Source organism: Ixodes scapularis, unplaced genomic scaffold (genome assembly GCF_016920785.2).
Source record: "Ixodes scapularis isolate PalLabHiFi unplaced genomic scaffold, ASM1692078v2 PGA_scaffold7__128_contigs__length_106722199, whole genome shotgun sequence".
Lineage (NCBI taxonomy): Eukaryota > Metazoa > Arthropoda > Arachnida > Ixodida > Ixodidae > Ixodes > Ixodes scapularis.
Genome location: NW_024609882.1, coordinates 88,560,464 through 88,839,828, shown reverse-complemented (window position 1 = coordinate 88,839,828; position 279,365 = coordinate 88,560,464). Strand labels below are relative to the sequence as shown.

Here is a 279,365-nt window from a genome sequence, read left to right as displayed (position 1 = left end):
CATAGTCCGCAACGTCATCCTGAGAGTCAAGGGCTCCATAGTCCGCAACGTCATCCTGAGAGTCAAGGGCTCCATCATCCACAACGTCATCCTGAGAGTCAAGAGCTCCACAGTCCTGAGAGTCACGGACTACACGGTCCACAAGATCATCCGGGGAGTCAAGCGCCCCAAGGTATGCAGCGTCATCCAGAGAAATCCAGTCCTTCAACGAGCCTTGTTGGTGGTTCCTCGAAGCGAGACGCATCCAAGTTGCCACCTGGCTTCGAAGATTTTGAACATCTTTTTAGCCCGGGGTTGGGTCTGCTGAAGAATCACTCGCACAAGGTCAAGGTGCGGCACACAGTTCCACCAGTCCAATCAAAGCTCCGTCGCCTCCCGATGACCCTAAGGGATCGGGTTTCCGAAGAAATTTTCAAGCTGGAGCGAGAGGGCGTAATTGAACGTGTCGAAGCCTCCGAGTGGGTGTCACCTATTGTTGTCGTCCGCAAGCCCGATGGCAACATCCGTATGTGTGTGGACCTACGAGCTCCGAACCAGGCCGTTGTCATTGATTCATTTCCACTTCCTTGCATCAATGAACTGTTGAACTCTCTACGGGGAGCGGCGATCTTCTCCAAGCTGGATTTGGCGTCCGCCTACCATCAAGTCCGTCTCGACCCGGTGAGTCGTGACCTCACGTCTTTCATTACCCACGAGGGGTTATTTCGCTTTAAGAGAGTTTGCTTCGGGCTGGCATCCGCACCCGCAGCTTTCCAGCAACTCATGTCCAAAATCCTAAAGGATTGTCCAGGCGTTCAGTTCTATCTGGACGATATCATCGTTTATGGATCCACTTTGAAGGAGCACGATGAGAATCTCCGTCGTGTCTTGTCTCGAATTTCCCAAGCAGGAATGAAGCTAAACCGTAAAGGTGTTTTCCAAGTACAGGAGCTCTCATTTTTGGGACACCATCTTTCCGTGAAAGGTTTAGCACCCCTGTCATCCAAGGTAGATGCGGTCCTAAATTTTGCAACTCCCTCTGATGCAGTGAAGTTAAGAGCATTTTTAGGGCTGGTAGAGTACTACAGCAAGTTCATCCCTCATTGTTCCACCATCGTCGAACCGATGCGTCGTCTCCTACGTAAAGGAGTTCGTTTCAACTGGTCTCCGGAAGTCGAGGCCAGTTTTCAGAAAGTAAAGACTTCCATCCAAGAAGCTCCAATTTTGGCCATGTTTGACCCGACGTTGCCTATCGTCGTGGCCACAGATGCTTCTCAGTACGGTCTCGGTGCTGTTTTGCAGCAGCAGTATGGTAGCCAGCTTCGTCCTGTAGCCTTCGCGTCTCGCTCGCTAACTGATGCAGAGCGAAGGTATTCCACGGGCGAGAAGGAAGCTCTCGCATGTCTTTGGGCGTGTGAAAAGTGGCACGTGTATCTGTGGGGAAGGTCTTTTGTCATTCGTACTGACCATCAGGCGTTGGTCACGTTGCTGTCCAACAAAGGTTCCGGAATCCGTCCTCTAAGGATCACTCGTTGGTCCTCCCGACTTCTGAATTACAATTTCAAAATGGAGTTTCAGAAGGGCGCCACCAACGTCGTTGCTGACGCGTTTTCACGGTTGCCAGTATCTGACACTGAGGAGGGCATGAGATTCGACGAGGAAGTTGTTTCCGTCGTAATGGTTCCTTTGTCGAAAGGTGGTTTTCAACAGGCTACGGCCAATGACATAGTTCTTCCTTCAGTCATCCGCTATACTACCTCGGTTTGGCCTGAAGATAGTAAAACCAATCCAGATCTCCGGCCTTACTATCACGTCAGAGACCAACTGTCGCTGTACGACGGTATTTTGTACAAGGGAGAAAAACTTGTCGTCCCTGTCGAGTTTCGAGACCGGATCGTGGAAGTAGCACACGAAGTTCATCAGGGGATCACAAGAACCACAAGTGTGATCCGGGAACACTACTGGTGGCCGTTGATGAATGAACACATAAAGAACAAGATCCAGAACTGCACGGTGTGCCATGCTACCGACAAACCAGTGAAGGCTGCACCGGCTCCCTTGCAGCCCATCCAGTTTCCAAGTCAGCCCTGGGAAAAGCTAGGAATCGACATCGTGGGCCCGGTTGATCGTGCACCGGCCAGTCAAAGGTTTTTTTTGGTACTCATAGATTACCACTCCAAGTGGCCAGAAGTTCAAGCCACGTCTTCTGTGACTTCTGCGACTGTCATCAGCTTTTTGAAGAACGTTTTTTCACGCGAGGGACTGCCCTGCGAGATTGTGTCAGATAATGGAGTACAGTTTACCTCCCATGAATTTCAAGATTTCTTGCGTCAACATGGCATCAAACATAGGAGAACGTCATTATACCACCCCCAATGTAACGGGCAGGTGGAAAGATTTAACCGAGTCCTGAAGTCGTGCCTTCAGTTAGCTGTTGTACAAGGTCGTCCACTTCCAGATGCCGTCCGAGACCACCTGGAAGCGTACCGACGTACGGTACATCCTGCAACAGGATTTGCACCATCCTTTCTCCTTCATGGACGAAATCATCGGTCTAGACTGGACGTACAAGGCATGCCGACTAGGACGGTACCTGACGATCTCTTGGAACGTCGAGCTCAGCTACATGGAAGAGTACAGCGCTATCAACAAAACATGAAAGATTATTCTGACCATCGTAGAGCGGTACGACACCCTCAGTTTCATCCTGGGCAGGCTGTTCGCGTATTCAAGCCCACCCATCATAACAAGTTGCGGAGTACATATACAGAACCACAACGGATACATGCACAGTTAGGACCTGCTACATATCAACTCGCTGACGGTAGGAAATGGAACGCAGCGAAGCTTGCAAAGTCCATACAGCTGCCTCCAGCACAAGTTCCTGACTACGGTTGGGATGATGATGATGACGAAGATGACTTGTATATACCTCCTGCAACTCCAGTGGTTCCTGTACTGACCCCTGTCCGTGGAAGCACTTCAACGTCCCAAGTACCAATTGTCTTTTCTTGCCCGGAGGGTTCCTGTAACCCCGCAGCGTCTGGTCTCTTGGGGAGACCCGGTTCATCTGCTGCACCCATGGCAGGTGCACCTCGCCATGCAGCGCTGGGTTCTCCCAAGGAGCCAGATCTGTTTGCTGCGGCCGAGTCTCCTGCTCCGCGTGCTGTACCGGGGCCTGTTCCTGGACCTGTTCCTGGAACTGTTCTTGGAGCTGTCCCTGGGCCTGCCTCTGTTCCTGGGGGCCCTGCTCCTGTTTCTGAAGGGAATCTCGGGTCGGCTGTACCCGACATGATCGGGATCTCTGCACCTGAGCTCTGCCCTGCTTCCGTGGCAGACGCTGGACAGTCTGTGGAGCCTGACAGGCTTGTCAGGCCTGTTCCTGAGGCTGCGGTCAGGCCTCTCCCTAAGCCTGTACTCAGGCATGTTCCTGAGGCCGAGATCAGGCCTCTCCCTGAGCCTGGTCCCGGTCCTCTTCCGGCGGTCAGGCCTCTTCCTGGGCCCGTGGTTGTTGCTGCTCCGGACGCTGTGCCAGGGTCATCACCAGAGTCCGTGGTTGCAGAGCAACTACCTGTCTCCGATCTGGCAGTTTGCCCAGACACACGGGCAGAACTGCTCGTTTTGCCGTCGCCAGAAACGAGTACACCTCTGGAGTCTTCGGGAACGAGTACGCCATCTATGCCTCCACTTGAGGATTCAGTGGAAGAACTCACGACCGAGTTCCACACACCACCCACGATCTCCGAGCCATCTACAGCTCCTCTACCACCAGCGAGGCAAGGTCGGCCAATACGCCAGAGAAGACTACCGCTGAAGTTCAAAGACTATATTCTTGCACTTGGCGATGATAGTTTTCAGTCAGATTCGGAGTACAGTGACTAAGACTTTTGTAGTTATGTTTTCGTAAAAGGTCATTTTTGGTATAAACTTTAGGTAGATATAGAACATTAAAAGCATATCACTGTTATAGCAAAACCTTGGCCAAGGTAAAAATGTCCATGACAAACACAATATTCTAAACAATAACCAAACTAACAAACTAACAGTCAACACTACAATGTGTCATGGACATTAAAATAGGTATGGTTGGATGTTTCATTTTCTTCCCAGGAGGAGGAGAGATGAGAGTGCTCCAAGTTGAAATATGACTCTTGGAATGAAATTTTGATCGTCACGTGACTAGTATGATGCAACCTGAACTTTCAGTGAAAACGCGTTTTGTTCGGATGACTTGTTTAGGATTTTGTTGAAGGAGCACTTCCGTGTCGTGCACACAAAGAACGTCTATGAACAATCTTTTGCGAATTTTATATTTTTTTTGTGTTTCAACGAACAATTTCAAAACCAATATTTCCAGTGAAATAACGCAATCTTCGGGTGGTGAAGTGTTTTGATTTTCGTTATTTTTTTCACATAACGAATGTATAACGTAAGTCTTCCTCCCACAGTTTTCTTATTTCTTTTAAGGGAGGGAGAATGTAGTATTTTGATTTGCACGAGATGGCGATACTTGACATCTCCTTTTTAAAGTAGCCATCTCGTGCATCCATATAAAAAAATAAAAAGGACAGCACGCGACGGCATGAGCCGCGCGTGATCTGCGGCCTCATCGGCCAGTGTTCGCCCCGCTCCTGAATCCGTTGGTTGTCCTTTCTTCTCGCTCCGGCGACCGTCCAGGTCCGCTCGGGCATGTAGTTTCCCGGCTACGTCGAACGTGAGTCACCGGCGCTTGCGTCCAATGTAGCCAGGCTTTAGAGCACCGCCGCGTCGGCGCAGAATATAACAGTATACAGAGAAGTGAGATTTAGAAGATTTCACTGAGGTCCGGACGAAGATGAAAGGCGCAATCTTCGGGAGCAGCCCAGTGAAATGGCTTTGCCGCGCTTTTTAGATGAGTGCATACAAGTGTGCAGCTTTAGCTTCTCGGGAGCGACGGTGCAGGCTCTCAAGGAGAACATTGACGGGTTGCCTCTCAAAAAGTTCGATTTTGCGGTAGTATACGTAGGCGGAAACAACCTGCAAAATGGCGACAGGGAGTCAGCCTTGGTCAAAGAAGAAGAGCTTACGACACCCAGCATGGTTGTAAGCTATGGAGAAGAATGTGCTGATTTTCGGAGAAGTGTGGTTTAGGGGAGCTCGTTTTAGCGAACACCGTTTTCGCGACAACAGCAGATCGGATCGCCGTTTAGAGAAAATGGCGACCGCCCGCATGCTAACCAACCCTTGGTTGGTTAGCGCTCGAACTTATATTAATCTTTTCCCGAGCGATAGCGAGGGGTGCCCGCACGAAGCGCGGTCTGTTTGGAAGCCTAGCTTGCCGCCGCCTACAAGCAGCATTTCTCAAACGGAGGCTTCGATAAAATGTATCCATTTTCGCTAAACCGTGCTTCGATATACCGCACCCCTTTCGTTGAAACGAACCTGGATAAAACCGCGTTCGATAACCGTAATAAACCCGTCCTTTTTTTTTTTCTCTCTTTTTGACACCTTCAGTAGTCGTTTGAAGCAAACATCAAAGTTCGTTGTGCAACACGAAAATCATACAACTATCTCAAGGTCTTGCTATTTTAGTTTTATACTAGATCCCAAAGAGAAACATGACGTATCTACATCTTTTAGCTAAATTTTATATTTTCATGTTCTTTCTACCGAGAAATGCTATCACATATTTTCCGATGATTCAAAAGGTGTGCGCGTTTTTGCAAAGCACAGCTAGCATCTGGACTTCGCTTTTCGGGACCTGCTCCTATGGCTCAGGCAAAGAGTACATTTTGTGTTCTATTACAAGCTCATACCGCAACTCCGAAAGAAGGCAGTTGAGCCCGAAGTACGGTTATTCAACAAGGCACTGCCAGGTGCAATAGAGTGCATGCACAAAGGAGCGGAACTTGGTCGTCTTGAATGTGGACGTAAGTTTGTATCTTTCCGAGTTGCCCTTTCCCATAAAATCGCTCGTCTCTTGCAAATGCAAGGTCCTTAGATGTTCTAAGCAGCTAATTAGAAGAGGACAACTATCATATGGCATACTAACTCTATCATATGACCTACCATAACACTATTGAGAGGAGTTTACGCGTAATTTTGTTCAGTCTAACGAAATTACTCCTACTTTTTGACGCATTACATTCTAGAGCATAGCGGCATTGATTTTCGCAAATGGTAAAGTACATTTGCATGAGCCAGGAGAAGCAGGAAAAATATTTTGATAATCTTAATAACTTATTTGGGTCCTCAACATTCGTATTATTACAGCGCTGAAAATAAAAGCCACGAACACAAGAACTTTCGTTCTGCCTTGGACAGCGCGCACCTCGATAGACATTTAATGGGACCCGGAATAGGGGTAGCCACCCATCGTTCTCCCTTTATATTTTTCCTTTATTAGACTTAATACAGATGTTTTTTTTAACAACAGAAACAAACAAGTATGTTATGCCGGTCTACCTGCCGGCTACCATGAACGTGTACTGTCCTCTCCTCACTCGCTTATCCCCCAATGTACTGCCTTTTATTTCGCCTATTGTAGGGACAAAGGCTGGCGCGTGCGCTAAAACCGGAAGCCGTGACTAATTTGCTTCCACGCGGTTTAAAGTTGCGTTGCAGCGATTTTAAGTTCGAATTTCGGGCACTTTGCACAACCATACTGACACAAGTGTCACGCAAGTTTTCTCATGCGCAACGCCATGAGCTACAAGTTTAATCGTCGCTGCGTAATTACGTGACCCCACGCAACAAGGTCACGTGATCATGTGACCACCATAGGCGCGCTATTCGCAGTTTGGTCACGTGATGGGCGGGATCCAACTGACCATGTTCACATGACCCCCACGGGACATGGTCACGTGGTCATGTGATTACCAAAGGTGCGTTTTTTCCAGCGTGGTCACGTGGTGCACAGGATCCCACGGACAATGGCCCACCGATCACTTATTAGAGCACGACGAGCACGAATACGCAAGGTCTGTGGAGGGTTGCCACACGCTTTCCGCCCATAATGAACTTCAAGTATTCATTCAGAACAGTATTCGGTGAAAGTAGCAAAATCGTTGCATGGCCCCTCTAATGAAACAGCATTAACCATGATCATAATAAGCCGTTCAATCTTGCGGTACTCAGAGTTGAATAGGCCTGCTCTGTCCAAATACATCCACTACATGTCTCTTCGTTTTCAGCACAAATTTCTCGACCCAGGGCCGGCCTTAGAGCAGCAAGCGCCCAGGGCAAACTGCAGCCGTGGCGCCCCCCCCCCTTACACACACGTATACTATTCTCGCACCAAACATCATGTTGTAAGCAAACATGCCACAGTGACCCAGCGCGAATGGTCGCGATTTTGTCGTTGTCAGTCGAAAACCGCGTCCTAAAAACGAACGACGTTCGCGAGCATTGAGAGCTTTGTCGGCACCGTGTTCAAAGTTCAAGAATCATTTATTTCTTAGATTAACCAAACTTCAGCTGTGGGTCTCCCATAGCAAGCTAACGTCTAATAAACAGAGAAAACAAAAGCACAAGTTAACCATGTCAAGTGCCGTAGAAGGCAACCTTCCGAGCCTTCAACAACGCAAATTGGGCTACGTCCTGCGACATATCCAGGCTAGACGCTATCTTGTTTTCAGTGGACGAAATTGCCAATGACGATATCCTGTCACCTGCCATGGTTGATCTTAGCTATGTCTTAATAAGCTTTAATTTTAGAAACTCCTCTCAGCAGTGGCCATTGACATTGGCAAAGGGAGGAGGATCCTCAATGACACCCACGTATGAGGGAATTTGTCACGATGGTTGTCCAGAATGAACTGGAGGACGTACTGGCGAGCACTGCATCCAGTGGGCAGCAGGCTGCATAGTTAGATCAGCTCCTCGCAGAGATCTGTACCGTCGATGTCTGCACTTTCTAGGTGTCTCAGACTCTCAGTGCATATGGCCAAGGCATTGGCAAAGTTTAAGAAGTTCCGCTTTGTCGGGAAGTGGGGTGAGGCCGTAAAGGAACCCCCAGAAGCTCACGTGCTGCTCCATCCGCGTGAAGCGTTCTTCAATCGACATCTCACGGTGTCAATCATCTTGTAGAAGAACTCTCGCTTGAATTTTGTCTCGACATCATCAGCCTCGTCTTGGCACTCATAACAGAACTGGCGCTTTTTCCGCCGCAGTCGAGGGGCCGGTTTCATCGCTGTGTCAATACCCATGCTCTCGGGAAGACCGTTCGCAGTTGCCAGTTGCAGTTTCGTACCCGACATCGCGATAACTGTCGATGCAATCGCTGCATGCCTTCATCAGCTGGGTGGTTGCTACGATGTCCTTCGTTTTGCATTGCATGTTCTCGCTTACAACATTAACTTGTAAAAAGAATGTCGTACCACACAACAATGTAAACGAGAAACTGAACTGCAAGAGTTAGTGCTTCATCACGGCAGAGAGTTGGGCGAGTTGGTTAAGCATCTTAATAGGTGGGAACAGCGCAGGAAAAACCGACGAAGGACGAGTAGAAGTAGCGCTGTGTTTGTGCACTTCTTCTACTCGTCCTTCGTCGGTTTTTCCTGCGCTGTTCCCACCTATTTAGAGCTTCATGTCGGACACCAGGCTTGCCTGCTGTGATTCGGCCATTCTTGCGCAATATTATAAATTTATATGTTTTTCGCGGTTTTCGGGATTCTTGTGGCGAGTTTCTGAATTTTGAGTTGGCAACACTGATCGGCATTGCAAGTCCGTAGTCGTCGCTGGTCGCTTACACACAAAAAAAGAAAGAGCTGCGGATCCAAAGTTCTTTACACATATTATTTTCAGTCAGGTTGAAGCCTCTGCATGGGCACAGAGACTCACCGGATGCTGAGGGGGCATTGGTTCGTTTAGCTTACTGCTAGAGACTCCACAGCGAGCGTTGCCCAAAGCGCAGCTCGAATGTCGGGAGGAATCGGGTTCATTTTACCCCCGGTCAGACCTCCTGAGCGAAGTCATTCTTCGGCTCAGAATAACTTGGCAAAGGGTGAATGAAGCCAACGTTTTCTGCGAGCCAATCAGAGACTCTGAGCGAAGCACGTGATAACTAAGAGCAAAACTCCGTTCCAATAGTATTTTGTCCCGTGACTCGCTCGACACACTGATTTGCTCGCCGATGGGTTTGGCGCCTCCGTTTAGTAAGTTGCGCTAAGAGTGCGGCATGCTGGCTCCATCGCTTTTTGCCAGTCAGGTTTTGCTCCGCTCGTAATTTGAGAGCTGTGCGGAGGTGATCGCTTGCCTAGTCGTTCATGATTCATCCAATGGCGCTTTGAATCTCACGGAGGAGAGGTTCTCTATAGTAAACAACATCCGCAGGTGGCTGCGGGTTGATGGACGCCAATTATAACAAGAACTTAGTCGCTGGTTTGGCGGCCGAAATGCCAAACGGCGATGCGGTCGTTTTTTGTTTTTGATTTTATCCCCTCGAGGTTTGAGCCCTGCATGACCTGGCGGCCCTTTCGGCGCCCCTCTATGAATGGCGCCCTGTGCAACTGCATAGGTCGCCCACTCCAAATGCCGGCCCTGCCTCGACCGAGAGAAAAAAGACGAAAAAAGGCCTGCTGGCGGCGGACAAGTATCACGCATCGGGTGGCCCCGGTACAGCGACCTTGGCTGGTATTCTGGTGGGCGCCGTGAACGTCGCTTTTATAGGGCTATGGCTGACGAAGCGGCCTGGCGTTGTTTGACGTCCACGGATTCACAGTTGCAAAAGTTATGGGGCTAAAGGCCACACGACTGGAGTTCGCCGAAATTTCCGATTATGAAAATGCAGGCCTCAGTGAAGTCTGCTGGCTGGTCGAGATTTTTAATTTTTAAGCAACCCCAAGATTCTCGGAGAAGCGAGCGCCGTTACTACTTACGCCATCTATCGGCCGCCGCTGCGGCGGCGCCCGTAACTCAATTGACCAAAGCGATCTTTTTTTATACAAAGAAAACTAATCACTCAATCCCTTTGCACTTTTGTGTCATGTTTTAATACGTTGCCCTCAACCTCCACGAGAATTTTCGTGGTCCTGGGTTTATATTAAGTCTGGCAAAAATGCAACCAAACTTTTACTCATTGGTTCCTATGGCGAACCGCAGAAAAATCATAGTCTTTTCAACATTCGATGCAAACCTTAAGAAAACCACACGATCAATTTAGTTGCATTTTGCTATATATATAGCCAATGTCTCTAGCTCCATGGAAACAGTTTTTATTTTCAAATTACTTAAATTTAAAGTGGTTCCCCAGGGCTTTAAATACCAAAAGGAATCCGCAGTTGGTGAGGAGACTCGAGGATTCAGTGACGTTGTTGCGTTCCTAAATACATTTTTTCAGCAACATATGTAATGTATAACAAAACGGCAACTACGCTGAATATTTTCTTAATTGATAAACACAAAACCTAAATGCAGGTTTTTTTGTTTTTTTTTCTTATCGCGTAATTAGCTCAAATACATTATACTTAAAGCGCTGAATAATTAAGGAGTCAAAGCGTTTTTTGATCCGAACTATCTTTTACAAAGTGTCCAAATTTCATTTCACCAGCTATTCCACTTCCAAGAATGGTATTAAAAATAAAAATGCCAAAATGAGTGGGCGTGGTCCAGACACTTTGGCAAACGGGACATGAAGAGTACCATTTATGGCGACATTTAGCACGCTGTTACTGCTAATTAATCAATCTTATGTAGGTTTGCTTCGCGTGCGCCCAAGAGCTTTTGAAACGGCCCAGTATCTCTTAAGTCATCACAACCTCAGACGTCAAAATCAGGCAAAAAAGGGGTGTGTCCCAGAAATTTGGGCATACGCACCGTCCATTCTACCATCAATGGCGACACTCAGCAGTCTGTAATTCATTATAAGGAATCTCCTCTAGGTGTACGACGCGTATGCCCGAGTGCTTTTGAAGCGGCCCAGAATTTATTTAGTTATGGCTCTCCAAAGGTTGCCTCAGACGTCAAAATCGGCCAAAAAGGGGGCGTTCCCCACAAATTCGGGCATACGCGCCGTCAATTGTACCATCAATGGCGACACTCAGCAGTCTGTAATTCATTATAAGGAATCTCCTCTAGGTCTATGACGCGTATGCCCGAGTGCTTTTGAAGCGGCCAAGAATTTATTTAGTTATCGCTCTCCAAAGGTTGCCTCAGACGTCAAAATCGGCCAAAAAGGGGGCGTTTCCCACAAATTCGGGCATACGCGCCGTCAATTGTACCATCAATGGCGACACTCAGCAGTCTGTAATTCATTATAAGGAATCTCCTCTAGGTCTATGACGCGTATGCCCGAGTGCTTTTGAAGCGGCCCAGAATTCATTTAGTTATCGCTCTCCAAAGGTTGCCTCAGACTTCAAAATCGGCCAAAAAAGGGGCGTTTCCCGCAAATTTGGGCATACGCGCCGTCAATTGTACCATCAATGGCGACACTCAGCAGTCTGTAATTCATTATAAGGAATCTCCTCTAGGTCTATGACGCGTATGCCCGAGTGCTTTTGAAGCGGCCGAGAATTTATTTAGTTATCGCTCTCCAAAGGTTGCCTCAGACGTCAAAATCGGCCAAAAAGGGGGCGTTTCCCACAAATTCGGGCATACGCGCCGTCAATTGTACCATCAATGGCGACACTCAGCAGTCTGTAATTCATTATAAGGAATATCATCTAGGTCTGTGACGCGTATGCCCGAGTGCTTTTGAAGCGGCCCAGAATTTTAGTTATCGCTCTCCAAAGGTTGGCTCAGACGTCAAAATCGGCCAAAAAGGGGGCGTTTCCCACAAATGCAGGCATACGCGCCGTCAATTGTACCATCAATGGCGACACTCAGCAGTCTGTAATTCATTATAAGGAATCTCCTCTAGGTCTATGACGCGTATGCCCGAGTGCTTTTGAAGCGACCCAGAATTTATTTAGTTATCGCTCTCCAAAGGTTGCCTCAGACGTCAAAATCGGCCAAAAAGGGGGCGTTTCCCACAAATGCAGGCATACGCGCCGTCAATTGTACCATCAATGGCGACACTCAGCAGTCTGTAATTCATTATAAGGAATCTCCTCTAGGTCTATGACGCGTATGCCCGAGTGTTTTTGAAGCGGCCCAGAATTTATTTAGTTATCGCTCTCCAAAGGTTGCCTCAGACGTCAAAATCGGCCAAAAAGGGGGCGTTTCCCACAAATGCAGGCATACGCACCGTCAATTGTACCATCAATGGCGACACTCAGCAGTCTGTAATTCATTATAAGGAATCTCCTCTAGGTCTATGACGCGTATGCCCGAGTGCTTTTGAAGCGACCCAGAATTTATTTAGTTATCGCTCTCCAAAGGTTGCCTCAGACGTCAAAATCGGCCAAAAAAGGGGCGTTTCCCACAAATGTGGGCATACGCGCCGTCAATTGTACCATCAATGGCGATACTCAGCAGTCTATAATTCATTATAAGGAATCTCCTCTGCGTCTATGACGCATATGCCCGAGTGCTTTTGAAGCGGCCAAGAATTTATTTAGTTATCGCTCTCCAAAGGTTGCCTCAGACGTCAAAATCGGCCAAAAAAGGGGCGTTTCCCACAAATGCAGGCATACGCGCCGTCAATTGTACCATCAATGGCGACACTCAGCAGTCTGTAATTCATTATAAGGAATCTCCTCTAGGTCTATGACGCGTATGCCCGAGTGCTTTTGAAGCGACCCAGAATTTATTTAGTTATCGCTCTCCAAAGGTTGCCTCAGACGTCAAAATCGGCCAAAAAGGGGGCGTTTCCCACAAATGCAGGCATACGCGCCGTCAATTGTACCATCAATGGCGATACTCAGCAGTCTATAATTCATTATAAGGAATCTCCTCTGCGTCTATGACGCATATGCCCGAGTGCTTTTGAAGCGGCCAAGAATTTATTTAGTTATCGCTCTCCAAAGGTTGCCTCAGACGTCAAAATCGGCCAAAAAAGGGGCGTTTCCCACAAATTTGGGCATACGCGCCGTCAATTGTACCATCAATGGCGACACTCAGCAGTCTGTAATTCATTATAAGGAATCTCCTCTAGGTCTATGACGCGTATGCCCGAGTGCTTTTGAAGCGACCCAGAATTTATTTAGTTATCGCTCTCTAAAGGTTGCCTCAGACGTCAAAATCGACCAAAAAGGGGGCGTTTCCCACAAATTCAGGCATACGCGCCGTCAATTGTACCATCAATGGCGACACTCAGCAGCCTGTAATTCATTATAAGGAATCCCCTCTACGTCTATGACGCATATGCCCGAGTGCTTTTGAAGCGGCCAAGAATTTATTTGGTTATCGCTCTCCAAAGGTTGCCTCAGACGTCAAAATCGACCAAAAAGGGGGCGTTTCCCACACATTCAGGCATACGCGCCGTCAATTGTACCATCAATGGCGATACTCAGCAGTCTATAATTCATTATAAGGAATCCCCTCTACGTCTATGACGCATATGCCCGAGTGCTTTCGATGCAGCCCAGAATTTATTTAGTTATCGCTCTCCAAAGGTTGCCTCAGACGTCAAAATCGGCCAAAAAAGGGGCGTTTCCCACAAATTTGGGCATACGCGCCGTCAATTGTACCATCAATGGCGATACTCAGCAGTCTATAATTCATTATAAGGAATCCCCTCTACGTCTATGACGCATATGCCCGAGTGCTTTCGATGCGGCCCAGAATTTATTTAGTTATCGCTCTCCAAAGGTTGCCTCAGACGTCAAAATCGGCCGAAAAAGGGGCGTTTCCCACAAATTTGGGCATACGCGCCGTCAATTGTACCAACAATGGCGATACTCAGCAGTCTATAATTCATTATAAGGAATCCCCTCTACGTTTATGACGCATATGCCCGAGTGCTTTCGATGCGGCCCAGAATTTATTTAGTTATCGCTCTCCAAAGGTTGCCTCAGACGTCAAAATCGGCCAAAAAAGGGGCGTTTCCCACAAATTTGGGCATACGCGCCGTCAATTGTACCAACAATGGCGATACTCAGCAGTCTATAATTCATTATAAGGAATCCCCTCTACGTCTATGACGCATATGCCCGAGTGCTTTCGATGCGGCCCAGAATTTAATTAGTTATCGCTCTCCAAAGGTTGCCTCAGACGTCAAAATAGGCCAAAAAGGGGGCGTTTCCCACAAATTTGGGCATACGCGCCGTCAATTGTAGCATCAATGGCGATACTCAGCAGTCTATAATTCATTATAAGGAATCCCCTCTACGTCTATGACGCATATGCCCGAGTGCTTTCGATGCGGCCCAGAATTTAATTAGTTATCGCTCTCCAAAGGTTGCCTCAGACGTCAAAATCGGCCAAAAAAGGGGCGTTTCCCACAAATTTGGGCATACGCGCCGTCAATTGTACCAACAATGGCGATACTCAGCAGTTTATAATTCATTATAAGGAATCCCCTCTACGTCTATGACGCATATGCCCGAGTGCTTTCGATGCGGCCCAGAATTTAATTAGTTATCGCTCTCCAAAGGTTGCCTCAGACGTCAAAATCGGCCAAAAAAGGGGCGTTTCCCACAAATTTGGGCATACGCGCCGTCAATTGTACCAACAATGGCGATACTCAGCAGTCTATAATTCATTATAAGGAATCCCCTCTACGTCTATGACGCATATGCCCGAGTGCTTTCGATGCGGCCCAGAATTTAATTAGTTATCGCTCTCCAAAGGTTGCCTCAGACGTCAAAATAGGCCAAAAAAGGGGCGTTTCCCACAAATTTGGGCATACGCGCCGTCAATTGTACCAACAGTGGCGATACTCAGCAGTCTATAATTCATTATAAGGAATCCCCTCTACGTCTATGACGCATATGCCCGAGTGCTTTCGATGCGGCCCAGAATTTAATTAGTTATCGCTCTCCAAAGGTTGCCTGAGACGTCAAAATCGGCCAAAAAAGGGGCGTTTCCCACAAATTTGGGCATACGCGCCGTCAATTGTACCAACAATGGCGATACTCAGCAGTCTATAATTCATTATAAGGAATCCCCTCTACGTCTATGACGCATACGCCCGAGTGCTTTCGATGCGGCCCAGAATTTAATTAGTTATCGCTCTCCAAAGGTTGCCTCAGACGTCAAAATAGGCCAAAAAAGGGGCGTTTCCCACAAATTTGGGCATACGCGCCGTCAATTGTACCATCAATGGCGATACTCAGCAGTCTATAATTCATTATAAGGAATCCCCTCTACGTCTATGACGCATATGCCCGAGTGCTTTCGATGCGGCCCAGAATTTAATTAGTTATCGCTCTCCAAAGGTTGCCTCAGACGTCAAAATAGGCCAAAAAAGGGGCGTTTCCCACAAATTTGGGCATACGCGCCGTCAATTGTACCAACAATGGCGATACTCAGCACTCTATAATTCATTATAAGGAATCCCCTCTACGTCTATGACGCATATGCCCGAGTGCTTTCGATGCGGCCCAGAATTTAATTAGTTATCGCTCTCTAAAGGTTGCCTCAGACGTCAAAATAGGCCAAAAAAGGGGCGTTTCCCACAAATTTGGGCATACGCGCCGTCAATTGTACCAACAATGGCGATACTCAGCAGTTTATAATTCATTATAAGGAATCCCCTCTACCTCTATGACGCATATGCCCGAGTGCTTTCGATGCGGCCCAGAATTTAATTAGTTATCGCTCTCCAAAGGTTGCCTCAGACGTCAAAATCGGCCAAAAAAGGGGCGTTTCCCACAAATTTGGGCATACGCGCCGTCAATTGTACCAACAATGGCGATACTCAGCAGTCTATAATTCATTATAAGGAATCCCCTCTACGTCTATGACGCATATGCCCGAGTGCTTTCGATGCGGCCCAGAATTTAATTAGTTATCGCTCTCCAAAGGTTGCCTCAGACGTCAAAATCGGCCAAAAAAGGGGCGTTTCCCACAAATTTGGGCATACGCGCCGTCAATTGTACCAACAATGGCGATACTCAGCAGTCTATAATTCATTATAAGGAATCCCCTCTACGTCTATGACGCATATGCCCGAGTGCTTTCGATGCGGCCCAGAATTTAATTAGTTATCGCTCTCCAAAGGTTGCCTCAGACGTCAAAATAGGCCAAAAAAGGGGCGTTTCCCACAAATTTGGGCATACGCGCCGTCAATTGTACCATCAATGGCGATACTCAGCAGTCTATAATTCATTATAAGGAATCCCCTCTACGTCTATGACGCATATGCCCGAGTGCTTTCGATGCGGCCCAGAATTTAATTAGTTATCGCTCTCCAAAGGTTGCCTCAGACGTCAAAATAGGCCAAAAAAGGGGCGTTTCCCACAAATTTGGGCATACGCGCCGTCAATTGTACCAACAATGGCGATACTCAGCAGTCTATAATTCATTATAAGGAATCCCCTCTACGTCTATGACGCATATGCCCGAGTGCTTTCGATGCGGCCCAGAATTTAATTAGTTATCGCTCTCCAAAGGTTGCCTCAGACGTCAAAATCGGCCAAAAAAGGGGCGTTTCCCACAAATTTGGGCATACGCGCCGTCAATTGTACCAACAATGGCGATACTCAGCAGTCTATAATTCATTATAAGGAATCCCCTCTACGTCTATGACGCATATGCCCGAGTGCTTTCGATGCGGCCCAGAATTTAATTAGTTATCGCTCTCCAAAGGTTGCCTCAGACGTCAAAATAGGCCAAAAAAGGGGCGTTTCCCACAAATTTGGGCATACGCGCCGTCAATTGTACCAACAATGGCGATACTCAGCAGTCTATAATTCATTATAAGGAATCCCCTCTACGTCTATGACGCATATGCCCGAGTGCTTTCGATGCGGCCCAGAATTTAATTAGTTATCGCTCTCCAAAGGTTGCCTCAGACGTCAAAATCGGCCAAAAAAGGGGCGTTTCCCACAAATTTGGGCATACGCGCCGTCAATTGTACCAACAATGGCGATACTCAGCAGTCTATAATTCATTATAAGGAATCCCCTCTACGTCTATGACGCATATGCCCGAGTGCTTTCGATGCGGCCCAGAATTTAATTAGTTATCGCTCTCCAAAGGTTGCCTCAGACGTCAAAATAGGCCAAAAAAGGGGCGTTTCCCACAAATTTGGGCATACGCGCCGTCAATTGTACCAACAATGGCGATACTCAGCAGTTTATAATTCATTATAAGGAATCCCCTCTACGTCTATGACGCATATGCCCGAGTGCTTTCGATGCGGCCCAGAATTTAATTAGTTATCGCTCTCCAAAGGTTGCCTCAGACGTCAAAATCGGCCAAAAAAGGGGCGTTTCCCACAAATTTGGGCATACGCGCCGTCAATTGTACCAACAATGGCGATACTCAGCAGTTTATAATTCATTATAAGGAATCCCCTCTACGTCTATGACGCATATGCCCGAGTGCTTTCGATGCGGCCCAGAATTTAATTAGTTATCGCTCTCCAAAGGTTGCCTCAGACGTCAAAATAGGCCAAAAAAGGGGCGTTTCCCACAAATTTGGGCATACGCGCCGTCAATTGTACCAACAATGGCGATACTCAGCAGTTTATAATTCATTATAAGGAATCCCCTCTACGTCTATGACGCATATGCCCGAGTGCTTTCGATGCGGCCCAGAATTTAATTAGTTATCGCTCTCCAAAGGTTGCCTCAGACGTCAAAATAGGCCAAAAAAGGGGCGTTTCCCACAAATTTGGGCATACGCGCCGTCAATTGTACCAACAATGGCGATACTCAGCAGTCTATAATTCATTATAAGGAATCCCCTCTACGTCTATGACGCATATGCCCGAGTGCTTTCGATGCGGCCCAGAATTTAATTAGTTATCGCTCTCCAAAGGTTGCCTCAGACGTCAAAATAGGCCAAAAAAGGGGCGTTTCCCACAAATTTGGGCATACGCGCCCTCAATTGTACCAACAATGGCGATACTCAGCAGTCTATAATTCATTATAAGGAATCCCCTCTACGTCTATGACGCATATGCCCGAGTGCTTTCGATGCGGCCCAGAATTTAATTAGTTATCGCTCTCCAAAGGTTGCCTCAGACGTCAAAATCGGCCAAAAAAGGGGCGTTTCCCACAAATTTGGGCATACGCGCCGTCAATTGTACCAACAATGGCGATACTCAGCAGTCTATAATTCATTATAAGGAATCCCCTCTACGTCTATGACGCATATGCCCGAGTGCTTTCGATGCGGCCCAGAATTTAATTAGTTATCGCTCTCCAAAGGTTTCCTCAGACGTCAAAATAGGCCAAAAAGGGGGCGTTTCCCACAAATTTGGGCATACGCGCCGTCAATTGTACCAACAATGGCGATACTCAGCAGTCTATAATTCATTATAAGGAATCCCCTCTACGTCTATGACGCATATGCCCGAGTGCTTTCGATGCGGCCCAGAATTTAATTAGTTATCGCTCTCCAAAGGTTGCCTCAGACGTCAAAATAGGCCAAAAAAGGGGCGTTTCCCACAAATTTGGGCATACGCGCCGTCAATTGTACCAACAATGGCGATACTCAGCAGTCTATAATTCATTATAAGGAATCCCCTCTACGTCTATGACGCATATGCCCGAGTACTTTCGATGCGGCCCAGAATTTAATTAGTTATCGCTCTCCAAAGGTTGCCTCAGACGTCAAAATAGGCCAAAAAGGGGGCGTTTCCCACAAATTTGGGCATACGCGCCGTCAATTGTACCAACAATGGCGATACTCAGCAGTCTATAATTCATTATAAGGAATCCCCTCTACGTCTATGACGCAGATGCCCGAGTGCTTTCGATGCGGCCCAGAATTTAATTAGTTATCGCTCTCCAAAGGTTGCCTCAGACGTCAAAATCGGCCAAAAAAGGGGCGTTTCCCACAAATTTGGGCATACGCGCCGTCAATTGTACCATCAATGGCGATACTCAGCAGTCTATAATTCATTATAAGGAATCCCCTCTACGTCTATGACGCATATGCCCGAGTGCTTTCGATGCGGCCCAGAATTTAATTAGTTATCGCTCTCCAAAGGTTGCCTCAGACGTCAAAATCGGCCAAAAAAGGGGCGTTTCCCACAAATTTGGGCATACGCGCCGTCAATTGTACCAACAATGGCGATACTCAGCAGTCTATAATTATATAAGGAATCCCCTCTACGTCTATGACGCATATGCCCGAGTGCTTTCGATGCGGCCCAGAATTTAATTAGTTATCGCTCTCCAAAGGTTGCCTCAGACGTCAAAATCGGCCAAAAAAGGGGCGTTTCCCACAAATTTGGGCATACGCGCCGTCAATTGTACCAACAATGGCGATACTCAGCAGTCTATAATTCATTATAAGGAATCCCCTCTACGTCTATGACGCATATGCCCGAGTGCTTTCGATGCGGCCCAGAATTTAATTAGTTATCGCTCTCCAAAGGTTGCCTCAGACGTCAAAATCGGCCAAAAAAGGGGCATTTCCCACAAATTTGGGCATACGCGCCGTCAATTGTACCAACAATGGCGATACTCAGCAGTCTATAATTCATTATAAGGAATCCCCTCTACGTCTATGACGCATATGCCCGAGTGCTTTCGATGCGGCCCAGAATTTAATTAGTTATCGCTCTCCAAAGGTTGCCTCAGACGTCAAAATCGGCCAAAAAAGGGGCGTTTCCCACAAATTTGGGCATACGCGCCGTCAAGTGTACCAACAATGGCGATACTCAGCAGTCTATAATTCATTATAAGGAATCCCCTCTACGTCTATGACGCATATGCCCGAGTGCTTTCGATGCGGCCCAGAATTTAATTAGTTATCGCTCTCCAAAGGTTGCCTCAGACGTCAAAATCGGCCAAAAAAGGGGCGTTTCCCACAAATTTGGGCATACGCGCCGTCAATTGTACCAACAATGGCGATACTCAGCAGTCTATAATTCATTATAAGGAATCCCCTCTACGTCTATGACGCATATGCCCGAGTGCTTTCGATGCGGCCCAGAATTTAATTAGTTATCGCTCTCCAAAGGTTGCCTCAGACGTCAAAATCGGCCAAAAAAGGGGCGTTTCCCACAAATTTGGGCATACGCGCCGTCAATTGTACCAACAATGGCGATACTCAGCAGTCTATAATTCATTATAAGGAATCCCCTCTACGTCTATGACGCATATGCCCGAGTGCTTTCGATGCGGCCCAGAATTTAATTAGTTATCGCTCTCCAAAGGTTGCCTCAGACGTCAAAATCGGCCAAAAAAGGGGCGTTTCCCACAAATTTGGGCATACGCGCCGTCAATTGTACCAACAATGGCGATACTCAGCAGTCTATAATTCATTATAAGGAATCCCCTCTACGTCTATGACGCATATGCCCGAGTGCTTTCGATGCGGCCCAGAATTTAATTAGTTATCGCTCTCCAAAGGTTGCCTCAGACGTCAACATCGGCCAAAAAAGGGGCGTTTCCCACAAATTTGGGCATACGCGCCGTCAATTGTACCAACAATGGCGATACTCAGCAGTCTATAATTCATTATAAGGAATCCCCTCTACGTCTATGACGCATATGCCCGAGTGCTTTCGATGCGGCCCAGAATTTAATTAGTTATCGCTCTCCAAAGGTTGCCTCAGACGTCAAAATCGGCCAAAAAAGGGGCATTTCCCACAAATTTGGGCATACGCGCCGTCAATTGTACCAACAATGGCGATACTCAGCAGTCTATAATTCATTATAAGGAATCCCCTCTACGTCTATGACGCATACGCCCGAGTGCTTTCGATGCGGCCCAGAATTTAATTAGTTATCGCTCTCCAAAGGTTGCCTCAGACGTCAAAATCGGCCAAAAAAGGGGCGTTTCCCACAAATTTGGGCATACGCGCCGTCAATTGTACCAACAATGGCGATACTCAGCAGTCTATAATTCATTATAAGGAGTCCCCTCTACGTCTATGACGCATATGCCCGAGTGCTTTCGATGCGGCCCAGAATTTAATTAGTTATCGCTCTCCAAAGGTTGCCTCAGACGTCAAAATCGGCCAAAAAAGGGGCGTTTCCCACAAATTTGGGCATACGCGCCGTCAATTGTACCAACAATGGCGATACTCAGCAGTCTATAATTCATTATAAGGAATCCCCTCTACGTCTATGACGCATATGCCCGAGTGCTTTCGATGCGGCCCAGAATTTAATTAGTTATCGCTCTCCAAAGGTTGCCTCAGACGTCAAAATCGGCCAAAAAAGGGGCGTTTCCCACAAATTTGGGCATACGCGCCGTCAATTGTACCATCAATGGCGATACTCAGCAGTCTATAATTCATTATAAGGAATCCCCTCTACGTCTATGACGCATATGCCCGAGTGCTTTCGATGCGGCCCAGAATTTAATTAGTTATCGCTCTCCAAAGGTTGCCTCAGACGTCAAAATCGGCCAAAAAAGGGGCGTTTCCCACAAATTTGGGCATACGCGCCGTCAATTGTACCAACAATGGCGATACTCAGCAGTCTATAATTCATTATAAGGAATCCCCTCTACGTCTATGACGCATATGCCCGAGTGCTTTCGATGCGGCCCAGAATTTAATTAGTTATCGCTCTCCAAAGGTTGCCTCAGACGTCAAAATCGGCCAAAAAAGGGGCGTTTCCCACAAATTTGGGCATACGCGCCGTCAATTGTACCAACAATGGCGATACTCAGCAGTCTATAATTCATTATAAGGAATCCCCTCTACGTCTATGACGCATATGCCCGAGTGCTTTCGATGCGGCCCAGAATTTAATTAGTTATCGCTCTCCAAAGGTTGCCTCAGACGTCAAAATCGGCCAAAAAAGGGGCGTTTCCCACAAATTTGGGCATACGCGCCGTCAATTGTACCAACAATGGCGATACTCAGCAGTCTATAATTCATTATAAGGAATCCCCTCTACGTCTATGACGCATATGCCCGAGTGCTTTCGATGCGGCCCAGAATTTAATTAGTTATCGCTCTCCAAAGGTTGCCTCAGACGTCAAAATCGGCCAAAAAAGGGGCGTTTCCCACAAATTTGGGCATACGCGCCGTCAATTGTACCAACAATGGCGATACTCAGCAGTCTATAATTCATTATAAGGAATCCCCTCTACGTCTATGACGCATATGCCCGAGTGCTTTCGATGCGGCCCAGAATTTAATTAGTTATCGCTCTCCAAAGGTTGCCTCAGACGTCAAAATCGGCCAAAAAAGGGGTGTTTCCCACAAATTTGGGCATACGCGCCGTCAATTGTACCAACAATGGCTATACTCAGCAGTCTATAATTCATTATAAGGAATCCCCTCTACGTCTATGACGCATATGCCCGAGTGCTTTCGATGCGGCCCAGAATTTAATTAGTTATCGCTCTCCAAAGGTTGCCTCAGACGTCAAAATCGGCCAAAAAAGGGGCGTTTCCCACAAATTTGGGCATACGCGCCGTCAATTGTACCAACAATGGCGATACTCAGCAGTCTATAATTCATTATAAGGAATCCCCTCTACGTCTATGACGCATATGCCCGAGTGCTTTCGATGCGGCCCAGAATTTAATTAGTTATCGCTCTCCAAAGGTTGCCTCAGACGTCAAAATCGGCCAAAAAAGGGGCGTTTCCCACAAATTTGGGCATACGCGCCGTCAATTGTACCATCAATGGCGATACTCAGCAGTCTATAATTCATTATAAGGAATCCCCTCTACGTCTATGACGCATATGCCCGAGTGCTTTCGATGCGGCCCAGAATTTAATTAGTTATCGCTCTCCAAAGGTTGCCTCAGACGTCAAAATCGGCCAAAAAAGGGGCGTTTCCCACAAATTTGGGCATACGCGCCGTCAATTGTACCAACAATGGCGATACTCAGCAGTCTATAATTCATTATAAGGAATCCCCTCTACGTCTATGACGCATATGCCCGAGTGCTTTCGATGCGGCCCAGAATTTAATTAGTTATCGCTCTCCAAAGGTTGCCTCAGACGTCAAAATAGGCCAAAAAAGGGGCGTTTCCCACAAATTTGGGCATACGCGCCGTCAATTGTACCATCAATGGCGATACTCAGCAGTCTATAATTCATTATAAGGAATCCCCTCTACGTCTATGACGCATATGCCCGAGTGCTTTCGATGCGGCCCAGAATTTAATTAGTTATCGCTCTCCAAAGGTTGCCTCAGACGTCAAAATTGGCCAAAAAAGGGGTGTTTCCCACAAATTTGGGCATACGCGCCGTCAATTGTACCATCAATGGCGATACTCAGCAGTCTATAATTCATTATAAGGAATCCCCTCTACGTCTATGACGCATATGCCCGAGTGCTTTCGATGCGGCCCAGAATTTAATTAGTTATCGCTCTCCAAAGGTTGCCTCAGACGTCAAAATCGGCCAAAAAAGGGGCGTTTCCCACAAATTTGGGCATACGCGCCGTCAATTGTACCAACAATGGCGATACTCAGCAGTCTATAATTCATTATAAGGAATCCCCTCTACGTCTATGACGCATATGCCCGAGTGCTTTCGATGCGGCCCAGAATTTAATTAGTTATCGCTCTCCAAAGGTTGCCTCAGACGTCAAAATCGGCCAAAAAAGGGGCGTTTCCCACAAATTTGGGCATACGCGCCGTCAATTGTACCAACAATGGCGATACTCAGCAGTCTATAATTCATTATAAGGAATCCCCTCTAGGTCTATGACGCATATGCCCGAGTGCTTTCGATGCGGCCCAGAATTTAATTAGTTATCGCTCTCCAAAGGTTGCCTCAGACGTCAAAATCGGCCAAAAAGGGGGCGTTTCCCACAAATTCGGGCATACGTGCCGTCAATTGTACCAACAATGGCGATACTCAGCAGTCTATAATTCATTATAAGGAATCCCCTCTAGGTCTATGACGCATATGCCCGAGTGCTTTCGATGCGGCCCAGAATTTAATTAGTTATCGCTCTCCAAAGGTTTCCTCAGACGTCAAAATAGGCCAAAAAGGGGGCGTTTCCCACAAATTTGGGCATACGCGCCGTCAATTGTACCAACAATGGCGATACTCAGCAGTCTATAATTCATTATAAGGAATCCCCTCTACGTCTATGACGCATATGCCCGAGTGCTTTCGATGCGGCCCAGAATTTAATTAGTTATCGCTCTCCAAAGGTTTCCTCAGACGTCAAAATAGGCCAAAAAGGGGGCGTTTCCCACAAATTTGGGCATACGCGCCGTCAATTGTACCAACAATGGCGATACTCAGCAGTCTATAATTCATTATAAGGAATCCCCTCTACGTCTATGACGCATATGCCCGAGTGCTTTCGATGCGGCCCAGAATTTAATTAGTTATCGCTCTCCAAAGGTTGCCTCAGACGTCAAAATAGGCCAAAAAAGGGGCGTTTCCCACAAATTTGGGCATACGCGCCGTCAATTGTACCAACAATGGCGATACTCAGCAGTCTATAATTCATTATAAGGAATCCCCTCTACGTCTATGACGCATATGCCCGAGTACTTTCGATGCGGCCCAGAATTTAATTAGTTATCGCTCTCCAAAGGTTGCCTCAGACGTCAAAATAGGCCAAAAAGGGGGCGTTTCCCACAAATTTGGGCATACGCGCCGTCAATTGTACCAACAATGGCGATACTCAGCAGTCTATAATTCATTATAAGGAATCCCCTCTACGTCTATGACGCAGATGCCCGAGTGCTTTCGATGCGGCCCAGAATTTAATTAGTTATCGCTCTCCAAAGGTTGCCTCAGACGTCAAAATCGGCCAAAAAAGGGGCGTTTCCCACAAATTTGGGCATACGCGCCGTCAATTGTACCATCAATGGCGATACTCAGCAGTCTATAATTCATTATAAGGAATCCCCTCTACGTCTATGACGCATATGCCCGAGTGCTTTCGATGCGGCCCAGAATTTAATTAGTTATCGCTCTCCAAAGGTTGCCTCAGACGTCAAAATCGGCCAAAAAAGGGGCGTTTCCCACAAATTTGGGCATACGCGCCGTCAATTGTACCAACAATGGCGATACTCAGCAGTCTATAATTATATAAGGAATCCCCTCTACGTCTATGACGCATATGCCCGAGTGCTTTCGATGCGGCCCAGAATTTAATTAGTTATCGCTCTCCAAAGGTTGCCTCAGACGTCAAAATCGGCCAAAAAAGGGGCGTTTCCCACAAATTTGGGCATACGCGCCGTCAATTGTACCAACAATGGCGATACTCAGCAGTCTATAATTCATTATAAGGAATCCCCTCTACGTCTATGACGCATATGCCCGAGTGCTTTCGATGCGGCCCAGAATTTAATTAGTTATCGCTCTCCAAAGGTTGCCTCAGACGTCAAAATCGGCCAAAAAAGGGGCATTTCCCACAAATTTGGGCATACGCGCCGTCAATTGTACCAACAATGGCGATACTCAGCAGTCTATAATTCATTATAAGGAATCCCCTCTACGTCTATGACGCATATGCCCGAGTGCTTTCGATGCGGCCCAGAATTTAATTAGTTATCGCTCTCCAAAGGTTGCCTCAGACGTCAAAATCGGCCAAAAAAGGGGCGTTTCCCACAAATTTGGGCATACGCGCCGTCAAGTGTACCAACAATGGCGATACTCAGCAGTCTATAATTCATTATAAGGAATCCCCTCTACGTCTATGACGCATATGCCCGAGTGCTTTCGATGCGGCCCAGAATTTAATTAGTTATCGCTCTCCAAAGGTTGCCTCAGACGTCAAAATCGGCCAAAAAAGGGGCGTTTCCCACAAATTTGGGCATACGCGCCGTCAATTGTACCAACAATGGCGATACTCAGCAGTCTATAATTCATTATAAGGAATCCCCTCTACGTCTATGACGCATATGCCCGAGTGCTTTCGATGCGGCCCAGAATTTAATTAGTTATCGCTCTCCAAAGGTTGCCTCAGACGTCAAAATCGGCCAAAAAAGGGGCGTTTCCCACAAATTTGGGCATACGCGCCGTCAATTGTACCAACAATGGCGATACTCAGCAGTCTATAATTCATTATAAGGAATCCCCTCTACGTCTATGACGCATATGCCCGAGTGCTTTCGATGCGGCCCAGAATTTAATTAGTTATCGCTCTCCAAAGGTTGCCTCAGACGTCAAAATCGGCCAAAAAAGGGGCGTTTCCCACAAATTTGGGCATACGCGCCGTCAATTGTACCAACAATGGCGATACTCAGCAGTCTATAATTCATTATAAGGAATCCCCTCTACGTCTATGACGCATATGCCCGAGTGCTTTCGATGCGGCCCAGAATTTAATTAGTTATCGCTCTCCAAAGGTTGCCTCAGACGTCAAAATCGGCCAAAAAAGGGGCGTTTCCCACAAATTTGGGCATACGCGCCGTCAATTGTACCAACAATGGCGATACTCAGCAGTCTATAATTCATTATAAGGAATCCCCTCTACGTCTATGACGCATATGCCCGAGTGCTTTCGATGCGGCCCAGAATTTAATTAGTTATCGCTCTCCAAAGGTTGCCTCAGACGTCAAAATCGGCCAAAAAAGGGGTGTTTCCCACAAATTTGGGCATACGCGCCGTCAATTGTACCATCAATGGCGATACTCAGCAGTCTATAATTCATTATAAGGAATCCCCTCTACGTCTATGACGCATATGCCCGAGTGCTTTCGATGCGGCCCAGAATTTAATTAGTTATCGCTCTCCAAAGGTTGCCTCAGACGTCAAAATCGGCCAAAAAAGGGGCGTTTCCCACAAATTTGGGCATACGCGCCGTCAATTGTACCAACAATGGCGATACTCAGCAGTCTATAATTCATTATAAGGAATCCCCTCTACGTCTATGACGCATATGCCCGAGTGCTTTCGATGCGGCCCAGAATTTAATTAGTTATCGCTCTCCAAAGGTTGCCTCAGACGTCAAAATCGGCCAAAAAAGGGGCGTTTCCCACAAATTTGGGCATACGCGCCGTCAATTGTACCAACAATGGCGATACTCAGCAGTCTATAATTCATTATAAGGAATCCCCTCTAGGTCTATGACGCATATGCCCGAGTGCTTTCGATGCGGCCCAGAATTTAATTAGTTATCGCTCTCCAAAGGTTGCCTCAGACGTCAAAATCGGCCAAAAAGGGGGCGTTTCCCACAAATTCGGGCATACGCGCCGTCAATTGTACCAACAATGGCGATACTCAGCAGTCTATAATTCATTATAAGGAATCCCCTCTAGGTCTATGACGCATATGCCCGAGTGCTTTCGATGCGGCCCAGAATTTAATTAGTTATCGCTCTCCAAAGGTTTCCTCAGACGTCAAAATAGGCCAAAAAGGGGGCGTTTCCCACAAATTTGGGCATACGCGCCGTCAATTGTACCAACAATGGCGATACTCAGCAGTCTATAATTCATTATAAGGAATCCCCTCTACGTCTATGACGCATATGCCCGAGTGCTTTCGATGCGGCCCAGAATTTAATTAGTTATCGCTCTCCAAAGGTTTCCTCAGACGTCAAAATAGGCCAAAAAGGGGGCGTTTCCCACAAATTTGGGCATACGCGCCGTCAATTGTACCAACAATGGCGATACTCAGCAGTCTATAATTCATTATAAGGAATCCCCTCTACGTCTATGACGCATATGCCCGAGTGCTTTCGATGCGGCCCAGAATTTAATTAGTTATCGCTCTCCAAAGGTTGCCTCAGACGTCAAAATAGGCCAAAAAAGGGGCGTTTCCCACAAATTTGGGCATACGCGCCGTCAATTGTACCAACAATGGCGATACTCAGCAGTCTATAATTCATTATAAGGAATCCCCTCTACGTCTATGACGCATATGCCCGAGTACTTTCGATGCGGCCCAGAATTTAATTAGTTATCGCTCTCCAAAGGTTGCCTCAGACGTCAAAATAGGCCAAAAAGGGGGCGTTTCCCACAAATTTGGGCATACGCGCCGTCAATTGTACCAACAATGGCGATACTCAGCAGTCTATAATTCATTATAAGGAATCCCCTCTACGTCTATGACGCAGATGCCCGAGTGCTTTCGATGCGGCCCAGAATTTAATTAGTTATCGCTCTCCAAAGGTTGCCTCAGACGTCAAAATCGGCCAAAAAAGGGGCGTTTCCCACAAATTTGGGCATACGCGCCGTCAATTGTACCATCAATGGCGATACTCAGCAGTCTATAATTCATTATAAGGAATCCCCTCTACGTCTATGACGCATATGCCCGAGTGCTTTCGATGCGGCCCAGAATTTAATTAGTTATCGCTCTCCAAAGGTTGCCTCAGACGTCAAAATCGGCCAAAAAAGGGGCGTTTCCCACAAATTTGGGCATACGCGCCGTCAATTGTACCAACAATGGCGATACTCAGCAGTCTATAATTATATAAGGAATCCCCTCTACGTCTATGACGCATATGCCCGAGTGCTTTCGATGCGGCCCAGAATTTAATTAGTTATCGCTCTCCAAAGGTTGCCTCAGACGTCAAAATCGGCCAAAAAAGGGGCGTTTCCCACAAATTTGGGCATACGCGCCGTCAATTGTACCAACAATGGCGATACTCAGCAGTCTATAATTCATTATAAGGAATCCCCTCTACGTCTATGACGCATATGCCCGAGTGCTTTCGATGCGGCCCAGAATTTAATTAGTTATCGCTCTCCAAAGGTTGCCTCAGACGTCAAAATCGGCCAAAAAGGGGGCGTTTCCCACAAATTCGGGCATACGCGCCGTCAATTGTACCAACAATGGCGATACTCAGCAGTCTATAATTCATTATAAGGAATCCCCTCTAGGTCTATGACGCATATGCCCGAGTGCTTTCGATGCGGCCCAGAATTTAATTAGTTATCGCTCTCCAAAGGTTGCCTCAGACGTCAAAATCGGCCAAAAAAAGGGGCGTTTCCCACAAATTTGGGCATACGCGCCGTCAATTGTACCAACAATGGCGATACTCAGCAGTCTATAATTCATTATAAGGAATCCCCTCTACGTCTATGACGCATATGCCCGAGTGCTTTCGATGCGGCCCAGAATTTAATTAGTTATCGCTCTCCAAAGGTTGCCTCAGACGTCAAAATCGGCCAAAAAGGGGGCGTTTCCCACAAATTCGGGCATACGCGCCGTCAATTGTACCAACAATGGCGATACTCAGCAGTCTATAATTCATTATAAGGAATCCCCTCTACGTCTATGACGCATATGCCCGAGTGCTTTCGATGCGGCCCAGAATTTAATTAGTTATCGCTCTCCAAAGGTTGCCTCAGACGTCAAAATCGGCCAAAAAAGGGGCGTTTCCCACAAATTCGGGCATACGCGCCGTCAATTGTACCAACAATGGCGATACTCAGCAGTCTATAATTCATTATAAGGAATCCCCTCTACGTCTATGACGCATATGCCCGAGTGCTTTCGATGCGGCCCAGAATTTAATTAGTTATCGCTGTCCAAAGGTTGCCTCAGACGTCAAAATCGGCCAAAAAAGGGGCGTTTCCCACAAATTTGGGCATACGCGCCGTCAATTGTACCAACAATGGCGATACTCAGCAGTTTATAATTCATTATAAGGAATCCCCTCTACGTCTATGACGCATATGCCCGAGTGCTTTCGATGCGGCCCAGAATTTAATTAGTTATCGCTCTCCAAAGGTTGCCTCAGACGTCAAAATCGGCCAAAAAAGGGGCGTTTCCCACAAATTTGGGCATACGCGCCGTCAATTGTACCAACAATGGCGATACTCAGCAGTCTATAATTCATTATAAGGAATCCCCTCTACGTCTATGACGCATATGCCCGAGTGCTTTCGATGCGGCCCAGAATTTAATTAGTTATCGCTCTCCAAAGGTTGCCTCAGACGTCAAAATCGGCCAAAAAGGGGGCGTTTCCCACAAATTCGGGCATACGCGCCGTCAATTGTACCAACAATGGCGATACTCAGCAGTCTATAATTCATTATAAGGAATCCCCTCTACGTCTATGACGCATATGCCCGAGTGCTTTCGATGCGGCCCAGAATTTAATTAGTTATCGCTCTCCAAAGGTTGCCTCAGACGTCAAAATCGGCCAAAAAAGGGGCGTTTCCCACAAATTTGGGCATACGCGCCGTCAATTGTACCAACAATGGCGATACTCAGCAGTCTATAATTCATTATAAGGAATCCCCTCTACGTCTATGACGCATATGCCCGAGTGCTTTCGATGTGGCCCAGAATTTAATTAGTTATCGCTCTCCAAAGGTTGCCTCAGACGTCAAAATCGGCCAAAAAGGGGGCGTTTCCCACAAATTCGGGCATACGCGCCGTCAATTGTACCAACAATGGCGATACTCAGCAGTCTATAATTCATTATAAGGAATCCCCTCTACGTCTATGACGCATATGCCCGAGTGCTTTCGATGCGGCCCAGAATTTAATTAGTTATCGCTCTCCAAAGGTTGCCTCAGACGTCAAAATCGGCCAAAAAAGGGGCGTTTCCCACAAATTCGGGCATACGCGCCGTCAATTGTACCAACAATGGCGATACTCAGCAGTCTATAATTCATTATAAGGAATCCCCTCTACGTCTATGACGCATATGCCCGAGTGCTTTCGATGCGGCCCAGAATTTAATTAGTTATCGCTCTCCAAAGGTTGCCTCAGACGTCAAAATCGGCCAAAAAAGGGGCGTTTCCCACAAATTTGGGCATACGCGCCGTCAATTGTACCAACAATGGCGATACTCAGCAGTTTATAATTCATTATAAGGAATCCCCTCTACGTCTATGACGCATATGCCCGAGTGCTTTCGATGCGGCCCAGAATTTAATTAGTTATCGCTCTCCAAAGGTTGCCTCAGACGTCAAAATCGGCCAAAAAAGGGGCGTTTCCCACAAATTTGGGCATACGCGCCGTCAATTGTACCAACAATGGCGATACTCAGCAGTCTATAATTCATTATAAGGAATCCCCTCTACGTCTATGACGCATATGCCCGAGTGCTTTCGATGCGGCCCAGAATTTAATTAGTTATCGCTCTCCAAAGGTTGCCTCAGACGTCAAAATCGGCCAAAAAGGGGGCGTTTCCCACAAATTCGGGCATACGCGCCGTCAATTGTACCAACAATGGCGATACTCAGCAGTCTATAATTCATTATAAGGAATCCCCTCTACGTCTATGACGCATATGCCCGAGTGCTTTCGATGCGGCCCAGAATTTAATTAGTTATCGCTCTCCAAAGGTTGCCTCAGACGTCAAAATCGGCCAAAAAAGGGGCGTTTCCCACAAATTCGGGCATACGCGCCGTCAATTGTACCAACAATGGCGATACTCAGCAGTCTATAATTCATTATAAGGAATCCCCTCTACGTCTATGACGCATATGCCCGAGTGCTTTCGATGCGGCCCAGAATTTAATTAGTTATCGCTCTCCAAAGGTTGCCTCAGACGTCAAAATCGGCCAAAAAAGGGGCGTTTCCCACAAATTTGGGCATACGCGCCGTCAATTGTACCAACAATGGCGATACTCAGCAGTCTATAATTCATTATAAGGAATCCCCTCTACGTCTATGACGCATATGCCCGAGTGCTTTCGATGCGGCCCAGAATTTAATTAGTTATCGCTCTCCAAAGGTTGCCTCAGACGTCAAAATAGGCCAAAAAAGGGGCGTTTCCCACAAATTTGGGCATACGCGCCGTCAATTGTACCAACAATGGCGATACTCATCAGTCTATAATTCATTATAAGGAATCCCCTCTACGTCTATGACGCATATGCCCGAGTGCTTTCGATGCGGCCCAGAATTTAATTAGTTATCGCTCTCCAAAGGTTGCCTCAGACGTCAAAATCGGCCAAAAAAGGGGCGTTTCCCACAAATTTGGGCATACGCGCCGTCAATTGTACCAACAATGGCGATACTCAGCAGTCTATAATTCATTATAAGGAATCCCCTCTACGTCTATGACGCATATGCCCGAGTGCTTTCGATGCGGCCCAGAATTTAATTAGTTATCGCTCTCCAAAGGTTGCCTCAGACGTCAAAATCGGCCAAAAAAGGGGCGTTTCCCACAAATTTGGGCATACGCGCCGTCAATTGTACCAACAATGGCGATACTCAGCAGTATATAATTCATTATAAGGAATCCCCTCTACGTCTATGACGCATATGCCCGAGTGCTTTCGATGCGGCCCAGAATTTAATTAGTTATCGCTCTCCAAAGGTTGCCTCAGACGTCAAAATAGGCCAAAAAAGGGGCGTTTTCCCACAAATTCGGGCATACGCGCCGTCAATTGTACGAACAATGGCGATACTCAGCAGTCTATAATTCATTATAAGGAATCCCCTCTACGTCTATGACGCATATGCCCGAGTGCTTTCGATGCGGCCCAGAATTTAATTAGTTATCGCTCTCCAAAGGTTGCCTCAGACGTCAAAATCGGCCAAAAAAGGGGCGTTTCCCACAAATTTGGGCATACGCGCCGTCAATTGTACGAACAATGGCGATACTCAGCAGTCTATAATTCATTATAAGGAATCCCCTCTACGTCTATGACGCATATGCCCGAGTGCTTTCGATGCGGCCCAGAATTTAATTAGTTATCGCTCTCCAAAGGTTGCCTCAGACGTCAAAATCGGCCAAAAAAGGGGCGTTTCCCACAAATTCGGGCATACGCGCCGTCAATTGTACCAACAATGGCGATACTCAGCAGTCTATAATTCATTATAAGGAATCCCCTCTACGTCTATGACGCATATGCCCGAGTGCTTTCGATGCGGCCCAGAATTTAATTAGTTATCGCTCTCCAAAGGTTGCCTCAGACGTCAAAATAGGCCAAAAAAGGGGCGTTTCCCACAAATTTGGGCATACGCGCCGTCAATTGTACCAACAATGGCGATACTCAGCAGTCTATAATTCATTATAAGGAATCCCCTCTACGTCTATGACGCATATGCCCGAGTGCTTTCGATGCGGCCCAGAATTTAATTAGTTATCGCTCTCCAAAGGTTGCCTCAGACGTCAAAATCGGCCAAAAAAGGGGCGTTTCCCACAAATTTGGGCATACGCGCCGTCAATTGTACCAACAATGGCGATACTCAGCAGTCTATAATTCATTATAAGGAATCCCCTCTACGTCTATGACGCATATGCCCGAGTGCTTTCGATGCGGCCCAGAATTTAATTAGTTATCGCTCTCCAAAGGTTGCCTCAGACGTCAAAATCGGCCAAAAAAGGGGCGTTTCCCACAAATTTGGGCATACGCGCCGTCAATTGTACCAACAATGGCGATACTCAGCAGTCTATAATTCATTATAAGGAATCCCCTCTACGTCTATGACGCATATGCCCGAGTGCTTTCGATGCGGCCCAGAATTTAATTAGTTATCGCTCTCCAAAGGTTGCCTCAGACGTCAAAATAGGCCAAAAAGGGGGCGTTTCCCACAAATTCGGGCATACGCGCCGTCAATTGTACCATCAATGGCACACTCAGCAGTCTGTAATTCATTATAAGGAATCCCCTCTACGTCTATGACGCATATGCCCGAGTGCTTTCGATGCGGCCCAGAATTTAATTAGTTATCGCTCTCCAAAGGTTGCCTCAGACGTCAAAATCGGCCAAAAAAGGGGCGTTTCCCACAAATTTGGGCATACGCGCCGTCAATTGTACCAACAATGGCGATACTCAGCAGTCTATAATTCATTATAAGGAATCCCCTCTACGTCTATGACGCATATGCCCGAGTGCTTTCGATGCGGCCCAGAATTTAATTAGTTATCGCTCTCCAAAGGTTGCCTCAGACGTCAAAATCGGCCAAAAAAGGGGCGTTTCCCACAAATTTGGGCATACGCGCCGTCAATTGTACCAACAATGGCGATACTCAGCAGTCTATAATTCATTATAAGGAATCCCCTCTACGTCTATGACGCATATGCCCGAGTGCTTTCGATGCGGCCCAGAATTTAATTAGTTATCGCTCTCCAAAGGTTGCCTCAGACGTCAAAATCGGCCAAAAAGGGGGCGTTTCCCACAAATTCGGGCATACGCGCCGTCAATTGTACCAACAATGGCGATACTCAGCAGTCTATAATTCATTATAAGGAATCCCCTCTACGTCTATGACGCATATGCCCGAGTGCTTTCGATGCGGCCCAGAATTTAATTAGTTATCGCTCTCCAAAGGTTGCCTCAGACGTCAAAATCGGCCAAAAAAGGGGCGTTTCCCACAAATTCGGGCATACGCGCCGTCAATTGTACCAACAATGGCGATACTCAGCAGTCTATAATTCATTATAAGGAATCCCCTCTACGTCTATGACGCATATGCCCGAGTGCTTTCGATGCGGCCCAGAATTTAATTAGTTATCGCTCTCCAAAGGTTGCCTCAGACGTCAAAATCGGCCAAAAAAGGGGCGTTTCCCACAAATTTGGGCATACGCGCCGTCAATTGTACCAACAATGGCGATACTCAGCAGTTTATAATTCATTATAAGGAATCCCCTCTACGTCTATGACGCATATGCCCGAGTGCTTTCGATGCGGCCCAGAATTTAATTAGTTATCGCTCTCCAAAGGTTGCCTCAGACGTCAAAATCGGCCAAAAAAGGGGCGTTTCCCACAAATTTGGGCATACGCGCCGTCAATTGTACCAACAATGGCGATACTCAGCAGTCTATAATTCATTATAAGGAATCCCCTCTACGTCTATGACGCATATGCCCGAGTGCTTTCGATGCGGCCCAGAATTTAATTAGTTATCGCTCTCCAAAGGTTGCCTCAGACGTCAAAATCGGCCAAAAAGGGGGCGTTTCCCACAAATTCGGGCATACGCGCCGTCAATTGTACCAACAATGGCGATACTCAGCAGTCTATAATTCATTATAAGGAATCCCCTCTACGTCTATGACGCATATGCCCGAGTGCTTTCGATGCGGCCCAGAATTTAATTAGTTATCGCTCTCCAAAGGTTGCCTCAGACGTCAAAATCGGCCAAAAAAGGGGCGTTTCCCACAAATTCGGGCATACGCGCCGTCAATTGTACCAACAATGGCGATACTCAGCAGTCTATAATTCATTATAAGGAATCCCCTCTACGTCTATGACGCATATGCCCGAGTGCTTTCGATGCGGCCCAGAATTTAATTAGTTATCGCTCTCCAAAGGTTGCCTCAGACGTCAAAATCGGCCAAAAAAGGGGCGTTTCCCACAAATTTGGGCATACGCGCCGTCAATTGTACCAACAATGGCGATACTCAGCAGTCTATAATTCATTATAAGGAATCCCCTCTACGTCTATGACGCATATGCCCGAGTGCTTTCGATGCGGCCCAGAATTTAATTAGTTATCGCTCTCCAAAGGTTGCCTCAGACGTCAAAATAGGCCAAAAAAGGGGCGTTTCCCACAAATTTGGGCATACGCGCCGTCAATTGTACCAACAATGGCGATACTCATCAGTCTATAATTCATTATAAGGAATCCCCTCTACGTCTATGACGCATATGCCCGAGTGCTTTCGATGCGGCCCAGAATTTAATTAGTTATCGCTCTCCAAAGGTTGCCTCAGACGTCAAAATCGGCCAAAAAAGGGGCGTTTCCCACAAATTTGGGCATACGCGCCGTCAATTGTACCAACAATGGCGATACTCAGCAGTCTATAATTCATTATAAGGAATCCCCTCTACGTCTATGACGCATATGCCCGAGTGCTTTCGATGCGGCCCAGAATTTAATTAGTTATCGCTCTCCAAAGGTTGCCTCAGACGTCAAAATCGGCCAAAAAAGGGGCGTTTCCCACAAATTTGGGCATACGCGCCGTCAATTGTACCAACAATGGCGATACTCAGCAGTCTATAATTCATTATAAGGAATCCCCTCTACGTCTATGACGCATATGCCCGAGTGCTTTCGATGCGGCCCAGAATTTAATTAGTTATCGCTCTCCAAAGGTTGCCTCAGACGTCAAAATAGGCCAAAAAAGGGGCGTTTCCCACAAATTTGGGCATACGCGCCGTCAATTGTACGAACAATGGCGATACTCAGCAGTCTATAATTCATTATAAGGAATCCCCTCTACGTCTATGACGCATATGCCCGAGTGCTTTCGATGCGGCCCAGAATTTAATTAGTTATCGCTCTCCAAAGGTTGCCTCAGACGTCAAAATCGGCCAAAAAAGGGGCGTTTCCCACAAATTTGGGCATACGCGCCGTCAATTGTACGAACAATGGCGATACTCAGCAGTCTATAATTCATTATAAGGAATCCCCTCTACGTCTATGACGCATATGCCCGAGTGCTTTCGATGCGGCCCAGAATTTAATTAGTTATCGCTCTCCAAAGGTTGCCTCAGACGTCAAAATCGGCCAAAAAAGGGGCGTTTCCCACAAATTCGGGCATACGCGCCGTCAATTGTACCAACAATGGCGATACTCAGCAGTCTATAATTCATTATAAGGAATCCCCTCTACGTCTATGACGCATATGCCCGAGTGCTTTCGATGCGGCCCAGAATTTAATTAGTTATCGCTCTCCAAAGGTTGCCTCAGACGTCAAAATAGGCCAAAAAAGGGGCGTTTCCCACAAATTTGGGCATACGCGCCGTCAATTGTACCAACAATGGCGATACTCAGCAGTCTATAATTCATTATAAGGAATCCCCTCTACGTCTATGACGCATATGCCCGAGTGCTTTCGATGCGGCCCAGAATTTAATTAGTTATCGCTCTCCAAAGGTTGCCTCAGACGTCAAAATCGGCCAAAAAAGGGGCGTTTCCCACAAATTTGGGCATACGCGCCGTCAATTGTACCAACAATGGCGATACTCAGCAGTCTATAATTCATTATAAGGAATCCCCTCTACGTCTATGACGCATATGCCCGAGTGCTTTCGATGCGGCCCAGAATTTAATTAGTTATCGCTCTCCAAAGGTTGCCTCAGACGTCAAAATCGGCCAAAAAAGGGGCGTTTCCCACAAATTTGGGCATACGCGCCGTCAATTGTACCAACAATGGCGATACTCAGCAGTCTATAATTCATTATAAGGAATCCCCTCTACGTCTATGACGCATATGCCCGAGTGCTTTCGATGCGGCCCAGAATTTAATTAGTTATCGCTCTCCAAAGGTTGCCTCAGACGTCAAAATAGGCCAAAAAGGGGGCGTTTCCCACAAATTCGGGCATACGCGCCGTCAATTGTACCATCAATGGCACACTCAGCAGTCTGTAATTCATTATAAGGAATCCCCTCTACGTCTATGACGCATATGCCCGAGTGCTTTCGATGCGGCCCAGAATTTAATTAGTTATCGCTCTCCAAAGGTTGCCTCAGACGTCAAAATCGGCCAAAAAAGGGGCGTTTCCCACAAATTTGGGCATACGCGCCGTCAATTGTACCAACAATGGCGATACTCAGCAGTCTATAATTCATTATAAGGAATCCCCTCTACGTCTATGACGCATATGCCCGAGTGCTTTCGATGCGGCCCAGAATTTAATTAGTTATCGCTCTCCAAAGGTTGCCTCAGACGTCAAAATAGGCCAAAAAAGGGGCGTTTCCCACAAATTTGGGCATACGCGCCGTCAATTGTACCAACAATGGCGATACTCAGCAGTCTATAATTCATTATAAGGAATCCCCTCTACGTCTATGACGCATATGCCCGAGTGCTTTCGATGCGGCCCAGAATTTAATTAGTTATCGCTCTCCAAAGGTTGCCTCAGACGTCAAAATAGGCCAAAAAAGGGGCGTTTCCCACAAATTTGGGCATACGCGCCGTCAATTGTACCAACAATGGCGATACTCAGCAGTCTATAATTCATTATAAGGAATCCCATCTACGTCTATGACGCATATGCCCGAGTGCTTTCGATGCGGCCCAGAATTTAATTAGTTATCGCTCTCCAAAGGTTGCCTCAGACGTCAAAATAGGCCAAAAAAGGGGCGTTTCCCACAAATTTGGGCATACGCGCCGTCAATTGTACCAACAATGGCGATACTCAGCAGTCTATAATTCATTATAAGGAATCCCCTCTACGTCTATGACGCATATGCCCGAGTGCTTTCGATGCGGCCCAGAATTTAATTAGTTATCGCTCTCCAAAGGTTGCCTCAGACGTCAAAATCGGCCAAAAAGGGGGCGTTTCCCACAAATTCGGGCATACGCGCCGTCAATTGTACCAACAATGGCGATACTCAGCAGTCTATAATTCATTATAAGGAATCCCCTCTACGTCTATGACGCATATGCCCGAGTGCTTTCGATGCGGCCCAGAATTTAATTAGTTATCGCTCTCCAAAGGTTGCCTCAGACGTCAAAATCGGCCAAAAAAGGGGCGTTTCCCACAAATTCGGGCATACGCGCCGTCAATTGTACCAACAATGGCGATACTCAGCAGTCTATAATTCATTATAAGGAATCCCCTCTACGTCTATGACGCATATGCCCGAGTGCTTTCGATGCGGCCCAGAATTTAATTAGTTATCGCTCTCCAAAGGTTGCCTCAGACGTCAAAATCGGCCAAAAAAGGGGCGTTTCCCACAAATTTGGGCATACGCGCCGTCAATTGTACCAACAATGGCGATACTCAGCAGTTTATAATTCATTATAAGGAATCCCCTCTACGTCTATGACGCATATGCCCGAGTGCTTTCGATGCGGCCCAGAATTTAATTAGTTATCGCTCTCCAAAGGTTGCCTCAGACGTCAAAATCGGCCAAAAAAGGGGCGTTTCCCACAAATTTGGGCATACGCGCCGTCAATTGTACCAACAATGGCGATACTCAGCAGTCTATAATTCATTATAAGGAATCCCCTCTACGTCTATGACGCATATGCCCGAGTGCTTTCGATGCGGCCCAGAATTTAATTAGTTATCGCTCTCCAAAGGTTGCCTCAGACGTCAAAATCGGCCAAAAAGGGGGCGTTTCCCACAAATTCGGGCATACGCGCCGTCAATTGTACCAACAATGGCGATACTCAGCAGTCTATAATTCATTATAAGGAATCCCCTCTACGTCTATGACGCATATGCCCGAGTGCTTTCGATGCGGCCCAGAATTTAATTAGTTATCGCTCTCCAAAGGTTGCCTCAGACGTCAAAATCGGCCAAAAAAGGGGCGTTTCCCACAAATTCGGGCATACGCGCCGTCAATTGTACCAACAATGGCGATACTCAGCAGTCTATAATTCATTATAAGGAATCCCCTCTACGTCTATGACGCATATGCCCGAGTGCTTTCGATGCGGCCCAGAATTTAATTAGTTATCGCTCTCCAAAGGTTGCCTCAGACGTCAAAATCGGCCAAAAAAGGGGCGTTTCCCACAAATTTGGGCATACGCGCCGTCAATTGTACCAACAATGGCGATACTCAGCAGTCTATAATTCATTATAAGGAATCCCCTCTACGTCTATGACGCATATGCCCGAGTGCTTTCGATGCGGCCCAGAATTTAATTAGTTATCGCTCTCCAAAGGTTGCCTCAGACGTCAAAATAGGCCAAAAAAGGGGCGTTTCCCACAAATTTGGGCATACGCGCCGTCAATTGTACCAACAATGGCGATACTCATCAGTCTATAATTCATTATAAGGAATCCCCTCTACGTCTATGACGCATATGCCCGAGTGCTTTCGATGCGGCCCAGAATTTAATTAGTTATCGCTCTCCAAAGGTTGCCTCAGACGTCAAAATCGGCCAAAAAAGGGGCGTTTCCCACAAATTTGGGCATACGCGCCGTCAATTGTACCAACAATGGCGATACTCAGCAGTCTATAATTCATTATAAGGAATCCCCTCTACGTCTATGACGCATATGCCCGAGTGCTTTCGATGCGGCCCAGAATTTAATTAGTTATCGCTCTCCAAAGGTTGCCTCAGACGTCAAAATCGGCCAAAAAAGGGGCGTTTCCCACAAATTTGGGCATACGCGCCGTCAATTGTACCAACAATGGCGATACTCAGCAGTCTATAATTCATTATAAGGAATCCCCTCTACGTCTATGACGCATATGCCCGAGTGCTTTCGATGCGGCCCAGAATTTAATTAGTTATCGCTCTCCAAAGGTTGCCTCAGACGTCAAAATAGGCCAAAAAAGGGGCGTTTCCCACAAATTTGGGCATACGCGCCGTCAATTGTACGAACAATGGCGATACTCAGCAGTCTATAATTCATTATAAGGAATCCCCTCTACGTCTATGACGCATATGCCCGAGTGCTTTCGATGCGGCCCAGAATTTAATTAGTTATCGCTCTCCAAAGGTTGCCTCAGACGTCAAAATCGGCCAAAAAAGGGGCGTTTCCCACAAATTTGGGCATACGCGCCGTCAATTGTACGAACAATGGCGATACTCAGCAGTCTATAATTCATTATAAGGAATCCCCTCTACGTCTATGACGCATATGCCCGAGTGCTTTCGATGCGGCCCAGAATTTAATTAGTTATCGCTCTCCAAAGGTTGCCTCAGACGTCAAAATCGGCCAAAAAAGGGGCGTTTCCCACAAATTCGGGCATACGCGCCGTCAATTGTACCAACAATGGCGATACTCAGCAGTCTATAATTCATTATAAGGAATCCCCTCTACGTCTATGACGCATATGCCCGAGTGCTTTCGATGCGGCCCAGAATTTAATTAGTTATCGCTCTCCAAAGGTTGCCTCAGACGTCAAAATAGGCCAAAAAAGGGGCGTTTCCCACAAATTTGGGCATACGCGCCGTCAATTGTACCAACAATGGCGATACTCAGCAGTCTATAATTCATTATAAGGAATCCCCTCTACGTCTATGACGCATATGCCCGAGTGCTTTCGATGCGGCCCAGAATTTAATTAGTTATCGCTCTCCAAAGGTTGCCTCAGACGTCAAAATCGGCCAAAAAAGGGGCGTTTCCCACAAATTTGGGCATACGCGCCGTCAATTGTACCAACAATGGCGATACTCAGCAGTCTATAATTCATTATAAGGAATCCCCTCTACGTCTATGACGCATATGCCCGAGTGCTTTCGATGCGGCCCAGAATTTAATTAGTTATCGCTCTCCAAAGGTTGCCTCAGACGTCAAAATCGGCCAAAAAAGGGGCGTTTCCCACAAATTTGGGCATACGCGCCGTCAATTGTACCAACAATGGCGATACTCAGCAGTCTATAATTCATTATAAGGAATCCCCTCTACGTCTATGACGCATATGCCCGAGTGCTTTCGATGCGGCCCAGAATTTAATTAGTTATCGCTCTCCAAAGGTTGCCTCAGACGTCAAAATAGGCCAAAAAGGGGGCGTTTCCCACAAATTCGGGCATACGCGCCGTCAATTGTACCATCAATGGCACACTCAGCAGTCTGTAATTCATTATAAGGAATCCCCTCTACGTCTATGACGCATATGCCCGAGTGCTTTCGATGCGGCCCAGAATTTAATTAGTTATCGCTCTCCAAAGGTTGCCTCAGACGTCAAAATCGGCCAAAAAAGGGGCGTTTCCCACAAATTTGGGCATACGCGCCGTCAATTGTACCAACAATGGCGATACTCAGCAGTCTATAATTCATTATAAGGAATCCCCTCTACGTCTATGACGCATATGCCCGAGTGCTTTCGATGCGGCCCAGAATTTAATTAGTTATCGCTCTCCAAAGGTTGCCTCAGACGTCAAAATAGGCCAAAAAAGGGGCGTTTCCCACAAATTTGGGCATACGCGCCGTCAATTGTACCAACAATGGCGATACTCAGCAGTCTATAATTCATTATAAGGAATCCCCTCTACGTCTATGACGCATATGCCCGAGTGCTTTCGATGCGGCCCAGAATTTAATTAGTTATCGCTCTCCAAAGGTTGCCTCAGACGTCAAAATAGGCCAAAAAAGGGGCGTTTCCCACAAATTTGGGCATACGCGCCGTCAATTGTACCAACAATGGCGATACTCAGCAGTCTATAATTCATTATAAGGAATCCCATCTACGTCTATGACGCATATGCCCGAGTGCTTTCGATGCGGCCCAGAATTTAATTAGTTATCGCTCTCCAAAGGTTGCCTCAGACGTCAAAATAGGCCAAAAAAGGGGCGTTTCCCACAAATTTGGGCATACGCGCCGTCAATTGTACGAACAATGGCGATACTCAGCAGTCTATAATTCATTATAAGGAATCCCCTCTACGTCTATGACGCATATGCCCGAGTGCTTTCGATGCGGCCCAGAATTTAATTAGTTATCGCTCTCCAAAGGTTGCCTCAGACGTCAAAATCGGCCAAAAAAGGGGCGTTTCCCACAAATTCGGGCATACGCGCCGTCAATTGTACCAACAATGGCGATACTCAGCAGTCTATAATTCATTATAAGGAATCCCCTCTACGTCTATGACGCATATGCCCGAGTGCTTTCGATGCGGCCCAGAATTTAATTAGTTATCGCTCTCCAAAGGTTGCCTCAGACGTCAAAATCGGCCAAAAAAGGGGCGTTTCCCACAAATTTGGGCATACGCGCCGTCAATTGTACCAACAATGGCGATACTCAGCAGTCTATAATTCATTATAAGGAATCCCCTCTACGTCTATGACGCATATGCCCGAGTGCTTTCGATGCGGCCCAGAATTTAATTAGTTATCGCTCTCCAAAGGTTGCCTCAGACGTCAAAATAGGCCAAAAAGGGGGCGTTTCCCACAAATTCGGGCATACGCGCCGTCAATTGTACCATCAATGGCACACTCAGCAGTCTGTAATTCATTATAAGGAATCTCCTCTAGGTCTATGACGCGTATGCCCGAGTGTTTTTGAAGCGGCCCAGAATTTATTTAGTTATCGCTCTCCAAAGGTGGACTCAGACGGGAGAGGCCCTTTCGAGCGCACGACACTAGCCGGCCTCCAGGTGAGGCGCTTCGTGTAGAACCTGCCAGGTGGCGCTGGTGTTCGATTCCGGAGCACTCCTGCCAGTGAAGCTCGCGCCAAGCGCTGTTTTTGATATTAGCGGTTCATTAGTGTGGCCTTTGAATGCTTCATGGGTGTTTCAACGTGTATGAATAAATTGGTTAAAGCTTACTTCCACAATTTAGTGAAAACTGGGGTAACCAATCTTGCATGCTGGCGCGTAGCGCTGCGCATCCCTCTTCTTTCTCTTCGTTTTCATTGCATAGCGACAAAACTCGAACCTATGTAATCGCAATGCCAAGCACTTGATAATCACAAAAACAAATTGCAAAAACGACCATAGACACTACAGAAACCATCCGAGAACGTACGCGACGCCATATCCCATGTTACAGTAGCCATGTCCTCCGGATTTCGACAACAGCGCCACTCGCGGCAGTCTGCACTTCTGGCTTCACACGGCCGATGGGACGCCGCCGACATTTTTTCCACTGCCCCTATATTCTAGTTCAGTGTAACTAGAGCGCCGACGTTAGAACGCGCGACTCGAGAGCGCTGCGATAGGAGCGCGCTTACCATTAGAGTGCACGTCACAAGAGCGCATGACCAGTAGAGCGCATGTCACGAGATTGATTACCTTGTCCGAAAAAGAAGCTTTATTGTACGCAAACACTTTAGAGCACACATAACCACTTGACGATCGATCGGCTGGGTGCAGGAGCCGAGATTGAATGTTATTTCGAATGGTGAAGTTGTGTACATTAGGAAGTGACTTCCAACTCAACCATAACCACATTTTCTGAGTTCCATGTTTGCGAAGCGCTGCTCAACAACACAAGGTGCACCTCACTAGACTGTTTCTTTCTACCACACAAACTTGTGGTGTAGTGGAAAGTCATCACTTGGGCCACTAACTTTAGCGCGTCGGTGCCGTATTGGCCCTCACAGCATTCAGAAACACGTTATGAAAGTGCGTCACACACCGCTAACAAATAAATGCGCCCCGCAAACTCAATAATGAGCGGCCGCATCATCGACGTCTGTCCTGAGCCGGCTCTGCATGCCATTCGTGCCTTCTTTTTCTGGACAGCATCTCCGTCGCAGTGCACACCGATGTTGCGATCGCCGGAGCACGGTAGAAGCTGGCCGTCTAGTTTCCGCTTCTTTTTTGTTGCGCGAGCGTTTGCTGCAGCCCAACGCACCACCGTCTTCCATAGCTCCGCTGCAAATCGCGGTCGTCTCAACCACCAGCATGGTCGAAACCGGCGTGCGACGTTCTTCTGTGGCGTAGGTGCAGCTCATGTATAGTACAATGGTTTGTTTTAGGCTTCATCTAGCAGTCTGAAGAGTCTAGGACATTTCGGTGCTCGAAATATTTGGTGGGCGGAGTTTTTGTTGCATGGTCGTGGAACACAAAGCGACGCAAAGAGTCGCTTTTGTCCTTATTTTACGATTATATTTTGCCCGAACTTTATTAAAAAATGTCATCTCTTTCTGCTCGACTTTTTAGCAGATATCACCGCCCCACGGGGGTTAGAGCATGTGTTTCTCGCCTCCGACCACAATGAATAAACTTGCACCCCCGTGTAGCGTCTTTTGGAAAGCCGGGATCAGGGACTGCAATGGTGCTCGACGATTCCTCAGGGGCGTTGCTAGCAACGCCGATTAGGTCACAGAGCAGTGAGCACACGCGTTTTGTAAATAAAAGGGGCCCACATTACCCTTTGTGCATGATTATATTTCTTTTGAAGGCAGCTGGCCTCAGACGTTATTACGTATACGACGACTCACTTGTGATACTTGGCCGTTATAGTATTTGGGAGAGCTAGAAACTGGCATTGTTTCCGGAATATATTATTATCAAGCCACACATGCGAATAACTTCATATGCGTATGCTTATGCACGTTACATACCTATCATCCAGACATAATTATGACAAATCTTAATAAAGATGTCCTAGACGTATATTCTAACCTTTAAAATATTAAAGCATGCTATTGCCAGAAATGACGGGCCGTTTACACCGAAATATCCGTGTACCTTACGTCTTCTATGAACATGTCCTCACAGGATCACACAGGCCAATAATTACTTGATTACACCTATCGTATATTTTCATTAGGGGGAAAAACATAGTCAAATAAGACATCTCGATAATTACATCCCTTATATTGGGTCCGGACATTTCGTCGAACGCCGTTTCATCGAACGCTGTTTCATCGAAGCCGTTTCATCGAACACCGTTTCATCGAACGCCGTTTCATCGAACGCCGTTTCATAGAAGCCGTTTCATCGAACGCCTTTTCATCGAACGCTGTTACAGCCTGCAATATTTTTGCAATTTATTTTGATTTATATACACAACGTCATCTAATTCTCCATTTTTTTAAAATCACAGTATGCAGTGACGAGATAAGTTCCATTGTGAACATGTCCTGCTTCGAGAAGAAAACCTCCATGAAACAATGACCCCTCTTCATGTCACATGAAACAATTAAAAATGAGACAAAAAAAAACAACAAAAGAAAAAGAAAGGACGATGTGCTTTCTGGGAAGCGGGTAGTGTTTTATTGTTTGACAGCGTGTACCTGTAACCTTGGGTTATGTGAGGATCCGAAAGGGTGACAGAGTACACCCAGGGCTTTTCTATTATCTGGTGCGGGTTGGCCTTCCTAAGAAAGCGTCCTGAAGATGATTCATAATAGGCAAAAGGGTCGGTAATAAAGTTGACAGTGAAGGGGAGGTGGTTCCAGTCCAGGTGTAGCCCGAAACCATGTTGGCTGACACTTTGTGCAGCTTTTGACTCTGTAGACTTTGAAAACTAAAAAAAAAAAAAAGCAGAAACGTTCAATCTGAGCATAAAGCTGATAATCAGAGTATCATTATATTTTATTTCGTGTGCTCTCCTGGCAGAGCATCGTTTTATTATAAGCGTGCTGCCCTGGCTGTTAAATGCTTTTCGTGAATAAACCTTCAACTAAGCGTAAGTGTGCAAATGAGCTGGTGTGAATGGCACATTACCGAAACCCCCGGACAGCCGGTAAAAAAAAACGACAGACGTTCAAAAGTGTTTTAAGTGTCGGTCCTTTACCTCCAGTATCATGTTTTCTGACAGGTACATGAGTAAAACTTTTCAGTAAGTCGCATACCCATTTGTTTTTATACCAATGGTTTTTATTTCTAGTAATTTGGCTCCACCCTAAAGACTGTTTCTTAAGTGACTACCTTAGTCTTAACAAATGTAAGGTAAAACATCTACAAAGCACTGTTATGCCTCAAAACTCGATACAGAGAAATTCGATAAAACGGCCCTAAGCAATTCGATGAAACGGCGTTCGATGAAATGTCTATTCATTCGATGAAACGGTGTTCGATGAAATGTCCGCTAGTCGTCCGCCCCGCAATGCCTGCTGGAAAGCTCAGCTATTTGAACTTCCAAATGTGTATTTACACAAAAATATCCATGCAGCAAAAAGTCTCTGCACCGAAAAGTCCGTGCTCCTAAATGTCGGCACCGAAACGACCTACACCGAAACTTCCTACACTAAATTGTTCGGATCCCCAGTCTGAAGAATCCAACAACCTTGCGAATAAAGACAGAGCCATTTGACTCTCCTTGTATTTTTCTAAATTTGTAAAACGCCAAGTATCCGGGTTCATCAGAGATTTAAGCCATAAGTGCAGCGACTGGCGGCTTCATAATAATATATAAAAACAAAACTTATGCAATCTTTCACAAGAGCAGTCGTTGAAACAGAGCGCTCTCGCACTACCCCATGCCTCCCGCGCTTGGAAATATTGAATTAAAGAAAAAAGAAAGAAAGAAGCAATACTGGAATGGGGTGTGTGTGATTCATGCTGAAAGCGAGGAAAGGGGGGGGGGGGGGGGGGGTGCACTTATCATTCTTCTTTGTTCAGTATACCAGGAACTCTGTGATAACGTTATTGCCCGTTCAAGGTTTTCGAAACGCACAATGGGTCGCTTTAGAGCCTGCTTGCGGAATTCCTTCGGGTCGCTGAGGTGGGGCTTGATGGAAGTAGGACATCCGGACGCTACAAGCTGTTCCAGCAGATGCACTGCTGTGAGGGTTTCATATGACTTCTCGCTCCTTGGCGCGCATCGCTGCACCAAATCCGAATGCCACGTGTCACTTTTCCCAGCACTGAGTCACCTCCGATGTCTCATGGTATCGAGGCGCTCGAGGGGGAAGGGGGGGAGAGGAGTCGCCACTGCGTTCTTTCTTGTGTTCGGGTTCAATGTTTCAAGCCCAAGTCTGTAAATAACGGGGAGGCTTGGGAGAAAGCTTCGAAAACCAGACAGCTTCTTGTGCAAATCGTGATTGATTTGAGCCTGAGCTACGAACTACGTGCATAATGAAATGTCCGAAAATATTTGTACCCTTTTTTTTATCCCTTTCATCGCCTCATCTAAACTTTCTGGTTTTCTCGTGCGTATATGACATCTTTAAAACAATGGTGATCTTGGGTGTTCCCTATTTTAGACAAGCTTAGTAGCACAAGTGTGACACAAATAGGCGGCGCACACCAAGTCACTGAGCCAGAAACTTTCTGGTTGTCGCGGGGTAGTCAGCACTGCATAGTGTACCCGTGTTTGTTCTCATTATATTGCCGGAGAAAAGCAGTTCTTTTCTTGGTCCTGACATTTAATTGAAAATATGGCATAGAATATAGTTGTCCTTCGATGCAAAAAGAACTATTTCCGAAAACGAGAAACGATCTCCAAACACTATTTTAAAGCATTCAATTAAACGGCTTCGATCAAATGGCGTTTGATTCAATAACGTTCGATTAAATGGCTTCGATGAGACGGCGTTCGATGAAGTGTTCGGACCCAATCACCAGCATTAATTTGAAATACGAGTTAATCGTTCCTACCTTGCTCAGACCACGGATAAAACCACCTCATCTGGTTGGTTGCTAATATCAATGACCTAACTTTATTATAAATGCCATCAGTGACGTTTTTGCGGTCGCCCGTGACCTGCTTCTTTGTTTCTGTTTATTATTAGTAATTATTTGTTACAGATGTACAAACTATTTTGGCAGTGTATTTACCTTCCGCTCTATATCGACTTCGGGCCACGAGAGCGCATTCAATAAACAAGTAAACAAAAGTAGTAATTGTGGTCGCGTTGTCAACTCCATCCCTTGCTTAATCATGTATACAATGCGTAGGAAGAAACGCGTTGATAGCAATATAAGGGGAGAAGCTTGGAAAATTGTTAAGCGGGCGTTGGTTTTTAAAAGCCGGGGATCTTGAAGATGTGTGACAAAACGCGGGGGTTTGCGGCAGGGGTATGGAAACGGGGCTTTCGGGTTTGGATTATTTCTTAAACTAATCATGGAATGGGGCAGAATCGTAAATGTCGGCGAGGAGCACTTTATTCTGTCAGGAAGACCCGGCTTGCTTTTGTAAGTAAACGACCGTTGAAACAGATAACAGACATACACTGGATTCTCCAGTAGCTTCGAAAAGCCACGTTACGTTCTCCGCTCAAACCGTGACATTGAACTTTAAAAATACGTGGAACAGAAAAAACGATCAGATAGAAAAGCTACACGGACTGAGTGTATCTCCGTTTCACCATAACTTGGTAAACGGCGAAAGCTACGATCCCCGTTGGCCAATCAGAGCAAGGGAGCGACGCACGAGACAGCTCTCCGTGGGAGGATCGTGTTTCTATGGCACATCGTCAAGTGCTTTGCTCCGATGCCCCGATTGGCTCACGAGGGTCGTAGCTTTATATCCCGGCTTCAAAGGACTGGCTCTCACAACGCTTGAGCGAGCACTTAACCCCTCGCCTTGTCCTGTGCGGAAGGTACTCCGTGATAATGGTTTTGTCCGGTTCGACATTCTGACAATATACAATGACACTTTTGTGAGCTGCTTGGAGATGTCTTCGGGGTAATCCGAGAAGTCAGACATACTGCTTTGGTACAAGATTATGTTCTGTATACCCAGGGATGGACCACACCGGACGCTGCAAGTCGTTCCAGCCAATGCAGCGCTGCAAGCGCTTCATTTGGCCTCGTGCCACACTCAGCGCATGTCACGTGTCACACACTCGGAACTGATTTACCTCCGATGGCTCGTAGCGTCCGCTGCGGTCCATTTTAAGGTAGAACGGATCGTAACAGAGTACGCTGCTTTGTGTTTGGGAATAATGGATCGCTTAGAGTGGTTCATTGGTAAATCCTGCTTGAGTTCAGCCTGAGCTCGCAAACTCTGGACACAATAAAACTATGCGGCGTAGAAATAAAAGCTTCTGAAAATGTCGGTATCGTTTTTCTTTTTTTACTTGTAACTTTTGTTATTGCTTGGGAACGAGTTCGGCCCTGGAAGCTGTTTGCCGCACTGTAAATTTGTCCAGTTATTAGTGAGTGTAATGATTTTTATGTAGGTGATAGGCCCTCTTGGGAAGAACATATCAGAAATAGTTCAATGCTATATCTTGAAGACATTGCCAGATAACAACTCACAATTATTGGGTAAAAATGTCAAAGTTGCCTAGTTCGTGTATTTCGAAGCGCTGCATTTTGCATGGAGACAAAATAATGCAACATGTTAATGGAACACCACGCGATATAGTGTAAAATATTTTCCTCGAGAAAAAAAGAAAAACGAAGTTTTTTTTTTAATTGCACGCTGAAGTTGGGGAACTTTTCACATTGAAGCACGTTTGAAGCGTTGTAAATATTTTCAGTTATAAAACTCGAGTAAAAAAATATTTTTAGATGATTTACCGTTCCGGAAAGAATATACAAAAAAAAATTCAACGCTATATCTAGAAAATATTACGAGATATGCACTCCTAAACATCAGATACAAATATCAAAGTTACACGCACGCACACACGCACGAAGGTACGCAATAACGTGAAAGCCGAATGCAGTGGCTGATGTACGAGTAGTGATCAAACTGTTTCTGCGGTTGACATCATGGGACGTCGCGTTCATGTGGGAGCTGTAAAGGTTAGGTGATCAAAAATGCACAATCATGACAATCAGAGCACATATCTCCAACATTTTTTACCCTCAACAACCTTCTCTCTCCCCCCCCCCCCTTTTTTTTTCTCGCTCAGAAAAAAAAAGAAAAAGAAGGGAGATCATTTAATGGTGCGACTTTTGCCGACGGTGCACGCGCGCAAAAGTACATGTCAATCGCAAAAGTGTTATTTACAAGATAAAGTACACAGGAAAGTGATTGTCGCTTTAGATGTCATTATAATTGGTTTTAGTAGTGCACTCATACAGTAGCCTAACCACATAGTTTTAACCCAACTACGTGAAAACGATCAGTTCTTTTGTTGACCCGTTCAAGACTGGCAGTTGTTGAAATATTTTAGCAAAGCGAAAACCGGGTATCGGCGCAAATGATAATCTATACGCAAACCCGAGCCCCTGAGACTTCAACAGTGCCTCCGGTATATATGTGCGTGTGTTCACCTCGATTAGAGAAGTCATTCCAGATATAGTCACGGCAGTCCGGAAAGTCGAAGTGCTTCCGTCGCATTCCAATTAATGCTCGGAGCCTTTATTCTTGGCTGTAGGTATAGGTTAGGTTAGCTCGCACCTCACGTGTGAACCTAAGAACAAACGATTCCGTCAAAGCATTTTATGCTGCACAGGTTACGCCACCTCAGCTTATCGGATATCAGTGATACATTACAATAGACTTGAGTAGCTCTTGCTGTGTTGCAACTTACAAGCACAAGTAAAGAATTAAAGAAAAAAATATTATCTTCTTTTTTTATTAAAAACGAGCTTGCGAGAGCACGGTTATGGTCTCATCTCATATGTTGCGCTGTAGTACAGCATGGCGACACCACTGATTCAGATACTTTGGAGTTACTAGCGCATCGTAAAACCTCGTTGTCATCGGCGGCTTTCTGAACAAGGTTGCGGCATGACAGTAATATATTATATTGCGCCTACATTGCACTGTTTGCAACAGCAGACTGATATTTCATTATCGACAAGCAAACTCTACCTGCAAAAATTAAATGTAATACGAAGAGAATGCCCATAGTTTTAGTAATCAGTAATTTGTAATGTGATATAATTAAATTTTAGTGATTTTTAAGAAAGGAATCGGTAATGTAAAACAGTTAGTTTTGGAAAACGCTTTTGCATCTCTCGTCTAGAAATCTCAAGAGGGCGACTGTACTAAAGTGATTAACCATTTCGAGAAGAGATAATGAGTTGAGAAAAATTAACGCAATATTGTAATTACACTCCCAAAATTTGACGGGTGAACTTGTACTTTAAACTTTTGTTTACGGAAAGGTGGAGTTCTAGACACCGGTGTGGCCACATGCAATATGACGTCTAAACGCGGCACTGGTCACTAGTAGGATCTCAAAACGCAATATAAAAATGCAAGGAACCGAAAAAAAAAAAGGCTCTGCTTCGTATTATGGATTTTTGCAGATCTCAATATTTGGAGTTTCGGTCAAATTTCAGAACAAAAACAACGGTCTGACAGCCCCCAGCACTGTTTATTTCAACGTGTGTCCCATTTGGGCAACACCAGGTGGGTTGGGGTAAAAGCACCGGACACGTTAGAGTACGCACGCTGGCATGAATTCCCGTCCCGTAAACACTTTTTGTAAGGCTCGCCACTTCCTCTTCAAGTACCCAGGGTCACAATACACTCTGTAGTACCGTATTTTCCGGACTATATAAGTTTAAAAGTTGAAAATTCACCCGATGCGGACTATCTACAGGTGCGGACAATACAATGATATAATTTTTCTAGATCCTTCACTATGACAATCGTGAAGGATTTTATGAGTAACGGACTATACTAATGTTGATTTACGTACGATAAAGCTTCATCGTGAGCTAATACAGTAGGCGTTTGTCAAGGTCTGCTGAGTATGATACTTTTTATGTTCGGACTAGGTGCTAAGTGCGGGCTTTGCACTGGGTGCCGTTTGTGTACCGGGTGCGGACTATCTAAGCAAGCACTTTTATTTTTGACGCAAAATATTTCCCTGCGGACTATGCACCGGGTCCGGGCTATAGTCCGGAAAATGCGGTAGTTCCTTCGAACTCTAGGGTTCTTGGACGATGGCCCTTAGCCTATGCCCATCCTCACATGGCCTTGGGTCACTTTACATGGACGGCAGAAGCAGTCAAATGCTCGGAGTAGCCAAGCATGCTTATCGCAAAACAAAACAAAAATTCAGAGACAAAACCGAGAGGCTAGGCTTTGAAATGCTGCAGAAAGGAGAGTTCGGTTTCGGGCGCTTCTCTGGTATCGCCGGAGGAAAGGGGTCGCTGTGCCTCCCGCCGCAAATCGCCCATTATGCGCTTAGCTTGGCTTATCTGGCCCCGAGATGCAGCAACAAAAGGAGTCTCCCCGCCGTCAAGTCAACTGTGGGAGAGGAGGAAATGGGAAGTGTGGCGAGGGGAACTTTTTTCTGGTTGAAAAATATTCTGCAGGTTGGTCTTTGAGCGCCGCGTGGTGGGAAGTTTTGAAACTAGCCCGAATGTCTCGGAATCTTGGCCTTGGTATTGTTCAGGTTCTTTTTATATTTTTCCAGCACACGCAATCACAAATATTCGCCACTCGCTACCTTTTTTCTTTCCTCGCACAACTTCCTGCGCGTCTACTTTTCCTAGAGTAGAGGATCAATCTGTAATCTGCGGGGGAAGCTCGGCGAATGGCGAATCCGAATTATTGTTTCGCTCTAAAAACAATGTCTTTATGACGGACAGACAACAGCCGTGTCATGCCTCTGAGTGTCCCCTCGGCGACTATTTTTCAGTCTAGACACATTAATGGCTTCGTCATTCGCCGAGCATCCTCCGTAGCTTACAGAACTGGCTCTCGAATTGCTTTGGGGAAACACAGACACACGGGAACTTTTTTTACCGAGGTATACATTTTGGACCGGTGTCGCCCACTGTTTATTTGTTTTACCTTTATTTTTAAAATATTGAAAAGTGTCGACCAGTGCGTTTCCTGAACAGTTGTGTACTAGCTTTCTGTGTATGTACATACGCGTGTCAGTAACGATATATGTAAATATTTCGTAATTATACTGCGTATTTTATGGTAAGTTGAACAAGAGGGCGGGTAAACTACTTTTCTCCTGTGTCGCCAGCAATATGACGGCAGGAGATTCGCTTGAAACAAGCAAATAGCAAGGCTTGTACGTATCTCAAATACTCTACTCAAGATACTGTAAATAAGATACTTTTGTCGGTATTTTGGTATCTTGAAGATACATTCGATTGAGAGTAAATAGCACTCTATCTTAACTACATTGCTTAGTATCTTCTACTCAGTATCTCAAATACCTTTTCCGGCGTACGAAGAAGTTTGTCCCCAAAGGGGAAGTACTAAGACTAAATGTTCTTTCTTTCTCCTTTGCACGTGTCTAGGGGGACAAATGAGGTGTACACTAGGAGGTCATCGAACGATATGCGTTTCAGCTAAGTTAATATAATCAAGATGCCCCCATTTTTTTATTTAGTTGTTATAACTTCAGCTCGTCGCACGCTTATAAAGTATCTTCGAAAGTAATTCAATTATTTTTCAAAGTAGTTGCACTTTACTCAAAATAGTTTGGCGCAAAAGTAACTTGAATACTATTCTAAATACTTTCTCACTTGGGTATTTAGTATCTTGTCTTAAATACTTTTGTCGAGTATCTTGAACAACACTGCAAATTGCTGACACCTGCACCATTTGAAGTATAGATAAAATAATCGGTTCAGATCGCCTAGAAGCTGCAAACGAAAACCGCCTTGGTGTCGAAGCGCGAGGCAGTTGATCGGATTTGGTCGGACGCAGTGGGTCTAACGAATACTGGCAAGTGGGTTCCTAGCAGGTTCCGGGAGGGTTGATGAGGTGATGATTTCAGCAATCCACCAGCCGGATTTCGGTGCCACACGAATCATGACATGATAGTCAGCTCTATGTACGCGAAATCATTAAAACATCCACCAAGCAAAAAGTACAGTACATCTCGTTCACATCCTTCAGTTCTATCAACGAGAAGAATTTAGCACTATGATTTCGTCTCGTCCTGCGATGGTCGTCAGCCGACGCCACGGCCCATTAGGTTCAATCGGGAGCCAGTCACGTAATGCATTACTTCGACGCGCGTATAAGAAAAGCACGCTAATGCACACGTGCCTATAACTGGTCTGTGATTGGACCTGGTGGGCCCTAACCTAGGTTGTAGATAGGGACTCTAACTTTCGGACAAATGCTATAAACTCCGTGAAACACTCGCCGGTAAAACTATCGCGAATTCGGATTTATCCGAACAACTCCGAATTCGACGGCTGTCAGTTGTAAAATCTTGAGCGGTCTTGACCTTTTCCAGGGATCCAAGGACAGGTTTTGCAACCGTTTTTCTTTTTTTTTTTTCGTAAGCGTCAAAAGAAGCGTCTTTCTCTGCACATATTCCTTCGTCATCCTCGTGGGCAACAGGAATTCAATAATCAGTCAGACTTTCGAAGTATCCGCACGGAAAAGGCAGGACTCTGCCAAAGAATACAGATATTTTGAAGTAACTGGTGTCAGAAACGAAGAAGCATACGAAGAGTGCCCTTCAAACAACAATAATAATAATTATTAAAAACTGCCGGATCTCCGCTGGAGACTCCGAGGCACAGTGGAGTAGTCGTCACGATAAAAAATCAAAAGAAACAAAATAAATAGCCTTACGGTCGTCGGCTGCGTCATAAGGCCTCGCCAAGTGCGGAGTATAACGGTCTTGGCATACGGTATGTATTGTGCATTCGTTATTTTCTTTTCTTTTCTACCACGTCAAATTCTGACGCAAAGACCCTCTTCCTCCTCCGTTCCAACGCGTTGTTTGTTATTAATTTAACAAATCAGCTTCAAATAAGGGTCGTGGCACTCTGTAGAGTAAGAAAAAAATAAAAAAGGAATATTCCGAGCAGCCAGAGCAGCACAGCTGCGCTGGCCGCTCTGGCCATAGCAGCTCCTCTCATCAAAGAAGACGCCGTCCGAAACTCCAACGGCTCCCTTCTTTTTTTTTTTAATTTTTATTCACTGTGTTACTTCATTTTGTTGTTGGGTTCGACTGCTCCCTTCTCTGTGACGATGCCGACCGTGGACATACGTTTGGCGTTTTTTTGTTTTTGTTTTTGTTTGTCACGCAAAGGTGTGGTCCGACCGATCAACCAATGAGTTTGTTAGAATTGTGTCAGGAGGTATAAAATGGCGGATGAAATAAAAATAATGAATGCAAAGAAGCGCGCAGTTCCCCCACGGCGCTTTATTCTTCCAGAGGCGAGCATCGCAGTGCCATGGCGTTCAACTTGTGCCGTCTTCTTGGCGCCATGAAAGACCCTCTTGAAGCAATTAATTTGCTTTAGCGCGTTGGCCTGCTCCTGGCTCCTTGGTTTTCGTGCGTGTCCAGAGTGCGAAGCTGCGATGGCAAGCTGCAAGTCCGCGCTAGATCTGCGGATGGCTACACGGGGGGGTGCGGTGTGTGGATGATTTGTGAGGTGCCCAAGAGGAAGCCGGTCAAAGTTCAGTGCCGGGGCGAGGTCTCGGTACGGAGCGGTTCTTTTTTCGAAGCATCGCACGCACCTGACGCTTCTCCAACTCATGAAAATCATCCTCCGGATGCCAGAACCTACCGTGCGCCGTCATTCAGCGGGAGGCTGATATCGCAAGTAAGACAATAACTGATTGGGCGAGCCTTTGTCGGGAGGTTGTGGTAAATGCCGTCTTTAAGCATTCAGACATGATTGGTGGCGAAGGCGTGACTGTAGAACTAGACGAGAGTATGTTCGGTCGGCACAAGTACCATCGCGGGTATTTAAGGCCTGGCCAGTGGGTTTTCGGCGGTGTGGCGCGTTGCAGCGGGTGCTGCTTTCTTGTTCCCGTGGAGACCCGTGACGCTAAAACCCTGCAAGGGCTAATAGCCGAGTGGGTCCGCCCTGAAACAAGAATAATCACTGATTGTTGGGCTGGCTATCGCAAGCTTGCAGATGACGCTCGCTTCACGCACCTCACCGTCAACCACAAGCTTAACTTTGTCGACGCGAACACTGGTGCGCACACCAATACGGTGGATTGCACCTGGGCCCACGTCAAAAACTCTCTTCCATCTGGACGGCGCGAGAGCCACCATGTCACTGGTCACCTTCCAAAGTTCATGTTTTGGAGGAGAGACAAGACGCGCGGAAACACTGATAGATTCCAGTCGTTCGTGGCCGCGGCCGCCAAAATCTAGAGCCCCGACGCAGACAGGGCGAGGATTCTGACGGCCCCGGTGACTCCGAGGGATCCGCTGCGCTGAGCCCGTCGCCCGCCTGCGTGCATAAAGACGACTTATGCGCCAACCGCTCGTCAAGTGCTCGTTACGTCAGTTAGATAGGTTCTGGTAGCGGTCTAAACGGTCCTTTTCAGGGCCCCCATATTTTGCAAACGGAGCTGTGTTTTGAATGCGGCACCCCGTGTCTCTGTAAAAAGTTCACAGGAAAGACCCAGCAAAGGTATGTGGTCCCCAACTTGGATATCGGGTGTTATGATTCAAATAAAAATTGTTCTTGCTTATTTCCCGCCTTTGATCCGAATAAATGCCGCAGTTGCAGTCGTCCCGCAGTGCTGTTGCTCGCCCATTCGTCGTAGAGTGCCTTCATACACACGCGCGCTTTTGCTTGAGTGGTGACATCTCGGCCATTTTTCCGCCCAATCGTTCTTTCTATGCATTTTGAAGTGCGCGCAATCCGGTATCAGTCAGCACGAGCGCGTAGCTTTGGCTAATGCATAGACGCCATTTTACCGCCCAAGTCATGCACCAAGTGCGCGAGAGCGTCACGCGCTGGCACATTCAGGGAAACAATGGATGTCTTCACCCTGAGACAGACAGACATGTAGGCACCCTAATTCGTCGTCGGCGTGGCTCAGCTTCGTCGTCTTTGCTAGCGGCGCACCGGCGGAGCCGGCCTTTGATCCGCATAAATGCCGCCGTTGCAGTCGTCCCGCGGTGTTGTTGCTTGCTCGATCGCCGTCGGCGTGTCTCAGCTTTGTCGTCTTTGCTGGCGGCGCACCGGCGGAGGTGGTTGATCTGACAAACCGCGTTCGGCTTTGGCTAGCAGACGGCGTTCGTAAAATGGCGCCAGCTGTTGCTAGCTTCACGCGGCGGTACCGTGCGTGCTTCTATTCATTCGGCGTTCGTTGCCATGGTGACGGCGAGGAAAGCAGACGAACTTTTTGATGCGGAAGAACGCTGCGGCGCAGCGGTACCAGGTGCGTTCTAAGGCCCTTCCCGCATGCTTTTCAATGGGCGGAAGGCGAACAAAAAGAGTTCGAAATAAGGACTTATCGCAGAAGGCTGCATTTCTCCAGCGCCTCATAATTTGACGAGCCTTGCACGAAAAGCATGTTTTTAGACCGGAGTTTGGAGATAGTTTTTTTTACAACAACATGGGTCTAAAGTATCAATGTGCCGATTCTCGTAGGTAATGTGCGATAGACATTGCTAATTGTTTTGTACAGAAGAGAACGAAGTGAGAAGACAAATTTCATACGGGTAAAAGAAAAACGAAAGAAGACGAAAATACAATTTGAGTTGAAAGTCAGCGCGACGTGAGTGACCGTTTTTCTGGTGTGAGTGTGAGTGTGAGGGTGAGTGAGTCTACTTTAGCGCTTCTCCTACAATGAATATTCAACTCGCCCAAGCATCCATTCTAAGAAGTTTCATTTCTAGTACTTCGGGCCCATTCGCAAGAACATCTTTGAGCCCGTCCTTTCTCACCATTATGATTGCCATCTCCACTTGTCAAGCGAGGACCTACGGTTACTGTCTCCGGGTGAAAATATTACCCCCCGAAGTCAAGGAGCTGTTTGGGGGCTTTACCCCCTCTGTAGGTCACGGGAGGAGAGTATGCAAGATCCTACAATCCGAGTGGCATAGGCAAACAAGACATTACCGTGATTGCCTTCACTTTAAACTCTGTGACAATGCAAGTCCTTCGACGGGAAAAAAGAGATGGCGAGAGATTTCTTACACTACTGAAAGAACGACGGAGTTTCTGTGGCGTCTCACCCTAAACCATCTTCGCGCGATCACACCAAAGAAAACCACGAGTCCCTGCAATCTTGTGCACATCATCGGAGACGTACAGTTACCGCAACATGTGCAGCACGTTCTCAGTATGGGGCCCAAGTTCGCCGTAGAACCCAATAAATCGGCACCTGAGCTACTGTCTCTGGTAAGGCAAGTGCCAAGAAGGGCTTCCTTATCTGAGTGTGATAGATGCACTTCAGAGGGCGTAGACATTTTATCACGATATAAACCTTCTGTAAGACATCTTCCAATCAAAAAGGTTGAAAATTACTTGAAGGAGAATTCCTTAACCTTAATGCCAGCAGACAAGGAAGGCGGTTTTGTTGTCATGCCCAAAGAGGAGTTCGGGTTAAAAGCACTTTTAGCAGTCCAATCTGTGTTCCAACGCCACGACGGCATCTCATTAGCAAAAGTAAAATGTGAAGCTAAAAGGCTCCTTCAGTACCTAAATATAAAAGAGCCTTGCCCTTCCTTTGAAAAAAGCAAACACCTTAGCTTAGAAATATTTTTCAGCGCCAAGGCGCACAAGGTTGAGTGTCCCTTGCGAGTTATTGTGTCAGAAAGAGACACCTGGCAAAAATCCTTGGCTATATTTTTACAAAAAAGACTTAATTTATTAACGGTTGATGACCCCTTTTTGGTAAAAAAACTCATATGAGGTCATCAGCTTTCTACAAGAACACAGTGCCAACCAATACCAGGCCTTCTCAATTGACATCAAAGACCTATACTATGCTTTGCCTCAGGTACGCCTTTTAGAGTGCATTGAAGACAGCATTGACTCGTATGGTGCCATAGCTTTCCAGAATACCTCGGGACTTTCCCAAAGCAACTTTCTTGATTTGCTCAGGTTTTACCTCAGGTCTACCTTCGTGTCTTGGAACGGTAACACCTACCTTCAAAAAAAGGGAGTCTGCATTGGATCCTGCATAGCGCCAATTCTCAGTGATTTATTCCTAGCACACCACGACAGACTGCTTCAAAAGAGCTTAGATTCCTCGACTGTTGTGAAGGTGTTCCGCTACGTTGATGACTATTTGATACTCCTGGACACCAACGAAAAAGACCTCCCGATTCATGTGCCCAATGTGCTCGTCAAGTTTAAAACATGCTTAAACCCTTTGGAGATTACGCACGAGCTTCCAGAGCTAGGATCCTTAAGATTTCTGAACCTAAGATTGTCTCTTCAGCCCCGTCATGTCTGTTGGTCGTATGAGCCAAGAAGGAAAAAACCACTCCTCAATTATAATTCGGCGCATTCTAAATTGGTAAAGAGAGGCATAGTTAATCAGTGCTTCAAAAACTCTATTTTCAAGTCCTGCCTGCATTCAGGCCTAACAAGCTTCACAGGACAAGTATCTAGGATACTAAAAGCGGGATATCCTTCACATATATTGTGGTGATAATTTTGGGCAGTATATTGTCATTGTTAAATTTATTATCACTTTTTACGTGCATTTAGTGCTCTTGTTTTCTATTTTGCGCTCTCGGCGCGTTTTGTATTTAATCTTGTTACCACTTTATTGTTCGTAGCTCTGTTGGAGGTATGAGTCATATTCTTTTTTTTGTGTGTGTGTGTGTTTTTTTTGTTGTTTTTTTTTTCCTCCCTGCCACGGCCCTACGGGCTAGCAGTATGTACTATCGGGGAAAAATGAAATGCGAACAGAGGAGCGCGTGGCTTGCGGTACAGGCTGCGCCGCCTGGAAGTGAGCCTAGGAGTGAGGGTGCGTGGCCTACTCCGACGTGTTCACGCCCTTCCCTCTGCGCTCCCCAAGCTTCAGCAGTGCGCCTCTTAGTGCGCTGAAAGCTATCACCGCTATCTTTGCTGGCTCAGCGCGTGCAGCGCAAAGAAGCTCGCCGCACTCGCCGAGCAGGCAAAGATAGCGGTGACAGCTATCAGCGCACTGAGAGGCGCACTGCCGAAGCTGGGGGAGCACCAATCGAAAGGCGTGAACACATCGAAGTAGGCCACGCACCCTCGCTCCTAGGCTCACTTCCAGGCGGCGCAGCCTGTACCGCGAGCCACGCGCTCCTCTGTTCGCATTTCATTTTTCCCCGATAGTACAAATAAATAAATAAATATTAACTTCAGTCGCCGAAAGTCTCCTTAAACAGATTAAAAAAGGTCAAATCACATCCCGCAAGCCACGCGAAAGATTCAGTAACCAGAGACCGGTAGTCATCCCCTACATTCATAACATTTCTCATAACCTGAAGAAGATTGGGAATCGCGCATACATCGACGTAGTCTTTTCCGCCCCCATCAAACTATCAGGCCTTTGTAAAAAAGTTAACCCCATACCAAAAACTAATACCGTCTGCACAAAACAGCATAGAACCCCATACATACCTTGCTCAGAAGGAGTGATTTATTTCTTTCCCCTCTCATGCGGCAAACAGTACATAGGACAAACTGGAAGATGTATTAACGACAGATTAAGGGAACACAACAACAACACCCGAGTAGCAAACTCAGGACTTTGGGGCATTCACTGCCGTGACTGTGGGTGCGCCGCGGACTTCAAAAATAGCACCATAATCGGAAAGAACCATCATCAGTTAACACGTGAGATAATAGAGGCCGCCAACATCATAAAAAGGAGTGACACCTGTGTTAGTAGTCCATCCATAACGCTGACGGAAAAAGAATTGTTATATCTTGATTCTCGTAGGTAATGTGCGATAGACATTGCTAATTGTTTTGTACAGAAGAGAACAAAGTGAGAAGACAAATTTCATACGGGTAAAAGAAAAACGAGAGAAGACGAAGATAAAATTTGAGTTGAAAGTCAGCGCGACGTGAGTGACCGTTTTTCTGGTGTGAGTGTGAGTGTGAGTGTGAGTGTGAGGGTGAGTGAGTCTACTTTAGCGCTTCTCCTACAATGAATATCCAACTCGCCCAAGCATCCATTCTAAGGATTGTTGAATGTCAGGCGACACGGAAAGTCAAGCACTCGTAACGATGCGCAAATCATTTTGACCACATGAACATCAAGCAAAACAATTAGGTGTCTCATTTTGGTTACACGAGTAATAATAATAATCATCATAATAATAATAAAATCGTTTTACATATCTTAAGTACACAATATACTAACGTGTCTGTCGAACGAGAGGAGGCTTGAGGAACAGGACTGTAAGGATCGACGAGAGCTCCGTGGGTGGGCCGTTAGCACCAGGGAGATTTGACTGGGGGGAAAGCGCTGTTGAAAACACTTCCCTTGGCGGGCGACCTCGAGAGGCAGGCGTACTTTACGACGCGGGGTTCCGGGCGCGCGTTTTCTGCCGAGAGAATGGGAGCGTGCGTTCCGGGCCGTAAAAGTAAAGTTACACCACCACCGCCACCAGAGCGCAGTGGCTCTGGCCGGCGCTGTTTACACGGCGCGTTTACATCGGTTTAGTCTTTCTCGCCCGAGTGTGGGGGGTCGCGGCAGAACGGCAACGTCAGACCGCCTCTGGCAGAATGAATTGCGGGATGGCTCACTTAGTCGGCGCTATCCACACTGGGGTCGGTTGTCCACTTCGCCATGCGAGAAATGGTTGTGCTTGCATCCGAACCAGCCCGACCTTTGACCGTGAGATGTACGCAGACCGCGGGTTCCCACCCGGGAATACAAGCAATTCCCACGTGGCGAGAAAGTGAGCCGATTGGTTGGCGGTGGGAAACGCCTGTCTCACAACGCGTCGAGGATTCGCCGGTCCACTAAAAGGGGACGGACCAACGAGTAACTTGGATTAGCAACTCAGCGAGTGAGTTTAGTTCGTGCTGGGGCTCGAGAGCTGTCGCTCCGTAATCGAGTCCGGTCGTGGGATTCCGAGGGACTTCTGTCCCCGTAATCGGGACGTAATCCCACGAGCCAGCCAACTCCCGAGCTTGGATAAGCTAACACCCGACCACCTCCTTCCCAACCCCGTACAGGGGAAGTTATCATTTCGCAGTATTGTTTATCTTTGTGTTTTCATTCTCCACCAAAGTATTAAATTGTTTATTGAAAAGTAATCCCCAAATTCAACTGAATTAGTCGTCGACGGCCGAGGGAAGCAACTTCGTCTCCGGCAAGACCCGCCCAGCTTCCCACAACGAAGCCCGTCACCCCATCCGGACCTGGCAGTCCGGACGGCGCAAGGTGACCGAGCAACGAAATAACCCGTACTAGGACCCAGCAAGTGAAATTACACAAATAAAAAAGAGGAATTCCTAGAAACACACAGCAAGCAAAAACGTATGACAGCTTGAGTCAAATAATCAGTAAAAATAGAACAGTGGAAAAAAAATTGCCGTGGCTTAGCTCGGCTACGCCAGGAGATACGTAGCGTGAGCTAAGGTTCAGCTGGTTATTCTTAGCCTTCCTGGTTGAATAGGATTAGCTTGATTATCATACTTACTGTTGCTTCAATGACATACACACGGTATGCGCATTACGTGACAGATGTATACTTATTTACTTTTTTTGCTCAACGACTCTTCTAGACCCCTTTGCTCCGGTGTCTCCGCCGCACGTTTAACCTTCTTCTATTCGTTCTTCCTACGCTCAACCGCTAATTGCCAGGCAACTACTTCGGGGTCCGACGAGCTGAGCTTCTCCGCTGTTCTGCGCCGCTGAGCAGCAATTTCGCTCTCCTTCTCCATGGCTATACCGCACTGGCAAACTCCCCGCTATATGATACCCCCACTGATACCTCTGCGCATGCGCACAAAATGAGAGGCGCTATCAAGCGGCTCCGGTGCAGCGTCAGACTTGGCTGCTGCGCAACGGAGGCGCACAGCTGGGCACACGGCGGCGCCAGTGCGTCTGCCGCGGTTATGACGTCACTCCTCTAGAATGCGCAGACCGGCGAGGCGCGCGCGGCGGCGGCTCCGGCGCGCCAGACTTGCGCCGTGTGACGTCACTGCTCCTCGCACATGCGCAGCACGGCTCGCCAGGAGCTACGCAAAACTGCTCAACCTCGGCCAGTGTAGCTCACGCTACAAAAACTCACCAAAAGCAAGAATGAGCAAAACAGTACAACAGAACTACATTAAGAAATTTATCAACATTTTATTTCCATTTTCTCTACCAGCAGCTTCGAAATGTCGCAAGGAAGTCTGTTAAATATATAAGGCGCATAGTAAAAACGATCTCGCTTAGCATATCTCGTATAACACCGGGGAGTTATAAAAGGATTTGAGCTACGCGAAACTCTGCAGGACACAAGGGGGTGGTTGAAATCATTAGGCAAAAAATGACAGAGCACAAAACATTGAAGATAGAGCGAACGAAAGTTTGGCAACTCTAAAGCCTTGAAGATGCCTGCACCTAACGGAAGATCGAGGTGGGACTCGATTCTTTTATAACACATTTAGGAAATCAGTCAATTTTAGCTTCCCAAGCTTCTGTCCAGTTATCAAATAATGTGCAACCATATCTGAGTATACTATAAGCGAGAACATGAGCACTCGATTTTTTTACAGCACCTGGCACTAATATCCTATTGTTATCAAGTAAGCAGCCGACACTTCGAAGTTTTCCAGATACATACGATAAATACGTTGTCCACGATAAATCTTAATCAAGGAATAATTCTAGGTCCCTCACAGTCTCGACGTAATTCAGTAAAACATTAAAGCAATTTTTTTTTTTTTTTGCGAGGCGGTGAATTGTCAGGATATTTGAAGACTGAGGTGTTTTTGCTTTGAGACACATCGTTCATTACTTGCATGAAATCCTCACCATGAACAAGAGGAAGACCGTGGAGCTCTAAATTGCAACGTCGACTGTATTGATGCGTGTCATTGACCTCTTTTTTCAGTCGCTCAATTGTTTCAGCTTTCTGCTCCATTGTTGCCTCGACTATGTCCACCTCCTGTTGTAGACCCCTCACGGATTCCTCATTCTTCATTGCCAGAGCGAGCGCGGAATCGTACTTTAAACTGAAAGAATCAGCGACCGTCTGTTATCCTTCGACAGCGATGCGCAGTTTATCGACGGCTGGTTTTAAAGCCAGCCGTCGTGGTTCAACAGTCAGTAGCCTTTTTGTTGAAACACGAGGAAAACACAGAGTCAAAGAATAAACAACAGAGGGAAACCAAGGCGTAAAGGGGGATAAAAAGCGACACAAGGACAATGGTGCAAAATAAACGAAGACAAACATTAATGCAGAAAAATGCACACCCATTCAGTACGCAGAAGTACATTCACCAACTCGCTCCAGGAACAACCGTGGCAGAAAAATAAATAAAATCAAAAGCACCATCAATTACGTTACAATAGCCTTAATGAAGCGCGAAGACATTGAAATGCTGCCGTTTAATGTGTCTTGTTTTTCGGCGAAGTTATTGTATTTCAGTTGCATGTGTTAAAGGGTTCGACATATTTGCCGCAGTGGATCAAATGCGCTACTAGTCACAGTGCTGTAGTGAGGCACACGCCACGAAATAGAAGATACAATCTCAGAAGAATCACTCGTGCCGTGTAAACTTTTTTAGAGAAATAAGATGTCAGCAGATAACCTGCAGTTATACAATGTTTCCATCTTGTAGTAGCTACAGACACTTGAATAACTGCATGGCTCGTTTCGCAAGTAGCTATAGTTAAGAATGCAGGCGAATTTCTTCTGATCGCGGACGAGTAAAGCTTCATTTGATCTGGCCAACCCAGACACAGATGCATATTCCAAGCGGGATCGGCAAAGACTTTTAAAGAGTCTGATAATTACAAGAGGATGCGAGAATTCACTCGTTACTCGGCTGATCGCTCCTAGCGTTCTCATAGCAGGTCGTCTTTACATGAGAGCCGAACTTTAGATTTGACTCGAAGTAAACACCCAGATCTCGAATTCTTTCAGTGCGCGCAATTCTCTCTGACTCCTCTTCGTAGGGGAACAGAACGTTGTGCCATTGTGCGACTGTAGGTGACAACTTTCGATTTTGTTCTATTGAGTACTAAATTATTGACCGAGCACTAGTTTCCAATCGTAGGGGAACAGAACGTTGTGCCATTGTGCGACTGTAGGTGACAACTTTCGATTTTGTTCTATTGAGTACTAAATTATTGACCGAGCACTAGTTTCCAATATATCTCTCCGCAGCTCGTGGCATTCCTCCTCTGACTGGATTTCTCGAAATGTCATCATATTATCCAAAAACTGAAGAACGGATGAGTATTATAGGCATGACTGGTACATCATGGGCGAACAATGTGAACAAAAGGGGTCCCAGAACCGAGCCCTGGGGGACGCGAGAAGTTCTGTGATGTGAAGAAGAGTTCGCACTCTCAACTCTGAATCTATTCTGGCGGCCTCTTAGGTAAGAAGAAACCAAGCAAGCATTGATTCTCTCACTCCCAATCGCTGTAATTTGTTCAGAAGAAGATTATGGTCTACTAAATCGAACGCCTTGCTCAGGTCAAAATAAATTACATCAAGCTGACTACGATTACTCACAAGTGGCCCAGCGATATTCATAAAACATGTTAAATTGGTTACTGCGGAGCGACCCAACACAAAGCCGTGTTGATCGCTTAAAAAAAAAAAAAAAAAAAAAGACATATATAAGTGCACCACAGATTCAAAAACCGTCGAAAACACACAAAGTAACGACAGAGGACAGTCGTTCGAGAACTCTGACTTTTTCCAAGATTTATAAACAGGTACAACATTAGATGTTTTCCATAACTCTGGAAACACACCAGACCTTACTGACGTATTAAAGGAAATTGCCAGGGTAGGTGCGAACAGCTCCACGTAGGTAACAATCGGACCAGGAATATTGTCAGGAACCACCGACATTGAATTGCTCAGCTTCTTTACGGCAACCAGGACATCTGACACCGTAACATCGACCCGGAAAAGACATCGAAAGAGATATCCCCTTCATCGGGACAATCCCGCTTACTGTTGCATTTGTAGACGGAACTAAAATAAGCTGCAAACGTGTCTGCAATATTTGTTCCAGCAGTAATAAATCTCTCGCTTTGAATTAGTTTTTCTGGACTATTCTTTTTGACCAGACCTGCCATTTACGTAGCGCCAACCTTCCTTCGGATTCCGCCAGAGACTAGCCTCCACATTGTCCGATGCCCGCGCCGATCGACCTTGAGCAGAGCCTTGATGGGTTTCCTTAATCGACCAAACTCGTCGTATGAAGAAAACATCCCCTTTTAACGTACATTCCGCGAGCGTAATTCTTCCTTTTTAGGCCCTTCACCAGGTCTGATGAAAACCACGGGGGTACCTCTCTTGGGAGACCCTTTTTCGGTATATACTTCGCTATGCCCTCTTTAACCACACCGGTCGTTGCGCGTACCTGATAATTAACATCATCAAGCTCTTGAATGGCGGCCCAGTTAGCTTCTGCATACAAGTGGTGTAAATTGACATAATCTCCACTGAAATAGCAGAGCTGTTCCTGTGCCAATGTGCCAATGATGTCTGGTCTTGGCAGAGCTAATCGCATGTTCATACGAAATGCGGGGTGATAGCTATCCATAGGTACAAGCGAGGCCTCTATATGGTTTATTTCGAGCATTTCAGCATCTCTAAGACAACGATACAGAATGTTTCCTCTGCGGTTCTTAATATGGTTATACTGGGAAAGTCCCAGGAATTATACCATGCTAAGGAGGTCTTGGCTAGTAAGAGCGAGTTCGAGCAGTTTATGTAACTGTTTCGCGACTAAATGCATAAGATATTACAGTCGCCTAGAACAAGAACATTTCCATATCTGCTGCGCAATGCCGTCTCGAACCTAGCCAAATTAGCCGAAAAAAGGAGCAGCGTCTGTTTGGGGAGGAATTGAAAAATTACCTATAAACATACTTTTAGCTTCGCTATTCTGAATTTCAAACCAAACTGATTCGTCAAAAATCTCCAAATCGGGCCTCCTATCAGTCGCCATATTTTCCTTTACGGCTATCAATTGCGCCGCCACCTCGACTCTTTTGAGTGGTTTCTTATTCCCGATCTCTTCGATATACCTTGAAGGGGCCCTGCAATCATATTTAAGAGTCTACCTTTTATGCGGTTTCCACGTCTCTTGGGGTTCGGGCAAGCCAGCGGGCACGGAAAGAGTAGCTAAATATCAGTGCGCCATATTTTAACCAAACGACACGGAAACCTCCTCCACCGACGAGGGCGACCCGCGGTACCGAAAGCGCGCAAAATGTGACGTCTTTGGTCCTAGGCTTACTACTGGTCAGAGCCACTAAAAACTTCTTTTTGGTCGAAATACAAAATATAAGTGGCGCGAACCGTTTCATTGATGTATAAAAGTAGTTTTTGTTCACTATTATAGATGAAAAAAGAAAGAAATGCAGTTTATAAAGTACGGAAACAAGAAATGACCCGTCAACATACCCGCCACCAAGCGGTGGAATAGGCGGCGCATACTAGAAAGGAGTAGTGGGATAAGGCGCCGACACGGAAAAATCCCGGATGTACGCGGTGGCGCTGCAGTCGTATGGACAGGAGGATCCAACCGGCTCCGAGCGTTCCAAAGGCTTTCGGCGAGAGGCTTTGTCTTGCGGTTTGGCCGTTTCGCGTTATGGCAGCGCGAAGTGGCTCCCATTCTGAACTGACCTTTACCCCGTGTTTGCTGTCGTTTGTGGCCAATGAAGTGTCATGCCGAATTAGTGTTTAATCGCGCAGCAAACGCAATGAAAGCCGCTTTGGCTGCCCGCTGCATACAGCCTATGCAGAACATGCCTTAGTGGCGCCCTCTGGCGCCGTCGACACGGAGTGCGGCGGTCGTGAGCGCTTGATGAGCTCACTATTCCTCCTCTAGTCCACGGCCACTCAAGCCAGGACCTACGACGTCATGAAGGAGGTTATTTTTCGCTTGTTTTTGTAATTCTATATTGCCTATAACTTTTAAAATAAAGCGAATTTCGCGAAAAGAAAAGTTTCACTAAGTTACTACGTTCAGTGCGCTCAGGTTCGGTGCAAATTAAAAAACAGTAAAAAGTCCCTGCAGGGCCCCTTTAAATGAGAGTGGAAATTCGTGCTACCAATTTCGGATCCTAGCCACAAATAATAGAAAAGAACAAACATTGAAAAAAAAAAAATCCCGGTTCAGATAACAGGCTTGGAGAATGGATGAGTCAATGCAGCATTTTTAACAAAAATAGCAAGTCCGCGTTCTCCCGACGCCGGTGCAAGTTAAACAAACCAACACGCTCTAACGCAGACTCATGGGCGTACCAACCGGGGTGGGCAAGGGGGGCACTTGCCCCCCCAGTTCTCAGAGTGGGGGGGCAAGGCATGCGTTTTGCCCCCCCTGAAACGGCCGCCACTGGGCAGAGCAGACACAGGCCTGCGGCGCCCAAGGAATACCAAGGGCACTGCCCCCCGACCCGCGCGGGCATATTTTTAACGCGCAGGCGATACAAACCCTAGCAACGGTGCTCACGCACGCCGGATTGGCTGGTTCGTAAAGCCTTGCTCCACGAACAAGGCTACACGGTAACCTTACGGAATCCATCCGCGAGACATGGGCCCGACGGGCCGTCCAGACCAGGACGTAGGCCCTTACACAAAATAAAGTTTTGCTTGCTTGCTTGGAGATAGGCGCTGCCGCCGTCAACATAGGCAGCGGATGCAATGCGAGTTTCCGAAGAGGTAGCGTAACTTAGTGGTGAGATGTCTGCCTCATACGTGTCAGACCCGGGTTCTATTTATGGTGTGGGCCGGCTTACTTCTTTTTATTTTTTTCTCGAACATTTTGTTTTGTCGAGGCATTTGGCGATATTTACATTTCTTTTTTACCATTAACACTAAAAAAACGAATGTTGTTGACGAAACATCGCTAAACTAAATCGTATCGACTCTATTTACGGAAGTGCATGGGGGGCAGCGGGGCTTGGGTTGCCGACCGGACGCCGCAAAGCGGCGTGTACGGGGGGTGGGGGGGCTAGGTGGGTTAATAGATTTGTAATTAGCAGCCGCACACTGTCACCGCGAAGCGGCGTGAACGCAGGCGCGGGGGTGGGTTAACGCGCTTCGAGTGATACACGAGCAGCCCATCCGGCGTGAGCGTCGTTGTTAGGGGTTCTATCGCCTGCACCGTAAAAGGAGCAGTGTGTGCACCTCCTGTAGTGGGCAAGAATTCCTACATTGGAGAGAAGCGGGGACAAGCCCTTTCTTCAAATGCGTCAAGTCTCCTTGAGCTTCGGAATACAAAGAAACGCCACTATTCGGAGCTAATCCCACAGTTACTCGACCTCTCTTGCGTCGTGTCTGTTCGCTCCCCGCGCCTCGTAGCAGTGTTGTTGCAGTGGGGGGGCTCGTTAAAATTTTGGGGTTTTTTGGACTATCTAAATCACTTTCTTCCTTCCCATCCCCCCCTTTTCTATTCCGCATGCTTCCCCCTCTGCAAATATCAGCTGACCTTCCGACCTCTGTTCTCTGTTGATAGGCAAAACAACCACTAAAATTAGAAAGTAATTTGTAATTTGAGTGGAAGTCACTCGGAAAAGTAGTTAAAGTAAACTAATGATTACTAGAATAGAAATGTAATTAAAAGTTACTAAACTACCCAGAAAAGTAGTTAAACTACAGTAACTTGAGTAAAGTAGTTGAACTACGTACAAGTCTGGCCTGGCAAGCGCTCTGCGTAAGTGTTTTCACTGATCTGCCTAGCCCCGCACACCATCACATGGGCCAAGAAAGGTGTAGTTTTACTGCAGAGGAGAAATCAGCAGGGTCCAAGATGGTGACAATGGAGGATGGGGGACTGTTCCAGTGGCTGATGGCTTGAGAAAGGAATGACCAATTGAAAGCGTTCATAGAGCCAGAAGTGTGTTTGATGGTGCAGACGTTGTTGAGGCGAGATGTTCGGTCGAGGGGTAATAACAAAGTGGTTTTGAGGTCGGGAGTGTGGTAGTAGATTTTGTGAATAAGGCACAGCTGAGAGACTTTCCTGCGAAGCTGCAAAGAGGAGATGGTTAGTTCAGTTTTTAGCGCCGAGACACTGAAAGAAAAGTCATAAGTGGATGAAATGAAGCGAGCAGCTCTGTTCTGAACTGCCTCTACAGCGTATTGATGAGGTACAGTCGATGGGTATTCCAGATGGTTGAAGCATATTCTATTTTTGGTCTGACGTACGTGTTAAAGGTTAGCTTAGGGACAAAGGGTGGAGCGATTTTTTAAGTTACGTCTGCTTAGTCCAAGAGTTCCAGATGAATCGGCGGTAATGACTTCAATGTGGTTGTTCCAGGGAAGGTCAGATGTTAGTCTTACACCAAGGTATTTATACACAGTAGCGGTCTCAATCAGATCGGAGTCCAAGAAGTAATTAAATGACAGAGTGGTTTTTTTCTTGGTGAAGTGGATTAGTTTGCGTTTATACTTGTTTGGTGACATAATCCACTCTTTGCACCAATTGTTAATTTTATCTAGATCTTCCTGAAGCTGGTTATTATTTTGCACACAAGTTACTTTGTTATGGATGACGCAGTCGTCGGCGAAAAAGCGTTTTTTTGAAGAAATCCCAATGGGAATGTCATTAATAAATATTAAAAAGAGTAAGGGCCCAAGTACGAACCCCAGGGGAACACCAGGAGATACATTTATTAAGGAAGATTCATGATCATCATGGACGTGACCTGTACACGGGAAAAAAGAAAGTCACGAATCCATGCAAACGGTTATTGGTCGAGGCAAAAAGATGATAGCTTAGAAAGAAGGCGTTGATGGAGGACACGGCCGAACGCTTTGGAAAAAAAAAACTGCGTCAGTTTGGACGTGACATTCAAGGATAGTGTGCAAGTCATGGATGAAGTCGCAGAGTTGCGTTTCGCAGGAAAGTACCTTTTGAAAACCGTGCTGCTGTTTAAAGAAAAGAAATGGGATGATAGGTGCCTCGTGATGTTGGAGTAGAGGATATGCTCAAGTAGTTTGCAAGAAATTGAAGTCAATGAATTAGGGCGATAATTAGATGCGGAAGAGCGGCTGCCCTGTTTAAAGACTGGGAATTACCCTTCCCTCCTTTTGGTCAGATGGAAGGCAGCTTTGAGATGAGGACTGAATGAAGATGAGTTTCAAATACTCACTAGAAATAACACGGGTGTTTCTTTTAAATTTTAGGGTTGATGTTATCGGTTCCAGCGGACGAAGTAAGTTTTAGTTTATCAATCAATGTTTTAATACCAGCGGAGTTAACGTTAATAGGATGCATGCGCTCGTAAAGCTGTTCAGGGAGAGTGGGGACGAAGCCCAAGCACTCGTTAGTAAACACTGATGAAAAGTATTCGTTAAACACAGAACTATCATGCTCGACGTTGCACATCCGACATTCCTAACTCTCCCCATCTTCCTAAACGTCCGTGTGTGTCCTAACACCAGAAACCGGAATTTTAAAGGTTAAAAACGGCACGTTGCGAATATGGAACGCGCACTTTCATGCAAAGCTGACGTCAAGTGACTCAAATCGAAAAACATGCATATTTACAGTATTGTTATCTCTTCTGGTGAAGGCTAAACAACCGTTGCATCCGTTTTCGCGCACGAAACGGTGCCTCCCAGAGAAAGTAAGAACGCAGTGATTGTCTTTATTTTAACAATGTAAACACACTTGCAGGCGTGCGCTGATGAAGCCTCAAAATCAAAACTCTCGTAGTGTGATTCGTGACTGCTCCGGCTACTACCCAACCTCGTTGTCACGCCACTTTCTGCAAGCAAACACTAAAATTGCCAGTAAACACACAAAAGCGACATCGATACAATTATCTTGTAGAATATCACCTTATTTAATCATAACTGTTTCAATAGGTACTACAAGTTGTATTTATTTTAAGAAGCAAAATTTTTTTCGTGAGAAAAAACAAAATATTAATGTTAAGTCTGGTAACGTTGTAATTTTGCCGAATCATTGCCAAATCTTTAGAAAACTTCGACAAAAGTTGCGCCGAATTTTCGATTAAGGGGGGGGGGGGGGGGGGGGGGGGGAAGAGGGTCGGGTTTGCCCCCCCACTCAAAAACAAGTTGGTACGCCACTGCGCAGACTCATACAGTAATATTAGTAGTAGTAATAATAATAATAATATTGATAATCAAGGATAAAGAATTGGGAGGGGAAGGAGGAGGGGAGGAAAAGGAGGAGAGGCAAGAGGAGGAGAGGACGAGGGTACTGAGAAGGAGGCGCGCAGCACCGCTCTAATTCGGCGTTACAGGGAGTTGTAAACGTCTTTCAATTTCTTTTATGTTTAACCTTAACAATGATTGAGTGATGAGAGACATTCGTGGGAACTACCATATCGGGAAAAACAGCTTTAATCTTGGGTGTTTAACAAGGCACGTTCGAGTTCATACGGGGCGTAGAAAATGTGAGAGGCTTGATTTTCGACGTCAGAGCGTGCTTTCACGAGTTTTCGAATGGTGTGCCTCGGGTCAATGGCCCCGATGTTGCAAGAAATGACGAAACCTGTCAGACCTGTTGTCCGGCCGGTAGGTAATGCGGAGCGCAAGTTGCTCCTTTTGCAGGGGTGACGTCGCCGAAAAGGAGATTGTAGACCTCAAGGCAGCTTTCAGGTCTATTGCTAAAACAACGAGCAGGGAACCAGGAAATTCATCTCTTTGCCCGATAGGAAGGGCGTACACAACCATCTCAACAGCCTCTAGAAGCGTCACAGGGACCAGCGGGAAATTCGAGAGGCTGTTGAGATAGCGAGGTGGGCATGTGTAAGACAGTCCTTCCAGGCAGAGATGAATTTTCTGGTTCCCTGACTTGCTCGTTTTTTTGCACGTACTCTGTACGGCTGTGTCATGGCGCATTTATATTTATATATAAATATTTTCTTACATCGTTTTATTTTTATTGATGTTGTTTCCCTTGTTCCGATAACAATACCTCAGTGGACACATGTTCAAGATAATCGAATCGAACATACTCACTCGTGTGGTGTGTGCCACTATAACCGTAATTATGGTCATGAAATGTTTCAATACCGAACAGCACCTATGGCATCATCTCTTGCGGCGATCAAGACATACACTTGTATATCCACGTGCTTCCGCATGCTTATTTTGGTCATAATCCGAAACCCAAACTAATTAAATTTTCTCGCTACCGTTCTCGACAAACATCCAAGATAATATAAACAAAGCGGAACATTTTATTTATTACTATTAGGTTATATTACAATATTATTTTGTGCACTTTATAGAATTTAGTGAGTTTAAAGGTGTTATGACACGAAAATTAAACGGATAGATAATTCTTGAAATGGAATGCTCTTCGGCTACTTTGTATATGCTCCAGGTTACGCGATTTTTGGATTTACGTATTTTTATCATTTTTATCTGTCGACCAGGCAACACTGCTCAAGTTAGACACTCCATGGTGTCCACAAACCACGTGACTATGAACACTCTCTCATTCTAGGCGCCCAAGCTCTTCTCATCGCGGTACGATGAAAACCGCTCGCACAACTCGGAAACCCTAGAGTGCCTTCATGTGCGCTCTAGGGGGCACATGAAGGCATGAAAGCTCCTAGGAAACCCGAAAACTATTCTCGCTCTCGCCCCCTTGACCTTCCACCCTGCATGCGCCTGCGAGATATCCCCGGACAACGGCGACCACGGCGAGTTCGTCCGTAACTCGTCGTCGCTGGAGCTGGTCGCCAGCGGGTCGCACTCAAAAGGAACAGCTTCCAACATCTCTTGATAGCAATCACTCTCGTCGCTGCTGCGATCAATGTTCACTTCGACAAGGCGAGCGATGCCGTAAACGTAATCGTCATGGACCGCATGCTCTAACGTGGAAAGGCAAACGAGGAAGCTGAGGCTCGTACTGCTCGTACGCCAAGAGAGCCCAGTCTGCGAGTGCGTGCAAGGAGACACCGCGCTGGAGGCTGGCTACGTAGCCAAACTCCAGCTCCGCCCGGATCTGCCGCTCCGAGGGCCCCGCATAAGAATCGATATCTCCATGAAAGTATCGCACCATTTTCAAAACAAATTTAGCAGGATTATAGGAACATACAATGGGGTCCTAGCAGTATAGTTCTCATATTTTATTTTTGGCGTGTCATAACCTTTTTAATATCATGAAAAGTTGACACTCATCAACGTGATCTGGCAACCATGGCAACGCTCCGAATCTTTCTGAACTTTTCCGAACTGCTTGGGATTCGGCTACCCTTCCGAATCTCAGTTCCGATAAAGTACAAACATCGCAATTAATTTTTGGAAGTCAATATCAAATAGCATATCACTTGAAAGCACTATTTTAAAATTTGCGGCACTCTCCTCTTTGCACATAATCCTTAACCATAAAAAAAAAAATTTTTAGTAGCATCGCCAACAATGGCATGTGCCAGACAGTTTCCTTTTCAAGAACAGCTTTCTTTTGGTGCAGACATGGCACAAATTGTGTACAGATACAGCCTTTGTGGCAGAATGTAGCAGGGTTTTCCTTCTGCAGTTTGGTGCAAATGGCGCAGCAGTTCCACCACTGGCACTGTGCAAGCAATTACAAGGATATGGTTTTTGTGCATATTTCGAGAGTAAGGTAGATACTCTGCGTCCAGCATGCACTCCTTGCCTTCCGAGAGGGTCTGGCGGCCAGTGCAGCAAAGCATTATCAAAGGTAGAAAGCTCAAGGCGGATTGTCTATGGGGCTCTTCACACGTCGCCGGCTAGATGCCTCCACACCAATCTTGGTTAATAAGTAGCCTTCACTCGTCATCGGCAGAATGAAAATGTACAAGGCTCCAAATAAACCACCAAAACGCTCAATACATCAAATGTTTTACAGTGGGGAGAAGTTTTCTGCCTCCAGCTTCCAACCCTTCGGCACAAGCATGGCTGCAGTTCTTACCTTATCCGTAACTATACAAGTGTTTTAGTGCGAGATGTAGCAGACTTTCTTCAATGTACAATTGAAAGTCCCCAGTCCAAAGCCAACAGCTTTATTGGGAGGAATCTAACGGTAGGATTTCTGGTAGCGAGCGCGTGCTCCGGGTCCACCGAACTTCTTGGGCTCGCAGCGCCTGGGGTCTGCCACCAGCAGGGTGCGGTCGTACTGGATCAGCGTGTCCTTGATCTCCTTCTTCGACTGCTCGTCCACATCTGCACGGGGCACACGTTGCATGCGGTATCCGGCAACCGTTGGGTGCCACCCAAATTACTACTTGCGGCGGGGGTTGGCTCCCAGACCCGTTGAATCCGGGTTAACAAAACCGTGCTGTGGCAGTTGCATACTACATGGAGCACAAGACCATCCGGTTCGTGCACAGGGGTTGCAGCAACGTCGGAACGCCGAGCTCTGATTGCGAGGATAGACCTCTATGCTATCTGCCTCGAGGTCTACCCAGCATCCTTCCAATCGAAACCAATCAGAGCTCGGCGTCGTACCGGTACGCTCGAGCAAGCAGACGATCTTGCGCTACGAACATCCTCCGATTTACTAGCACAGCTGGTCTTGTAGAGTAAATAAACTTTATTTGAATGCAACTGACAGCTAGAGCAATGGGCTTTAAATAAAAATAAGAAACAAAAAATCAAAACAAAAAATTACCGAGAAATTATTAAATGAATGTGATAAAAATGCATAAAACAAAAATAAGAATAAAATATTAAATAAGAGGCACAAATCGAGCACAAACCACAAGGGGGTGCTTCTTGTCAGCAGCATCGTCCCTAGATTATATTCCGCCAAAAACAAGAAACACTCTTTCTTTTCTGTCTTGGCTCTCCGAAGGCTGGTTCGTAATTGCGTTTGACTGCACCACGGTCACGTGCGATTGAAGGCTTACGAGAAAACACACCGGTATCGGGTGGCCCCTCTCCCCACTTGTGTGGAACTAGACCCGAGGTTTTGCACCATTTACAAGATCAAATCCACGCACAATGTCTCGAGGCAGCCAGAATGTCTTCCAGCGTGCGGTCGCGTTTTCTGTCGTCCACTACCGTCTCTTACACGTCGTTGGAATTCTTTAAAGCTCGCAGCGAAAGAATTGCGGGTAAAATGTATGCTGCCGCTAAGCGTTCCAGTTTGATCTCGTTGTTGGCCGATCGCAACCAGATACAAATGTGGGAACCACTCCGTACGTGAAAACGAGAGTCACTGAATGTTCCCAGAGTGCCGAAACTCCCAAGCTCCTTTTCAGAACCGAGTCGCGGCGCAGCAGTTGCACTCGGACCCATCCCCGACGCAGCGCTGCCGTGTGCGGCCAAAGTCAAGTGCTCCTCAATCCACTTTCCTGGTCTGTGGCGACGATGGTTTGTTCTCATCAAAGTTCTTTCCTTCGTTCCGAGCTGCGTGCGACTTGCTCCTCGCCGTATCTCTTTCTCTTCCGCCTCGAAACACGTCCAAGTCGAGCATTAGGCTTAGCGTCCGAGGCGTAGAGTCTGAAGCGCAGCACCGGCGCAACCGGAGTGAACAACCGAGCCGGCAAACCAGATTAGCAAATAAACGCACCTTCCGCTCGGTCCTAACTCGTCAATCCACAGAGCACCCACCAGAGCATACTCACGGCAACACGGAAACATTTTTTGATATGCCATTTGTTGTTTTCGGTTCATCTCTAAAATGGTCAACTGACAACTTCTGCCACACAGCCAATCAGAACTGGATTGAGCGGGATTGACTTCCGATAATCGGACTGAATGAAATTCGATATCCTGGGAACATTCGGCGACTCTAGTGAAAACCAGTAAGAGACGACGGCATTAGGAAATTTATGCCAACTGTTCCTGGCTTTAGACTCTGCGTGTGCACACTTTCGGCAGAGGCTTTGTTGCCATGGTAACTGTGACCCCAGTAGAGACCTTATTGTGCGCAAGGCGGTGAAGTAAACGTGAACATTTCAAAAACACGGATGGCCGATTTTCTCCAGTGCCTAATATCTTGATGAGCCTCGCACAAAAAGAAGGTTTTTGTAACCATCCACGAGCTGCCCCTATTTTCGCGGAACATGGATGTGAAGCATCATGCTGCTAATTAGCCTTCACCCATTTGTGTGTGACTGACTGTAAAAACACTTTACTTGGCGGCAGTGAAGGCCAAGGATATTTGCGGTAAAGATGTCGCTGGCCTGCCGCTGGCGTGGCCTAAGAAGAGGGGAGGAGCCTGGGAGAGGGGAGGGGGAGGGGCTATTGCGGAGCGCCAATGGCGAAGTGCGCGGAGGGGCGCGCGCCGGGAAGCAGGCACGGGCGCTGCGGGCTCCTATTTCAGTTGCTTTGTCGGAGTACGGATGGCGCTACGAGCGCGCTGTCGCGTGGAGTGGGGAAGACAGGGCAGACGGGCGCACCAAGGACGCGGACACCTCTTTGAGTTGCTTTGTCAGAGTACAGATGGCGCTACGAGCGGCGCAGTGCGCTCGTGACGGTTGTGCGCCTTTGCGCTACGCGGTGAAACGGGCGCACGGTCGCACTAGCGACGCCGGCGTGCTGTCGTGACGGCTCTTGCGGCGCGCCGCCGTGTTTCGCTTGCTTTTGACGGCTCTGCGCTCGGTCGCGCGTCGTCGCTCTCTCTGCACGCTTTTAAACATGGCGCTAGTCACGCGATGAACTTGGGGTCCCTTTCGTGCGCGCTTTTAAACTGCAGATGACGGGGCTCTGTTGCGCTTTTGAGTTTATACATTTGAACAGTGATTGCAGTGATGTCTTGTAAAATTTAATCTGAATATATAAAACCATCCCTGATTGATAGACAGTTTGACGTCTATTTCTAGGTTATTAATTGTCGTATCAATACCGCTTTTCTTCTAGCAGTCTTCTAGCTGAAAGGCTCAATATAAAAAAAAGAAAGAAAACGCATTACGTATAGTGCTGGTACCTGATCCCCCCCCCCCCCCCCCTCTCACTAACGGAGATGAAAGCGGGGAACAGAAATAACTCTCGTATAGTAATAAAGTTATCATTTTTGCATGAAAAAGCAACGGTAGAAAATTGCGAAGGGAAATAAATTTCCTTATCACATATTTATGTTTTCTTTTCACATTTTTTTCGTTAGTTTCAGTACGGATATTGTGATCCGAAATCGGTGCAAGCAAGCCCAAAGACAACTACGCAAAGCAGCAGAGACTGGGTTAAAGAATTATACATATATCATTTTGGGACTCCACAATTAGCTCATATTTCTCACCTACCTTCAAAACAACTTCTCACAAGGTGTATCAAGTGATGAAAAAAAAATACAGTAGAGATATTTCGACTTGTGTACGTGATCAACCTATCGCGCGAGCACGGACATAGCAACCGGAGCAGCTATCATCCAAGCATTTCAGACTGCTGCCGGGCGAAAATAATAAAAATGAAGGAACAGCTGCACTGCGCGATAAACCGGCCCTCACGTTAGGGTGCCCGTTTGGAATTTTGCTTTTTGTGGTGGTGCTCAGATACGGGTTCCCCACCAATGCAAGCCTCGTCATCGTCCGTTCATTAGAGCTCAGTTATAAAATTTATTGAGGTTTTTCGTGTTTTGTTTTTTGCTTCCAAAGCACCTGTCAACGTGCTCCCGGCACTACTTGACCGCGCGCAGAGCAGAAGACGTCGCGGTGTTACAAAGTCCCTACATAAGAGCAATTCTTACAAGCTGCGACATTCTTTGAAGCGCCGACTGCTTGACGGTGCAGTTTTAAGGAAGCGAATGGCGGCGCACAGCAGAAGACTGAACGGAATGACGCCATTTTGTTTCAGCGGAATGGGCCCCGTCATTTGGATTGGTTCTCGTTACTTGTAAAATTAATAATGAAGGGACTTTACAGTGTTAAGAAGCGGGGCGTCCCCTACATCGTGATGTCACCGTCCTCCAAGCGCCGGCCGCTCCCAATGCACGGCGGAGGCTACGCGGTCACTGTCGTGCTGTCGTGTGACCGCCAGTGACCGCCTGTGGCCGTGTGGACGTACACATTCGTTCGCGGCTCCCGGAAGGCTCCCACAGTCACTTGCTTTCTCTTTCTTTATGACAGCATTTCAGAAATTTCATAACATAAGTATCGTGATAGTTTAATACCAAAATTAAAAAAAAAAAAAGAAATAAGACATCCTCGTTGCCCTTTTTAGTGCGACACCTTTAAGCTCAATTATCATACTCAATCTCGAGCCCTTGATTGTTTCATTCTCCCAAGCTTGCCGATCGATACCAGGGGGTCCGGAGACTGTGCCAGTCTGACAAAGGCACGAAAGAAGCCAAGCGAATTCGATCAATCTTAATGTACGAGTTTCCCATCAACTCATAAACCGTCATACATACGCAGAATGAGAGTCATGGAAAAATGGACAGCCATCTAACGACACTTTTTTGGGAGTGCCAGATAATGTGTGTGTGTGGGGGGGGGGGGGGGATCGTAACGCGTTGACATGTGCTGAAACGCGCAGTTGTTCGGCGGCGCAAGTGCACATGCTTCGGACGGTGGCGAATTCTGAGTCAGGTTCCGTTAGAATGGAATTCTACATTGATATTGGGAACTTCTAGCAATCCGTTACCGTGTTCCGCGTACTGCGCTACCGTCCGCTCAAGGTATCATCGGGGCGCGCCCTTAGAAGCATGCTTCAGAGGCTCCGGTAGTGCGGTACGCGAAACTCAGTAGCGGATTGCTAAAAGTCCCTATTACTACTATCTACGACTACAAACTGTTCAGAACGCTATTGAGCCAAAATATTGCGCTACTTTTACTCTGAAATTGTTTCTCCCCACGTATCGTCACCTCTAGTTGACTTCTTCAGACATGGCTCGCATACGTCAATCGTACAAACCCACCGTAGGGACGTACCGTTTAGAAGTCTGGCACTCTGGGACTATTATGTTTTCTTGTTTTTTAGACTACCCAGCTACGCGGAGAGTCAAATAAAAACACAAAAAGCTGTATGAAAGTAAGACAAAGCATAGAAGAGTGGAATAAGGAAAAATATAGTAGATTTTTTATTCTGCGATGAACATGAACAGAGTTTTCATTCGCACTGAATAAACTGATGCACTTTTCACACACAAGTCGGATCTATTTGAAGATATGCGTAATCATTTCAATTCATAATGCGACCGTTGGATATAAAGAGAAAAAACAATTATATCTTGCTCTTTCAAGACGAAATCAAAACTAGCCCATAAAGGGGGCGGTAAAACAAATTATGTATTTTGCGCGAATACGGCCTATACCCACGTCAGACGGGAAGGTAAATGTCATTTTGATTGAATGTCATTCATCGCTCGGCGAATCAGCTCGTGATGCTATAGTTCTGCATGTGGCGGGTGCACGCGCAGCGTGGCTTATTAAACACTCGGATTGGCCGAGCTGTAATGTCATTTTGCTTAAATGTCATTTAACGTGCCCGTCTGGCAGGGGTATTAGTACAGTGGTCTCAAACTCATTTGAGTGTAGGCTTATAGACACGACAACTGCGTGGGCACTCGACTTCGGCTCGTAACAGTCAATGCCTCGGCGGACACTCGGATCGTGTGTACCCACTGCGGTGATGAGAATAGCCGTAACAATTCCTAGATTCCTGGAGCCGTTTAATGGCATAGGATTGGCACGAGGCCACGTGGCCGCTTGTTCTGGCTTAGATTTGAGGGGATAGACGATGCATATAGATATTTCTCGAATTTTTTTAGCGACTGCCCATTGCCTAGAAAGAAAAACTAAGTCAAGTTTATTCAGTTATTAACGTTAGTGAGTGATTTTAAGTAGTAATTGGCGAAGGTACAAAAATCGTTTCGTGGCTTCTTTGATGGTGATATTTATTTTATATTTTTTTGAAGGCGAGAATCCCGAGCTTTTAGCTTTATTTTTGGCAGTTGCTCCTGTTGATCGAGAGATCGCGCAACCGAGATGCATCCCTCAACGAATAGCTCGCTCTTGCATATTTCTCGAATTTTTTTAGTGACTGCCCATTGCCTAGAAAGAAAAACTAAGTCAAGTTTATTCAGTTATTAACGTTAGTGAGTGATTTTAAGTAGTAATTGGCGAAGGTACAAAAATCGTTTCGTGGCTCCTTTGATGGTGATATTTATTTTATATTTTTTTGAAGGCGAGAATCCCGAGCTTTAAGCTTTATTTTTGGCAGTTGCTCCTGTTGATCGAGAGATCGCGCAACCGAGATGCATCCCTCAACGAATAGCTCGCTCTTGCATTACAAAAAGCTGGAAAGCAAAAAATAAAACAATACAAAGGGCAAATGAACACGGATAAGTTTAAACTATGTGGATACGTTAAAAGAGCAGAGGTACTTTTCGAGCAAAAATGAATCGACGACACGAGATCACTACGGCGCATGCCATGTCTAGCGGTCGAGACATTGGAACCGCGGGACTCGAAGCTGATAGCCTGCGGGCCGCGTGTTTGAAACCCCTGGCTTAGAACGAATCCCTGCACGTTTATGACCAATAAAACACGCGTTCGTTTTGCTCCGCACGAAATGAACGTCGCAGAAAAACAAAAAACAAAAAAAAAAAAAAGCGTTTATTCTTTTAACTCGCAGTCAGAACAAGCGGCCGAGTGATCTGGAGTCAATGATATGCCGCCAGTGTGGATCATAGCCACACGCTGAGGTTGGCAAAGCACAGGACACGAGCTGAGTTTCAGACATTATTTGGGTTCGGCGTCGTGATTGCCGCGATCGGACACACGAGCCACTATACCCGAATGCTTGTCGAGCTATCGATTATCACGAGTCCAAATCGAGTGCTCACGCGATGCTCGGGTTCAATCTATGAGCCGCATTTAAATATTATCACTAGGGGACTATACCAACACTGCGACCCCCACGCACGTCATCAAGTTTTGCGAAGGATAGACTGAAAGATCACGCTCGCTTTTATCCTTGAAATTACACTGCAAGAAAGAGGTTTCTCGGTCAGTGGTGTTGCGTGCGAGTATACATGGGTCCCACGAGCGCCAGTAAACTCGTGTAAAGTGAAACACATTCCAACTGAATATCCTTGCACCGCCCATTTGTAGGGGTAGTGCAACAATTTTAGTGTTAAAAAAATTGTCAGTTTTTTTTTTTGCATCGCCAATCACTACGAATGACATGTAACAGAACGACGAATAACTGAGGAAAGTGAGACGTTTAACAAAACGAATTTGTACAAATCCACGATCCCGGCACGTCGCAGAACAAAGTTGTTTTTCCTGTCTCAAAAAAAAAAAAAAAAAAAGAGATGCTTTTGATGGCATTGCGGCCATCTTAGTGGCATTTACAGTCAGTGCCTCCATCACGCGCTCTTTGTCTTTCGCAGCGCTTTGGCTAGAGTGTATTTTGGCTGCGTGTATAGTGAGTACTCACTGTCGGCCATAGCTGTGTGCGCGAATGCTGAGCGCGTGCTGATGCCGAGCTTCCACAGTTCTTTTGCAACGTGCATTCCGCACCATCAAGAGTGCCGGTCTTAGCAACCTATTGATGTGAGCTCGTTCTGAGCTTGCGCTCTAAACAGCACCCACAAATATGGCGTCCAGTGAATACTTCTTACAGCTGCGTGAGCACTCTTCCGCTTTCAAAACGAGAAAGCTCGCGCTGGAGGCGGAGCTTCGACTGCGCTCTTCGCCTGTCACCCCGACTATTCGCCCCGAGATTCAATCGACACGGCTCAAACGGTAAAAATCGGAACTACGCTTTGTTTTACACTTACTTGAAGCAAAAGGAATGCTATGCACGTGAGGCCGAACCCATGGGAGACGCCAATGCAGCGCTCGCGCACTGGGATCAAGTGCTAAGAGCTCGTGCTCTGTACCCTTGCCCGTGCTCTGTGCCGCTGGTGTGGATGCTTTGTCTCCACCCGCATTGTGGACAAATGGAATCACCACATGCCTCATGGAGAACCATAGATAAACAAAAGCACGCTTCCATACAATCCAATCTGGGTCTCGAGGCCAATAATGTTTGTTTTGTGCGCCATAAAGAGAGCAAGACGCGTTATCGGAACTGTTTTCTGACGCCTATAAACGAGACAAAATGCCTTTATATAAAATCGGCTTCGATACTTAGAGTGATGACATAACGAGGAAAGGATCATGCCGGCGGCATCGCTTCTTTCGCCTATTGTTCGTGATAGCCTAGATCAGGGGTCTCAAACACGCGGACCGCATGCGCCCGCGACTCGCCGAGACGCAGCCCGCAGGCAACCGGCTACGAGTCCCGGTTCCCATGTCTCAAGTACTAGAAATGGCCTGCGCCATCGTGATCTCATCTCGCCTATTCATTTTCGCTCGGAAATTGGCCCTCTTTTATCAACTTTTTCACATCGTTTTTACATACCGTATTTGTGTTCATTTGCCCTTTGTTTCGCTTTATGTTTTGCTTCCCAGTTTTTTGTAATGTACAACAATTCCGCGACTAGGCTGCAAGCGTGAACTCTTCCTTGAAAAATGCATCTCGGAGAACTCTCGATCAGCAGGAGCAATTGCTGCCTAAGATAAAACTACAAGCCCGGAATTCTCGCCTTAAAAAAAATATATATATATATATATATATATATATATATATATATATATATATATATATATATATATATATATATATCGCCATGAAAAGACAAGTACATGGGTGTTGCAATGAAAATCTTCGGGAAAGCAAGAACTGCCAAATTAACTGATTCTTTCATAGAGACATATCGAGCTTGGTTAATTCGCGAGTGAATTGAGCAACGGGAACGACAGTGTACTTGCTCTCCTATTTTAAAAATGCGAGCACGTTGGCGGGGCGGTGTCATTTTAACTATCATTATCACATCAAGTCAGGGCCCAGAGTAGTTATATAAACAAAGGAAATCTAAAAACGTCCCTCGGAAAACTGAGTTTACCTAGATTGTAGCCTAGATTGTAGAGAGGGTCCAACTCAAACTGTGGGGAGCGTTTGCCGTTTGAAAGCGGACGCTTCTATCGGAGATTGGTCGCAAGTGTATCTTGTTAGCTCCATAACCTAAAGGTGTACCTTCTGTTTGCAAGTAGAAAAATGCTCATGCACTGTTTGGTGTAGTGTCCTTAGGTATGGTGTAACTCTATTTTTTAACTGCTTTCGACAATGGCACGCCAGAATTGATAGCATTCTGAGGGGGATGTTGAAAAGTGTTACTTCAACACCTCAGGTGATAACTTATTTAGTTTACTCAAATTGTCTTGTTTCTATTCGTTATTTATTCAGGCGGCTGATTTTTGTCACTTTCGATGCAGTGATTTTAAAACTGAGAGTTTGGCCCCACGTATATTTAGAACACTACTCGGCTTTGAAATTCCTCGTATCTATACTCATTATGGGGAAAGCATTAGGTAATTTTACGTGCCGAAGATTTTTAATGAGCTACCAGATAACTTATTCTAACCATGGGTTCAAAAAGAGTCTGAAGAAATTTATTACATGATATCACCAAGTGATAAATCTACAGTTAATATTTAGTGAGTTATGTTGCTACCTGCTATTTCTGCAAGGAATGGGCTGTACCGCAAGGTCATGCAACATAAGCCTCCCTTGGCTCACGCAGACCTGTATTTGTATTTGTTTATTGCTATGAATAAAAATGTATAATTATTATATTATTAATAGTATTATTACTAGTATTATTAAGTGCGCATGCACTGCGTTATCGCGTGACTATACCCCGTCTCACTAAAACTGTGCAGTACAGCCTAAGCTACAGGAGAGAGTGTACCCCTGACCTGTTCAAGAGGAGGGAAAGGGGGAAGGAGGGAATCCCGTCCCCCGTTCCCTCCTCGTGAACAGGTTAGCACATGCTCTCTCCCCTGTAACTTTGGCTGTACTGCACGGTTTTAGTGAAATGGAGTATAGACACTTTTCACAAGGGCGCCCCAGTATCGACGAAAACGTTGTTTTGCCGTCGCTACGCCAATATAATATATTTAGGATATAAGTGGTAGCCGTCACACATTCTCGTTTTGCCGCCCCTCTATTTATTTATTTTTATTACTATTTACAGGTTGAAGCGTTTTATTATTTTTTTCGTCGCCCATACACAAATATGCGGATGGCTCCGGTCAGCTGTGCCCGGAAGCAAAGCGAGAGGCGCCTTGGGGTCGCCAACGTGGCCTTCAACGAAGGATTATTGAGTTGACTGACGAAGTTCGTCCCGAGAGCCTTGGAGAGATTCCGCCTTCTCCTAGCTTCTGGCGCATTTGTGGGATTATCCCTTACCGCATGGATTATCCTCTTCCTCCGTCCGGACTTCGATGGCGACACAGCGACGAAGGACGTCTGGCCCCTCGGCGCGGGTGTGGTTAACGCGAATGGCGGTGTTTGAGGGAGAAGGAAAGGCATAGCTGTACGTTGAGACAATGGCCCTATCGCTTTGGCCGGGGCATTGTCCATCGGGATTCCCTGCTAGCGATATGGAGAAATGTGACGTTATAAAAGGAGCGGCAGGCGGCTGCTAGCGTGGGTGCGATTGCGCTATGAGCAAAAAGTTTCCATATGCCGCCAACGAAGTTTTGACACAAAAAAACCATCCTGTCGGCAAAAAAAAAGCCGCTTGTAGTAAAACATTTACGATCTCGCGAAGTACTGGTAAGCAAAGTAAGGTTACCGTCATTATCTAAACCCTGAAAAAAGGAGAAAAACAAAATACTGAACAAGACGACTCTCCTTGTATCAAGGTTTAAATTATATTTCCTAAACAGCTCACGTGCACACTTTCGCTCCTTGCCAAGGTTATCGTGTCGCAGACGGCACAAGCCGATGCCCCGGCGGCGGCGTCTCTGTGAGCGTGCACACGGCGGCGCCGCTGACCGATCGCCGTCTGGCCGGGCAAACAGCCCAAATGTGCGCTTGAAGCGTGGAAACGGCGTGATGAAACGAAAGGCCAAGGGTATCCACAGGAAGAACGGAGAAAGCAGAGGCAAAGGTGTGCACCAACGTAAACAACGGTAGAAAAGTGCGGTCGCTCGCCGCTATGAAATCCGTCCGCAAACTCAGTAATGCGCGCCCGCATTCCTTTCCTGCTGCTCGTACTTTTTCTAACTTGATGATTACTCTGTCGCGGGGCATGCCGACGAAACGCTGGGCGGGGCACTTAGCAATTGCTACAACCGAGCGCGGCGCAGTTTACCAAGGCTCTTGCCGCGAATCACCATCGACTCAACCACCAGCATGGGTGTTACCGGTGTTCAACGTCGTCATGTGACGTAGGTTCAAGGCATGTATACAAATGACGAAGCAGATTCCACTGGAACAAAATGGCGCCATTCCGTTCAGTCTTCTGCTGTGCGCCGCCATTCGCTTCCTTAAAACTGCACCGTCACGCAGTCGGCGCTTCAAAGAATGTCGCAGCTTGTAAGAGTTGCTCGTATGTAGGGACTTTGTAATACCGCGATGTCTTCTGCTCTGCGCGCGGTCAAGTAGTGCCAGGAGCACGTTGACAGGTGCTTTGGAAGCAAAAAACAAAACACGAAAAACTTCAATAAATTTTATAACTGAGCTCTAATAAACGGACGATGACGAGGCTTGTATTGGTGGGGAACACGTATCTAAGCACCACCGCGAAAAAAAAAAAAAAAAATTTCCAATCGGGCATTGTGGCGTGGGAGCCAGTTTTTCGCGCAGTGCAGCTGTTCCTTTATTTTTATTGTTTTCGCCTGGCAGCAGTTGCTACACTGCGAAGTTTGAAATGCTTGGATGATAGCTGCTCCGGTTTCTATTTCCGTGCTCGCTCGATTGGTTGATCCAGAGCCTTTTGTACTGGGTTGATCACCTACACAAGTAGAAATATTTGTACTGTATTTTTTTTTTTTTTTTTTCAGGTTATTGATACACTGAGTGAGAAGTTGTTTGATGGTGGGCGAGAGATGTGAACTAATTGTGCAGTCCAAAAAATTGGATATATGTAAAATTCTTTAACCCAGTCCCTGCTGCTTTGCGCCGAAGTGCCTTTTGGCTTGCTCGCTCCAATTTTGAGTCACAATACCCGTGCACAAACTAACAAACCTACGAAAAGAAAAAGAAATTTGTGAAAAGAAAGCAGGAATATCTGATAAGGAAATTCATTTCCCTTCGCAATTTACAAGCATTGCTTTTTCATGCAAAAATAACAACTTTATTACCGTTCGAGAGTTATTTCTGTTCCTCGCTTTCATCTCCGTTAATGCGAGGTCATGTACCCAGTGCGTTGTCTTTGTTTGTCTTGAGCCTTTCAGCTAGCAGACTGCTAGAAGAAAAGCAGTATTGATACGACAACCAATAACCTAAAAATAGACGTCAAACTGTCTATCAATCAGGGATTGTTTTACGTATTCCGAATTACTTTCACAAGACCTCACTGCCATCACTTTTCAAATGTGTACACTCAAAAGCGCTAAAGAGCCCCGTCATCTGCAGTTCAAAAGCGCGCACGAAAGGGACCCCAAGTTCATCGCGTGACTAGCGCAATGTTTAAAAGCGTGCAGAGAGAGCGACGACGCGCGACCGAGCGCAGAGCCGTGAAAAGCAAGCGAAACACGGCGGCGCGCCGCAAGAGCCGTCACGACAGCACGCCGGCGTCGCTAGTGCGACCGTGCGCCCGTTTCACCGCGTAGCGCAAAGGCGCACAACCGTCACGAGCGCACTGCGCCGCTCGTAGCGCCATCTGTACTCTGACAAAGCAACTCAAAGAGGTGTCCGCGTCCTTGGTGCGCCCGTCTGCCCTGTCTTCCCCACTCCACGCGACAGCGCGCTCGTAGCGCCATCTGTACTCCGACAAAGCAACTGAAATAGGAGCCCGCAGCGCCCGTGCCTGCTTCCCGGCGCGCGCCCCTCCGCGCACCTCGCCATTGGCGCTCCGCAATAGCCCCTCCCCTCTCCCAGGCTCCTCCCCTCTTCTTAGGCCACGCCAGCGGCAGACCAGCGACATCTTTACCATATTTGCTAGCTCTAGTAACTCCGGAGAGCTCTGGGCTTCCTCGGAACCCAGTTGAAGAGAGCCAGGGCACTTACATTTCTGGTAGTACGCCACCAAAGCCTTGGAAATGGCTTGACGGATAGCTGCAAAACAAAGGAGAAATGTGCGCGGGTCACAAGAAACGCTACTTTATGAAAGCATACTTTCTCGCAAGTATCGAGACACTATCCCAGACTCCAACTGGCTTCACACTCTGCACTTGGACATATTCACTCTTTCGAAGCTTTCCCCAGAATAAATCGAACAAAAAAGAAACCATGGTGGAACCTCCTTGATGTGTACCCAGTTGTTTAAGTTTTCCCGGCTTGCACGCTCAGAAGCGCCGGCCCGCTGAGCTCCCTCCCATAGAAACGCGCATGTTCTTTCCCGCTTGGCGCGTTTGCTTATCCAATTCTTGCGTCCAAAAAGCCGCCAGTTCGGCGCCGGCCGATTCGCGTACCGATTAGCTGCGCGACGAAACATCCGCGGATGGTCTGTCTCCCGAGCGCAACTGCACGGAAGGGGAGACGACTGAGAGCGGGGATCGACCAAACCACTGCAGCGAGGCACTCTCGTCCCAAAGCTAATACAACACTTGTCACTACGGTCGCGGCGCTATCGCATCGAAGGGAAAAGAATCGCGCGCTGCTGTCGGGTAGTGCGGCAGACAGACCACCGTGACGGGCTCAGCGCAAAGCACCACTAGCTTGAGCAACCCGGGGCATAACGCAAGTGGGGTCCTGCTCGAGGAGGGTCAAAGCAAAAGCGACAGAGTCCCGGCCCCCCTTGCAATTATGCCCTAATAACATTTCTACATTCTGACTGAGACCAACACCACCCAAAAAAAATTGGGGCTCCATATTACGTTCCTGCTGGCGAATCCCTGGCATGCCGCAAGCGGCCAACACGCTCAAGCTTGTGCACCTCTTGGTGTGCGAAGCGAAAGAGGCGTCGCCGCGTGGGCCAACCAGTGAAGATAATAAAGGGAAGCCTTCTAGGTGCTGCTGCTAAAACTCCCTTACAAGAGACCCTTTGCTAAGTTACTCGAGCACCAAAGAGCATGCTGGCAACACATGTTGGCATCTCCACCAGGAACTGTTCTAAAGCAGAAGCCTAAAAGAAATGTCAGGGCGCATTTGTCGACGCCATACACCGATTGGGAACCGGCGAGAGGGACCCACCGTAGATCTGGGCCACGTTTCCTCCTCCCTTGACCCGAATGCGGATGTCCACGCCGGCAAAACGCTCCTTGCCCAGCAGGAGGATCGGCTCCAGCAGCTGGGGAACGGGGCAGCAGTTCAGTTTGCCGCACCTTTAAAGGCTTCATTCACGGACATTACGGAACGAACCAGCAGCGGCGCATATCAAATCAAATCAAATCAAATCAGTTTATTTTCTGCCACAAAAATACATTCGTGACAAGGGCGCTGGAAAAAAAGCTGCACGTAGCAGCTTGACGAGTCCCAGCGCCCCAATACAAAGCAGCAGCGGAACTGACATGAATACAAAAAAAGAACACAGTATATAACAATCACAAAAAAACAACAGCAAAAAAAAAACCATCTAAGTACACATATTTAGAGCTATCTGAAACGTAAATAGTGATTTTATATTACAAAATGTCTTGTATTGTACGACTGTTTACAGAGTATATATCAATTCCATGAGAAAAAAGAACGTTTAACAATAGCGGTAATTGGTAGCGGTATCTCTGAGTGCCGAAATTTGTTCTAGATACAGGAAGACGCCAGGGGGGCCTATGACGCGATGCGTAAATGGACTCGTTTTTTTCTAGTTTAGCAAGGTCTAAGATTATGTTAATATTTTTTCTTACACATTGTTGGTAATTTAAAATCAATCTGGAAGAATACATATTATATATATCAATGATTTTATGTTTTTCAAAAAGAGGAAGAGAGTGATAATCACGAGGTACATTTTCAATTATTCTAACAGCCTTTTTCTGTAAAAGACGCAATTTGTCTAAATTGCTCTTAGTAGTTGTTCCCCACACTAAATGGGAATAGCAGATTATAGAATGAAAAAGGGAATTGTAAATTAACCTTTTGATGTTTACGGGAAGTATATGCCTGTATTTATTCATAATTCCGACAACTTTAGAAAGTTTTTTATGAATGTATGTTACGTGATTATTCCATGACATATGACTAGAAAATAAAACACCGAGAGTCTTAACAGTATCAACACATTCTAATTTGCATGACCCAAAATACAAATCACGTGATATTTGAACATACGATCCCGGGCATTGAAATAGGACAACCTTAGTTTTAGTGGTATTAAGAATAAGAGAGTTAATATTTATCCAATGTTTTAATTTACCCAGAAAAACGTTTGCTATGGAGGTAAGTAGGTCTTCTTTGAAACTAGAAAAAAATATGCTGGTATCGTCGGCGTACATTATAAATTTAGCGGTATTTTCGATGCTTACTATATCATTCACGTATACGAGAAACAATAGAGGCCCTAGAATACTACCCTGAGGAACCCCGGAATAAATTCGTTCCGTAGTAGATACATAATTTCCAATTCGAACATATTGGGATCGATATTGTAAATAAGACGTTATGAGCGATAATGGGATACCTCGGATGCCATAACGTTCAAGTTTATTTAGAAGAATTTGGTGATTTATCCTATCGAAAGCTTTGCTTAAGTCTATAAATATACCCAACGTTAGAAGTTTTTTTTCAAAATTTTCTAATATCATTTCCTTCTGCACCAATAACGCGGTTTCCGTAGATTTATGTTTCCTGAAGCCGAACTGAGAATCAGTCAGTAGCGAGTATTTTTCAAAAAAATGTAGTAGTCGAGAGTGCACAATTTTTTCAATCGGTTTCGAAAAGACAGGAAGGATAGATATGGGTCGATAATTACTTATGTCATTGCGATCACCACCTTTATATACTACGGATACTTTCGCAATTTGCATCCTCTTAGGAAATATACCGGAAGACAATATAAGATTATACAGATGAGTTATACACGGTAATAGCAAGTCAACTACAAATTTCACCGGCCCAATTTGAAGATCCTCACAGTCATGGCTACGACTGTTTTTTATATTCATGAAAGTAGATTGTACTTCTTTAGTATCACATGGGTTTAAAAACATGGTTTCGTTTATTCTGGGGATATTATCTGCTGCAGAACTGTTATAACTACTTTTCCCTACGCTCACAAAATAATCATTAAACATATTCGCCAGCTCTACACCAGAAATAGTTCTATCGCCTATGCTTATACTAGTGACTGCTCTATCTTGAGTTGGATTCCGTATTAAGGAGTGCAAATGTTTCCATACGACTTCGGGCTGCTTTAAGCAAGATATATCAAATAGATCTGCATAATAGCGGTGTTTAGCTCGTTTCAATTCTGCATTGACAAAGTTTCTAAATTTTTTTAAATTCTAGCAATATTTTTTCATTTCGTGTCCTAAGAAAGTTGCCATAAAGAAAATTCTTCTTTTTAGTAAGTCTTAATAGTCGTTTAGTGACCCATGGTTTTTTGCACTTCTTATTACAGTTCCTTGTACGGAAACGAAGAATTCTTTTATCAGGTCTAAAAAGAGGTTATAGCACTTATCAGTTTCCCTCAACACGGGACTCCAATTGATAGCACCGATTTTTTCTCTAAACGAGTGTTGTAGCGCTAATATTTCGGGACATTACTGGAGGGTTGATAGCCCTATTACATGGTACATTGTTAATAATGAACATAACTATAGGGAGATGATCGCTTAACCCATAGCCCAGCACACCAGCACTAACGTTGTCTTCACAGTCGTTGGTTATAAACAGATCAATCAATGTTGACGTTGAGCACGAAACCCGAGTTGGAGGAATTATGACATTACTGAAATTATTTGACGTCAACAAATTCGCAAAGTCATCGGTAATGCGGGAAGCTTCGAGCATATTTATATTAAAATCACCACCCAGATACAATTTACAGCCTTCTTCGTTCGCAAAACAAAATAACTCTTCCAAAAAATTTATAAAGACCGAAATATTTCCATTTGGCGGGCGATATATGACAGAATAAATACGACAGTTTTTTCTAATGCAGAGTATTTCATAGTGTGGCGTAACAACAGAGTAATCACTGAGGAGCACAAAGCCGGAAACATTAGTCTGCAATGACACACCGCCTCCACGACCATAGTCGCGATTTAAGATAAAATTATAATAACCAGAAATAACAAAAGCATCATCATCGTCCTTATACCATGTTTCTGTTAACATTATAACGTTAAAAGGAGTTTCGATGGAATCAAAAAACAATGCAAGATCATCTCCTTTCGATCGTGCAGACTGTACATTTAAATGGAAAAAGCTAGTTTTTGTATTAGTCTGGATCTTTAAGAAATCACTTAGATCTTCTAGTGTCATAGTACCAAGATTTACAGCCATACCGAAAAAAAAGCGTACCCAAGCAAATACTTTCTTTCCTTTTCCCTTGGGGTTAGCAGATCTTATCAAGGTCGCCTTCACATGAGATTTGAACGATAGGGGCTCCATACGCCTTCCTAGCTAAAATCTTGCAATTTTGCACCCAGACGTATCGCCACTGGAATTGACGCTTCCTCGACACAGCCATTCCGAGCAACCTTTTCATAGAGGGGCACAAATGCTCGTTCACATAAACGGGCGATTCTTCATTCAGGCCAAGGTCCTGGCACGTTATCCGTTTTTGCTTTGCTTTGTTAAGGACGCTATCTCTTTTTTGCCGGCGTTGAAATTGAACTATCACGTTTGCTTTGCTCATCTCTTTAGTCGGAACACGATGACATACTTCAATATCGGAAATAGCAATCGGTTCTCCGATTATGTCTCCGAGCTTAGTTACCAGTTCAGTGACGTCTTCTGTGTCAATTTTAGGGATCCCTTTTATCTCAATGTTATGACGCCGCGAGTATTGCTCGCACTGGACGAGCCTTAGTTCATTTTCTTTTAGCGACATTGCGATAGCATCACATTTTGCAACCAGTTCTACATTTGCCTTCTTAAGAGCGGTGTTCTCGCTCACAACAGCATCAAGTTTTGCCTTTATGTCTTCCACGTCCTTATTTATGAAATTCACCCCCTCGTTAATTTCTTTTAACTCTTTGTTTATCTCACGTAGTTCATTTCGGAAGTCCCTCTCTAATGACTTGAACTCTTCTTTTATTTCGTCTTTTAGTTCGAGGATTAGCTTAGTCATATCCTTCGACATTCTCAAAAAGAAGAAAAAGAAAAACACAACTATATTACGAAAAACAGCAGCAGCAGCAGCTGTTTTTATATACTCCGTTCACCCCCAAGTCGAGACTGTGGTGGAAGTCACGTCCTCGTTGGACATACCCCTCTCTTTCATGATTACACTCTTGCCCACACGTGGGTCAGGCGATGAACGGGAGGCGGCCAACCGTTCCGGCGGGCCTCCCACCATGGCTTTAGGGGAATAGAGTACAGCACTGTTGAGGACGGCACTACATCTCATACACCCGTAGCGATTTTTCCGATAATGGACCTTCTTGTCGTCTGTCTACGTCCGCAACACTTTGCATCGTCCCGTTTCGGAAACATCTACCGAAGCAACGGTCCAACGTTCTCGGTCACACCCACAAAACGGCACTTGGTACAAGTTAGACTGTCCCGCACTGGGAGTTTGGCATTCTTTCGAAGATGCTAACAGGTCTAGCAACCACGACCAGAGCTCTGGCAACCAAATGTTTCCCCGCCATACTGCATTACTAATTCGTGACCCTAGCCACCCCATGTCTGCAGTGACTGTAAGTCAATGGCTCCTCCCACGGAATCAACCACTCCCACTCATCTGTAACAATCAATCTCCAAAATATGGCAGTCATTCCTTCCCCTTATTTGTCTAGAAAATAACTTTTCAATATTTCAACCACCACCACAATTGAACGCAGAAAGTGTTTGCTACACAGAAACTGCAAACATATGCTCCGAATCGCCCGACCTTTTCTGATTGAGAAACTATCTTTTTGTTTGAAAACAGGAAAAAAAAACCTACTTTGTAAGTTTTGTTCTTGGAGTATGGACGAAAGTGGGCAGTTTTTTAATGCACCGACCAATTGCAGGTGTAACAGAAGACCGATGCCAAGTCGCATCCGCACAAACAAGAAACACAACCATAATTTGAACGGTTTCCAGGTAACACCTGAGACATGACAGGTATGACAATGCCTAACAACAGCAAGAACATGCTGTGGATAAAGGCTACCATGTTGGTCCACCAGTACAAAAGGCTTTCTGGTGTCCCTCCACTTTCCCAATCACTGCACGCAAAGGAGAATCTCCAAGCTACCCGACTGGTTGTCATCACAAATTGTTTTAGTGTCGAGACCAGTTATAATGACTATAACAAAATGGCGGCTACAGCGAAGCGATCACGGTTTCCCATTTGCACTTTTTCAATGCATTTGTGTGTTTTTAGCGAAAGAAATTAGGTGGCCCCTGCAGATGGAGCAAAGGGAAATTTTCTGGGTGATTTCAGATAAGATCGACCAAAGGATGGCTAGTCGACATTTTCAAATCAACTGATGTTTTTATATGTTATTGTCTAGTGTCTGGTATGAACGAATCCAAACTTAGTTTTGACTAGAAAAAATACTTGGGGACAGGAAAAATCGTAAGGCATGAGGTGGTGGACAGTTGCATTAACGCGCACTGATGGAGGGGGCCCGTTTGAGAGTGAATAACTAAAGCGATAACATTAGGAGAACTCTAATATGTTTTAGGCGCAAACTATGGGTATAGCTTGCTTGTAATATAAAGTAATCATATTTATTTAAAATTTATTTATTTTTCTAAAAATTGACAAACATGCCTGCTCGAACGACAAACGGCAAACTTTGGAGGTCTGTATCTCATGAAATAATATAATCATTATGATATAATTTGCAGATATTATTCTACTAATATATAGCTAATATATTAAAAAATAACTAAGGTATCTGTGTGATACAATAGTTAGGATACATTTAGTCAAACATGGAAAAAAAATCAAACAAAGAAAAATTCCGATGCGAATAAAAAAAAAACACCACCCTCGATTTTTTTTTAAATTTAGGTAACCTGTTATACTCTATTTCGGCATTCATTTCCATTAAAAACATGTTGCATCATTTTATTGAGAAAGAAGATACAACTCCCCAAAGTAGGGTCCTTTTTCAAAGCCTACACTTAGCAGTGTTTTATACAAGAACTGACTCTGAGTTCCAGTTTCATGAAACCAACACACATCTTTTATATATTTTTATTCAGATGAGGCCAATGATAACTAAAGAAATCGTTCACACACTTAAATTAAGGAGAAACTACTGTGTACAAAGAGGTATCATATTACGGACTAGTGATCCGAGAAAAGATCATGCAGCCATCGGCCACTAGGAACTTTGTTTACTTTATTCTCCTGCGACACTATATGCTATTCCCTCTTCCGCTCTACCTTCATCTCTCTCTCTCTCTCATATATATCCCTGATATATATCCAGAACAAAAACATGTTCAAGCATTCCCTTTCTGCGTGGTAGTGTTCTGTGGCTAGCAAAAATCATTTCCTCGCTAAGCTCACGATTATGGCAAAATAGTTGCCGGAAACCGCAGACGACACTCGTCGCTAGTTCTGGCAAAACGGCCGATACAATCTTTTTTTCGCATTTCCCCGCTCGCTGTCAAGGACAAGGGGGTTCACTTCAACCAGCAAAACATTGCCGCCGACGCCTGTTTACTGAGCAGTCATGCCTGTCGCCATCTCACTCGCTGGCATCACGGGCGATAATATCAGGCACAAAGGGGCACACCAACCGGCAGCATTATCCCCAAATACTCGAGCCTCGCGTAAATACATAGAGTGTAAACGCTGTCGCCATGTTATCGTAAGAAGACCGCCCCCCCCCCCCCCCCTCCCCCAATGGGGAACTGCAGTACGCGACGGCGTACTAACACAACGGCGACGATATCGACATCGCGGGCTCCGAATTTTCCCATAGTTCTACTCCACGGGCATTTCTCGAAACGCTTGATATTGTCTATGCCCGCCTGGAAGGATTTCAGGCGCGTAGTTAAGATAAGGCGGTTCTCCGCGGCAAAAGAAAGCAATTTCACAAAAGCTTAAAAGCGGCGGCGACGCGTGTGCGGTGAACGCTTGTAGTTTTGGTGTAGACAGGGTGTGTGTGTTCTCGTTGTTGACACCAGCCGGCGATAAGGCACTGCAGGCGGTAGCTCAGTACAGCAAGGGCTAATCCGAGTGACCATCAACGTAACCCCACCGCCAACCCCTCGCGAACCGGTCGCCGACATGGCTTAGGCTGTGTCATGAACCACGTGGTAGAAGCTCGGGTGCTTTCATATCAGCGCGTGGAGGGACGACAGTGCGATCCCGCAAAGTCTTTTTCGAAGGCCGCTGACCACAATTTTTTGTCTGGAGACTTTCCCTCTTTCTTCCTTTGACGTGGATCAAGCTTTGCCGACAGCCTCAGTTGTGACCTCTCTTTTCAAATGTATGTTTGCAGTGAGTGAGCTCCTCAGCCTCGGACTTGTCACTTGTGCACACAGTAGTTCTTTCACTTGGCAATTATATGCCATCAGTTGGGGTTTAATTTCTATTATTTATGTATACATTATGAAGACGTCCTGGAGCTCCGAACGAGTGTTTTGTGCAGATTACTTTTGCAAACACAAAAAGACTATACCAAAGCAGCGGAATTTTCGAAGTGTCGGCGAGTTGGACCTAAACTCGTTGAAGCAAATTCTTTCGCCTGACTGTTCCACCAAAGTGAGTGCGACGGACTACCTGTGCTACCATTGCTTCATGCACATCACTAAGGAGATCTCGATGCGAAGCTCAGAGCAGTGCCCTGACATATTTGTGCCAGCTGAAGAAGCAACTGAAGATCTAAATCGCAGCATACTACCTACAGATGTGTCGCCGCTGAGACAACCAAGCGTCGTAAGAAGTCGGGACAGGCCTGCCTATGTCAAGAGAAAGCAGACAGAACTGGAGCAGGTTGCTGTCAAGAATATACGCTCAAGGCTACGTATTGCGTACGACAGGGACGCACCATCGGGGTCGTCCGAACCAACATGCTCCACATGCACTGAGTGGGTGGACAACTTTCGGCAGACCTTTGAAACCGCCACCTCTCTCCGGGAACGTTGTCAACTGCTTACACTCCTGCCGTCAACACTGACGAAGAATGAGGTTCAAAAGATGATTCCACAGGCCTCAATGTACCTCATCAGTAAATCCCGAAAACTCAAGGAAAAGCATGGCGTGTGGTATGAGCCGGATCCTTACACGAGGTGCAAGGTGAGCCCTGAGAACCTGTCTGCTGCCCTAGAGTACTTCACGAAAGACGAGCTACAATGTTCGCGCCAAAGTCCCAACCAGAAGGACGTCATCTCTGTCATGCTCAACGGAGAGAAAACGTTCGTGCCAAAGCGCTTCATGACACGCTCAATACGAGAGGCCTTCCGTATATACAAAGACAAGCATCCCGATTCCGGCGTTGGGCTAACGAAATTTTATTCGTTGCACTCTAGATGGGTCCAATGTATTCCACACCAGGAAGTGTGCGTTTGTGTGCGCTGCGCCAATTATTATCTTTGTATTGCCGCTCTAGAGAACGTCACAGGCTCAACATTCAACACTGGTGAAATGAACTCGGCATTTCTGTGCGACCCAGCAACAGAACTGTGCCTTCAAGGAGACTGTGATCACTGCCCAAAAGGCCAGTTTCTTACACTCCAGGAACTTGATATCCCGGAGGATGAAGAGATTGTGCTTGCAACATGGGAGTCCGGCGACCTTGTGAAAAAAACTTTGGAACCTGAGACTTTCCTAAAAGTCATCCAAGTGACGGTTGGAAGTTGGGTACTTCACAACCATATCCGGCAAAGGCAAGGTAAAGCGATCTACGATGAAAAACAGTGCATGCAACGCGGGAGCATTGTCTTTCATTTTGACTTTGCTGAAAACTGGACCATCGTGCTTCCTGACGAAGTGCAAGCATATCACTGGAAAAAAAAACAAGTTTCGATATTTACATGTGTAGTGACGACAAGAAAATCTACAAACAGCTTTGCCATCATCAGTGAGGACCTGTGTCACGACGCCGCTCACGCTTGCTTGGCTCTAGAAAAAGTGAAGGAGTGGGTTGAAGACAACGTTGCGGTATACTCGTACGTGACGTACGTAAGTGACGGCGCCGCCAGTCATTTCAAGAATCGCTACCAGCTTCACCAATTTGCAAAGGACGATTGCCCACAAGCCCAGTGGTTATTTTCTGCATCTGGACATGGGAAAAATGCATGTGACGGAGTTGGCGGACTCGTGAAGCACCAGGCCACGCTGAACAACCCGAGAGAACGTTCAGTAAGTGCAATTCAGACGGCCAGGACAATGGTGAGCGTTCTATCAAAGAAACTGAAAGGCGTGCATCTTGTATATCTGGACAAAAATGAGGTTGTTCGGTATCGTGAACAAAAAAAAAAGAAGAGTGGCTGACGGTGCGCGCCTTCCCTGGCATTCAGTCTTGGCACGCGTGGCGGCTCAGCAAGTCATCAACAGAAGGGACCTGTGACGTATATGTAGCACGGACAGTCGGATCTGCTTGGAAGCAACTTTATTAAATGGGTACAGCGAGGAAAACCTTAGCGTAAAGTGCCGAATTTGATTTCCCAAGGACTGCTCATTTTGAATGCAGGGACATCTTATTTATCACATTTTTCTTCACGGGGTATTTAACCTACTGTTTTTGTTGGTGGTTACTAATAATTTTTATCTGATCACTATAAAAAAAAATCCCAAAATGTTATCCTCGAGCAGGATAAAATATATCGGCTTGCCACGATTCATTCATACACCAAGAGCATCGAAGCTGCTCCAGTTAGGCACTATGGCATCCGTCATCTGAAATTGTTTGTAATCGTAAATACACAGCCAACCTAAATATCTTACTATTATATCTTTGTTTTTGTGTGTGGAAGTAAAGTTATTTATTTTACTCTAGATGTAAAATATACCGGAAGGTACAACTTCACACTGCATCATCTTTTCTCAAATCATTAGTCTCTAATATGATACCACTTTGTACGCTTATGTAAAATGCTGTATATAGTTTCTCCTCCCTTTTACTGTGTCACCGATCGCTCTTTTTATCAATGACCTCATCTGAATAAATGTATATAAAAGATTTGTGCAAGTTTCATGAAACTGGAACTTAGAGTCACTTCTTGTATAGGACACTGCTAAGTGTAGGCTTTGAAAAAGGACCCTACTTTGGGGAGTTGTTTCTTCTTTCACAGTGCAATGATGCAACATGTTTTTAATAGAAATGAATGCCGAAATAGAGTATAACAGGGTACCCAAATTTAAAAAAAATCGAAGGTGGTGTTTCTTTTTTATTCGCATTGGAATTTTTATTTGTTTCATTTTTTTCCCATGTTTGCCTAACTATATTGTAACTATTGTGTCACTCAGATGCCTTATTTATTTTTTCAATAATAGCCATATATTAGTAAAATAATGTCTGCAAGTTATGTAATAATGATTAAATTATTTCATGAGATACAGATTTCCAAAGTTTGCCATTTGTCGTTCGAGCAGGCATGTTTGGCAATTTTTAGAAAACTAAACAAATTTTTAATAAATATTATTACTTTATATTACAAGCAAGTTGTACCCATAGTTTGTTTGTAAAAAGTTTTAAAATTCTCCTAATTTTATTGTTTTAATTATTCACTTTCAAACTTGCCCCCTCCATCAGTGCGCGTTATTGCAACTGTCCACCTCTCCCTGCCTTACGATTTTTCTTGTCTCCAAATTTTTTTTCTGGTCAAAACTAAGTGTGGATTCGTTTATACCAGACACTAGACAATGTCATATAAAAACATCAGTTGATTTAAAAATGTCGACCAGCCACCCTTTGGTCGATCTTATCTGAAATCACCCTTCTGATATTTTAAAAAAGAATAAAGTTTTGAACTTTGCTGCCGCCGCCTAGAAGCCACCCAGAGCAGGCTGCAGAAGGTGCTGGAAAGGCCACCGTCTGCTTCTTGGTCCTTATCTGGGAAGCGGCTTCACCACATCGCACGTGGAAAAATCGTCGTGGCACGACGATAGGGACGTCCAGAGCGCTAGTGACTAAGTTCCTGAGGAGATCATGGGGAGAGCCTAGATTTGAGAGAGGGAGCAGTTAGTACGCCTGCATTTGATAGACGCGTGGCCAGTATGGCGAGGAAACTGGGTGGAGAAGCGGACATGTGCGCAGAAGGTGAATGCTTTTGAGTTGACTCCTTGCATGCTGCAGCTCCTTTTGCAGACAGGGCCCACAAACCACGTGACCCCAATCGAGCAGTTGTCCCATCTCTTAAATCTAGGCTCTCTATACCGACGACAGACACGCTTGATCACGAACAGCGTGCTGTGCGCGCTTCTTTGTTTGCTTCGTGATCCGTGTCAGTGTCTGGTAGGTGAGGTCGCTCTGCGCGAAAGTCTATTTTGCTCAAGCATAGATTCAGCAAATCATTGCCACTCAACAATGCAGAGTCCCGGCACCTTGACGGGAAGACAATGGCAATCTCCTCGAATCAAAAGCGTGCCATCCTCGACGGAGTGCGCATAAACGTACGTCCTCCGTGGGGCCATCGCAGCTGTCGACACGGTCCGTATGTAGCAAAATCTTTTTTCAATCGGAGCTTCCCGCAGTTGCTAGAGGACACGTGTGGGGAACCCTTGACTGTTTTTTGTATTCTCAATAAACATGCGTCTGCGACGACCTGTTTTTTTTTTTGTTATTTGTATGAGCTTGTATATAATGGAGAAACACATATAGCGAAGTGATTTCCGATTCCCATTGACTTCGTTATAACCGGTCTCGACAGTAACACCTTTCCAACAGAATGTAAACATTTGGCCCATAAACTCCCAGGTCCCAATTCTGATCCTAGGTCAGAGCTTCCTCAGTTTCTGATTATCTCAGCTACCCACAGACGGTGGGAGGTCTTGCAGTGCCTCTCACCATCCCGTGCTTGCCCCGAGCGTATCCAGCGGTGGACACTGGAGTCTGTACAGCAGTGCAGTCGTGGCGCAGCGGTTATCACGCCGGGCGTCTATTGCCGCATTGCTTTTGTGTATCACAACTGTCAACGTGTTCTTTTCGTATGAATTCGCCCCCTACTAATGCCCTTAGGGTAAATGAATAAATACTGAGGTTTGCAACGCAAGTACCGGTTTGTCAATTTCTTCCAACTTGAAACAGCATATGATCACCATCTCTGCATGCTTGTAATACCACTTTGCCATGGCCACTTCTATTTGCTGTCTGCGAACAACACCTTGCGGTTGACAAACCCCTATGCATCGCTCATAATACCAAGTCACCTGCTAACAGCATCTTGGCTCACCTTGTCAGAGCCGAATTCGACCTCGCCCTCCGATGACGGAAGCGTGCAATTCGCTAACGAGTGTCGATGAAACGCTAGTGCCGACAACCAGAAACGACAGGGATTCGAGAGATTGCGCCGCCTGAGGCGGGTCTTCGTCGTTCCATTGCTTCAGTTCAGAGCAGTGACCGATCACCAAAGCGGTACGCACCTTGTAGCGGAGGGTGAGCGGCTCGATGTTCTCGAGCGGCCGGCCGTTCACCTTGAGCAGGCCGTTGCCACGCTTGCAGTAGGCGACAGCCGTGGCCGTTTTCTGCGGGAACAAGCGCGCGCATGAGCCGCAAACGTCATGGTGCACTGTCCAACAACCGCGCCGGCTATACCAGAGCCTCAGCGCAGAGGAACAGTCACCATTAACCCAGGCCCGAGTCGGCAACAGAACGAGAACCGCTCAAAACGTCGACAATTTCAGCGCTAGGACGGCTGCTTCAAACACCGGAGCAAGCTGGCGTCCACGTGTAGCCGTGCTAGGAAACTGCTTTTCTCTAGCCACGCCATTGAAACGCGATCATGCAGCGAAACGACGGCATTGAGAATAAAAAGTGAGTAGAAACCGCATTCTTCAAATGGCTATTCATTCTCAGAAACATCAGAACTCGCAGTCACTCGTGTTAAAAGAAAAAGTTTGCACGGCTAAGTTGCCGACAGTTAGGCCTAGCCACCTACCTTCCTACCGAAGACTTGAACAGACTGAATGGCTTCTTTAGCGGCGCTGAAAATTAATCGGAACAAAGGTTTAGACCTCCAACATTCCATGAGACGTGTTCTCGATGTTTGATGAGAAACGAGAAACTTACGCTGTCATTTTGATAATTGGGCACAACTGAACCTGCGCTAGTTCACAAGAGAACAGAAAAAGAGAGATCGGCGGCGTGAGCCGGAAACGCTGGGAAATCTCGTTCCGCGGGATTGAGCGGGATTTAACGTGGAGCGCCGGAAACGAAAGGCGGTGAGCTTTCGAAGCAGGATCTAGATTCGGTTCTGGTTTTGTGCGCATAGATAGGAATGGGCGCGTTAAAGGGGTAGTGAAACGAAATTTTAGCGCCGATCTTGTTGCATAAATATGGGCTAGGGACAGGCACCACGTCGGAAATATAAATATTGCGCTGTAAAACACAGGAGAACTAATTTTAAACATAATTAAACGATTTCAAATTTTCATCTGGTGGATGGGGGGAAGCTCTCGTGACATCACTTGTGCCAAAATAGCAGCGCCGTTCTGCGGCAATACGGCGTGCCGGCAGATTTCGCCTAGGCCTGAACGCGTTTGCAAAGCCTTGGCGGAGAAAGCCAAAGCATAGTTGACCACAGTGAGCTCGTTCTCGTTGCGGCTCTTTGAATGACACGGCCCGAGCATGCTTCTGGCACGGCCGGTATTAGTTGCTGCGAGTCGCGAGCTGCAAGCCGACGTTAAAAAGGATATGTTTGAACTACGAGGGTGTCAGCAAGAGCCACGCAAATGCCAAATACCTGTTCACACTCAGAGCGGACACGCGCGTTTGATCGAAGTGCTGGATTCGCTCTGTTAGACCGCGCTTCGGTAAGCGCTTCTGGACCGATCTTTTACGATTGCAACTCGATACTGACATGACACTCGGCAAAGAAAGGTTAGACCGACATCGCGTAGCTCGACACTGACGTAGCGTCGAGTCAGAATAAAAATGGCATACTAATAACAGAGTGTACATACCGAGTTGCCAAGGTAATCCGTATGGCGTTTATTTGAGCTCTATATCACACAAAACAAGGAGATAGAATCAATGAGAGTCCCTTTTCGACGACAGCGTTCGTCACCGCTGCCTCGGAAAACAAGGAGATCGAGATGACAAGGGGAAAATATTGACCTCTGAAATTTAGTTCAGGGATCAAACTACTCATCCGGTAATGGTCCACAAGGGTCGCGCGGGCATATTCCATTCAGCAGGCCAGCCGGTGATGGACAGACGGTCTTGGCCAAGGACCGCCGGAGCAACGATGCGCCGAGTCGATGTTGCTGCTAGGCCTACTATATTCTGCCGAGCTCGCTCGGTCGGCAGAATCGTGGCTGTTGTAGCCCTTCTCGTGTGTTTGTGGATCCTGCGTTCTTGATCGTCGTGGTCTGTTTTAAGTACTCCTTCCTTTTTTCTTGCTGGTTGAAGTCGGGACGCACGAGAAGAGCACGAAGAAAAATAAATGTCCGTTGGTGGCCGATACCAAGTAACTGAGCGACGCTGTCGGCCTTGTTGATTTGATCGTAAAAAGTGCGTAAGACAGCTTCGGAGCTGTCGTAGGATTCTGTCGTAACCTGCGCAAAGGTTACGACAATTTCGCTTCGAGAGCACGGGTTTTCTCTCAAATTTGTCGTACGCACTTTTTTCGTCGTGAATTCGCTTTGAGAATCCGGCCTCAGAGCTGGTTTTGTCAGTGCTGCCGTGGTTGCCGACTTGCCGTGGTCCCGTGGTGCAGCGCACAGTTTGGTGCAGCGTGCGTGCAGCCCTTGCACATCTCAAACGGCCACGTTGTCACAGGTTGGATGGATGGATAGATGAATACGGCTGAGCCCTTTGGATCGGGCGGTAGCTTACGCCACCTAGCCATTTTGTTTTACCATTTAAGCTTAGAATATTTAAATGTGAAATCTATATTCACTCCGCAGTGCAAAGAAAGTGAGGCTATGAAACCCCCTTGCCATCAGTGGATAAGAAAATACCTAGTTTTCTCTCGATTTCTGCCACCATTCACTTAATCTTTGCTTGGTAATCTCTACAGTCTTGAAATCCACTCTCCCTTCGCTGTCTCTAAAACCCAATGACTTTATTAAATCTATGTTGTCTTCGGTAGGCATAGGGTGAAGCCCTTTACAGTAGAGTATCAAGTGCTCAGCCGTCTCGTCCTCCTCTCCACAAGCAGTGCACACTGTATCAATTTCCTGGTACTTCACCCTGTATGTTCTGGTTCGCAGAACACCCGTTCTTGCCTCAAACAGCAATGAGCTTCCCCTAGAATTGTCATAAATGCTTTCTTTGGCAATAACTCTTTTGTTTAATCTATAGCTTTCCAGAGCCGTCTTTGTCTGCATTCCCTCTAGCCACCAATCTCTTTCTGTGGCCTTAACTTTCTTCTTAACTGAGACTTGCTCTTCCGTATCTTCGCTATAGCCCAAAAACTTTCCTCTTAATTTCCTAGTGCGCTGTCTCCACTTTGTGTCTACACTCCTCATGTATAAATAGCTGAAAACCTTTCGTGCCCATTGCTCCCCGTCCATTTGCCTCAACCTATCCTCAAATTCTACCTTGCTCACCGCTTCCCTGCTCTCAAATGATGCCCATCCCATGTCTCCTTGTACTCCCTGGTTTGGCGTTTTGCAATGTGCCCCCAAAGTCAGTCTACCTACTCCGCGCTGTTTTATTTCTAGTCTCGCATGCACTTCGGATTTCATGCACAGCACTGCGTTTCCAAAAGTCAAGCCAGGCACCATGACCCCTTTCCAAATCTCTCTCACCACCTCATACCTGTTGTAATTCCAAAGTGCTCTATTTTTCATTACAGCTGCATTTCTGTTGCCCTTACCTATTATATACTTTTCATGGTCTCTGAGATATTCTGCACCGTCACATATCCATACTCCTAGATACTTGTATTTACTAGCTCTCTCAACTGTAATATTCTGTATCTTCAGCCTCTCAACTTCATCCTCGTTAAAAATCATGACTGCCGATTTTTTGCTACTGAATTCTAAACCTAATTTCTCTCCTTCCCTACCACAGATGCTCATTAATTCCTGCAACTCTGTCCTGTTGTTAGCCATTAGTACAATATCATCCGCATACATCAATCCCGGTAAGGATTGCTGAATTTTTTGGCCTAGCTTACTGTAAGAAAGGTTGAACCCAAGCCCACTCTTCTCTAGTCTATCCTCCAATCCTCTCAGATACAACATAAACAGCAAAGGCGATAACGGGCACCCCTGCCTAAGGCCTCGTCTTATCTCTATTTTCCCTGTCGCCTTTCCTTCCCATGTTATAATCACCTTGTTATCTTTGTAAATGTTCCTTAATAGTGCTGTTAGTCCTTCATCTAGGTTTAAGTTCTCCATTATGTCCCACAGGTTTCTTTGGTTCACATTGTCATAGGCACCCTTGATATCCAGAAATGCCAGCCAGAGCTGTCTGTTTTCTTTTTGCGCTATTTCTATACACTGTGTTAGAGAAAATAAATTGTCCTCCAACCTTCTTTGTTTTCGAAACCCGTTCTGTAATTCGCCCAGTATGCCCTCGCAATCTACCCATTCCTCCAGTCTGTTCTTTATAATCTGCATTACCAACCTGTAAATAACCGGTGTCACGGTTATAGGACGATAATTCCTAATATCAGACTTATCTCCCTTTCCCTTATATATCATACTCATCCTACTAAGCCTCCATTCATCTGGAATATTTCCTTTTGTTATCATGGTACTCACTACCTCCCTTAGTTTTGCCTTAGATTTAGGACCCAAATTCTTCACCAGCTTGATAGGGATACCATCTGTGCCTGTCGACGTGCCACTAGGGACTCTTCGTTCCGCCTTTTCCCATTCTCTTTGTCCAAAATCCGCGATGTCACAAACTGGACTGCTACTTCCTTCGGTTCTCCTATCTTCCACATGTAACCGTTCCTGAAATTTCTCCTCCATCACTGCTCCTATATATTGTATCGCATCATCTCCCTCTAATTGATCGTTAACCGTCGACGCGCCACCAAGTGGCAACGCTCGTAACCACAACATTCACGCCGTAGCCTTTCCCGACCGGCACAAGTGACGTCACGAATGCGCCCAATATCCCAAGACGCATCGCGCTCTCCGATGGCCGATTTTTGAGCGCGCGCCCAATCGGGCCCATCAGGGTGAAAAATATAGCCATCCGTTCAAAATACAAATGCGCGATTATGATTTATGAATATCATTGATCATATTGAACCTATTTCTGACCATAATAGGTGTATTTCAAGTTTCGCTTCAGTATCCCTTTAAGTTAGTGAGCTCCGGACTCCGGACATCTGCGCTCGAGCGCGCGGGTTCGGAGAGTAGGTTAACGCATAGAGTTATTATAATGTACGCTAGAGGTTCAACTGGCGCTAGTGTCTATGCGACTTCCGGGAGGCAAATTGAAGCAGACAGCAACCAGTCTACTTTTGCGGTGCTCCTGTGCATTCCTATGGGAAAACGCGCGTGAATTTTGTCTCTTCGCCGGAAAATAACATGAATAACTTTTATTACTTCGGTTGTACCGGATAGTATGTACCTTTACTAATATTGTAAAAGTGTAATTGCTTTAATTACAGCATTTTTCTTTACTATTGAACGATGTTACGCTTTGCTATATTTCAGGCCCAAACCTCTGTTCCATGGCAGGTATGTAAAAACAAGCTACGCTTCTGAGCTAAATAACGATCGAAAGGAATGTAGAGTGTGTTCAAGGTTCGCTAGCATTCCGGTGGCGCTTATATATTGCTAATATGCCCGTCCTGTCATTCTATGAATATGACTCCGTCGTGCATCTTTACGATCGGTTAAAGACCATTCGAATGTAAAAAATAAAGTACGTGGGCTACGAAAGGTGTGTCTTTTTATTATTTCATATCTCAGGCAGTTTTTATCGGGCACCTGTTCTCTGACTTCTCCCTACTTGTAAAGATTTGAAGCGTGCGGTTGATGATTTGAACCCAGAACGATGCATCTTCGCACATTATCACGAGCAGAAAGAATAACTTATTTATTGCAAATCGAACTATATTACGTGGTTTTCAATTTATTTTTATCGCCTGCATGCACGAGGAGTTACTTATCCAGTGTTACTGCGTAGTTTTTGCCGTCTCTCTTGGTTTTCCACATGTCCTTCGTTCGTTTGACACGTATATCCCCCTTGGCGGAAAGCGCCGACGCCGTGTTCGCGCTAGCAGTGTCCGACAGTGCACACAAATACATGTACGAAACTGTTTTAGCACCGTTTTTCATTCCACGAATTTCAAATAAAAACGCCGTAACTGACCAATTATTTCATCTGTGTGACTGAGAAATGTTCCAATGTGCCTAGTACGTACGGAATATTTGTGATATTTGCTCTCTATGGCTGTGTTCCAAAATTTACTCGATCCGACTCCGGAGTAAAGGTTTCGTACCGTGGCGTTCCAAAACTTACTCGAGCTCACTCGATGACGTCAAAACTCCCGTTCCAGAAGCGGGTTGTTTACTCCGGAGTAATTACTCACGCTACCCTCCTCGATCGGGGGGTAACGTCGGATCAAAGCGAGTAAATACGTCACGTGATCTGTTCGTCGTCTGCTTTCTGCGCCGACAGCCGTCAAAGCTCGCTTGCTCCGTTGGTTTAGGTGGCGGACGTTCGAAATGACAAAGAACGAGGTGCAGCATGTGTGGTTATTGCGATTTGCTGTTTTCAACGCACGAATTGACTGCATTACATCCAGACCGTGCACCTTCCCTACTTGTTATTATCAGAGTGCGAGCGTAAACAGGAGTTTCTCCGCATTCTCGTCCTCGGCGTTGGAGGGAATGTCGTATTCTCACGTTCAAGGCTGAAAATATTTGAACGCAGTAAATGATAAGGTAGTATTTTTGTTTTCTCTAGAGTGTGTGTAGTGAGAGGATAACGCTCGCAAAGCAGTGAAGGCTTCAAAGATTTTATCGTAATCATATTCGCGTCAAAGTTTTATATCATTCTTGAGAAAGCACCTTCGCGCTGCACCACTACACCGTGTGGAATCAATTTCTGCAAAACATGATCAATGCAAATTACAATGCGTGGAATATATGCGTTTAGGGCAATCGAGCAGACTAATAAAACACTTTTTTAATGTCTAACTGTAAGGAGTAGGTAATTTTTATTTCAATATACAGCTCAAAAAGAAGGTGAGTAAAAGGAGCTGGTGAATCCGCCTCAAAAAACACCGCGTCGTCATAATTATTATCGTCTCTTCGAGTGCTTTCCTGATGATCAAAAAGATCGTCTGCTATTTTCTGCCATCGCTGCTGTGGTTTCTTTTTGTCGTAGCCCAAGACAAAGCCAATCCGCATAGTATCCAGGTAATTAACCCGGCCGTTCCCAAATCTAGTCGCGGATCGTTTACTCGCGATGTCACGTGGTATTACCCGCTGACGTAGGAGGCAGGTTACTCGGGTAAGATTTGGAACATAGCCTATGGGTTAACGGCGCACTTTAGTATGGAGGCGCCATCTGACGCCTATTTTTTTAACGTTTCCGGTTCCGGCTTTCTGGCGCGCGTAAACACGGCTCCCGTCTCGTCGAAACTGCAGTATATCGAAACGTCGAAGTGTTTCTTCGACGACGAGTTCGATGGAATAAGTGCGCAGAGAGGGCGGCAATAGCAAGAGCTTGTATTTGTGCTGCACGCTGTTGGTGCGGCGATTAAAGGTACGCCGAACGCCCCCTGAATTACCAAAAGCCTTAAAGAATGACGGCTGAATGGCCGAATTCATTGGCTCGCCTGATCGTGAAATTGCGGTAAGGTACATGAAAAACTTCGACAAGCATTTGAAGGATGTATGCATACCTTTCTACACCCGCACCATGCTTTTTTTTTTATTTTCCACGATGACGGAACGATTGCACGAGCTGCCAAGCGATCGCCGTCGAAGTATCCACGCATCCAAGCAGGCGCGACTTGCGCGTCCGAGGGAGCCCCTAAAGGCTTCAGCGCAAGCACGAACGACGCCGAGAGCTCCGAGCACTGCATGGCAGCGCAGAACGAGCAGCTCCTACCCACGACCGGGCCTACCTCGGTGCCGTTCCTGGCTAGGCCGGAGCCTTTGGGCCGCGGGGTTCAGTTGGTGCGGTCGCGGTCCGCGAGGTTTGGCGAGGCGAGCGCGATGGCATCCTCGGAGCGTTCGGAAGCGAACTCGCTCGCCAAGGATTGCGCACACCCGACGCCTTTGGTCCAGAGTGTCCCGGCGGCCCGGCCGCGTATTTCCTAAACGCTCAGGGTTTCGATGTTTCTTCCGTCTCGTGCGAGACCACCGCGTGAAACCACCTCGAGTAACCGCGAGACTGGCCGCGAGAGCGGAAACGTCGTCATTACACCGGAAACCAACCTGTTCGAGCTCTCGCGCACCCAGGGGGGTAAAGGTGGGTGAGGAGGAGTGGCAAATCCCGTGCGCCGACATCCTGGGTCCCGAGTGAACGATCGCAAAAGAGAGCGACGAGAGCGACAGAACACGAGAGAAAGAAAGCAACGTTGCCATGGTAAACACGGAGAGTAAAAACTCTCAGCAATATAAACAGTGATACTTTAACGTTGTAAACTAAATTCTGAGCTATTCTAACGCTTATAAAAAGCAATAAAGTCATTACGCTGCATTAACTTCCCTTCTGTCGAAATCTCGGAAATCTGGTGGTTGCGCAGTTTCGTATTCCTCAACCGCGCCCAGCCGCGCCCCACCAGCGAAGCCGGGTATATGGTTTAGTTTAGCGTTAACGCGGGGCCGTACATCTGCGCGCTATGCAAAAAGAAACCTTTGAAAAGAACGCGAGTATCTTTCCACCGGTAAGTTCGTGGATTGTTGAAGTTCACGAAACTGCTCTGATGATGTAACGTGTTTGGGACCCAGAGTGTCTGCCTGCATGGTCCGCCGCTTGCGGCAGCCAGAATGTATGGGAAAATGGCGGACCTTTTCCTCTAGATTTAGTATATGATCTCTATGCGCGCACCATCTCCGACGACGGAGCTCGCGGAGCGCGCTCCGCCACCGTGCACCGGAAGTGAGACGATGTCGTTTAGTTTAGCTCGAGCGCACTCTGACCGCTGGAGCGCGCTCGAGCGCGTTAACTTAACGCGCCCAATTGACTCCGTAAGTGTGACGTCATGGGTCCAAACAAACCGTTGCTAGGGTCGTTGTTATGGGCAAATACATGTGGCTAGGTTTCGCTACGAAAACCCGACCGTTCAAAAATCGGGAGTAGGATTTAAACTTCTAAAAATCACAGATACAGAAAGCTTGAATGTCATATATGTTTCGACAGAAGTGTGCCGGTGATCGGTTGTTTCTGAAATATTTACGACTGCAACTTCCGGTCCTCAAGATGCCTGCAGCAGACGACGAATGCAAGAAGAGTGCTGTCTGCCACACGCCCGCCGGCACAGCCGGCGCCGGCGTTTGAATCGGGTGAATAAAGACGAAATACTGATATTGCATTTGTTTGAAATATAATGAGTTTCAGACACGTATAAGAATTAATTCTGTGGTGCGATGCAAACTATGGTTTATCGAAAGTCCGGGCGTCGATCGAAATGATCGTCTGCTAAAAGATCGCACTGCGCCCGTGAGAAAAGCACTTCAGGCGATCGGTCTAGCCTCTGTACGATCGGTAGAGATCCCAAGTTTTGTTCGCGGACTCGCGCTATGGGAGGGTGCTTCGTACCTGGTTGTAACCGCGATCCCGTGGAGAAAGATTCTTGCAGTTTCTTTAAATTTCTGCAAAACCCCAAATCGCAAAAGAACTGGATAAAAAACATAAGGTGAGTGTAAATCAGATTGTACTCTGATCGCGGGTTATACAATTTAATGTATACAAAAAAAATTGCGAAATTGCTATGCGGAGGGCAAGTTCGTCTGCTTCTCGCGCAGGGGGTAGCGGTGACGTCAGAACGCCGAGCCCTGATTGGCTGATCGCGACCCCCTATCTGAGCGTCGTCTGCTCCTTTGCAACGTCGTCTGCTCGCAACGTCGTCTGCGTCTGTCTTACCTTTCCTGCGACTTTCAGAAGTGCAGAGGCCAGATTCACGAAACGATCTTACGCCAAAAATATGCGTAAGACAAAACTTAAAAACAAATTCGTACTCACGAAACGAAATTTTCGTAAGTTTTGCGCAGGTTACGACAAAATCCTACGACAGCGCCGAAGCTGTCTTACGCACTTCTTACGATCAAATTAGCATGGCCGACAGCGTCGCGGTCGCGACGACCCACGGACGTTTATTTTTCTACGTGCGCTTCTGACGCGTCCCGACTTCAAGCAGCAAGAAAAAAGTAAAAAGTACTTGAAACAGACCACGACGAACAAGAACGCTGGATCCACAAACACCCGGGAAAAGCTCCCACGGCCACAATTCCACCGAACGCGACCAAACGAGCTGGGCAGTTAGGCCTAGCAGGCACTCCGCGACTCGGCGACCGTCTGGCCACGACCGGCTGGCGTGCTGAGTGGAATATGCCCGCACGACCCTTGTGAACCCTTCCCGTATTATACTTTGATCGCTGACCTCAATTTTAGATTAATGAGGTCAATTTCTTCCTCTTGTTATCTTCTTGTTTCCCGAGGCAACGGTGACTGGCCGGTGAAAAAGCGGTGAATCTCCGACAGACGCAGCAAAGGTAAAGCAGCCATCGCTTTGACCGCTTTGACTAGCAGACGTAAAGCAGACGACGTTAACTGCGCCAATTCGCCGACGCCGTTAGAGAGTGAGGGGTCTCGCCGCACACGAATGGAGGGAAAACGTATTTGGGAGGGAACTTGCGGACACTAACACGCTCACTCTCGGTTCTAAGCAAAAAAACCTCGGCGCCCCGGGACACCTCGCCAGTGAGTCGTTTGACTTCCCTCCTTGATGCGCGTCTGCTAGTTGTTAGACAAAAACAACGTACCACTCGAGTTATTTCGTCTGCCCTCTCTTAAAGGCGAAGTCGAGTTCGCTCCGAAAGTCGCAGGAAAGGTAAGTCAGACGCAGACGACGTTGCGAGCAGACGACGTTGCAAAGGAGCAGACGACGCTCAGACAGGGGGTCGCGATCAGCCAATCAGGGCTCGGCGTTCTGACGTCACCGCTACTTCCTTTCTTATGCGCAGAAGACGAAAATGAGCCCACTTGCGAGGCGTATAGACATGCAATATTTAATAACCTGACAACTTCAATAATAATAATAATAACAAACGACTTACCTTGACGGCGTACGATTTGTTTCTCATGCTGGCCTGCACTGCGCTGGTAATGCACTTCAGGTCGTCTTCGTAACTGATCTGCATGACGTGGTTTGATTTTACGGAATTTTTGCCCTTCTGAACTAAGCTGGGTTCTTCACGGAAAAAAACGCACATTGCGGAGGCCTCTGTGGCCATGGCGATGCACTTGCTTGTGTTGCTCGTTTACCGACGCGATTCAAATAAGACGCCCGCTGCAGCAGAGGCCAGCAAGTCTATCGTGTCGTCTGCCATAAAAACAAAGCGGAGTGGAATACTTTAGAAATGGCTTTCATTGTGCAATACGACGCTGAGATGACAAGAACATCTTCATAATTAGATATCAAGAAGTTAGGTTGCTTACAAAAAAGTTTTTACTTCCTTATAAGCTAAAATCTAGCCTCGTGTGGAGTTACCATGCATTAGTCCATAGCAACGCCCCTAGCAACGGTTTGTTTGGACCCAGACGCCATGTTGTGACGTCATCACTTACGGGGTCAATGGGTAGGATTGACGCAGAGCCTCTGGATAAGGATGCCGCGAACCTCCCAAAGTTCGAGGTCGAAAAGTTTCGAAACTGCACCTCGCTAAAGCTAGAATTTTAAAAGTTCGCAACTTTAAAACCCCGCTGAGGTTCGAAATTGAATAATTCGAAAATGTTAAGGTTTCTGAAAGTAGAGTTCGAAGATATCGATTTTTTTTTTACAGGCATAGTTTGAAAAATTCGAACGTTTGGATTTTATATTTAAGATTCAAATTCGAGAAATCGAATATTTATCGATGTACAAGGTTGAAAAGTGCTAAAGTTTCGATTTTAAATTCAAAGCCTGAATTTCACGAATGAAAATCGAATTCCGCAGTTTCAAACTGAGCATCATGAATTCATCTAAAACAATTGTGAAATGTGCAACAAGTTTAACTGAAAACGTTGCCCATTTATACTCCACCCTTCTCAGTGCTGCAGGACTAATGGTACTACATGTATTATTCGTTATTTTGTGGCAACTTGTAGACCGTTTTATTGTGGGTTGCATCATTTTGAGAGCGAGAGAAAAGAGGACAAAGGGGCTCCGGGCGCTTTCTCCCTTTGTGTAGAAAGAGTGAAAGTCCCGGATGAGAGGCTTGGCCGGTGTTGGGTGTATGCAATGCCCAAACTACGATTGTGCTTTCTTCTCCGTTTTAAACTCCTAAACTTAATTAGAACCACGGTCTTTGATGCGACAGTCCCCCGGTCATCGGGACACCATTGCTGGGTGATGGGTGCACAAATAACGAAAACATCAAATACTGCCCGAGCACCCATCTAGCTTGCATGGGGCAGGGCGAGTGCGGCTGCAATGTTTTTAAGCTCCATCGCTTTCCGCATGACTGGGCGTTTGCCGCTAGTCGCCGAGAAATGGTGTTCAAGATTGCGCTACTCTGCTCCGAAGGAGCTATACAGTGCTCTAGATCCCACTACCCCTTTCAAGTATTTCAAGCCTTTCCACCGCTTGGTGGCGGGTATGTCGACGGGTCATTTATTGATTCCATGCTTCATAAGCTGCATTTGTCTCTTTTCTGATATAAAATACGGAACGAAAACTACTTTCATAGATAACTGAAACAGTTGGCACCAATTGTATCTTGTATTTAGACTAAAAAAAAAGCTTGTAGCTGCTCCGACCAGTAGTAAGGCCACGACCAAAGACTTCACATATTCCGCGCTTTCGGCACTGCGGGTCGCACCCGTAGGTGGAGGAAGTTTCCGCGTCGTCCGGTTAAAGTATGACGCACTGATATTTAGTCACTCTCTCCGTGCCCGCTGGCTTGCCCGAACCCCAAGAGACGTGGACACCGCAAAAATGGTAGACGCTTAAGTATGACTGCAAAGCCCCTTTAAAGCATAGACGGGTTGTGTTTTTGTAACAGTGAAAACTAGAAACCATCGAGATTTCATAGAAGGGGGAAAAGGCAAGTTGCTGAAGGTTCAGTATTAATTTGCCTCCCCCCCTCGCGCACGATTCAATAGGATGGGATCACAGTCGAGCTTCCCAGCTGACAAGGACTACCTCCAAGAGTTTAGTTATTTTAAGGTATCAACCTTTATCGAAGCAACCTTGTTTTGTCGTGAAACAGATTAGTATTGCTAAAGGTGAGGGCACCAACACCAAGTCCAGCTGAACAAATAGTATTTATTACAAGTGCATTCTTTTGAATTTGGCACATGTTTACACCTGGATATTATACCGGGTGTTTCAGCGAAGACGGACAAAAATTCCTCAAATGAACATATTGGAGGTAAAAAGATAATTTTCTCGGGACCGCATTCCTCGCGGTGACGAATGAAAAAAAAATGTGCGATACTTACAATCCCAAGTTTTCTCATTATTTAAAAATGACTAATTTACCACTTTTTAGTTAATGAAAATAGACAAATGGTTCCAATTCAAATCTTGCTGAGCATCATCGAAAACCACGAAATGAGTAATTTTGAGAAATACTGAGCGTGCGTGAGAAGCTAAAAATACCCCTTGTGGAGCAGGTACAAGGCTGGCGGTTGCGTGAGGCGCCCGGGCGATTTTTCTGACCCTTATCAGAGCCCCAGCCTTGCACCTGGCAGCTTTATCGCACTACTACGCTTCCCACGTGCTCAGTCTTTCTGAAAATGACTGATTTAGTGGCTTACGATGACACTTAGCAAGTTTCGAATTGGAACCATATGCCTATTTTCAATACTTAAAAAGTTTGTCACTTTTAATTATTTAGCGAATCAATTAGTAAGTATAGCGCACAAGAAATGTGGTCCCGAGGAAATCCACTAATCTCAGGAATTTCTGTCATTCTTTGCTGAAACATCCGGTATATTTTTTTTTATTTTTGAGACTAGGGAACCATTGCAAAACTAATCTTCGAATTTAGGAGAATTGTGAATCTAACAAAAATAAACTCTGAATTTTCAACAAAAAATAAACTCCGAAAAATACCCTTTGATTGGTTAAAAAATAATCTCCGAAAACACTGAACCCTACCGTAAAATACCGGGCAAGCACACACTCAAACTCTAGAGGTGATGGGGAAAAAGGGGGGATGGGCGCTTGTCCGGTCATCAATTTTACATATAAATCTCCTTCACTTATCTTCTCAGATCTTACAAATTTGGGAATGGACACTTGGAATGGGTGGATGGGCAGTATTCTAAGGTAACTATAATATATGCAAGCATTTTGACCCCACCTCCCCCATGCACAAGTAATGAACATGCCAAACACCTCAGCTACCCACCTTCCAAAAAAAAAAAAAATCCATGGCTATGCCACAGTCAATTAGAGCTCGGCATGTTCCACTTATACACGGAGCATTTTTGTAGTCCCTTCATTCAAGAATTGACGACAGCTTACGGTAGTTATACAAAACAAATCTATATTCTTTTCTTTGCAATAGTAATTGTCTTTTCGAAGAATTTTTATGGAATGCCAAGGTCACGGCAAATTGCCACCGTAGCTCCGCGCATTCCTCGGATGCCCCCCTGGACCACGTTCTAGTCGACATTGAACATTTCCCCTCGAAATGCAAGTCGCGACAGGAAGGGCTGCGACGGACACGTGAGCGCAGTCCAACCGGCTCCGTCTGCAAATTTTGCCGCGTTGCTCGAAGCCGCTGTCCCCCGTTCATCCGTCAACTTTACATCCATTTTGCTCTCTTCCTTTTCGCTCGTACGCAAACCAGCCGCAGCTTGTTCGACGGCACTGGTTAAAAGGTCCTTCAATTCCTCGATTCTTCCTTTCCCCGCGATCTCGAAATGGACCCGGCCGGAAGGGCCGTCGACACCTTCGGAAGTCCCATCGACGAGTTCGCCTTCGTCGCTTTCCGAGGTCAGGTCGACCTCCGTCACTTCCGCCCTCCAGCCTTCGTTATCTCGCGTGCGGTTGAATTTTTTAACGGTGTCCGTCTGAGCGCCTTTTTTCGTCGCTGCGTATTGCGACGCTTCCACGGCCTCGGCCTTAGCACTGGCGTAGTGAGACCCTGGAGCAGCTTCGTCGGGGCCACCTTTGTACGCTTCAGAGGGTCGAGCCGCACCGTCTGCGCGTTCGCCATGCTCCGGGGAATCCCCCGATCGGAATTCCGACTGCCAATACGGGCGCTCCGAGACTTCTTCGGGGCGTCCTCCGACGTGCCCTTTATTCCGGTCCCCGGAAAGGTCCTTGGGGGAGAGGCGGTCAGAAGTGTCCGCCACAACCGTCGCTCCTTTGGACTCATCCGCTTCTAGCCGTACGTCAAAGTCGCCGACGGGAGTAGCAGTCGGATCTTCGCTCGCAAACTCTTTGATCGTGTTAGGCTCGCGGTCTACGCTTCCCTGGACTGTAGATTCCACACCGACGCCTGCTGCACCGTGCCGACCAGTGTCGTCCTCATCGGCCTTAGCTTTGCCTGTCGTGGTAGTCGCAGTCTCAACCTCCTCGACGTCCCCGCCAGCGCCGGTTCCAAATGCGTCAACTACAGCCGCAACGGTGCCGGAGTCACTCTTTCCAGCCATAGCGACATTAGCCGTATCACTCCCCGCAGCTTCGTTCATCTCGCTATAACCTTCCTCGACGACGGCAGCATCGGTGCCGACCGACTTGGCGCAGATGGCTGGACTGTCGTCTATTTCGGTGCTGCCTTCACCCGCTGCAACGACATTGAGATCTTTTAAATCACGCTCGGCAGCAACTGGCACACCAACGTCGGCGGTCCTAGTGTCATCCTCTTTAGCAATGGTGGTTTCGCCATCGTCGGCAGATTTTGCACAAACGGATTTTGTCCCACCAGAGCTTGTCGACGCATCGTCTTCAGCGTGGGCGCTGCAACCTCGAAGGTCGTCCCCAAGGTCGACCCTTGGTGCAAGAACATCGGGATCTTTTACATCGTGCTGAACGGCAACCGACGTGTCGGCGTCCGCGGTTCGAGCGTCAATCTCTTGAGCAACAGAGGCTTCGCTGTTATCGGGGTCTGAAGACCCCGTCCCACGGGGGCCGACAAATTCTTCGGCACTGCTGCCGCCGTCCTCGAAGTAGTTCCCGAAGTGGTCGTCAAGCGGCCTCACAAACTCCTCCCTCCGCTCGTCCACGAGCAGCTTGCTGAGGTCCAGGAGTTCCTCCAGGCGCTCCAGGGCGGCATCTTCGGCAACCTTGTGGGCGCTGCAGCAGTGGACTGCCGCGACGTCGATGGGGTGAGCCTCCGTGTTGAAGACGTAGCCGCCCGCATCGAGAATGCAGCGTCCAGACGGCGTCTGCACGGTGGCCGCTTGGCTCCCGTTGTTGTGGATGAAGTGGTCCGGGCTGAAGAGCAGGTACAGGTACTTGGTGGTCTCCGCCAGAAAGAAGGACTCCATGCGGTCTTCCAGCTCGTGGTCCTGGACCTTCCGGATCTGCGTCAGAGAGCGGGGGTCGTTGTAATATAAGCCGATAGCATAGTTTGGGGTTTCTCAAACTAGGTTCTTAGGAGGCCACCTGGGGTTTCCCCTCGTGGATTCCCCAGGCTGACAAAATCCCTCGACCATCCCTGCTGCTAAGTAAAGTGTTTTCAGAGTTTAAGCACCATTTTAGAGGAGCCACCCAGTGATGCATAACTATGTGCCAAAAACTCGCTAATATCTGCATTACAGTTTACAAGCTCTGTAGGCTTTGTCTGACAGGCCACAGAGATCAATGGGTACAGCACGTACCCATGTAGGTGGCCACTTGGCTAACAAGTACACCACATTTTCATACGTGCCTCCCTGTGATTCATGAATGATGATAGCACTTGCCTACACAATCGGTAGCTGGCATCTCCCCTCCTCCTCCCTCCATCTTCCTCCCCTTTTCCTCCCTCGTGATCTCACTTGTGACCCCCGTGACGTCACACGTGACCCTCGTGATGTCACACGTGAAGTCATGTGTGAAGTCATTATGGGAAATGTCTCATAATGCAACGCACAGTTACGCCGATAGCAACGCCGACGCCGACCAAGCCGGAAACAGGCGCCTTAGAGCTGCGCTCTAAGATTAGCAATCCCCCGTTAACGTACAGTACGGTCAGGGCGATAGCTGCGACAGGTCACGGTGAATTTGTTGGGCATCGGCGTCGCCTTCTCGCACCGTGGGGTGCTTGAACGAAAGAGTTGGGAACAAAATAGAAATGGGGATCCCTAATCTACGCCGAGGGACCGAGGAACCGGGACATCGCCACCTGCTGCAGTTGCCGCTAGCACCACCGACCGATTGCAGCAGGCGACCATGCCCCAGTCCCTTGGACCCACTTGGTCATGCCGTGTAGATTAGCGCCCCTGTTTCGTTTCAAACACTTTTATTTCTTCTGGTTCCGGAGCGCGTGATAGCGCGTCTCCCGGCACGAGTTTTTGGCATTGACGGTGCTACAAGAACATTTCGTGGTAGGATATACTCTGTTTTTACAGCGGAGCTGTTAAAAGACACATGCAAAGGAAAAAAAAAAAAATTTTTTAAACAGCTTAGATGGATAAAGGATATGTTAAAACGATTTTACAACGAAGAAAAAACATTTTTAGATCTATATTTACGGCGCAAAACGAATTTGTAGTTGGCGCCCGCAGGAGCCGCCACTGGTCACTCGGTAGACCTGTGGGCTGCCGCGCTGCGTCGCCGCCGCTGCAAAGTCGCGCCGCTGCCGCGCGCTGAGCATTTTGCGGCACCACTTTAACGCGTTTCTCCACGCGGCCATCGCCGCACAAGTTTGTCTGCTTCCAGGCGGCGCCGCCGTCATCTGACTGGCGCACAGATCTGTCACGTCTGCCTGCGCTTTTTCAGGAGTTTCCTTTGGGCTCTAAAAGCTATTTATTAATCTTAGTTTTTTTTATACTTCAAACAAAGATGAATAAGTTACTTTTAGAGGCCATAGGAAGCTTCCGAAAAAGCGCAAGCACCACGTGACAAATATGGACCCGTCACGTGATAAATATGGTCCACTTTTCCACGGCACCCGCGGGCGCCAACTACAAATTCATATAGCACCATAAATATAGCTCTAAAAAACTTTTTCTTAGTTGTAAAATCGTTTTATGATATTTTTTTTCATCTAAGCTGTTTAAAAAAAAATGTTTTTTTCCTTTGCATCTGTCCTTTAAGGGGAGACACCCCCTGGGAGGGTCAACTTTTGAACCCTTGGGTTAAAATTAATGAAATTTACAGGGTAGGCTGGTGGTCCTGCTAGAGGGTGCATAACAAAATTTCAGGTCTGTCAGTTAAATGGGAAGGAAATTAGGGCAGCTTCTGTCAACAACACCCCTACATTGTTTAGTTAATCTATCGTCGGAAAACTATCACTATATTCAAGATTTTTATTCGCTAGATAAGTAGCAGAATGCCTAGGAGGTGCGCCTATGAAAAGTTGTTTGTAAAAAGTCATTGATTTCTATCAATTTTCTCTTCTGCAAAATTGGTCAATGTTTTCGTCTTCTGTGTCTCCGACAAAATGTCAATATTTTTTATAAAAGACATTCGTAAAGTGACAAACAAACTCCATAGGCGTTTGTTTATTTATTATCCTTATTAAATTTCAGTCAGGAAAAGTGAAGAACGAGCCTTCCCTGTATTGCCATTATCAAACGATAGATTGACTAAAATGGATTTTATACCAAAAAGTGGAACGGAGAAAAATGTGTTCAAAGTCCTCCAAACCCTACCTTTTCTTTAGCTTCAATGGACAGAAAATAATTTAAAAAAAAATAACTATGCAGTGTAAACTAATAAAAATTTCTGGGAATACCCTCTGGATGTAGATGGATGTAAATATGTAATTTTTCAAAATCAATGTTTTTTGCAGAATCTTTTTTCTCTGGGTAGTGTCCCCCCTTAAGGGGGTACTCCGGCGATTTTTTGAGCTACCTCAACTAACTACATTTTCTGACTCCCCGACCTTTACCCTTTCCGGTATGTTATTTAGTATCGCGAAATTCATAGTAGTTATTGCAAAATCGGCAAATGAAAATGATGCAAAAACCAACATTCAAATATACCCATACTTTTCAGTGCTGTGACGTCAGTGGCGGGCAGGCTTGCCAGTTGAGCGAGCAGTCTAAAAAAATAAAATATGCCAATCATTTCTTCGGTGCTGGAGCGAGCTTCCAAAGCCTTTATTTGACACCATCAAACTGTATGTAATCAATTGGGAACAAATTCTACAGTCCAAAGAGTGAACCCCTGCCTTCCACTGACGTCACTTCTTCGTTGCTGCCAGTAGAGACTTTCAGTTTGAAAAACACTGTGAGGACCAAAATTGTAAATTCAATAACTTTGTGAAAAAAAAAGTTATTTTAACCTAATATTTGGGATAATATTTTAGCAATGTTGTTTGGCGAGTTCAGCGAAATTTCAAGCAAATCGCGGACCATGAAGAAACTGCCGGAGTACCTCTTTAAGGGCTAGTTTCCCAGGATTGTGCCCCCGCAAAGAAATGTCGACACAAAACTCTGGACAGCTACCGCCACCTATGAGCGACGGCGGCAAGCCCCATATCTGGTTGCCGCCGTCGCTCACAGATGGCGGCAGCCTTTCCACTCTGGCTTGCCGACTTGCGGCCGGCCATTACTTTCCATTGTGCAGCTCCGCTGGTCTTTCTTGTTTACCAGAGTGGCTGAAAGATTTTTCTTCAGAGCACGCGTGCAGTGGTGGATTTACGTTTGGTTTACGCAGGCAATCTTTTTCGAGGATTCCGCAACACTAACGCAGGGCCCACTACATAGCCCTACATCGCCAACTACAACATCAAAAATGATGACTACTACATCTACTACAACATTAACAACATCAGCAATGGACATTATTTCAAGTGGTTTGCAAAAGCCCATAAGTGCTATTGCTGTAAATGAAACAAAATGAATGTGAGGTGCTTGTCCTGTCTTCTACATGCACTTTGTCTTTTGCACCAACTGTTTTTGTGGCAAGAGTTGTCCCCTGGAATTTTTGACCCAAGGCGCATGTTTCGAGCCCGGCCAACTCGAAACAAAATCTATCGCTCTTAAAGAACTCCCAACTCTCACAATTTTTTTAAGGATAGGATGCATTACATGTCACAAACAAAACTGACCAAATGAAGTTAAAAAATCAAATGCTACGGTTAAGTATCATAAATTTGCAAAACATGCCTGTAAAGTTTGTACCCATTGACCACAGGTTTTGGTACTGCATCTCGGATTAGAATCATATTTTACTTCCTAGAGACAAACATCCAGCTAAGCCCTCTCTACCAAAAATCATCAAATAGCATCTTGGGCAGTGCATTGTGGTGTTTGACACGACAGAGAGACGAGCGGAAGAAAAAAAGAAATAAAACTGGCTTAAAGTTTATCCGCTTCCTTTTGCTAAGCAAGGCTTACCCTGTAGGAAAAGGATGTTTTCCTTTACAGTTTTGTCTCATGTGTCTCGTCACCTGCCGTACAGTCGATCGTGTTTCCTGAAGATTCTAGAGATCATCCATTTTACCCCATGTTTCTGCTCAGTGATGAACCTTTAGCCTCCTTTTAGATTCTCTTAATCAAACTGGCTATTTAAGACGGATCTACCGTTTTAACCTCGGATTAATTACCTTTTTAATACGTTACCAATTCGTTCGGCTTGGCACACTATAGCCTCGAGGACTGCTGTGCCAGCGGACTCCTAATCGTCGTCCTAGACATAATCGAGTCTCTGTTGGTGTTCCAAACTTCCTCTTAGCATTCTTGATTTCCAGTGAAGAATATTCCGGGGTATTGGGAAGCAAGACTCACGGTGGCGTAGCCGCATTCCGTGCGGGCACTGTGGGCGATGGACTCGAGGATGTCCACCCCAATCTCGAGCAGGTGGGGGTCCTTGGTCGCCTGGTACAGGTACATCACACTCTCCACAAGCTCTGCGGGCAAAAGGGCCAATTGCCCACCTTGCAGCCCCCTCTGCCAAGCGCTATCAACAACCTTAATAGAATAATATTTTGCAAAAACTTTTATTTTGAGTCTCATTGTTTTTGATTATTTTTGAATCCTCATATTTCATGTATAAAAATGATTAGTGCCGGTTACAATTGCAAACTTCCTCAAATACCCCTTTGAAAACCTCCCGGTAACCCAGAACGGCCTAAATCTGAGCTATTCTTCTCTGCGTGGTTCTTCAAGTTGCGACGTCTCCCAACGTCACATTTACGTTGAGATGAAGGCCTATCTCCTCTTCATCTTAGTCTTCTGTATAAAGTGACCAGACGTCCCGATTTAGGCGGGACAGGTCCCGCTTTTCCGGCCGTGGTCCCGCTGTCCCGCCAGCGTGCTTGTGGTACGCCGTTTTGTCCCGCTTTTGCTTCTCGAACCGCGGATAGATGAAAGATTCCGTTAAACGAAAGGATCGCAGCGGTGGGAGGGTGCTTCCTCAGATCAAGGAACAAGATATGCTCGAAAGAGAAGATGCTGAAGGTTAATTGGCGTATGACATGTGAACAGTACTATGGACATAGTACACAAAAATAAATACATTAATACTAAAGGAATATTCCAGCCAAATGTGTTAGATATTTGCAGGCCACACAGTACGCAAATTGAGGGAAAAAAGAGATGCACACGGTGTATACGAAATAATGAAAAGGTATGATTTGTTACCGAAATTTAAACTTTGCAAGTCTCGCAACACAATGACCCCCCCCCCCCCCCCCCCTTCCCCCCGATACGCGTCTTGGTTTGGGGCCCGAGGAATACGGTCACTTTACTTCTGTAGCTTCAATTTTCCGCAAAACATTAAAAACATTATTAACAATTTTTTGTGTCATTTTGGGGCATTTTTACTGCTTACACACAAGAATTCTTGTTTGTGATATTTATATTCAGGAAAAAATTAGGAAACTTTTGTGAGCTCATTAAAAATGTCAGTTTTATGATTTCCAATTATTTTATAACGTAATATGTCTCGCGCACATTATTTTCATTGTTCATTGCACTGAATGGTTCACAAGGAGCAAATTAGCTTATTTTACTAGGCTCTCAAGTGTGTTGCCATGTCCCAGATGTGCGCGAGGTTTTTTCAGCATGCGTATTGCATCCCGAAGATAAAAGACAAGCTATATCAAAACTGACGGCAGATTTAAAAAAAGGGAATCAAACACACAGAACTGCAAAAATTTAAATCAGTTATTGCATATAAGAAAAAAAAATGTTTACCCCTGGCGCATGTCCCCTTAACTGCACAATTGTTTTCACACTCGTGCGTCATTTGAACGCAGTACAGTGGACTCCCATTAAACGAAACTCGCTTAAACGGAAAATTCGGATAAACGGAACTCTAAAGGTTGTTTCGGTTGGTTTCCTATGTATTTAATGATAAATTCTTCGGGTAATCGGAACCCCCCTTTTTGCTTACTTCGGTTAAACGGGACCGAAACCGAAACTACCCATGGCGACCGCGGACATCGGAAATAGTTACAGCAGTCTCACAACCATGGAGTACGCAATAGCCAAGACTGAGGACACTTTAAAGGGAAAGGGGTTGTGTTAGAACAAAATTTATACAAATATTATTATAAAAAAAAAAAAAAAGTTGTTAGGCTAGGTGGCGCGAGGTGCCGCTCGTTACAAAGGGTACGGTACAGCCATTCATCCATCCATCCAAGCCATTATATTAAGGCAATCCAATCCAGTCTTTCTACCGCCATTAGGGTTAGCGCCTCGTCTGTTGCGCGTCACGTTTACCATCGAGTACACAAACCAGCGTCCGCTTGCCGTGTTGTGATGGAAGCGGTAAAAAAGCGGCCGCACCAAGCGATCTCGCTTGCTACGAAAATGAAGATCCTTCAAGAGCTGGATCGTGGTGACCTCTTGAAGACGGAGATCGCAAGGAAGTTCGATATCCCGAAGTCTACACTCTCAAGGATATCAAAGGACAAAGAAAAGATTCAAGACGCTGTAAAGCGCGGAAGCTTTGCCACCGACCGAAGGAGGATGCGAAAGACGCCTTTTGAGGAAATAGAGAACGTCCTTTTTCTCTGGTTTAAGCGCGCGCGAAGTGCTAATTTCCCGATCAGCGGCCCCATCCTCGAAGAAAAGGCTGGAGAGATTGCGTCTCAGTTGGGAATAGATAACTTCAAAATGAGCGACGGTTGGCTCAGCCGTTTTAAAAAGCGCCACGGCCTAGTCTTTAAGACTATTTCTGGGGAAGGTGCAGCAGTCAACAGAAACCTTTGTACCTCCAAGGCATGCACACCTACTTCGTCAAAAAGCGATTACAAAATGCAAAACAAACTACCATTACCTCTTTTTTCTAGTCAGCTACATTAGCTGGACATCATGCTTGTGGGGAGGCACTCACTTGATCGAATGACGTTTTAGCGAACGCCCACGTTTCATCGAACGACACTTTAGCGAATAGTCGGACGCCGCGAAGCGGCGTTTTCGGGTGGGCCAAATGGGTTCACATTTTTGTAATGAGTTGCCGAAGACTGTCGCCGCGAAGCGGCGTAAAGCGCAGCGCGACGGATGGGTTAACGCGCGCCCCCGTTATTCGCTAAAACGACCATTCGCTCAAATGTCGCCGTTCGCTAAAATGTCATTCGCTCTTGTGATATGGACCCATGCTTGTGAAATAAAGTCATATTTCACTCATTTTATGTGCTTTGCTTTAATGAAACTTCTGATAAACGGAACAAATTTTTCTGTCCCTTCGAGTTCCGTTTAAGAGGAGTCCACTGTACCTGTTTTAAGCTCCAAACAGGCAAGCGACAAGAACAGGCGCCGCACGCTGGCTACCATAGTAACCACCGCTGGGAGGCGGACTTATGCCGCCACACTGCAACGTCTAGAACAGTTGCCATGAAAACCGTTGCATGGTGCCCGTTTTCGTTGCTTGTGTGGCTCTAAGGCTGGCTTCTCTAAAGGTGTATTCGCACGAAGGAGTTTTTCCCCTAAGGGGATAGATTACTCTTGAAAAAGAATGCTCGTAGGTTACTGAGTGTATACACCAGGTTTTGCAATTGCTAAGCTCTACTAACTGAAAGTTAACAATTTAGAAACGTTGGTTGTCTTTATCCCACAACTGGGCAAGGCTGACATAAATCTGACGTCACTGGCCAAGTTTGTCACACTATGGCGTCCATAAACCGCGTGATCATTTTGAAAAATCCCCGAATGCCCACCCAAAATGAGGAGATAAATGGTAAGAGACATAAGCTGGGTTATCTTTAGGGATGAGACGGCAAAACTTGATGAAACTATAATGATAAACATGGGGGCACGCGCTACAAACCACGCGACAAGGGAACTGATGCTGCAGATCGCGAGCCCGGAAAATTTGCGTTTAACGACATGAATATAATTAGGTAGAACTCCCGTGCCATGGGAAAGGATATCGCAGATTGCAGACACAGCAGATTTGTGTTTTATGGTCAGATAAAGACAAGGAAATCAGCTAGACACTACCCACAAAAAACAATTTCTGCAAAAAAAGTTGATTTTGAAAATTCTCATATTTACATCCACCAACATCTAGAGAGTATTCCCAGAAAGTTTCATTAGTTTACACTGCACAGTTAATTTTTTATAAATTATTTTCAGTCCACCAATGCTAAATTAAAGAAAAGGTAGGGGTTGGAGCACTTTGAATGCATTTTAGAGCGCGGCTCTTAGGCGCCCGTTTCCGGCTTAAGCGGCGTCGCCGTCAGCGTAACCAAGGTCACCCCAAGGTCACGTTACCCTCAGGCCACGTGACCCCCCAAGGTCACCCCAAGGTCATCTGACACCCAGGTCACCCCAAGGTCACGTGACCCGCGAGGTCACATGACCCTTTCCAAGGTCACCTCAAGGTCACGCGACCCCCACGTGACCCCCCTCCCCGAGGTCACGTGACCCCCCCCTCCCCCCCGAAGTCACGCGACACCCCACAGGTCACATGACCCCCTCCCCCCGAGGTCAGGTGACCCCCCGGAGCATATTACAGAATGAGGGGAGGAGGAGGAGGAGGAGGGGTCTACCCTCCCCTCCTCCTCCTCAAGAGCTGCGCTCCAATTCGGCGTTACGGGGAGTTGTAAACGGCTTTCACTTTTTTTCTCCGTTCCACTTTTTGGCATAAATTTCACTTTAGGAAAACTATCGTTTTATTATTATGTAACATAGATTCATTTTTATGACTTTTTCTGGGGTGAAATTTTAAAGGGAAGATAGCTATAAGCTTGTATTTTTTTATTTTTGTCATTTTTCATTCTGAAGAACTAAAATTTCGGACAAAGGATGGAAATCTAAAGAACCCATTTTAGAGTATGCATGTGCTGTCTGGGATCCAGCCCAAAAAACGTTGATAGATAAGCTGGAGAAAATACAAAACAGGGCGGCTAGGTTTGTTCTTGGACGATACGGGAGGAAAGAAAGTTGTACAGAAATGAAAAAAATGTTAAACTGGGAACCACTTTCCGTACGTCGGGAAAAACTGCGACTAAAATTTTTATACTCAATAGTTAAAAATAAAACGGGAATAAATAGCGAGACTTACTAAAAAGAACCCTATTATGTTTCTAGTCGTAATGATCATAGTCTTAAAATTAGAGAGTACCGCGCTAGGACATGCATGTTTGCAAACTCCTTTTTTGTACGAACAATTGCACAGTGGAATCGGCTGTCTGAAGAGCAAGTGTGCTGTTTCAATGAAGACGTGTTCTTTTCATCCTTGTAACCCCCCCTGCTGTAACGCCCTCGGGCACTGCGGGGTAATCATTGAATAAAGAATAAAGAATAAAGAACAGTATTTGTGTTCATGTGGCTTTTTTGTGATGAAAGATGGCATAATATAGAAATATAGCTTCGTAGCTATCTGCTCTAAACTGTCCTAAAGCAATATGACACATAAAAATGACAAATGTATATGTAATTTGAAAACGACAGTCTTCCTATGCAGACACACCCACTTTCATCTTTAAACATTTGCAATTTCTTTTGTACTTCACCCAGGTTAACAAAATATGGTAGAAGTGTTCTCAACATCAAGAAGCCCTGGAAATTACATTTAAATCGGACAAGTGGTTCAAACATTCCCTTTCTTTGGGTAGAGGAACCGATATTGAATCAATATTGTGTAAACTGACTTACCATTAACAAAATAGAGTTAGCGAAACTATAGTAACATCCAACGGGTTCTAGCGGCAGAGTTCTCGTAAATTAACGTTCGGCGTGTTTCACTTTTTACAACATTAGTATCTATTTTTGTGCCGTCTTTACTTCGTATAAATCCTCGCTCGCGATTTAATACATCCGCAAGGATGTCCTTGCTGATGCTTAGAGGGCAACTCCGCTTCATTTTTGATATTTAGAAAACTATGTAGCCCTCTTCAATATCCTATAGGAAGACCCCATTTCAAATATTACAATCTAATTCCGTCTATATATTTATAAACTGGCCAGCAAACCTTCAACTGAGCCAAGTCGCCGAAATCTGCCAACTCTAGCGTGCGACGCGAGGCGCAATCGTCAGCGCAGTCAAGGCGACGGAGTTGGAGCGGCAAACGTTGAGCCACTACGTCAGAGGCATGTGTACGTCATTCTCACGTTTTGTTTGTTTTTACTTCTCAGAGCGAAATTGAACAATGACGTCATGAGTTTCTCCTCCCGGTGTTGGCTGACCGGGCATTCACGTGGTCACCGCAACGCGGATGCGCCAGTTTGCGCTGCCCTGCGCGCTTATCGGTCTGTTTCTCCGCTTCCTTTCTCTTTCGTCCTCTCCCCTTCCCCCTCTCGCCCGGGCCGTCACCGTCCATGCCATGCGAAGCGACCTGCGCGCGTCGCGTGTCCTGTCCCTCGCCCCCCTCCTGAACGTCACAAGACCATGTGGTTCGACGTGACGTGCCCATGACTCTGACCACATGAGACCAATGTTGCCTGATGCAACTGAAGTTTCGGTTTCGGTATCAGCTGGTGTTTAAATTAGGATTACACAAATAATATTTCACATTTCGCGAATCCGAAGACGTAGAGTTGTTTAGTAGTGCTTTGTAAAATGGAATCACATGTAAGCCTAAATTTTTCGGAATTGAGCGGAGTCGTCCTTTAGGAGACGGTGCTCTCCTGTTTTTTGGACAGACCGCCCAAATTTTTAAAACTATTAAAAATTATTTGATCTGTATTCTATTCGGTTTCAAAATTCAGCATTTGCACGTCCCTAGACAAGGTGCAGAAAAATTGAAGGAGGCAAGGAAAGGAGCAAGTTTGCAGCGCCAATGACGGACTGCATGCCACGCAAGTTTCTTTCTTCCTTCTTTACTCCTTTGCTTTTTCGTGCAGTGTCTTCTTTTTTCTCACTTTGCTATTTGTTTCCTTTTCTCTTTCCTTAATACGTGTCAGTTGTGAGTCCGTGCCTCTTCATTCCGTGTGTCTTCTCTTTGTCCAGTCCTTTCGTGCGCCGTTTTCTCGCGAGTCTAAAGACGTGAAATCACCCCATTTGACGCATTATTACGGCGATAGCTGCTACGGGGACTTTCCCCTACTTGAAATGATTTAGGGCGATGTGGGGCATATGTCGTCGACATTGCCGTATGCTCGAAACAAGAAGCCCGCCGCAGTTTCGTTAGGATTCAATCCCGGGTCCGCTAATTATGAAGCGAACACGTTACAGCGGAGCTACGCCACTGCTTCAACGTGCCGCTTGGTGAACTGCCTGTTTTTGAGACACCTGCGCACATGAGTCTCGTGCAGTGCACACTAGATGGCCGCAGTTGCCGCGCCGTTGCCTCGCTCCATGAGAGTCTCGCATCGCACTCGTTAAAGAGCTTTTGTGCGAGCAAATACACCACTCCTAAACTACAGGGCGGCGATGGCTCCACGTCAGGGGGCAGGGTACGTAAAGATACACTGGGACCATTACGATTCTGCAGGTATTGCTAGGACTGTCTGTGGGTTCAAGCGCGACTGCTCATTTTAAAGCGGCAGCTTTAGAGGGCCAACCAACCTCAGGAGCCGCATAAGCACAAAACATGTAGGACAGTCAGTCTGTAACCGCTGAACAATCTTGAAAAAATTAAAGGGCAACCGGTGCCCGGGATTAATTCTGGACATCAGCGTGGAGGCTGAGTGCGCCGCTGACTGAGTTACGGACACTGCAAGCAGGAACAGGAGGAGCAGAAGCAGGTGGTGTGGGAAAGTGCACGGAGCGGAGAGGGGTGGAAAGGGCAAGGAAGAGGGGAGTAGAAACAGGAGGTGTAAAAGGAGCGTGCAGAACGAGTGGTTGTGGAAAGGGCAGGAAAACAGCTTCCCCTCTTTTGGTGATCCAGAACATTCAGCGCAAAGGCTTTGTATCCCGGGGGTGCTGAAGCAAAGCGCATGCGGCGTCACAAAGAGGCAATGGTGCGACGTAATCCGTTTTCACACCAAACCCTGCCCTAGGCATCACCTGAACTAACAGCACCACCCATCCAAGGCACTGAAAGACTAAGGGTCATCCTGCCCTACGCACCACCCAAACTAAGAACATCACCCACCCTATACATCTACCGCATTTAAACACATTTCGCAGAATGACCAAAGATGCAGCCAATCTTTTTTTCTCCAATCATCGTGGAGGGTTTCCTTCGCAGAGAGCAATCCCTCGCCTTATCCAACCGGCTCCCGAGACAAAGCTCCCAGACCGGGGCACCCAAGGGACGTGGCTCCACGTTCCAGGATGCGGAACTCTGGTCCGAAGGATCCGCGGAGCTCCCCGGCCGGGATGGAGGATGCCTCACCTGGCCTCAGCGGGTAGCCGTCCCTCTTGGAGTTCGCCTGGCTGTGCACCACGTCGTAGAACTCGGGGGTGAAGCCGTACTGCCGCCACACCTGGTGGTAGTTGTACAGCGACTTGCGGGCGCCGTCCAAGTCGCCCGTCAGCGTCTGCGAGAGGGTTTGCGCGATCAATCGTGAGAGTTCGCACAATCAATCGAGAGGGAAAGGTCCGCCATTTTCTCACGCATTTAGGCCACTTTAGAGCAGTGGGGCATAGAGGTGCTAAGCAAGCTGGGCTAGAGTCCTTCGATACGCTTCAGGTCACTAAATTTCTCCGCGACGTAAAGAAAGAGCTTGGTCCGTGACGACTTGCGGCGCTGGCGTCCACGAAAGGGCAGAGAGCCGCCGATCTAGCCTGCACCTCTTGGGGCCTGGCAACCAGAAAGTGTAATCGGAATTTCAAATCCACCCAAAATGAGCCAGCGCTAGATTGCTCCGACGCATCATCAAACTGATGGGGTTTCTCATTAAAGGGCCCATGAAACAAATTTTGGGCTGGGATAGATCAATTTAGATTGGGGTCTTACTAATAGCACATCATTCAGTGGGCCAAAAGAAAGAAGATAGAAAGTCAAATGCCTGACTTTTGGTATGAAAATTTGAAAACACAGTAAACTATTTCGTACCTTCTTCCCTTCGTAAGCTCTCTGTCTTTTCACTGTGATATATCTGCGGTCTCCAAAGCGCGTCACCGGGTCCAAACGCACATCACACGACAACGGACCTCACTTATTCCCTTCACCCCTAAGGTGACATTGTGGTGGAAGCTACGCGCTTTTCAAACCAATCAGCCGCCTCCCTTTCATCACCTGACCTCATTCTCTGCGCGTAGGTATGCGCAAGGGAGCGTGATCACGTGGCAGAAGTGTGGCTGGCCCAACAAGCACGTAGCTTCCACAGCACTGTCAGCGTCGGGGGTGAACGGGGTGGGAAAAGCAACTTTTGTCTGAAATTTGAGTGACGGGCTAATCTTCTAGGGGAACAATGGCTCTGTCCGGGTACACAAACTCGAGTCCGAGCAAGAGGGCACTCCCCCGAACTGCTTGGTACAATGCACAATTTTATGAGTTGAGCAGGAAAGCTAAACAGGAAAAAGTTGGAAAATTGTTTCATGACCCCTTTAAAGGGCCTTCGGCTCTGCACATTCAATCAACCGATTCATCTTCCTTTTCTGTAACCTCCTCCAATTTAAAACATTTCTTCCTTCCTTCTTGCCTTTAAGGGCAACTTTGGTCAAAGTTTTTTCATTTGGGATAACAACTGTTTTCAGCTTGGGAAATGTCCCTGAATTACGAGGTATATTTTCATTTTTTTTTTTGTCGAGGTTGTGCATAGTTTTATAAATATTATGGCTTAAAGTTTGGTTTCGGGTGCCTATGGCAAAACCAAAACTATCTGCTAGAGAGAAGGCAACACTGATCGTCAGCCGTACGGCCGCATCGTTACGTCACCGTGGTGCTGCTTTGCTTCATTAATGCTGAGGCCAGGAGGGTTTCCCGCGGGCGCCGCCATTTTGGTGCTTAATGCAGAGTGAGATCATTTGGCGGAGCATTATAATTTGAAAATGTAACTTCCAGAGCCAATAAACCAACGAGCCAATGAAACGAACCGGGAGAGCAATAGCCTCACTCAAAGCCGTATGCGGAGAGAGCTCAGCCATTCCCCGCTATTAACGCTGCGTCAATGTGAGAACCTTCTTGGTCAAACGCAGCGTGTCTGCAAACAAATGTGCCGACCAACCAGAATCGGCAGAACATTGCCGTGTGTGTGGCAGAGTTAGCGACGCACACGGCTGCCACGCGGAGGAATGAATTCGAATCCCACTCAGTCCAGATCTTTCTTTTATTAATTCTGTACCCTCGTGGAATGTTCCAGCCCACTCTCGGCTGTCATCGAGTGTTCTAGTTCGGAACATTCCTGAACACAGCGAGTGCAGAAAAGCGGCGGTAGCGTGCTGCTTTGGGACAGTTGCCCGTTGTCACCGACGCGGGGTGTCCATTACTCTGTTAGTTCGTAGGGACATTTATTTTCAGTTTCACATTCAACTTATATTTTTTGTTTGTGACAATATCCCCAGCACGGATACCATGCAAACTTGCTGTCTAAACAGCCTGAAGATAGCTTGAATTCGTCACACAATTTCAGCAGGAGTTGGGGGTCCCGATTCTACGACGCAGAGGCTCCAAATAAATGGCAAAGATGGCGTCCGACGTACCAGCAGCCCCGGCCAGAAGGCTTCGAGGGACTGGAAGACGGGCATGGTCACCTGACCAGAGGACATGCTGACCCAGAAGAACCAGTCGTCCCGCCGCATGTACTTCTCAATGGCCCCCTTGTACGCTGCACTTGCAGACAGACACACAGAAACGGCGTCAGTCGGCACCGTACAATAATGCCACCACGACTCGCATAACTGCCGTGGCGTTTATGCACTGAGGCCATGTGCATGTCTACTTTTCCACAGAGCACTTGCAGAGCCAAGCACAGTGATCTAAAGCACATTTAGAGCTAATCAGTGATCCAGAACACTTGAAAAGCAAATCACAATGATCAAGACCACTCTAAGAGTCAGTCACAGTGATCTAGACCACCTGAAGATTCAACCACAGTGATCTAGAGCACTTGAAGAGCCAATCACGGTGATCTAGAGCACATTCAGAACCAATCAGTGATCTAGAGCACTTGAAAGGCAAATCACAATTATCAAGACCACTCTAAGAGTCAGTCACAGTGATCTAGACCACCTGAAGATTCAACCACAGTGATCTAGAGCACTTGCAGAGCCAAGCACAGTGATCTAAAGCACACTTAGAGCTAACCAGTGATCCAGAGCACTTGAAAGGCAAATCACAATGATCAAGACCACTCTAAGAGTCAGTCACAGTGACCTAGACCACCTGAAGATTCAACCACAGTGATCTAGAGCACTTGAAGAGCCAATCACGGTGATCTAGAGCACATTCAGAACCAATCAGTGATCCAAAGCACATTAAGAGCCAATCACAGTCATCCAGAACTCTTGAAGAGCCAATCACAGTGATCTAGAGCACATTCAGAGCCAATCCACAATCTAGAAAACGAGCCAATCAAAGTGATCTACAGGGTGTTCTCGACATGCACTGAGGCCGTAATGGTTAAAGCGCTTGACTGTCGCGCGGAAGGTCTAGGTTCGATTTCATTCAGGAGAATGTCCTTTTATCTATTCGTTCTACTTTGCATTCTCGCAAGTTCGAGAACATTCCCGTCTGATTGAGTTCCAAAGGTTCTATGCGCCACAAATTCTACGCCGAATGTTCCAGAAACCCACGTGGGCACATAAGGGACTCCGCATGGCGAGCAGACTCAGTCTCACTCCAGCGTTTGATGCTGCTGTTTCGCCGCCATCGACGCCTGTGACGATAGCCTTGTCTATTTTGTTTTGGGCACATATTCGCCCCACTGATTGTTTAGTTTGCTTCAGTTTTCATCGCCTCATCATTGTCAATCGTGACAATGTAGTGTGTCAGAAATAACCAGGCACGATATAAAATGGGCCGTAAAAATTGGCACAAGCACGTAGCAGCCTAAACTTTTCGTTGAAGGTGTATTTTACAGGTTGGTTTTATCTTGTAAAATTACAAAGCGTATCTTTCTTTCTGTAAAAAATGGGGCCAGAAAACTTGCTGAGTCGAGTGGTGGGGTGCGTTTGGAGCACATATTGATAGGTGGCACTACCTCCTTATCGAGACTGCTCAGGAGACTATGGTGGACTAAAATGAACAGTATCTTTTTGTAATGTACCTTTGGTTTAAAAATAAATGCGGACAACGAGAGCAAAACTTGAAGTAAACCAAATTTAGAAAGAAAATACCATTGCATAACGACGGTGCTCTTGCTGCCAACGAATTTCGTCTGCGTGTCGTTTGCTTTCTTTTGCTAGTCAGCGACACGTTCCAATGCTGCTCCCAATGCCATCCATCAATACGTGCGCCAAACACGCCCCACCAATCGACTCTGTCGTCTACATCGCCGTCCGCCGATGACCCGGGCAAGTTTTCTGGCCCCATTTTTTACAAAAAAAAACAACTACGCTTTATAGTTTTACGAGATAAAACCGACCTGTGAAATACGCCTTTGACAAAAAGTTTAAATTGCTACATGCAGGCGCCGATTTTTACAGCCCATTTTATATAGAGCCGGGTTATTTGAGACACCCTATATATACATGTACATATAGATACCGTATTTTCCAGACTATAGTCCACACTTGGCGTATAGTATGCACATAAATAAAAAATTTTCATACATGACATACCTCGACAAATTACCACTTTATTGGCTCACAAAGAAGTTGGTATCGTATAGAAATCCTTATTAAGATAACCTGACACAGACAAGATCCATCATATGTTGTTATAACGAACAAAGTTTGTTAGTCCGCATCACGAAAAATAAAATATTATTAGTAGGAATAATCTGCAGACTATTGGAAACTCCGGTGAAAATGCCGGCACCTAGTGGCTAGAAGGGAAAGCTGTGGTGGTGGGCTTGCCCGGCAGCTTTCTGGAGCAAATCAGATATTTGCAACACCTGGCGGTTTAAAGAAAAAGCCACAAAAGTACAGAATGACCGACCAAAAAACTTACAAGGTTGGGGGGCGGGGGGCCGATTCAGATCCCAAAGTTTTAGAACTAACCGTTATTCAAAACACACAAAAAAAGTAAATTCTTTTGGGAGGACACGCTGTTGGTTCGTAAGCATGCGACGAAAACTGGCAATAGCCTAGAAAATATGGCGCTTTCCATGCAAGAATGAGGGGCAAAGAAAACCCGAGAGTGCCCACCTGCGAACATGCGCACCAGTTGGGGCATCTGCAGCATGACGGCCCCCTTGACCAGGTACTCGTAGTATGAGTCCACCCCGGCACCGATGCCGGCGTCCACCGCAGTCCACCTTCCGGTCTGCACATCAATGTGGTTGCCCACCTGCCAAACAACAGATGCATTCATCCGGCGACGCCCTCAAATCGGCCCCAGAGCCACGCGCCATTTCCCCCTTCTTGGCTCTCGAAATCAGAGTTGACAGCTACCTGAGCCTTTGTCCAAAACCGCAGGAAACGTTTCTCCACCCTTTGGAAATGTTACCAACGGTCTGCGATAAGAAAGATGTTGCCCCAGGTTCTTGACACGGAAGCCAAAGTCGAGGAAGTTGCTTATTTTAATTGTGACCGCAGACAGTTGCGCCCACTCTGCACCAAGTACTCGGATGGAGGCAGCTGCAAGATGCCCAATTGGCGACTGGAGTGCTGATACTCTAAGGTTTTATGCCTGGACAAATATTTATTAATCTTTCAATCAATCTTTACTTGTGTAAGAACTCAAGGGCGGACGGGGGTATTAAAATAGTAAAAAATATCTAAAAATTCTTTTTTCAGAAATCACAATTTTGAAGCCTTCATGGTGCACAGAATACTGTCCCAAAATATGAATGCTCAATTCGGTCTCTAAATATTACAAAAAAAAAAAAGAAAGCTGGAGGTACACCTAAGCACTTCTCATGAGTTGTGAATGCGAAAGCATAGAAGCCCCTCCAATGACGTGCATGCTAGAGGCAGCACCACGTTGGTCGGCAGCCAGACAAGCAGAAGCAGCGCCGGCAATGTGGATGATGGAGGCGACGGCATGTTGGTCGGTGGCGAGACAAGCAGAAGCCTCCGAGCATGAGTTAACGTGTCCGTTTCAACCAGCGTGGGGCCCGTGCGGCACGGGGTTGAGACAGTTAGTTTTATTGGCGCGCTGCAGCACGGGCGGCGGTCGTTGAAACTGACGTACGCAGCGGCCAATGGGTTGTCGCCGCGCACCAGCCAATCGGACCTTTGGGATCAAGGAAACTAGGTGCCGTTTTCGTGCTTCAAGCTGATGACGTCGGCTCGCTCCATGGGACCAATTAATGCTTTCGCATTAAAACACAATTTGTAAACATTGAAGAGCCTGACCGGCGCCATCCTGATCTTGTTTGAAAGCTGATTTCTTGCGCTTCGTTTTGGCGCACTTCAAAGTGGCGTCGGCATCGATATGGCGATGTGCTCCATGCTTTACAGAAGAGCATGAGCAGAGCTCAAGAGGCACCAATAATTCGAAGTGCGCACTCCTCCAAAGTGCCGCTGTCCAATAGGTGACCGGCGTTTGGCAGCAGCCGCAATGCACTCTGGGTATTCTTCACTTCCGGTCCGTAGCTGGCAGCCGACGCATCCCCATGACGGCCATGGAAGGGTGTGCGGGTATTCAACCTGATCAATAGGAGCCACCTCCCTCTGCTGCTGGGTGACTTACCAATTTCTGAGCTTCTCAAGTTACTTCTACGCATATCTTAAGTGGGAATCGGTACGCAGAGACATCGAGAACGGTCACGAAAGCGCGGAGCGAGTGCGGCCGGCAACAAGCTGCACTTGCGCCGCGCTTTCCGGATCTCTGCATAAAAACTCGGGCTAGGATAGCTACCTTGTTTTCCGTTTGAGCCAGCGTTCTTCGTTGCATTTATTTTTGATAGTTACATTAGATCACATTACCAAGTGAAATAGGTGACGTGGCTAGCAGAAATGCCCGATCGGAACTTTGGCGCAATTTTCTCGCGCTACTGAAAAGACACTTTCATTCAAAAGCTACTTTCAAAGGCATCGGATTACGCGAGATGCCTTTCTTTTAAACACTCGCGCGTTCTTCGTACTTCAATTAGGCTGTCCCCTGAGTGCCATGTCTCATCTCCGGACATTTTCTTTTTAATTCTTTTTTATGATGCTGAGTAAGAAAGCACGCACAAATGTTTACCAATTCTGATGTCTGCTACGCAGGGTCGTACGACCGCTTTATTATCCTACAAGATGAAAGTTCTGCCTTCTTGTTTTTGTTTATTTATATTATAACGAACTGAGGATCAGGTTTATGTGGTTGATATCCGTTGGGCCGAGTTTTCACGAGTTCTCGAAAAGCGACCAAGCTATAAATCTTGAGAGCCCCTAGACCGGAATACATCCCAGAGCCTCTGCTGTCGATAAAACTGTCTGTCGACAAAACGTAGTGCGATGAACTGTCTGTCGACGAAACGTTGATGAAACTGCCTGCGAAGATCACAAGCAATCTGATGTCGCGAGATCACATCCTGCATGGATGCGTTGTACGAGAAGCCGTGCTTACTCCTTCATAAATTAATCGAGACCTTTTTCTGGGTGTCAATACTCTCCGTTTGAAATCTTTTCTTCACGCAGCTCCAACCTGAAGAAAGAGAGAACACGTTGTGCTGACCTGTGCCAAACTGGGCCACGCATAAACGGGCACCGATGCTTGGCTTTCACAGGTTACTTTGATCCGTCACTCGCTTAACAGCTGCAACGGCCCATCACTGCTTCTGTTCGTCGTACCACGAAGACCGGAACATCTTGTGCCCTTTATGGCTCGCGTTAGAACAACCTACTGCAGAGCAGTGAACCATTTTCATTGCAAATACAGCACGGCCACCACGCCTAGAAGGGCTCTCGATGCAGCTGGACTAACCGCGACCGGCACCGGACGAACCGGAAGCGTGAAGTCACGTGACGCCTTGTCTCGGATAACGAAACTTTCAGCTCAAACGCCGGTAACCCATTGGCCTTAGCGTGTGCCTCCTCTCCTCGCTTCCCCGACTTGCACTCTCGCCTGCTCCACGTCGTCTGCTTTCGTTCGCCATGCCGTCCGAGACGCACACCACCTTTGCTCTTCTCCACTTCCTATTTTGATATTGTTCTCATCTGCTTCGTGCTTTCTGGTGTTTTTTGTGCCCTGATTCTCCTCCCATCCTTCGTGTACATATTGTGGTCCCCCACTCACTTTTCTTTTTATAGCTCGTCATTTTTGTGTACATTTACCTGCTTTGCGTCAGTGTTCCGTTTTGTTTTGCTCATTTTGATGGCGAGGGACACCCGTTCGAAAGTGAGCACGCAAGAAGTGCACAGTAAACGTACACGTGCTTGGAATAAGAAAAGCACCGCGTCGTCGAAAACGAAAATGTCAACTTCGGTAGTACCACATGAAAAACCAAGAACTTTGGCAGCACCGCGAGGTACTTCAGGAACGCTGCGATGCACTTTACTGCCGATGGACTTCGCCGGACCAAGCTCGAGCACCAATTGGCCCGATAAACGCAAAGAATCTACAGAGGACACGGGTTCTTTGATAGCGAAGTCGGCGACTTCACGAAAGATTGAGCTCCTTGACGCCAGCTTGGCGAGTGAAGGCAACAATCGCGGCACACTGTATGCCACCGTGGACATGAAAGTGCCGCAGAAGCTCTTTGCGTCCACAACATGTGGCAAGTGAGGAACAGCCGCCATCAACTTTGAAAGTGCGACAAGAGGCAATATGGCCTCGCCGCAAAGCTAGTGCTCTTGAGCGCCACTTTTCGTCGCCACGAGTCACTGGAGCAGCCAAGATCACGCCCTCTGAGATCAACTTGAGAGCAACAAAGGGGATTCAGAGTCTAGGAAAGGGAGCGACCATCCTCACGGACTTCAGTGCCACCCTGAACCTCTCCCACGGGGTGCTCCACAGTAATACCTTCGGCGGAGATAGGGACGCCATGGTGCAAGCTTGCCAGGCAGTGGCAAAAGCCGCAGAAGCAACAAGTGTGCAGGGGGTGAAGGTCCTGTACCAGAACTTTCTCAACCCCACTGGAAATGTACGGACGTCATTTTTGATGGGACATGGAAGACTCGTGGGCACAACTCGAACGTTGCAGTGGGGTGCATACTCGAGCTGTTGGTCCGGCACCGGACCACATTGTCCTCTCTCAGTGCTGCCGTGCCTTCCAGGGGGCACCCGACCCAGATGACCACGGTGACTGAAAGGGCCTCCAGAACATTTGAGTGCAGTGCTGGACGAATAGAAGCCGAGGCAGGACTGACCCTGTTCAAGGGGGCTCTGGAGAAGAATGGGCTGCGGTACGCGACCATTCTTTCCGACGGAGGCAGTTGCACCTTCCATGCTTTGACGCAAGAAGCTGTTTAGGACTGCCTCGAGATCGAGAAGAAGGGCTGCCCGAACCGTGTGCACGGGTGGATGGGGGCGGCTCTTTGCACCACCTTCGCAGAGAAGAAGGCAGAAGGGAAGTCTTTTGAAGAAGAAGGAAAGCTGACCTGGGACAAGATTAAAAAAATCATAAAGTAGTATGGATATGTATTAAGGACCTACAGGCACTATGTCCAAGGAATGAAAAAGGCGGTGCGGGCAACTTTGTCGCTCGTGACGTCGACAAACGAAGCCCCGGACCACGGCCGCCGTCCAAAAGGTGACAATTCCTGGTGCTTGTACAACCGTGCCCCGGCCAACTATGGGGAGCCATCAAAGTGCAAGAAGCCTCTATCGGGCTTCCTTCGCGCAGCACTGGAGCCGGTCTTTTGGAGGCTGGGCAACCGGGCCCTCTTGGAGGACTGCAGCGATGGCACGACACAGAACTCCACTGAGAGCCTACACTCGATGGTCTGGGGCCTCCAAGGGCACGCGTGACTCTCTGCTGGCTGTGCAAAGGGCCTGAAGCGGTGTCTCACTTCAACCAGCTCGCTCACGCGGAGAGTGAGAAGGTGAAGAAGGTTGCCAAGACGCACAGGTCCAACGGCACCCAGGACTACTGCCCAGGACTCGCGTGAACCTACGCTCGCAGCAGAGAAACTCTGGCGTGATTTTCTGTACTTTTTTTTTTCAATCAGCATCGTTCGACTGAGGTTTTAAAAACAACATGGGCATAAACGATTCCTGGAAAACTTTGTATGTTTGCATTGAGCAATAACCGGACTGCATCCTAAAGCTTTCCTTTTCTTTATAAATGCAGTAGTAAACGTTTTAACATAAAAGAAACTTCAAATCCGATTTTCTGAGGTTTGTCTTTTCTATAAGGTGCCTTTGCCTTAAGGAAGTTTCTATAATGTTCGCATAAATGAATACCAGTCAACTTGGTATTGGTCTTCTTAGCAACAACTGAACTGCATCCCAAGGTTTCTAGAGCCAATCAATAAAAAGTAATTAGCTACAATGATTACTAATTATGGGTACATTTTGCTTGCTTTTAGGTCTGTGATTTATTCGCGGTAAAAAACTGCCGTTATAAAAAATGTATTACCGTATTTACTCGCAGAATGAACACACTTTTTTTTCCAGAAAATCAATGCAAAATTAGGGGGAGCGTTCATTACGCAACGTAAAATTTTTGCCTTCGTATTTACTGGCATAATAAACGGACCTTTTATTCTGAAAAATCGCAGTAACTTCTTATCTCTTTGCGCGCGGCACCCGACCGGTAACCAAACTAAGCTGTGCAAAAAAAAACTGCTTTGTTTTCTTTTTCTATTCCTTCCTTGGTTTTTTTGTTTGTTTTTTTGCGTCTTTCGCAAGCTGTTTTGTTTGCTTAAAGGGCCCATGAAACGATTTTTGAGTTGGGATAAATCATTTTAGATTGGGATTTTACTAATAGCACATCGTTCAGTGGACCAAAAGAAAAAGGTAGAAAGTCAAAAGCCTGACTTTCAGTGCGAAAATTTGAAAACAGAGCGGACTATTTCGTACCTCCTCCCCTTCGCAACCTCTCTGCCTTTTCACTGTGATACAACCGCGGACCCAAAAGCGCGTTATCGGGTCCAAACTGACGTCACACGCAACCGGACCTCACTTATTCCCTTCACCCCTAAGCTGACATTGTGGTGGAAGCTACGCGCTTGCCGGACCAATCAGCCGCCTCCCTTTCATCACCTGACTTCATTCTCTGCAGCCACATTTGCCACGCTCACGTGGCAAGTGTGGCTGGCCCAACGAGAATTTAGCTTCAATAGCACTGTCAGCTTCGGAATGAACGGGGTGGGGAAAGCGACTTTTGTCTGAATTTTGAGCGACGGGCTAATCTTCTAGGGGGAGAATGGATGTGTCCGGGATTACACAAACAAGAGTGCGAGCAAGAGGGGACTCCCCCTTTTCGTCTTCTTTAACTGTTTGGTGGAATGCGCGATTTATGAGTTGAGGAGGAAAGCGAAACAGGAAAAAGTTGGAAAAGCGTTTCATGACCCCTTTAAAGGGCTACTCCACCGATTTTTTCATTGTCTCCGATTTGCTTGAAATTTTGCTAAACTAACCAACAAACATCACAAAAATAGTATCCCAAATATTAGGTCAAAATATTGTTTTTTCGCGAAGTTATTGAATTTACAGTTTTGGTCCTCACCGTGTTTTTCAAGCTCGAAGTCTCTACTGGCAACAATGAAAAAGTGACGTCAGTGGAAGGCAGGGGTTCACTCTTTGGGCTGTAGATTTTGTTTTAAACTGATTCGAAGCAGTTTCATGATGTCAAATGAATGCTTGGGAAGCTCGCTGCAGTACCCGCGCTCCAGCACGGAACAAATGATTGGCATATTCTAATTTTTGGCTGCTTGCTCGACTGGCAAGCCTGCCTGCCACTGACGTCCCGGCCCTGAAAAGCGCGCGTATATTTGAATGTTGGTTTTTGTATCATTTTCATTTGCCCATTTTGCAATAACTATTATGAATTTCGCGATTCTAAATAGCATACCGGAGAGAGTAAAGGCCGGGGAGTCAGAAAATATAGTTAGTTGAGGTAGCTCAAAAAATCGGTGGAGTACCCCTTTAAGGGTTGCTTAGAGGAGGGCTCTCCGCTTATCTTTCGTATCTCCTTGCGCGCGGCGCGCGACGCACGACCCTCCGTAACCAAACCGACCAAACTGCGCTGTGCAAAAAAAAAAAAAAGAAAAAAAAAGCTTCTTTTTTTTTTTTCTCAGTTCCGTGTTCTTTTTTTTTTTTTTGCCGCCTTTCGCAAGCTGTTTCGTTTGCTTAGAGGGCTTCTCCGCTCCTCTTTCTTACCTCCTCGCGGGCGGCGCGCGACACCCCGTAACCAAACTGCGCTGTAAAAAAAAAAAAAAAAAAAAAAAAAAGGCTTTTTTGTTTTTGTTTTTTCTTAGTTCCGTGGGTCGTTTTTTTTTCTTTTTGTCGCCTTTCGCAAGTTGTTTCGTTCGCTTAGAGCGCTTCTCTTTCTTACCTCCTTGCGCGTGGCGGCGCGCGAACCATAAAATCCAGACTGCGCTATGCAAAAAAAAAAAAAAAAAAAAGAAAGCTTTGCTTTTTTTTTTTTTTTTTTGCTTTCGTTCATCTTTGCGAATTTTTTAACGCCTTTTGCAAGGCGTTCTGTTCGCCCACGCTGCCCATGCATTCGCGACCTCGCTGCACCAGGAGAGAAAAGTGCGTTCATTTCGCGCGCGTGGGGGGAGGGGGTCAAAATTTTGACGTCTGAGTTAGGGGTGCGTTTATTACGCCAGTGAAAAAAAAAAAGTCAGAATTTTGAGAGCCGACTTGGGGGGTGCGTTCATTGTGCGAGTAAATACGGTAACTTTAGGGTGTATGGTGAACCCTTGCAACTCATTGCACATTGTAAAAAAATTGTTTTGATAAAAAATTATAATAACTGCTTGTAAGAAATTACCTAATTGGAATTTGATGTTTTGCCATAACTTCTGTTCTAGAGGTGATACATGAAATAAAATTTCAGATACGAAATCACCATCAAAAACTTATCTGCAGGATAAATTTTAAAAAAAGTTGGTCAATAAATAAAAATTATATTTAAGGAGCCACGTCGTTCGATCAAGTATCTTTGCTGTCTGCAAGAATCGAATGTGTGCATCTTTGAAATCAAAATCAAGCAATCCTAGCGTTAAGCGCAAAATCAATGCTCCCATGACAGACTGCTTGCACTCAACAAGCGTGGCTCGCCGCATCTTTTATATGGCGAAGATCTGCCATAGCAAAGTTGCCCGGTCAATTGCAAAGCATTACAGCACTGTAAGTTTGCCTTCTCTTCGAGGGTAAGTGCTCTTCTTTCTTCGGAGGCTACATCCCCTGGTGGCAAAGAATGCGTAGAACGAAGCGAAAGAAATGAATAATGTGCACGAAAAGCTGAAGCACGCGGAAGCAGAAAAAAATTGGAGCCTGGCAGAACGCAGTGGAAAAGAACATCAGTGCTGCCATCTATCGCACGCGACATCCGGCAACTGCCGCCGCCATCGGGTTTTACCGATTCAAAGCCAGGAAAGAAATGCGGCAGTCTTTTTGTACAGTTTCGGTTCATAGTTTCGTAAGAACCAAAACGAGTGTAAGAACTACGCCGCCAGACATTTGTAGGGATTGTGATCCCTCAACATTCTGTCGCGTCAGCGTTTTGGCACGCCGTGGCGGCCGCGCTGACGTAGAGAGAGGTGGTGCTGCTTACCACTGTGAGTGGCTTCCTCCTCTCCCCCTTTGGGGCAATTTTCGTAACGAACCCCCGCAAAGAGGAGATCGACTTTTCGCTCCTTGATTGGCCACTTCGCCCCCGCCGTTATCTTAAAACCAGCGAACAGCAGTATCTCTCTCTTCTTCCTGGGATTCAGTGGCAGCGACAATGGGGAACCGTCCGGCGCACCGGTGAGCGTTTACCCCGTCCTTTGTACCTTTGTGAACGACCGTTCGGCCGTGGGCGATCTCCACACCGACGGCGTTCACCAGCTTATAGCCTCTGTTTTCTTATTTTTGTTTCATTGTAAATAAACAGAGTTTATCTCCATTACCAACGTGACTGGTGTCTGTTTGCGCTCAACGAGCAGCATGCCACGCGAGTACGAACCCGCTTCGCGGTAGAGTGTCTCGCCGTGAACGTGGTACTCCCAAAGGCCACTCACTGCCTTTGGGAGTACCCTAAGGAGAACCACACATTCCAGACTCCATAAATTTGAAATAAAAACTTTTTCTACATAGCTTATTTCCCGGAATGCTTCATTACATCGGGTTTGGGGCCAAGTTTGTTTTGGAATTCCAAGTTCGTAAAAGCATTGAGCCTATGGACAAATGGGGGGGAATTTTCAATTTGTTCGTTAACTAGGAAAATTTGTAATATAAGGTTCCGTAAAATAGAGTTTCAACTGTAAACATACTTCACAAAGCACGCTACAGTTTTTCTGCACGGGACAAGAATTTCACATTTGATGGGCAAGTAGCCTCTAAGGGTCGATATAAATTGGACGAGAACTTGGAGAAAAATGTGGCCTCCTAAGAGGGCGGTGCACACTCCAAAAGTGAATCGGTTGATGCCTACCAGGCCGATGGCCGAGCGTGCCTTCCAGAGGGCCCCAAGTGCCCTCAGCGCGGTCCTCTCGAACACGGGATTGCCGGTGAGCCTGCTCAGAGTTGCAAACTCAAGCAGGAAGGTCCCGACTCCGGCGGTGCACGTAACGCTCGTCTCTCCGCGCGGAACCCCGCTCACCAGGTTCACCGTGCCGTACGGCATGCCGGTCTTGGTCGCAAACGCTGCGGGGAAACGGTAACAACCCTTTTAACCTACTTCGCTGCATCCCTGGAGTTGACTAAAGCCACTGGATCGTAAGAGAGTAGCGCCATTGCTTTCCCTGCCTGCTAGCAGGACGTAAACAGACACAAACACACGGACGACCAAAACCTCGCCGAGCAATTGGCCGAGTGGCACCTGTTGCCATGGTGAATGCCATTTTGACAATTTCAAAGTTTCTGGCTGCCTATACAAGCTTTCAAAGCTTGTATAGGCAGCTTGGGTGCTGCCTATACAATCAACTTGTCAGCTCCGTTTATCTCCGGGGATCTCTTCCAATGATATTGCTCCTCGTGCATACTTCACGACGAGAAAATTGTTATAATGTTATATTATTATAGCATCAATGCCGCACGTGGTGGCGATGCAAAGATGGGAGCTTGTTTTGCTGATGTGTGGATAACAGAAGCTCGGTACGCAAAGAATGTCCTTGTAAAGCAACCCGTCGCCCCAAATTTGGATCGGCTCGCCGAGACTGGCGAGGTCAAGAAGAAATCGGTCGTCCCAGGGGTCAAAATGGTGACCGTACAGGGACTTTGGCGCTAGTTTGCCAGGACGCAGTGACTTTAGAGTCGACTATAGTCGGTGAAAGGCTAGGAAAAGCGGGACAAGTCCAACCCCCCACTCTTTGTGTTTCAGCAGAACGAACGCTGGACGGGAAAACCAGCAATCATGGCGAGCAGAGAGCTTCGTAAGAGGCTTGCACTGCTCTTCCAAACCTGCAACCACAGCAAAACAGACGGCTCGTAAAACACAAACAAAAACGAGAAGACATCTTCACGTCTTTGTTCGTAATATGCCGGCTGTTTGTTTTACTTTCCTGGAGTTAGTATGCGTGAGAAAAATGGAAGCGAGTCACTTTTAATCGAACCCACTTTGACCTCCGGGTGTATAAGAATGAACGCACTAAATGCCAAAAAATGTTTACATCATTCGTGCATGTGACGATCGGCAGCCAGAAGCTAGTGCTGTTCGTGGCAACATGGATTCTTGACTGCTAGAGAAAGGCTAACACCAACCATGGTTTGGTTGGAGTTAGGTGTGGCACACGGTTTGCATCCCGTCCTCATCGCCAATTGTTGCTAGCAACGTAAAGGAATGACTCAATGTGCCTCGATACCATCCCTGGGGCATCTTTTATGTTGTCTATGCCACATAGTGCCACAGACAGTGCTAGCTTTTAGCTAGAGATCGTAACAATGCCCATATGTCAAACGTAACAATAAAACCAACCTTTCTTTTTTTCATTTTTCCCAACATCATTTACTTTAAGTGGTGCTCTCATGATATACAAGATGTATTCGTCAAGGGCCAAATGAGGCTCCACCTGAATTCCCATCATTTTTTTTAAACACGGTTTTATCAGGAAGAAAAAAACTTTGTTTCACCCTAACACCCTTACCGCCGTTTCCGCTGGGGTACAGGATATGCAACTGGAGGCCACATTGCTGCGTAAGATCATTGTTGCCAGTTATCAGCAGCGTTTGCGAATTCCATTCGGTGGGGGCGCACAAGGCAATTTTCATACTCTTGCTTGGAATAAACCATGGTGTAACCGTTGTCACATGTCACATCACTTTGCACCACATTCCAATACCCAACATAACTAGATTCAATAATGTCATTGACACCGTGACGGTGCGTGAAACCACGACTTTGCACCGCGAGTCGCGTGATGCGCCGTGCATCGCCAGGTTCGCCACGGACGGACACCAAGTCTGAGTTAGGCCCGCTTCAGACGGGACAACTTTCCCAGCAATTTTGGTGTTGCTGGCAAGTTGTTTCCTAGCTTCCCCTGGATCCTGGTGCTGCGACACAAATAGACCTTTCGCTAAATTACCCAAGCATCAAAAAGAATGTTGGGAACGTGGGTACACACGCTGCACGTGTTCGCCTTGCCTATAAAAAAAGATTGCAAGTAAATAACCAAAATAAAGTGTCTGTGGAACGCGCATGCAAAGTGTGATTTGTTTTAGATTTTTGCTTTCGAACAGTTAGAGCTGAAGACGCCAGCAAGTGCAGCGCGTGTGCCTACGTCCCCGGCATATTTTTCAATGCCTGGGTAATTCAGCAAAAGGTCTATCGCTTGGATCGCATCCGGCTCAAGGCAGACGAACAACTCAGATAACTCGGAAACGTTTGAAGTGGCAGCAGCCAATCGGGGACGCAATATTTTCACATGACACCCTATCCCGGTGATGATGACATAAGACTTGGTTCTGGTACAAAATGGATAGTTTTTTGGGAATAAACCGTTTCAGAAAGATGAGTTAGTACTCTCAACACCATTTAAAGATATAAAAACACGTTTATAGTGCGTAACTGTGTGTCTACATAGTGAGAAAAACAAATTTAATGATGATGATGGCAAAATGTTGCAATTCGGTTGCTGCGTGTGAATGCGTGGGACCCGTGTTGCGACATCAAGTTGCTGGGAGAAATTGCCCCGTCAAGAGCGTGCCTTAGCTTTTGTTAGAATTCTCTCACAGCGACTGATGCATTGCAAATTGAATGGGTACAAAAGTAATTTATTGAAATTGTTTAGGATCAACAATATGGACGAAGGTTTTTTTATGACTACGCCTACATACTTGAGACTCTCGGTTTGGAAACGACATTAGAGTCGTAGAGTTGGACGAGATATTTCGATGTTGTATAGAATAATTTGCAGCCAAATAGGTAGCAGCTTACTACCGTCTTCCGTTAACTTTGATGTGCCTCTATGCTTTAGCAGGCCCTCAAGTTTGTTTTACCCTCGTTCTCGGGAGAAAGTATGCCCGATCGCAATGGCGTTTCACCAAATACATCTTTAGGTGCTTGTAGAAATTATGTACATTTTAAACAAACTCGAAGATTTGATTTACTCATCTTAACCATATCGTCTTCCTATCTGTGTGTTGTGAAAGTTGTATAATCGTGAAGTTGGGTTGTTTTGAAGCGCAGAATAATAAAGCATTCTTATTATTATGATTCAGCACTACAGTGACTGATACCTTAAGAAACAGGAGGACGTAGCGAGTCCGACGCGTCTTATTCTCGCTTCTTAGTTACCGATGTTGCAGCATTAGCTGACAAGGACGCCGCAGAAGGAACCAAGAAACAGGAACAGGGTGAGTCGGGCATTTCTACAACTGCCCAGTAAGCAGGAAAGACGTACCGGGAAGGAGCCTGTTGGCGACGTCTTCCGCCAGGCGCAGCAGGGGCCCCGAGCAGGGCCAGCCGGGCTCCAGCTCCGCCCCCGCCTGCCGGGAGAGCAGGTGCGCCGACAGCAGGCCGCCCACCACTGCCACGGGGAGTAGACCCTTCTCAAAATGCAGCACCATCTGGTGGCTCAAGAAGCAGTCTCATTTTCAACAAGGCCGTCGGGAAACTGCATTTCAGTTGAGCACACACGCCATACACTGAGATGACGATAGTCATCAAAGTTTCCAGACTGAATTCTAAAAGGTGTTCATCGGGGTACTTACGGTAGAGCCAGCAGTTCAGACCGGTTTTTAATAGCCGGTTATCCATTCATTGGCATTAGTGTATTATTGGAATCTGGAAACCAGATGATCGGGTATTCGAATAACCGGTGACGTTACTCGGTTATCCGACCATTCAGCTCCAATATTTGCATACATTATCCTTTACAGAAATCGAGATGTTTGCCCGTGCAGACTTTTGCCCAAAACCTTTTTCGCCCACATATTTGTTAGATTCTTCGGAGGTGATTCATCCATCCAGCCATTGCACCCCCTGCGACCAAGTTGAGAACTCGTGGGGGCAGACACATAAATTATTTGTTTGTTCCTAGCGCAGTGCTCGGCCGATGTAGCCAAACGCAACATTAGCCTTCGGCCTGGCCTCTTATTCAATCGGCCAAGGAACAATTGACGAGTGCACTCGCTCATGTCAAAGCCGTGCCCCAGGCTTGATCAACACAAATGGCCAAACCAATCCAAACCAACTCTGTAGAAAACAAGCTGGACAAAGTGTCCTCTCTAGTTCACTCCCCTCGCTTTATAAGCAGAAATCAATCCATTTAGTATTACTTTCTAATTATTGGAGGAACATGATGAATTCTTTGTGATTCTAGGACTATTAAATAAAAGTGAAAAAAGTATTATTACGCACGAGATGAGACCGAATAACAGACTTTTAAAGCCGGACTGGCTTTCCTTCAGTCTAACCGAATATTCGGTTGAACAAATATTTTAATGCTCTAGCTTATATCATGAAGAGCTGTAAAACTTGGCTCCTAAACATAAGGATCTTTGACCAAAAGGGTTTTAGCGGCGGGATCGTGCAATTTGAAAGCGTAGCTCTGTTCCTGCGGAAAATTGGAATGGCCTAGGCAGCTTCAGCGGTGTGCGCACACCGAGTCACGTGAGACCAGTGCTCGTGGCACCGTCTCTAAAAGCAGGTGGGGAAGTCAGGAACCAGTCAAGGTTCCCGTTCGACCAGCTTTCAATTTCTTTAGTCTTTAACGCAATGTTTGACAAAAGTTCAACTTAGGTTATGCGCATCTGCGTAAATTGAAAAAGAGCCGATGCCACCTAGTGGAGGAGTGTAACAGACTAAACCATTAAATGATTATATATTCATTTTTATGCCGCACAAGCACCAATAAATATTTTTGAAGATTAAAAAAAAAACTACCGTATGAATTTTCGCAGAAACCAATCTTTGGCTAGGTGCTCAGCATTTCGTGAAGCCTGATGAGCGTGGCCGCAAAGCTCGATGCTGTTTGGTTAACGGGGAGGTCACCTGACCAGGGGGCCCGTCGAGGAGGACACAGGTTGGAGAGGAGCAGCTCGACCACCTGTGCACACTAAGGAAGTGGAGCTCGAGAGAATGGAAGGCTCTGGAAGAATGCCAGGTTTATCAGCCCAACATACGTGAAGCTCAACGTATCGCTGGACGTTTGTGATGTTAGAACATTTCACGTATGCAACAGGATTGCTTAGCAATTTGCCATACATTTCTTTCTCCAGGATTTTGAAGTTTCTTCTTGAGAAATTGGGCAACGCCGTTAAAATGCCGTACCTTATCTAATTTTGCTAAAAGCTGGAAGGCACGGCGAGCCATTTGAACCGCAGGTTCGCAACAGTTTGTGACACCGCAGCAGCAAGCGCTGGACCGAATGCAGACGACGGTTGCATGCGGGTGCTAGTTTAGACAGCCTGAACTTAGAAGAAGCCTGAAGAAGCACGCAAATTCAAAACCCCTAAACGAAGCAGGCGTGTCGCTCTTGTGACATTGTAGTGTCCGGTAAACTCACTGCCATTTGATGAGCTCACGGCATACTACAGCTCGCACTCAGTAAGCAGTGCAGTCAAAGTACCGAAACCATCAGGCCTACAGCCACTGAGCTACGCTTCAGATTAACAACATTGCAGGCTTCTCATTGCATAAAGTCATTATTGCCAAATTATCATATGAATGCCGGCAAGCTGGCGAATACTGAGCATGCTGGGGTAGAAAGCAAACATTGAAACACAGAAGAGACAGAAAATACACAGGACGACGTCTCAATGAGATGTCGTCTATTTTCTGTCTCTTTTACGCTTTGATGTTTCCTTTCTACCCCAGCCTCAGCTGAATTCAACACGGTCATTATCGCCAGTTATCAGAAGTTTTGTCCGAAATCGCAGGAAACGTTTTGTCATGCTCTGGAAATGTTAAAACAGCCTGCAACAGAGCTAATCAACATCTCCCCAGCTTCCTGACACCGCACCTAAAGCTCAGAAAGTCCCATTTACGAATTTCAACTGTCGTTAATCGCATTTGTTCCGCGGCACTAGTCAATAAAATGGTGACACTTGGAAGACTGTCGAGAAATAATGTGTCGACACGCCTATAATGGAACCCGAACGAGATGGTCACAAATTGCTTGCTTCAGAATTAGAAGCCATACAAAATTGTGCATCTTGTTTCCTACTTTCGAACTATCTTCGTGCCTCGAGTGTAACTGCAATAAAATCGCTCGTAATGTAGCACCCGAGACTCTGGAGCGGAAGAATGAGGAAACTTTCGAGTCGCAGAAAAGACAATGGTACGAGAACGTCTCAAACTCAGCTAATTTACTTTGTTTTTCTCGCTCCTTATATACACCAGGTGTCAAAATTATTGACCTCTTCACAGATACACTCTTTGTGTATACAACGACCGAATGACCTATTAACAGCAAGATTTTTGGTACCGGCAGACACATTCATCGAAACTGTACTTTTTCGTTAATAAAATCAACTTTATCATTACCTTTCACAATGTAGAGAAATATTTCGTCCATGCTCGTTTTATAAGATATATTGTAACAATTCCATGTTTAAGTAAAGGCTACTAGCAACATCTTACTTCTCAGCATGCTTCGACCACCATCCCAAGGTTGGCATACCGTCCTGTCGCATAAATCATTTTTACGAGTTTCGTTCCCAACACTTTGTCAATGTGGAGTCGCCTTCCCCGAGCCATCGCCGAAATTCCCGATAACAAACATTTTCCAACTGCCATTACTAACCTCTCTGCGAGGAGCCCTAACTACCGTATAATGTTTAAAAGTTTTGCCGTTTATTACTGCATTTTACTTATACGACCCACTCCCCTCTGTAATACAGCTCTGGCCCCGAGGAGATTGAAATAAACAAATAAATACGGAAAGGTCCGAGGGCCTAGAGGTTCTCCGCACCCCTGATGTTGGTCTCGAAGACCGACACGTTGATGTTGATGTTGAAGTCCATCTTGCGGGCGATCATGGCGGCCACCCTGCGGAACTCCGAGTAGTTTCCCATGACCGTGAGCGTGTCCAGGGCGTCGATCAGCGTCAGCGAGAAGCTGCCCCACGTGTTGACGCCGTCACAGGACAGGGGCCGTAGCTCGTCGTACGGGTACGCGTGCCGCATGTAGCCGTCGTAGGCGTGCTGGAACATCTCCACCACCCGGTCTCTGCACGTGGGAAACGCTTGTCACTCGAGGCACTCACAGACATTCCAACCACCTCAGCCCTTTCCCCCCCAAAAAAAAGTTTTCTGGCTATGCCACTGCCGGGCATGGAATTCCCAAAATTCCGGGAAACACGCGTGTGAAGGCCCATTCACACTCTTGCGACCAACTTCGACCGAGAGAGACCAGACCGGTTTTTAAGCCTTTTGCGACTTCTTAGGACCGGATGCAATGCAGCAGAGCTGGTTCTAAGAAGTCGCAAGAGGCTGAAAAACCGGTCTCTCTCGGTCTAACTCGGTCGCAAGAGTGGGAACGGGCCTTGACCCGAATATTTAATAAACGTCCCTGTACCAGCAATAAAATGAAACGAGATAAGTAATAGATAAGTTCCAAAGCAGGGAACCTTTGGGACAACTCAGGGGCGGCTGTGTTCTGGGTCGACACAAGATGAAGCCATAGACAAAGATTTTCTTCCCGCAAAGCGTAATCTTTTTTTTTTTTATGGACGGCTCCAAACTTCCAGTTTTCTCTAATTTTAACAAAACCGTCTCGGGTTTTATCACCTTTTGTGTAGACGAAGTGTCTAAAGGCTGGTTTACACACTTGCGTTTGCCTACAACCGGGTTCTTACGATCCCTTAGGACAGCACGCTGGCACTGCCTATGACGTGGCCCTGGAATTGCACTTCACTAGAGTAAAGGTTTTGCGGTACTTGCTATACTCTGTTTCACCTCATGATGTACCGCAGGAAAGGCTACAAGCGCGAGCTCCTTGCTCTAGGGCACATCTCGGCGGCATAAGCTTTCGCGCGTCAACAGCAGCTCCCAACGCTATGAGCTCACGCTTCTAGCCTTCTCTGCGATACAACATAAGGTGAAACGGAGTATAGATCAAACGTAAGCACAATCTACGACAGACTGTCGTTCGTAACATCAACAATAGATTTTGCGAGCCACTAAAGGAAGAATGATGCACAAAAAAAAAAAAAGAAAATGTATGGAAATCTCGAGCGTTCTGCGGCTCTCGTTGCGACAGATCACGAGAGCTTGTTAGGTACTTGGTTGCAAGCAGTCGCGTGTGTGGCACCTGCAGCAAGTGTTAAACTTGCCAGACGAGCTGCCTAATGAGGACATGAAACAACCTTCAGACATTGAATGTAGCTAAGGAGCCAATGGAGCAGTAGTTAGGCTTTCCAGACAATGCTGTTAAATGGGACCGTAGAACAAGTTTTGGGCGCAATTTTTGAGGAATATATTCTGCAATGGGACGACGGCCAGTCGTGGTATAATAAATTGTAGAAGGATGCTTTGTTTCCTGCGGGTAATCTAATCAAGAGTTTACATCGAAAAGTGGCGATTTTTTCACCCGAAGGTATTTTGCGTGGCACCTTTGAAAAGCAAAAATGGTTGATTTGTGATACCCCAACGTCTTTCATGCCCACCATTGTAAAAAAATGATGAGCCAACTTTTTGAGGAGGTGAAAGTTTATTTTGCAACATAAACGTCCCATCCAGACACTTTTTAACCTCCCGCAATGGAAAACACTAAGGCCTCCGGCAAGCATTAATTATATCAAAAGCGCTGTCAACGTTGTAGTAATAAATATAGAAGTATACGCTGATGAAAATCGCTTGTCTGTTTCCCTGCCTCCCGCTGTCACTCCGAGATATGTCAACTAATAACACCAGAATGTACCTCAATAAAAGTCGGTGTAGTTAATATAGTTTATGCAAGTTATCGAAAACTTACGAGCACATTGTGACTACAATGTCTCTCAAACGCCCAGATCTCTGCTAAATAGGTGACCCGTCCAGTCCACAGCCTAGAGAAGAGTCTTTAGGGGAGAAATTTCGGGAGCGGGTACATGTGGAAGATAGGAGAACCGAAGGAAGTAGCAGTCCAGTTTGTGACATCGCGGATTTTGGACAAAGAGAATGGGAAAAGGCGGAACGAAGAGTCTCTAGTGGCACGTCGACAGGCACAGATGGTATCCCAATCAAGCTGGTGAAGAATTTGGGTCCTAAATCTAAGGCAAAACTAAGGGAGGTAGTGGGTACCATGATAACATAAGGAAATATTCCAGATGAATGGAGGCTTAGTAGGATGAGTATGATATATAAGGGAAAGGGAGATAAGTCTGGTATTAGGAATTATCGTCCCATAACCGTGACACCGGTTATTTACAGGTTGGTAATGCAGATTATAAAGAACAGACTGGAGGAATGGGTAGATTGCGAGGGCATACTGGGCGAGTTACAGAACGGGTTTCAGAAACAAAGAAGGTTGGAGGACAATTTATTTTCTCCGACACAGTGTATAGAAATAGCGCAAAAAGAAAACAGACAGCTCTGGCTGGCATCTCTGGATATCAAGGGTGCCTATGACAATGTGAACCAAAGGAACCTATGGGACATAATGGAGAGCTTAAACCTAGATGAAGGACTAACAGCACTATTAAGGAACATTTACAAAGATAACAAGGTGATTATAACATGGGAAGGAAAGGCGACAGGGAAAATAAAGATAGGACGAGGCCTTAGGTAGGGGTGCCCGTTATCGCCTTTGCTGTTTATGTTGCATCTGAGAGGATTGGAGGATAGACTAGAGAAGAGTGGGCCTGGATTCAACCTTTCTTACAGTAAGCTAGGCCAAAAAATTCAGCAATCCTTACCGGGATTGATGTGTGCGGATGATATTGTACTAATGGCTAACAACAGGACAGAGTTGCAGGAATTAATAAGCATCTGTGGTAGGGAAGGAGAGGAATTAGGTTTAGAATTCAGTAGCAAAAAATCAGCACTCATGATTTTTAACGAGGATGAAGTTGAGAGGCTGAAGATACAGAATATTACAGTTGAGAGAGCTAGTAAATACAAGTATCTAGGAGTATGGATATGTGATGGTGCAGAATATCTCAGAGAGCATGAAAAGTATATAATAGGTAAGGGCAACAGAAATGCAGCTGTAATGAAAAATAGATCACTTTGGAATTACAACAGGCATGAGGTGGTGCGAGAGATTTGGAAAGGGGTCATGGTGCCTGGCTTGACTTTTGGAAACGCAGTGCTATGCATGAAATCCGAAGTGCATGCGAGACTAGAAATAAAACAGCGCGGAGTAGGTAGACTGGCTTTGGGGGCACATTGCAAAACGCCAAACCAGGGAGTACAAGGAGACATGGGATGGGCGTCTTTTGAGAGCAGGGAAGCGGTGAGCAAGATAGAATTTGAGGATAGGTTGAGGCAAATGGATGAGGAGCAATGGGCACGAAAGGTTTTCAGCTATTTATACATGAGGAGTGTAGACACAAAGTGGAGACAGCGCACTAGGAAATTAAGAGGAAAGTTTTTGGGCTATAGTGAAGATACGGAAGAGCAAGTCTCAGTTAAGAAGAAAGTTAAGGCCACAGAAAGAGATCGGTGGATAGAGGGAATGCAGACAAAGATGGCTATGGAAAGCTATAGATGAAACAAAACAGTTATTGCCAAAGAAAGCATTTATGACAATTCTAGGGGAAGCTCATTGTTGTTTGAGGCGAGGACGGGTGTTCTGCGAACCAGAACATACAGAGTGAAGTACCAGGAAATGGATACAGTGTGCACTGCTTGTGGAGAGGAGGACGAGACGGCTGAGCACTTGATACTCTACTGTAAAGGGCTTCACCCTATGCCTACCGAAGACAACATTGATTTAATAAAGTCATTGGGTTTTAGAGACAGCGAAGGGAGAGTGGATTTCAAGACTGTAGAGATTACCAAGCAAAGATTAAGTGAATGGTGGCAGAAATCGAGAGAAAACTAGGTATTTTCTTATTCACTGATGGCAAGGGGGTTTTATAGCCTCACTTTCTTTGCACTGCAGTGTGAATATAGATTTCACATTTCAATATTCTAAGCTTAAATGGTAAAACAAAATGGCTAGGTGGCGTAAGCTACCGCCCGATCCAAAGGGCTCAGCCGAATTCATCCATTCATCCATCCAGAAGTAAACATCTTCGGCACAAATCTGTCTGTTAGGAGAAGGTTAACGAAGAATCAGAACACTAACTTAAGTTTTAATAAAGACAAAATTTCCGACGTTTCGAGAACTAGGGCCTTTGGTCACGGGTGACTTTCCGTGACCAAGGGACTGAGTAGGTTTCAAAACGCCGGGAACTTTTCTTTTTACTAACCCTTCGTCAGCGAACAATATGAGCAGTGGTATGAGCTACGTGTCCTTACCTGTAAACTTTCAAATCGTCGTCTGCTAGTTTCAGGCACGATGTGGACGGAATGACTAGAAGCGAGGCTAGGACAATGCAGACGATGAACGCCATGGCACTTAATGACTAGCAGTTAGAGACGATGTAAAAGGAATGTACGTCATATGAAACTGTAGCAGCGAGTACCGCGCTTCGCTCTCGTAACCGTGGCCAGTTTGTCACCAATTCAAACGCCATTCCTAGATTCCTCTTCCCTCGCTTCCCTAAACACCGATCACTCCTTTAGCTGGAAGTGATTAGGGAAAATAGGAATGTGTCAAACTTGCAACGCGTTTACACCTGATTACACGTCCGCAGTGGGAAAGTCGACCGCGACCACCGCGACGGCGGCGTCCTGTGCGCCGCCATGTTTACTCTACTCTCGAAGAAGACTGCCGATTCAAACCGAGCCTTCGCGCGTCGGAAGTGTCGGAAGTAGTCTGCTTACGAGGCTGCAATCTTGTTAGCTTCCTTTTCCGGTTAGCTTTCATGTCGGGAGCTGCACTGTAAAATACAGGTGAGGCGAATTGAATCGAAATAATCGAGTATTATGCGAATATTTTTGCTCGATTGCTTGTGCGGGGTATGATTTTAAATTATTCATTGTGAATAATCGAATGTAAAGTTTTTAGAAGTTTCAAACGTTGATAAACGTGGAGCAGTATCTTAGAATGGCAGCCGCTTCCAGCCGCCGTCTTTTCTAAATATTCACTAATTCTGGCTACGATAAGGCTTTAAAACAAAAATAATAACTGCATTTCAACTAGCAAACGCGCTAAAGCATTTAGCTCCTCTTGCTCAGCTTCGAACGCTTGACCTTTGAACCGGCTTTTGGTTCTCCCAAGGATCGTACTGCTAGCTGTGTCCGCGTGTCTAACCGCGGCTGCCTATTTGTTTTCCTGTCGTACAGATCGATTGATTGAATGATTCAATGAGCTACGTGTTTTGTTTATGTATTGCAGTTTCAAGATGTTGATGCCCAAAAAGAACAGAGTGGCCATCTATGAATACCTCTTCAAGGTAAGGCCGGCTCCTCTAGCCAAGTCTGGCACGGACTTGGGCGTTCGCACTGGACCGTGCTCATTTAGTTTCGAAAGCAAGCTCGATGCAAGCAGACGCCACAGCCCAATCAATTTTAAAAATGCGAAGCTTTTCTTTTCAACGCCTTTTACGCTATGAGAACCAGTCAGATTCTTGAGTGTTGAAATTCCACCCGTCACTTCACCGCTCCTTCGAACCTACTGCAGCCACGACTCTTGTATGGTTCTGCCAGCCTTTGAGTTCTGATAATTTGGTTCCCTGCAGGGGTCTGATCAGAAACCGCACAGTCTCCAGTGGTATTGTGCCACATTTCCGCCCTAGTGGCAAGCGCATGTTCATTTTACATCGTTACGGGCATAGTTTTATAAATGCGGGAAGTAACAGTTGGACAGATCATCCGAGAGTCATTTCAGCCTTAGTTGGGAAATGCTGTTTTTCACATGTGAAGGTTGTCACATTGGTAGTGTGAAGCAGGCGGCAAGTAGCAACAAACACTATTGTGGCCAATACGAGCTGAAACGCCACGAGTGCGGTACTGTCAGGTGCCCGTCATATTTATCTGTAAATAATGATGTGTGCCGTGGCAAAGACAACTCTCCTGCGCTCATGGTGCCACTCTGCACTTGCCGTTTGCTGGATGAAGGGGAAGTGACGTCTTCATGTAATCAAAGTGTAACACCTATGCATCGAAAACAAAAAAATTTTGTAGCGCCTTGACTTATGATCATGCAATATTCAGTGCACAGTCGAGTGGCTCAAACACTAAGGATGATGTACAGAAAATGCGAAGGAATATTTTTTTTTTCATAGTTGCACAGACATGCAGCAAGAAACTGAGTACTAATGCTGGTTAAAACAATGTACAGTGCTCAACAAAACGAAATAGATCAGTGGAGCGCATGGCCTCATCACATACCTGTGGCATCATCTGCAACAAGGGTCTATCTGGTGTCTCGGGTTGCACGTGCGCGCAGCTGAGCCAAGCACTTGACGGCTGTTTGTGCTCGGTGCACAACTTGCAGTAGCTGATCAGTGCTCACCATAAATGTTTTTTTTTATTTCTTTTTTAGCGTCGTAAACAGTTTTATTTGTTTGCAAATGTGTCTGTAGCAATTGCCTATCGGGGGTTGTACCTGGAGCGTGAAGAGCCGCTGACTGCCTGGCTCAGCTACGCGCGTGTGCGACTCGCAATGCCAGATGGCACGGCTTCTCCCGGCAGTTGTCGCAGGAGCTGTGCGTGGCCATGCGCTCCGCCGGTCCATTTCGTTTCACTGAGGCTGCACTAAATAATATGGCGATACAACCTGCATTTTGGCGCAGTTTGATCTCATTTTCTCCGACATCTTCGTGCTTTTGGTGCATGTTGCAGAGCCATTCTTTTGTACGCCCTTATTTTTACGTCGCTTTCGATGTTTGGGTGGGATAGGACTGTAAATCCACCCGTGGGAGACTCGCCCGGACGCTGTGTCTCGATCCCCCCTGCGATTGCCCACTCCGCAGGAGGGTGTGCTGGTGGCCAAGAAGGACTTCCACGCCCCCAAGCACCCGGAGCTGGAGGCGATCCCCAACCTGCAGGTGATCAAGGCCCTGCAGTCTCTCCGGTCCCGGGGCTATGTGAAGGAGCAGTTTGCCTGGCGCCACTACTACTGGTACCTGACCAACGAGGGCATCCAGTACCTGCGGGACTTCCTCCACCTGCCCCCCGAGATTGTGCCGGCCACCCTCAAGAAGCAGTCCCGCCAGGAGGCCCCCTCCCGAAGGCCCAAGAGTAGGTGGCCCCGGCCCCGTCTCGCTCGCTAGATCTCATTGGCCTCACGGAGAGTGGGCGAAGGTGGCGTTCGAAGGCTGCTCGTCCGCCGCAAAGCGCCATTCGCAAACGGTGTTGAAACGAGAAAAGGCCATATGTCATCCGCTAACGCACCGAGGGAAAAGTTGATAGTCCGCTACGAATTGAGCGCCACGACGACGCGTGCCAAATTTGTGACCATCCGCTATCTTATGTCGGAAGCCGTCGAGAACTCTCGCTTTGTTTGCAAATCTCGAGTTCTGCCACCGTGCGCGTCGACGGGTGGGTGGTAAACCAAGGGCAAGCACGTCGGAGGCGGAGAGACCTTTCTCTGTTTGTACCTCGACGAGATGTTCTCAGCAAAATACGAATGGAATGCAAACTTGCCAGCCAGGACGCTCTAGCCTGGACCAGAATCAAACCCCCGGAACGCGCCTCCGACGAGGGCATTCCCCGCGACCTCAAATCCGGTCCCTCGATTTCCACCCGTTGACGTCGCACCTTGGCTCGCGCACTGCGGCGGAGGTGCGTGCTGCAGGTTGCGCCTTGGCTCGGAAGTTTGGAAGCTGGAACTTTCCTAACCGGCCGCCAGGATGGTGACATTCTACAATGCACTGGCTCGTGCAGCACAATTTGTTTTTCTTTAGACTCGCCTTTAATGGGGGGCCGGTACAGGACACAGATTGCGTTGGTCGAATACTCGTTACGGGCACTGCAGTAGAGGTTTCGCGAATTGGCGCATGGAAACCTAGTCGCGTCCAAAGTTGTCCGTTTTATTGCACATTATGGCCCGCGTAGGTGAGTCAGAATTCCTCGATTTGTAACGGCTCGACGTCCTCTCCTCGGTGAGTAGTGGAGGCCGGCACAAGGCACAGGCTGCAAGCGAGTGCTACGCCGCCATTTTGCCGGGGCCCGCATTTGGTCGACGAGTCGCAGTCCAACGCCGTTGTCGCGTTCAAGACGTGACCTGTGCTAGCTTCCGGTGGCTTGCATAGAAAACCTAGCAGTTATACCCTGCTGTCTAGGAACTGCAGGACGTACTGTCTTTTCAGCGAACTGCCATCGATAACTTCATTTTATTGATTAATGCCTCGTGGCCCCGAGCGGGGCAGTCTCGTACGGGGGCAGTGCGTGCAAAAGGAAAAGCGGAACATTCAGAATTGTTCTAAATGTGGGTGAAGCCGCATGAAGCAAATGTGGCATAATGGTAACGACTCTAGCTGACGTGGCATTTCGGTCAAAGTTTGAAGCACTCTTTTGCACCGCAATCGAATGAGCCGGGCGGCGAGTTGAAAAGGGGTGGCGGCGGCAGTGGGTTCTTGTCATAAATTACTGAGAAAGCTACCCTCTAGCGATTCAACGAAGCTCCAGTGAATATGCCTGACAACTTTGTGCAAAAAAAAAATGCGAGTGTTTGTGCAATTTAGCAATTTTTTTGTTTTAAAGCGACACTGACACCCCCCAAAATATTTTTTCCCTTTTTTGTCGAGCGATTTATTATGGTGTCGGAACACTGTTCAATTAATATTTTGCTACAGAGTCGCATATTTTTTTAATAAAGCCAAAAAACGCGACTGCTCGAAACTGAAACTCTCGCACCGCACAAAGAAGGGGAGAGGATAGAGTGAGTGGCGGAAGTCGCATGGCTACACCCGACCGTGCAGGGTTTCTTTTTTTTTTCTCTCTCTCTCTCCGCACGTAGCAGGCGAAATGCGTTTGTTCGCCCTGCGATTCCTTTGCAGTTATGTTTGTTCCGCTCGCTGTTCTCCACTTCAAGATGAGTTGTTTTGTACATTTAAGTGCTGGCAATTAGTAGTGAGTGCCAGGGTGCCGTGGTGAATTCCCGTGATCGGCTCCGAAAAGAATACTCCCAAGATGTTGTGTGAAGAGTTGGCTCACATGTCCTGCATCTGAAAGTGGCGTTGTGCGGCAGAGTGCTCAAGTTTCCCAAAGATCAACCGGTCGGGATCAATTTCTGTAGAACAGTTACGCGACGCTCGGAAAGCGGATGCTACCCGATTCATATGCCCGTTGCATTTTGTGGAAAGCGACTACATTGAGTTCGCAGGTGTCAAAAATGGAATCCCATACCATTTAGTTCAGCGACGTATCGTCTACAACAATTGTTTCTTTTTTTTTCTTTTTTTTTTTCAGTGATAATTGTAAAAAAAAAAAAAAAATGTAGACATTGCAAAATGCTTGACAAAAAAAAAAAAAAGGTACACCCACACCAGGGATTGCACCCGTGCACTCTGCGTGTGAAGCGGGCGTCTTTCCACTGAGCTACTGAAGGAACTCACTCATGCGTAGCAATGTGGCGGGTAGACTGTATGTCGGAAATTTGACGCCGATTTCCCTTCAATCCATGCACTCCCGGGTCGAAGTCGGGCAGCACCGCGCATAGGCCACATTTGCACCTCGTAAAGAAGCCGTACGCGTGCGTATCCAACTCGAAGTACTCACTTCGTGCTTGACGTTTAGGCGAGCGATGTCTTCAACCGCAAGAAGGGACGACGGCTCGGCGACGTCTTCGTGCAATCGGCTAGCTGGTCGGGCGTGTCGTACGGGATGAGTATCAGTTCTTTTGATCGGTCCTAAATTTCTCTTTCGAAGGAAGACAGAATTCATTCATTCATTTATTTTTCGTGCTCATGAACGGCGAGTAGCCTATGTAATGATGCACAGAGTCAAAAGAAACACACATAAGAAATCAACAGCACATGCAACAGCTAATATCTATTATGGGGGAACAGGAAATAGGTAACAGTTAAATATCAGCCAGAGAACACCTAAACGCTTGAACACTTGAGTTGAAAATGTCTATGTCGATGCTGGTTGTACTGAACCTGTTATAAAAATGTTGGATGCGGTTCATGGGACTGGAGAGGTTGATTTTTTGAACTGAGAAAGTGGGATTAACCCTCAAAAGCACTCGCGGTACATATATGCTAATAGCTGATGTAGGGGTCGAACAGTCAATGCAACCATGAACACATTTATACAAAAAAACTAGATCGCGCTCAAGTCTTCTCGAGCTTAGTGTGGTACAATCACATCGTCGTAAAAGCCTGTTATACTCATAATAAACACTGCGGCCAATATAGCGATCATATACAATACGGAAGAAACGTCTCTGCACGTTTTCGATTTTTGCTTGGTTTGCATTACCAATACAATTCCAAACAACAGAACTAAACTCAAGCTTGCTACGTATTAATGAAAAATACAAAATGAATATGCAAGCTGACGAAAGGAATTCACGTGTTATTCTCGAAATAACACCTAGCGTCCGATAGGCAGCATTTGTGATGTTGGAAACATGTTCATTGAATGACAAAGATGAATCAATATATACTCCTAGATCTCTTGTGCATTCAACCCTACGCAGAGGTAGGTTCTCAAGATAATAACAAAAACTTACAATTTCCAGTTTCTTAGAAAAGGACATAACTACAGTTTTTTTAGGATTTAGTGTTAACAAATTGCGGCAACACCAATGATGCACAGCATTAACATCCTCCAGTATCATTTCACAGTCATAGATGGATGAGACCTGCCTAAACAATTTGATGTCGTCAGCATATTGCAAAGTATGTGAATGGCGGACACAAGAACCAAGATCATTTATAAAGACATTGAATAAAATTGGTCCTAGTATGGACCCCTATGGCACACCCGAAAATGACACATAAGGTTTAGAATGATGTCCCATTATACGAACGAAGTTTTTTCTTTCCATCAGATAGTTCAAAAAAAATTTGCAAAGCTGGTTATTGACTCCATATGTCCCCAATTTATGGACAAGAATTGAATGATTAACCAAGTCAAACGCTTTAGATGGATCAAAGTATACGGCGTCTACCTGCCCACGCTGATTGGTAATCGGCGAAACGAAGTTTAAAAATGATACTAGATTGGTCTCTACAGACCTGCCAGAGAAGAAACCGTGTTGTGAAATGCTAATTTTACGTTTAAAAAATTGTGACAAATGTTCAAACAAAACGATTTCATAAACTTTCGAAAATGCACAAAGCAAGGATACCGGCCTGTAATTCTTTACGTCATCGGTCTTGCCACCTTTGTGAACAGGCACAATGACAGAATTTTTCCAAAGCTCAGGAAAAGTAAAACTTGACAGAGACAAGTTGAAAATATGAGTTAATATCGGCGTAAAAATGGAGGAACAACCTTTAACAATAAAGCTTGGGATGCCATCAAATGCCATTGATATCTTGGGTTTTAGTCTTTTTATCGCAATCTCGATTTCAGCGCTTTGAAAAGACGTTATCGAGAGGTTATCATTAAAATTGCTACTATCATCTGGCGTGCATGGCGTAGCTTGGTTTGAGGAGTAGACAGATTCGAAATAATCAGCGAATGCGTTTGACACACATGCAGGTTCATTCAGCACTTTACCAGATGCGTCACATAGGCTTATCGCAGGAGAGGACGTGGTCATGCGATCATTGACATACCGCCAGAAATACTTGGGGTCGCGGTTTAAGCTGCGTTCAACTGACTCTCGATAAGATTCTTTGTCCCTCTTGATTAACACTTTAGCTAACGCTCGTGATTTGGAAAACTTATTATACCAAAACTGTGTTTGTTTAACCTTATATTTCCTATGGTAGTGCAGTTTTTTTCTAAGCTCGGACCTAAGCTCGTGCGAAAACCAATGAGGATAGCGGGATGAGTGACGACACTTTTTTGGAACAAACATTTCGATGGCGTTCGTAAAACAGTTAGTAAGTAACTCAACAGCGCAATTTACATCGGTTGTTTCATATACTGGTGCCCAATCAACGCTATCTAAAAATCTGAAAAGGCCAAGATAATTACTCCTATTAAAAGCGAATGATTCATAGCTTGTATGCTTTGATGTCCTGAAGGAAGCGGAGAAGGGAACATGCCACTCGTCGGGGGGAACAAGGGGCTTAGAGACCGGTACGAGGGTATGAACATGAAAGTTCACTAAAGCGAGGTCCAGTACGTTTCCCGCCGGGTTCTGAAAACTATTTAACTGATTCAATCCTAGATAGTTCACAGAATAGAGTAGAGTATTCGCCTTAGATGTTACACAACCAGAAGATGAGAAAGGGTGCTCTAAATTCCAGTTTATATCAGGGACATTAAAATCTCCTAGAATAAGAATACGGTATTTGTCGACGTCTAATTGATCACAAAGCAGGTTCATTTGTTCCGAAAATCCGGTGACATCAAGGCTCGGCGGGAAGTAAAACGTGCCAATGAGCAAGTTGGAGCCGGCAAAAGTTATTTCCACCCAGACAGTATCACCGCTAAATTCAAGGTCAAATCTCCGTACCGCCTGCAAATGTTTTTTAACAGCAATGAGTACACCACCCCCGAAGTTCGCCGACATGCCTTCATAATTCCGATCCCTACGAAATACAGTATATGCTGGAGGAAAGTAATCAGATGATGAAAAAGAGCAGTTCAACCATGTTTCGCTTCATGAAATTATGTCGTAATCACTCACTGCAACATTTGTAAAACATGTATTGGCCTTAGTACGTAGTCCACAAACGTTTTGATAGAATACAGAACACTTCATTAAGAAAGAACACTTTTTTTTTTTTTTTTTTTGTTAGGACGGCTATGCAGCTGGAGTGTCTTCATCAACCCGTAATGGCCCAAAAAATTGTCTGAAGAACGAACCCATGGGCCAAACGCCATCAGTATTGATCTTTTCAAAATCCTCCTCATTTACAGAGATGTGAAACGACGAGTAGCTGTCATGTTTGGCTTTCAATTGAGTACACTTAAATGACTTATCCTCTAAGATGGGAGCAAGCACTGCCTCAACATCACTACACACGGTAGTTGGGTGAAGGCGTGAAACAAAGAGTGCTTTACGCCTTTGCGGCCTTGGAACGGAAGCCAGCTTACTGTTTGTACACGATCCCGAAGAAGGCTTGACCCTCCGCTTTCGTTGAACAAGTGTGAATCCATCAGCATCTGTTGCTGCAGTATCCTCGGTCGTTTGGCGCGATGGTCGATTGATGGTTGAAGCGGTCGGGTAGGACTGCACAGGTTCGTTGCCACGCGTATGTCCGTTCTGGCTTCCTGGTTTATCGCGAGCGCCCCGTAAAGCAGCGATGCTAGTCGAATCTTTGCGGGCGGCATCAGCAAAACTTGCGGCGCCACGGGTTTGTTGGGAAACCAGTGGTGGTGTGACGTCTTGGGTGGTCAAGCGACGCAGCAGTTCCGTGTTCCTTGCGAGATGGATCTGCAAGGACGCGTTATCCGCCCTGACAGACGTAACTTCTTTCACAAGAGCGTCAATCTTTCCACACAAATCCGCGACTAACCTGCTGACACAGCCGCACGCGCCACAGCTTTCAACCGTCGGAACAGTTTGAATTCCAATGTCGCTCAGAGTGGGCGAATCGGTGGCAGAATCTTCAGCACGCATGGCGACATCTTGAGCGCCGTTGCGCCTCGTACAATTTTGACACTTGTACGTACTTGAGCCGTACGCGCCACAGCTTTCAACCGTCGGAACAGTTTGAATTCCAATGTCGCTCAGAGTGGGCGAATCGGTGGCAGAATCTTCAGCATGCACGGCGACATCTTGAGCGCCGTTGCGCCTCGTACAATTTTGACGCTTGTACGTACTTGAGCCGTTGACCATGAAGAACTCGTAGTCATCTCCCACCACGCCTATGCACTTGCAGTGGAACCGCGCTTCGCAAGGTCCCGAACAACGCAGATATTGCTGCCTTCCGAAGAAGGGATCGGAGCAGCTGCCGCACACGTCCTTGCTGCCTGGCATCAGCGTTTGCGTCAGCGTTTGATTCACCGGCACCATGAATGACAGTTCTGAAGTAGAGGTCCAACGCCCGTCGTCCACTGTCACCTGCGAGTCCCACGATACGCGAAACGACGCCATGTTGAGAATTGTGCAGTGAACGTGCAGGATGCTTCGGGTTGTTTGTGCTACCTTTTTTGTTAATCAATGTATTTGTAGCTTTTTGGAAGCCACAAAAAATGGGTTTCCTATTTTTTTATTTTATTTTTAATATTGACTGTGTGCCTTCAATGACCCACGACTTTGATTAAATTTGGTGGTCGCATCGAAACCTTAGAAAACGGTCCGTGACCACGGAAAAGAGAGTGGGCGTGACTCAAACCGGCCAGTTCTCGATCGGCGGTTTTTGGGCGGAAAGAAACCGAATTTCGAGCTGCAAATTCTATTCTGGGTAGTTGGGCTCTCATATGTCAGGTACAACTAAAAACCTCGGCTAGCATAAAAACCCTGTCAGTGTCTCTTTAAACACTAGGTGTTTATAGGGTCAGCCTTAGGTATTCCACGTCAGTGGCACTGTGACATCAGTCTCGCACGACTTGGCATCGTCAAGTCACCGGACACCGACGTCGTAGTGTGGGAAGGTTGTTATGGGAGAGGAGCTCAATAAATGCTAGGCATTTAAAGTGCTTAGGGTATATTGTAAAGAGACTGTCCAAATCGCGAGTATTGCGTCTGCAGAGTGTTTGAAGGTGGACATTGTCCCAGTCACATTTTGCTGTTGTGAGCTTCTGTACTGAGCTTACGGCCTTTCCCTATGTGACACATCAGGGGGCCCGTCGAGTTCACGGACGCCTGCCCTCGGGGTGTGGGCCGGAACGAGACGGCACATTTGTTTGTACTCCCAGCCCAAATTTGCTCGAGGGTGCCGCCGCTTTGACACTTAGTGTTCAACTGGAACAATCGACAACTGTTAGGATTTTAATGCGAGACTCGTTCAGCTTTGGATCTCTGTTGGAAAGCCGGGGTGACGTCCTTTTGCTCTGTCGCAGACTGTTTTCTTGGCGTTTCTCGGGGACGGAAGAGCGCTTCCGCCTATTTCCGACAAAGCTTGGGACGACCGGAGACAATGCATTAAGGTCGGAGGGTGGCCAAAGCGTAGTCGATGAAGTGGCCCTAGTGTGGGGCTTCTCAAACGCCTCTATCTCCGGAACAGCAGACATGGCCAAAATGTGCCTGGTGTACAAGGGGCTCGCTCGTTCGATTTACCTGCACTTCCTGAGCAGGTGTGGGTAAACGAACGAGCATAATGGTGTGCATACTAGGGAGGTTCATAGTTCCATACTGACGGGCAGCTCGGGAGACTCCCGAATTTTGACCAATTTGTACGATTGACCAGAAAATCTCCCGGAGAACTCAAATTGCTTAAACAAGGAGTCTGCTGTTGCAACAAACGGCTGCAAGGATAACGAGGCCCAACTGTATCTCGCTAGCATGAGCAGTGCATTATAAAGGTAATGACGTTGCCTCGATGGAAATTTGTTATCGATATTTATTTTCAAAAACCGCAACTCCCCCACCCCCGCTTAGAAATTCCTCGGATTTGGTTTCTCCGCACTTGGCAGGTATGGAATACACGTTTTTAGATGAAGATGTTAACTAATTCCATATTGTTTACTGGGTCAAAAGCAGGAGGGTAGATACTCAAAATCCCACTTTATTTAAAGAAGGGCGGGCTATTCATACTTTGCTTCCCAAGCTCTCCGCCTTTTCGCTGCGTCTGTGGCACCCAAAGCACATCAGCTGACTCCGACTCGCGTGTCGGACGCGGGCACTGCGTCGCCCGGATTGTTGACGATGGATCCGTCGATGAATGTATGGTTTGGCATTTGTGGTCAACGGTTACCCCGATGGCACTTGTCATCACTCGCGAATGGCAAGTTCCGTGGTGTACTCAGAAGCACGGTGGAAGCTCAAATTGGTCGCACTGGCACCATAGCACGCCATGGCCGTGGGGTTCCCCTTTTGAGTCGAGGATTAGAGCTAAGAACGTTTGAGGCCCATTGAGGACGGGGACGGCGGAGGAAGCTTCGGGTACACAGTTTGAGAACCCACGCCCAACAACACTGTTTGCCAATGCCGACGAGTGCGCAGTGCACTCTTTTTGCGACGCGGATGCTCTACGTTGCGAGGCGGCCTTCCGTCCGGTGCAACACAACAGTGTGCCGACGTGGATGTTGACGCTTGTGCATCTTGACTGCAGTGGCCCAGGACATGCAGAACAAGGCCCCCGACGACCGCAGCGACTACCGCAGGGCACCAGGTGAGGCCAGCTTCCACCCCAGTCTCGTCGACCGGGCCCCGAGGGCCACGTGCCTTATGCGTCTACGTGCAATTGAACTACCACCCAGGGAATGAAACCTGCAGTGCTGTTGCACAGAAGCAGGAAGGCAAAGTAGACATACCGTAGAATGCCGCGCATCCGCCCATTGCACATTAAGCGCCCATATCCAAATTTCTAGGATATGAAAAAGTATGCACAGTACATGTACCGTATTTTCCGGACTATAGTCCGCACCCGGTGTATAGTCCACAGGGAGAAATTTGGGGTCAAAAATAAAAGATTTTGCTTAGATAGCCTGCACCCGGTGCATAGCCCGCACCTGGTGCATAGTCCACACCTGGTGCTTAGTAGACACGAAAATCTTCTCATAGACAGCACACGTTTACAAATGTCTGCTTTTTAGCTCACAATAAAGCCTATAATGTGCATAAATCATCATTAACATGCACTTTCATACACAAAATTCGTCACGTCTCGTCATAATAAACGATCTTGAAAAACAATTCCTGTATAGTCCGCGAACTATAGCTTGGAAAATACGGTATATGTAAAATTGGTGACTGGAGAAGCGCCCTTCCCCCATTTTTCCACAATTATCTCTAAATTTTGAGTGGGTGCTAGCCCGGTATTTTACGGTAAACATAAATCTTAACATGATATTCAAACTGATGCGACTGAAAATGGCGTGTGTGCTTAAAGTTGCTTAAAAATGGCTCAAACCAATTACATCAACGCAGAAGCCTCAAAGTAGCGGTAGAATTACCTGCGTTGTTCCGAAGTATTCAGTATTTGAAATGCATAGTACCGAAATATTTTTACATTGGAAGAAAAAAAATTACATTTTTCAATATTTGGGGAAAAAAATTTTTGTTTTGATGTTTACAATAACGGTATTTGACTTTAGGTCTACAAACATTCGGGTAGTGGCTTGTGTTCAATCACTGCAATGACAATAGCCAAACTCCAGCGATGTCTGGAACTGTACACGTGCCCTTTGCTTTGACTACCCTGGCATGTGACTATCAGAAACATTGGTGGCATATAAACAGCTCTAGATTACATGACCAGTGGTTTATGCCGAGTTGAGGAAAACAGTCCTGTTTGTTTTTCCATGAGGAGAAAAATTAACGCCCAATTTGTTTAGGAACGTCGGGGATTCATTCTGGTATTGACGCAAAGTACAAAAACCGTTGCACCACCCGTTTAAATCTAGGGGCCTATCTATGATGGTGATCGAAGAATGTCTAGCTTCAAGACTGAGCGAAATATTTAACAAAGTTGTTAGTTGAGCTCTCTAAACTGCCCGAATTCTCGGACAACACCGAGAGTTTCACTCATCACTGCTCTTTTGTGGCAATGAGGGTGCAGTTTGATCCGCTTCCGACGGAGGCGAGCTCTCGCTGCCTCCAGGTGCACTTTATCCCGGTCACATTTTGCTGCTGCGAGCTTCTGCACTGGGCTCACGGCCTTTCCCTATGTGACAGAGCAGGGGTCCCGTCGAGTCGGACGCACCTGCCCCCGCTTTCGGGGCTTGGGCTCGAACGAGACGGCACATTCCTCGCGGAAACATCAATCGCGCCCAAGAAAAAGTTTTGTTTTAATTGCAAAAATAAACTACCGTAGTATCCAGAGAGACAGCCCAGCGTGATTCGAGTGAAAATAGGTATTAAGCTAAAATTGAAGCGTGCGTTTTGTGGACCATACAGAAAGCCACGGATGCTGCACCAGCCACTCATGATCCAGCGCGTGCGGTAGACATTACGCAGTGCCACTGCACTTAGCTTGTCTCGCCTTCCGATGAGTTTGACGACATTGAATGCAAGAGGGGACCAGATGACTTCTATCTGGATGCGTGTAGGAGAAAAGGATAGTGTTACATACCTTTCATGAGCCTCGCGCTGTCCTCTTATTACGACGAATTAAGAAGAGGTGTCAAATTATGCCAAAAGTAGGAGGCGGGCCCTCTCTCGGGTGATTACGGTATGCATAGTTGAAGGCTCCGTTTCCTTCCAAATGTAGCGCTAGCAGTGCGAACCAGATGCCAACGTTTGAGAACAAACTCGTCCACTTCAAAAAAGTTGCGATTGATTTTCTGAAAAATTTTGCGGTAAAACGATGGACAATGCCCACGAATATGTGGGACTGAATGGAAAAAAAACTACCGAGAACAGGCCCCATCTTCATGTTGAAAGTTTTCGAAAATCGCGTAACTTCTTAATAAAATTCTGTTCCAACGGGCATTTCAACCAGACTTGTGGCACTACGGGTGGAGAGTGAGCATTCGGCGATACATTCCTCATTTTTGTGGTTAAAAGGAAACCCCGCGTATTTGTGGCAGAAGGGGAACACTGTCTATTTAAATATATGATTTTAATCTCACAGGAACAGTGATACATTTCATCGTCACATGACGAACCACAACTGGCGCCATTCCCGTGTGCATTGCGGGAACTTTTGTGCTCTTGCAGGCTTGGACAAGAAGGGAGATGTTGGACCCGGCACAGACACAAACTTCGACTTTGTAAGTTCCGTCCCCAATTCGTTCATTTGGATTAAAGGGATGGTGAACTGAAATTAGGATTTCAGAAAGCAATGCAGGAGCTGTAGGCGGGATGCTACCATCCCTACAACACTACTCGTAAGGCATACCCGCCAACTCTTCCGAATTTTTCATAAAATGTATGAATTTGGAGTGATTTTACGAATCTTGCTTCAAATCTTACAAAAAAAAACTTTTTTTTTTTTTGTAACTTTGTTGTTGGCGGTATCTTGCACCGCCGCAAGAGGACGATAGGTACCGTCCACAGCAGCGTCGTGGTTTTTACTATCTGTCTATCCAGTGGCCACGGATCGAAGACCAATCCAAAGCTCAAAGCCTTTGTTCGTGTATTCGGCGTGCTCAGAGACGTTGTTGGGCCTCGTTGCTTCGGCCAGTTTCGAGGCGGGAAGTACGGCGTCCATGTTTGTTGCACGTGTAACTGAAGCATTCTCCTGGTCACTGTGGCTTCGCGGCGCAATGCCTAACTCCAAACCTCAAAAGAGGTACTTTCAGGTGTTCCTTAAGTCCTGCACGCAGGGGTGGTCCAGCTGCGCCAATTGCGCCATTTTGATAAATTCTCCTTTACCTGCGCCTTGCTGCGCCTAAAGACACGAATTGCGCCAAACTGCGCCAAAAAGGGCTAGTCGGTCCGTGAACGAATTCTTTTTTTGGAAGAATGGCGTTTTCGGCTGGTAACCCGGGGGAGTTTTATTTTCTAGGCTAGGTGGTGCTAGAGCACTATAGAGCTATATAGTGCTCTAGGTGGTGCAAGCAGGTGCAAGCTGCCGCCCGATATAAAGGGTAGAGCCGTTACCATAGCCATCACAATCCAATTCAGGTTTCCGGCCCACTGGCATTATTGCGCATTATTGTTTTGTTGCTACCGTTTTGATATGCGGCGTTGTGGCTGTTCATTTCTGCATCGCCACTACTAAGTCCTCTTAAAGAGGAGCCAACGTGAGTAGTTTTTTTTTTTTTTCTGCATGCGCGTTTTAAGTTACAGACCCCATAGTAGAAATTTGCTCGGACGCTCGTTCACCCGCAGACCAGCGGCATCAATACCGAGGTACTCTTTTCGATCGCGTGGTCGTTGCTTGATTTCCTTGTTGCGAATTGTTGCGTGTTCCTTTTCATGTCAAATGCCGTAAACGATTGGTCACCCCTTTGGTTGTCATACTGTCGCACTGCGTGCGAACTCAGAATAGAGCTTACAAACATGTTTAATAAATCGCTATAGTTTCGGACTTTCGGCAGCCGTAATATATATATAGACCTTTTCTGTGTACTCTCGTCCCCAGCCACCTAATACGCGTATCCGGTATGGGCAACGAAAAAATAATCCAACGTTTCAACCTGAAAATAGTAAAAAAATAAAGGGGAGGCAAAACGAGAAAGTGTGACGGTTACGCTTATATCCTAAAAGCCTTCGATTGGCGTGGCAAAGGCAAAACAATGTTTTCGCCCATACTGGAAGTGACGTCAATTTAAGATGGCGGCGCACTTGCAGAAAAGGTCTATAATAATAAAGACATGGCACAGAACTGCTCTATGTTCATGCTGCTCCAAAATGTTTAGTTTTCCTGATACCAAGGTGCTCCAAAAACGAGCTTTTCCCTGCTCCAAAAGGGGAGTTTATGTGATACGAATTGCTCCAAAATTGGGTTTTTCTTGCTCCAAAAATTGCTCCAAAACCTAAAATGGCTGGACCGCCACTGTGCACGTCGAAATGTCCGTGCTTCGTGCCGCCCAAAAAGAGAGAGAAGTTAGGATTCTGTAGCACGTGTGATGCAAGCGTTTCGCACGCTGGCCAGGCTGACTGACATTAAGCTGCACATCGCTTCGCGACACCCCGCCCGCTGCGGAACTTTTATGAATTTGAAAGTCCACAGGTTGGCAGGTATGGTAAGGCAATATGTCAAATCGACAGCTGTATTTTTTTGGGAAAAAGTGAAAGCCGTTTACCACTCCCTGTAACGCCGAATTGGAGCGCAGCTCTTGAGGAGGGAAGGGGACTGAGGGCCACGGTTTCTGGGGGGGGGGGGGTCACGTGACCCTCCCCTGAGGGCACGTGACCTCGGGGGAGGGGGGGGGGGGGTTAATTGGAGGGGGTAGTCATGTGACCTCGGGGGAGGGGTCATGTGACTCCCCAGGTCACGTGACCAAAATTTCCCCGCTAGATTTAGCGGGGAAATGTTTTCCACTAGATTGAGCGGGGAAATTTTTCCGCTAGATCTAGTGGGGAAATTTTCCGCTAGATTTAGCGAGGAAGTTTTTCCGCTAGATTTAGCGGGGAAATTTTCCGCTAGATTTAGCGGGGAAATTTTTCCGCTAGATTTAGCGGGAAAATTTACCCATAATGCACCGCGTGGTTACGGCGACGCAGACAGCGACGCCACTCAAGCCGGGAACGGGCGCCTAAGAGCTGCGCTCTAAAAAAAGGTTGAGATTGAAGGAGGCCAACGAGGTGCGTGACATCAACATATCTCGTTTCCTCCTCTGTAGAGAAGACACGGGGTTGTTTCCTCTCCTTCTCGGAGAAACAGGACGTAAACATACCTGTCAAATGCGCCTCTTTCTTTAAAAATACAGTCATTCATTCTATACATCGTTGTACGAGTGACGTTTAGGTGTTTGTAGCATCCCGTTGCACGCTTTTCCGCCATGCTTTGTGGAATCCAGATTTGGCTTCAGCATCCCTTGTAAGATGACGGGGCAGAGAGAAGCCGGCCAAGATGAACAAAGCACGGAAGAGCGGTGGTAGCCGATAGTATTGCTAAAACCGAGGCTGTTGCCAGAAAAACAAAGGCACTTTGCAGTTGATGGTAAGGGACTATCTTGATGCCCAGACCTCCTGGATCTTTTTCTTCGACTGAAAGCTCCTCTGTAGTGTCCAGTCTCGCGTTTTGTCCAACAAGAGGCCGAGATGGTCAAGGATCCCGCTGCTTTTAAGGAGCAAAGCACTGCTTTATTGTGTAATGGTGGGGAATTCATAATAACCAAGTAATACCAAACATTGATTTTTTTTTTTTACTGTACAAAAGTTTTCTGTATCAATTTTTATTTACAAGTTAACTATTTTGATTGGAAAAGCAATAAGGCACAGCAGTTAATGATAAAAATTGGGCCCTATGTATGGAGGCCTCTTCGGATCTTCTAGATTGAATGGCCAATGAGGAGCAGTATTTTACGATCGCCAAAAGATGGATAGGTACCGCTTCCTAACTGCCATTGCCATGGTTGTCCCCAAAGAACAGACGAGTTGGTATTTGGTTGGTTGTCGTCCTTTATTCATAGTCCGCATTGCAGGCGAGTAGCTCGGTCACGAGGAAACCTGGTGCACCACTGGGTTCATTAGCTCGGCGGCCTGCTGAGCGCGCTCTTTTGTTTGCAGAGGGGAGGCTTTGGCCGAGGGCGTGGACCACCGCAGTGAAGCTGTCTCGGCTGCTGGGTCAATAAAAAGTTGGGCAGATGTGTGTGTCTCAGGACCTTTCTGCTCCAAAGAAGGTGGCCCTGTGGTAGGGCCAGACCTGCAACAGTGGACACGCAACAATCACCACTTTGAACTGCATGCATCTCCACGTAAAATGGTTTCAGCCAATTTGGGGTTTTTTTACACATTTCTCGGGGTCAAATAAGACCACAAAAGGGTGGTTCACTCACTTGCGACTGCTTACAACAACCGGTTGCCTCGAAACCTCTCGTGGTATCTTACGACAGAGAACATGCCATCCATTGAGTAGCTGTGGAACACAGATACAGTGTAGACCGCATATAACGTATGTTTCGGGAGTCGCGAAAATCCACACTATAAGCGGTACCGCACTATAACCACAACATCAATTTTTTAGGCCAAAATACATGCCATCAGACAACTCACCTTTGAAAAAGAACTTATTTTATGTTAGATGAAAAAATAAGCTTAGTTTGAGGAAAGTCTTTATTTCACCAGACTAGTACACTTCTCTCTCAAGTGTGTCACACATTTTGAAACAAATGAGCGGCTTTTGCCTGGCGCAGCCTCTTTGCGGCGTCGCGGGTTGCGGACGGACGTTGCGAGCGTTCAGGATTGCTAACCCTAATCACTTTTCTCCGGAGATGAAAACGCGTGAAAATTCGCATCCTTCATACGGTACGCGCCAGTAATACCTTGCACTAGAGCACAGGCATGAAATGCGCCAAATAAGAAATCCGGGCGATGTTCGAGGACACAAATGCTTAGAAATCACCACTGTAGTCGAAGTAAACAAACACGACGACACGGGCGTTTCTGCCGACTTGAGAGCGCCGCCACGACATCGCCGCTCGAGTAGGTGGATCTTCTCTTCTAATACGTGCCGGGTTATCATAGCGACACACGTCGAAAATTCACAGTCGAGGATAGCGCTTTTACGCGGAACGATGAGATGAACGCCGTCTACGACGACGATCACAACGTTGATCACAACCGACGCCTTGTTCGCGGATAGAAGCAGCCGGCCCGCGACGGGCATGCAACGCGCGCGAACACTTCTCCTGTCGTTGCGGTTGTTGGTTTCCAACGCAGCGGAGGGACGCACGCACGTGAACGACACGTGCGTGCGTCCCTCCGTCGCTAGGGCAACTGAAGCCTCTCTCTTCGCTTCTCCCGCTTCTTCAAGCACCCTCCTTGCCCCGCGAGTGCCGCTTGCGCAACGCTTGCGCAACGCTTGCGCAACGCTTGCGGCTCGCGCCGTCAGCGCCGTTATCTAGTGTCGCACAGGCAAGCGTGCTCGCTGCTCCGGTCGTCGGCGGGGTCGGCGGGCTGTGCCAGAAACCCCACTATAACCGGTATTTCCCGTCGCGCGCCTGCGTTTTAAGCGGTATGTAATTACATGGAGTTCTATGTGGGGGGAACCGGTGGTTTAAAAAAACCGCGTTATACCCGGTCCTGCACTATAAGCGGTTACGTTGTAAGTGGTCTATACTGTACCATATTTTTTTCTTGGCTCGAAATCATTTGGCAATGTTAGGAACTACCCTCTGTGATAAGTGGTATGTATATTTCGCCTAGCAAATATTGCCTTTGCTCTAGTGAACTGCAGAGCCACCTCACAGACGGTGCCAGTGGTATCCCTTGTAAGAGATCAGAGGTGTGCAAAAATTTGAATACTCCACGAATGTCCTTGCTATTCGATTCGGTTCGAGTTGTTAGACTATTCGAAAACTATGAATAACGCCGAACTTGCTGGTTAGTCTCGAGTGGTGGTCATGTTCCCAGTTTGTTTTTACACTGCGCAGTAAGTATGGTTTCACACTTGGCCAACCCAAAAAGCCAACCTATCTGTGCCTTTTTACGGCGCACTTGTTCACTAGTTTCTCTAGGATTGTGTCCGCCAGCAAATAAATAGCCTCCGCCATCTATGAGCAACGGCGACGACCGGCAAGCTGCCGTTGCTCGTACATACCGCAACCTTTTTAATTCAATTTAATAAATCTTTATATTGTTTCATCACTGAAATGGGGGACCAAGACAAAAAGTGCATCAGCTTGACGGAGGTCCTGGCCCCCTTTACAGCAGGCGATTCCCAAGCAATTTCAAAAACAAACAAAATAGCTACATTGAGAGAAAGAATACTATTTTAATTGTACAGACCATAGATCAAACAAAAACGAGAGAAGAAATAAAATTAATACATCCATTGTGGCATACAATGACACAGTGATCCGTATGCCTTAGCCGTACCTAAGAAAACAACCCTAAAATGATGCTCGTACCTCTGCCAGCATCATTATATGAATATCAACACCTTTTAAAAACAATTAATTTAATAAAGTAGTTAATTGGTAACATAGCGTGTGGGTTATAATATAATGTATGTGATGGTGAAACAAACCACTCTCTTTAGGGTGGAGTTGATATGAGGAAGTGAAAAGGACTGGGTTACACAATTCCTCAAAAACTTTATTTTTAAACTGCGTAGACTTCTTGTACGCCACAAGAAGTCTGGACCTGTAAACATTTGAAATTGGTTTTATATCATCAAACAATGAGAACAAGTGTTCAGTATGAAACATTGGCAATAGCACGCGCAGCTTTCTTTCGTAAAATATGTAGTTTGTTTATATTTGTTTTGGTTGTATTTCCCCAAACTAGATGACAATAATTAAGTTGGGAATATACCAAAGCATTGTAAAGTTGGAGCTTAACACAACGAGGTAGCAGTGATTTAAACTTGGTTAGCAACCCCACTGTTTTTGACAATTTAGACGGAAGATTATCAACACGTTTATTCCAAGACATACTATTTGTAAAGCAAACACCCAAAGTCTTAATAGTGTCAACAACAACAATTTCTTCATTGTTCAAAATCAGTGGGTTTGGGATCATAACTGTTTATTTATTGACTTTTAAATAAAATGGCTTAGGTTTTTTGAAAATTCAACTTACGTAAGGTGATTATTTTTTGTCCATTTTTCTACGCGATCAAGAACGGTATTACATTTAGTTACTAGAGTATGGATATCTTTATCGGAAAAAAAGATGCTAGTGTCATCAGCGTATATAATGAACTCAACTTTAAGATCACGATTTACATTCACAATATCGTTGATACAAAGATTAAAAAGGAGGAGGCCTAAAATGCTGCCTTGGGGTACACCATTTGTTATTTTTGAAATATCAGATTTAAAGTTAACGAACTGGGTACGATTCCATAAGTAATATTGTAACAAACTTAATGTTTTTCTGTGAATGCCATAGTATTCTAATTTTGCTATAAGGACATTGTGATTTATTGTGTCGAAGGCCTTAGAGAAATCTAAATATATACCGATTGTTAATAAGTGATTACCTAGTACTCTTAATATTATTTCTTTTTGTTTTAATAATGCTAACTCAGTGGAATAATTGAGAATTTGTAATTAAAAGGTATTTCTCAAAATGAGACAATTCTATTTGAAACTATTTTTTCGAGTGGCTTAGAAAATACTGGAAGTATGGAAATTGGTCTAAAATTGTTAATATTATTTAAATCACCACCTTTATGCGATACACTAACTTTGGCAATCTGCATTTTGATAGGAAACTCACCGGACTCGAGTGCAAGATTGAACATATAAGTTAGGTATGGTGCTAGGATATCTAGAACATACTTTGCTGGTTTCATTTGCATATTGTATGCATCAATACTTCTACTATTGTTTAGGCTCATAAATGTATTATAAACTTTGGATACATCAGTAGGAAAAAGAAATATAGAATTAGGTAAGGGTGAAGGCATGCACTGACGTGCATTATTTACAGTAGTGGTAGAAACAGGAGATGTGGTATGATTTACAAAATAGTCATTAAAGTATTCACCATATCCGTCCCCGACATTATATAAACATCTATGTTAATTTCAACTGGCATAAAAACCTGTGGTTTGTAGTTAAACAATGTTTTGAGCCTTTGCCACGTCACTTTGACGTATATCATCGATATTAAACATATCGATGTAATAATCTTTCTTCGCTTGTCGCAGCATGCTGGTTAGTTTGTTTCTACATTTCTTAAAAATCTCAAGTTTCGAGGTTTCCCTAGATTTCAAAAACTGACCATATAAGTTGTTCTTCGTGCGAATCATAGTGAGAAGTTTAGGTGTAACCCAAGGTTTGCGAGAGTTTTTGGAGGGTTTTACGGTTTTAAATGGAAAATATTTGCCATATATTTGAATATATAAGTCCAAAAAAGAATTATAAGCATCATCTACCGATGGACTTTCAAAACTAACAGACCAATTTGTATGTTCAATTTCATAGCGGAAAGCATCTAACTGGCGCTGCGTGACAGGTTGGTATGTAGTCGTCGAGCTAAGGTAACGTTGTCTAAAGTGACGTTTTTGTGATCACTGATATCTGAAGAAATGACGCCGGCAGAGAGTACGGAATGTTTGTGGTTTGTAATAAACAAGTCAAGAAAAGAAGCTCTTGTGTTTGCTACTCTTGTAGGGTTCTTGATGACATTAGAAAAACCAAAGGATTGAAACTGAGTTGTAAACGCAAATTGCAGGTTACTATCAGTCAGGCATGGGCAGTATTTCAAATACAAGTATTTGAAATACGTATTTCAGATACTTTGTGTATTTTGCATTTGTATTTAATTACAAATTGGAAAATGTATTTGACGTGTGTATTTAAATACTAAAACGTGGGTATTTCAAATACAATTGTAATCAAATACAATTTTGTGGGCGAAAATACATCCCTCAAAATTTATTGTCACTGCCCAGAGCAGGAAGAAAACTATGTTCTGCACCGAATGCAGTGTCCCTCAATCAAGCACAAGCGTTTAGTGACTTTGTGATTACGGTGCTAGTCCAGGGTAAGAATAGTGACGAAATCGACGTTCACGGGCAGACTGGCTAAATAAGTGCCTGTGACAAGCTGTGATGCTTTCCAGCCTGATTTTCGTCCATATTTTTGCCTGGAACATTCTAAATTCGCGGGTCGTCCAGATTGTCGTAACTGGTACGAGTTGCAACTATAAAAAATTCTCTAGCTAGTGCTGCGCGTCTTGGTCGTATCGGTTCTTTGTTGGCCTATACCAAAATGTAATCGACAAAAAAAGCTGCTTGAAGCTCTGTACTTTTTTCACCTATTACGTCCAAGCTGATTACATTTTTTTTTGTGATTATATTTCTATTACGTTACTAGAGCTTCGCACACTAACTCCCGAGTGTGCGATGCAAAATTAAAATGAGATACCCAGAAACCCGTTGCAGGTTCCCTGAAGTCGCTGACGCAGATTTTGAGGAATGTATTTGGAAAAGTATTTGGAGGAGACCAAGTACATTTGGTTGTATTTGTATCTCGTACTTAAATGCTTTTTTGGAAATGTAATTAGATTTGTAATTAAATACATTTTTGACGAAGTATTTTGTATTTGTATTTCGATACATATTTGCATGTATTTGGCCCATCCCTGCTATCAGTAAACAAATCAATATTAAAGTCACCAGAAGATCTATAGTTATGATCATTTACAAATCCACAGAGCTCTTCAAAACAATGAATAAAAGGCGCAAAGGCAGCACTTGGGGGATGATAAAGTACGGAAAATATAGTATCATTAACAAGAACAGTCAAAATTTCATACCATTCGGTGATTACTGAAAACTGCGTTAATATTTCGTACCTCATATACTTCTTCAGTAACATAGCGACACCACTGCCTCTTTTTCCAGCTCTATCAACGCTGATACGATTGTAATTGGGCAAAATGAAATAATCTGCACTATTTGTATACCTCGGAAAACATGATAACACTTAAGTGCGGTCCGAATTCATGAAACAGATTATGCAACTCGTAATGCTTGTTTTTTATTGACCTAGTATTCATATGAAGAAACGTATCTGATGAGGAATGCTTTTTTTCCAGAAAATCATACAAGTCGAGGGGCGTAAAAAAGTTCCGACATAAAAAAGAACAAAATCAAGAACTAATTTCCGTCTACGCGATCTTGGAAAGGTTGTCTTCACTGGTTATCAAAATGACGTCGCTAGTCTCATTTTTTCGCATGAAAATTCTGCTCTGGGACACCCAGGCAAACTTCCATCCCTTTTCCTTCTTGCAGCGGAACGCTTTGCTCAACAAGATTTTGTTTTCGAGACATAAATGTTTGTTTACATGAACTGGCACAGAGGTCTCAAAACCAAGGTCAGCGCTTGTAAGCCTTCGCTTTTCGTCTTTGACAAGACTTCATCCGACACTACGTTGCACAAACTTTACAATCACATTTTGTCCCCCTTGGGTTTTCGAAGGTGCACAACATCAGGTCAGCAGGGCAGACCTGAACCCTGCACAACCAGCGAGCTTAGCGACGAGAGTTTCAAGGTCTTCGTTAGGGTTCTGTGGAAGTCCCTCGATGTCCAAATTATTTGTTTGACTGTATTGTTGAAGGTCAAGAAGCTCCTTTTTTACCGTACAAAGCTCGTCAGCAAGCCGCTTGTTTTCAACTTTTAGAGCATCCTGTTCAGCACTCAGTTCTTTAATCTCTTTGACTGCGGCAGCACCGTCTTCTTTGAAATCCTCGAAATTTTTATTCCTAAAGTCCATAGACCGATTTACGCCCTCCAGGCTTTTGAGCCTTTCCACTCTGGCCTGCCGACTGGTCGACGGCCATTACTTCATTCCCAGCATGGCACAGCTTCACTGATCTTCCTTCTTCATCCAGAGTGGAAAAGCTGAAAGGTTTTTGTATGAAGCACTGGAAGTGGAAGATGGAAGCATGCACAGAGCCAAGGAGCTATAGATTTGCAGTTGAATTCGACTTTCGGGGATATCCTTGCCATGATGTATCTAGCTGTAGGGGCCCCGTGCTAGACACTTTGTTGTTTTTTGTTTTCTCTTTTAGCTCGCGGCACCATCGCCATGCACAAGCGCTGAGGTGGTCGCGAGCACGCGTGATTAAAGACATTCCATCCGAGACATCGGAGTCGCTTGACGTGTTTTCTACAAACTCGTGACCCGGAATCTTGAACAGCGTCACTTTTACACCTCGGACGCCGGATTCAAGCTAAACATGGATCAAGGCAACGCTTCTTCCGACGGTGACGTGACAGCAACCTCTGGTGACTCCGCTCTCGCTACGATTGAGGTTCGTCTACCAACGTTCTGGCCTAAAAACCCGCAAGTCTGGTTTACCCAGGTCGAGGCCCGTTTCCACCTGAGAAGAATCACAACGCAAATGGCGCGCTACTACCATGTCGTCGCCTCTTTACCAGCGGAGGTGGCAGACCAGCTCGACGACGTGTTAGCCCAACCACCACGAGAAGATGCCTACGACCATTTGAAGACAATACTTCTCGCCAGGACAATGACATCAGAGAGCTCCCGCATCCAACAGCTCCTCACCGCCGAAGAACTGGGCGATCGTCGCCCGACGCAACTTCTACACCGCATGAAGCAGCTGTTGGGACCGCAAGCTTCAGAAGCACAAGGTTCCATACTGCGGGAGTTGTTCCTCCAGAAGCTTCCTCAAGGCATGCGCATGATCCTGGCCGCTGCGGATGACATGCCTCTAGACCGCCTGGCAGTGCTTGCCGACCGCACCGCAGAATACAGTGTAATCCACTTATAACGATACCAGATATAACGATATATCGCTTATAGCGATCAAATTTTTTAGATTTGATCGCTATTTTTTTAGATTTGATTTGATCCAGATATAACGATAATCGGCTATAACGATTGGATTTTGCGGTTTTCTCAATATCGTTATAAGTGGACTGCACTGTATTCCTCGCAGACCGTGAGTGCTGTCGAAACACCGCAACCAACAGCCTGGGAAACACGGGCTTTGAACATAGAAACCAAACTGGAGCAGCTCACGAACGCCATTGCTGCCATGGGTCGATCGCAAACAACTGCAGCGCGACCGTCGCGATCCCCGCTACGCACTCCCTCACGTTACAGGTCTGCGTCGCCACGAGATTCGCATTCTGACCAGCACTGCTGGTACCATCGCCGCTTCGGTGAGCGAGCCACACGGTGCACGAGACCTTGCTCGTGGTCGGGAAACGCCGAGGCCCAGCACTATACTAGCAGCGGCGGGTGACCAAGGCCACACAACAAGCCGCTTGTTCTTTGTTGTCAATCGAATCGCAGGGCACCGTTTCCTTGTTGACACTGGAGCTGAAGTCAGCATTTTACCAGCGTCACGCAACGACCGCCTCCAGCAGCAGGCGCCTTCACCTCCCCTGCGTGCCGTCAACAGCTCTGCGATCAAGACGTACGGGCAACGATCCCTCACCATCGAAATCGGACTGCGTCGAACATTTCGATGGGTTTTCATCGTAGCCGACTTGCGACAACCAATATTGGGAGCAGACTTCCTCTCACATTTTGGTCTGTGTGTGAACCTTCAAGACCGGCGACTCACGGATTCGACAACATCACTGTCAGTGCAAGGCATTGTTTCCAACTTCACGGTGACTTCGCTGCAACCCCTTCCAGCCACATCGCGCTATGGAGCCATCCTCACTGAATACCCCACACTCTCAAGACCAAACAACCTTGAACTCCCTGCCAAGCACGGAGTCACGCACCACATCACAACTACCGGCCCACCCGTCTCCGCACGCCCTCATCGGCTTGCCGGCGAGCGCCTCGCCATCGCACGTCGTGAGTTCGACCATATGTTGCAGCTAGGCATCGTACGACCCTCGGCGAGCAATTGGGCATCACCTCTGCTCATGGTCCCTAAGAAAGACCCCAATGACTGGCGACCGTGTGGAGACTATAGAGCGCTGAACGCCTGCACAGTTCCCGATCGCTATCCCCTGCCGCATATCCAGAGCTTCTCTGAAAATCTATCGGGTACATCCATCTACACCAAAATCGACTTGGTAAAAGCGTATCACCAAATTCCCGTGGAACCGGCAGACATAGTGAAAACGGCCATCATTACACCGTTCGGACTGTTTGAGTACGTCCGTATGCCCTTCGGTTTGCGAAACGCTGCTCAGACGTTCCAGCGATTCATTGACAAGGTCACGCGAGGTCTGCCTTTTGTTTTCGCTTACTTGAACGACCTTCTTGTAGCTAATGCCACACCAGACGAGCACGAGCAACACCTCAGAGTTTTATTCGACCGGCTACAGGAATTCGGCCTTGTCCTTAACCCTACTAAGTGCGTCTTCGGAGTAGATAGCTTAGAATTCCTTGGCCATCGCATCACCCAGCTAGGAATCCAGCCGCTAGAAGACAAGGTAAAGGTGATTCGCGAGTTTCCGCGACCAACATCTCTGCGCAAGCTCCGAGAATTCCTGGGTCTGGTGAATTTCCATCGCAGATTCATACCACAGTGCGCGAAAATTCTTAAACCAATGACAGACCTTCTGAAGACAAAGAAAGGACTGTCATCGGAAGTGCCATGAAGCGAAGAGGTTGCGTCAGCCTTTTCCGCAGTGAAAGAGGCCTTAGCCGACGCAACACTTCTTGTCCACCCACTTCCCGATGCACCCACCCGACTCCTCACCGACGCCTCCGACACAGCTGTCCTGCAACAGCAGTTAGACGGAGTCTGGAAACCGCTTGGTTTCTATTCACAAAAACTGAAGCCTGCGGAAACGCGCTATAGCACCTTTGGGCGTGAGTTACTTGCAATTTATTTGGCTGTCAAACGTTTCCGCTACTTCCTAGAAGGACGACCGTTTCACAGACCACAAGCCCCTGACATACGCCTTTCGGGGCAACCACACCACCTACTCGGCGCGTGAGATAAGACATCTTGCCTTCATCTCCGAGTTTACCGCCGACCTTCGACACGTCAAGGGCCAAGACAACAGCGCAGCCGACGCGCTTTCTCGCATTGTTGCCTTCTCTTCTACTTCTGCCTCTGTGGACCTCCAGACCCTAACTGCAGCACAACAGGTAGATTCAGAGTTACAAGTTCTGCGAAATGCAACGACCACACTTGTACTCAAGGACATACCTCTTCCGAACTCGTCAACCACCATCACATGTGACATATCTACGGGAACAGCACAACCTTTTGTTCCGTCGGCCCTGAGGCGCCAGGTTTTCGACCGACTGCACACCATCAGCCATCCAGGTATCCGATATACACAACGACTGATTACAGCACGCTATGTGTGGCCAAAAATGAATGCAGATGTGCGCAGTTGGGCAAAAACATGTCTACAGTGCCAGAGCTCTAAAGTGAACAAACATACCCTAACACCCTTCAAACCGTTCCCAGCCCCGGATGCAAGATTCGACCACGTGCACATCGACATCGTAGGCCCTCTCCCATCATCTCGAGGATTCACCTACATTTTAACAGCTGTTGATCGGTACACTAGGTGGCCCGAAGCAGTTCCACTGGCCGGCATCTCTGCTAAGGACCGTCGCAAGAACATTTGTAGGGACGTGGGTTTCTCGCTTCGGTTGCCCATCAACAGTAACGACAGACAGGGGACGCCAGTTCCAGAGCACCTTGTTTGCGGCCCTAACCAACCTGCTCGGGGCCCGCCACATCCACACCGCCGCATACCACCCGTCGGCTAATGGCATGGTGGAACGCTTACACCAGCAGCTCAAAGCGGCTATCACGGCACGAGACGGACGCCTTTACTGGGTGGACCATTTGCCTCTTGTCCTGCTCGGTATCCGGTCTACATACAAACAAGACCTGAACTGCACCTCCGCAGAGTTGGTGTATGGTGCACCACTTCGTTTACCCGGAGAATTTTTCGAAGCACCCAAGACATTTGCATCACTCCCATCTCAGACATACTTGGAAAACTTGAGGGAGATCTTCCAACGGCTACAACCAACACCGCCTCGCCTGCCAAGCTCCCGCAGAGTTTTTGTAAGCCAAGATCTAACAACATGCACGCACGTTTTCCTGCGGCAGGAGGGCCTCAAGAGGAGTTTGACACCGCCTTACGACGGGCCATTCAAAGTCATTGACCGTACGGCAAAAACGATGACCCTCGATTTGCACGGCCGCACAGAGATCGTTGCAATGGACCGCATAAAGCCAGCCTTCCTGGACGATAATCCTGCACTTCCGGCTACGATCATACAACAAGAAAACTCCCACGCGCCTACAAGTTCGCCACCCGTCACTAAGCGTGTCTCATGGAACATCTGACTCTGCCCCATGAGTGACACACTTTGCTCCATGTTGCTAGGGGGGGGAGCCCTGTAGGGGCCCCGTGCTAGACACTTTGTTGTTTTTTGTTTTCTCTTTTAGCTCGCGGCACCAAGCGCTGAGGTGGTCGCGAGCGCGCGTGATTAAAGACATTCCATCCGAGACATCGGAGTCGCTTGACGTGTTTTCTACACTAGCCATTCCAGTCATTTTCTGCTCGATTTTCCGATTCATCAGTTTTCCACTATTCTTTTTATTCCTACCCATTTGTGGCACCTCCTCTCGGCATAACTATTGCGCACAAAAAGAGATCGCAAGGACTCCGACTCTGTTGTGGCCTGTGTACTTTCATTTGCATAAAGAGAGATTGCACAAGGTTGGTGCAGCTGCGGAACGCGATCTTCAACTCTGTGTTGTGGCTTGCTGACCCGCCGCCGCTTGTGCACTTGTTTGGTTGCGCTTGCCCGCATCTGAACAACTCTGTCAGCCAGCGGGTTGTGACTTGCTCATTCTCACCTAACCTAGCCAAGTGCCTCAAGACGAGATTTTCCGACTGAATAGCAAGCTTGGCAATGCTCCTAGACCTAAGGTTTGAGGCGGTGGTCTACAAAGAGGATGGGTCAATGAGGAACTGACTAAAGAGCCTGGGAGACGAGGAGGCGCAACAAATTTCCCAGACTGAGAAATGCAGAGCCTAGGCTTCAATGGCCCCTGAAGTTCCCTCCAGGTCAACATGGCAAAACTTGGACAGCCTGATTAAGGAAAAGCAGCATTCAATGGCACAAGCTGAAGAGGTAGCGAGCTACTTGCACGGGGACGTCCTGGCCCGGGAAGACGATCCTTGCAAGTGGTGGCGTGGGAAGACCCCCATTGGCTCAACTTGCAAGAAGGTACCCAGCCATACTGGCTCTCTAGCAAGCAGCTCTTTTCAGTGTCTGGGGCAATTGGGACCAGCATCACTACTCCCAGAACATGCATTTCTAACACTAATTTTACTCCTTGAATGGCGCTTTACTAGTATTTTAACTATTTTTTATCAGTCTCACGTGTGACATCGTTCTTGTTGCAGTAATAAAGTTAACCTTTTCATAATTATGTTTGTTGAAAAAGAATTCTAGTTGGGTTTTAAATCAAGTATCCTCGTTCAATTCAGAAATATTTAGAAATAACTTAAAAATAATAAAAATTTAGAAATAATAGAAATATTTGTATTTGAAAATATTCGATTTGATTCGCTTCAAAATGTGTGAACCAGCTTGAACACTCCAAGGTTGCATTGCATGGTGGGTCACGAACTTGCCGAGGTTGATCCGACTTGCCGCCAGAACTAAATCGTAGCGAGTTAATATTTTTGCTGTCGTATTGCGTAAGCATTGGGAATCCATCAATTTTTTTAATGTTTGTTGGTGCACGGTAGATGAGAGTTGCGAAAACTTGAGGCCTGCGACCTCTAAAGTGCTCGGGCGACGCGATGCGACCCACCTTCCCCCTTCCCCTCCTCCTGCCCCCCTCTTCCCTTTAGAGCAGTATTGAAGCTGCCGGTGGCTCGGCCTGAGGTACCCGCGACCCCCACCTTGCGCACCCCTGCCATAGGTGACCCTATTTCTGGAGGCACAAAACTTTGCAATTTCTGCATCGTGGGTGGCTTAATTGTGTGGCCAATCTTCCGATTTCTTTCTAGACCCAAAAGTTGCAGTCGTAAATTGTTTGGCGGACCCATATAGGTGAATATCTCGCGACACAAACAAACTGTAAAGGGTGCAAATGAGCTGCTGGAACATGCTGAAAGGGAACAAAACACAACGAATGCATAGACGTCTCAGAGTGGCAGCGTTGTTAAGTAACCCCCACCTATGATACTACTTGCCATCTGCGCAAATGGGTCGAGTGATCTGGTACCTCCAAAATAATCGGCTGCTGCCAGTGGTGATTTTCTAGGGCAAAGCTGGTAACGAGATTCCACAAAGCTCAGGGCCATTTCAAATCAACATCGACGAAGTTGCCGTTCCTGGTCATTGGCAAGAGACAGAATTGTAGCCCCGACTGATTGCCGTCGGCAACAAAATGTTATTAATTTAGCAACACCGATCGAGGCTCTGTCGAGAGGGTACGCGAGAATGGAAAGAATAATGACTGGCATAAGCATCATTAGAATAAGCGCGAAAAATTTCAAAGTTTGAAGCGTGCACAGAATGGTGGAGAGAGAAAAAGAAAGAGCGCATGTTGAGACACGCGACAGGGCTGATGACATTGACGCGCGCACCAATGACTTCTGCCTCGCAGCCGCCGACCCGCCCGATTTTTTCATTTTTATACTCTCCCCCTCTATAGGGCCTTCGGATCCCGAGGGTATAATTAATAAACGAATTAATACGGAAAGGGAAGAGGCCCACCTGCTAATTCTTGGGGAACCCCAGAATGAAGAAGAAGCCGCTTTAGAGCATGGTTCCTCAAACAGGGTTGTTCGAGCTGCTAAATTTCCTGGTTGGTCAGTCTTTAAAGGGACACTGACAGGGTATTTATGCTCGCCGAGGTTTTTAGTTGTATGTGACATATGAGAGCTCAACTACCCAGAACAGAATTTGCGGCTCGAAATTCGGTTTCTTTCCGCCCGAAAACCGCCGATCAAGAACTGGCCGGTTCGAGTCTCGCTCACTCTCTTTTCCGCGGTCACGGGCCGTTTTCTAAGGTATCGATGCGACCACCAAATTTAATCAAAGTCGTGGGTCACTGAAGGCACACACTCAATATTAAAAATAGAAAAAAATATGAAACCCATTTTTTGTGGCTTCTAAAAAGCTGCAAATACGTTGATTGAAAAAAAAAAGTTCCACAGACAACCGGAAGCATTCTGTGCGTTCGTCGTTTCGCGTATCGTGGGACTCGCGGGGACGGCGATGGCAGCGGACGACGGGCGTGGGGCCTCTACTTCAGAACTGTCGTTCGCGGTACCGGCGAATTCTGTCTACCTTTAAAAGAGAAATTTGGGACTGATCAAAAGAATTGGTATTCATCCCGTACGACACGCCCGGCCACCAAGCCGATTTGCACGAAGACGTCGCCGAGCCGTCGCTCCCTTCTCGTGGCTGAAGACATCGTTCGCGCAAACGTCAAGCGCGACGTGTCTACTTCGAGTTGAATATGCACGCGTACGATTTTTTTACTAGGTTCGAATGTCCCCAAAGCGTGGTGCTTCCCGACTTCGACTCGGGAGTGCTTTTGCTAGAGAAAGATCGACAGCAAACTTTCCAACTTGCAGTTTACCGGCTTAATTATTACAAAGGAAAGAGATCCACCAGAAAAGAGATCCCCCAGTAGCGCAGTGGGAAAGACGTCCAGTTCGCACGCGGTAGGACCGGGTTCGATCCCCCGTGAAACTTTTTTTTTTTTTTTTTTCAAACATTTCCCGATGTTTACGTATCTTTTTTCTTTTTTTACAATCATCACTGAAGAAACAAACAAAAAATAACAAACAAATGTTGCGGACGATACTTCGCTGAATTAAATGGTATGTGATTTCCTTTTTGACACCTGCGAACTCAATGTAATCATTTTCCACAAAATGCAAGGAGCATATAAATCAGGTAGCGTCCGCTTTCCGAGGTGACCCGTATATGTTCTACAGGAATTGCAGCCAGCCATTGGTGCCGATCCCGTTTATCTTTCGGAAACTCTGTCGCACAATGCCACTTTTTTTCGGACGCAGGACATGTGAGCCAGCTCTTCACGCAACATCTTGGGTGTATTCTTTTCGGAGCCGATCATGGAAATTCATCACGGGCACTCGCTACTCATCTCCGACTCCTCAATGTACAAAACAACTTATCTTGGAGTACAGAACAACGAGCGTAACAAACATAACTGCAAAAAAATCGCCCGGCGAGCAGTTCCCGCACGCCGCATCGCACGCCGCATCGCACGCCGCATGTCGTGTCGTCTGCTACGGAGAAGAAAAAAAACAAAACAAAAAAAAAAAAAACACGGTCGGGTGTAGCCACGTGACTTCCGCCACTCACTCTCTTCTCTCCACTTCTCCGACCTCCGTCGGGTTTCGGTTTCGGTTTCGAGCAGTTGCGTCTTTCGGCTTTATTAAAAAAATACGCTACTCTGTTGCAAAATATTAATTGGGTAGTCCCCCGACACCATAATGAAGCCCCTGGCAAAAAATGAAAAGAAATTTTTGGGGGGTGTCAGTGTCCCTTCAAGCTAAGCATTTTTCTAGCTTAACCACTATTCTAGCTATTCTGAGCCACCCAATGATACATAACTATGAGCTAAACACTAACTGTATGTGCACCATTGTTTACAAGGTCCAAGCTTCTGCACCGGTTAGGAGGGCTTCCTCAGCTGCCATTCGAGAGATTAAAAAGAAACCCTGACTTGCACTGTTGACAACTCTCAGAGACGCCACCACCGTGTTGCCTAGTGGGCACAATTGGCGACGGTTGCGCATAGAAAGCGCCACTTCCTAAGCACCGAAGCGTGGCTCCCCTAAAGTGTGGCGTGGTCAGGTCCCAGGGTGAAAGGCTCACCCTGCACACCGCCCTGCCCCTGACGAGCCCCAGAGGCACCGGGCCATAGACCCTCGAGTCCGTGGAGTTGCCCTTGTTGTCCCCTTCCAGCCACACGTGGCCCCTGGGGATCTGCGGCCACATGGAGCAAACGTTAAGAGGGAACTGGAACCTAAGAGATAGCTTGGAACATTTCTCAGGCACGTAGACGAAAATATGGGCCAGTTACGGTGTTCTTCTTTCAAACTCCTGGCATTACAAATGGTGCTCAAATTGCTTCCTACCTGTATTTATGTACACTGTTTGAGACAGTGCAAACACTGCATTAATGCTTTTCTGCAGGGGGGTTGGCGTGCCAAAGCAACAAAAGGTGTCTAAAAAATCAAGAGATATTTAGAACTACCCACAAACACTGGATCAGTAAGTAACCATGGATGTGGACAATCAAAATAAAGTACAAGGCAAGTAATCAGTGTGATTTACAATAACTTTTACTGTTTTATGTGTTTTTAACTGCCAGATAATGAGGGTAATTTCATTGGCATATAAATCTGTCAGGTTATCAATATTAACATTGTCGGAATGTTGGCACTGCACGAAGAAGCGCTACGTTTCTTTTAAATGTTATTCTTGCTAAGATTCGTCACTCATCTTTACACACTTGATGCGGAATGTAGGATTGGGCTTGGAATACAGGCAAGTTAAACATTGCTCCCTATCAGAAAAATACTGTAACTAAAGCAATTGCACTTAAATAACATTAATAAAATCGCCTACTAGTATTCGCTATGACCCCAGTAACAAAAGGTGATTTGTTATTCTACGGCGAAGAGACAAAAATGCCAGCGTATTTTCCCATAGAAATGCGCAGGAGCACTACAAAAGTGGACTCGTTGCTGTCTGCTTCAATTTCAAACCAAAGGTTGAACGTCTAGCTTACATTATAATAACTCTGCGTGTACAAGCACTCATCAACTTGACCTTATAGAAGGCACGATGCCGGTCTTTCTGTGCGAAAGTAAAGCTCGAGAACCGTTGTAGGGGAAGCCCCTCCGAGCCCCTTTCCATTTGAGCAGAGCAAACGCCAAAGAGGAGGTTGTGTCCTCTCCAGAGTTTGCTCCGCTAAAGTGGAAAGGGCTGAGAGAAGTTTTGCCCAAACTCTTAACCCGTTGTTGACTGTAGATACAGTCCTTGCAGGTGACGTTTCCCCGCTTCCTTGTCCGTACGAAAGCGTCGCCAGCAACGATGTCCGAGTCTAGGTCCTGCCTTTCCGAAGCAATCAAAAGGCGCGGGACTTTTCCATCTGGATTATTACGCTAGCTATATGCAGCGGCGGATGTAGATGTGGCAGATGCACGTTGCACTGCAGGCCATGCTCGTGTTTTGGTGCAACCTCTACGACTCTGGCTCTCGACTCGCGACGGTAAACGCGCCAGACGAAGACGCGTCGCACGCATCGTACCTCTATTCGCCTACGTCGCACGATTCTACGGTGAGCGAGTTTGTCCGCTCTCCGCGCAGAGCATACGGCACCAGGCTCCGAAAGGAGGACGTGGAGTGAACTCAGATGCACCTTTATCCGCTAGCCGTAGCGACGGCTGTCATGGCAGCCGGAAGCCGACCGGTTCTTAAAGGGATACTACAACGAAATTTCGGCGCTCATTTTTTGGTCTATATGTGTTCAAAAGAGCAGTATCACATGGAATATACCAATATCTTGTTAAAAAAGTCTCGAAAAGGATTTTTAAAACGAATTAAACGATTAGCAAAGAGCACCTGGTGGATGTCGCTAACGCTTCGTTTGTAATGCTCGTCTAGGAACCTTGACAGCTAGTGACGGAGGTTGTCTCGTCTCCGGCCACGACGAGAAAAGGGGGGAAGGAGGAACCCCCCTCTTCCCGAGAATCCCTTTTGTGTGTCGCAGAAGTCGCTATTGTCCCCCTAGAAGATTATAGAAGATTAACCCGTCACTCAAAATTTGTACAAAAGCAGCCGCTTCGGTGGCTGGAACGACTAGGCCATCCTCTCGACGTCAGCCTCGCCGTAGCTTTGCTCGTCTTGAGACGACCTACGTCACGATTGCGTTCTGTAGTGAGGACATCTGGCAATAGATGGCACCACATGTGTCGTGCTGCGGGCTTACCGGAAGCGAAGCTTCTTCCGGTTGCTGATTTACGATTAAAGGCACTTTTTGACGAGCTGTCACACGGGGTAGTTGTTTTCCTTCTGCCTGGCGACCATGTGGTCGCACTCGGACGCCCACGGTCACAACATGGTGTCAGAAGTGGCCGGCCTCCCGGTCTGAAGCCCTCCTCGCTGCTGCTATGCTCACAGCTAGCCCTGCCTCTCGTCGTCTCTGCGTCGCACGCTGCTACGCTTTCCGTCTTCTCGTCACCGTCGCTGCGTTCCTCGTCATGTCGCAGGAGAGAACAACGGAAGCTGCCGCCGCCACCGCCCCCGTCGTCTCACTCCCGAGCTTGGTTCCACCGCCCAAATTCGACTTCGCAAACCCCGACAAGTGGCCGCAATGGTTTCTACAATTCGAAGACTTCAGCTTTGCGTCAGGCCTCTACCAAGCGTCGGACGAAGTTCAGGTGCGGACGTTGCTGTACACTACGGGATCCGAAGAGGCGCGGCGTGTTCTTGAGACGTTAGGCCTCACCGCAGAGGAATGGCGGTCCTTCGCTGCGGTAACAGACAAGTTCAAGGCGCACTTCGTACATCCACCGAACGAAGTGTACGAGAGCGTGCTTTTTCACCGGCGGGTCCAGGAACGAGGGGAAACCGTCGACAGTTTTTACACGGCCCTTCGAGCACTCGTCCGCAAGTGCAACTATCCGTCCACAGAGGTCGAGGACAGGCTCGTTAGAGACCGCTTCGTCGTAGGACTTCTCGACTCAAGACTCTCTGACAAGCTCTGCCGCTGTCCGACCCTCACCATGGCCGAGGCCCGGCTACAAGCACGCATACACGAAGACGCCGTCAAGGCGCGGGCGACCGTTTTTCGTGACGAGACAGCTGCCGTCGCACCTGAGCAGCTGAAGCTGGATGAAGCACGTGTGAAGAAAGGACGGAAACCGGCCCCCAAGACGTCTCCCAAGCGAGACTCGGCGTCGTCGCCGAGAGAAGGCAGCAAGAACTGCAGATTCTGCGGCCGTCAAGCGCACCCCCGTAACGAGTGCCCGGCTAGACAAGCCAAGTGTCACTACTGTCGACGCCTGGGTCACTTCGAAGATGTCTGCGAGAAGCGGAAACGAAGTTTGAGCACTGTTCATCTACATGCCGTTTCGACCGCGGGCCGAGCGAAGTTTGTCAAGGTCGCCGTCAACGGGTACGACGTCGACTTCAAAGTGGACTCCGGAGCCGAAGTCACGGTGGTGCCAAGCACGTTTCCCGGAGCACCTCGTAGTCTCCAAGAGCCTGAAGGGCAGCTCACTGGACCGGGCAATCACCCATTGACAGTTCTCGGTACCTTCCAAGCCACATTGACTTGGAAAGGCAAGTCGGTAGTGGAGCGGGTTTACGTCCTGCCGTCGCAAGACCCGCCTCTTTTGGGGTTTCCTGCCATCCAGAAGCTGGGTGTGGTGAAGTTCGTTGACGCCCTCTCCAGTCTCAACCAGCAGAGCCCTCTTCACAGCGACATCTTCGAAGGGTTGGGTGAGCTGAAGGACGAGTATGTGATTCGACTCCAGCCAGGAGCACAGCCGTTCTCCCTCAGCGTTCCTCGCCGCATTCCGATTCCCCTTCATAACATTGTCCGCGAAGAACTGGATAAGCTAGAAGCTGACGGTGTGATCCGTAAAGTCGACGATCCGACGGACTGGTGTTCTGGTATCGTTGTCGTCCCCAAGTCCTCTGGAGGTTACCGGATCTGTGTCGATCTCACACGCCTTAACCAGGTGGTCCAGCGGGAGCGTCACGTCCTCCCATCGGTGGAGCACATCCTGGGACGTCTGGGTCCTGCACGGATCTTTTCCAAGCTCGACGCTACAGCCAGTTTTCACCAGATCAAGCTATCGGCCGAAAGCCAGCTCCTCACGACCTTCATTACCCCGTTCGGCAGATACTGCTTCTGTCGCCTTCCTTTTGGAATTTGCTCCGCTCCGGAGTATTTCCAACGTCAAATGGGGAGGATCCTGGAGGGTCTCGACGGAGTCGTCCACATGATCGACGACATTTTGGTTTTCGGACGCACCCAAGAGGAACATGACCGGCGTCTTGCAACAGTATTGGGTCGCCTCAGCAGTGCCGGAGTGAAACTGAACAGAGCCAAGTGCGTCTTTTCAGCGTCCACTGTTAGGTTCTTGGGAGTCACAGTCAGTGCAGACGGTATCAGCCCCGATCCAGACAAGGTCCAGGCTCTGGTCAACTTGGAGGCCCCAGCGGACGTCAGTGGTGTCAGGAGACTTCTCGGCATGGCTAATCACGTAGGCCGTTTTCTTCCTCACCTGTCCGACGTGACTACGCCGATTCGTGCTCTTCTCCAAAAGAACAGTGCATGGTGTTGGGGGCCCAGTCAGCAGTCTGCCTTTGATCGTCTTAAGGGCATGTTGAGCTCCAAGGTCTGCATGGCCAAATACGACCCTTCGTACCATACCACAGTGTCGGCTGATGCAAGTTCGTATGGACTGGGAGCCGTTCTGCTACAGGACCAACCATCGGGAGAGCGTCGTGCCGTTGCCTACGCTTCGCGATCTCTTACACCGACAGAAACCCGGTATAGCCAGACGGAGAAAGAGGCTCTGGCCGTCACATGGGCCGTTGAAAGGTTCGACCAGTTCGTCCGTGGCATCAGGTTTGATGTCGAAACAGATCATCGACCCCTCGTCACTCTGTTGGGATCTGCGGAACTGGACACTATGCCTCCTCGCATTCAGCGCCTGAGGATGCGGCTTATGGCCTACCAGTACAACGTTCTCTATGTACCGGGGAAGCTCCTGGCGACAGCAGACACCCTTTCCCGAGCTCCTGTACAGGCTGCCGACACCAAAGTAGACACCGTCGAGCTCTTCGTCGGGACACTGCTCAAGAACATCGAAAGTCTTGCATCCACTCGCCTCGATCGCCTTCGCCAGCACCAAGCAGAGGATGGAGTCTGTGCCGGCCTACTCCGATTCTGCAAGGATGGGTGGCCCAAGAAGGTGTCCAACGTTCCAGTTCATCTTGGGGCTTTCTGGAAGGAGCGAGGCAACATCACAGCCTTCGAGGGCCTGTTGCTGAAGGACTGTCGCATCGTGGTTCCTCAGACTCTTCAGAAGGAGATGCTAACATTACTCCACGAGGGCCACCAAGGCGTGGGAAGATGCAAGGCAAGGGCTCGCGACTCAGTGTGGTGGCCAACCTTGAACAGCGAGCTGGAGCAACTGGTGGGGACGTGCGAGCGTTGTGCCCAAACAAGAATTCAGCGCTGCGAGCCGCTTCTCGGGACTCCTACACCTGATCGCCCCTGGCAACGTATCGGGGTTGACCTCTTTGAGCTGCAAGGACGCAACTACGTGGTCATGGTTGACTACTATTCCCGTTTCCCCGAGGTGGTCAGTCTTGCGACCACAACATCAAGCTCCGTCATCGCGGCTATGAAGAGTTCCTTTGCCCGCTTTGGGATTCCGGAGACTGTGGTCTCTGATAACGGTCCGCAGTTTTCGTCAACGGAATTCGCCTCTTTCGCAGCCTTGTATGGGTTCGCCCACCGTACGAGCAGTCCAAGGTACCCGCAAGCGAATGGCGAGGCAGAGCGCATGGTTCGAACACTGAAGGAGCTCTTCGTGAAGGCAGAGGATCCGCACATGGCGTTACTGGTGTACCGGGACACACCCGGAGTGACCGGCTACAGCCCTTCGGAGCTGCTCATGGGTCGTCGTCTCCGGACCAGGCTGCCAGGGTTACCTGCATCGCTGATGCCGAAGTGGCCGTCGCCAAAGCTCGTCAAGAGCAGGGACCAGAGCGTGAAGAGCCATCAACGCAAGGACTTCAACAGGCGTCACGCCGCCCAGTCACTGCGCCCTCTGGAAGCAGGGGAAGAGGTGTGGGTACAAGATATACCATGTGCTGCTAGGGTGTTGAGCCCGGCCAAGCGGCCGCGCTCCTACGTGGTCGAGACGCCAAGGGGTGTTGTCCAGCGCAACCGTCGCCACTTGGTGCCGTTTACGCCCAGTACTCCCCGCCAGCCAAGCGACTTAGTTTGTACCCAGCCTGCAACTTCAGACGGGCCAGTTCCTGTAGCCGAAAGACCAACAGGCGATTCAGCGGTGGTGCCCAGTTCTACACGGCAGTCTCCCCCACCGGGTATACGCGTCACACGTTCGGGGCGGCAAGTCAAGCCTCCTCAAAGACTGAACTTGTGAAAGCACGAGGTAAAGCTCCCTCGAGCTGGAAGGGGAAATGTAGTGAGGACATCTGGCAATAGATGGCACCACATGTGTCGTGCTGCGGGCTTACCGGAAGCGAAGCTTCTTCCGGTTGCTGATTTACGATTAAAGGCACTTTTTGACGAGCTGTCACACGGGGTAGTTGTTTTCCTTCTGCCTGGCGACCATGTGGTCGCACTCGGACGCCCACGGTCACAACACGTTCAATGTCACGTGCTCTAAGCTGGGCCTTCTCCGAGCGCTTACCAGAGTGGGCCGTTTATAACGAAAAATACAGCCACCAGGATCAAAATACAAACGTGCAATTGTCATTTACGGATATTGTGGATCATATTCAACCTATTTTTGAACACGACGGGAATATTTCAAATTTCGTTGAAGTATCCCTTTAATGAAGGGGAAACAGTTTGAAAGGTACGTCGATCTAAAACTGCGTTACAGGACCGCTTTCCATGAAACGACCGCAGCATTAGGAAAGAGCGTCATGCAAACCTTTGCGCAGCTGCTAAATTTAGAAAGTCCCCCACGTTTGACGCGATAATCATTGAATTATGAGGAGAAAAATGCATGCGTCCCTCTGCCGCAGGCTCTGGGCCTCCCCACTTTATTCGTAGGATTGAGATGCACATCGTTTTTTTGTCGACTAGAGTCACTGGCAGATTGAGAACGGATGGGCGCACTCCATGCCTTCCATCGTGCTTTGGTCGAATGCACACACTCCAAGTGGGACGACCAAAGCTCCTTCCTCTCGCCTTGTCACTGACTCCGCGCCGAGAAACTGAGGGAGAGGGGGAGACTGAAGTACGGGGATGTCAGAACGCCCAACTCTGTTGGGAATGATTAGTCGGTAGACCTAGCTGCCTTTGTCTCCACTGCACCCGTCATAGCATGAAAACACGAGAGCCAAAAGCGGGACGCCGGCATTCTGCATTCTAATACGTTCAACAAGTGCTGTGGAGACAAGGGCCGCAAGCTTTAGGCTTACCCACTAATCATTCCGACCGGAGCTCGGCATTCTCTGGCCGCTCGCGCTTGGGTTCCTCGGCGCTTGGGTTCCTCGGCGCGTAGGTCTGTTCGATTCGCCTGAACTAGCCAAACTAGTGCAGCAGCCCGGAAACTGGCACATTCATTTCAAACGAAAGCTGCACGGCTGCTGCACTGGCACGTCCAATTCGTCCTAGTTCCAAACGACTTCAGACATGGTTCCTCGAAACCTTGCACCGGCTCCGAAGTCGGTTCAGCGTTCGTGCAGAAGCAGACGACACTGGCGGAGCCATTTCCCGGAGCTCTTGCTCAAATATCTGGATGTTTAACAATAACGCCGTGACGGAGGTTGCATTTCGTCTCACTCATGAAAACAATGTACCCCTGGTGGTTCCGAAAGTGAGATCCTAACGGTGGGTATGAATTAGCCAGAATATTTTGAAAGTTTCTCGCGCAGGTTTGCCTCCCTGTGGTAAGTGTTGAAAGATTAGCTCACGTAAACTGTTTCTTTTTGATACTACGTGGTTCTAGGTTGATATTCTTCTTAAAAGATGCAGGAAAAGTATTACTCCCGTGATAACCCTCGTCTTCAGCAGATCTTGGATGCAGACGGACGACTCCAATACGTTGCAATGCGAGGTCTGCGAATTAGTATGTTGGCAGTTGTGTGCCTCCATACCCGAGCACAATAGTGCATTCTTTGTTCGCTCATATCTGTGGCCTCCCACTAACGGGCTGCTGGTATCTGCGGATCTTTCTTGAGAGTCAATATATGCTTTAACTTTACGTCCAAGTGACGGTTGATAACTGTTGTGGCCGAGGCAATGCTCTTGTCCGGCCTTCATCTTCGAAGTGACCGCTACCGCCAGTAACTCCCTACGTGAAATCACCCTGGTGCCGCAAACCTATCGTCCAAACGCAGAACCCGAGACTTGGAATTCATCTACTATTGCCAAATGAATCTAAATTCTATCGTGGTGTACGCAGTCGAAGGACACACATGCTTATGGACTTGATAGGAAGCGGACGTTAAAACGTTAAAAATGCTGACAGAAACACATTTTGTGCTGAAAACATTTTAGTATACTCGACAAAAAAAAACATTCACAGAAAAGACTTTGTTTATATTCTTGAAAACTAAAGGAACGCGAACGAGCTCATTAAATCGCAGAGAATTTAATGTAGCATACGACGTGGTGTAGAGAAACAAGAGCCAACTGATGCGGACGACACCGTGCGCTTCCGGTCCGGAAGCCGATCACAGTGCCAGTCCTAGCGCGGTGGCTGCACTGGTTCTGCGCCGCCGCTGCACAACTCCTGCACTCCTCGGAACTCGAACAGAACTAGTTGCGGAACTTTCTGGCTGAATCGAGCAGATCTATTACGAACTACCACACCTGCCACAACAAACTCGTGGCCGAGGAGTTTGCTACCCAGAGAAGAGACTGGGGTCCACAGGAGCAGAGCTTCGTTGCACAAGTGATCCCTCCCTCTCACTTTTTCGAGCGTCCTCTCTCAAGTGCAGTCGCGTCACTAGGGTCAGCAGCACCCGGGGCAGTGGCCCGCCATGACGCCGCCCCCCCCCCCCCCCCCCCCCCCCCTTTCACTGACCAGGGGTGGATTTAGAGGGGGGAGGTCCGAATGTCCTGACTCCCCTCTTGATTTTTACATGTGTAAAATTTAGGGCGTAAAACAAGGGAGAGGGGGAGGGGGTTCCTAAACATATGGTGCGCTGATCAACACCTGACCCCCCTCAGGAAATTCCTGCATCCGCCCCCGCTTGTGACGCCACTGCTAGTGAGTGAGAGAAGCATTTTGGTCAGCTTCCTCACCCTGCATAAACTTCGAGGAGTGTCCGCACCGAGTGCAAGACCAACAGCAATGCACCTGCATACCTTACGCATCGAGAAGACGGAGACCGGGTCGTCTCCGTACACGGCCACCACCCTCTTGCAGATGTACTGCCTGGGGTTGGTCGGGCACTTGGCCACTATGATGTCCCCCCTGCAAATGCAATGGTGCTCCTTGTCAGCACGTGTGGGGCTGCGATAGAGCTTCTGCAGAATATCTATAGAAATCAGGGTTCTAAGATTCGAGTCTATACACCTTTCTCATTTACTCTCATCCCCAGCCACCTAGTGGATATATCCGGTATGGGCGACGAAAAAAGATTAAAACATTTCAACCCGCAAATAGTAAAAAATTTGAGGTGGGGCAAAACGACAATGGGTGACGGTTATACTTATGCGCCGAATGTTTTCTATTAGCATGGTGACTGCGAACCAATTTCGCCCATACTGGAAGTAACGACACTGAAGATGACAGCACTCTCGCGAAAAAGGTGCATAAATCTTTTAAGCTTGAGCGAGTTTGTGATTCATAATGGCAGCAACGGCGCAAAAAAGGCAACAACAAAAAGGAGGAGGTTTGATTTATTTCCACTTCCTGCACCAGTGCAGAAAAGTGTACAATGGTATACTTCCAGTGGTATCTCAATACATGTACCGGGAGTACTCTGCCCTACACTTTTGTGCAGCGGAGCACAAGGTGCGGGTAGATCGAACGAAGCTAGTGTGCAGATTTCATTGGTGTTTTCTGTTTTCTTTGCATCATGCTATTGCTTCTCTCAAAGTAGGTGAGCATACGAGTCAGTGCCCTTCTTTGTCCTATGCTAGCATGTCACTCTCCAAGCAGACATTGGGCGCGTTCGGTAGCGGCCCCAGAGTCAAGGAGTCACTGACTCCTTCCACTGGACGGCCAAAAGTCTCTTCCCGTGCACATAACTCCGGGGCTTCGGAGTCAAGCTCCCAAGCACCGAGTCCGGAGACGTTGCACGTAGAGTCAAAGGAGCTAAGGATGACGTCATTTGTTGACTGGTGACGATTTCCGGCAAGAAAATCAATCCAAAGAGCTCCGACTCGGGTCACTCCGTTCGGAGGTAAGGGAGGCGCTACTGAACGCGCCCAATGGTTCTTTCGCATAAGGTGCAATATACACGAGGACACACAGGGGCCTGACAAAAGACTGAACATTTCTTTTTCCTTAAACACCCAAATCAGCAGCTTCTAGTAGTTTTTGCGACACAGTTTGTGCAAACAGATTTTGCGTGGTATATCAACTCTCGTCGCATAAGTTAACTGGTCCTGTAGTTTTGACGACAGCGTTTCGGTTGAGAGAGAAATAAGAAGGAGGGCTCTGTGCTCGTCCCTCCCGCGAAACTTGTCCGTTTAGTTTTTCGGTCCACCAGCACATGCCGACACCCATTCACGCGAGTAAGTGGTTCAATTTGCCATTTTATTTGCTACATCTCCCGGATAGACGTGTATGCAAATGCAGCATCTGAAGTCGGCCGACGCAATTTCCTGGATATTGTCCGTTAACCGACGGTGGAAAAACAGGGCGACGGAACCTCTTTTGGAACCACCGAGGGTTCGCCAACCACCGCTTCCCGCTTTCAGCATTGCCCCCGCACTGCCGCATCCAGCTTTAGCTGGCGTTGCCGCGTTGACTTTAGCGGACGGCATTCGGAAAGTGGCGTCTGCTACCGCTGGCTTCGGTGTCTGCATGTCCACCGACTCGAGCTTCACGGCCACGGTGGCAGCGAGCATAGCAGGCGAAGACGGTGGTGCGGCAAGATCAAGTGAATGCTTGGGCTCTTTCATCGTTGTTTTCCATGGAAGGACCGCGAATAAAAAGATTCCGAATAAGGACTTAAAGGGACCATGAAATGAACTTTTTACTTTTTCCAGATAACTTTTACATTAAACCGTCAATGTTCACTGAATGCCGAACAGGCATCCGTTTTCGTCTCGGTTTATTAACTTCTACACAACAAATTATTGAAATATCGACTTTTTCATTCTCTCCAACTGACCGCAAAACAAGCCGTGACGTAGGCCGTTTCCGGAACCGGAAGTTCTCTCGGCAGTAGGAGAATGGGAGTGTTAGCGGCAACGAGTTGGGGTGCGCCGGTAGGTTTTACTGCGCTGATGTCACCGACGTATTTCCTGAATCGGCGCCTCTCATCGCCGCATCGCAGCTGAGCGAAATTCAATGAGATATGTTGCGCTACAGCGACAGCATGGGACTAGTCCCATACGCCGGTATGCCTGTTGGGAAGTGCAGCGAGTCTTCCGGTGAAGACTCCAGAAGTCAACCACCCTGTCATTGTTGGCAGAAGGGCCGGCCCGTGTCAGTCGTTTGCAAAGCGACGTAGATGGCGTTTTTCGCGGCCTCGGAGATGCAGGAGCGAGCCGACGTTAAAAAAGATACGTTTGAACTACGAGTGTCAGCAAGAGCCACGTAAATACCTGTTTACACTCGGAGCGGACGCGCGCGCTTGATGGAAGTGCTGTATTCGCGCTGTTTGTAAGCGCTTCGGGACCGTTCTTTTACGATTGCAACTCGATACTGACGCGACACTCGGCAAAGAAAGGTTGGACCGGGGTTGTACAGTCTCCGGCAATATGAAAGACCCACTGGGAGCGCGTGGCCGAGGCGGTGGCTGGCGGGGGCGCTGCGAGCGCTCCGGGCAATTCCATTCTGCTTCGAGGAAAGGACGCTCACTCGGGCTCAGCTAAAGCGAAACGCGCTTATCAGTTTGTGCTGAGCCCCGAGTGAGCGTCCTCCCCTCGAAACAGAATGGAATTGCCCGGAGCGCTCGCAGCGCCCCCGCCAGCCACCGCCTCGGCCACGCGCTCCCAGTGGGTCTTTCATATCGCCGGAGACTGTACGTATACCTCCCACGAACTGTATACAGAAGGCTTTGGCTCGACAGTGACGTGCAGTCTGTCAGAATAAAAATGGCATACCAATAACAAAGTGTACATACCGTGTTACGAAGGTAATCCATACGGCGTTTATTTCAGCTCTATATCACACAAAACAAGAAGATAGAATCGACGAGAGTCCCTTTTCGACGAGTGTTCGTCAACACTGCCTCGGAAAACAAGGGGAAGAGATTGACCTCACCTCTTAATCTAGAATTGAGGTCAGTGATCAAACTATAATACGGGAAGGGTCCACAAGGGTCGCGCGGGCATATTCCATTTAGCACGCCAGCCGGTCGCAGGCAGACGGTTTTGCGACGAAGCAACGCAGCGCCGAGTCGGAATGCCTGCTAGGCCTATATTCTGAGCAGCTCGCTTCGTCAGAGTCGGTGGATCCAGCGTTCTTGTTCGTCGTGGTCTGTTTTAAGTACTGTTTTCTTGCTGCTTGAAGTCGCGCGCGGGAAGAACACGTAGAAAAATAAACGTTCAGTCAGTCAGAGTTTTGAGAGGAAGGAAAACAAAGAAAATAAATGTTCGTCGGTCGCCGTCACCCAAGCACGCACCCAAGTAACTGTCGGCCCTGCCCTACTGCGCACGCGCAGTAGTTGCTTCGTTTACCACACGATAGATGGCGCTTGGCTCTCAGCATTATCAAATTTGGCAATTTTCGCCACACATCTCTAATTATGCTACAAAATGTGGATCTGAATATTATTTAACAAAACTTTTAGGAAACATTTGCCGGCTATTTATTGTTTACGATCGCGGTGCTGGTGAGGTAGGCTCTTACCCAATAGGCGACCTGGATTTGGCTGACGTGCTCCATTTCCGCGGATGCATCGTAGTGAACAGGCGAAGGAAGGAAGGCGCAAAAGAGTCCAGTTTTCTTTTAAAAGTTCTATAGCAAATAATTTTTTTTGGCTCCCTATTTTTGTGTTTTTGTGTTTCTTTTCACACCTTTTACGACGTGCGGTGGATGAAACTCGATTTTAAAATCATTTCATGGTCCCTTTAACTCGGATGGCCGATTTTCTCCAGTGACCAATATTTGGACGAGGATTACACAAGAGGCATGTTGTTGCCTCGCAATTTGGAACGAGCGTTTTCTTTTTTTTTTCAACATGGGGCTAAACTACCGATGTGCCGGCACCGTTAGGTCCAAGAGCAGAAAAGCAAAAGGGGCACACGGAACAATAGGCCTTTGCTCAATCTGGCAGAACGGAACGGAAGCGGTGCAGGGGCCTGGCAGAACCCTTCATTTTTAGAGCAATCGCACCGCTCTTGTTGAGCTTTACCGCTTCGCACCGAGGCACGTGCCCACAACTTCCCCGCCCAGCACAGGCTTCCCACAGAAGCGGCCGGCGCACGGGAGCATCTCGATTAGCTCGGCGGTCTCGGAAGCTCGCCGAGGGTGGGCGCTTCGCGTCCTCTGCCTGTATTTCAGACGCTCAAGTAGGCAATCACAAAGCCAGGGGCCTCAAGTTTCGTTAGAGTTTCTATTGAGGCCGCCTTAGCAGCAACGTTAAATATCCAAACCGTAATGCGGCCATTTTAATAGCTTCATACCATCGTGCTATGCTCACACGCACAGCCTATGCCAAAAGCAAAGCAATCTTTATGTTTTTGCCCCAAGGTAAAGCAATGGGCTTTGGCATCACCTACCTTCGAATGTTATGCATGTGCACGGAGACCTGCTCCGTCAAGATAATGTCGTTATTTTGGATGGTGGGCTCCATGGAGGAACCGCTGCACTGCAACGAAGACGAGGGCATGGTTACCATAAGGGCCCTACACCCGCTCGTAGAACACGCAGAAAGCACAACTGGAGCCACGGACAGATTGAGAACGTTGGGGAATGTCTTCAGAACGCCTTCGGCACATGCTCTGTACCTTCAATTATGCTTCGACCGCTTGGGGAGACGCCCGAGTTAAAGGGCAACTCCGCTCAATTCCGAAGATTTCGGGATAATGTTTGATTTTGAATTAAAAAGCCCTAGTGAAACACACTACGTCGTTTGCTTCGCGAAAAATGGGATATGTATTTTTAAATCTGATTTTAAACACGAGCGAAAAATCGAAACCGAAACTTCGGCTCCGCCCGGCAACATTGGCCTCGGGTCGCCAAGTACATGGCCATCACGTGGTACGAGATGTCACGTGATCTTCGGCCCAACGACGGGCGGGATGGGGGCGGGCGTGTGGCAGGCGCGAGTGTCGTCTGCACCGCACTCTTCGCTACGTTTTGGTGTCTACGGCATTCGACGACGTCTGCACAACTGCGGCATAAGTGTGCGCGCACGTGGTGTCCGTAGTGTGGACGAAACTCCGAGAGACAATAATCACAATCGGTGAGACGACGACGGCGGTTGTGACGCGGAAGACGGCGGTAACGGCGGGACCACGGCGGGCGGCCGGACGGCTCCCAGGAAACGCGTTACGCCAATCACGTGGACACTGCTGAGCGCCGAGAGGCCACGTTGCTGACGTCATGCGCTACGCTCGCCCGGAGAAGTGAAAACAAGCAAAAGGGGGCCATGTAGATGGCGTTTAGCTCAATGTTGGCTCCGCCCATGCCGTAGCCTTGACTGCGCTGTTGGTTGCGCCTGAATTCGCCCGCTCAAGTCAGTCGATTTCGGCAACTTGGCAAGTTGCAAAGTTTGCTGGACCGTTTAAAAAACATTTAGACAGAACTGCGTGGTAATATTTGACGTGTGGTCTTCCTAGGCGATACTGAAGAGGACTGCATTGTTTTTTCAAAACCAAAAATGAAGCGGAGTTGCCCTTTAAGAAGCTAATGCCGAAGGCGGGACAACTAAAGCTGCTCCCCACCGTTCTCAGCTTGTCCGCGACTAAAACCCCGTTTACACCGAGGCAGCTAGGACTCTGCACGCGAACGGGAGTCGAGAAAGTTAGGTTGGGCGGACCGAGCCTGCAAGAGTCCACAAACCGGCTAGATTTAAAGGAGGGTGGACGGCGCAACACAGACGGGGCAAGTTCCTGTTTGACTCCTCTTTACTATTTGCTCTGCCAAAGAGGAAAGAGTAGAGGGCCTTGCAGGAGGTGCTCGTCTTTTAAACGTAGTCTCGGTTTTCTGCGGGAAAGATAATCCTTTTGGCGCCCTCCTCTCCTGAAGCACGAGGGGGCCGTGTTGGGGCAAGGGGAGAAAGGGGGAGGCAGGCAAAAGTGTGCAGTGTACCACGGCTACGGTCAGCTCTACCGTCTGACTGCGAGAGTTTTGAATCGATATGGCCCAACACAAAAATGGTACAGTGAAACGTTGCGCTAGTTGGTACTACGCCACTATAAAATAAAAGCTGCTCAAATGAAACGAAAGGCAGATTGTGCTTTGTCTGTAGACTTCTTCTACTTGTTCCTTGTTTTGTTTTTGTTTTTTGCAATTTTAAAACTTTTTTTTTTTGGGGGGGGGGGGGGGGGGGGGCATTTAAGGGAACTTTTGTGTGACGTGTACTTTTTAAAAGTTTTTATTATAATTGCCGAGATTTATGTAACATGTTGTGAGCCTACGTTCTACCTCCGGCAAGTGATAATGCACCGTCAAGAGGCAATTAACTTCGGCTGTGTTTCGAGCAGTAGGAGACCGTCCATGAAAGGCGGTAAATGAAGAAACCTCAGCCTCATAAATATTCTTGCTGTGAAAACCAGTGCACAGACAAAAGCTGACACTATCCAGTTAACGAAAAAAGTAGTCAGAGTGCAGGCACGCTGGTATAAGTTGAACATCATGGTAAGCCGGAGAAGGGTAGGAAAACGCAAAGGAAGACAAAGAACAGGCAACCTCAGCAACAAAGATTAATTCGTACACGCCTCATATACCACGTCTCCAAAGCCGTCACTGCAACCACCAAAGGCAACACATGCAAAAAACACAATAAAACAAGTAGAAAAAACACACACATGCAGTTCTTAACAAAAACGCAGATAAACCTTCTGTTATCTCCTTTAACCTCAGCAACGAAATATTTACACAAAGGGGCACAGTTCAGCACATCCACCATCTTGCTCTCTGCGAATGCAAGGGTCCACAACTGAACACAAAGAAACAACCTTGCCCTCCAAGAACAAACTAGAAACCTTGCCCTCCAAGAATGAACTAAAAATACTAAAACTGCACTTTTTCTAACAAATTACACAGTCCAAAGATACGCACATAGACACTGCTAACACTTCGGAACTGCCTACTCAGTTCCACTACCTTGTCACAACCCTACAATGTTCCCTAAAAAAAGAAAAAGAAAAATCTTACAGGCACACAAACTGTTTGCATTTGTTCACGAACTGGAACGCCTGATTTAGACAGTTACCAGAAGTCTTTATTCTAATTGTTTCTCGAACTCCACGTTTGATATCATTACGTTCTTGTGAATTACTTCCAGACTGGTCCACATTACATGTAGGACATTCCTGAAGGTGCCTGGCTAACTCCAAGTTGGAAGCGTTGTTCCTAAGCTCACATTCTGTTTGTGTTCAGTCAGTCTATTGTTTATACACGTCGACGTCTGACCTACGTATTTAAACCTGCACTCCAAAAGGATCTCATAAAAAGATTAATCGCACGGAACCGACCTTTTGCTATGTGTTTTTGGGCTTTCTTTCTTTCCCCATTAAAAGGCGCAAGTTTGCATAGCTTGAAATCTGACGTGAACGATAGCCTCCAAGCCAAACTTCTTTGCAGATGCTTTTAGGTTAGGAGAAACATTGTGGAAATGTGGGATAGCAGCTCGTCGGCCCCTCACACTTGGTTCGTCCTGCTTAGTTCAGAGTTGAATGGAAAGTTGTCGTTTCAGAAAAGTTCCCTCGTACCCCGTGCCCTCCAATCTTCCCCAATGCCTTTCTAACGCTTGACTCATGAAATGGATACAACACCTCTCCAATGGATTACCAATCAATGATTTCCCAACTCCCGCTTTAACATTCATAGAGTGACAACATTGATTAGGAAGCACTGGTTTAGCCATTTGCTTAGCATATTCCTAACATAAACCAGTTTTCACCTGAATGCAAAAGTCCAAAAACTGCAACATGTTCTCCTCTGGTTTTCCTACTGTCAACTACAGCTCTGGGGCCGTTGACCTCATCAGCTTCTCAAGACTCTGACCTTTGATCTTCAAACGTGCAGACAAAAACAGCACGGGCATATCTTCTGATGAAGCCCACGTCCGGTGTCAACTCAATAACTATCGATAAACTGACTATCGATAGTTTTTCCAAGACTATCGATAGCTTTTCCAAAACTATCGATAGTGTCACAGAACTATCAATAGCCGACTATCGATAGTCGACTATCGATAGTACTATCAATAGTCAGATTTTTGGCGACTATCGATACTATCAGTAGTGCTATCGATAGTTTTGCTTTACTACAACTCAATCACCTTGTCAAACAAGACTCTATCTAAGCTGTTGAGGTACATCTCAACTAACAACGGTGCGACCATTGTAAGCTTCGTTCTTGGAAGCCAAGCTTGTTTCTTTGTGTTCAGTTGTGAACCCCTCGCGTTTGCGGAGGGCAAGGTAGTGGTTGTGCCGAACAGTGACCTTTTGTGTAAAGGTTCCGTAACCAAGGTTTACTCCCGTTTTTGTTAAGAACTGCGTAGGTGCTTTTTCTTTTTTCACACTCTCGTTTTATTGTGTCTTGTCGTGGGAAGGCGGTAAGCTGGACAAGTTGGTACTGGTTGAACATGATGAAAAAATAGCGCACAAAGAGACGAGGACAAGGACAGGAACGGAACACAGAAGACAGACAAGTGCTATAACTTACAACTGTTGGTAGAGCGCTCAGCTGGAAAAGGAGAGGTCCCTGGTTCAATACCTGGACCAGGTGGATTTTTTCAGCATGCACCAGTCACCCAGCTGTTTCTCCTTTGTCCCCCTTCTCCAGGGATTATTATTTTTTTATCCTGTTCAGCTCGCCTGCACCTCTGCATTAATTGCATCAAAAACCATAACCTTAAAAGGCCGTTCAGCTTGTTAGTGTTAGACTGGTGGCAGATGATAAAACCCGTTTGCTCTACTGACATCGAGCTCTTAGTTAGTTCAGTTGGTAGAGTGCTCCACTAGAAGTGGAGAGGTCCCTGGTTCGATACCAGGACCAGGCGGATTTTTTTTTCAGCACGCACCAGTCACCTAGCTGTGTTTGGAGATTTCTTTTCTTCCTTTGTCCCCCTTGTTACCCTTCTCCAGGGATTATATATTACCGCTCGTTCACAGCTCAAATGTATTGTACGTTGAAAGGAAAGAAAGAGGAGCGCGCGGAATGCATGGGGAAAAGAACACTGGTTCCAGGGACGAAGCAGGGACATCAAACGCATTCACCAGTCTTAAAGGGGCCCTGGAATCATATTTAAGCGTCTACCACTTTTGCGGTGCCCACGTCTCTCGGGGTTCGGGCAAGCCAGCGGGCACGGAGAGAGTAACTAAATATCAAAGCGTCATATTTTAACCGGACGACGCGAAAACCTCCTCCACCTACAGGGGCGACCCGCGGTGCCGAAAGCATGCGATATGCGAGGTCTTTGGTCCTGGGCTTACTACTGGTCAAAGCCACTGAAAGCTTCTTTTTAGTAGGAATACAAAATAAAAGTGGCGCGAACCGTTTCAATTGTTTATAAAGGTAGTTTTTGCTCCGCATTTTAGATCAGAAAAGAAACACATGCAGTTTATAAAGTACGGAAACAAAAAATAACCCGTCAACATACCCGCCACCGAGCAGTGGAAAAGGCGGCGCATACTAGAAAGGTGTAGTGGGATCAGGCGCCAACGAGTGGCAAGCGTAGAGAGGTTCCGGATGTACGCAGCGGCACTGCGGTCGTATAGGGACTGGAGGACCCGAACGGTTCCGAGCGTTCCGAAGGCCTTTAGCGAGAAGGTTGGCTTGCGGTTTGGTGGTTTGGCAGTGCGAAGTGGCTCCCATTCTGAACTGATCTTTACCCCGTGTTTGCTGTCGTTTGTGGCCAATGAAATGCCGAATTGGTGTTTAATTGTGCAGCAAATGCAATGCGAGCCGCCCTGGCTGCCCGCTTCATACAGCCTCTCCAGAAAATGCTTTAGTGGCGCCTTCTCGAGCCGTCGACGCGGAGTGCGGCAACCGTGAGCGCTAAGCAACCAAGGACGTCATGAAGCAGGTTATGTTTTGCTTCTTTTTGTAATTTTGTTTTGCCTTAACCTTTAAAATAAAGCGAAATTCAAGAAATGAAAAATTTCCTTAAGCTACCACGTTCAGCGCGCTCAGGCTCGGTGCAAATTAAAAACCAGTAAAAAAAAAAGTCGGGCAGTATAGACACGAACGTGCCGAAGGCTCTGGAGAAAAATCATCCGCACGAGGGGCGCTGGGCTTTCGTTGCCTCTGGCGATTGTAGTGACGGCATTGGAGACGATATAAACTTTGTAGCTGGGTTATGAGACGTTGCCTGCTCTTTTTCCGTCTTACTTCTACCCCAGTCTCCGGTTTACCATCATGTTCATGTCTCATGCCTTATGAACTTCGCGGGGTGTTTTTCTCAGCTCTAGTTCGCCAAAGAGGAAAAAAATATATTGTGTGATCACTGTAGGTGATTGGGAACAGAAGCAAAACAAAGAATATCACGTGCAACGAGCTTGGTCACAGAAAATGAAACGAGATGCGCCTATTGCGTCACTTACGATCACAAGGCCACCACAAAACTCGACAACACAGTACGCGATGGCGGTGCTTTGGATGATGAATCCCGAAATTTTTGCGCATTTTGTCAGGACGCGCCCCAACAATGTCATCGAACTGGAGACACTTAGAGCTCATAAGAGGGTTCACAAGAGCACAAGAATCACCGACCGCAGCGGAAAGCCCATGCGCCCATGCTCGAAGACTTCTGGCTTGGATTGCAGTGTTGCCAGATGGTCCCAACAAAAAACCGCCAAACGGCTGGGAGGTATAGCCCAAATATAGCCAAAGCCATAAAATAAATATAGCCCAAAATAAGCAAGATTAAAAACAACGATTTTTAAGCCTTTTATTGACAATTTTTCATAAACGCATAAAAAACAACACGTTAAATTCTCTTTTTCAACCCTCAGATGCGCCACTTTTTGTGTACATTAGGTCCCCTGATATATATATATATATGTAAAAATCTTCAGAAGGATGAAAATTTGTGAAACAATTACCCATCCTTCGTAGGTTTTCCGAGATAGAAAACATACATGAAGCGAACAGAATGTAGAAGCAGAACAGTCAGAACTGGGAGTTTTAAACTAGCACCCCCTATATCTAAGGTTCTTACTAATAACCCACCCGTCTATTTTCCTTTGTGTAGAATATGAGCGTCCCCCGTTCCGGTTCAAGCTATTTTTTTTTATTGTGTTTCTTTTCTTAAAGTTGGCGATGCCTAAGAATTTTCGCAATGGGCACCAAAGCTGCGTTTGGAGAGTCTAGAGCACTATATAGCTCCTACGGAGCAGAGTAACGCAATCCTTTGAACCCCGTGTTTTGCCGACAACATGGCCGACAGAGCGGCTCGGCGCGAGTCACGTGGTACTCAGGGTTCCAGGAGGCGGCCCGCCCTATGGGAGAATACATGGAGATCGACACAACACGGCTGATTAAAAAATGAACGGCGAGTTCACACTTTTCAAAACTAGTCTGTCGTGAAGTTAGTAAAGCACTAAACACTTTATCAAAGTTTTAACAATATCGGATGCGTGTGCAAATTTTGAGAAGGCAATTTCCAAGGCAAGGGCGTTTGAAGCAGACGATTTTTGCTCGGAGCGGAGATGGGCTTTTCGGGTTGGCTGGAGCGGGTCACGTGAATGGTGTGACGTCGCCGTGTCGTCTGCTGCATGATGCCGCTCAGGCAATTTTTAAAAAAAAGTCAGGTCCTTGCGGGGCACAAAACTTAGCGCAAATTATTCTAAAGTGTTCCATTATTATGTCAAAAATGATTGCGATTCCGTACATTCCCACAATACTGGAGAAACAACGATTTTCTCACGTTCTCCATGCATTTCTGACCGCAGTTGGAACCTCCGGGCGTTCGCCGCTAGTCGCCGAGAGGCGGCGTTCTAGATTGCGCTACTCTGCTCCGAAGGAGCTATATAGTGCTCTAGTCCAGTCTACGTCCGGGTAGAGGACGCGCTACCGGACCTGTAAAAACAGTGCAATTTGTTTGTTTGATTTGCTTCACTGCGCTGTGGGGAGACCGCTTGAAGTCTGCTAGCACTGCTTTTCTGCGCATTGTGAAAACCCCGAAGTTTGTAGAAGTTTGAAGCCATTCTCCTTCCTCTCTTTCCTCTCGACTAGCCAAAAGAGAAACAATTTTTTTGTCGAAACTGACTAGAAGTTCGAAAATTAACTAGTCGAACCTCAAAGTTCGACGTCGAACCTCAAAGTTCGACGTTCGACAAGAGTTTGCCGCACCCTTAGAAATAGCCCAAAAATAGCCACATAGCCAAAGGCGAAATTTCGACGCCAACTAGAAAAAAATGTAGCCCAATTTGGCTATATATAGCCCAATCTGGCAACACTGTTGGATTGGCCTAACTTGGCTCGTCTGCAATATACGTAGTTTCGTTTCGTTTCGTTTTGTGAAGAAAATGCTGATAATCCGTTCAAGCGCAAAAATGCACCTTTTGCTACTTCGCTATAAGGAAATTGGCCATGTGGGAACAAGGTTGTTATAAAACTTGAGTACTACTCTAGGTGGCTGTTCGGAGGTTGTCTGCGTGCGTCGATTTGAGTTCCTTCGCCGTTGCGGCGTTTTCGCTCGCTCCCCGTGCCAGCAAACCGTAATTGTTTCGTTATTCTCTGTGTCTGATGTGTAGCGAATAGAAGAAACCGTTACTTACTGCGTCGAGCGTAAGTTCACGACGACATGAGCAATGGCGGTCCCTGGCGGTGCGGAGACGATAGCAGACGACATATGCACAACCCGGCGAAACTGAAACTACCCGCCGACCGCCTCTCTCCTAGGGTGCGCCTTCCTGTATTTACGATTGCAAGCACGTGCAGCGTGCGCGTGAACGTAGCTTCTTGCAATTGCATGGGCGTGTCTGCACGAGCAGAAGCATGGCACATGGCGCTCTCCACCCAGCACACGACTGGCGACATGACGGGCCCGTAGCTCCCAACATACGGCTCTGCTCTCACGTTTTGAGCAGCGCTCCAGCCGAGAAAAATAGAATATTTGGCTCGCGTTTCGAATGTGCGTCATTACGCTTCCCCACTACAATTTTTCCTACTCGCTACACCAGCGTAGCAGAGGCTACAAGAGCGAGCGCCGAGCTCGCTCGTGCAGTGCCTCGTTCAGGGTAACATGCTTTGGCAGATAGCTTCGGCTTTGCTATCAGGCAAAGTGAAACATACGGGCTCACGGAAGCTATGATAGAAAGCAATGAAATAATAAAGCTGAAAGGAATGTTTAATGGGACGCTATAAAACCGCGAGCTGCATATAACTTTTTTTCTTTTTTTTTCAAGTTTTGTTATAGCGCGTCTACAGATGTTGACAGATGCTTCGAACGTAGCGCGTGCAAAATCGAATGTTACAGAGACGCATGGATGGTTCTCCCAGCATAACATGGTCGCGTCCTACAGTGTACGGACGCGCTTGCGCACCCTGCCCGAGAGCAACGGGTCCCACCAGCTATCATAATTGGCTGCGACCACAGAACCGTCATCCATACGCAACTTTTCTTGGCAATGCAGCGGGCTCTCCTCCTCTCCCCGGAAATGGGGGAGGAGGAGAGCCTGCGTACCATAGAGATCATACATACTGCGTACACTCAAAGTGGGAGAGGGGACGCGGGCCTGTACCTTCCACTGCATTGCCAAGAAAAGTTGTCGCCGAGTATAGCATAGATATAAGACAACCCCCTGGGTAATTAAAATAAAAAGAAGCATGGCGGCGGCCAGTCACCCTACTTGCAAACGTGCACTCAAATGCCGTGCAGGAAAGTAGACGTTGCGCGGCCCGGCGTACGTCCCCCGGCTCTTGAGCGCGCCGCGCCGCTATTCGCTAAATTGAGTCACGTGAGGAGCAGACTCCGAATGCCGCGCAGGAAACCCGACGCTGAACTCTAATATTGCCCATATTACCCATTGTGCAGAAATTAGGAACAGGGCCCAACTTTCGAGGGTGTCAGTGTCAGGGCTGGTCAGGGCACTGTGTCAGGGGGCTACAGGTCACGGCAGTCAATATATTTCATACTCATGAAAAATATCCAAAATCCATTGTACAGAACTGAGATATATGAAGAGGAAGGGGGGATTGGTGGTGTTCAAAGAGGACATCGAGCTAAATGACAGCGTTGGAGCTCCGTCAAGGAAATCTCAAAGGCGAAGCCTAGCCAGGCGTATGCTGAACATAGCTTAACAATTGATATTGCTCCTTCTGCATCAAACACCACAGAACACAAGATTCTTCTGCCCCCTCTACCGAACAGTAAGCTACTGGACAACTCGCTGATCCTCCGAGGGACGAGAGTTGGTTAACTAACTCTCGTCCCTCGGAACCTTCCAATAAAACCGCGTATGGCTGCTCACAGTGTGATCGGAGAAAAAGATTACTACAACTTTGGCAAATTCAAGTAAAATAAAAGATATGCTTGAATATATTGACGCAAGTAGAACTGCATTACCCATGAAGGTGCACTGGATCCAAACAAATAATGTCCAAGATGCAAACGTAGCACTTGATGGTAATTAGTAAAGAGTGTCCTTCGCGACAAATCACACTACTCTGGCTACGAAGAGGTAGAGACCACAAGAGTAGTATCAATACGAGGGACTAGCTGTGGACAACTTGACGTGCCAGCTGATTCTATGAACCGCTGTTCTGGTCTCCATATGCCAGGTAGAGCGCCACAGTGCCTGTAATGCAAGCAGATAGGACATGTTCGAAGTCAGTGCCGCTCTCCATGGTGCAGCGCATGCAGGAAATACAGGCATGAACCAGAAGACCATATCCCAACCTACGCCAACCGTACAACTCTTGAAAATCCTACCGAGGACCTCATGGACTCGGAAGCAGCAGCAGAATCACAGGTGTCTGATGAGGCCAACAGCAGTCCCAAGGTAACCAACATTGAACCAGCCACACAGGGCGGCATTTCAACGTTTTCCCTTTTGTTTTTCTCAACAAATTTTTTGGGGTTTTCCCAGTTTTCCTTTTCACCCCCCTCCTCTCTCTCTAATCCTCCTTTTTCTTCTCTCCTCCTGAAGTATAGTGCAACGCAGGGCTGTAACCAGGGGGGGGGGGTTAGGGGTTCTGACCCCCCCCCCCCCCCCCGAAATTTTTTTCTGGGTACGGCCCTGGTCGGTGCACTGGCAGCCAGCCGATTTTAATCTCCACCTCTGCGCACGCGCAGTGGCGCCGGTCGGCTACCGGGTACCAAATCGGGACCGGTTCTCCGGTTTGCTGTAACTCTCCATTATATGCCACCGATGCACAGAATTCATAGGCGAAAATAAGACAATAGACACTTTCAAAATGGCCGCCGTTGTCCCCGAAACCCCCCCCCCCCCCCCCCCCCCCCCCCCCCCCCCCCCGAAATTTTTTTCTGGGTACGGCCCTCGTGCAACGCCTCTTAGACCTGTACCCCCACGTTACTTACTGATGGTGTCCAGTCAAGTGCATAATGCGACGGCTTGTCCGTTTTTAACTCTCAAACGAAATACAGAAGTTAAATTGTTGGTTGACACAGGAGCACAAGTCAGCATTGTACCACGTTAACCTTTTCCAACCGACCACGAGTAAAAGACATATAAATTTAAATCTTCAAGACAAACGTTGAATTATCCTTCATTTCGGGTTTCCACGACTTTGATGGGTTTTCCACATGGCCAACATAAATTCCCCTATTTTGGAGGCAAAATGTTTTGTCCTAATTTGCACTGTGCACCACCAACCATAACCACAAGCATCCTTCTCAAGTAATTCCTAGTTCCCACTGGACCATATGGAACATTATGCGTCCTCTGAAGCACGACGTCGCTCACCAGGCTTTGACAACAGGAACACCGATCCATGCAAGTGTCCGCCAATCAGCTCTATACTTCGTCTTACCCTAGCATGGACTGACCGCGAAGGCTGCGCTAGCGCGAGCGGCCAACCTTGACAGCCCTGACTAGAGCACCTGCTGCACGAGCGCTCGTGCAGCCGCCGCGACTTTATTCAAAGCGAGTAGCTCGCGCTTTTAGCACGCGCAGCTAACAATAGTCCATACCCCGGGATTGCCAGGCGAGAGCTTGATCACATTTTGAACCTGGCCATATAATATGATCATCCAACAGTTCAGCGACATACAATTGTTCAAACTTATGGATGACAGGTTATCTCGTGTACATGTCAACACTGCTGTACCATATATCTTCGGCGCATAAATTTTCATATATTCTGACTTATCTTAAAGGTGTATCCACACGACGGACCGGGCCGCGGACCGATTGATCATGTGATGCGCGGCCCGCGGGCCGCAATGAGCATCCACACGGCGGACCAAAAGAGCAGACGACAGAGCGAACGGGCCGGTCTAACCCTCGACCTCACAGCTCCGCCAAACGCATGCAGCGAGCTGCTTTGAGGCTATTTGTAAGGAGCCAAGATGGAGGTTGAACGAAAGAGATGTTTGGCCTGGTTTGGCCGCGGTGGCCCTGGCATTAACTATTGACTCCGATCGAGGAGGACTTGAATGAAGTGAAAAAGGCATAGGGACATCTTCAGATGATTATTTGAGTAGTCGTCGCGACTATTGTCCCACAGAGCGGGCATGCAATTGCTCCACGAGCGCGATGAAGTAAAAAGTTGCATCGTCGCACAACATAGGTTCGTCTTCTTCGTCATCAATAGGGGTGTCGCGAACCGGCCGAGGTTCGAGTTCGACCAGGTTCGACTTTTTCGAATTTTTTGCGGAAATTTCGACGAACCTTGTATTGAGGTTCGACTCGTGTGCGCATGCGCGACAGGCTGGACAGTTGGCTTCGGATTGGATGGTAATGGCTAAGGGATGAATTAAGGGCACCGCTGATTGGTTATTTAAGTTAATACAGTACAAAACAATTAAGTTATTAACGTCTTCAGTGACTAAAATTGGTTTCTTTTAATTGCAACTGTTCATAAAACAAAATAACTCTTTGCATAAAAATAAATTCTCCAAACCTAGACATCCGTGTATCAAGGTCTGGCCACACTATCCGCAAAGTCGAACCGGTCGAATCTGGTGAAAAGTTCGAAGGTTCGTCGAACCGGTTCGACCCAGCCGAACCCCGAAAGTTTGACTTAAAAATCCGGTTCGACAAAAGTTCGCGACACCCCTAGTCTTCAACAGTTGGCGCCAAAAGAAAACGACTTTGAATTTGGATTCCAATCCAAACAGCAAAAGTCTGCTTGTTGCCAGACTTAGCACTTCAATTATACTAAAAACGCCGCAGTCCGCCGCCAAGGTCCGGGCGAGAAAAGTCGCTTGGCATTTCTCACAAGCGCGGGCCGCGGACTGCCGGCGGACCTCGGAAACCGGTGACGTAAGATCACGTGATGCGCGGCCCGCGGACCAAAACAGCAATTTGGTCCGTCGTGTGGATACACCTTAACAGGTTTACCATTTAACACAAGTTTCGGCTCGATCGGTAGCAAGTTTTCATTGCTTAGGAGGTGTCACTTTGGTGTGCCAGACACCAAAACAGTCGACGAAAAGTAGACAGCAATTTAGGTCTCCTCTATTTTCCACACTCTTGTCTTTTCGACATAAAAGTTTTTACGAGTTGCAACTTTTAAATAACGAGACTCGACCAAAAAAAAAAAACTGGCCTCGTTGAGTCACTTTCACAGCGTTTAAGGGCTAGTTTCCCCACTATCATGTCTGCAGACAAACAAATGTCAACACAAAGCTCCAGACAGCTACTGCCATCTATGAGCGACGGCGGCAACCAGACAACCGGCTTGCCAGTTGTTGGGTTGCCTCTCACAGATGGCGGCAACCTTTTCAGCCTTTGCACTCTGGTTGTCACCAGAGTGCTGAATTTCTCTAGGCGTTGTCCTAGACGTCATCCTTGAGGTTGTCCTAGAAGTCGTCCTTCAGGTCATTCCAGACGTTGTCCTAGAAGTTGTCCTTGAGGACGTCCTAGACATCATCCCTGAGGTCGTCCTAGAAATCATCCCTGAGGTTGTCCTAGACGTTGTTGTCGAGATCGTTCTAGGCGTCGTCCTATGGCATCGTCGTAGACATCATAAAGATAACAGCTTCGCTGGTCCTCCATTTTCACGTGAAGGGCTCTACATTTTTTTCTTTTCTCCCATCATGCCTCCGACCAAGCCTGCAAAATTTCCTTAACAAATTGAGTTTGACGTCAGTCAGCAGTGCCAGATACGCGGTCAAAACGAAGGATAGACACAGGTTTCTACTGCAGTCAAGGCCTCCGAGGTCAAAAGAATTGCAAAGAAACCCCGCTTTCACTGCACAGTAGGGCACATGATTAATTGCCACCCTTTAATCGGTTTCGTTCATTTCAACCCATATTTTTTAAAACGTTAAAATTAGTTTTTGCCTTTTGCTGAATATCTGTACAATTTTGATGATGAATAAACCTCGATGTACAAAATGGCGAGTTGGGCCAGTTGGTTCATGGAAAGAAAAGCTGCAAAAACTCTGTCCCAGTTTTTGGCGCTTTTCATTCCACTCAATGTGCATTGGGAACAGTCCAAAGACACCAAAACCAATACCTTCACCTGCAGAGGCAAGGAGGTTTGTTGATATCCTCCGGGAACAGCAAGCTCCTTTGATGGTTCAGAAGAGTCCCTGTCGCACTAAACGGGCACTCGCTTGATGGTGCCAAGACACATAAAATATTCTTCGTTTGTTTGGAGTTACAAAAATTGCCCTCCATACAGGTGTATTCCTCCACACCTGCGTGGTGAAAGTGTTTCATTTCTCCAAAAATTTAACCGATTAAAAAATTAATTGCAAATAATGCATTGATTATTCAGTAGGTTAACCGATTGCCCAGCCTTACCTCACAGGCATGGACTTGCTTGATGTGTGCAACCACACAAAGGCAACACAACACACTCGAGGAAAGACATCCAAGAGAGGCATGCGCTCTGTCACTTGGCAGAGGAGGAGATGCACGGTGACCATTTTGCTGTCAACTGTGTTACACGGGAAAAACCTTGGCGGATTGTTGCAGAACTACAACTCCCAAGACACGTCTCTGGCAGAGACACTCTCTTAAGCTTGAAGGTTTGAGCCGTTCCTTGTGTCTGGGCTAAAGACATCTCACTGAAAGCTTCCTGTCAACACAATGTTCAAGGAAGAAATATGTTTGTCGGGACCTCTATGTGGTGCTGGGAAATGAATCAACTAGTTCTCTCTAGCACTTTCCAGTTACAAGCTCTTCTTATAATTGAAATGCGGTGCCAAGATCCCAATCAAGCTGTCCTGCATCAATCTTTGCATAGACTTTGTCAAAAAATCTCTCTTCAGTGTTTGTCTCTCCTATCTAGCTTAGCCCCATGAACTTGTATTTTTGCACTACCTGCTTAATTTCATTCCTTTACTTTGTTTCCGTTTTTTACCTCTTCTCAGACCTTCATTATATATAAAGTGCAAGTGTTCAGAGAATATAACATATAGATGAACCATAAGGGCTCACATTCGAGAAATCTTTCGAGTTCCTGAATATTGTGTCAAAGGCTAGAGTGCATTGAAACCATCCTTCTAACATTTTGTGCCATTTTGCTTTGAGGACAGGAAACTATGTAACTGCTACATCAAGCATTAGATTTTGTTCCTAATGTTATCAGTATAGTTTTGTATATCTTCTAAGCACAGTTTAAACTGATGTTGAATTGATTTGAGAATGTATTTTATAAGTCTACTTTTCTATGTAAGAAACTGGACGAGAACAAGATTACACAAAGAATTTCTTTGAGACAAACCACGTAACATGAAACATGTACAGGGTGCGGCATATTTAGCTGGCCTTGGAGCCATCGAGCCAAGATAACACAAAAGCCACGTGGGGAGCACTGGATATTTGTTAAGCTGTTTTAAAAGAGGTTGGAACTGCCCCATTTCCGATTGTAGTAACAGTTGCAGTTTCATAACATATACAAGAGTGTATCTGGTAGGGAGGTGACTTTTCCCCTGTAATTTACAAGCGCGCTTCCCGCATAAGGATGCACTTGGCAAAAAGTATTGGAAGTACACCTCAACTTTAGCTTACTGTGCACTGCAGGAATACGAGGAGCCCATAAGTGCGCTTCACCTTACAATATACACTCCGTGCGACGCGACCGGCGCGCCGCCGCGCGGCCGTTCGAATGCCCCAGCGAAACGAAACCACGTCGCGTACATTGTTACGCATTGAAGTCGGAGCGGTGCAGTTGCGCTGGGTTGACAGCATGAACTGCTGCGTGACTGCGTCGTTAAGTGCTCCAATCGTTATGCGTCGTATCTCGTGGGGACGAAGTTTCACAGTTTTTCCCCTCGTCGATGTTTTGTGGGACAGCGACAACAATGGACCCGTGCCGTACGACACAAGAAATTTGGTCTCCCGATCATGTCTGCCACTGTGTCGGCACGGCTGACATATTCTACACTGCCGCTTTGCGCTCTGCGTTTGCTTTCGTACCAGTAACGCCTTCGTATCTCAGCTCGAAGCGAAATGCCATCCCACACTCGCGGGTATGCAGTGCAAATTTCGTTGAAGGAATGCCCTCCAAAGAAGTTTCGTCCCCATCGTACGTGTCGATGTTTCCGGGCCAGTATGGCACGCAGTCTGCACTTCTTGAAGAAAGATTCGGACGGTACAAAAAGTGACAAATATGAATCTAAGGAAAACTACAATGAAACTCGGCATCACTGGAGAATCGGCGTTTGAGTATGGAAGTTTATGTGGTGTGCTTCTTTTCTTGATCAGCCTCCTTTTGGATGTGGAAACACTGACACCCTGAGTCTTGTAGACAACAATTTCTTTTCTCGGGTTTAGAGCCACCTATCGCAAACTTGTTCGAACTGGAAGTACCGTCCACTGGCCCCTTCCTACCTGTAAAGTTTGCACCTCCCGGCCATGATGAGTGGTATTCTCTCGACAGCCTTTGGTGGTCAAAACCGGTTCCCATTTAGTTACGCCGCCCAAAAATATTTCCACCTGGTTAAGCTATGCCACCTTTTTTAGGTATCGTAAAATAAGTGTTTTGTCAAGTTACGGCTGTCCAAGCGCCTGTGTGCCGAAGATCAGCACCTCACACAACCATATTACTACGCAACAGCTGACCGCAAAAGCCTTTGACGGCCAAACCGTGTGTTGGCCGGCAACTTGGTTTTCTCGGCTTTCAAGCCACCTTTTGTAAAGTTGTTTCAATTGAAAGTACAGTGCACCAGTCCCTTCCTACCTGTAAAGTCTCCATCTCCCACAACGAGTGGTTTTATATTGACAGCCCTTTCACGGTCAAAACGTTTCCCATTCAGTTATGCCGCCCAAACCAAATTTCTACCTGGTTTTCCTATGCCACCTATCTTTGGTATTATAACCGTTGTGTCAAGTTACGGTCATGTCCAAGAGCCTGTGTGTCCAAATCTGCACTTCGCACAGCCTGGTTATAACATAAAATTTTGGGTCCAATATTGGATATTCCCGACAGCTTTATTCCTTTATTCGTTCGAACCATAACTTTCACACCTTCTGTCTTAATAAAACTTGGCCCATTTAGTGCACAAACTTAGTGAACATCTCACTCGCCTCCAAATATCATCGTCCCAGCAGTCCTACGTTTACAGCGGCGAGCGAAACAAATTTCCCAATGAGAGCAATTATGGTGGCGGCCGTCTTGCTTTTTGGAAAATTGCTCAAACCCCTTTTTAGACCGCAACTAAGGAAATTACCCCTAATAACGACTCAAACTCAATATATAAGAAGCGGAGAACAGCTAAATGACCTTCTTAAATCTGCCCCAGCACTCATGCAATGTCACCCTCAACTTATCGGCTCAAAAAGCAAAAGCTCCGTCCGTGCTCGCTTCCGCCGCCACAGGTTCGCAAGCGAAAAGGCGCCGCAGGCTGCTGAGCGCGCCTCGCTGTCAAACGCCAGCTACTCCGCTAGCGGCGCTACGCGAGTTTTTTAAAGCGCCCTCTATAGTTCCCGCACGGAGTGTATTGTATACTGTAGAAAAGCAAACAGCCTGGGAGTGTGCTTGACCCTATAAATTTTGAGCACTGTGGGAAAGCTAGAAGCCCGCAGGCGCGTTTCACTTCAACATAGTTCGATTTTTCGTGATTTACTCAGGCGAACCAATATTTCCACAATTTTAGTGAAAGCTTCAAGCACCTTTGCGCGCCTCTGTAGTAAATCCTAGTGCGATACGTTAAGAACCCGATTTATGCGGACCGCCCAAAGGGGGCCAAAACGATAGTGTACGTGCTGTACTTTGTTAGTGAGCTTCAAAGTTATGAGGCGGTGGTGCTCACGGAAACGTTCATGGGGCTTGCAGTCGGTTTCACCAATATAAAAAGTGTCGGGGCATGCGGTGCAGAAAATTACGTAAGCGATGTTAGCAGATTTGCAGGTACCGTTATCGGGAAATTTGTATTTGAAATAGGGGGGAAGAGGAGAGACATGCTTGCAGGTATAAGGCTCTATAGTTAGCAACAGGTGAAGGGTTTGGGAAAAACTCGGCGAATGCTGGATAGTGTTTGCTCTGCTCAAGTGCGCAATGGGCGAGTTGAGGGAGAGAAGGGCGATATGTCAGGAAAAGAGGGTTGATGGGCTTTTTGGGTCTGGGCGGAGAGGAAAGGGCGTCAAAGTGGGAGAATGTGGGAAACACGGTCTAATGCCTTGTCAAGAATGGGGGGTATCCCCGGTCCAGAAACAATGTGATAATGATATTTATTTCGACTCGGGAGAGCCGTGGCACCGCAGAAGGCAAGCCTTGTGGGGGCCACAATTATGAAAATAGTCATCGTCACTGGAAAGGATGCGGAAAAATTGTGAAAACGCGATGGAGTAGATTTGGTATTTTGGGCGGCGAGAAGAGTAGTGAAGGTAGCCGCGCGAGTCGGTAGCCTTGTAAAGAATAGACGTTCTAAAGAGGTTGTTGTCGATAGAGGCGGTGAGGACAGATGTAGAGACAGGAGGTTAATTGCTGAGAGGGCTGTGTGCTTTCTAGCTGTCGAAGGAACTGACCGCATGTGGCAGGTCAAGACCAAGGATGTTATTGATATAGCGTCTAAAGTCGGAATGGGGACAGCGGAGTGTGTTGAAGAGGGACTTGTCACCGAAGCGCACAAAGGGCTAGCAAAGGAGGGGCCCATCGTAGTGCCCATGGCGACACCACATTTTTGTCCGTAAAAATGGCTATTGGAAGGCAAGAGAGAGGAGGAGTTTGGCAAGGCGGACGATAGTGTGGGAGGGGGTGTTGGGGGTCGGTCGTTGATCAAGGTCAGGAGGGAGAGCAGGCATGCCATCATGGTGGGGAACTGATACAGAAGCGATGTCCATGGTGAAAAGCAGAGCATCGGAATTGGGGGCATATAGTAGTGATGGGGGCGTTGGTGGATGTGCCCCCTTAATGCAGCGATGCAAGTTCTGAACCTGGGGTTGGAGGATTGAGTCTATAAAAGAGGAAACGTGCGACAAGAGAGAGCAAAGACGATCGGTCGACCAGAGCAGCCAGTTTTGTGGATTTTGGGCCAAAGGAAGAGGCGTCACTAGGGTCGGCGGCACCTAAGACGGTGGCCCGCCGCGACACCTCCCCTGGTGACGCCACTGGGTAAACAATGGGGTTAAGCGGTGTTCTGACAATTGGACGAGATGCGAAGGGCCTTGGTACTAATCGCCTGTTTGAAGGTATTTGTTCTGTATGCAGCAGATTGGGCAACTGTGAGCGGCAGCAGCGCCATCCTCCAGTAGGCGGACATGGAGGGACTTACTCTTCACCATTCCGTTCTCTACCTTCGACTCTTGTACGCGGCCAAAGTCGGCCTCGTAAATAAAACCGTTTATGCACACCTAACAGTATTGCTTATTGTCTGTTGATACGCAGTGGTGGGGTCAAATGGGAGGGATTCATAAAAATCAGGATGGCGAGTTGACTGTCCTGGCTTACTGAGCTCCATCCACTCGATTCAGAGCCGTCACACTGCTACGCAGACGAGGGAAGAACTTTGCTCTCCCGCCTGCAGGGATGAACGCTGCTCCAGTTCTAAAGGAAAAGGGGACCAGATCGCAATTCACCCGGCGCACGTGCCCGTTTGGCAGCTGGCCGCCTCTGCTGCCTTCTACCATGGCACGGCACTCTTTACTTCACACAGTCACAAAAGTTGCATTCTTCATTTGGGACGCAATCCTACATTGTTAATGAAAACAACCTCAAGAGATGAGGGACCTGTTTAGTTCATTTTCTTGACTTAAGGGTCCCCTTTATTGTTCAATTGTTGTGCTGGAATTTAGCATACTGATGTATTTTTCAGTTGGGATCTCAAATATGCAGTTAGTTTTCAGGTAGCTTCACTAGATCCTCAGTTATCAATAAATTTGTAACTTTAATTACCTAGGTCTCCTTACAGGTCATTAACATAAAATTCTTCAGAATATATCAGAAATTCTTGTAGAAATGCATTCACTAAGACACGTCTTGTGCGGTGATGATATTTTTGTTGCTTCATATGTTATAGAATAATTTCAATTAATTTGTCTCAAAAAGATACAGTCTCCCATTTTGTGCAACTTGATTGCAAATGTTTTTACCTAATGTAATGTCATTAAATCAGGCTTAAAATAGCATCACCGCACAAAACAGGTTGGTTTATGCAATTCTATAAAAATTTCTAATATGTTCCGAAGAATTTTACGCTAACGACCCGTAAGGAGGACAGAATTAAAATTACAAATTTAATAACACAAGATCTAGTAAAGCTACCTTAAAACTAAGTACATATTTGAAATCGTCACTAAGAAATACATCAATACACTGAATATCAGCCAGATAAAAAAAAATTATTTCCCCTTAATTGTCCACCAGTTTTTTCCAGTCCGTCAGCACTGGAAAACATGACGGTAGTAAAAAAAGCTTTGGTTCCTCACTGAGCGTTCATACATGTGGTCAATTGTGATACTCGCATGTGCTTTTTAAGATCAGGTATAGCTGTTTCATCAAGACCTACACATTTCAAATAAAGAAAGCAGTCTTTTTTTTTTTCTGATGAACAAATCTTGTAAGATACTTTGCAAAATGTAAGCTCAAAACTTTTGTTGTTCTTGGGGTGACAACTAGCATGTGTGGAAAAGCTGTAGCGTTATGTCCTGATCTTGTAAGAAAACACCACCGCTCGCAGTCCTCAAAATGCATTCTCAAACAAAAATCTCTCGTTTATTTCTGCTTTCACAAGGAAACATAACCACACTACTCTATGCATTCACTAAGAGTAAAAAGCACAAAGCGTTGACATCGGCAATCAGAGAAAAAATGAAGACCATAAAAAGTTTGGCACCAACAGTACAAGAAATCAACTATCATTTCAATCCCATAACCACAGCGCTCAAACACCTTTATCTAGCTAAGCATATCAGATTTTTATATTTTTTACTTAAATCTAGGGGCTACCACTGATTTAAGAGAACAAATGTGTAGCTATAAGATGGTTCTATCAGTCCACACAATGGCTCAGAAAAAAAGGAGTTCTTTAGGAGTGAGTGCAACACTCTCCAGAGAATGTCTTTAAGCCCATTTAATGGAGGACCGTCCCCCTCTCTTCTCCTAAAAACACAGAGAACCTAAGCCTTTCGAAGCTACCGTCACCACCTCTTCAGAGGACCCGAACAAGGGTCCAGGACCTAACAAGCACCGCTTCCAAGATACTAAGGCAACCGAAAATTTAGTTGCATATTGGTAGCACAGAAGAGATACCACGGCCCGGCCCGCAATACTGAGTTAGACTTAATGAAAACAAAAAAATCTTTGAAACAGATCTAATACTTTACTTGACAGGTGTGCATCTGACTGCGACTATATTATGGCATTCTCCATTTTAGGGAGAAATATGCGCCGCAAAATTCTTGACAAATTTGTTCAAGATATTTGGGCCTTGTCACAAAAACAAGTATTGCAAGTGCCATCGGTTTCTGAGTGACCCTTCATGTTAGATCAGTAGGAACTTCACAGTCATAAAACAGACACAAACATTCACACTATAAGTTACATTCAAAATTGATGGCCGTCCAAACTTTACATATTACTCGACCACAAAGTGCTCGCTAAAGTGGGAAAGGCTAAATGTAGAGTTCAACCTTCTAAAACACTACAATCTTTTGTGCCACTGCCAAGCTTTTCCAGAAGATCTGGTCAAGGATTATAACTATTAAAAGAAATAGTTACAATGTGGTGCAGGTCTAACATATTCAAATGGCAGCAGCACAATCCCTGGCTTTTGACACTGATATTTTTGTTAAATGCACACGCTCCTCGACAAGCTGTTGCTTGCTTTCTGCAGCGAAAACAAAAACAAAAACTACGGTAAATAAATAATCTTGATGGTGTAAGCATTTAATTATACTACTCGTTGCTCAAACGCAATGCAATTTTAGAACTCTGCAAAGCCTACCTGATCCGCTTAAATCTTGAATTCTTTCCGATAAAAGTTTTACTTCTGTGCCAACGCAAAAACTTTGCAATTTATGTCGAGGCGATATTCAGCGAGGATCTTCGGTTTAGCTAGCAACGAGAATCTTTGCCCCACAACCAGTTTCATGGCAACATTACTGCCGCAGTCACTGCAATATTGCAAAGACGGGCAACGGCAAGCTCGCTTTCAGAAAGACCACAATGCAAACAAAACTAATTGAATAGACTAGCTGCCTAAACGACCGTACACAAAAAGCTTTATTAAAAATAATGCTCATTGCAAATTGTTCATGAATAAAGTCATATTTACTTCCAATAGAAAATGTGGAAGTTGCATAGTTATTGCTGGATGCGAGCAAACTGAGAGCTATCATGGTACATCCTCTTTGTACCATGGAGACTGATAAGTATATAGAGAGTCCAGAATCGAAGAGCTCGCCATAAAAAAAGCTGGAAAATTACGGGAGGACACTTAAGCTCCGCCTTTAAGGGCGGAACATTTATAGCTACCCATAGACACACTTGCACGGCTAGTTCCCAAGCCGTGCGTGTCTGCATGTCCCAGTTGGTAGCGTGTCTGGCTAGCACCCGAAGGGTCGTGGGTTCAAATCCTGCATAAAATTCTTTTTTTCTTTAATGAATTACTTTATCGAGTGAAACCATTTGGGACATGCGGCAGCCTTTACTTTGCACGTCATGTTTTAATCACTTTCATTCCACGTGTGATGTCACGTGAGCATTGTGGGTTGTTTGGAATTCCTACGCAAGGTCGTGTGGATGCGACGTCACGACCCTATCGACCAACCAGGATTTTCCTGCCCCACGCCACCGACGCTAACTTTTCTGCGACACGGGCCTCCTTAAAGCTTTTGCTTTAAAATCAGCGGATGCATGTAGCCAGCTGAAATTTACATCCAAGACGTATTTTAGCGGTAGATTAAATCCTCGTGAAATTTCAACGTGCAACTACGTGGTTCACAAAAATAAAAAGAGTATTTTTCAACGGTGGGTTCCGCAGCAGCAAGTCGACTGTTGCCGAAAGTTGGGCTCTTTGCTGCTCGTCGGAAGATGGCGCCAAATCGTGAAATACATCACTTAGAAAAATAAAGCGGGACAAAATCAATGAGCAGGTACCAGTCAGAATTAATACGTTATAATTTTGCGGAGGAAAAGAGCCACGACTTGAAACTTTACAAAGCAAACTTCACCACTAAAATACAGCCTCATTGAAGGTGCGAGCTCATTACCAGCAGGCGTAGAATATTCTGGATCATGAAACAGCGACCTCCTAAATTCCAGTCTAGCTGCTCGGAACACAGTACTCCATCGTAGATCATTTAATTACCTTAAATAAGGGCACAATCACGGAAAGTGTATGCTTCTGCCATTTCAGCAAAGACAAAAAAATTCCCATCATTAGGGTGGTAGAGAAAAAATATAAACTCATTTTGGGAACAAACTGCCAGCCAATGTGGACATCGAGGATAAAAAAACAAAAATAAAAAAATGAACTAGGTAATTAACTAAAATAGACCGATTAACTTATTAACTTTTCGAAGGAAGAGTGTTTTTTCCCAAGCTCCCAGCAGTCGAGTTGTGTTTCCGAAGGAATAGTATAAAAAAAGGTCAATGGACATTTTTTTTTTCTTAATTATGTAGCGAGAACAGATACAGCGCTTGCAAGCTGTTCAGATTTAGAAGCCTAAAATGGATATATTGAAGGCAAAAAATCGTCCTCTTTCTTGGATTTATATTCTTGGCGCATCCGGTGCAGCGACATTCCAGGAGCGTCAGATTCGGACCGGAGGTACTTCACAGGGCTGATCCGTCGGAGGCTACACCCTCATTCTCCGAACCCCGAGAAGCGTTTTTAAAGTCTGAATCAGAAAAGCTGGCACTCCGATTGCTACCACCGCCAGTCCGCCTCGTGCGTATCACGTGCACACTCCACGCACGCGATTTCAAAACAATAAATAGCCCCGGCAAAGTGAAACACCGCACAAATATGTTTACACTAGTTCGCAAAAGACAACAAATAGAAACAGCTCCCGCAAAGCGTGTTTAGGCGGGCAGTTTCAAATGTGTAATCCCCGCCATATATGTGCGGTGACGACGGTCAAAGGGTTAACTGGTGAAAACAATTGTGTAAGGTTCTAAACTAGTTAGAAACTTACTTAGGAACCCCTACGTCGGTCAATTTTAGAAAGACTCAACGTGTAAAGCGTGGGGTTGCCCTAAAGTTACCGGTTGTGCAGCAAGAATGTCACCAGGAAGAAAAGGATGAGCAGATGTGAACAGACACCCCAATCGGTCCAGTCCCCCGTCACGGGCAGGCTCCTTCGAATTGGAGGGACACTCAGTAGATCTCCCTGGCCTTGGCAAAGCCCACCCTGGAGGCCCCGTAGTCAAACACGGTGTAGTAGCGGCCGATGAACACGTCCCCGAGGATCCAGAGCGGTCCGCGGGGCTCCGGAATGTCCAGCCCCACAAAGCCGGACAGGCAGATCATCCGGCCAAACTGCGTGATCTGCGGGCAACCAGGGACGAGCGACGGGGCATCAAGATTCGGGCAAAAACAAAAAAAAAGTGCCTTAAGCCCTTCAAGCGCGGGCTGTTTTTTTTTTTTTTTTTTTTTTAGCATTTCGAATGCAAATATTGGTCTTGGTACCCAGGCAAAAATTTCTAACTGGGACCAGTTGGCACCTCAACTGGTTTCAACTGGGACTAACTAATACCGACTGGGAATGAACTGGGACCAATAGGAGTCCAACTGGGACCAGCTGAGGGGTCAACTGGTTTGAACCATACCCAGTTGGGAGTCAACTGGTTCGACTCCCAGTTGGGAATGGAGTGAACTGGAACCAGTTAGGAAAGTGACTGGGTGGAGCAATTCCCAGTCGGACTTCAAATGCCCTTTCCCGTTCCCAGTTCACACGAGGCAACAATTTTGACTTGGGGTGTATTGACCTTTGCTAATGAAGAAAACTAAAATGCCTAAATTTTTAGATTTATACAAATACGGAAATTTTTAATTACTGGATACATTTATATATTTATAAAAATAATATAAAATTTTAATTAACTAAATAATTTTTCAATTGAAAAATATAATTAGTGACAAAATGTGTTCACCTAAATGAACATTTAGTGCATCATTAAAATATATTAAAACATTAATTTAAACACCTACAGTATTTTTTTTTTTCTTTTAATAAATAAACTTATCTTTTGGCCAATCAGAGCTAGCCGGCCGCCGTGGCACGCTGGTGCGGAATAGTGCTACGTGCTGTCGACAGATGGCGCTGCCTATGCTGACGCCGGAGTCGGACGGACGCGGTGGAAAAGGGTCGCCATCGCCCACGTTGGCGTCGTTTTGAAAATGTCAAAACTACAGCTGCACTTCTTTGGACCAAACTGTACACACACCATGGTGGCGGCGGTGAACTTCGAGGATGGAAAGATGCAGTTCAGCGATCGGAGGGCACCCAGGAAAGACCGGACGCGCATAGACCAGACGAAAGAAAATGCCGCGGAGAGCACAATGGCAAAAATGGCGGGAGGTCTACCTCAAAAATGTTCGACTGTTGTGACAGAGATTGCAAGGCGGGAGCGCTACCGCATCTGATCAGAACTTCACCTGCGCAACGCGGGATCACGGGTGAGCACCTTTCTTCACGCGATGGGGAGAGAAGCTGAGGACGTCTAGACGCCAGCAGCCGATCTTCCTTCATCTCATGAATACTACATCTGAAAAAGCGATTCAACCGTCGCAAGCAAGTGGCTAAACCCGGAGCGTGTACGTCACCGAACCTATTATTTAGTTTCATTCTCCAAGTTTTTGACAATAGTCTTGTCAACCTTCCATTTTGTGCCGTGTTTCATTGTTGCTGGAGTTGGTACCAGCGGTAACTGGGACCAACTCCAACTGGGACCAGTTGTAACTGGGACCAATTCCAGCTGGGACCAACTCCAACTGGGACCAGTTGCAACTGGGAATTGCTCCATAAACCAGTTGCAAATTTTCGCCTGGGTGAAGAATATTTATCTATATCAAAGACAATTTTTCTGGCACTGTACTTACCGAGACACAATACGATGCAGTGGCATTCTCGACCTCGCACCCCGAGGTGACTCTTTCGAGCGGCCTTGCCGCGCCTTCCTTCCTGATACCCAGGGTGTCCAGCAAATTATTTTGAAATTGCCCGACTTTTTCAGGTTTTCCCCGACAATTTCAGGTGAAATTCCCTGACCACTGTAGAGGCGGTTAAATATACCTATAAGATCATTACAACGCAAGGCATTGAGCCTTGTGTTGTACATTTTGGACCTTGGCATTCACCACGAAGCGCGGGGTTGAACAACGCAGATTTGCCATTCTGCACCAACGGGGGAGCATACCGAAGCAAAAATCACCTGAACAAAGGTTTCCCTCTGCCATCAAAAAATGACGCCGCGAGATAAAATGTTTCTTTCGTCGCTTGCTCGTACGTGCCGCTACACCTAAAAAAAGTTGACGCCCCATTTGGGAGCAAGAGGGAGGAACTGAAATTGCGCGAGAGCACACCCCGATATACACCCTCCCATCTCAATAGTTACCCGACTGGCGGACAGAAGACGCCGATGCACTCGTTGCCCCAAAGTGGCTTCGACCGGATTGATTTCACTTTTGGCGCGATTGAGGTTGCGTTGGTGCGCCACATAGTTTTCGCTCATTTTGCGATGCAAACATGTATTTTGTGTTGTGGCCACTTTAAAAGCTACCAAGTGATCTTGAGCCTAAATTGGAAACATTGTTACGAACGGCTTTGTACGATCATGTTGGGCATTTGGCCACGTTTGGCAGCGAAACAACTGCACTCATGCGGGACGAGGAACGCCATTGTCTACAACCGTAACCGCCGACGATAGTTTCCTTAAAAATAAACTAACAAAGGGACTGATGCATGGTAAAAAGGTAAGTCAACAACCCTATTAAAATATAAATAATGGGGAAAATGTGCGAAGCGTGGCGGAGCGCTAAAGTTACCTCTCGAGTAGCAGGCACGAGGCTGGCAACGCGAAAATGTGGACGACAAGAACATCACCCGTGTTTTTGCGTCGTCGGGCGGAAAAGACTGAGCAGATCTGAACAGACACAATTGCGTTCTTCCCAATATTTATGTCATCCTTACCAGCACGCTCTCCATTCCAAGTATAACAGTTAAGTTCAATCGGGGAGAATAGATGAGCTCGCAAGTTTCGTGCTCACCAGGGTTCTGCCGCCCACCAGCCTGGCCGACTGCCCATCTCTACTTCGCCCAGCCCACCTCCATCTTCTGCCTCCGCTGATTTTGAAAATGCGAGACACCCCAGATTGTCGTGTTTGGCAGACTTGTGTGGCTCGAGATAAAAGATCGAACCTTTCTTTATTTTACATATCAGAGAAAGACCATCTTCATGAGGGAAGGTCCAACCGCATATTGCAAGGTCAGTTCGGGGTTCCGGGGATATGTATTCCGTAATCTCAAATGACAAGACTGGAGAATGATAGTGAAAAAAAAAAAGGGGGAACGTGGGGACCCAAGAAGAAAAAGAAAAAGGGTGGAAAGGTCTACTGTCGAGAAAAGGTTATAACGAAGTCGGTTATAACAAAATAGCGGCTACAGCGAAGCGATCCCGATTTCCCATTCCTTTTTGCACTTCGTTATAACCGAAGTCGGTTATAACGAAATAGCGGCTACAGCGAGTGATCAGATTGCCCATTCCCTTTGAGTGATTTCCAATTCCCGTTGACTTCGTTATAACCGGTCTCGACAGTATACTCAAGTGTGGCACTCGGGAATTAATTGTTATGCATGCTAAAGATGCTATGGTATGACTAGCGTTCTGTCCTTTAGTGGTTGATTTCCTTTCGCTTCAAAGATGTTTTTTGTATCGGGGCTTCAATTTTCACGTGTAGTTTGTGTTTTTCGGTGTTGGACAAGAAATCAACATTTGTCGGGACACACACTGAAGAAAACCAGATGCGCACCGTGATATTCCCCAGTCTTCAGGGAACATATGCGTCCCTGGAATACTTGGAAAACATACCGGTACCAATAAAACTGGGAAACACCAGGACACATGATAAAAAGGGTTTCCCTAGAAAGAAGCAACCTCGTGGTTTGGCGTGGGCAATGTTAACGCAAAACAAAGCCATAGAAAAAAATTTCTCATCAAAAAACATCGGTTTTATTTTTACTTTTTTTTTTAAACACAACTCCACTTGGCGTTTTTCTGTTTTCCTCGGTACTGATCTAATCGACCCGTGGGTAACTTCTCGGGGCTTGTCGGCATCTACCGAAAACGCGAAACCCTAGTTGCAGCGAAGCAGGAACTGTATTGCAGCAAAACCTTGCCACTTAACTTTCTAAAATACTGCGATAAAAAAAAAAAAGAAAATACCCGATCTGGAAAACTGCAGCATACGCATGGCACATTCTGCATCTTTGTAGAAAGTATCGAGGCAAGTTGCGCATTCTTCGCGTTAAACTGCAACGTCAGACGATCTGACACGACGTACACGCTCGCGTGGCGGTAACGTAACATCGTTCAGTCGCACTACATGCTCCTGTCACTCAGACATCCCACAAAATTGTGTTCCATGATCGTGTTACGTGATCGCGTAACTCTGGTGGATCACCTGAGACCTACAACAGTCACGTAATTGTATAACCTAGGTGATCCCGTGAGCCCTACCAGGTGTCACGCCGTCCCGAGACGTAACGCAACACTGCAGCGGCCAATTTGAGCGAGAGGCCCGGGATCATGTTTCTGGCAAGGGACAAAGTGCTATTTGTAAGCACACCTGGCGGGCACCGAAGAAACCCACGCAACACTTTTTTGTAAAGCTTCGATGGCCAAACGAGCCCGTAAATGCGTTTGGCGCCAGAAGCGAGGTGGAAACATAAATGGCGCAGAAGATGGACATAAATTACCGATGAGCGCAGATGACAAGAGCCCCACCTTGAGGACGTAGTCGCTGCCAGTGAGCACGTACTCCTGCCCGCCAATGTGGAACTTGATGTCCGGCAGCTGGTGAATGTCTTGGCAGCGCACGGTGTACTGCAATGTGACATGCGGTAGAGCGTACACGCACCTAGCTCAGCCTGCTGAAGAAAAAGACACTTCTCTCGTTCTTGCAAAGGTTCTTGGGAAGAGTCTTCGCAAGAACCTAAACACATATTTTTCCAAAGTTGTTCCTCCAGGACACAATGAAGTGCTTTTCTTCTACATTTTTTAACAATGAGGAAGAAATGTTGCCAACCGAGGCATACCAAATTCAGTAATATGGAAGAGTCTCCCAAGCACACATTTATGTGAACCAAATGCGTTAGCAGATACAACAACAGTATGTATCGTAGCATGTTTGTCTTCAGAGCTTCACCCGGCTAAAAATTCCCATGAAATCCAATTGGGATACCAATGGAAGCAATTGGTTTTAGTGGGTTCCAATTGGACGCACACGGGTCAATGGGTCTCACCAATGAGATTCATTTTTCTTGGAACCCCAATGGGTTCCAAATAGTTCCGGTCAGTTCCCATTGATTCCCATTGGCGGTGACCAAATGGTTGTCCGAAAACCTAACTGGTACAAATTAGAAATTCCCATTGGAATCTAATGGGAATTTTCGACTGAATATGTCTGTAACAAGTAAATATTCGGTTTTCTTCCATTCGCTTAGTCATGATTTTACAACTACTATGCACATTCACACAAAAACGGGACACGAGGCTTCGTTAGACGACAAAGACTAGACAACAGAAATGAACCTCTAGAACGGGACTGTCCCAGGCAAAACGGGACGCCTGGTCATTATGTGTTGGAAAAGCCATTACGTCCTGGAAAAATGTTCACTCCTTTTCATGCAAGCTGGAATCTAGGAGCACCAGTATGGAGAAACGCTCTGCTAAATGGTTTCAAGTTCAATCTAAACTTCGCTTTAAAAAAAAGTAAATGTATGCATCTAAAAAAAAAATTAATGTGTGTTTTCACATACAGTTTCTCAATTTCCGAATTTTAGATATCTGACCGAATTTGATATATCTGAAAATTTTTTGAAGTGCCGAAGAATGCATAGTGCTGTTTGTCTTGGAATGGAAACAAAAAGCTTAGATATCACACTTCGAGTTAACTTTGCAAAGAGTATCCATTTGTAATTAACTTTCTCGTAAAATTGTTTTTTATGTTTCAGTGTATGTTGCATAGACTTCATAGCTGTGTACAGTCAGTCAAAAACTACTAGTACCACATTTTTTAGATTATACTTGTTTAAAAGTAGAAATTTTACGTGATACAAACTAAGATTTTTCTTTAGATCATTCTTTATGATGCGATGCAATGAATTTTGTGAATAAAGTTTTCAGTACGACCTTGGTCAGCTAAAAAAGCTGGCGTTTGTTAAAGTGTGCTTTGTACGAGAAGTTGTTCATGTGGACTAGGCACACCAAGGCACCAGGTTGACCTACGCACGAAATACTGTTAATGCGTTAAGGGCGGACAATCTAAGGAATACCTTTTGTTTTTCAACTGACGTTTGCCACCACTGGGTAAGCTAAATCGTGAAAGAAGATAGTCTTCAATGGGAGTAGGATAGACGGAATTGCAGACTTTCGTAGGTCGAGGTTCGTCACATTGAGATCTCAAACTTCACTTTCCAGTTCCCGGGGAGAGCGCAGCCGAGTCGGCCTCACCTGGCCGTGGGAGAAAGGCAGTGCCCCGATGAGCTTCTGCAGCTTCATGATCTCCAGGGAAGGCCCCGCCATGAGGGAGGTGCCCGTGTCCGCAATGGCCTCGCAGCCCTCCGCACACAGCTTGAACGAGCTGTTCTTCACCACAATGCTGAAACCCATTCGGAGCCTTAGTCTTAACGCGTTTAAGGGCTGCGACCCCCAGGGAAACTGAACCCAACAAAAACCGTTCCAAAAGGTGAAGCACCTACTTTAGAAGACAACCTGTACAAAAGAGTGGTAAATTGAGAAGAACCAAATTCTAAACGCGCCCCAACGGAGATCGGACCCATGACCCCACGGTTGCCAGATCCACGTTCTAGCGCTGCACCAATTGGTGGGCAGATGCAGAGCCAGCTGGCTTTGCCTCCACGATGGCGGTCTCTACTAAATGTTGGTGGTGGCATTCGGTGTTCGCATTCAAACAGCTTAGAGGAAGAAACAAAAGATCCAAGAACTGCCTGCCGTTGCATAAGAAAGGACAAAGTTCCTAATAAAATGACCCGCTATAAGAAAAAAACAACAACTGCAATGCTTACCACAAACCCTCAAGAGTGCCAAGGAAACATGTTTCGTGCATACCAACTTTATGCATAAGATGGAGATAAGTTGGCCATTTTGTTTCTGATGCCCACTCACGGCGGAGAAGGTGTTACGTACACCCTACACTAGAAAGCATCCCGAGGAAACTAACTCGACCTAAGAAAATTTCCTGCAGTACCGGAAAATAAAGCGGATTTAAGAGAAAACATTCTTACATTTAGCATAAAGAAACATGTTCTATGCAAACCCAATGGCTGGAGACTCGCTGCAAGGTATGCGCTTGGGTAGGCTTTTCACACCCGACGTCACTCCCGGTAAGACTCCAAATAAAAACCAACATTGTCGTCTGCTAGCAGTGCCATGGCATCATGTTGGAAGCATTCGGAGTCTGAATGAGGCAGCAGTAGTGCCGCAGAGTCATTGCAGAATATTTTCTGGTCCTAGGCAATCGCAAAGAGGTTCCTCACCTGACATGAAGTGGTCCACAAACCCTTAGCTGGGGTAAGCTTTTCTGTCCAGGTTATACACTCCTAGCGACGCGACTGGCGCGCCGCCTCGCGGCCGGTACCGAAGGTAGGCAGGGAACCAGAGAAAATGAAACCAAAACCCACGCCGCCTACGTTGGTACGCGTTGAAGTCGGAGTGGTGCTGTTGCGCTGGGTTCACAGCATGAAGTGCTGCCTGTGCTGCGTCTGTAAGTGCTTCAATAGTCATGCGTCGTATCTCGTGGGGACAAAAAAAAGTTTCACAGTTTTTCACCTCGCCGATGTTTTGTGGGACAGCGACAACGATGGAGCCGTGCCGTATGACGCGAGAAATTTGGTCTCCCGATCATGTCAGCCATTGTGTCGGCACGGCTGACATATTTTACACTGCCGCTTTGCGCTCTGCGTTTGTTTTCGTACCAGCAACGCCTACATGTGTTAGTGCCGATGGGACGAACTGAAATGCCATCCCACACTCGCGGGTATGCAGTGCCGATTTCGTTGGAGGAATGCCCTCCAAAGAAGTTTCGTCCCCATCGTACGTGTCGATGATATTTCCGGACAAGTATGGCACGCAATCTGTACTTCGTGAAGAAAGATTTGAACGGTAAAAAAAGTGACAAATATAAATCTAAAGAAAACAACCATGAAACTCGGCATCACTGGAGAATCGGCGTTTGAGTATGGAAGTTTATGTGGTGTGCTTCCTTTCTTGATCAGCCTCCTTTTGGATGTGGAAACACTGACACCCCAAGTTCTGTAGACAACAATTTTTTTTTCTCGGCTTTAGAGCCACCTATTGCAAAGTGGTTCGAACTGGAAGTACCGTCCACTGGTCCCTTGCTACCTGTAAAGTGCGCACCTCCCACGATGAGTGGTATTTTCTGACAGCCTTTGACGGTCAGAGCCAGTTCCCATTTAGTTACGCCGCCCAAACTAAATTTCCACCTGGTTCCGCTATGCCAACTATTTTTGTTATAATAAGTGTTGTGCCAAGTGACGGTCATGTCAAAGTACCTGCGGGCCAAAAATCAGCACCTCGCACAACAGGTTATTACACAACAGCTGACCGCAAAAGCCCTTGGCGGCCAAACCGTGTGTTGGCCGACAACTTTGTTTTCTTGGCTTTGGAACCACCTTTCGTAAAGTTGTTTCCATTGGAAGTACAGTCCACTAGTCCCTTCCTACCTCTAAAGTCTCCACCTCCCCCGACCAGTGGTATTCTCTTGACAGCCTTTTCATGGTCAAAACCGGTTCCCATTGAGTTACGCCGCCCAAACCAAATTTTCACCTGGTTTCCCTATGCCACCTTTTGTTTAATAACAAGTGCTGTGTCATGTTACTGTCAAGTCCAAGCACTTGTGTGCCCAAATCTGCACTTTGCACAGCCCGCTATAACACAACATTTTGGGTCCAATATTAGATATACCGTACAGCTTTATTTCTTCATTCGTTAGAAACAACTTTCACACCTGCTGTCTTAATAAAACTTGGCACACTTCGTGCAGAAACTTAGTGGATCTCTCACTCGCCTCCAATATCATCGTCCCAGCAGTCCTACGTTTACAGCGACGACCGAAATAAATTTCCCACTCAAAGCAATTATGGTGGCGGCCGTCTTGCCTTTTCGGAAAATTGCTCCAACTCCTTTTTTGGCCGCAACTAGAGAAATTCCCCCGAATAACGACTAAAACTCAATATATAAGAAGAGGAGAACAGCTAAATGCCCTTCTTAGGTCTGCCCCAGCATTCATGAAACGTCACCCTCAACGTATCGGCTCAAAAAGCAAAAGTTTCGTCCGTGCGCGCTTCCGCCGCCACAACTTGGCATGCGAAAAGGCGCCGCAGGCTGCTGAACGCGCGTCACGGTCGAACGCCAGCTCCTCCGCTAGCGGCGCTGCGCGCGTTTTTCAAAGCGCCCCCTATAGTTCCCGCATAGAGTGTATAGAGGTAATATCTAGAGTGAAAGGTCCGAAGAATTTTGCCGCTTCGGAACGACGGGGAATGGATGCGGATATTGGCGGTCCCGGTTCACGGTCCCGATGAGCTTGTATCACTCGCGGAGCAACAAAACATCATTGAATGGTCTCTACTTGGTCGTTTTCTCTCACTCTGCAGAAAAACAGCGGAATCGCGCATTGACAAAATTAATTAAACGTGACAAGCGCTCGAGCAACTTCGACTTGTTGCGGCAAAACAAACACGACTAACCCTTTGTCTGCTTTCTTTCTCGTTCTTTCTCTTGGGACCGGAGATGTTAGCTCCCGGGATTTGGCGCGTTCTGGTCCCGTCTTTACCCGCCTCATCGCGATTGTGCTGGTGTTTCCGTCTAAGCCATTCATGACTCCGGCCAACCGATGGCTCGAGTGTTGCCTCGTCCCTGGTTTCTAATGATTGCCGGAATTCTGGAAAAACCTACCACTGCTGGCCGTAGCTCCGTTTTCTCACCGACTTTTACGACTGGAACAATGAATTACAGCGCAAGGGACAATTTTATACCTCAAGTAGCGGACAAACTATAGTGCGAACACGGCCCCAAAGCACACAAAACGCTGCATAACAGCAACGAATGCCTCCAACATGAATTTCGGCGGGTAATGGCGAGATTTACGAACCGGTAGTAGCATTGCATCATGGTCTCGTGCAAGCTTTTTCAAAATCCTCCGACTTGGCGCCAACAAAGCTTTCCCGTCTACGATAATGTATAAAATTTAAAAAAATGGTGCAATAACTAATTTAGTTTTTGCAACGTTTACGTGCTAGTAAGCCCACTCATTTGCTTAAATCATAGACTTATTATAATGTATATTAGAGGTTCAACTGACACTAGTGTCTATGTGACTTCCAGGATGCAAATTGAAGCAGACAGCAACCAGTCTAGTTTTGCGATGCTCCTGTGCATTCCTATGGGAAAACGCGCGTGCATTTTGTCTCTTCGCCGGCAAATAACATGGAAAACTTTTGTCATTTGGGTCGTACCGAATAGTATGTACCTTGATTAACATTGTAAAAGTGCAATAGCTTTAGTTAGTGCATTTTTCTTCATCAGTAAACGATGTGCTATATTTCAGGCCCAAACCTCCGTTCCACAGCAGGTGTGTAGGAAAAAGCAACAATTCTTAGCAAAATAACAATCGAAAGGAATATAGCATGTGTTTGTATTGTCATTGTATGAAAATAACCCCTTTTTGCATCTTTATGAGCAGTTAAAATCATTCAAAACCTAAATAAAATGTGGGCTATGATAGGTGTCTCTTTTTACAATTTTCTATGATGGGCAGCTTTAATCAGGCACTTGTTCTCGGAAATTTCATGCTTGCGGGCGATGTTTTGAAACTAGAACAAGCATCTTCACACAGAGCAGAAAGAGTGAAGCGGTACTTACTTCTTGAAAATCTGAATATATTATGTGGCCCTCAATATACCTCAATCACACACGCACAGGGAGTTACTGATCCAGTGTTACTGCGTAGTTCTTGCAGTCTCTCTCGGTTTTCCAGATGTCCTTCATTTGTTTGGCACATGTCCCCTACACTGAAAAGCGCCGATGTCGTGTTTGCACTAACAGTGTCCGACAGTGCACACAATAAATACATGTACGAAGCTGTTTGAGCATCGTTCTTAATGCAATTATTTTGAAAGAAAAATGCCATAACTGGCCAATTATTTTGTCTGCCTGACTGAGAAATGTCCTAAGCTACCTGGTACACAAAAATTATTCGGGATATTTGCTCTTATAATCCAGTGTAGAGAGAAAACACACTCACTTTTCCCCCATTGAAATGCACTACTGGAAGTCAACTATCGACTGATTGCTGTCTGCTTCAATTTGTGCCAGCACACTAGCACCAGTTAAACCTCTAGCGTACATTAGAATAACTCTATGGCTTGGACCAAAGTGCTCTGATTGAATCATTTGCCAGATTTAAATTGCTTTTCAGAAAGCGCAGTGGCATAAATTTGTGGCTAAAATTTTCTCTTTTAAAAGGGGTACTCCACCGATTTTTTGAGCTACCTCAACAAACTATATTTTCTGACTCCCCGGCCTTTAGTCTTTCCGGTATGCTATTAAGCATCGCGAAATTCATAATAGGTATTGTGAAATCGGCAAATAAAAATGATGCAAAAATCAATATTCAAATATTCGGGCACTTTTCAGTGCCGTGACGTCAGTGGCAGGCAGGCTTGCCAGTCGAGCGAGCAGTCTAAAAATAGAATATGCCAATCATTTGTTCCGTACTGGAGCGCGGATACGGGAGCGAGCTTCCAAAGCACTCATTTGACACCAAGAAACTGCTTCAAATCCGTTGGGAACAACTTCTGTAGTCCAAAAAGTTAACCCCTGCCTTCCACTGACGTCACTTTGTTGTTGTTACCAGTAGAGACCTTCAGTTTGAAAAACATGGTGAAGACCAAAACTGTAAATTCAATAACTTCGCGAAAAAACAATATTTTGACCTAATATTTGGGGTACTATTTTGGCGATGTTTGTTGGTTAGTTTAGCAAGATTTCAAGCAAATCGGAGACAATGAAAAAAACGGTGGAGTACCCCTTTAAGCTAAAACATAGATGATAGAGGGAGGGTCGAATTAGAATCAATATTCTTAAGTTGACTTAGAAACGAGTAAATAGCGCTCAAAGGATATTATTGGGGGCAAAGTTGCATGTCACTACTTTTCAAGAGACAGCACGCAGAGCTCAAGATAGCAGGGTGTGAATGGTAGTGTGGCTGTTCCTTCACTGCATGGTTAAAGCTGCCAGGATTTTTCCATTTGATTACGATAGCATTCTGTTACGTCAGTACAGTTGACCTTCATTAATTGAAACTTGTGGATAATTCAAACTAACATGCAGGTTCCATCCTACGCATTTCTATGGGAGAAAACTCCCGATAATTCAACTCTATTCAAACAAATTTTCGGACCCCCTTGAGTAGGAAGTAACGAGATTCAACTGTATAATTTGTTCCCACCTTCCTAAAAGCTCTCCAGTTGCCCCGGAGGTATTTCCGCTCTTACCTTCACTCTGTTGCCACATTTTCTATGTTTTCAATCTGCTAATTTAATTTCATATATATATGTACTATGCACTTGACGTGTCTATAAAGGGGAGCTTTGGCGGAGCTTTAATTGTGACTGATTTGCCTCAAAACTGGTTGAATGCATTAACGGAGAGATTTGTTTATTTAGTGTACCCTCGGGGCAGAAGCTTACAGAGGGAAATGGGGACAGAAGTTCAAACGTAATAAACAGATGGTCGATACGACTCAAATACGCGAATAATAATTGTTAGTGCTCGCTTAAAACGGGCAAAAGCTGCGATGGTTTCGATTTGTAAGACTGTAAGGTATACATACTGTAATATCCCGAGTCATCGCCTACCAATTCAATTTATGAATTGCTGCCTGCAATTCATAAAAAAGTGGGGCGGGCCATGTCTCGGTCGGTAAGCACAAAAAGTTTAGAAACAGCTCATGCCCATTCTTCTGTACAAACCTAGAGCAGCCGCACGAGATATACTAAACTCAAAACTCGAATTTGCTTCATTGTTTTCTGCAAGACATGCTCATGGAAGAATGTTTTACTATCGCAAAGTCCGTTGCTTGCATACGCACAATGAACTTCTTAACTCCTATAATTGGCGTCAAAGCGTGACCGCCTTAAAAGAGGAGCTCAAGTGGGAGCTTCTCCTAACTCGCCGTAAATGCCTTCGATTAAAACTACTACACGCGATCCATTACGAACTCTCTGGAATTGATAAAGGAACATACTTACTTGAACCACATTTCATTTCCCAAAGACGTGATCACTCGAGGAAAATTAGACCTTTCTCATCCAAAACTGACATTTTTAAACATTCTTTCTTCCCGAGCACTATTCAGAGCTGGAATGAATTACCGGAGGAATTAGTGTTAGAGAAAAACAACTCAAACATTTTTCAAGCTCTGCTTGGCCTTTAGCACTCAATGTATGCTGTCTTCGTTATGTGTTATTCCTTGTTACGTGTATATTGGTGCAACAATGAGCGCGTTTCTCTGCGTTACATTTTCGCAGGGCTGGTTTCATGTTGTTCTATGCCTTGCTGCAGGCTGCGAGTGCTTTTACTTAATGTTCTGTGACGCCCTTTGTTTTTCTTCTTTTTTTTTGCCCCTCCCCCACTATAATGCCTCCACGGGCGCTGTGGGGTACATGTAATAAATAAATAATAAAAAATAAACATAAACACCGCCGATCGGCATACGCCGCCAACGTTGTTCCGTGAAAGCACATTTCTAACACTGCTATTGCTGCTTCCTTAAGGGGGGACACTACCCAAAAAAGTAAATTTTTGAACCACTTGTCTGATTTAAATTATATTTGCAGGGCTTGTTTTTGTTGATGTTGAGAACATTTCTGCCAAATTTTGTTAACCTGGGTGACGTACAAAAAAACCTGCAAGCCTTCAAAGATGAAAGTGGGCGTGCCTGCGTAGGAAAACTATTGTTTTAAAATTACTTATAAATTTGTCGTTTTCATGTGTTATATGGTATTAGGACAGTTCAGAGCAGATAACTATGGAGCTATATTTCTATGTTATACCATCTTTCATGACAATAGAGCCACATAAACACAAATAGTGTTTTAGATTTCCATCCTTTGTCCAAAATGTTTGTTTTTGAGCATGAAAAATGACAAAAATAAAAAATACAAGCTCATAGTTATCTTCCCCTTAAAATTTCACCCCAGAAAAACTCATAAAAATATATCCAAGTTATGTAATAACAAAACAATAGTTTTCCTAAAGTGACATTTATGCCAGAAAGTGGAATGGAGAAAAATGCGTTCAAAGTGCTCTAACCTCTGCCTTTTCTTTAGCGTTGGTGGACCGAAAATAATCTATAAAAAATTAATTATGCAGTGTAAACTAATGAAACTTTCTGGAAATACCCTCTAGATGTTGGTGGATGTAAATATGACATTTTTCAAAATGAATGTTTTTTTGCAGAAATTGCTTTTTCTGGGTAGTGTCCCCCCTTAATAATAAAAAAAAAAGGGTCAACAAGAAAATAGAAAAATCAACCAGGCGCAACGAGTGAATGAGCAAGCAGACCAAAGAAGCGACGAAGAACGATGCTGAAGAGGAGGGAAAGTCGGCCAGTGTGTTGGGAAATACTGTTGCGTTGAGCCAAGTCGGGTGCCTTGTCCACCTCTTGCGCAACTTTCTCGTTTGGTGCCGTAGAGTTATTCTAATGTACGCTAGAGGTTCAAGTGGCGCTAGTGTGCTGACGCAAATTGAAGCAGACAGCAACCAGTCCAAAATTGACTTCCGGTAATGCATTTCTATCGGAAAAAGCAAGTGCATTTTCTCTCTGCGCTCGATCATAAGAGCAAATATCCCGAATAATTCGTACGTACTAGGCAGCTTGGAACATTTCTCAGGCAGGCCGACGCAATAATTGGTCAGTTACCGTGTTTTTCTTCCAAATTCGTCGCATTAAAAACGGTGCTAAACCGGCTTCGTACGTGTATTTATGTGCACTGTCGGACACTGTTAGCGCAAACATGACGTCGGCGCTTTTCAGCGTGGGGGATATACGTGCCAAACGAACGAAGAACATCTGGAAATTAAGAAAGACGGCAAGAACTACGCAGTAACACTGGGTAAGTAGCTACACGTGCATGTACGGTCAAAATAAATTGAAGGCCACGTAATCTATTCCGATATTAAATAAGCAAGTACCACTTTATTCTTTCTGCTCTGAGCGAAGCTGCTTGTTCTACGTTCAAAATATCACCCGCACGCTCGAAATCTTTGAGAACAAGTACCCGACAAAAGCTGCCCGGCAGAGAAAACAATACGAAGAGACACCTTTTATAGCCCACGGACTTTATTCTCTACGTTTTGAATGTTTTTATCCGCTCATGCACGACGGGGTCATTTTTATATAGTGACAAGACTGGCACATCAATATACAAATGTCACCGGAATGCTGGCGAGCGTTGAACAAGCTCTGCATTGCTTTCGATTGTAATTTTGCTTCGAATCGTCGCTTGTTTGTACACACCTGCTGCGGAACACATGTTTGGGACTGAAATGTAGCGAAGTTAAACATCGTTCATTGATGAAGAAAAATGCGCCAACTAAAAGATTTTCACTTTCACAGTGTCAATCAAGGTACATACTATTCGGTACGACCCAAAAAACCAAAGCGTTTTGAGTTATTTTTCGGCGAAGAGGCAAAATGCAAGCGTGTTTTCCCGTAGGAATGCGCAGGAGCACCGCAAAAGTAGACTGGTTGCTGTCTGCTTCAATTTGCGTCACGGAAGTCGCGTAGACACTAGCGCCAGTCGAACCTCTAGCGTACATTATAATAGCTTTGGTGCATACATGCGTACGTCTGTGCTATCAACGCGGGTTGAGGCGGGGTTGCTGCGTGGCGTGGATGGCATCACGAGCACGGAGTTTGAAATGGGATGCCCTACTAACGTCTGTGTGCGGAGCTTTAGCCAATCTTTATTTACCTGTAGGCTTTGTCTTACCTGTGGGTTCAGTGCGGTGGAGACAGACTTTGAACTTACACTCCGCGGTTACATTCCAGGATACGGGGCATTCGCTGACCTTGTCATCCCTGAATGGGTTGCTGCTTGTATTTATGTTTTGTACTTAGTTTTTTTGTTTGAACAGACTCGTTTTGTAAGCAAAACAAAACTTCATTCTGTTACCTCTATCGTTTTCCTTTATCACGCATGCACTACGAATTCAAGGTCACAGGAATAAGGGAGGAAATGCAGAAACAAAAAGAAGTGTCTTTTCCTTTTTCGTTTTATTGTCACAAACGTCCTCCAACTGTAAGTTATGTGGCCGCGTCATTCGGGTAGGATGAATGCTCGCGGATTGCGCAGCCTGCGTTAGGGAATTTGTAGGGGTGGGCAATTACCCTTTTTTTTTTCATATCAATATTCGCCCAAAAAGTGGGTAGGTGATGACTTGGGGCAGCATATGTTGGAAAATTTTCGAACCTATTATTTATAGCTACATGGTTAAACATCTCTATATAAACAGTTATTTTTTTCCTGCTCAGCATGGTTTCACGAAGGGTCTCTCTTGGGCTACGCAGCTCGTTGAACTTCATCGTGATCTGGTTTCAACTGCTGAGAAGGCAGGTGAAACTCACCTCATTTTTCTCGATTTATGCGAAGCTTTTGATAAAGTGTATTGCCCGTTGTTGTTATACAAAGTCAGCTTCGTAAACCTCGAGGATAATGTGTCCGATGGATCGAAAACTATTTCTTTGGAAGACGGCAGCGTGTTGTCATTAATGGGGCAAGGTCTTATTTTATTGATGATACGTCTGGTGTGGCGCAAGGATTGGTGCTGGGACCTCCTTCATCACTCGTATTTATCGATGACATAGCATTAGACATCATCTTGTCCTAGAGGCTGTTTGTGGATGACTGTGTTTCGTATACCAGAGTACATAATGCTAGCGATGTTGCTGTTTTACAATCAGACCTAGATGCATTATTTAAATGCAGTGTTGTTGGGAAGCACTTTAGGTACATTCTACTTAAAGGCCGCTGTACAAACGGGACGTTCTGCAGGGAAGAACCTTCTCTCCCGAAGCTGGAGACGGGGAGGGAAAGGGCCAGCGTTGGGTGGAAAGGGCGTCTAGAGAATGGGATTAGCCTCGGGGCGAGCCATCCTCTCGAGAAGGAGTGGGGACGGAACAAAGCTGCCGTGGGTAGGGAGCCTTCATGTGCGCTTTGCTGGGGGTTCCGGCTACCAGGTGGAAGATAAGCTTGTCAAACGGCGACCTCGGATGCGAGGACGGGCACGTCAGAGAATTTGAAAATAGCTGCTTGATTAGCCGGAGGACCCAGTGCGGTCTACTGGCTCTAGAAGGTGACTCAGATGAAGAAACTCGTTTTGCTCCAAAACTCTAAAAGCATTCTGGAACGTGAACTCTAGACACAAATAAAAATAACACATGCATGAAAAACTACGAAGGCACCTAAGCTTTCTCCTATGATGTGAGAATGCGTGAGCATTACAGGCAGAGTTATGTTGGCGCAACTTGCAATAAAGAAAGAAAAAAAAAAGTTATGTTGGCGCAACTAGGCGCAACGAATAGCGCGCTAGTTTCACGATCAAGAGGGCCTAGCTTCGAAACCGGGCAGGAGATGGTTTTTTTCTCGTGTTCTTTTTTTATTTCGCTTATTTTTTTTGTTCGGTCACGTGACAATAAAGATCACATGAACAGAAATTTTTTTGGCCACGTCACCAGAGAATTTTTTTTTCTTATTTCTCCTATTCTTCTGTCTTTTTTTCTTCCCTTTTTTTCGGTTTACGCTCCCTTTTGCAAAACTCTTTGCACCAATTTCGCGTTACTTTGGCGTCAGCCAAATAATTTTATTTATGGAAGGGAATTCTGCCGTACGTATCTTATGTTACTATTACCAACCCTGGCTTGCAATACGCATAGAAAATTTCGTCCGGCAACCAGTTTGGGAATGACGAGGCCAAATTTGTGTTATAATTTTTTTGAGGTATAAGCATAATTTCGGCCTCGTTATCCGTCGGTCTCTAAGATTGGCTCGTCAAGTATCTTTTCGGAAAGAGTAGACGACTGGCATTTTTACAGTGCACGTGTGTCGACCAGAGTGAACATTGCTGAAGCGCCTCCAGTGTGATTTTGGCCGTAAATAACTGGAGGCCCCGGGCAAACCCACCCTATGTAGAAAAGTATCTACCTTTCTGGTTTCATAGAGAGCTATGAAAGGGACGAATCCCAGCCGAGTCAAACTACCGGCTTGCAAACGCAATCGTGTTGGCAATAGCTCTAAGGAGTTTGTATGACTCTCTCTGGCGGTGTGCAGAGGGTAAAGGTACGGAGGTAATATATGCTTTCGCCTAGTCACCTCGCAAACGGTTGGGTATTGGCTACAGAGATCCATTTCGTTTTGTTTTATCACCGGGATTATAGCTTGATTTCTGTGTTCCTAATTTCACAGACAGAACGAAATCGCTTTTCTCGTGTGGCGTCACGGCGGTGAGACAAAAATCAATCAGTGTACTGGAATTCGACGCTTGTGCTCGTTCTATAGCGCTTCTAAAAACCGTGCGATCACGGCTGTGCAACGTCAACAATGCATAAACTGCAGTTACTTGTACACGTATTGCATCGTGAGGGAACGACTATGACTGGGTAAACAGGAATAGGGAGAATGGGTGCGTATGATTTGTTGAAGTTCGAATCAACAAATCAAGCTTCAACGAATGCGATAGTATTGCATTCACTCAACCAGCTATATGAGTTTTCAGACGGTATATACCTTCCAAGTATGCGATTCGTGTTCTGCCAGTGGTATTTCAGCTAAATTAAAAAGCAAAATCCACGTTGAAAAAAAGAAAAAAAAAAAGTTTACGGTGACTCGAGCCGCTTCCGCGCAGAATCATATTTCACGTAAGCGTAATCTTGGGGTCGATGCACGACGAGGGGTCTTCAATCATAAAAATAGTTTGATTACGATTATTGGCAACGCTAAAAATTTGAAAGCCAAGCAGTGAAGACAACGGTGTTCTTATAAATATTATATACATTTTATTTTACACTGTTTGACTACGCTGCCGTCGTTATGTTCTTGAATTATTGGCTAGCTTGTGGCGGACAGGGAAGTCTTGCAGGACCATATGATAGGACCTACACTAAACCTGCCGCGCTGCGAAAAATGTTAGTCCAGTGCATACAAGCTTGTTCAAGGCGGACGGAGCGTTGCGCATCCCGCAAAGCGCATTCGGTCGCTGCCCCCGGCGTTTTTCTTTTTTTTTTTTTTTTTTTTTTTCGAGCAGCGAAATAATTTTTGGTCAAGCAGCAGGCCCCCTTTTCGGCGGGTTAGGCCGGATTAACGGAGGCGTCTCCTAATCCATTCTCCGTGTTGTCCCCTCGGGGAAGGGCGGTAAACGGGGGGGGGGGGGGTGAAGAAAGGAAAGGAGGGCAGGGGAGGAGGAAACGCAGAAAAAGTGGAAAGCGCGAACTGTACGGCGGCCTTTAAGGTTAATAGGTAGGTTAATATAACTTGTACTTTACTTGAAGTACAATCTCCAAGTATGTACCTGTACCTTACTTAAAGTATTTTTTTTGGCACTTTCCAGGGTATAATTCCTAACTTGAAAGTACTTTTTTTTCTGTCAGTTGGTTGATCTTGGCACGTGTGGCAGTGTCGAGGGCAGTTCTTCTGTTTGCCCTTGCTGACAATCTCGGTGTGTGACTCGGTGTGGTTCTTTGCGCTGAGTGCGGTGAACCTCGGCAGTGACTGCATTGACTGCAGTGCTCTAAGAGAGGACGACACACACATTGTGTGCGTCGTCCTCTTTTAGAGCTCACCTCTTAGGTGCCCGTTTCCTTGTTTTGCGCCGTCTGCGTCGGCATAATTGCGCTAAATTTTGCGGGAAAAGTGACATTACACGACCTCAACGCCGATTCTATTTCCCACTAAATTTAGCGGGGAAAATAACGTCACGCAACTCGGTGTCACGTCACCTATGGACAAATTCAGTTTCCTCGCTAGATTTAGCGAGAAAATTGTTGTCACGTGACCTCAACGGCAACTCAATTCCCCGCTAAATTTAGCGGGCGATTTTTCAGCTAAATTTAGCGGGAAAACTGCGGGAGGAGGGTAGAGAGGAGGGGCATACCCTCCCCTCCTCCTCAAGAGCTGCGCTCTAATTTTGTGTTATAGAAATTTGTAAAAGTCTTCCATTTTTTTTTTTTGTGTGTCCTCCTTTTTCTTTCTTCTGGAGTCTCAGGTCTTGTTATGTCTGCAATTCCCCAGCTTACCTGCACTTTGACTCTTCTCTCAGTTAGGTGCGCATTCCCCAAATATGAAGAAAAAAGAAAATGCATATTGTCGTGTGAAACTGGGTTGTCTTTCGAGACATTCTCTGGTCCTTTCTCAAAGTAGATTGATGGCACCTGTAAGACAGACACAACTAGGTGCCTCACAAGTTGATACTGTGGAACAGTTCGATAGCGAGAGTAAAAATGCTCTGTAGCCACTTGACTGTATCCACCGCCATTTCCGGAAATAACTGATGCACCCCCGATTACCCTCGGGGCAATGCGTACCAGTTTCAAAATAGGGGAATATAAGGGCACCATGCAAGGGTAAAACATACTTTATCTGGGAACTATATTGTACTTGGAGTACTTTACTGCAAGTATGTTGTGCAGTGTACTACCTTACCTGAAGTATACATAATTTCCCATTTACTTTGTACTTTACTCGACGTACTTTTTCGATGTACCTCACCCAACACTGTCTACGTGTTTTAAGACTCTGGAGTTGGATTTGAAGACTGAAAATGTGGGCAGGTCACTTGGGTGACAAAATGAGAGCCTTCCCCATCGTGTTATTTTATTAACTGTAAAAAATAGAGCATTAATGATTGACAGGAAATATCTAGAGATTGCTTTGTCAGGCACCCCTTTCTTTTCATTTTCGTGTTACCCGCTAGAAAAGAAGCTAACCGAACTTTAAACTTCCTCGTTCGAAACTTAGGCTCCAGAAAAATGAAAGGGAGCTGCTTATTTCTCGTTGGTAAGACCTACAATTGAATATGCGCGTGCTCTCTGGGATCCGCATCAAAAGCACCTCGTAGACGAGATACTTCAAAACCATGCAGCAACATTTGTATCGGGAAATTATAGCAGAAATGCGACCGAAATAAAACATTTAATCGGGTGGAAACCTTTTTTCCTTAAAGACGAAAAAAGTCTCGACTGAGGTTTTTTTGTCCGCGACTTTTAATGATTTGACGGGGATCGACCAATGTAAGTACCTGAAAGTACCAAGCTACGAGTCAAGTCGCATAGACCATTTGAGGAAGATAAAAGAAACATTCATCTTTTCTCATGGTCCCGATTTTTAGATTTTATTCTCTACATGCACTTTTTATGTCGTATCTTTACTGTACATTGCATTCCTATCCTACTATTGTGTTTTGTTTTCATCTCGAAGACCCGCTATAATGCTTTGGTGCTGTGTGACTTCCCCCTAAAAAAATAAGTAAAAAGTGGGAGAAATTCTGTCACGAATGACAAGGTGGCAAACAAGGAATAACTGAAGAAACTGAAACGTTGAATGGGGCAAACTTGTGCCCAAAGCGAAAAGGAAACAGACGATAACAACGGAGCATCGCGGGCATCGAAATCAACGTAACAGCAGAGTCGAATGCTGGGGCGAGACGGACTGCGGATCGCCACACGGAGTCCCTTATGCACACGCGTTGGCTTCTGGAACGATCGACCTAGAAGGTTCGGCGATTAGAACATTTGTACCTCGAACAAGCAACGGGATTCACGAATGTACCAGAATACAAAATTGCAAGAAGAAATAAAAGACGCGTCGCTCCCAGGAATTGAACCCTGGCTATTCGTGTGGGAAGCAAGCAGGATAACCGTCAGGCCACGGCCGCGCTGCCTACTTGGCCAGCTGTGCGCGCGGCAATAGTGCATTTGTTAGACTGCCTGCTCAACTTGCAAGTTAAACAACGTAACTAGAGATTGCGTGAAAGTTTTTAAGTAGATTTTGGCACAACCTTTAGTTCTGATTTTCTCAATAGCTATTTTGAATTTACGGAAAATAATTAGCGTGCTGGTATTCCAAAAATGTGTTTAATTTGAGTATCTCAAAAATCCAATTACCGTATTTATTTGAATATAAAATGGTCACGATTATAAGGCGAAGAGGCAGTTGAAGGACCCAAGAAAAAAAAAAAAAAATTGCGATATTGCTATACTGAGCTTCGAATATAAGGCGGGGTATAACTTTGAGACTACGGAATACGGTACCTATATTAAATCCTCTCGTAGGTATGCGGCTGTATCGGTGTTGGTGTTTCATTTTCCGAGAGAGTTGGTCTCAGTCCCGTGTGCAACACTTTACTTTTCGTCATTTGCAAAAAATAAAAAATAAAAAAAAAGAACGAGGCAACATTATTCTTAAAGAATTTGCCAACAGCAACCAGTACATAAACGTACAGAGTGGTGTACAAGTGAAGAAAGGACTAATTGAGTGGTGCAAAGAATGGCTCACTTGTCCACCGTGAACTGCCAGTAGCCCTTGGTTGAGACAGGGACGTAGCTGATGTCCCCGGAGTAGAAGCGGTCGTCCGTGCCGCCAAAAGTGATCTCTCCACCGGTCGGGGAAGTCGTGTTCCTAGAGGCACCGGGAAAGCAACTGTCATTCGGACCCAACTGCCCAGTATTTGCAACATCTTGACGTTAAAATGTTTTTATATATATGAATGGAACGAGTATTCCTCCCATTTCGTGCACTGTACAGTGTGTAAAAAGAAGAAACCATTTATGCGGTAAAATACTCAACAAAAATCAAGACGCTAAGACAGGACGAAAAAAGACACACATACGACACGGACAGGCACCATGCGTCGTACGTGTCTTTTTTCGTCCCGTTTTGTCCGCGCCTTTTAACCTTTTAATCGATATGCACCAACTAGCCCCAACCAAAGTTTTGTAGTCCCCATACTTTGGGCAGCTATCGCAAAAAAACCCCCAAAAAACAAGCATGTCAACCCTACAACAGGCATCGGAACAGGACACGAATTTAGAAACAAATTGCTGGTAAAACTTTGTGAATGAACTACTGCTCAGTTCAGCAGTTGCAAATGGGCTTGCATGCTGCAAGAACGTCCGCAAGTTTCTTCGCATCGCCGCTGGTATCTATTGTCAAAAATTGTGTGTAAAGTAACAACTGAAAGAAAAATCGTGAGCCTCGTTGTTTTCAGGAACCGATGGCCTCTCGCTTCTTCCACAGCTGAAAGAGTCCATGCATTTGCATTGCACCTGTCGCCGGAAGCAGGGCCGCCTGTTCACGTCTGCTCTTCGCCAGGCGGGTACCTGGTTTCATTTTCTCGCCGCTACCAACATGGCGGACCTAGTTTCCGGCGCACTCTACTGTAGGGTTTGCGTGTTCTCCAACAGGTTTTGGCAAGAGGAACCCCTCACAGAGCACAAATTTGGAAGATTCGTAGAGAATGCTTTAAAGAAATTCAAAAGTACTACTACCAATAAGTCAGCATTTAGCATTCTGGAAAAGGTTTGTTCGTGCATCTAGCCCGAAAACAAATTAACGTGCTAAGGGTGTCAGTAGCAGTTATACAAGAAAGTTGTCAAGATGAGAAAACAGTCGGACTGTTGCCCCTTGTAGAATTCTTAGCCCAGCGAATAAAGATGCGATTAGAAAGCCGAGACATCAGTTAGCAGTGCGGAAAAGGTTTGTTCGTGCATCTCGCCCAAAAACGAATTGACGTGCCATCTACTGAACGGTGCAATGCTGGCGGTGCATCGACGATTAAGTCTTGCGCCGCAAGATGGAAGTACGAAACATCTTTGACAAGTCTGACAGTTTCCTGCATTGACAAGCGAGTTCGAGACTGCCGTCTTTTATTTAAACCTGAACAGGATACACGGTCAATAAATAGATGGGTTGAGATAACTTTCTGCATACGTGCTCGAAGCGAGTCTCTAAACCTCTCGGGAATATTAGAAGATTTAAAGGAACTCTATAACGTCATCTTTTTTTTCTTACTTTACACTCTGCCCTCCCACAAAGGCCCGAATTAATTTAACTCGGAAATAATATCGGCTTCTGCCACCCGTATCCAGGAGAAGCAGGGTTTGCGATAACCGTGCAGTCGGAAGCGGGTCTACAGCTCGTCAATAGCTTCGGCCCGTATGGTGTGCTCCAATTAGTTGCTACGCTTGGAGTATGAAACTCGGAGCGTCGAAGTAGAATTAGAGGAGCAGGGAATCCACGCACCCCTTCTTCTCACCCATCGTGACATCAAACTTCCAGGGCTTCAAGCAACCTCAGAGGCTGCTCCCGTCGCTCATGGCTGCCACGAGCGCCCGAGGTTTCTCGCAACCATCGGGGGTTGCCAGAGTGTCGGGCAACCTCAACCCCTGGCATTGCTCGCAACTCCCAGGGTTTGATTGCAGCGAGAAGTTGCTCACCGGTTGAGGAAGAAGGAGAAGACGGGCCTGGGCACGAGCAGCTGCGCCACCATGTTGTCAAAGACCGTGGGGGCTCCCATGACCGCAATGTTGCTGAAGCCCAGGCCCAAGATGCCGTCAAACTTGGCAGCCACAAACGTCAGGCCCGGCTCCGTCACGGCCTCCGCAAACGTCTGATTGTGGACCTGCGCGAGAGTCGCCCGGGGGGGCCCGCATTTCTTACCACGGGGTAACCTATATGCGCGACCTATTTTAGGCAATATTTTCGGAGTCGCGATATTTGCAAAATTGACGTCCTCTCAAAAATGAAGTTGTTTACGGTAGTCGGTGTCCAACCCCACGGTGTCGCATTGTACGTCGGTGACATCCCGCAACGTGGTCACATGGTCCGCAACACTTGACCGTGTCATGGCGATAATGTCGGATGACCTGGTGACATCGAGTGACTGCCGTTCGCTAAATTTAGTGGGAAAACCTGAAAGCCCTACCGTAAAATACCGGACAAGTGCCCAATCAAAGTTTGGAAATAATCGCGAAAAAATGGGGGATGGACGCTTTTTTTGGCCATTTACACATACCGTTCTTTGTGTTGCAACCACCCCTTCGAGAAGCATCTTTTTTTTAGCGGGAATCAGTTCGTCACCAACTGATTTTATTGGCACTGCTGCCATAATTGCGCGTTGCCGTTTCACGTACACCCCCATTTTTGTACTCTCGTCAGTGTGGACCGAGTCCTGTTGTCGAGAGTGCGACTGCTAAGCGCACCTGACAACACTGACATTCCTCTCGGCTCCCCACCGTTCGTACGAACGCTACAGTTGGAGAGCGATCGACGCTTGGAGAAATATGACTATCGCGGTTCATCTCAAAACGGATATTGAATAGCGCATTATTCCAAACTACTATTGGAAAATTGAAAGATTCGCACAAACGTAAAGATATCGCGAGAGGTGCACTCGGCCGTAAGCAGTCGCGAGTGAACCAGTCTTCAGCGTAGAATTGTGAATGAGTCTCAACTTAAAGAAGAAATATCGACTGCACCGAATTTGTTTCTATTTTACTGTACCATATCCTCCGGACTATACACCTTTCCAAAAAAATGCTCCTAGGCGTGCCTCCATGTTGCTGATGCTGATGCAGCTGGTGCGACTCTCGCACCCTCTATCAGTAGAAATTTTCTGCCACTCTGTTGGACTGTGAAGACCCGTTCAACGTGGCTCTCTACCTACATTTTTGCAGTTTTGCATCCAACGTTTTCTAGCCCTCCTTAAAAGTTGCCACTTGAATTTTTTTTTTTTTTTTTTATGTGTGCCGAGCACTCTTTTTGTGTTCTCTTCTATTGTGAGCAACAAGGCTGGTAAGTGCCTGCCATTCCAGCTGTTCTACTCAACATTCACGGGAAACGAAGGAGGTGAAGGGCGTCGAAAGGCCCTCGATGCAATCTTGTGAACATTGTTCTCCCCTCTCCCAGAGATAATCTGCGTAGAATCCTCAGTCATCTCCAAAAATAGTTGTCCAAGTTGGGGAGGGAAACGGGTCAGTCGCGTTCATTCCTTTGCCTTGGTGCGGTTGTGAAAAAAGGAAGCTCTCCCCAAAACGTGCCCCAAAACGAAGTCATCTTGGATTCCGTCCGATCATAAAGATGTGACTGTTGTCGACTGTGACTGTGTTATTTGAGATCTTTCTCAAATAAATTCTTTTTGGATAACGCTGCATCGTGTGGTACGTACAACGTACTGTTCAAATGTTAACACTCGCTAAATTGTATGTCCGTGTCCTGTCCATGGGCGCTCGTCCGGTCAAATGAGTATTAACGTATAATCTGCAGAATTCCCAAGTTTGGGAAATCTCACTAGTGGGCGCTTGAACGAACTGGGCACAGGTCTGCACTATTTTACGGTATGCACGAGGTGCGGATTATAGTCGGGAAAATACGGCGCTCACGCGTGTTCAAAACTTCCGGACAAGTTTGGAATTTTTAAATGCGGTAGCATTTCTTTCAACTGGTATCTCCCCCCATTTCGAAGTAACAGTAAGCTTTTGCTTACTGCTACGCTGCCAAATCGTGGCTCGCTTGTCTGCCGTCTCGACGCTCCTCCTCTATTTTGTTCGGCACAAGTTCGCCCAATAAACTTTAGTTTGAAACAGGATTTTTGCCACTTCTGCTTCTGTCATTCGTGACAATGTGGCAAGTGCGGCTATCGATTTTTTACCCTGAAATGCGCACTCTTTTTATGCAAAATATCAATTTGAAAAGTGTTCCACATAGTGGGGCATTTCCTCCTCATAAATACCCTAGTTTTTGGCAATAAGACCTCCTTTAAATAGAAAAATATCTAGCTGCATTCCTCATTAAATTTCAGTTCAGAAACATCCACAGCAAAGAGTAAATTTTGCAATTCATTGAAATGATAGATTTCTTAAAACGAAAGTTGCTGCAAAAAAGTGAACCTGAGGATAACCTATTTGAAGTTTCCACACCACTACATTTGATTTTACAGGTGGTGGTGGAAACTAAAAGGCACCAAGAGCATAGGTGATATGTTTCCTGCTTACACCTGATCTCCTACATGGCCTTGCTAAGCGAGTCCGAGCTTAAAACACTTTCTTCGAGTGTCATTTTGTTGTCGACATGTGGACATTGATTGTGAAACGAGTGAGGAATTGGGTATGCTTGCAATACACGAACCAGCGCCAGCAAATGGGGGCGGGGCAAGCATTGTCAAGAAACAAATATCAATTTTCTCGCACAAGTATTTCCAGTTCGAACCTTGTTTGGGGGGGCATAAATGGTTCGCAGGTGAGCGATCACCATATAAGTTGAAGTAACTCTACAAAAAGAAGAGTGTATTATAACTCACGTTAGTTGATCAAGTGAAGGGTACAAGACTAGTCAAAATGGTTGCCATGATATCAGCTCCACAGGCATACCAAAATGCAATCAGTATACAGCTCTGAAAAACAATCTTTAAAGTTATATTCTGCTAACTGAGCTAGTGTAAGTTATTATTTATAACCAGTTCACAACAGTCTTCACCAAAAAGAACTCGCAGACCACGAAGAAAAGGCGCCCTAAATGTGAAATATCAGACTTTCTAAAACCACTTTTGCTCCTGTTCTTTGTAAGAGGATCCCCACATCCCCCCTTAAACAGAAAGGGACCGTACGCTGTGCGACGAGAGAGAGGCAGCCTTGATGTTGCCAGTTTCAGCTTCTCTTATAGACTACATAGTCTAGAACAGTCTGCATAGGAACACGTTACAAGATTCTACTAGAGTGCTCTAGAACAGTTGTTCTCAACCACTAATGTTTTGGGCAGATCAATGGAAGTAAAGGAGGGCCCCATTAACCGGGAGGGAGGAGAGGGTAATGGGCAATTACAGTAACAAAAGTCTAAATGAAAAAAAAACTGTCAGCCTTTCCACTCTGGTAAAGAAGGAAGACCAGCAAAGCTGTACTATGGTGAGACGACCTCAAGGACGACTTCTTTGACGACCTCAAGGACGACGCTTAGAGGACATGTAGGACGACCTCAAGGACGACTTCTAGGACGACTTCTAGGACGACCTCAAGGATAACTTCCAGGATGACCTCGAGGACAACCTCGAGGAAAACATCAATGACGGCTTCAAGGACGACATCTAGGACGATGCCTAGCGAAATTCAGCCTTTCCACTCTCGTGAAAACCAGAGTGGAAAGGCTGGAAAGGCTGCCGCCACCTATGAGCGAGGCCGGTAAACCGGTTGTCTGGTTGCCGCCGTTGCTCACAGATGGCAGTAGCTGTCCAGAGTTTTGTGTTGACAGTTCTTTGCGGGGGACACGATCCTGGGGAAACTAGCCCTTAACAGCTCAGCTGTAAAAAAACTAAATCTATGCAAACCAACTTTGAGGCTCTGAAATGCAGAATAATCAACTCTTTTCCACCCAGAACACATGGTTGGATCTATAATTAGCTTTCTGGGTCAGCCAGCATCGATTAAAAAGAAAAATATTACCGCTTGGCTGATGGTTTAGGGATTTGGGGACCCCACAAGAAGGCTTTCAAGGACCACAAAGGGTCCCCCATTTTGAAACCACAGAAGATCCGCGAAAGATCAGATGAAGATCTAGGTTGGCCGGGTTTGAAGCCCATGCCTTTGCGTGGAGCCACGCGCAACGTCAAGTCGGCCATGCGCGAGGGGATGTTTCCGCATTCACGTACGTCGATGCCAGCCAGGGACACGGTATCAACGCTGAGGAAGCCAGTCATGCTGCCCGTGCCATAGCGCAGGGAGATGGCCGTCCCGTTCTTGCGGTAGCTCCTGGAGCGTGTCTGGTCATACTTCTTGTGGAGCACTGCAAGGGGGATCAGACATCGTGGGCAAACCTAAGCAACCGAAATAAACACATTTTACAAATACTTCATTTCCACGACAGTTTGTTATAGAAAGCTGCAGCATCTTCGAGGCAAAAACAACTTTTTTTCACACTTTTCAATCTATTAAGAATGGTATAATTTCTGTAATTTCTCTCATAGCTCCATAGCACAGGCGTTATACTGTACGTTTACCGAAATGACTGAGCATTATCGTTACCTTCTCTAAACTATGATATAGTTTTCCTCAGGGTGCGCAGCATTTGCCAGATGTACTTTTACCGAACTCTTTGAAGGATAAACTTAAAAACTTGAAACTTTGCATGTCCTCCTCTATCTCAACTATGAAGATGCCCCGCAAATTGCGTACGAGCGACACTAACGGTTAAAATAGTTTGCCTTCCTGAGGTCCTCCTTTATTTTCAGTGTTACGAGTAGTGTCTCTCAGCCCTCTCGGACCAAAACACTTCGATAATTTTAAGAAAAAAATGTTATGACTTTAAGGGTTACCAGTTTAGAAGCGTCTAGGTAGTATTATTTTGTCGAACCAATTTTGTAGCGAATCAGCTAATCAGTGAGTAACAAAATTATGCCGGAGTTCCCCTTTAATGGATAAATAAATGCATTCTTCCTTACTCCTGGTATACACGTTTGCAAGTTCGGTCTCAGGGCGCCGCCATCTTTCTCAGTGGGGTGCGCTCTTGGGCGCTGCTATAATCCGATTACGACGCCTTAGCAAAGCTTCGTAATCGGATTATGACTCGTCCAAGTGCACCCCAGCCAAGCAAGATGGCAGCGCCCTGAAGCCGGACTTGCAAACGTGTATGGTATGTTTCGATTCTGTGGCTTTCCCAAATTTAACCACCTGGTCTCTTTGAGCTGAAGGATTCAGGTCTGGTGAATGCTTCCTCGCTCGAGTGATTGGTGATCAGCCTACCAGACCCTGAACGTACAAGTGGAAGTAATATCAAGCTTCACTTCTAAAGGGCAGTCTTTTTGTGGGCTGTATTGGTCGCAAGTACTTTATGTCTGTTAGATATGCTTGTCTTTTTGACCTGCTTCAACCAGACGAATGCTCCACGCCACACCAGCCGTGTGGCGTGGAGCATGTCTGAAAAAGTATCCACTTTTTCAGACAACCTACAGAGCCGCCTTCCATAGTCATTGTTTGCTTCCAGTTCGTTGTTAACAATCTCACGCCCCATGAAAACATGCACCATGCCATTTCTAGCTATTTTCTTTTTTTTTTGTGTATCACCTTCAAAAGGTTTTCTGTGGTAGAGACAAGACAAACAAATCAACCTGTGGCACCTCACTTCTAGAATAACAAAAAGATTGAGGTACACCTAAGCACTTCTTATGACTTGCGAATGCAAAAGCATGCGAGCCGCTCGTCCACTTCCTTTTTTGTCTGCTGCATACTTTTTGTCGCCCGTCTGCGCATGTGCTTCCCTGGGCACGGTGACCTTGGACGCTCCGTGTTAATGACGCGCTGATCAGAGCCGTGTATTGGGAGAGTTTGGCCAACAGGCGGAGCAAAGGCCGCCGCCAGCGCCGAAAATTTTCCCCCGCGCTTAGAGCGTAAACTAAATTTGTGACACAGCGTCGACCAATCAGGAGACCGCGACGTCAGAATATTGCAAACGACATTCAAAGCGTGAAATAGAGGCGTTCAATCTCGGCCACTCTGCTCCAGCTAACAAATGTCGGCAGTGAAGACAAAGGTACAGGCGCGTGAACCTAGCTCAGCAAAACGCTTTCGTTTGTATGTGAACTCGTGCGTAGGAGCCACTTTCCAAAGCCACGCGCTCGTGCCCATGCCTTTCTCTGCACTGCTCATGTTGGCTTGTTAGAACAGCGTCCTGGAGACGCGGTGTCCCGCTCAGCTCGTGCGCTGGCTTTGGCAGTGCTTTCTTTCACCGTCTCAGCTGAGACGCTGTTTCTAGCAAGTTGGCCCTGGTTTGGAGCGCACGTTCGTTTATTCTACACTTGAATATTGGCGTGACGAAAACCTCGCACGCACAAAGTTTTCAGTCACTGAGAGTTACTCCTTTTAACTCTAGCGACGCTAAAACGGCTTGAATTAGTCGTGTCACAAATTTAGGGCTCACGACCACCGCTAGGGGCTGTTTCGCGGCCTGTGGTTGGCCCCGAGATGCTCGCCTATTCAAACCAATGCATGGCCAAACTCTCTCGATAAACGGCTCTGGCGCTGATGGACACGCAGCGCCGTGGGGTGAGCAGTCGTGAAAACTGACAAGCGCAGCGGCCAATAGGAGCCCCGTCGACGTGCGCCAGCCAATGGAACGGAAGGAAACTATCTGCCGTTTTCGCGCTTCTGACTGATGACGTCAGCTCGCTCCATGAGACAGTTAGTGCTTTCGCATTAAAAAATATAACATGCTCTTGTTCGAGCCTGCACGAATGAGAATGACTCAAGCACAAATCTGCAGCCTCTTTTAGTGCTTTAACCCTTTGAGTGCCATTTTGTTTTCCTGCATGCCAAACTGAAATCTTGGTCCAAGTAATACTGTGTCATTTATTTGTTTACAAAAGACAAACTATTCTATGAGCAAAAAGTGATTTGACTCCTGCATGCCTCCAACCTATGACATAAATATTGACATGACATCAATAAATAAATATTTCTCGTACAGATATTGTACTTTTTGGGGCCTGGTGTTATGCAGTGGCACCTCCACCTCGCACCACGAGGCTAGTCCTGTGGTGTCGTTTTCCCCGCTAAATTTAGCGGGAAACTAAATTGGTGTCAAGGTCCTGTGGCATCAGTTTCCTGCTAAATCTACTGGAGAAACTGAATTTGTTCATCAGTGACATGGCATGAAGTCATGTGACGTCATTTTTCCCGCTAAGCGGGAAAAGTGACGTCATGTGACCTCGACGGCAATTCAATTTCCTGCTAAATTTAGAGGGGCGGTTACGCTGATGCCGACGCGCCATTGCGAAACCTGGAAACGTTCACCTAAGAGCTGCGCTCTAAAAGCATTTCATGCCTTGAAAGACAAAATATGTGGTAATACCCACTTCAATCGGATAGACATATGAACAATTAGTAAATGAATTTCGTTGATGATTAACGGTTAGAGACTGCAAATTTAGAGGTCGAGCTGTGACAACGAACACATACAATCTCACGGTTTGACAAGCTTAGAGATGCTGTCGGATTTAACGTGGACTAATAAACGACAGTGACTCACGGCAGGCGATGTTGGTCCACTTGCACTGCTTAGAAGGCACCCAGAGGTTGGAGGAACCCGTGTCAAACACCACACGGAAGGGCTGCGGAGGGCTCCCGATGCTGATTGGTCCATAGTATTGGGCCTGGGGTAGCAAGAGCGCTATTAAGGAAAGAATCGCATCCATTTCAGCTGCCCATCCCCCGGATGTTCCAAGCTTTTTTTCGTCGCTACTTGCCAGGCTCTCACTGCCAATTTTCGCAATACTTTTTGGCTAAAGAGACAAAACAAACATGTCTTGTATCGCGTCGGTACAAACTTTAACTTTTAAGTTAAAGCTTAACTCTTTAGTTGTTAAATGTTTGTTGCTTTGGCAAAAACTTTTTTTGTTTCTTCCAGAAATCTACAATGAGAGAAACTGGTTAAAATAAAGGGGCAGGTACTACGTTTTCGCCCCGATTAATGCAGAGTTGGGGATTTATGGGTAACACCAAAGGCTCAACTTCTAACTTTTTAGTTTATTGCGCAAGTAATAAGTACCGTATTTACTCGCAGAATGAACACACTTTTTTTTCAAAACAATCGATGCAAATATGCATAATCAACGGACCCTTTATACCAAAAAATCGAGGTAACTTCTTATCTCTTTGCGTGCGACACAAAAACAAAACTGCAATAAGCAAAAAAAAAAACAAAGCTTGTCTTTATGTTTTTTTTTCTTGCTTCCGTGTTTTGTTTTTTTTCCGCGTTTCGCAAGTTGGTTTGTTTGCCCACGCCCATGCATTCGCAACCTGCTGCACCAGGATAAAAAAGTGCATTAATTTCGCGCGCGTAGGGAAAGGGGGGGGGCGGGTCAAGATTTTGACTTCCGAGTTGGGAATGCGTTTAATACGCGAGTGAAAAAAAAAAAAAAGTAGATTTTTTTAGAAGCCGACTTGGGGGGTGCGTTCATTACGCGAGTGCATTCATTGTGCGAGTAATTACGGTAATCAAATTATTATTTTGGTAATACAAGAAAGCCATTAATGCGGAAAATATCCGCAAAAGAAATAAAGAAAAAAAGACGGGTTTACTTACACGCCAGAAATGCTAGAGAGTAGTAAAGCTAAAAAAACATTCCCTTTAGAGGTTGGTACTTCTCTAGCTTGACTACTGCGGAAAAGAAACGTTTCTGTTCTCAGTCATTTGCTGAAGGACAATTTTTACCAGCTCGCGAGACAAAGCTATAGGATAATTCAGTTCCCAGAATTGCTGGCTGAAAGCCGCACTAACCACATAAACCGTAAAATCCCGATCAAGTGCCCACTCAAAATTTGGAGACAATCATGGAAAACTGGGGGATGGGCGCTGCTTAGGTCAACAATATGTAAAGACATGTTCTTTGTGTATTTTCTGAATGTTACAAAATTGAGCTGTGGGCGCCTATGGTAGAATGGGTGGATGCTCAATATTCTATGGTACTCAATAATCCGAGAAACAGGCTAGTATATAAAACAGCGGTCGACAAACGTTTGGCTGTTACGAACCCACTGACCCACTTGGAGGCCGTTTGGAGAGCCCCAATGCATTCGGCATCAGAGGTCGTTTGCAATGACATAGAGGGCTTTTTTTTCGAGAGCGGATTTTTGACTCGGTGCGGACCCAGACGAACGCTCTCAAGGACTCCCGAGGGTCTGCCGATCGGGTTTGAGGACCGCTTATAGAAAACATCCGATTATCAGCATTCATTACAATTTATTAGAAAAAAAAAAAAAAAGAACACGCGAAATCCAAAATGTTTTCTGCGGGACATCTATTTAACGTAAAATACCGAGCATGCGCCCCCCCCCCCCTTCCTGTAAGCGCCCTCTCCCATTTTATGAAAACTGTAATACTTTTGTGGACGCCATTTTGAATGTCATTCACGAACCGAGTAAGGGCCCTTCCTCTTTATTTTGTTTGGGTAATCTCTGAATTGGGAGGGGGCACTTGCTCGGTCGTTTACGGTAGTGTTAAAAGTCAATAGAAAGGAAGGCAGCGAGGTTGATGAGCAGGAAGGCAAATATTCTGGTTGGTGCGGTGACCTCTCAAAAAACCTCGTCAATCTTTAAATTTGAGCTTCATAATTAACCTTGGCTAATGTCAATATTGATTACTACGATCACGCTTAATTAAGAACATCGTAACAGATACCATACATTCCTGAAAACCATCGCAGATTAAATGGTGGGCACCTTAGTCATGTATCATATTTTCTGGACTAGTCCACAAAAACCAATTTTTGTTGAAAAAACATTTTTTGCTTACATAGTTTGCAACTGGTGCCTAGTCCACACGAAAATACTAACTCTCCTACACAACACACCTTGACAGATGCCTGCTTTCTTAACTCACAAAAAAGCTTGTATCATCATAAATCAGGTTAGCATCCTCTGTCGTTTACACCATCCGTCATGTGAACAGTACAGAAACAACAAACCCTTGTACAGTCTGCACCTGTATGTTCCGTGGTCTATAGTTCCGAAAATACAGCATATACTAAGGAGCGAATTACACCTTTTGCTACAGTTTTGTTGAGCAAGTCAAAAGGGATTTCTTGTAATGCATCAAACTGGCTGCAGATTAACTAGCCCACTTTTTCAATTAAAACTTTGTGCATAAACCATATAACAGAAAAGCTTGAAAGTGTGTTGTAAATCATCCAATCGTGTTGTTTCCATAAAGCTAGCCTTAATTTGTGTGTCTAGTTAGCCAGACACACAATAGTCAGCTAATTAATCTGCATTCGCTCGAGACGGCGTGTGTGCTCATACATGATTTGTTTTTGCAGTCTCGGGTTTTTTTATTATAGAGTAAATTCACCAGCCTGCCTGCACATTTTCACCCTCTGCATTTTAGCCAGTTTGGTCCATCGCGAGGAATATCTCGACTTGCTCAGCAGGACTATAAACCAGCTCTTTCTAAATCTTGGCACAAGTTGGCAGCCGAAACACCCTGACATAATAAAAGCAAAAATGTGACTTCTAGTTGTTTTTTGTTTTTTTTTCTTACACTTTTTGGATTAGACGGAGGCTTTTAGAAAGAGAGATAGGTCAGACATGTTGGGTACTTCAATAAATTAACATTATCTCACCCTTTTTAATTTGTGCTCGCCAAGGTTTCCATTTGCACATGACACACGAGAGCCCAACTACCCAGGAAACATTTTGCGGCTCAAAATTCGTTTTCTTTCCGCCCAAAAACCGCCGATCCAGAACTGGCCTGTTTGAGTCTCGCTCACTCTCTTCTCCGTTGTCACGCGACGTTGGTTCTCTATGGTTTAGACACAACCACCAAACCGTCCATGTCACCGATAAGTTTTAACAAAAGTTGAACCCTTCTCCAGCCCCCTTTTCTATACCTTTCGTAGTTAACCGCTCATGCTAGTGTTTGCACACATACGTTTGTGGAAAGGTTCTTCCTGCTTTGTGCTCTTTTTGTCTTTTTTCTGTTTGGGAAGGTGCCTAAAGCATACACAAACAGGATTTATATCAATAAATTTGAGCTGCGCTTGAGACTCCTGTTCTTTTTCTCCTACTTCGTCGTGCCTTTCTCCCTGGTCTCAGGATTTTAGTTCACCTTGCTCAACTGTTTGATTGCTCTAGTTCTTTGCTTAGTGCTTGCAAATTTCAAGCCATCAATCACCCTTGCCAATTTCTAAACAAATGGTTCGGTACATTTGTCTCATTCATTTGTTACATTGAGAGTATAAATTAATGACTGCATATCCTGCTGTTTTTTTCCATATAAGAACATGTTTTAATTCAGTTTTTAAAGCTGCAAAGGAACGAAATTCCTAAAAAGCAAAATAAAGTCCACACAAAAAAGGTTTATTCGAGGAACACTTTGAAGAAATTTATCCAGAGAGACACACTGCAACCATTCAGGTTCCAAGTCCAACTAAACGGAACACTCATAAAGTAACCTTATTTTGTGAACTTAGGAAGGAGTGAACAAGGAAGTACTTACATTGGCGAAATCTAAAAAGTAAATGAACAGCAATAAAGATATTAAGTCAGCTATATCAGCCCAACCACGAAGGAATATTTAATAACACTGCCTACAACACCAGAACACACAGTTCACAAGTAGGTATAATTTGAAAACATGCAGTCAATAACAATCAAAATTTGCCATAAGGAAGACCCATAGAAAAGTGGTACTTCCTATTTGTACACAAACTCTCGCATCATAAACTGAAGTATCCAGCCTTCAATTTCATTTCACATTCTCCATTCTTCGAGAGTTTCTTACAAATATTACATCGTGAAAGGAACAGGAGTTCTAGCCTGAACTTTCAAAATGGAAAATTGATAATACACGCATAGTTCCATGTCAATGATGCTTTTGTGCAAATGACTTTTGCTGGGTTTAAGAGGATTATTTTTACTCATCAATATCACTAAAGACCTAAGCCTAGTTAGCATCCATGCAGAGTAGATGCCGTTAAGTCAACCGACTCATTACATCCAGCCTTATGAACGGAATTAAAGCCTAAAAATTGTAGGTATGTCTGAACATTCAAGGCATTTGTGAATAGCGTTAACTATTCAATATGATATGCGGCACACTTTTACTGATCGAGTATTTGAGTTTTTCAGACATCTGAAGATCATGAATGATATCTTTTGAATTTTCCAATTGCTTGCATCAAGCTGCACCGCTTCGCACTAGCATGTATGTGTCAAGCTTAACTGCTTCACACCAAAAAGCTAGAAGAAACGTCTCACGTGTCTGAGCATCTTGGCTGGCACAGCGGTCTCAGAAGTTTCACTCCCTATTCTAAGTCGGCCTTTTTTGGTCGTAATCCTAATTCGACTCCTCATCTTAATGGAGAGTAGTAACAAGAAAGAAAATGACCAGCTATATTCAAATAAATATGATAGTCAGTGCTTAGCTTATCATGTTACAGTATGCTTGACCTAATTCATCGTATCAGAGCCTTTCTTTAATTTAATGCGAGTATGTAGAATGTTTCTCATAAAACTGCTCCTTTTCATAGGTACGCTTTTTAGAAAGGATTTCCAGCTGCAATTTATTAAAGCGTCCACGCTCAATACTCATTAAAGGTAAAATAGTCATACTAGGAAATATGCAAATTCAATTTGCCATCAAAATTTAATAGTCATATTCAATTCGCAATAAAAAAATTGGTATATGCACAATTCTATAAAACACTAGGATTTATTTTGTACTCCGACTTACCTCATTTTATTTTTTACCGAAAAAGCACGCACCTTGCGAGCGCCCGAAAAGTACAGAGCCCATGCGAGGCTCACAGAAAGTTTCTTCTTTCTGATCTTGTAAATAGTGTCAACTAAATCAAACTCAGCTTGGCTTAGTTCAATCAAGATGTATCAAACCTTTCCTTTACATTTGTATACTCCAGTTATTTCTACCGCTTGTTTGGCGGCGTGCAACACCTATATTCCGTTTTATGATAGCTTGGCAAATTGTGGAGGCTACGACCCCCTTGTCGGGAGCGCGGGGGTACTAATCGTGAAACAAAGTATGATATGTGCCAAGTTCTAAGCCTTATGCCCCAAAATACAAAAATAAACCACTCTATAAGGATGTGCATACTGACAATGAAGAGTCCCCGTACACAAAAAAGTGATTACTGTACGCCCAGTGTCATGGCAATTCTCAATAAAAGCTCCCTCAACCGAGTTCAGTCGCTCAAAGTGGTTGTTTTCCCGGCAACCCCGAACTGGGGTTTCTAAGCTTCAACCTTTACGTAAAAGAGAACCGATAAATGAATCCCGAGTGTCTATGCCGAGACTGTTAGCTTCTACCAACCATCTGGTGCTGTACTTCATTAAATGTTCCACTACGGAGCTTCGAACGAGTCTCCACCGGCATGCTTAGCGTTTCACTCTGCTCATGCGTCGGAAGTGGTCCCTAAGTGGGACAAAGTGGCGTCCCGAAAGCCAGAGTGTCGTGCTGTCGGACGTCGCGATCGTAAAAATTGGACGTGGAAGTTCAAAAAAAAAAAAAAAAGAAAGCGCGACGAAACGCGAGTGTCGTTGCCATTGTGGCGTCTTCACTCCCGGCCGTCGAAGCTTCCAAAGGCCGTCGAGCCGGAGGGCGACCCGCAGCGGAACGGGTGTTTGCCACATCTACCACAGCCGCTGCGACACCTCCGGGATCGTGGCCGACGATGATGCCACAGTTCTACGACGTCGTTGGGCGGGAATCGTGGGACTACTCTTTGGGATGGGGTAAAACACGCGGGCCAGAGACTCATTCCAGGCAGCATAGTTCTACTCTTAACTTCTAGTAGTTGCACATTCCAAATTGCATTCGAACCCCGAGGGGATGCACTCACATCCAGGTAATTGGACAGGGGCTCCGGAATGGGCAGGGTGCCGCCCACTTCGTTGTAGTACTTGGGCTGGGCCACCACCACCTCCGTGCCCACTTCCTCCAGGGCACGCCGCACAGACTTGAAGCGGTGCAGCGGGACACTGGCAAGACAGGAGTTCACAAAGGAGCAACGAAGGTTTGATGCATGGATGCGCATGCTTGATTACACCATAAAGGCTGCTCCACATGCACGCATTTGCTTAGTTTGTCTTTTACGACAAAAGAACACTAGAGAGCCTGTACTACAGAGAGTTTACGACCACTCGATAGGGGTGACGTGCTTTATGGGCCGCGTTCGCAATACCAACTGCGGGGAGAGGAAAAGTGTCCATTGTCCGGAAACCTGCAAAGCTCACACCCCTCATTAAACTCATGAGCCACCCTCACCAAACTTATGAACTCACCGAACTCGCACCCCTCACACCCCTCGTCGAACGCGTGAACTCACTCACTCGCTCGGAAGTAGTTCCCGCCCTCACTAGCGACACTGGCACTTGCGTTGCCTGCTGCTTTTGCTACCTTATATGGTCGCTGCCATCTTCCACCACTCTGGTGCCAGTCGTCGTGTCACCAAGTGACAAAATTATCTGCTTTTTCGTTTGTTTCACTCCAACTCCTTCCATGCGCTGGAGTTGGAGTGAGAAGAGTTGGAGAAAAGCGTGCTTTGTTGGAATACAAGGGTGCGTCATTGCGAGTCACACGAAGTATTCTGTACTGTGTGCACTGTTCATTTCTAGCATTTGCAACAACTCTGTGCAAGTATGAAGTGAGCGTCTGCAGCGTCGTTTATTCGGGTGTGAATTATTCTTCAGACATGCACCGCCGTGGGTGCGTATTTTATTTCTGCATAGGATATTGCGAACGTCTCCTTAATACTTGGAATGGGGAGCATGCTGATAAGGGTACCGCGAGGCGAGCGTTAACTCGACTTGCCCAGAAATGTACAGAGAATTCCCATGACCCGCCCCTCCTAGACGTCACCCTGCAAACCATTAAGGAAACATGACCCCCCAGGGGACCTCTTGCCTCGCCAAACTCATGAACTCGCTGAACTCAGCCTCAAGCTCCCGAGTTTTCAAGGATTACAAACTCCCTCACCCTCACCTCATGCCTGATCGGTAAGGGTGAGTGCACTGATTTCCCTACACACCCCCTACAGGGGGCCGGGGGGGTATACACACCCCCCTTGTTTTTTATGCAGGCTCCTCCTAAATTTGCAACGACTCGTCCATACACTAAAGCCCCCCCCCCCCCCCCCCCCCCCCCCCCCGCCCCCCCTCCCCCCCAAAAAAGTTAGACACTTTTTTTAAATTCAATTTCTGGGGAAACCCCTGGGTGAGTGAGGTGAGTACACTGATGAGTAAGTTTTGCCGAGATATGATTTCAGTGACACTGTTTTAGCTGTCACTGCCATGTATCCGAGCCAGGCACATAGCCAAGATTTTGTTTCGGGGGAGGGGGGGGGGGGAGGGGGAAAGGGGGGCCTGCCCATGACAAAATGCTGTATGAGGGAGAGGGGTCAGAGGAGGTCCCAGCAAAATGGAAGATTTCGGGGGGGGGGGGAGAGGGGGGGCCAGGCCCCATGAGCCCCCCCCCCCCCCCCCCCCCGGCTACGTTCCTGATCGGAGCGTTTGTGTTTGCGAATGCATTTCAGGGTATCTCTCCCCTACCCTGGTCCCACAAAAACCACACTCCATGTGCAGTTTGTGCTAGATTTATCAATCGTTGTATTAGCTATTTTTTTTTATTCTTAGAGTGCAGCTCTTAGGCGCGTATTTTCGGGTTGAGCGGCATCAGCATGACCGTGCATGTTGCATTATATGGGACATTTTCCCACTAAAGTTAGCAGGGGAATTTCCTCGCAAACTTTACCGGGTTAAGTTTCCCTGCTAAATTTAGCAGAAAAATTGACGTCGCGTGACCTCAACACCAATTCAGTTTCCCCGCTAAATTTGGCAGGGAAAATGACATCACGACTTTGTGTCTCGTCATCCATGAACAAATTCAGCAGCAGGAGGAGAAGAGGAGGGTAGGAGGACGAGAGGGTGTGGAGGAGAGGCCCCTCTTCGTCAAGAGCTACACAGATTTGTAAATGCATTTCATTACACTTTTTTTTTACTTTATTTGATTTCTTATTTAGTTATTAATCTTTATGTTGCAATTATTTTCACCCAATACTTGCACTTTCGCCGGCACTTCTGCACCGAAAAAACACGTGACTGCATTTAAAAAGTCGTTAACAATACTCGTTTTTTTTTGTTTTTGCTTTTTGTAGTTTAGTGAAAGAAAAGAAACAACCCGTTTTCAAAGCGGCTTTGACCAGAGAGAACTCCAGATATATTTTGACTTATTTATCGAGCCTAAAGGCTCTTCATAACTCCGGTGAGTTGTTTTCCTAATGTAGGCAAAAAGAGCCCTGCAGAGCCATAAGAACACAGAGAGCAGAGGGCTTAACAATCTGTGCACCGCGTGCTTATCCTGTCCGAAACCTCGCAATTTCGCTACACTTTCGTAAACTGCAGATTCGGTTCACCGAGAACGAACTTTGGGATGAGCCAGACGCACGGCAACAACGGCAACTGCAGCGGAGCTGGCGGAGCAGAGTTGGCGCTAAAGATAGAACGGAAAGTCCCTCGTCGGTGGGATCATCGCACCTCAGGCGCGGACGCCGGGGATGAGCGTGAGGCGGATTCAGCTCACCTGAGCAGGCAGTTGACGACCGACACGGCAGCCAGGAAGGCGACCGCCGACTTGTCCGTCTTGCCCATTTCGGCGACAGAATGAGGTCCCACTTGGGAAGATGCTTCTTCAGCTGTCTCGGCTAACTGTGAACTTGACCTCGATAGCTTTATCGGAAGCGGCCTGGTTTCGTTTCAAAACAAACTAACCCCCTTCGGGCCACTTCGGGCCCTTAGGCTCGAAGCACATTTTGGTAAGAGCTACGAAAAAACAAAACAGCATTTCGTTTTGGTTTTAAAGAAATTAGCGTTCTGATACGAGGTTATAAAGAAGGCGGGGAGTATTTATTTCTCGGTACAGTGTGTCTAAATATGGCCGACAGGGTTGAAGGCTCTGGCTACTATGGGCAAACTGAAACCAAAATTGTTTACAATTGTGAGTCGATTTTTTTTTTTCTTCTTGTGCAGTGTTTTCACGTTCTAAGGTTATTTTGTTTAGTGCTTCCTACGGTATTAAAGATTACTTTGTTCAATTAACTTCAAGAGCAGTTCATTAACCAAACGTTTCGTTACGCGGCTGTCTCGTGATGCGATCATTTTCATTCACCAATTTTCCCTAGCATTTTATAGCTAATCCGTATATTTATATACTCATTTATTTAAAATACTGTCGTTCCTTGCGTGTGCTTGCAGGGGAGGAACTGCAAACATGTCATAAGCATATAACGCAACAAGTTTTTGTTTGTTTTTGAGCGGAGGCAGTATTTTAATCTGACCTACCCGTACGCACACTACGCGAAGCGGCGTGTACGGTTAAAGGGGCCCTGCAATGACTTTTTTACTATTTTTAAATTTGCACCGAGCCTGATCGCACTGAACGTAGTAACTTAGTGAAACTTTTCTTTTCTCGAAATTCCCTTTATTTTAAAAGTTATAGGGGAATTAAAATTACAAAAACAAGCAAAAAATAACCTCCCTCATGACGTCCTCGGTTGCTTGAGCGAGTTCGTTTCACGCGCACTGGCACCGTTCGAGTTCTCTCCCAGAATGCATCGCACTCACAGAGTGTTGCACGGAAAACTGGACTCAAACCAACGAGGTAGAGGTTGACTCAAACGTACAATGCCCGTCAGCTCGTGGCTCCGGCAATGCAAAGGCGGCCGGCAAAAAGTGCGTGTGGTTCCCGCGTGGCGGCGCCAGCTAGGCGTACATGTTGTGTTGTGCGGTGAAGCCCATGGGCCTTCCCGAAGGGAGCAGAAGATTCGCCGGACGTGCTCGGCGGCCAAATGGCCAAATATCGGCGTGGACGGCGGCAACTCGGTGAGAACCCCATGAGCCGCTGTGATTGGACTCGAACCCCGGATGAGGAGCAGTATCTTGGTTACAACGCAATCTTAACCTGAGTTGTGCATAAGTAGGAAAAGCGCTGCGGTATTAATAATTTCGGCCAGCAGGGTTTGCAAGCTCGAACGTCAGAAAAGAGCAAAATTAAGGTCAGGCAAGGCAGTGAAACGTCGGTCGAGAGTTCGGCTTTCTATATTACGCAGTCGCGCTGGTCAAAGGCTTTCCATATAATAATATTGCATCGTGTCTAAATTTTCAGCATGTTGAATTATCTAGATGAAAAAAAAAAAAGAAAAAAAGTTACGTCGTGAGCAGTGATAGGCAAGAATCTAACTGTGTCTAAATAAGGGACAGCAGTTCTGCTGAAAGAAGTTTTGCAACAACATTTTGTCTCCTTTTTTTTAATAATTGATGCGTTTCAACGCATTAAAACAAACCCTAGCAACACAAAACATTGCTGCAGTGTTGTGCTATGTTACTGGTGGAACGTGATCGAGTCACGTTGCAGTGACGAGTGCTGGAAATCCGACCAAATTTAAGGGAAAACCGACTTGTAGCAGGTGCTGGATTTATTAGCGGGAGTAAAGGCACCCAGTAAACTCATTGGAAACAAATATAACCTTTATACATATATCATCTAATTTGCGCAGAAAGACCAACTCGGACACAAAATCACTAAATGCCAAGGCCAAATAAAATAAATATGAACAGAGTTCCGCTTGACTAGAGGTAGAAAAAGAAAAAGAAAAAAAAAACACTGCTCTAATCTACCTTTGCGTGCACTCTACCTCACCTTCTGAAACTTCCGAGATAGAGGCTTTCGTGCAAACATCTTAAATCTATCGTTCCTGTCTGTGTGACAGAAGGCATAGTTAACAAGGAGCGGTCTAAAGAACTTTGTGCAGACAAGATGGATCAGTTCACGGCGATGAGCCTTGTTGTTCGTTGGGCAGAGCAGCAAAGGAGAGTCGTACACTGCTGGCAGTGCAAACTTCACAAGAGTTTCGAGGGGCTGCCAATTCCTGAGGTTGTACGACAACACATCCGCTGCAAATGTCCTGAGGACATTGAGAAGGTGGGCGAGTTCATCTGAGGGATACAAAAGGCCTCCCCGGTCCAGGTGGTTTGTGATCCCTTGCAAGGCACTGTTTGTCTTCGGCTTTGTAAGAAGAGGTATGCAGAAGAAGCATGAAAAGTGTTCTTGTACAACACGGGCAATGTAGCCCCCAACGTGCGCTGTCGCCGACAGCTCGAGGCTTGGCAGGTATTGTACATTGGGATCTGACAGCTTTTCTAAGATTTCCGCTGCACTCTGTGGAAGTTGGAATGGCGTGGCAGCTGACACTGTTGGTGGTATGCACCGAATTGCTGAAGTCATACCCGATGAGGTCGAGGCAGCATGTGACACATTGCTCTGCTGGGAAGCTGTGATGAGACCAGTTTTCAGGATCTTTTCAATTCCTGAGATTGCAGCCCGAACGCTAAGCTGGTCATTGCACCCTTGAGATCGTCTCAATGAGCCAAACAGGGACTCAATGGCGTCGCTGCTGAACTTCCTGGTCAGTACAAATCCAAACTCTTCCTTGGTGAGAAGGTGTTGTACACATGCAACTGTCGAGTATGTTGTCAAGAGAAGGGCTTCGTAGGTTTCTGTCGTCAGGAACTGATGGGCTTGCCGTGCTCTTGATCTGCTCGAGATAGGCTGGGAATGAAAACTCGAGCCATTCCAGACGAGGGTCGTCTGGGTGATCATACTGGCGCACATCTGGGTAGCGTTGGTGTATGTGTTGTGTGCAGTTACTTGTATCATGCAAAATGAACCAGCGGTACACAGAGTCCATGAAGAAGATGGTTGGTCCTGCATCTGCATACAGTAGGTCACTCGTATGGCCAGCTTGTTCCTGGAGGTGCTTGAGCACAGCGGTCACTTCAGGGGAGAAGAGCTGGACTGCTCTCTTGGCATTCATTTTCTCTATGTTGCTAGGGAAAAGATGTTTGCGACTCAGGAACCTGACTGGCTTGACAGCCGCCTCTCTCTGGAGTTCGTACAACTTCTTGAGGTAGAAGGACTTGATCTCATTGTCCTTTCCAAAGTTGCGTTCCAGGAATTGGGACCGTATATTCTTCAAGATGTGAACATAGTCAAAGCTAAGGAACAGAATCCTCTCCGGGTCATTTGGGTGCAGGATATGATGTGTAAGGAGTCCCCCACAAAGCTGCTTCATTGCATTGACATTCACTCGGTGATTGTCAGTTACAATCCGGAGTACTTTGAGGCCAACGTCTTCCACCTTGCCCAAGACATGAAGCAGAAGCTTGGCCAGTTCGGTTCCTGTTAACCCTTTGGTAAAAAAGTAGGCAACAGGGATCCGGTATGGAATGCTGAGCTGAGAAAGCACAGCAGCGAATTTGCCAGGATGGGCTGCTTGGTCTTTTCAGTCAATGGTCCCAGGTCCACTTGGCCCACAAAGACATCTTGCTGCTTGTTGTACTGCAAGCTCTGTTTGATCTGCATTTCATCAATAATGAGAGAGCATGTCCTTGATTGTGTGTTTGCCAGGTTGTGCAGTTCTGTTTGAAGCCGAGCCTTCGCCAAGTCGCTGAAGCCAGTTTGACCTGAGGCAGCTCCAATGTAGCTTTGCAGTGTTCCTGCTGGGAAGATTAAAAAGCTCTTCAGACCTTATGTGTTCATAGGCCTTCGTAGAAATGTGTCTCAGCAAAATGCAGTGACGGATGGTATGTTCTGTCCACCTTAGGCTTTTCTTGTGGTAGTTCTTTACTTGGTCGACTAGAAACATAGCCGATATGTTCTTTTCCTTTGCTTGTTCACGGATGTTAAGAAAATTTGTGACATCATCTTCTTCCCTCAGGTTTTGCAACTTTTCCAAGTCTTTTTTGTATCTGTCAACAGTGTTCTTGAGTCTCTCCACTTGGTTTCGCAGGGTGGTGACTCGTCGGGTCCATTTACGTTTCTCTACGGTTATTTGTGCTGACATTTTTCGAACGTTTGCCTGTGTTCCTTGATGGGTGAACAGCACTGGCTGTTGGCATGGCCTGCTGTCTGACACTTCTGATGCCTGCCTGTTTTGAGGCTCCAAGGTGCTCGCTGGAGATGTCCAGATGATTTGGATTCGTTCAGCACCTTCATTGCACAGAAAGGAGGTCGGTGGAGTGTCCAGTGTAGAGCTTGATGTCGCATCAGTCACTTGCGAACTGCCTGTGTCCAGGCATTGCCTCTTCTTGGGAACTTCTGATGAATTTGGAGTGCTGCACTTCCTTCTGATAGCGTCCTTCATCTTAGTGATATTTGAAGGCGGCATGCTCCAAAAGATGCTTGGGATAGCGCCCTCCTTCAGCTTCCGGCGTTTGCCCTCAACATAGTCGGATGGCACAAAGTGCCGACTGCAAACCATGGAGTAGGTTGATGGCAGCCAGTCATCTCTCTTGATTGCTTGTAGCCAGCTCGCTCGTTCATCCGGGTCTGATGGTATTTCGTGGAGTGCAAAGTTCCTTTCTTGACCTGGCTTCCGTCTGCTTGAACCACAATGTGGTATGCAGCAGGTCATGCCTGAAATAGGACGTCATGATTAGGGCCAAACCATCCTTTTCTCTTCCTTATTTGAATATAATAGTGATCACTCGTGTATCTGCAATTAAATGCTTTGTCATCTTCTGTGTGTAACATTCTTTACATATGTGAACTTCGACTGATAAACTGAGCGCATTGTCGTAAAAGGAGTATGTTCAGTGTTTATTTGTAACATATTTGGGGTTCTGCGTATTGGATTTCATTTCTGAGCAAAATGCATGCAGAGTTTTTCGGAGTTTTAGTTTGTGGTACATGAAATTCAGAGTGGCTTTCCTAGCCGAAGTGAATGAAAGGTAGAAAGCAGCAGTTTCCAAATTTAGTAAAGGAGTTTTTTCATGTGTGAAACATATTCGACTGTGGTTGTAGGGAGGCTAGCTTATTTTTATTACAAAAGACTAAACAGCAATTTTGTGACACCTACAATTGGAAATTGACACTAAAAATGAAGTGAATCGTAAGCTGGCTCGCGGAACCACGGTGATATAAAGGCCTGTTGGGTTTATTAAAGCTGGCAGACCCAAAAAATTTCGAGTTTTTACGAGAAATCTAAATTGACAAAATTTATAAATAACAAAATTTTTTATCGGCAAGTGTTTTCTGGTTTTTATTGGCTTTATTCAAAAACGCAGAACCTATTACAGGTTTAAAGGGACACTGACAGTGTATTTATGCTTGTCAAGGTTTTTATTTGTACATTACATATGAGAGCCCAACTACCCGGAAAACGATTCGCTGCTCAAAATTTGTTTTCTTTCCGATCGAGAACTGGCCGGTTTGAGTCGCGCTTTTACTCTCTTCTCTGTGGCCATGTGCCGTTTTTTATAGTTTAGACACAACCACCAAAGATCAGAGTCGCACGTCATCGAAGGCAGGCACACAATATTAGAAAGGGAAAAGACATATGATGCCCATTATTTGTGGCTTCTAAAAAGTTGCAAATACGTTGTTTTTGGGGGGGGGGGGGGGGGGGGGGGGGGGAAGAAGTATCACAGCCACCTCTCTCCTCTTTCTATATTTCTTCTTCCTCTTCAGTCCATTAAAACTTGTTGGCCTAGTTGGTTCATGGTGCAGTCTAGTAGTGTTTGCGCGACAGAAGGAAGTAGAGGGGCTTGTCCGTGTCTACTCACTTATTGTCCCTTGTGTTGCACAAAAACTTCTAGACTCCCCAGTCCAGTTTCGGTTTCGGTTTCAACAGTTGCGTTTTTTTTTTGTTTTTTTTAACTTTATTAAAAATATACGTGACGCTGTAGCAACATATTGATTCGGTAGTCTTCTGATACCATAATAAATCGCCTGGCAAAAAATAAAAAAAAATATTTTGGGGGGTGTCAGTGTTCTTTTGTTTTAGAATGGTTTATTTAACACCACTTGCGAAGTACACAAATGTTTGTGAATAAATGCTTCGAAACTCAAGCTGGATTTTCTCGGTTGATTTTTCAGAATGGTAACGTGTTAGCTACTGGCGACCACTTCCTTAAACTATCTCCCAGGAGTTTGTTTTTCGGCACGTATAGGTGTTTGTAGTCATATATATTAGCAAGTATGCTAGCGCTAAATGACGCTGATTTATTTCAACATGATGACTTGCCTATGGAGATACTATGTAAATGATGCCTAGCACATACCAGTGCTGATATATGCACTATTTTCGCTCCAAACAGGCTTCTAAAAATACGAAATGTCACCACATCTGTAATAAAGCTAGATCAATCCTCATACTGATATGTGGTCTACGTGTCAGATGAGACCTAAATAAATCGCAAAAAATTCGTATTTGCGAGCTACAACACTGTAATTTATCACGCAAGTTCGGCTAGGTGGTGAATTTAGTTACCTAAAATATCAAGAAAAATACTTCCCTCAGTCAAAAGTTACAAGGGAAAATCAATAAATTCCCACGTATCTCGATCTAAAAAAAAAAAAAAGAAATCGTGGTTGTAGGCCATTGGGGGTGCTTGATTTAACAAAAGCGTGGACGGGACAGCCTTGATATCGTCCCCCGTTTTTGTCAACCAAACGTCCCAGTGGCCCACAAGATTGTGGCTTCACCTTATGTCGGCCCATAGAACTTTGCTTGTTTTTACTTGCAACTTTTGAGTGGGTCAAGTCTTTCCTTTTTTTTTTGTATTTTCAGAAATAAAATCCACTACCTAGCCGAACTTGTGCGGGCAATTACACTGTCGTAGCTTGCAAATCCGATTTTTTAAAGATTTATCTAGGTCTCGTCTGACATCCGGACCACGTACGCTGTATAAATTTCGGTAATGTACGACGCGCAAGAAAATGATTAATTTTTTTATGTGCTACTGGCAGCTGATGAAAGCAGGCGAGACATAGACATGAAACCGATATAAGACATGAGATGTTTTGACGAGGGGAGAGAATGGCAGATATTATATTTTCTCAAGAACCGAGCTGGTATGTGCAATTTTAAAATGAGAGTTGAACCACCAAAATATAGAAATTCCGCAGTTTTCTTATACAGGCGTGCTATAAAATTATTTGAGACATACGCTACTTCTCTGGAAAATTGTTTGATGGAACATTAGGACGTTTTCACGTCCAGAATGCTGTTTTGGGGTCGCGCATGCAGTTGCGCCGCTATTTACCGGGCTTGTGAGAGCACTAAATAGTAGCTTCGCGGTGATTATTTGCGTTCATGTTCATTATATTATTTAGATTTATTCTGTCACTCACCTGCTAACAGTCGTTGCACGCTGTTTCCGTGCGCGCCCGAGAAAGCGCCGAAATTCCGTTTTAGCAGACGAAGCGTTCGGCGGTTGCGCCGCACCAGCGCCTCCTGGCTACACTTACCTTGGTTTAGCACAGAAGTCGTTTGGTGGCGCCACTTACCCCTACACGGCACGTGTACCGCTTTGAAAGCGGAGCTGACAGGCATAGTACACTGCTCAAACGAACTCGCCAAATGCACCGAGTGCAGAAGACTGATGCTGCCGCCATCTATGTTGTAGAAAAGGTACCGACTTCAAACCGAAACTAGCGCCTTTCTGTTCCGAGCATAGAGTTATTATAATGTACGCTAGAGGTTCAACTGGCGCTAGTGTCTATGCGACTTCCGGGAGGCAAATTGAAGCAGACAGCAACCAGTCCACTTTTGCGGTGCTCCTGTGCATTCCTATGGGAAAACGCGCGTGAAATTTGCCTCTTCGCCGGAAAATAACACGAATGGCTTTTATTATTTCGGTTGTACCGGATAGTATGTACACTTATTAATATTGTAAAAGTGTAATTGCTTTAATTACAGCATTTTTCTTTACCACTGAACGATGTTAAGCTTCGCTATATTTCAGGCCCAAACCTATGTTCCATGGCAGGTATGTAAAAACAAGCGACGATTCTAAGCAAACTAACGATCGAAAAGAATGTAGAGTGTGTTCAAGGTTCGCTAGCATTGCAGTGGCGCTTATATATCGCTAATATGCCCGTCCTGTCACTTTATGAAAATGACTCCTTCGTGCATCTTTACGACGGTTAAAAAACATTCGAATGTAAGAAATAAAGTACGTGGACTACGAAAGGTGTGCCTTTTTATTATTTCCTATGTCGGGCAGTTCTTATCGGGCCCCTGTTCTCTGACTTCTTCCTATTTGCAAAGATTTGGAGCGTGCGGTTGACGATTTGAACCCAGAACATGCATCTTCGCACATATTCATGAGCAGAAAGAATAAAGCGGTACTTATTTATTGCAAATCGGACTATATTAGGTGGCTTTCAATTTATTTTGATCGCCTGCATGCACAAGGAGTTACGTATCCAATGTTACTGCGTAGTTCTTGCCGTCTCTCTTGGTTTTCCAGATGTCCTTCGTTCGTTTGACACGTATATCCCCATGGTGGAAAGCGCCGATGCCGTGTTCGCGTCAACAGTGTCCGACAGTGCACATAAATACACGTACGAAGCCGTTTTAGCACCGTTTTTAATCCGATGAATTTGAAAGAAAAACGCCGTAACTGACCAATTATTTCGTCGGCCTGACTGAGAAATGTTCCAAGCTTCCTAGTACGTACGAATTATTCGTGATATTTGCTCTTATATTCGAGCGCGGAGAGAAAATGTACTCGCTTTTTCCCATAAAAATGCATTACCGGAAGTCAATTTCCGACTGGTTGCTGTCTGCTTCAATTTGCAGCAGCACACTAGCGCCACTTGAACCTCTAGCGTACATTATAATAACTCTATGGTTCCGAGATGCGTGGGAATGCGAGAATGCAGTCGCTACCAACGTTTATCTACAAACATTGGCAACTGCAACCTGTAGTTTATAGTTGCGATGTCTGCAAGCAGCTCGGCTGCCGTAGAGATAGTTACAGACGGCGTAAATTTCCGCAACCAGCTGTCTACAAAACAGCTGGTTGCGATCTTTCAATCCTTATAACCGTTTACACTGAAGAAAACTGATGATGCTGTCCGAGCAAAAGCTTGATCCGTTTGAGCATGGTATTATGCGTGAACCACTGAAAGGGTACGGCTTAAAACTAGCCTGTTGGAATATCCAGCAAAACTGGGACTTTCGATTTGGATCGTCATTATAGGTGGATTAGATATTAGCCTTGGTGAGGGCGTCGAGAACGAGAGCTTTCTCGAACAAAATACGACGGGGCAAACCAGCTGCGTAGGTAAATGTTAAACATGACGATGTTGCCCAATCCTCAGGTAAAGTAACCATCTTTAGTTTTCTCTGATGCTTATTGGGCAGTCAGAGGTTTCTGCTGGGGGAGTTTTATGGACAAATGTTAAATTTTTCACCCGCGCATGGATGGTGATCGACAACTCGGGGGCCGCTGTTGCGTTTGTTCTGAGCATTTCCTTACACACTGGTATATTACAGCGTCTGTACGGCAACAGAGTGATTTAAAACCTGCAAATAAATCACGGTTTTCAATTGCTTCCTTCGTGAAATAGCAGGCGCTCACAATTCAAGCTCGCGTTTGATTTCGTTTCCCGCGGGACGCGATTTCTATCAGAAAATCTACTTTTTTTTCCGTTCGGTTCCGCGACACATCGTAGCAGACGAACCCTCGTCGTCTGCTCCCGCTCCTCGCCGGCCCCGCCGGAGCGAGGCATGACGGGATTGCATTTTGGCGCACTCCCGATTTTCTCGGTGCAGCGAGTGCATGCACGCGTGGGGTGTCAGCCCTGAAACGAACTCGGAAAGTGCAACCACTCGTGGAGTGCCGGCCGAAACGAACCCGTTCCACGCTGCGAGTGGGCACGCGTGGGCACGAGTGCCGTGAAACGAACTCGCTATCATGAGAATGGCCGTGAACTAGAGGAGAAGTAGTGAGTGGTAGTGAGCTCATTGAGCGCTCACGGCTGCCGCACTCCGAGTCGACGGCACGAGAGGGCGCCATTGAAGCGTGCTCTGGATAGGCTGTATGCAGCGGGCAGCCAGAGCGGCTCTCGTGGCATTTGCTGCGCGATTAAATACTAATTCGGCATGACACTTCATTGGCCACAAACGACAGCAAACACGGGGTAAAGATCAGTTCAGAACGGGAGCCACTTCGCGCTGCCATACCGCCAAAGGGCTAAATCGCCAGCCAAGCCCGCGCCGAGAGCCTTGGGAACTGCGTACATCCGGGACCTTCCCGTTCCGTCGGTTCCATTTCGTTCCGAATCAGAATTTGCGGCTTGAGGCAACCGGCGGACTCTTCCTATAGACCTTTCCAGCGGCAGTCTCGAACGAAGCGATTTACAGCGCGCGTCCCTGCTTTTGAGGGTGTTCGTCAGGGTTGCCCGACTGCGCTGAGCTGTGGAGTTTCTCGTCAGTGAGCTGTGGCAGCCTGCGTAAGCGCAATTCCGGACGCTGGTGGAGGCTAAATTGCCGCGTTTTCTTTTTTATTTTGTGTTCTGTGGCGAACATAATTTATATAGGTATTTAAGAAAGCAATGCTCTAGTTTTGGGAACAAAAACAAAGAAATGAAAGCTGTTTTTTGAGTCCGTGCGCGACAGAACAAATGCAACTGGAATGTTTGTTTAATTTTATGTTCATCGTCTTGCGGCACCGTACACTCAGCCGTGTCAATCTATATAGGTCAAAATATTTGACCACACAGGATATCCGAACTGCATGGATATTCCCCGCCCACAACATGAAATTCAATGAGTCTCATCAATCGAACAACATATATTGTACGTACCCCACGGTGCCGCGTTATCCGAACAGGATTTGAGAAAGGTCTCAAATAACACAGCATATCCAACATACAGTGTCGACGATAGCCACTTCACGATAATCGGACGGAATCCGGCGTGTTTTGGGGAACATGTAGAAGAGAGCAGCTTTTTTGCACAGCTTCAAAGCAAATGAACGAACGTGTCTATTCTGTCCCCACACCCCGGACCCGACCCTATCAGCTATTTTTTGCGAAGACCCGGAACACAGCCGGGAAGGCTTTTTGGAGATCATCTCAACGGAAATAATCCTCCAAGAACGTC

At 46.4% G+C, this 279,365-nt stretch overlaps 5 protein-coding genes and 2 pseudogenes across 9 annotated transcripts; 1 reads left to right on the top strand and 6 right to left on the bottom strand.

Moving 5' to 3' along the window:
- Nucleotides 1–74,654: 74,654 nt before the first annotated feature.
- LOC8043969 (40S ribosomal protein S16) lies at nucleotides 74,655–102,077 on the bottom strand. Its single transcript, XM_029966144.2, has 6 exons — nucleotides 101,839–102,077; nucleotides 101,708–101,753; nucleotides 101,193–101,294; nucleotides 88,745–88,841; nucleotides 87,620–87,667; nucleotides 74,655–74,830 (listed from the first exon to the last, which is right to left on the bottom strand). Exons 1-6 carry the CDS (start codon nucleotides 102,036–102,038, stop codon nucleotides 74,685–74,687), a joined length of 639 nt encoding a protein of 212 aa, XP_029822004.2. The 5' UTR covers nucleotides 102,039–102,077; the 3' UTR covers nucleotides 74,655–74,684.
- Nucleotides 102,078–115,370: 13,293 nt separating this feature from the next.
- Nucleotides 115,371–155,662, bottom strand: LOC8043968. Of its 2 annotated transcripts, XM_040211022.2 has the most exons (9): nucleotides 155,241–155,662; nucleotides 150,767–151,023; nucleotides 147,254–147,379; nucleotides 143,848–144,059; nucleotides 134,537–134,678; nucleotides 131,930–132,054; nucleotides 129,678–129,822; nucleotides 121,735–121,856; nucleotides 115,371–117,378 (listed from the first exon to the last, which is right to left on the bottom strand). In XM_040211022.2, exons 1-9 carry the CDS (start codon nucleotides 155,333–155,335, stop codon nucleotides 115,510–115,512), a joined length of 3,093 nt encoding a protein of 1,030 aa, XP_040066956.1. In that variant the 5' UTR covers nucleotides 155,336–155,662; the 3' UTR covers nucleotides 115,371–115,509. The 2 variants fall into 2 exon arrangements, with proteins under 2 accessions (XP_040066956.1, XP_040357078.1); XM_040501144.2 differs by lacking the exons at nucleotides 150,767–151,023; nucleotides 155,241–155,662 and adding an exon at nucleotides 148,738–149,626.
- A 20-nt stretch (nucleotides 155,663–155,682) lies between these two features.
- Nucleotides 155,683–173,205, top strand: LOC8043970 (40S ribosomal protein S10). Its single transcript, XM_029966145.3, has 6 exons — nucleotides 155,683–155,777; nucleotides 156,223–156,280; nucleotides 157,802–158,069; nucleotides 167,117–167,176; nucleotides 169,666–169,718; nucleotides 173,128–173,205. Exons 2-6 carry the CDS (start codon nucleotides 156,230–156,232, stop codon nucleotides 173,164–173,166), a joined length of 471 nt encoding a protein of 156 aa, XP_029822005.1. The 5' UTR covers nucleotides 155,683–155,777; nucleotides 156,223–156,229; the 3' UTR covers nucleotides 173,167–173,205.
- Nucleotides 172,996–208,857, bottom strand: LOC8043966 (mitochondrial inner membrane protease subunit 1). Of its 4 annotated transcripts, XM_042286199.1 has the most exons (6): nucleotides 208,625–208,758; nucleotides 206,745–206,904; nucleotides 202,628–202,716; nucleotides 198,092–198,200; nucleotides 188,866–188,976; nucleotides 172,996–173,263 (listed from the first exon to the last, which is right to left on the bottom strand). In XM_042286199.1, exons 3-6 carry the CDS (start codon nucleotides 202,699–202,701, stop codon nucleotides 173,216–173,218), a joined length of 342 nt encoding a protein of 113 aa, XP_042142133.1. In that variant the 5' UTR covers nucleotides 202,702–202,716; nucleotides 206,745–206,904; nucleotides 208,625–208,758; the 3' UTR covers nucleotides 172,996–173,215. The 4 variants fall into 4 exon arrangements, with proteins under 4 accessions (XP_042142133.1, XP_029822006.2, XP_040066960.1 ...); XM_029966146.3 differs by lacking the exon at nucleotides 206,745–206,904 and having other exon boundaries at nucleotides 208,625–208,856; XM_040211026.2 differs by lacking the exons at nucleotides 206,745–206,904; nucleotides 208,625–208,758 and adding an exon at nucleotides 208,794–208,845.
- Nucleotides 179,066–179,880, bottom strand: LOC115315307 (annotated as a pseudogene).
- Nucleotides 208,858–223,290: 14,433 nt separating the features above from the next.
- LOC8043965 (lysosomal aspartic protease) lies at nucleotides 223,291–268,796 on the bottom strand. The gene is made up of 9 exons (XM_002416473.5): nucleotides 267,995–268,796; nucleotides 265,257–265,395; nucleotides 258,932–259,055; nucleotides 255,561–255,694; nucleotides 251,359–251,543; nucleotides 249,419–249,541; nucleotides 233,280–233,427; nucleotides 231,552–231,650; nucleotides 223,291–227,094 (listed from the first exon to the last, which is right to left on the bottom strand). Exons 1-9 carry the CDS (start codon nucleotides 268,060–268,062, stop codon nucleotides 226,924–226,926), a joined length of 1,191 nt encoding a protein of 396 aa, XP_002416518.3. The 5' UTR covers nucleotides 268,063–268,796; the 3' UTR covers nucleotides 223,291–226,923.
- Nucleotides 268,797–270,100: 1,304 nt separating this feature from the next.
- Nucleotides 270,101–272,312, bottom strand: LOC120840455 (annotated as a pseudogene).
- Nucleotides 272,313–279,365: the final 7,053 nt, after the last annotated feature.

Coding starts and splice junctions, on each gene's coding strand:
- LOC8043969 (XM_029966144.2), bottom strand. CDS start 102,038: ATGCGCACAAAACCAGAACCGAATCTAGATCCTGCTTCGAAAGCTCAC. Junction 87,668..88,744: donor AAACGTGGCCCAGATCTACG/GTGGGTCCCTCT, acceptor TTTGTTTTGCAG/CTATCCGTCAAGCCATTTCC. Junction 74,831..87,619: donor GGTGGCGTACTACCAGAAAT/GTAAGTGCCCTG, acceptor TGCCCCGTGCAG/ATGTGGACGAGCAGTCGAAG.
- LOC8043970 (XM_029966145.3), top strand. CDS start 156,230: ATGTTGATGCCCAAAAAGAACAGAGTGGCCATCTATGAATACCTCTTC. Junction 158,070..167,116: donor CCCCTCCCGAAGGCCCAAGA/GTAGGTGGCCCC, acceptor TCTTGACTGCAG/TGGCCCAGGACATGCAGAAC. Junction 167,177..169,665: donor CGACTACCGCAGGGCACCAG/GTGAGGCCAGCT, acceptor GTGCTCTTGCAG/GCTTGGACAAGAAGGGAGAT.
- LOC8043965 (XM_002416473.5), bottom strand. CDS start 268,062: ATGGGCAAGACGGACAAGTCGGCGGTCGCCTTCCTGGCTGCCGTGTCG. Junction 255,695..258,931: donor GTGGACCAACATCGCCTGCC/GTGAGTCACTGT, acceptor TCCCCCTTGCAG/TGCTCCACAAGAAGTATGAC. Junction 249,542..251,358: donor TTCTCCTTCTTCCTCAACCG/GTGAGCAACTTC, acceptor CGGTGCCTCTAG/GAACACGACTTCCCCGACCG.
- LOC8043968 (XM_040211022.2), bottom strand. CDS start 155,335: ATGGCGTTCATCGTCTGCATTGTCCTAGCCTCGCTTCTAGTCATTCCG. Junction 147,380..150,766: donor CTTCGAGACCAACATCAGGG/GTGCGGAGAACC, acceptor TCCCCGTGGCAG/TGGTGGGCGGCCTGCTGTCG. Junction 129,823..131,929: donor CCTTCTGGCCGGGGCTGCTG/GTACGTCGGACG, acceptor ACCCTCTCGCAG/ACGCTGACGGGCGACTTGGA.
- LOC8043966 (XM_029966146.3), bottom strand. CDS start 208,735: ATGACATTGTTGGGGCGCGTCCTGACAAAATGCGCAAAAATTTCGGGA. Junction 202,717..208,624: donor TTTGTGGTGGCCTTGTGATC/GTAAGTGACGCA, acceptor TCTTCGTTGCAG/TGCAGCGGTTCCTCCATGGA. Junction 173,264..188,865: donor GGGGCAGGGCGGTGTGCAGG/GTGAGCCTTTCA, acceptor CCACTGTTGCAG/GTCTGGCCCTACCACAGGGC.